At 42.1% G+C, this 243793-nt stretch overlaps 2 protein-coding genes and 2 pseudogenes across 8 annotated transcripts; 3 read left to right on the forward strand and 1 right to left on the reverse strand.

Annotated features, from left to right (window-relative positions):
- Positions 1-25623: 25623 nt before the first annotated feature.
- LOC113904008 lies at positions 25624-28575 on the reverse strand (annotated as a pseudogene).
- A 53941-nt stretch (positions 28576-82516) lies between these two features.
- Positions 82517-92667, forward strand: LOC113904009 (annotated as a pseudogene).
- Positions 92668-98038: 5371 nt separating this feature from the next.
- On the forward strand, positions 98039-146058 carry LOC113904010 (collagen alpha-1(I) chain-like). The gene is made up of 4 exons (XM_027560649.1): positions 98039-98158; positions 106997-107056; positions 107142-107798; positions 145946-146058. The coding sequence occupies exons 1-4, from the start codon at positions 98039-98041 to the stop codon at positions 145994-145996; spliced, it is 888 nt and encodes a 295-aa protein (XP_027416450.1). The 3' UTR covers positions 145997-146058.
- SYBU (syntabulin) lies at positions 106968-236329 on the forward strand. 7 transcript variants are annotated; one of them, XM_027561297.1, is made up of 9 exons: positions 106968-107056; positions 151715-151795; positions 153528-153747; positions 175796-175993; positions 178500-178559; positions 220686-220788; positions 229737-229940; positions 232121-232270; positions 234301-236329. In XM_027561297.1, the coding sequence occupies exons 2-9, from the start codon at positions 151772-151774 to the stop codon at positions 235415-235417; spliced, it is 2076 nt and encodes a 691-aa protein (XP_027417098.1). In that variant the 5' UTR covers positions 106968-107056; positions 151715-151771; the 3' UTR covers positions 235418-236329. The 7 variants fall into 7 exon arrangements, with proteins under 7 accessions (XP_027417098.1, XP_027417097.1, XP_027417099.1 ...); XM_027561296.1 differs by lacking the exon at positions 106968-107056 and adding an exon at positions 147745-147874; XM_027561298.1 differs by lacking the exon at positions 106968-107056 and adding an exon at positions 147745-147874 and having other exon boundaries at positions 153546-153747.
- The last annotated feature ends 7464 nt before the right edge of the window (positions 236330-243793 follow it).

Genomic DNA, 243793 nt, shown 5'->3' on the forward strand with positions numbered 1-243793 from the left:
AATAAAATAATAACAGCGTTAGACTATTTCTAATTCCTATAATTGGCTTTTGGTGGTAGTTATTATAGCCCAAGAATATACATACATGAAATTCAATTTTTCAATAAACCTACCCTGCTAGCCTGTGAATTCCAAAAACCAAGGATAATGACTTTTTTGGGTTTTGCCCCAATTATCTCACTAGAAGACATTTGATTGGGGTATTTTTTCAGTCACTTGTAAAATTTTGCTAAACAATTCTTCATAATTCACTTTATTAATAATAGCTTTAGTTCTCAATTACATTAAAAGCTATTGTACTACAGGTTCACCCTTCATCTTACCTCTTTCTTATTTGCTTTCATTTTTAGGCAATTCCTGCTGTGTCAAAACTTTAAACACCATCTGTGGGAATATAACTGAGAATATAAATATAACATTTATATTGAAAGACTCTATTAAGACTCCATTTTGGCAACTGAATAGAATCAGTCCCTCAGATAAAAAACATAAAAGAAGGCTTATTTGAGAATGTTGCTGTTCAGTAGCTCAGCTGTGTCCGACTCTTTGCCACCCCAGAGACTGCTGCACACTAGGCTTCTCTGTCTCAAACTCATGTCCATTGAGTCGATGCCATCCAACTGTCTCATCCACTGTTGCCCCCTTCTCTTCCTGCCCTCAATCTTTTCCAGCATCAGGGTATTTTCCAATGAGTTGGCTCTTCACATTAGGTGGCCAAAGTATTGGAGCTTCAGCTTCAGTATCAGTCCTTCCAATGAATATTCAGGATTGATTTCCTTTAGGATTGACTGGTTTGATCTCCTTGCTGTCCAAGGGACTTTTAAGAGTCTTCTCCAGCACCACAGTTCAAAAGCATCAATTCTTTGACCCTCAGTCTTCTTCATGCTCCAATTTGCATACATGACTACTTGAAAAACCATAACTTTTACTATACAGATCTTTGTCAAATAAAGGACCTTTGTTTAAGAAAAAAAATAACTAACTTATCTTGGAATTGATGGTTTGGGGAAACCAATGATATTTTCAAAGGAAATTACCCTTGGATCTCTGAAGAGGGTCTGGACTAGTGGTGTAATTTTTATAGTCATCAGGAGATGATGAAAACCATGGCTTTGGTGACATTATCAGGGGATTTATGTCTCATGAAAAGAGAAGGATGAAGGTAGGAAATTCAAGAACACTAAGGAGTAAAGTGGCTTCCCAGGTAGCACTAGTAGTAAAGAACCTGCCTGCCAATGCAGGAGATGCTGGAGACAAGGCTTCTATCCCTGAGTTGGGAAGATTCCCTGAAGGAGGGCATAGCAGTCCACTTCAGTATTCTTGCCTGGAAAATCCCATGGACAGAGGAGCCTGGTGCCCTGCACTCCATAGGGTTTAAAAGAGTCAGACACAACTGAAGTGACTTAGCATGCACACAGCACTCAAGCAGTAAAGAGAGGACAGAGGAAAGACACACAGGGCTATGCTATGAATGTTTGGATTCAAAATCCTAACCCCCTAAAGGTGATGGTATTACTAATGGGGTCTTGGGGAGATAATTAAGTCATGAGGGTGGAACTTTCATGAATGGATCCTTAGCCTCTTCTACTATGTAATGGATCCTTAGCCTCTTCTACACACTGAAACCATAATCACATAAAACTAGTCAATCTAATCACAATAGGACCACAGCCTTGTTTAACTCAATGAAACTAAGCCATGCCCGTGGGGCAACCCAAGACGGGCAGGTCACGGTGGAGAGATCTGACAAAATGTGGTCCACTGGAGAAGGGAATGGCAAACCACTTCAGTATTCTTGCCTTGAGAATCCCATGAATAGTATGAAAAGGCAAAATGACAGGATACTAAAAGAGGAACTCCCCAGGTCAGTAGGTGCCCAATATGCTAGGGGAGATCAATGGAGAAATAACTCCAGAAAGAATGAAGGAATGGAGCCAAAGCAAAAAGAATACCCAGCTGTGGATGTGACCAGTGATAGAAGCAAGGTCCAATGCTGTAAAGAGCAATATTGCATAGGAACCTGGAATGTCAGGTCCATGAATCAAGGCAAATTGGAAGTGGTCAAACAAGAGATGGCAAGAGTGAATGCCGACATTCTAGGAATCAGCGAACTAAAATGGACTGGAATGGGTGAATTTAACTCAGATGACCCTTATATCTACTACTGCAGGCAGGAATCCCTCAGAAGAAATGGAGTAGCCATCATGGTCAACAAAAGAGTCCAAAATGCAGTACTTGGATGCAATCTCAAAAGCGACAGAATGATCTCTGTTCGTTTCCAAGGCAAACCATTCAATATCACAGTAATCCAAGTCTATGCCCCAACCAGTAACACTGAAGAAGCTGAAGTTGAACGGTTCTATGAAGACCTACAAGACCTTTTAGAACTAACACCCAAAAAAGATGTCCTTTTCATTATAGGGGACTGGAAAGCAAAGTAGGAAGTCAAGAAACACCTGGAGTAACAGGCAAATTTGGCCTTGGAATACGGAATGAAGCAGGGCAAAGACTAATAGAGTTTTGCCAAGAAAATGCACTGGTCATAGCAAACACCCTCTTCCAACAACACAAGAGAAGATGCTACACATGGCCATAACCAGATGGTCGACACTGAAATCAGATTATATTCTTTGCTGTCAAAGATGGAGAAGCTCTATACAGTCAACAAAAATAAGACCAGAAGCTGACTGTGGCTCAGATCATGAACTCCTTATTACCAAATTCAGACTTAAATTGAAGAAAGTAGGGAAAACCACTAGACCATTTAGGTATGACCTAAATCAAATCCCTTATGATTATAGAGTGGAAGTGGGAAATAGATTTAAGGGCCTAGATCTGATAGATAGAATGCCTGATGAACTATGGACTGAGGTTCCTGACATTGTCCAGGAGACAGGGATCAAGACCATCCCCATGGAAAAGAAATGCAAAAAAGCAAAATGGCTGTCTGGGGAGGCCTTACAAATAGCTGTGAAAAGAACAGAAGCAAAAAGCAAAGGAGAAAAGGAAAGATATAAGCATCTAAATGCAGAGTTTCGAAGAATAGCAAGGAGAGATCAGAAAGCCTTCCTCAGCGATCAGTGCAAAGAAATAGAGGAAAATAACAGAATGGGAAAGACTAGAGATCTCTTCCAGAAAATTAGAGATACCAAGGGAACATTTCATGAAAAGATGGGCACAAAAAAGGACAGAAATGGTATGGACCTAACAGAAGCAGAAGATATTAAGAAGAGGTGGCAAGAATACACAGAAGAACTATACAAAAAAGATCTTCACGACCCAGATAATCACGATGGTGTGATCACTCATCTAGAGCCAGACATCCTGGAATGTGAAGTCAAGTGGGCCTTAGAAAGCGTCACTACGAATAAAGCTAGTGGAGGTGATGGAATTCCAGTTGAGCTATTTCAAATCCTGAAAGATGATGCTGTGAAAGTGCTGCACTCAATATGCCAGCAAATTTGGAAAACTCAGCAGTGGCCACAGGACTGGAAAAGGTCAGTTTTCATTCCAATCCCAAAGAAAGGCAATGCCAAAGAATACTCAAACTACTGCACAATTGCCCTCATCTCACATGCTAGTAAAGTAATGCTCAAAATTCTCCAAGCCAGGCTTCAGCAGTATGTGAACCATGAACTTCCAGATGTTCAAGCTGGTTTAGAAAAGGCAGAGGAACCAGAGATCAAATTGCCAACATCTGCTGAATCATGGAAAAAGCAAGAGAGTTCCAGAAAAACATCTATTTCTGCTTTATTGACTATGCCAAAGCCTTTGACTGTGTGGATCACAATAAACTGTGGAAAATTCTGAAAGAGATGGGAATACCAGACCACCTGACCTCCCTCTTGAGAAACCTATATGCAGGTCAGGAAGCAAAAGTTAGAACTGGACATGGAACAACAGACTGGTTCCAAATAGGAAAAGGAGTCCGTCAAGGCTGTATATTGTCACCCTGCTTATTTAACTTCTATGCAGGGTACATCATGAGAAACGTGGACTGGAAGAAACACAATCTGGAATCAAGATTGCCAGGAGAAATATCAATAACCTTAGATATGTAGATGACACCACCCTTATGGCAGAAAGTGAAGAGGAACTAAAAAGCCTCTTGATGAAAGTGAAAGTGGAGAGTGAAAAAGTTGGCTTAAAGCTCAACATTCAGAAAACGAAGATCATGACATCTGGTCCCATCACTTCATGGGAAATAGATAGGGAAACAGTGGAAACAGTGTCAGACTTTATTTTGGGGGGCTCCAAAATGACTGCAGATGGTGACTGAAGCCATGAAATTAAACGACCCTTACTCCTTGGAAGGAAAGTTATGACCAACCTAGATAGCATATTCAAAAGCAGAGACATTACTTTGCCAACAAAGATCCATCTACTCAAGGCTATGGTTTTTCCTGTGGTCATGTATGGATGTGAGAGTTGGACTGTGAAGAAGGCTGAGCGCCGAAGAATTGATGCTTTTGAACTGTGGTGTTGGAGAAGACTCTTGAGAGTCCCTTGGACTGCAAGGAGATCCAACCCGTCCATTCTGAAGGAGATCAGCCCTGGGATTTCTTTGGAAGGAATGATGCTAAAGCTGAAACTCCAGTACTTTGGCCACCTCATGCGAAGAGTTGACTCACTGGAAAAGACTCTGATGCTGGGAGGGATTGGGGGCAGGAGGAGAAGGGGACGACAGAGGATGAGATGGCTGGATGGCATCACTGACTCAATGGACGTGAGTCTGAGTGAACTCCAGGAGTTGGTGATGGACAGGGAGGCCTGGCGTGCTGCGATTCATGGGGTTGCAGAGTCAGACACGACTGAGTGACTGAACTGAACTGAACTGAACTATGTAAGAATACAGCAAGAAATACTGTCACAGTTCAGTTCAGTTCAGTTCAGTCGCTCAGTCGTGTCTGACTCTTTGCGACCCCATGAATCACAGCACGCCAGGCCTCCCTGTCCATCACCAACTCCCAGAGTTCACTCAGACTCACGTCCATCGAGTCAGCAATGCCATCCAGCCATCTCATCCTGTCGTCCCCTTCTCCTCCTGCCCCCAATCCCTCCCAGCATCAAGAGTCTTTTCCAGTGAGTCAACTCTTCGCATGAGGTGGCCAAAGTACTGGAGTTTCAGCTTTAGCATCATTCCTTCCAAAGAAATCCCAGGGCTGATCTCCTTCAGAATGGACGGGTTGGATCTCCTTGCAGTCCAAGGGACTCTCAAGAGTCTTCTCCAACACCACAGTTCAAAAGCATCAATTCTTCGGCACTCAGCCTTTCTTTACAGTCCAACTCTCACATCCATACATGACCCTGGAAAATGAGCCATGAAAAGTGCCCTCCCCAGAACACAACCATGCTGGCACTTTGGACTTTTCACCCTCCAGAAGTGTAAGAAATGCCTGTTGTTTATAAACCACCCAGTAAATGATATTCTGTTGCAGCAGTCCAAACATACTAATAGAGAAATTGGTACCAAGAAGTGGGGTACTATTACAACAAATATCTAAAAATGTGGAAACAGCTTTGTAACTACGTAATGGGTAGAGGCTGGAAGAATTTTGAGTTTCATGATAGAAAAAGTCTCCATTGCCATGAATGGACCCCATTAAGGTCAATTCTGTTGAGAGCTCAAAGGGGAAAAAGAACAGCTATAGAGAAAGCTTCAACTTCTTACAGTATACCTAAGGAATGACAAACAGAATGCAGATAGAAATAGATGAACCATAAAGGCCATTCAGATGAGATCTCTGGTGGAAATGAGGAACATGTTACTGGAAACTGGAGGAAAGACTATCCTTGTTATAAAGTAGCAAAGTATTTCATTGAATTATTTCATTTTCTGGTATTTTATAGAAGGTAGAATTTTCAACCTATGAAATTGTATCTTTAGCTGAATAGGTTTCTAAACAAGGTTTGGAGGTGCCACTTAGATCTTCCTGATTGCTTATAGTAAAATGTGAGAAGAGGGAAAATTACTTAAAGATGGAATTGTTAATCAAAAGGAAAGGAGAACTTAGACATTTGGGAAATTCTCAGCCTATCCATATTGCAAAAAAGAACACTGAGGATGGCCAAGTGACCCTTTCATAAGGAGATTAGTAGGGATCAGCTGTCTCTAGAAACCTGAAGCCATTCTTGAAAACAGTGGAAGAATGTCCCTGAGAGCGATTCAGAGATCATCAGGGCTGCCACTCCCATCACAGGCCCAGAGTGCACAGGCTTGGGGGCGTGGATGCCTTCACCTGGGTTCAAAGGACCACCTGGCAGAGCCATGAGCATAGAACCTCAAACCGCCAGAACCTCAGAGCCCCAGCAGAGTCGTGGCATGTGTGGGGCCCCACCAAGTGATGACAGAGGTGACATTGCCACCCGCTATGGGTCTGGAAGGCAGAACATTGAATCCCAGAGGATTGTTCTTGAGACTTAGGGTCTTATGAAATTTGCCCCATTAGGTTTTGAACTTGCTTGGGACCTATATCACTCCTTTCTTGGGACCTATATCACTCCTTTCTTCTGTTAAAAGATAAACTAAAGCAAATTTTTCAGAGTTTATTTGAACAATAAATTTGAATCAGATGGCATCAAACCAGAAGTAGTTAGAATCACTTCACCTACAGGAAATAGAGGAAAAACTTTTATAGAGAAGACGCAGAAGCAAAGCAAAGCAATTATGTAATTGGCGGTAGTTTAAGCAGTCATCTGGTTTGGGAAAGGCTAGTTGATTGTTATTGGTTGTCCTTAGGTTTCAATTTTTTAACCTTAAGTCATTACACATTTAAGTTTTGGTTCACTTATATAGGCTGCTGCTGCTGGTGCTAAGTCGCTTCAGTTGTGTCCGTCTCTGTGCAACCCCATAGACGGCAGCCCATCAGGCTCCCCTGTCCCTGGGATAGGCTACCACGATGTTAAAGCCACCTCAGTCTCATGGCTTACTTAATTAATTTAATACTTCTTACCTATTTCTCTCTTTTGAAATAGAAATGCCTATCCCATCTCTGTTCCACCAGTGTAATTTGGAAGCATATAATTTGCTTGATTTTCACAGGTTCACAGCTAGAGAGGAATATTTCCCCAGGATAAATTTTACCTCAAGCCTCACTCACTCATCTCTGATTTAATGATATTTAAATGAGACTTAGGACTTTCGTGTTGATGCTGGAACAAGTCAAGACTTTTAGGGTCACTGAGGGTGAAATGAATTCATTGTGTGTGTGTTGTTGTTGAGTCTGACTCTTTATGACCCCATGGACTACAGCTCCCTGGACAAGGAGCCAGGCTCCCCTGTCCCTCATTACGAACAGAACCCCATGAACAGTATAAAAAGGCATTTTGTATGTGAGAAGGACATAAATTCAGAGGGTCCAAGGGGAAAGTTCTATACACTTTGGGTTTGTATCCCTCCCCCAAAACTCATATGTTGAAACCTAATCCCCAGTATGCTGATGCTTGGAAGTGGAGCCTTTGGGAGGTGATTAGGATGTGAGGGTAGAGCTGTCAAGTGTTAAATCCTTCTGTTTCCCCATCTTGGGCTTTTCCCAGCACCACAAAAGCTTGTTCAACACATGTACAAGATAGCCCAAGATGCCAGGTAACCCCTCAACCAATGAGGGATAAGAGTTGTTGAATAAATAAGCCAGTTTTCTCTTCCACTGATACTACTGAAGTACATTCTACATGGTTTCTCTGAAGACCCCCCAGAACTGAGCTCTATTTGTCAATGCTGATAACCCACTCATTCAGGCTTTCTTCATTGGCTTTTCTCCTTTTTCTCTCTCAATTTTCCCACACCATCTATTGCACTTTCTGAGATGAAGTGGAGTAGGAACCCTATGGTCCTACCCTCCCATGTCCTCAGCCTGCCTTTTGCCTGTGGAAAATTTTCAGCCAAAGAATAAGTTTAATCAGAGAAATGAGAAAATGTGGAAACAAAAGAAAACAGTCAAAGGAGACCAAATAATAATAAGTTTAGTCATAAGCAAAGTCAAGGACCTTTGAGTAGTCCATAGTCCTCTACAAGGGCTATGGATAATGTGTACCTGTGTGTGCTAAATCGCTTCAGTCATGTCCAACTCTTTGTGTGGACCATAGCCTGCCAGGCTCCTCTGTCCATGGAATTCTCTAGTCAAGAATACTGGAGTGGGTTGCCATGCTCTCCTCCAGAGGATCTTCCCGACCCAGGGATCAAACCACGTCTCTTAGTCTCCTGCACTGTCAGGTCATTTCTTTCCTACTGGTGCCACCTGGAAAGTCTGAGCCACGTCCTGTGAGCTGTCTTCTAGATACTGAAGCCTCCACCAGGTGGAGAAGTTAACTACATGATGACCAGACCGTAGCCATGACATAAGCTGCCACAGTTCCAAGAACTGGCCTCAAAGAAATGGAAACAGCATTACTCTGGAACTGAAGATTAACTGTACCTAAAACAACCAAGATAACACTGATCAGAGCACGATGACCAATTTGAAGATGACTGCCAGAGCTGACTGTGCGGTTTCTGCCTGTAGCCCCATCCCTCAGCCTATAAAAGCTCTTGCCCACTGATTGTCAGTGTCAGAGTGGGGTTGGGGGAATCAGTCTTTGGATAGGAGTTCCAAAGACTTCCCCCACCATTGCCAACATCTGAAATAAAGGAAACTTCCACCAACCTTGCCTCCTTATTGACTTCTGAGAGGTGAACAGACAGACTCCAGTTTAAGTTACAGGATCGCTTCCCAAATAACATATGTGCAGTTATCTTACTGTCTCGAGGTCTGATTTGGGGTAAACCCAAACTAAAGAAAGTATCCTCCATCATTAGTATACAGCTTAAGTATTTTTTAGGAGTAGAAGTTAGAGCAAATGAAAATCCCCTGGGACAGATCCAGAACTACCTGGATACCTAAAAGCAGATGGCATTAGTGATATTTCATCTTTATATCAGATGCCTACTTATAGACAAGGGCAGTTTTATTCAAATATAAGAGTCTTAATCAACTTTTTTTTTTTTTTTTTTTTGCAAAGTTTTACCCACTGCTATGCTTTGGGAAACCAGATGACTTATCCTGGTTCTGTATGTCTTTGCTTCAATCATTCTAGGAGGCATATCATTTTCTGTGGGGTGTGTCATTGCTCTGATAAACTTCTCCCAAGCCAATGGAAAATGGAGACCACTTTAAATTTTCATTAGCTTCTTGATGCCTCATCCTGCTTGTCATCCTGCTTGCCTGCCATTAGAAGGCAATTATTTGATGAGCTCGTTTAGAGGAATGAAAATGCTAAATGATGTTCACTTAGTGGTAACTTAAAAATCTGATCTCATTTCAGACCCAGAGTTCCTGCTACATGTTCAGTTCAGTTCAGTTCAGTTGCTCAATCATGTCTGACTCTTTGCCACCCCGTGAATCATAGCACGCCAGGCCTCCCTGTCCATCACCAACTCCCGGAGTTCACTCAAACTCATGTCCATCGAGTCAGTGATGCCATCCAACCATCTCATTCTCTGTCGTCCCCTTCTCCTCCTGCCCCCAACCCCTCCCAGCATCAGAGTCTTTTCCAATGAGTCAGCTCTTCACATGAGGTGACCAAAGTATTGGAGTTTCAGCTTTAGCATCAGTCCTTCCAAAGAACACCCAGGACTGATCTCCTTTAGAATGGACTGGTTGGATCTCCTTGCAGTCCAAGGTACTCTCAGGAGTCTTCTCCAACATCACAGTTCAAACGCATCAATTCTTCAGCGTTCAGCTTTCTTCACAGTCCAACTTTCACATCCATACATGACCACAGGAAAAACCATAGCCTTGACTAGACAGACCTTTCTTGGCAAAATAATGTCTCTGCTTCTGAATACGCTATCTAGGTTGGCCACAACTTTCCTTCCAAGGAGTAAGCATCTTTTAATTTCATGGCTGCAGTCACCATCTGCAGTGATTTTGGAGCCCAAAACATGAGGGGAGCCCACAGAGAGGTTGGAGGCACTTCATGAAGATGCAAAGAAGCTGTTTCCTACTGGGATAGACATTGTAAAAATTCCTAATGGCATCCTTCTCTCAAAAATTTGACATTTGTTACTCTCATAGTTAAAGTGAGTGATTCTCTCATTGATTTCTAAGCTTCATTTCCTAAATTCAAATAGCTAAATCTCCATTTTATCCCTACTTCAAATAAGGATACTACTCTTAGGTTTGCGATGCCCTGTTTGCAACTCAACATTTTGACACTTATATGATTTTCCGAGGCTCTTCCAGAATACTGCACTAAGTTTTTACTGTTGAAATCATGTCTCTTCTTCTTTTAAAGCATAATAAATAGAAATGGCTAAACCAAATGACGACAGAGAAATCAAACTGAAAACTCTAAGAAGACTCCACAAAATCTGCCCAGCTAGCATGAAAATATTGCTCCACCAAGTTGGACAGATGCTATAAACCATTATAAACTTTGGGGAAACTCATTTTAGCATTTGCTGCTTGCTTAAACTTGCCTAAGAGACTCAAAATGAAAAGATCACATGCAATAAGCAGCCACCTCAATCTCATTTGGCAAATAAGTATTCTACATCCAGAAGATGAAATAAAATCAGGGGTAAACCCATAGAATAAGCATTATGTGCAAGGTGTAAGTCATCAGTGGACAGCCTTCGTAATGGAGACAACACTCATGATCCCACACAAACAAGAGAAATTATACTAACCATGTGCTTACCCGATCTGTCTGCTACTCCCAGAATTTCAAGTCAGCCAAATACAAGAATCATCTGATTGGGGGCAGGATTTCAGAACTGGAGTCTCATTCTGAATGTTTCTATTTTTTAAGGCAGTGATCCCAAAATTTAGTGTTAAGAGTAGACTAGTGATTATACCAATAGCTCAAGCCAAGCTAGAGAGGACAAGAGGTTGCTCATCTGACTCCTGACTTCCTGTTGTTCTGACTTTAATGCCAGCTTTCCTTCCTGATACCAAGCCCTCAGAGAGAAAAGTGTGGGAGTGCCGAAATCGGGCACCATATAAATTAATCAGTCAGCTAGTTACAAATAAACTAATACAATCTGAAATACTTCCACTTTATGAGAAAATAATCAGAATAAATTAGCAGTGGGGAGCTGCTCTGTAACATATTTTATTCACTCTTATGTGTCTTTAATAATTTAAATGTTGTATAGATAGAATTTTTAACTCATTTGAAAAATATAGTTTCCTCTATTAAATAGATAAATCTGCTTCACTAAAAAGCTAAGGAGATGAGGAAACTGTAATTGAAAAAGATACATGTACCCCCAATGTTCATTGCAGCACTATTTACAATAGCTAGGACATGGAAGCAAGGTAGATGTCCATTGACAGACAAATGGATAAAGAAATTGGGGCACATGTACATGATGGAATATTACTCAGCCATAAAGAGGAATGCCTCTGAGTCACGTATAATGAGGTGGATGAACCTAGAGCCTATTATACAGAGCAAAGTAAGTCAGAAAGAGAAAAACAAGTATTATACATTAATGCATATATATGGAATCTAGAAAGCTGGTACTGATGAACCTGTTTGCAGGGCAGCAATGCAGATGCAGACACAGAGAAGAGACTCGTGGACACAGTGCGGGAAGGAGAGGGAGGGACAAACTGAGAGAATGACACTGAAACACATACATTACCTTCTGTAAAACAGATAGCCAGTGGGAATTTGCTATATGATGCAGGGAGCCCAAACCCTGTACTCTGACAACCTACAGGGGTGGGATGTGGTGGGAAGTGGGAGAAAGTTTCAAGAAGGAGGGGACGTATGTATTCCTATGGCTGATTCATGTATGGCAGAAACCAACACAATAGTATAAAACAATTATCCTCCAATTAAAAATATAATTTAAATAAAGAGGCTTAGAAGGCAAAAAGTTGTGTCATGTTTCTTTCCAAGAATGAGTCAAAAAGGGGCTTTCTACCTTACTGCTCTCTAAGCTATACTATAATCATGGATAAGTTGCTCTAGGTCTCAAATGCCTTATTTTTAAGGAGAGGAGATTGCCCTAGATTATTTGTATGGATCCTTGCAGCTCTAACATTCAATAATTATTCAATGATCACCATTTTTTGTTTTGACATCCAGTTCTGGGTTATTTCATTTTACAAGTTAAAGGCTTTTTGTTTGTCTTTTGCCTTTTAATAAAACTGGGACTATAGAAACATTAACTTAAAAATATTCTGCCTAGGATCATCTCCATTCGGTTTTGATAGAGAACAAACCATTCAGATTTTCTAGCTAGTTATAATTCAAGAGTCATAACTCTTAGCTATATTTATGCCACTATGTGCCTGGCATCCTGCAAAGTACTTTACACATATTGGCTCATTTGATCTGCATGCCAGCTCTGTGAGGAAATCAATTCAGAAAAATCAGAAGCTCACCCATTATCTGGCTCTCAGAAGTGATTGAGGCAAGAATCTCTGGCTCAAACCCCATGCTCTTCAGAACTACATTATAGTAACTTAATTAGGGAAAGAATAAAATACTTACATTGGGCACAGCCTTTCAGTAGGAAAAGTTGTGTTGACATTTCCTGAGAAACCAAGAAGTACTAACACTTGTGCAGAAAAATCAAGACAGATATCCTTGAGATGAACTGCTAGTGTTCTCCAACACTATTCAAAAAAATCCAACAGAGTGTTGTAAACAATGCATTTGAAATAGTCATTTAAGATAGTCACTATTTGAAAAAGACAAGCAATTCTACCTGGTACATAAAAATTTGTTTTGGTTGCATAATAACTTCAGGAATGCCCAGTTGTATTAATGTGATCTCAGATTTTCTTCGAGAATGATAAAAGCATAGGTTTGATTTAAAAGATCAGGTAACAATAACAACAAAATATTCCTTAGAAAGCTTGCCACAAAGGACCAGAATTTTTAGTAGGATCAATTTTTTTCTGTAGATATGACTTATTTTGAGAATCATAATTAATTCAGTTCAGTTCAGTCACTCAGTTGTGCCCGACTCTTTGTGACCCCATGAACCGCAGCACGCCAGGCCTCCCTGTCCATCACCAACTCCCAGAGTCCACCCAAACCCATGTCCATTGAGTCGGTGATGCCATCAAACCATCTTATCTTCTGTCGTCCCCTTCTCCTCCTGCCCTCAATCTTTCCCAGCATCAGGGTCTTTTCCAATGAGTCAGCTCTTCGCATTAGGTGGCCAAAGTACTGGAGTTTCAGCTTCAACATCAGTCCTTCCAATGAACACTCAAGACTGATCTCTTTTAGGATGGACTAGTTGGATCTCCTTGCAGTCCAAGGGACTCTCAAGAGTCTTTTCCAACACCACAGTTCAAAAGCATCAATTCTTTGGTGCTCAGCTTTCTTTATAGTCCAACTCTCACTTCCATACATGACCACTGGAAAAACCATAGCCTTGACTAGACGGACCTTTGTTGACAGAGTAATGTCTCTGCTTTTGAATATGCTATCTAGGTTGGTCATAACTTTCCTTCCAAGGAGTAAATGTCTTTTAATTTCATGGGAGGTGAGGAGGAGCCACGGTGCACCCGCTCCTGGTGCCGTGGCCCCAGCAGAGAGTTAATGGCTTTGGAGGAAGGCATGCTTCAAGCACAGAGTTAACGGTTTCGGAGAAGGCAATGGCATCCCATTCCAGTACTCTTGCCTGGAAAATCCCATGGACAGAGGAGCCTGGTGGGCTGCAGTCCATGGGGTCGCTAAGAGTCGGACACAACTAAGCGACTTCACTTTCACTTCTCACTTTCATGCATTGGAGAAGGAAATGGCAACCCACTCCAGTGTTCTTGCCTGGAGAATCCCAGGGACGGGGGTCGCACAGAGTCGGACACGACGGAAGTGACTTAGCAGTAGCATGCTACATAAGGCCGAGAGGAGCCACCCCACGTCTGAGGTAAGGAGCAGCGGCTGCGCTTTGCTGGAGCAGCTGTGAAGAGATACCCCACGCCCAAGGTAAGAGAAACCCAAGTAAGGCAGTAGGCACTGAGAGAGGGCATCAGAGGGCAGACAGACTGAAACCACAATCACAGACAACAGGCCAATCTTATCACATGGACCACAGCCTTGTCTAACTCAATGAAACTGAGCCATGCCATGTGGGGCATGACAGACAAGTCATGGTGGAGAGGTCTGACAGAATGTGGTCCACAGGAGAAGGGAATGGCAAACCACTTCATTATTCTTGCCTTGAGAACCCCATGAACATAATTAATTAATTTCCTTTAAATCTATAATAGATTAGCATTAACATTTTTTCCTGTGTGAAGAGACCTCAAATGTCATGACTATCAATTTGTTTTATGAAATTTGCTATTTTAATATATCTATCTATAAAAGTAAGGCAATGTATTTTTTTCATTTCTTAATAAGGTTATTATTGTTCTCATATTAGAATATTTCAATACGCTAGTACCCTGCAAGCTATGTGAGAATAGATACCATATCTTCTGTTCATTTTGCATGACATATGTTAGATACAAGCTCACTAAGTGTTTTAAAGCACATATTTTATCTGAAATATTTCATCTGCACTTTAATAAAACTCAATTCCTATTGCCTAATCCTTCAACCTCAGATACACAGTGATGAGGAGAAAAAAATGATAAATGGCCATGTAATACAATACCAAACAGGAAATCATCTGGATTTAATGTCCCTTAATATTGATTCCACAGTTTATTGTGATCCACAGTCAAAGGCTTTTTGGCATAGTCAATAAAGCAGAAATAGATGTTTTTCTGGAACTTCTTGCTTTTTCCATGATCCAGCGGATATTGGCAATTTGGTCTCTGGTTCCTCTGCCTTTTCTAAAACCAGCTTGAACATCTGGAAGTTCACGGTTCACGTATTGTTGAAGCCTAGCTTGGAGAATTTTGAGCATTACTTTACTAGCATGTGAGATGAGTGCAATTGTGCAGTAGTTTGAGCATTCTTTGGCATTGCCTTTCTTTGGGATTGGAATGAAAACTGACCTTTTCCAGTCCTGTGGCCACTGCTGAGTTTTCCAAATTTGCTGGCATATTGAGTGCAGCACTTTCACAACATCATCTTCCAGGATTTGAAATAGCTCAATTGGAATTCCATCACCTCCACCTGACCTGCCTCTTGAGAAATTTGTATGCAGGTCAGGAAGCAACACAGCTAGAATGGGACATGGAACAACAGACTGGTTCCTAATAGGAAAAGGAGTCCGTCAAGGCTGTATATTGTCACCCTGCTTATTTAACTTCTATGCAGAGTACATCATGAGAAATGAGGGGCTGGAAGAAACACAAGCTGGAATCAAGATTGCCAGGAGAAATATCAATAACCCCAGATATGCAGATGACACCACCCTTATGGCAGAAAGTGAAGAGGAACTAAAAAGCCTCTTGATGAAAGTGAAAGAGGAGAGTGAAAAAGTTGGCTTAAAGCTCAACATTCAGAAAACGAAGATCGTGGCATCTGGTCCCATCACTTCATGGGAAATAGATGGGAAACAGTAGAAACAGTGTCAGACTTTATTTTTGGGGGGCTCCAAAATGACTGCAGATGGTGACTGCAGCCATGAAATTAAAAGACACTTACTCCTTGGAAGGAAAGTTATGCCTACCTAGATAGCATATTGAAAAGCAGACATTACTTTGCCAACAAAGGTCCGTCTTAGTCAAGGCTATGGTTTTTCCAGTGGTCATATATGGATGTGAGAGTTGGACTATGAAGAAAGCTGAGCGCCAAAGAATTGATGCTTTTGAACTGTGGTGTTGGAGAAGACTCTTGAGAGTCCCTTGGACTGCAAGGAGATCCAACCAGTCCATTCTGAAGGAGATCAGCCCTGGGATTTCTTTGGAAGGAATGATGTTAAAGCTGAAACTCCAGTACTTTTGCCACCTCATGCGAAGAGTTGACTCATTGGAAAATATTCTGATGCTGGGAGGGATTGGGGGCAGGAGGAGAAGGGGACGACAGAGGATGAGATGGCTGGATGGCATCACTGACTCAATGGACGTGAGTCTGAGTGAACTGCAGGAGTTGGTGATGGACAGGGAGGCCTGGTGTGCTGCAATTCATGGGGTCGCAAAGAGTGGACACGACTGAGTGACTGAACTGAACTGAACTGAACTGAATATTGATTCAACAAACCCAAACAAGAAAGGAATGTACATATATCCTAACTCTATTAGTGAATAGGGAATGTAATTTCTTTTCCTCATAGACCATGAAGAGAGAAGAAAAAAAAATCTCCTCCAAAATCATACAAAAATGAACTTATGGTGGAATGAGTTGTCTTCCATAGATGCAGGCTCCGTAAAATCACTATTCAGGAAGTAGCTTCATGAGCACACAAACACTTATAGTCAGTTGACTTTAAGCGAAGTTGATTTCATCCACAATGAGGATAATGAGGTGGGCTTTAATCAATCAATTGAAAGATCATAAAGAAAAACGAATTTCCATGAGAAAAAAGAAACTCTGCCTTGAGGCTGCCAGTACCAGGTCTTGCCGAAGAGTTTCCAGCCTGCCAGCCTGTCCTACAAATTTTAGACTTCCCAGTCCCTACTTGCATAAGTGAGTTCCTATTTATCAAATTCCATCTATATTACTCTTTATGTGCATGTGTGCTCAGTCACATCAGTCGTGTCCAACTCTTTGTGACCCTCTGGACTGTAGCCTACCAGGCTCCTCTGTCCATGGGATTTTCCAGGCAAGAATACTGGAGTGGGTTGCCATTTCCTTCTCCAGAGGATCTTCCTGACCCAGGGATCGAAGCCATGTGCCCTGCATTGCAGGCAGGTTCTTTACTGCTGAGCCACCGGGAAAGCCCAATTCTTCATGTATTTACAATTAAACCTTTTGGTCGAAGGAGAGGAAGGGGAGTTAGAAGAGAATAGAACCACTGTTTGAAACTTAGGTAAATGCCACTGATCAAAATAAAAACAAGGATAAAACAGTTCAGGTGCAAATAGAGGCTTCACTTCTAGACGTGGAATATCATATAATGGAGAATTCCTGGGGATATGTAGAGGAGGCAGATGGAAATAAGAGTCTTAAGCTCTTAAGAGAAATTATTATAGTCTAAATATATTATTCAGCTAGAATAAATATAGTTTCTGGCTGCCTAAAAAGCACATATAACACACATTCACAGTGAGGCTGAAATGTACACACCATAACTCATATATAGAAAAGAAAAATCTAGCTCTAGTTATTGTCAAAACATAACTTACCTTCTAACCTATTCCACTCAAAATGTAAAACTTCACTTGTAAAATAGCTCAGTGTAGAACTTGCCTAGTGAAATAACTCAGTGTCTTCTCGTTTAAAACAGAGATCGGCACAACATTGCGGAACCAAACTATGCGCATGCTCAGTCGCTCCGACGTGTCCAACTCTGTGAGCCCATGACCTGTAACTTGCCAGGCTCTGCTGTCCATGGGGGTTCCCAGGCAAGAATACTGGAGTGGGTTGCCATTTCTTACTCCAGGGAAGCTTCCCAAACCATTGAACCCAGGACACCTACGGCTCCTGCATTGGCAAGCGGATTCTTTTCTACTGAGCCACCTGGGAAGCCTGAAACTATACCTTACTAGAAAAAATAAATAAATAAATAAAGCAATTTCTTTTTGAGAAATATCTTCTCAAGTCAGAGTTGAAACTCCCCGTCAGGGTTGTTTCTCCCTCCATAAACTTTTCCTTCTGGAAGTTTGCACATCACCAGGACAATCAGATGGGGGAAGAGTGAAAGTTGTTTCTGTGTCCCACAAGCTGCCCTTTAGGTTGTCACTGACCTTCACTGGGATAGTCAGTGTGCATTTAAGTGAGCCAGATCTACATGGGATAGATTTGAGCTAGATATATCTGGAATCGAATCTCAGGTAAGTCACTTAGTAGCTGCAGGCCTTTGGGAAAGTTGCTTAACTTGGTAGATATCTTACTAACTTGAAATACTGAGTTCTTCTCTACTTTCCAGAGTAAAAGGCAAATTAGAAAGTGATAATCCATAGAATGGGTTCCCCTTATAGTTCAGACAGTAAAGCATCTGCCTGCAGAGCAGGAGACCCGGGTTCAATCCCTGGGTTGGGAAGATCTCCTTCCTCTTGGCAAGGCCACTCCAGTATTCTTGTCTGGAGAATTCTATGGCCAGTGGAGCCTGGCAGGCTACAGCCCATGGGGTCACAAAGAGTCAGACACAACTGAGTGACTATCACACACATATCCATAGAATGGTCCATCAAGATGGCGGAGTAGAAGGACGTGTGCTCATCTTCTCCTGTGAGAACACCAAAATTGCAACGGGCTGTTGAACAACCATCGACAGGAGGATGCTGGAACCCCTCCCCCCAAAAAAGATACCCCGTGTTCAAGGACAAAGGAGAAGCCTCAATGAGAAAGTAGGAGGGGGAGAAGCCATGATAAAGTCAAATCTCATATCCTCCAGGTGCGCAACCCACTAAGTGGAGGACAACAGTACCAAAGAAGCTGCGAAGATTCTAGGCCCCAGAGCAGGCTTCCCAGCCTGGGTCTCTGCAAAGGGATTGGGAATCCCCAGGGAATCGGACTTTGAAGGACAGAGGGATTTAATTCCTCAACTCCCAAAGGACTGGGGGAAACAGAGACTCTTGGAGGGCACACACACACAAAAATCCTGTGTGCACCAAGACCCAGGGGAAAGGAGTAGTGACCCACAAGAGACTGAGCCAGACCTGCCATGACTGCTTGAGGGTCTCCTGCAGAGACGTGGTCAGCAGTGGCCTGCCGTGGGGACAGGAGCACTGGCAGCAACAGACCTGGGAGGCATGTCCTTTTGGAGGTCACCAGTAGCCCTACCATAGAGCCTGTAGACTCCAGGACTGGGTCACCTCAGGTCAAACTACTAACAGGGAGGGGACACAGTGCCACCCATCAGCAGACAACTGAATTAAGGATTTACTGAGCTGAGGATTCACAAGCGCATTCTCTCCTTCTCATGTGAACAGGGAGAGGAAGTGGTAGGAAGCTCACGAGTCACAGGACTGGGAAGGTCCAAGGAGACTCTTTCAGATTCATGCAGCCAGAGCCAGTGGCAGAAACAGGATTCAAACTCTGAGTCACATACTGTGACATGTGTGTGTGTGTGTGTGTGTTCAGTCGTTCAGTTGTGTACTGACTCTTTGTGATCCCATGGTCTGTAGCCTACCAGGCTCCTCTATCCATGGGATTTCCCAGGGAAGAACTTTGGAGTGGGTTGTCATTTCCTTCTCTGGGGGACTGGCTGTGACTTGTTAGTTCAAGGGTCGTTCTTATTTTTACAATAATCTTGCAGAAAACTGTGATTCTCAATAAGAAATCTGTATCTGTTGCCTCACTGTAGAGTGTCTCAGATGTCAATAATCTAGTACCACCTTTTTTTTTTGCCATTTTTTAAAGAAAGGCAATGCCAAAGAATGTTCAAACTACCACACAATTGCACTCATCTCACATGCTAGTAAAGTAGTGCTCAAAATTCTCCACACCAGGCTTCAGCAATACATGAAGTGTGAACTTCCAGATATTCAAGCTGGTTTTAGAAAAGGCAGAGGAACCAGAGTTCAAATTGCCAACATCTGCTGAATCATGGAAAAAGCAAGAGAGTTCCAGAAAAACATCTATTTCTGCTTTATTGACTATGCCAAAGCCTTTGACTGTGTGGATCACAATAAGCTGTGGAAAATTCTGAAAGAGATGGGAATACCAGACCACCTGACCTGACTCTTCAGAAACCTCTATGCAGGTCAGGAAGCAACAGTTAGAACTGGACATGGAACAACAGACTGGTTCCAAATAGGAAAAGGAGTCTGTCAAGGCTGTATATTGTCACCCTGTTTATTTAACTTCTATGCAGAGTACATCATGAGAAGCGCTGGGCTGGAAGAAATACAAGCTGGAATCAAGATTGCTGAGAGAAATATCAATAACCTCAGATATGCAGGTGACACCACCCTTATGGCAGAAAGTGAAGAGGAACTAAAAAGCCTCTTGATGAAAGTGAAAGAGGAGACTGAAAAAGTTGGCTTAAAACTCAACATTCAGAAAACGAAGATATTGGCATCTGCTCCCATCACTTCATGGGAAATAGATGGGGAAACAGTGGAAACAGTGTCAGACTTTATTTTGGGGGGCTCCAAAATGACTGCAGATGGTGACTGAAGCCGTGAAATTAAAAGACGCTTACTCCTTGGAAGGAAAGTTATGACCAACCTAGATAGCATATTGAAAAGCAGAGATATTACTTTGCCAACAAAGGTCCATCTCGTCAAGGCTATGGTTTTTCCAGTGGTCATGTATGGATGTGAGAGTTGGACTGTGAAGAAAGCTGAGTGCTGAAGAATTGATGCTTTTGAACTGTGGTGTTGGAGAAGACTCTTGAGAGTCCCTTGGACTGCAAGGAGATCCAACCAGTCCATCCTAAAGAAGATTAGTCTTGGGTGTTCATTGGGAGGACTGATGCTGAAGTTGAAACTCCAATACTTTGGCCACCTCATGTGAAGAGTTGACTCATTGGAAAAGACCCTGATTCTGGGAGGGATTGAGGGCAGGAGGAGAAGAGGACGACAGAGGATGAGATGGCTGGATGGCATCACTAACTTGATGGACATGAGTTTAAGTGAACTCCAGGAGTTAGTGATAGACAGGGAGCCTGGCATGCTATGATTCATGGGGTCGCAAAGAGTCGGACACAACTGAGTGACTGAACTGAACTGAACTGAGCTTGGCCCTGCCCACCAGAGCAAGATCCAGTTTTCCCCACAGCCAGTGCCTCCCATCAGGAAGCTCACACAAGCTTCTTATCCTCATCCATCAGAGAGCAGACAGAAGAATTAAGAATGTCCCTATCCCACCAAAGGAATAGCCACACCCAGTGATAAATTCTTATGCATCAAACAAATAAGGCTCTCCTTAACAGAATCTCGGGTGATAATAAAACTTCAAGAGTTCTTTTCCTCAGCTGAGTCTCTGTACACAAAGATTTAGGCCCTATACTGTTAAATATTGTTCCTATTATTTTATATCAATCCTGATGTACAGTGATGAAGAGAAGTAAAAACTATAAGAAAATCAAGTCTTCTACTATATAGGATTTTGTCCACAATCCCACAGGTCTAAGACAAAAGACTGCACTTTTAGAAGACAAAAACTTTTAGGATGAGTTGTTGTTTGGTCACTAAGTCATGTCCGACTCTTTTGCGACCCCATGGTCTATAGCCCACCAGGCTCCTCTGTCCATGGGATTTCCCAGGCAAGAATACTGGAGTGGATTGTCATTTCCTTCTCCAGGGATCTTCATGACCCAAGGATCAAACCTTCACCTCCTGCACTGGCAGGCAGCTTCTTTACCACTGAGCTATTAGAGAAACCCTTTAGATGAGTAGGAACAATGTCATCTAAGTGTTTCTTTAAAGGGCTTTGCCTGGGTGGTTCTAACTGGCAAGGACTGACTTCATTTGTGCTTATTCTCTAAGTAAGCCAAATGAAGTCCAGTCATTTAATAACAATAACATGCTTTCTTTGCCTCTTAGCTTTTCCAAAGAATCAGCAAGATTATTTATACCAAGAATCAGCAGGTTCTCCACGCAGGAGACATCTGTGACATATGTCATGAATTCACAGCAGTGACATCTTCAAGGCAGCCCCCTGCCTGGCATTTCTCAGTCTTTACCTAGGTCTAGACCTGGGGTGTCTGCTGATAATCAGCTGAACATCTGTACTTTCAAAACTTCTACAAGGGAAAGCAAGGAAATATCACAGTACCCAACAGGAAGCTTTCTCAGGGAGAATGATTTCTATATGTAAAAAATAAAAAATTAGCAGAACTATGGTGGTGTATCTGCTGATACAACTGCCTCTTCCTGAGAATGTCTCCTGCATTAGCATCTGAGGCTGCCAAGACATATTGAAATGACTCATTTTTAACAGTCAGAATGAGAATGGGGCTGACTTCTGGGCCTCAAAGAACCAAAACCCACTGTGAGATACAATGCAATATCTACTGTGTTGACAGCCCTGCTCTAGTTTTTCTTGCCCTCACCTCACCCTGATATCATTTAAACTAGAACCTCCCAAATAGAATTTGGAGCCTCCCATCCAAGCTTATTGAAGGAAGGATTTTCCATAGTAACAAATGCTTATTTATTTTCATATGTGAAAACATCAAATATGTCCTATGAGAAAAACCTGTTTGCATCTTAAAAAATAATTTATTTTTTGTATATATGACCACTTCTTTATCTATTCATCTGTCAGTGGACATCTAGGTTTCTTCCATGTTCTGGCTATTGTAAACAGTAGACACAGTGGAGGAAGGAGAGAGTGGGAGGAATAGAGAAAGTAGCATTGACATATATACACCATCATGTGTAAAATAGATAGCTGGTAAAGTTTCTCTATAGCACGAGAAGCCCAGCCTGGCATGCTGTGATGACCTAGGGGTGTGTGGGGGGAGGTGTGTGGCAGGGGAGAGGATCAAGAGGGAGGGGATTATATGTATAATTATGGCTGATTCACACTTTTGTATGGCAGAAGCCAACACAATGCTGCAAAGTGATTTTCTTCTAATTATAAGGTAAATTTTAAAAAATAATAATTTATTCTTGTTCTTTTATTCTTTTCTGCTCCATTGCATGCTTTGAGTTACTTTTTCACTCCTCTCAAGCTACCAATTATTATCAGCTCTCACACAAATAGAATACTCTATCTGGCAGGTTACAACAAGCAAGGCAACGAATAAAAGGGCAGTCAGCTATCTGATTTAGACAATTATATTTAGGGTCGAATTAAATTTGTGCTCTCATATATTGTAGGTTAGTTGCAGATTATAACAATATGAAATAAGAAAAAAATTATCAATAAGAAATAAGAAAAAGATTTAAAGTGAAATGAGATAAGCAAAAAAAAAAAGCTTAAAATTGGTAATACAGCCACTTGGCTATTTATTTCAATCTTCTACAGTCAATAATACAATGAGAATTTTACTTTTCAAATTGGCAAGAAAAAAATTGAAATTATCTGAATGAATGCAATGAAATATGCACACTCATACTCCGAGGAGTAAGTGTTCTTATAGCCTTTTAGGAAGCCAATTTAGTATCATTTTTAGAATCATTAAGGGCTCTGATGTTCTGTTCCTTTGCCTCAGCAATTCTACTTCTAGGAATTTGCTCTAATAATCAAAAGCACATACAAAAATTTATTTACATTATTTATAATGGAAAAAATGAAGAAACAAATATCTGAAAACAGGACAATGATTATGCAAATTATGGAATATGCATAACATGGTCACTTTTAAAAATCATCTTTAAAAAATGATTATTATGAAAATTATCATAATGTATTTGGTGGAAAATGTGGCTATGAAACCATGTTAAATATTTATTCCTCTCCTGGAAATAAATTCCTCTGTGGAAAGCCATTTGTCCCTATGTCGTAAAAAGTTATATTTACATGCATATGTACATATGCATATATGGCTTCCCAGGTGGCACTAGTGGTAAAGAAATCACGTGCTAATGCAGGAGACATAAGAGACTTGGGTTCGATCCCTGGGTTGGAAAGATCCTCTGGAGGAGAGCATGGCAACCCACTCTAGTATTCTTGCCTGGAGAATCCCATGGACAGAGGAGCCTGGCAAGCGATGGGCCATAGGGTCCCAAAGAGTCAGACATGACAGGCACTTACATATACATACATATAAACACATAAATATAATGTAAACTTATATACATATGTAGTTTTTAACTCAGTAAATCAATTTCTGTTCACCTATCCTAAGGAACTAATCCTAGCAGATACAGAGACCTCTGTGTGTGTGCCCGTGCACTCAGGCTTTAACATGTAATTATTAATAATTTAATGCTAAAATATTAGAAAAAAGGTTAACGCTTAAGCAAACAATAACAGGAAGGTGCTATTAAAGGGGCAATGAAGATAATGCAATAATACAAGAAGTGCCTGTAATTTGAAGAAACGGAAGTTAAAAAGATTTTTATGTACACACTGCTGTGTTTAAAACAGATAACCAACAAGGATCTACTGTGGAGCTCATGGAACTCTGCTCAGTGTTATGTGGCAGCCTGGGTGGGAGGGGAGTTTGGGGGAGAATGGATACACGTACATGTACGGCTGAGTCCCTTTGCTGCTCACCTGAAACTACCACTACACTGCTTGTTAATCAGCTATATCTCAATACAAAATTAAAATTTTAATAATAATAAAGCAATAAAGATTTCCACCACTAAAGGGTTTTAAAAAATAAAAAGGTGTTTATAGAATATAACTAAGAAAAACATGTATCCAGAGGAAGAATGACAAGTTATACATAAACTGAAAACAAAATGCTAATATTAGGGTATAACAACCTTTGGGTTTTTCTCTTAAGATTTTCTTCCATGAGTTGAAATTTCTTTAATAAATACAATAAAATACTTTAAAAAGCATGGAAAAGGGAAAGTGACAGAAGTTTAACTGAAACACAAAGGCTTAGCTTAGGACAACTGAGAAATGAGAACCCATGAGTCAGGAAAAAGCTCAGAAGGTAATTTCTGCTTCTGGATAAATTAGACCTGAGGTTGACTTAGGGAGGAACATATCCAGACAGAGAAGGATTCAGATGCCTCAAGAACTTAGGATCCTAAAAGAAGATTAAGTTTGGCCTTGAAATGTGATGGTTTACCAGGGAAGAACTCTGGGGATGGGAGGAGGGGAGGAGATTAATGTCAATACTTGTAATGCATGTCAATCTGAGTAAATCGGTAGATATTCACTTGTGGCCAGTATTTACAGGGTCCACACTCAAACTCTGCTAATGGAGTTTGCTAAAAGAGCTGCTCTCCAGAGTATACATCAGTACAATGTTGACAAGAGGTCCCAAAAGAATCTGAGAGCCAGGGAAAAAGCAAGAGACAATGTCATAGTAGCCAAATTAGAAACTTTACCAATACTGTACCACTAAATAGTACCTACTCCCAGATAATCTGGGAAGTAGGTTATCTTCCAATGGAAGATAACTGGAACCAGATCAGCTGATCCTTGGGGCTATTGCTATCATATTAGAGGGAGCAAATGAAATCCTATCACAGTGTTCTGGGCTACTGACCTAGTCCTAGCCAAAAGGGAAAAACCTGAATGGAGCATAAAAGACAGTGAAGAAGTAACCAGGAATTGCAATAAAACTCTTCACTCCAATCAGAATTTTAACTTTCCATTTATTGAGCTTTCACAGATGGCCAAGCCTACCTTACATAGTAGGCATGATCCATTACAATAAAATAGCATTAAAAAGTTTCATGTCACAAAGCAGAGCAAAGCAAAAAAAAAAAACAAACAGAGCAAAACAAATTACAGTTCCACCAGCTGAGCAGGGACGCAGAAATGCCTCCTTAAGTTGCTGCTTTACCACAAAAACACCAAATACTGAGTTAGTTTAATCTAGAGATATTTTTCAGACAGAGAATGTGATATCAAGTCAAGACAACAAAGAAGGAAACATGAAGGCCTCTGGGAGATGGTCCACTGAGACTCTACCCATAGGTAGGTAGGTACAGATATGAGTTTACACAACAGCTACCTTTAACATTAGGTGCGAACAAGAGAGGTGAACAGACTGAGCTTGATGTGTAAGTGCCGAGGGAGAAGTAGGGAGATATGACCACATCAGCTGACCATCTTCCACTTCCTGTAGAAGCGCAGGACATTCTTGACTTCCACACCAGCTTCAGTTGCCGTCCCCAGCACCAGCTGCAGGGGGTATGAGAGATTCCTAGGGTTGTCTAAACAGATGCCCGTGAGGATGGTGATCATACTCCTGTGGTCGGGGGTCCCCAGCCAGGATGAGTCCAGCAGACCTCTGCAGATGTCAAGCATGTTATAGAGGTCCCAAGCATCAGAGTCTGGCCTGGTCATCCTGGGTCTCACCAACGTCACAGACACACAGGACTGGCAGAGAAGGTACTGGTTCCCTCTCTTCAGCTCCCCCTCTAGGAAGGTGATGGCTGCTGAAGCCCGCTTGTCCTCCCTTCTCAGGATATACAATATGTCCACCACGATGCTGGGTACGATGAGGAGAAACTGACCGCTGATGGCAAGCTGCCGGATGACTGGCAGGTGCTCACAGAGGGCCCGGGGGTCAGGGAACAGGTAAAGGGTCAAAGCTGACCGAATCTGGATGTGCCTGAGAGTTTTCTCCAGCAGCACCACCTCACTTTGAAGCCACAGTTGTACTATGTCTTTGAAAAATCTGATCCTGGAAGTTTTCTCTAGCAACTGCTGAGATGGGTTGTCTGGTCCTTCAAACCCAGTGCTCACAAAGACCCCTGAATGAGAGTCATACCTCATGAACTGTCCAGGGAGTGTCGTGGCGAAGTGGCCAAAGCTTCTGAGGAAACAGACGCGTACAGCAGCTTCATCTTGGGAGCTGAGTGGAGGTGGGTCCTGCTCCAAGCCCACCCTCTCCTGGGAAGCCTGCTTCAGCCAGTGCTGGCCCAGGGCAATGTCCTCTGGGAGCTTCAGGAACTGGGGAAGGTGTGGGCCCTTGCAGCTCTGCAGTAGCTCACGGAGATGGTAGGACAGGCCCAGGCCTGGCTCCTGAAGGTCTCGCACAGAGGGCAGCAGGTTCAGCAGCATGGACAGGTGGTCCCACAGGCTAAACAGGCTCCACCCATGTGCGGTGAGGAGACTGCAGTTGGCGCGGAGCCAGCCCAGTATCACCTTGACCGTGGGCAGCAGCCCCTCTGCAGAGAGGACCTGCAGTTTCTTCTGAATGGTCTGGAGATTGCTGCAGGGTTGGCTGATGGAGGCATTCTGCCCCAAGTTGCAGCCAGCAGGAGGCTCTGTCTCGAGACAGCTGCTCACGTCATCCTCTGTGACAGATGCTTTGCTGGAGGCAGGACTAGGAGGCGTAAAGAAACTGTGGCTGAAGACAGGAGCCAAGTGAAAGCCATGTTTGCCTGGAAGCTTGTGGCTTGACGGGGCTGATAGGCTAGCGGAACTGGTTGTTTTTAAGAGACCTAGGAGATGACTGGGAAGTTGACACGTCTTCAGCTTATCCCTGGGAGGGGAAATTCTATCTTTGGATTTGGCTCCACCCTCCTGCATTGCTTGTGGATTCAGGGAGCCACTTTCCTCATCATCAGTTGTGTCTGAATAAGTGGTTTCACTGCTGAGTTCTGAGCTGACTTGTGAGCATAAGGATGTGTTTTCATCTTCTTCTGTCTCATCCCAGTCACAGCAAGAATGAAAACTGGCTTCTGGGTTGTCACCCTCACTGGAAACGTGAGATGACCTGTGGGTTTTCTGAGATTTGCTGTGGCGGGGCCCAGGGGAGGGGGCTAGACCATCTTGTTGCCCCTCCCCAGCCTCCATCTTCTGTTGGTCTTCCTTGTCCCTGGGGACGTACACCTCTGGAGTCAGCTTCCCTTTCTGGAGCTCAGCCTGGAGGCGTGTCGTCACGTGTTGAATTAAATGGGAGAAAAGGGTCAAGGTGAAGGTGACCGCTGTCCTGTGCTGCTTGGAGCCCGCTGTCCTCAGGCTGTGCACGCTCATGAGGCAGAGGACCACCATGTGGAAGATGAGGAGGTCGGGGAGGAACTGGTAGCCTCTTGCGGACTTTCTCTCTCTGGAGGCCTGGCTCTGGTTGGATGGGCAGGGCCGATAGGAAAGACAAAGACGGAAGTCTTCCAGAACCAGCTGGCACAAGGCCATGAGCCTGGTGGCTCTGAATTTCCTCTGAGGCTGCAAGAGGCTCTGAAGGTAGAGGAAACTAACCAGTAACCTTTTGTTATCCCAACACCGCCTCTGGCTGGGAGAGAGCTTCTTCCCCTGGTTCCTCTTCAGCCGGCTATATCTTTTTCCCGCATGATGGTAGAGTTGTTTGAGGTTCCAAGATGCCCCTTTAAAAGGCACTTCCGAGTGGAGGCAGCGCTGGTAGAAGTATGTGGCTTCCACACCATAGTACTTGCTCCCCGTGAGAGTTCCCAGCTGGTTGAAGGGCATGCCCATGTGTGGTGCCACTGACAGGGCTCTGTAATAACACCTCTCTGCCAGGTCCTTGGTGTGCAGGGCCAGGAACTCATTCTGAAAGCGGAACAAGTCTCCCAAGTACAGCAGGCAGCGGTGGCAGGCCATCCGTGCCCAGTCCACCTCTTCCTCTGATGCAGGACCTGCTCTTTTGCAGCCGATGAAGTGGATGGCACTGTGAGGCCAGTCGATGTAGCTCCACAAGCCCAGCTGGTAGTGCTCCTGCAGGAACAGGAAAAGGTGTTCATAGAACCTGAGGCCACCCTTTAGATGCGCCCACAGGGGGCCTTCCCACTGTTCCTCAGAGGAGTCCATGTTTTTTCTGTTGGGCTTCAGCAGCAGCAGAACCACGTCAGAGTACGTTTTCCTCCAGAGCAGCTCTTCTGCTTTCCTCCCATATTCCACTGGGTGCAGGAACATGAGTTTAATGCAGACTTGCTGGACCATATCCCTGAGGGCCAGGACATGAGGCTTGAAAAGCTCTTCGTGGGCATTTCCTTTTAGAAGGAAATGGTCGAGACACTGAGCTGCCCTGCACACATCCTGGTAGAGGAGTCTGGCCTTCAGGGCTTCTACCTGGCTGCTCTCCATAGGGCTGGACTCTTCCCACAACACCAATTTGTGTCTTCTGAGAAAAAGACAAAAACTATATATTAGTACTCACTCACAGAGTCAGGAGGAGAAGGGGATGACGGAGGACAAGATGGTTGGATGGCATCATCAACTCAGTGAACACGAGTTTGAGGAAGCTCCGGGGGAAATGGTGAAGTAGAGGGAATCCCGGAGTGCTGCAGTCCACAGGGTCGCGAAGAGGCAGACATGACTGAGCGACTGAACGACAACACAGAGACCGAGGACAGTAACAGTAATAGTCACCAGAGCAACACAGTGGGGATGTGTAAGGTCCTTTGTATGAAGGAGGCAATACCTTCAGACCTCAGTTTAAATACTACTTTGTCTAAAGTTCAGTTAGATGCCTCCCCTCCCCAGAGGAACTGGCCTCCTTTGGGTTTCTGGGACCCAACTGGTTGTGAATTTTTCTTGACTGTATTTCTCCTACCGTAGCACATCCATTATAATCATCTATCATTCTTGCTTCCACATTGGACCACAAAGTTCTCTCAGAGAAAGGCTGAAATTAATTTACCATTTGGTTCTTAGTACCAAACAATACCTAGTTCAAGAGGATGCTCAGTAAAAAACAGTTAGTAAATGAAGCCTATTTCAAAAGTCAGTTCCTCAATTATCCATTTCCAATTCAATGATTATAATGTATCAGAACACTCCATTATACTATTTAAAATACATGCCTGAGTGAAATAAAATACAATGTAATCTCCATAACTGCAATAAAGAATTTTAAATTCCATATCAAAATTAAATTTAATTAAATTAGTTAAAATTAATTTAAATACTGAGATAAGAAATGTTACCATTTTTATAATGTAAATTTATAATCAAAAGGTTGTGGATATTTTTTTGGAGACTTCAACCTAGATTCTACTTAGTGAAAGTATTTGTAGTATAAATATATTTAAATAGATTAATACTTAAATATGTTAAATAATATTCAATGCAAAAAATTATAAAATTCCTTATCTCTCAGCAGAATTTGCTTTTAGACTCTCAGGATGGATAAGAGAAATATATCTTATGATACAAACAGAGTTCATATAAAAGAAAATACAAAGAGCAAACACAAAACAGAAAATGTCCTGCTTTCTCATACTAAAGAAAAAGCAATTTAAAACAAACAACAAACAATAATTTAATTACATCAAAGGAAGAAAGCATTTTGTAAATTATAATACATGATGTTCAAAGTCATGGTGAAACTTTATATAGACTTTACATAACTGGAAGCATTAAAAGCTTTGAAAATACTTTTAAGTTTGTAAAACCATTTATGTTCATATTCTTTAGCCAGCAACTTTATTCATAGGAATGATGCCTAAGGAAATTTAACAAAAGCAAAAAGCTACATTAATAAGAGGTCTGTTCCAAATGTATATCTAATAAAGGAAAGGAAAAAAGGAAGGGAGAGAGGGAGAGAAAAGGAAGGGACGGAGGGAGGGATGGAATTAAAATTAATCAAAATAGTCTGTCATCAATTAATTGCTCATACATGTCTATATATATGACAGAAAGTCATTGTGTCCATTAATATAATAATTATAGATTTATAAAAATAATTACTTGGAAAAAGTGGAATATGAAATAAAATATAAAGTGGAAAATTACATCTTCAAAAACTAAAATCTAACATGTAAATTTTAAGAGATTCATGTGATAATGACTGGGGTTTTCTCCCCCAAAGTTCCTCAATACTGCTATAATCAGTCATTCTAATGCAACTTCTTAGTTGGTACAATTTATGAATCCACATTTTCGTATGACTAACATTTTTAAAAAGTAAAAAAAAAAATAGTAATTAAGCAAATACTTTAAAACTTTGATTCAGTAACCAGAATAAATATCATTAAATGTCAAATACATAAGACTCATTGAACACACAGAGTATACATAGAGCTAGAACAGCGTACAAAATACCTATTATCTGTTGGTTAGTAGGATGTGAAAATTTGAGAGAAAGAAGGATGGGGGCAGAGTAAGATAAGGAATTTGGGCAGGAAAACAAGGAAGCAGCCAAAATAGAGAAATTGAACGAGCAGTCGCTAGAATTTTCAAATCTCCAAAGCAAAATCTCCATCAACCAACACGAGGCTTTTCCTGGAATGGTACATAATGGTTAGCCCAGCCTTTCTCAGTCTTGAGAAAGCTGAGTGAAGGGAGAAGGTACTGAGAAAACAACCTGGAGGAGAAGGATCTAGGTTAGATTCAAAGACACACACACACGCACACTTTTTCTAAAGGAAATTTCACTCCCAATCAAGTCTAAGGGGCTTCCCAGGAGGCTCAGTGGTAAAAAACCTATCTGCCAGTGTAGGAGACGTAAGATATAATTGGTTTCAGTTCCTGTGTTGGGAAGGTCCCCAGGAGAAGAAAATGGCAACCCACTGCAGTATTTTTGCCTGGGAAATTCTGAGGACAGAGGAGCCTGGTGGGCTACACCCCACTGGGTCTCAAAAGAGTCAGACATGACTTAATGATGAAACAATAACATCAAGCCTAAGAGTCAGAAGCCAGATAGCTCAAGATAGGGAGAGAAAAAAAAATCTAAGCCTCCAAATTTATTATACTATTTTCGAAGACATGGATTCGATTTGAAAGGCAGATACCAATAGGGGTGGACTGAAGTCATATTTACTGGCCTTTTCTCCTTTCCTCTTAACCTCTAACTACACCTATTGACCTCAGATGACAACAACCCCCAGAAACCCTCCTAGGATGACTTTGGGAAGCCTGTTGTCCCAAGATAATAGGCCTACATCAACCAGGATTGGACAAAGCTCACAAATAGGCTTAAAGACATCTCCCAAACTCCCAAGTTTGTCAGCTCTGAAAACAAAGGCAAGCATAAATTAAGACAGAAGGATTTTCTCCAAGTTAAACATTTCCAGTCTGAAAAATTCCTAGGAACGATCCATTCTCTCTGAATGAACATAAAAGTCAGCTGGCTCCTGGCTGTGTTCTACTCCAACACTATTGATTAGGCCCATGTAACCAGTTACTTACCACAACTCTGTCTTCCTTGGAGGACATTTGGATAAGTTTCCCAGCAGGCTTCTTGATATAAGGCAACTCTGCACAGCTGTTCCCAATGAAGCCAGGGAGCAGTCAGAAACAATTCTGTGAAGCCTGGACTAAAACTCGTGAAGTCCACAGCTGAACAGCATTAAATCCCCTTCTTGAGATGGATGTAAAGGAGAGTCTCCTCTGGACCATACATTTGAACTCACCAGTATGTCCCAACCTCTAGAGCATACTCCTGCTCAACCTGCTGGTACCCCAGGCTTGGGTCCCACATGCTAGGCTCTCAAAGCCTCTGGTCTATTACTTTGTTAACACACCTGGTTTGACTCTGCATAATTGGCATCAGCTGGGTACACTCTGGCCAAGAAGGCTGACTCAGCTGCTCCCTCAGACAGGTAACTCAGGACCAGATATAACCCTGGGAGATTTGAAAAGTCCATAACCCTAAGAAAAAGGAGAAAATTCTAACACCTCATGGAGAGTGTGTGTGTGTTAGTCACTCAGTTGTGTCTGACTCTTTGCAACTCTATGGACGGTAGCCCACCAGGCTCCTCTGTCCATGGGGTTTCCTTAGGCAAGAATACTGGAGTAGATTGTCATTCCCTTCTCCAGGGACCTTCCTGACCCAGGGATCCAACCCAGGTCTCCCAAACTGTGGGCAGATTCTTTATCATCAGAGCCACTCGGGAAACCCCAAAATACTGTGCTAAGTCACTTCAGTCATGTCCAACTCTTTGTGAGAGAACACTTAGGGGAAACCATAAGATGTCTTCAAATATTCAGAAGACTAAGATAAGGAGAAACACACCTTCCTCTGTATGGCACAAAGGGAAGTCAGTGTATCTTTGCTGCTGCTAAGTCACTTCAGTCATGTCCGACTCTGTGCGACCCCATAGACAGCAGCCCACCAGGCTCTCCTGTCCCTGGGATTCTCCAGGCAAGAACACTGGAGTGGGCTGCCATTTCCTTCTCCAATGCATGAAAGTAAAAAGTGAAAGTGAAGTCGCTCAGTCGTGTCCGACCCTCAGCGACCCCGTGGACTGCAGCCTTCCAGGCTCCTCCATCCAAGGGATTTTCCAGTCAAGAGTACTGGAGTTGGGTGCCATTGTGTATCTTTACATAGATGTTAAAAAGACAGGTTTCAATTCAAGAAAAAATAAATAAAAGGTGAACTTTTCATTAAAGCTATCCAAAAATAAATGAGCTGATTGATGAGGTGGTTATATTCTAGCCATGAATGGTGAGTGAGTAAAAGTCGTTCAGTCGTGTCTGTTTGTGACCCCATGGACTATATCCCGCCAGGCTCCTCCGTCTATGGAATTCTCCAAGCAAGAATACTGGAGTGTGTTGCCGTGACCTCCTCCAGGGGATCTTCCCCACCCAGGGATCTAACCTGCATCTCTTTATGTCTCCTGCATTGGCAGGCTGGTTCTTTACCACTAGTGCCACCTGGGAAGCCCAGAAATAACCTGATTAAATACCAATAGTAAGTTGTTGAACAAATAAATTGTAATACATACAGCAGTACATGTTTTTAACATACAGTGGTAAAAATAAATGAAACATGCTTCATATATCCATATGGATGTATTACATAGTGTTGAACGAAAGCAGTAAGCAATAGGAAAATATATAAAATATGAAGGTATTTATACCAAGGCTCAAATTAGGCAAAACTAAGGCAAAGTATTGTCTATGGATACATACTGAGATAGTAAAAACATAAAAGTAAAGGAATGATTATAACAAAGGCTCAGATTGCATTTTGGACTGGGCAGTTGTTGGGAACAGGGCTGAATCAAGAGGTGTACAGATTGAAGGAAGGATGATTTTAGCACTAATGATATCTAGTTCTTTGATCAGAATGTGGGATGGAGATATATATATATATATATATATATATATATGTTATATATAATATACTGTGTGTGTGTGTGTGTGTGTGTGTGTATTATATAGGCTTCCTAGGTGGCACAGTGGTAAAGAATCACCCTGCCAATGCAGGAGAAGCAAGAGACTCGGGTCCAGTCCCTGGATTGGGCAGATTCCCTGCAGGAGGAAATGGCAACCCCCTCCTGTATTCATGCCTGGAAAATACCATGAACAAAGGAAACTGGCAGGCTACAGTCCATAAGGTCTCAAAGAGTCAGACACAACTGAGTGACTGAGCACACATACACATTTTATATATATATAGAGAGAGAGAGAAAGAGAGAGAGAGGGTGACGTGGCTAACAAATAATAAATATCATTAAACATTAACTGATTTTGTTTTCTATTAAATAGATAGATTGATTTAATCTAATCAAGATGTTCCAAATGATCAAAACATTTTTTTGTGTAGAGCAGGAACTAAAAAAACAAAAAGTAAAGAAAACAAAAGAGTACAATTACCTCTCAAATAATCTATCAAAATACAATGATTCCCAGATAGTTGAGATCTATGAGTGATCAGTCACTTGTATAATACAATTAGGAGGGTGTGACGTGTAAGATCCCTTTTAGTCCAAGTCTAGCATGCCTTACAAATAATTAGAGCACAAATCTTCCAGGTGTAGCACAAAGCATTGCCTATTGCTAGTTGTAGTGTAGTGACACATTCTTATTTTATTTTCTCCCATCATGGGCCATGAAATTCAAGCTGTGATTAAAGATGAGCTCTCAGGTGTAAAGGATAATGTTTTCATCTTTTTCTACAAGTCGTATTTCCTTTTGAAAGCAATGTGGCTTTATGCGATAGCCCTTATGAAAGAGCTTAATGATTATCACTTTTACACCTAATTATCAGGAGTACGGTTGCCATCTCTTGGAGACTATGTTCTAGAATAAGACTATTGAAAACAATATGTACCTATAGGTATATCACAGGGAAATCCTACATAATGAACTTTGGAGGAAGTCTCTAACAGATATTTGTAAAGCAAAACATCCCAAATCAAGATCACAGGAATGTAAAGTGATTCCACTACGTCTGTGAGCCACTGTTTTCTGCCCTACAACCCTTATTTTAAGAACATGAATAAATTGAAAAATATCCAGGAAAGTATTTGAGATGATTAGTGATACAGATATCATCATTTTAAGGAGGGGAAAAAGCCTGAATGGCCCAAGGACATTTATTCTAAAAAAGAACACTTAGGGGAAACCATACAGATGTCTTCAAATATTCAGAAGACTGTGATAAGAAGAAATACACCTTTTTCCCTGTGGCACAAAGGGAAGTCAGCATATCTTTACATAGATGTTAAAAGGACAGGTTTCAGTTCAAGAAAAAAAATAAAAGGAGAACTTTTTTTTTTTTTTTTTAAACTTTACATAATTGTATTAGTTTTGCCAAATATCAAAATGAATCCACCACAGGTATACATGTGTTCCCCATCCTGAACCCTCCTCCCTCCTCCCTCCCCATACCATCCCTCTGGGTCGTCCCAGTGCACTAGCCCCAAGCATCCAGTATCATGCATTGAACCTGGACTGGCATCTCGTTTCATACATGATATTTTACATGTTTCAATGCCATTCTCCCAAATCTTCCCACCCTCTCCCTCTCCCACAGAGTCCATAAGACTGTTCCATACATCAGTGTCTCTTTTGCTGTCTCTTACACAGGGTTATTGTTATCATCTTTCTAAATTCCATATATATGCGTTAGTATACTGTATTGGTGTTTTTCCTTCTGGCTTACTTCACTCTGTATAATAGGCTCCAGTTTCATCCACCTCATTAGAACTGATTCAAATGAATTCTTTTTAATGGCTGAGTAATACTCCATTGTGTATATGTACCACAGCTTTCTTATCCATTCATCTGCTGATGGACATCTAGGTTGCTTCCATGTCCTGGCTATTATAAACAGTGCTGCGATGAACATTGGGGTACACGTGTCTCTTTCCCTTCTGGTTTCCTCAGTGTGTATGCCCAGCAGTGGGATTGCTGGATCATAAGGCAGTTCTATTTCCAGTTTTTTAAGGAATCTCCACACTGTTCTAAAAGGAGAACTTTTCATTAAAGCTATCCAAAAATAAATGAGCTGATTGATGAGGTGGTTATCTTCTAGCCATGAATGGATGAGTGAGTAAAAGTCTCTCAGTCGTGTCTGACTCTTCGTAACCCCATCGACTGTACCCCGCCAGGCTCCTCTGTCCATGGAATTCTCCAGGCAAGAATACTGGACTGGGTTGCCATTTCCTTCCTCAGGGGATCTTCCTGACCCAGGGATTGAATCCCAGTCTCCTGCATTGCAGGCAGATTCCTTACTGTCTGAACCACCAGGGAAGCCCCATGGAAGGGGTTTAATAGGGGTTTGATAGTCCATCAAAACAGATGGACTATCAGGCACTCTGTAGATGAGTTTTGCTTTTGTGTGGTAGACTGTCTTAAATGACTGCTAACGTTCCTTTTAAATCAAAGATTCTCAAGTCTTCTCCCTTGATGATTCATTAATCTATTTTCAGAAGCTGCTTACAAAAATGCTATGGATTTATATAAAAACTAAAGTCACATTATCTGAACATTCATTTTAGCCAGAGAAGTTAGAAAAGAAGTGCTTTTCCTTCATTTGATTATTTTGATTACCCTCAGTGGCTTAATCATCATGACCAAATGTGGACAGGGGTTAATCTGGAACACAATCTATGGCTTTAAATAAGAGCTGCCAGTTTAAAAATAGCCCAGATGAACAAAGGAAATTGCAATTTCAATTCAAAAGGAGAACTGACACCAGCAAGTACTGGTGTATTGATGGAAGAGTGTGTACAATCATCGCAGAAAGGCAAACACTTCAGTGAAGAGAACTGCAAGGACAGACCTCTTTTGCAGATGAAATCTGAACTTCCCTGCCAGTGACAAGGTTAAAGCAGTACACCACCCACTCAGAAAATGAGTCAGACACAAAGAGGCAGATTCTCCCAGAACTTAAAGCACTCTGAAAGCTGCCTTAACTCTTTCACAACACAGGGAAACAACAACAACAAAAGGAAAATATCCAAAAATACTTTTGTCGGTATGAAAATTTAATACAATTAATGCTACAACTCATGTTGGGACAATGGAAAGCATTCCAAATGTCCAACATTAGGGGGTAATTAATAAATGACAGTTTATCCAAGAAATGTAATATTATAGTATTCTGAAATTGTTACATTCATTATGTGTCATACCCATAAACCTTAAAATAGCAATGACTGGTGCTAGGTAGACAGTAAAACTTTATAAAACTATAGGTTTGTCATATTTTTAAAATATACACAAAAATATTAGAAGGTCAGACAAGACAGCAAGCTACCACGAGATGTTGGCTCTGCACCTGTGCTTGACCCTAGAGAAGCTGCAGAAAGAAGCGGGAGATGGGTGGATCCAGGAACATGAAACTGTGCAGATGATATCATCTTACACACCAAATAACTGTTAAAATTAATAAAAGCATTCAGTAAGGTCTAGGATACACTCAGTAAAGTCTGGGACTTCCCTGGTTGTTCAGTGGTTAAGAGCCCACCTGCCAATGCAGGGGACACAGGTTCAATCCCTGGTCAAGGAAGATCCCACATGCCATGGAGCAACTAAGCCCACATGCCACAACTACTGAGTCCATGCCCTAGAGCCTGGAAACTGCAACTACCGAGCCCACGTGCTGCAGCTACGGAGGCCCGAGCACCTGGAGCCCGTGCGTCACGACAAGAGAAGCCATCGCAATGAGAAGCCCACCCAAGGCAACAAAGAGCAGCCCCTGCGAACCGCAACTAGAGAAAACTCACACAACAACAAAGAACAACACGACCAAAAAAAAAAAAAAATTCAGCTGTGTTTATATACACCAATAACAAACAAAATCCCCAAAAAATAAGAATAAAGAAAACAGTCCCATTTACAATAACAACAAAAAAATATTTATAAATAAATTTAACCAAGGACATGAAAAATTGAAAACTATAAAACACTGATGGAAGAAATCAAAGAAAACACAAATAAATGGAAAGATAACCCATGTTCATTGATTGGAAGATTTAATATTGTCAAAATGTCTGTTCTACCCAAAATGATCTATAGATTCAATTGAAACCCCTATCAATATTCTAATGGAATTTTTATAGAAAAAGAAAATCCTAAAATTCATATGGAACCAAAAAAGACTCATAATACGAGAGAGCAGAAAGGTGGTTACCAGAGGTTGGAGGGCAGAGGGGAAGAGAGGAGATACTGATGAAAAGATACAAGCTTTCATTTGTAAGGTAAAGAAGTTTGGAGATGGAATATACAACATGGTGACTGTAATAACAATGTATTGTGTACTTGAAATTTGCTAAGAGAGTAAATCTCAAGTGTTCTCAACACAGAAAATAGCAACTATGGAAGATGATGGATATGTTAATTAATGTGATTGTGGTATCATTTTACAATGTATGCCTATATCAAAACATCATGCTATATACCCTAAATAAATACAGTTTTTATTAGCCAAAAGTAAATAAAGAAATAAATAAATTTTAGCATATAACCATCAGAAACCTCTAAGGAGACAAGTTGGTTGGGTCCCAGTCAGACGGAGGTAATGAGGAAAGAGACATGGGCAGCCTAGAACAGAAGAGCCTCCAAAACCATGATTGTGGGAACAGACTGAGGAGAACTTCCTTGTTCAATCTTTGATCCTACCTCACACAGTCCTGGATCATAGGCAGCATAATAGCAGGAGGACCAGCCAGGACCAGCCAGGGCTAAATAGAGGCTTCAGGGTAATATCCAGGCAGGCATGGACCCTGGAACTAGTGAGGAAGGGCAGAAAACAAGAGGCGCAGTTATGTGGTGGTTGTTTAGTCGCCAAGTTGTATCTGACTCTTTTGTGGCCCCATGGACTGTCGTCCTCCAGCCTCCTCTGTCCGTGGGTTTCTCCAGACAAGAAGATTGGACTGGATTGCCATTTCCTTCTCCAGGGGAATCTTCTTGACTCAGGAATCGAACCCACGTCTTCTTCATTGCAGGTAGATTCTTTACCACTGGGTCACCAGGGAAGCCCAGAGACAGGTGGATTAACCCCTAATTATTTGTGTACTTTCTTCTCCTTCCATTGTGCTAAGTCCATAGTTCTCAAAACAGGGTTCTTGATTAGCAGTATCAGCATCAACTGGTAACTTCTTTGAAATGTAAATACTCTTCTCCATCGCAAACTTAACATATCAGAAAGTCTAGGGAGTGGGGGGCGCAGCATTCTATGTTTTAACAAGCATGCCTGATGATTTTGATGCACACTAAAGTTATAGAATCACTGGTCTAGGTGATTTCATCCAAGACAAGCAATCATTGGGAAAGAACTGTGCCCTGAAGGGGAGAGAGAGTGGGTCACTGGGAGGTCAGGCCCTATCAAGTGTGGGGTGTCAGGTGTGGGGGAGGAAGGAATGTAAAAAGGGTGTGGTTTAGTCCAAGTGGTGATATCAGATTTACCACTGGTAACATCTGATTTCCTTGGAACCTACTCCCTAAATTCAGCTAGAGGAATACAAGTTCTGTAGTAGAAAGACAACAAGCTCAACACTCTGTAGTAGAAGAAGCCAAATTAACGGATTGGCTAAAATCAAGATTTTAAGTTAAAAGAATTTAAAGAAAATATGTATCCTCAAAGAAACAACAGAATGTTAAACAGGAACCAGGAACAGAATCATCAGTTCAGTTCAGTCGCTCAGTCGTGTCCAACTCTTTGCAACCCCATGAAGTGCAGCACGTCAGGCCTCCCTGTCCATCACCAACTCCCGGAGTCTACTCAAACTCACGTCCATCCAGTTGGTGATGCCATCCAGCCATCTCATCCTCTGTCGTCCCCTTCTCCTCCTGCCCCCAATCCCTCCCAGCATCAGAGTCTTTTCCAGTGAGTCAACTCTTCGCACCAGGTGGCCAAAGTACTGGAGTTTCAGCTTTAGCATCAGTCCTTGCCGGAGCCAGCTGGCAAAGTCAATCAGGTCCCAAGAACGTGCACGGCGGGGCTGAGAAAGAATACTACAGCAAAAGAATACTACAACAAAGATGGGGTCGAGAGGTTCAGACACGTCTCCACAAAGGGAAGTGGTCTGACCTACGACTTTATTCAGCATCTTATATTTATACAGGAGAGCGTGAGAAAGACAAGACAGTTAATTTTTTCTTGGTTGACCTATACATCTTACAAAAAGTCACAAGAAATCTTGAGAGCGTGGGAATGGCACCCTGTTATTATTTCTTACACCAGATAACATTTCCCTGTGCGTGAGAAGTTTGTCCAGAACTCCAGGTGTCTGCAGTAAATAAGCGCCTAACCTCTGGGGTGGCGGGACAGAGAGCTATGTTTGCAAGCAAACCCTCAAGGACTGAGGCAGCTCCCAGAGCTGTGTCCTTCAGACAAAGGACCCCATTCTAATGGGCAGCTCCCCGCAACTCCTTCCAATGAACACCCAGGACTGATCTCCTTTAGAATGGACTGGTTGGATCTCCTTGCAGTCCAAGGGACTCTCAAGAGTCTTCTCCAACACCACAGTTCAAAAGCATCAATTCTTTGGCGCTCAGCTTTTCTTCACAGTCCAACTCTCCCATCCATACATGACTACTGGAAAAACCGTAGCCTTGACTAGATGGACCTTTGTTGGCAAAGTGATGTCTCTGCTTTTTAATATGCTATCTAGGTTGGTGAAAACTTTCCTTCCAAGGAGTAAGCGTCTTTTAATTTCATGGCTGCAGTCACCATCTGCAGTGATTTTGGAGCCCCCAAAAATGAAGTCTGACACTCTTTCCACTGTTTCCCCATCTATTTCCCATGAAGTGATGGGACCAGGTGCCATGATCTTCGTTTTCTGAATGTTGAGCTTTAAGCCAACTTTTTCACTCTCCTCTTTCACTTTCATCAAGAGGCTTTTTAGTTCCTCTTCACTTTCTGCCATAAGGGTGGTATCATCTATATATCTGAGGTTATTGATATTTCTCCCAGCAATCTTGATTCCAGCTTGTGCTTCTTCCAGCCCAGTGTTTCTCATGATGTACTCTGCATAGAAGTTAAATAAGCAGGGTGACAATATACAGCCTTGATGGACTCCTTTTCCTATTTGGAACCAGTCTGTTGTTCCATGTCCAGTTCTAACTGTTGCTTCCTGATCTGCGTATAGGTTTCTGAAGAGTCAGGTCAGGTGGTCTGGTATTCCCATCTCTTTCAGAATTTTCCACAGTTTATTGTGATCCACACAGTCAAAGGCTTTGGCATAGTCAATAAAGCAGAAATAGATGTTTTTTTGGAACTCTCTTGCTTTTTCGATGATCCAGCAGATGTTGGCAATTTGATCTCTGGTTCCTCTGCCTTTTCTAAAACCAGCTTAAACATCTGGAAGTTCACAGTTCACGTATTGCTGAAGCCTGGCTTGGAGAATTTAAGCATTACTGTACTAGCATGTGAGATAAGGAGCTAGAATCTGGAGATTCTGCATACGAAAAATATAATCATTGAAATAAAAAACTCAAAGGGGGAGTTGAAAAACAGAAAGAATAATGCTATGAAGACAGCCCCTTAAAAATAGAGTTGGGGGAATGGATGAGATCTGAATGATACTATTTATATAAAATAAAAGCACAGATAAACAAAACAACACAATAGATATTCCCAAAAATGTGTGTTTGTATACAACTCAAAGAACATAGATTAAAGAATAGAATGACTAAGGGGATTGAAATTGGAGTAGGGATGAAATGAAGAAGAAAAAGAAAAGAAAATGAGAAAGGCCTTGAACAGATCATTGATGTACTTCATTACGACAAGAAGTATAATAAACTCAGGTCTCTGCCTCTGAGGACCAAAAATAAGATCCTTTTTAAAAGAATCCTATTTTTAAAAACTGTAAAGGAATACAGAAAATAATAGTAGTTGTTCTAGTACAGGATAAATTTATGGACATTTTGTCCATAATTTTAAAACACTGTAATTTTTCAATTTATAATAATATCTTAGCCAAATGAATGATTTCCTTCAGGAAGTTATTTATATGCTCAGATAATCTGACTTTAATCAATTTATAATTTCCAGTATTGAACTGAATTTTTTGCAGTTATGAATCACAAGGCAAACAGTACCTTCAACGATGCAATGCCATTTTGAGACATTAATCCTTAAGATAAAGATACAGACTTTTCAGTCAGTAAATGTCATCAAAAAAAAGAGAAACATTGTCATCATTTAAATTATATAAGCTTCTGAAACTTGTGTCAGTTGCTTTGTTTTATTCATCAAAAACTCCTTTTCTAATGTTCAACCAGGTTAATGATGAACAACCTTTATATTGTTAGATCAAGTTGCCTGACATTTCTCTCTAGATATATGTGAAAATTAGAAACAGTCCCAATCTGCATTCTTGACAGCACATTATTTTTGAATATTGTATTTAAATTTTGTATTATTGAGCCAATAAATTTTTAATTGAGATGAAATCCCCATAACACAAAATTAATCATTTTAAAGAGTAATGTAGTAGCACTTAGCATTTAGTATATTCACAATGGTGTGAGACAATCACCTCTACCTAGTTGCAAAATATTTTCATCGTAACACAGCACTGTAAATCAACTATACTCCAATATAAGATAAAGATTTTTTTTTAATTTCATCAACCCTGAAGGAGATCCTGTACCCGTTTACACAGTCACTTTCTAGTCCCCACCTCCCCTGCCTCTGGCAATAGCTTTTTGTCTTTCTGTCTCTCTGTGTTTACCTATTCTAGATATTTCCTATAAATTGGATCATATGGTATGTTTGTGTTGCTTTTTAGGTCACTTCTGAAGGAAATCACTTTAACTGCTTGAGTTTTTAAAATCTCTGATTGGGACAGCCCTCATGGTTTAAGCCATATTGGTTTTCAAATAAATATTGTTGTTTATATAAACTCCAAACTTAATTGAATGTTGAGAAGAAGTTAAACAATAGAACAAATACAAATGATAACATATCTGCCCAAGTCTATCTTTTTTAGGGGGTGGTGGCCACTTGGTGAGGCATGCAGAACCTCTCCAAGCAGGGGTCAAACCCATGTCCTCTGCAGTGGAAGCTCAGAGTCTTTACCACCGGACCACATCTTGACATCTGCCTAAATTTAACCTCATCCCCTTTTACTGTCCTTCCAATCTCTAAAAACCACTACATTAGATTTCTCACAATGCCCTAAATCTCATGAACGTGTGTGCTGTGTGCTAAGTCGTTTCAGTCATGTCTTACTCTGCGAGCCCATGGACTATAGGCTGCCAGGCTCCTCTGTCCATGGGATTCTCCAGGCAAGAATACTGGAGTGACTTGCCATGCCCTGCTCCAGGGGATCCTCCCAACCCAGGGATGGAACCTGCATCTCTTATGTCTCCTGCATTGGCAGGCAGGTTCTTTACCACTAGCACCGCATGAACACACCATGTCTATTCATGCCTCCCCATTATGCATACTAATCCCTGGAATGCATTTCCCCCCATGACTACCTAACCCTTACTCATAACTAAGATAAAACATTACCTGCTCTCCCAAAGTCTGTATCTTAAACGTTCTCTGACTCCTTTACCACCACATCACCACTCTGCCTTGTTCATGCCTCTCACATTGTATATACCACGTTGCACTGTAAATAAAATGTTTATATGTAATTCCTCTACTTGATACTGAATCCTTTTATATCCCTAGTGCCTAGCACAATAACTTTAACTTTCTAAAAATCAACAAAGTATTAAATGGATCACAAATATACCATGGACCATAGTTAGATAACTTTTGATTAATAACAGTGGCCTCATAATTTGGTGCCTGAATAAGTGGCCTGAGCATCCCCTGAGAGCTTTTTCCAAATACAAATTCTTGGATCATACTCAAGACCTACTGAGTCAGAAACTCTGGGAGGAGGCAGCTAGCACTCTGGGATTTAAAATACCCTCCAGGGGCTTCCCTCTTGGTCCAGTGGTTGAGACTCCACCCTTCTACTGCAGGGGGCATGGGTTCGATCCCTGGTTGGGGAACTAAAACCCCGTATGCTGCATGGCCAAAAATAAATAAACAAATCAATAATATTCTAAAAAAATAAAGTAGGTTCTTTTTAGAAAAAGAAAGAAAGAAAAGCCCTCTAGGTGATTGCGATGTACACTCAAGTTAGAATCATTGACCTAGAAAATTGAGAACAACAGAACAGCTACCTTAGGCCTCTGGGAAAACATACCCCCTGGCTTTCCTGTGACCTCTGAGGCTGCTCTTCGCAAGTATCCTTCACTGACTCCTCCTCCTTTTGCCCACACCCCCATGCTGGAATGCCTCTGGGTTCACGCTTCAGGTCTCTTCTCTGTCTGCACTCATTCTAGGCCCATGATGACACCCAAATCTATGTCCCTCACCCCACCTCTCTAAATCCCAGACCCATATAAATCTGCCTTCTCAGTTTCTCCACTTGGATATCTGCTTGGCATCTATGAGCTCATAATCTTCTTCAGAAACCTATGATTCTCCATTATACCTTTTCTATCTCAGTAGACTTGTTTGCCAAGTTTCTCAGACCAAAAACCTTAGAGTCATCCTTGACTCCTTTTCTTCTTGTGACGCTTTACTAAACCCAGCTGCCCATCAGCATATTTATCCCTGAAGCCTCCAAACTACATGCTCGACACTTTCCCACCCTCACCGCTGTGCCACCCACAGTCCCAGCTGCCATGGTCTCTTGTCTGGATTCCTTACTAGATGAGTCTCTCTGCTAATATTCCTATTCCACCACCACAAATACACACCCATTCAGTTCTCCACACAACAGCCGAAATATTAACCAGATTATTCCATTTCCCATCACACGTTTATTTTTAACATCCAAATCCTTTCCATGACCTATAAAACACTACATTAACTTGCTCCTAAGCCCATGACAACCATCTTCCCAGTCATTCTTATATCCTTTATTTTCTTCAAACACTCAAAGATTCACTTTAGGGGCTGTGCTTATACTATTCTCTGTTTATAATGGGCTTCTCATGACTCTCAGGAAGGCCCTTCAGTGCTCTTCATTCCTATCTCTTTAAACTCTTTCTAAAATAGTAGCCGCCCTTACGATATACCTCACTACTTTGTTAAGAACTGTTTGTATTATTTATCTATTGCTGCTTAACAAGTTACCCCAAAATTCAGTGGCTTAAAACAGCACACATTATCTCACAGTTTCTGTGGGTCAGGAGTCCAAGTATGACTGAGATGGGTCCTCTACTTCAGGATGTCTCAGAAGGCTGAAATCAGCTTCAACTGAAGAACAATCCACTTCCAAACTCACTCAGTGCTTGTTAGCAGAATTCAGTTCCTTGAAGGCTGCTGAACTGAGGGTTCCTTGCTACATGAGCCTCTGTAATATGCCTCTTATTCCATCAAAAACCCACAAAGGAGAAAGTCTGCCAGCAAGATGGAAACCACAGTATTCTATAACCTAACCATGGAAATGGGGCTTCCCTGGTGGCTCAGTGGTAAGAAACCCACCTGCAAATGCAGGAGAGATGGGTTTGATCCCTAGGTTGGGATGATCCCCTGGAGAAGGAAATGGCAACCCACTCCAGTATTCTTGCCTTGGAAATCCCACGAGCAGAGGAGGCTGGTGGGCAACAGCCCATGGGGTCCCCAAAGAGTTGGACATAACTTAGCAACTAAACAATCCCACCACCTTTTCCATAAGATGTTGGTTAGAAGCAAGTCACTAGGCACAGTCCATGGGCAAGGGGAGGAGTTTGCACAAGGGCAAGAATGCCAAGAAGTAAGATCATTAGTTCAGTTCAGTTCAGTTCAGTTCAGTCGCTCAGTCATGTCCGACTCTTTGCGACCCCATGAACTGCAGCACTCCAAGCCTCCCTGTCCATCACCAACTCCTGGAGTCCACCCAAACTCATGTCCATTGAGTCAGTGATGCCATCCAACTATCTCATCCTCTGTTGTCCCCTTCTCCTCCTGCCCTCAATCTTTCCCAGCATCAGGGTCTTTTCAAATGAGTCAGCTCTCCGCATCAGGTGGCCAAAGTATTGGAGTTTCAGCTTCAACATCAGTCCTTCCAATGAACACCCAGGACTGATCTCCTTCAGGATGGACTGGTTGGATCTCCTTACAGTCCAAGGGACTCTCAAGAGTCTTCTCCAACACCACAGTTCAAAAGCATCAATTCCTCGGTGCTCAGCTTTCTTTATAGTCCAACTCTCACATCCATACATGAGCACTGGAAAAACCATAGCCTTGACTAGATGGACCTTTGTTGACAAAGTAATGTCTCTGCTTTTGAATATGCTATCTAGGTTGGTGAAAACTTTCCTTCCAAGGAGTAAGCGTCTTTTCATTTCATGGCTGCAGTCACCATCTGCAGTGATTTTGGAGCCCACAAAAATAAAGTCAGCCACTGTTTTCAGTTTCCCCATCTATTTGCCATGAAGTGATGAGAGATCATTAGGCGACATTGTAAAGGCTTTCTATCTGTGTCCTAAGCATATTCCGTATGCGTGAGTACATTCTTGAAAGTTATATTTTTCCCAATTTAGGGCAGATACTGGCAGGTGACCAAACTCATGACTTGTAATGATTTGGTCTGAATTTGGGCTCAGGCGTGGCAGACTCCACCATGATCTTAATGACCATACCATCCTGCCAGGTCCAGTGTGTTGCAATTATAACTCCTTTGAGTCTCCTTTTTCTCATCTGTTAAGAGAACTGAACTAGATGTCCTCTTAAGACTCATATGCCTTGATGTGTGATGCTGAAGACAGAAATGGTTAATAAATTCAAAATTACTCTGCCCTGATCCTAACACTGAATACATAAGGAATATTCTTCTCCTTTTGTTGAGAGAAGATGCAGAGGCTATGATTAGATAGATATATCTCATGATTTTTTAAATTATATACCAAATCAACAGAATTTCAAGCAAATGAATTCTATGGCTTTATGCCCTATGTGAACCAAACAGGGAGACTGAGTTTTGCTCTTCTCTTTTATTGTTCCCAATTTTCGTTTTTAATCTTATTTCCTGGGGGAATTCCCATATGCTTTTCAATTTACAAAAACTGCACACTCTTATTTCTCAAGCCTTCCTTTACTCCCACTTTGAGCTCTTCTTTCCAGCAATGTGTATAAGTCAAATAAGAAAAGAATACATTATTAAATTAAAAGAGATCACTACTGCATATGTCACTCAATATGACATACAACACAATATTTCTTCTATTAAATTTCTTAGAACATTTAGCTCAGAAACATTATGCATGTATGATAAAGCCAAAATGGCCATTTGCAAATAAAATAAAACCCAACTTTAATAGACTGAACTCAGCCTGCCTGGAAGTGATATTAAATTCTGATTTTCCAAACTAACTTAGGACTTATTTTAATCAACTATTGTATATCTTATTTCCATAATGAATACTAAAGGGAAAGATACATTTATGAGCACACTCAGTTCAGTTCAGTTCAGTCACTCAGTTGTGTCCGACTCTTTGCGACCCCATGAATCGCAGCACGCCAGGCCTCCCTGTCCATCACCAACTCCCGGAGTTCACTCAGACTCACATCCATCGAGTCAGTGATACCATCCAGCCATCTCATCCTCTGTCGTCCCCTTCTCCTCCTGCCCCCAATCCCTCCCAGCATCAGAGTCTTTTCCAATGAGTCAACTCTTCACATCAGGTGGCCAAAGTACTGGAGTTTCAGCTTTAGCATCATTCCTTCCAGAATGGACTGGTTGGATGCCCTTGCAGTCCAAGGGACTCTCAAGAGTCTTCTCCAACACCATAGTTCGAAAGCATCAATTCTTCAGCACTCAGCCTTCTTCACAGTCCAACTCTCACATCCATACATGACCACAGGAAAAACCATAGCCTTGACTAGATGGACTTTTGTTGGCAATGTCTCTGCTTTTGAATATGCTATCTAGGTTGGTCATAACTTTCCTTCCAAGGAGTAAGCGTCTTTTAATTTCATGGCTTCAGTCATCATCTGCAGTCATTTTGGAGCCCAAAAAAATAAAGTCTGACACTGTTTCCCCATCTATGTCCCATGAAGTGATGGGACCAGATGCCATGATCTTCGTTTTCTGAATGTTGAGCTTTAAGCCAACTTTTTCACTCTCCACTTTCACTTTCATCAAGAGGCTTTTGAGTTCCTCTTCACTTTCTGCCATAAGGGTGGTGTCATCTGCATATCTGAGGTTATTGATATTTCTCCCAGCAATCTTAATTCCAGCTTGTGTTTCTTATTTCAGTACAAATAAAACTATTTCAGTTATTCACTCCTCCCACTAGTAACTCAGTTTAAATCAGTATTAAATACATCAAGTATTAAATGTGCAATCAAGTGATGCTTCTTATGCTTGAATGGTTACCCAACCAAGCAATCCAGCAAAAAGGAAAACATATGTCAACTAAAGTTTTGTGTACAGCCCAAGTAGAGTGAACAGTTAATAATTACAGTGCCTTCCATATAGTAAATGTTCAATGAACACTGACTATTTGAAGAATATGAGAAAGGTTAACCATTCAGAAATTTTGGATCTAAAGAATCGATACTATTACACGTTTGTTTCCAAAAATGTTTCTGTAGTGCCTATTAAATATCAGTTTATCACTGTGGGAGTTCCCACAGTGCTGGGAAACAATTTTTTTAAAATCAGCAAGACAGCAACACTGTACTCAAGTAAATAAACTATATAGAGTGCTATGCAAAATACAACATAAGTTTAGAACAGTGGCAGCTCAGGCTGAATTCAGAGACCACCTGAACCAGACCTTAGAAGTTAATTAGAATTAGAACAAGCATGAAAGAAATAGAAGGACTTTCTGGTGGTCCAGTGGCTAAGACTCCATGCTCCCAATGCAGGGGGACTGAGTTTGATCTTTGATCAGGGAACTAGATTCCGCATGCCACAACAAAGATCGAAGATCCTGTGTGCCGCAATTAAGACCTGACAGAGCCAAATAAATAAATATTTTAAAAATAAAAGTATCAATTAAAAAAAGAAGAAATAGAGATTCTAAGAAGGTGAAATCTCAGCAGTAAAGCAAGGCAAGCAAGATTTATCAAAAACAGGAGATAAGGAATAAGTAATAGAAACACCAGACTTTAAATCTTTAAAAAACTGTAACACTCTATTTAAAGATTTGCTTATTTGTATGGGCAATATTGCTTGTACCATTTAAGGAAAAAAAGAAATAAAGCAAGTTTGTGAAAGTGTTAGTTACTCAGTCATTTATGACTCTTTGTGGCCCCATAGACTGTAGCCCACCAGGCTTCTCTGTCCATGGAATTCTCCAGACAAGAACACGGGAGTGGGTTTCCATTCCCTTCTTCAGGGGATCTTCCTGACCCAGGGATCAAACTCAGATCTTCCACATTGCAGGCAGATTCTTTACCTTCTGAGTCACCAAGGAAGCCCAAAGAAGGTTTAAATAATATGTAATCTGATGAAAAATATCGTATAGTGGTTTAAACTTTATATTAATTTGCTAGGGCTGCCTGAACAAAGTACCACAGACTGGAGAACTTAAACAACACTTATATTCTCACAATTCTGGAAGCTAGAAGTCCAAGATCTATATTTTAGCAGGGTTGATTTCTTCTGAGGTCTCTCTGGCTTATAGATGACTGTCTTCTCCCTGTGGTCTTCCTACGGTGTGTGTCTAGGTCCTAATCTCTTCTTATGAGGACAACAGCCCTATTGGATAAAAGTGAAAGGGAAAGTGTTAGTCAATCAGTTGAGTCCACAGTATGCGACCCCAGGGGTTGTAACCCGCCAGTGTCCTCTGTCCTTGGAATTCTCCAGGCAAGAATACTGGAGTTGGTTACCATTCCCTTATCCAGGGGATCTTCCTGACACACAATCTGTAGACAGAAAACAGCAGCAAGTCAAGAAAAATGTATTCTTGATTTCTCCCTGTTCTGCCTTAACGTGGGGTGGGCAATGTGCCTGAACATTTTCAGAGGGGAAAAGAAATGTAAAGAAGGTACTTTACTTTAAGTACTTAGAAACAATCTAAATGTAAATCATAAAGCATTAAAGCTGGGAAACCTTAAAGGTTATGGGGCCACATTCCTTCTCATTCTACTGAGGAAAATAAAGACCTAAAGGCTAAGTGTCTCCTCTTGAATGATTCATTTAATAATCACTATCCCAGTTAACTGGGACTTCCCAGGTGGCACACTTGGTAAAGAATCCACCTGCCAATGCCGGAGATGCAAGCAAAGCGTGTTTGATCCCTGAGATGAGAAGATCCCCTGAAGTAGGAAATGGCAACCACTCCAGTATTCTTGCCTGGAGAATTCCATGGACAGAGGAGACTGACAGGGCAACAGTCCTTGGAGTCCAAAGTGTCGGACACGACTGAGCATACATGCGTGCATTCCAGTTAATTATATTTTAAACATGAAGTTTTTAAAGAACTTTGAATTTTGTGTGGGCTTAGTACATGTGGGCTTCCCTTGTGTGGGCTTCCCTTGTGGCTCAGCTGGTAAAGAATCCGCCTGCAATGCGGGAGACCTGGGTTTGATCCCTGGGTTGGGAAGATCCCCTGGAGAAGGAAAAGGCTACCCATTCCAGTATTCTGGCCTGGAGAATTCCATGAACTGTATAGTCCACGGGGTGGCAAAGAGTTGGACACGACTGAGCAACTTCCACTTTCTTTCACACTTTCTTAGTATATGTAACTTTAAAGTATTGGATTGGCCTAAAAGTTCGTTTGGGTTTTTCCATAATGGAAATACTATAATATCATTTTTCCATAATGAATGTTCTGGCCAACCCAATATAAGGCTGTAGATGAATTCTGAGTATATTTACCTAGACCTGTTCTGTCCATATCAGCAGCTATTAGCCAATAGGTCTACTTAGATTTAAATTATTAACATTAAGTAAAATTAAAAATTCAGCGCCCCTATCACACTTCAAGAACAAGTATGGTTAGTAGCTACTATATTGCACAGTGTAGATACAGAATAGTTTTGCCATTACACAAAGTTCTATTGGACAGTGCCAGTCCAGAATATTCTAGAAATCAAGTAGCAACTTCTTCTAGAAAGTCTAAGGAAGCTCAGCTTTATAATTCTCTCAAATTGTAAAATATAACAGGTGGCTCATTTCAATTACAAACACCTCATGTATTTTCTGGCAGAAAGAACCTCCTTTCAAATTTTACTTTCACGTTTTTCAGCTTCCCATTGACCTTCATCAAAGTGAAATTAAACTTGATTTTTGAAAGAAAAAAAAAGTCACATTACTAAATTTAATCAACATATAACATTTTTTAACAACCCAAAATGGCCCCACATAAATTCTAGATTGTTCCAAAAGCTTTCCTTTCCTAAAGAAACTCTGTAGATTTTCCTCCATTTCTGAAATACTGTGGTCAAGTCTGTGAGTGGCAGAAGATTACTATCTTATCTAAATTTGAATTATCCATGAGAAATTCCTTTATTTGCATGCACATTTTAAACTAAGAAATTAAAGTCACGAAGGCTGCTTCTAAATGTATGAAGAATTACAGAACAACATGAAACCCACAAAAATGAATCACTTTATTTTTTAACAAGAATATCATTTGATGAAGTTTACGTTTTCACAGAGGAAAAGAATGTTATGAGAGGTAAGAGGCGTATTGGAACAATGAGCACGTGAGATTTGCCTGAAGAGCAGGTTTGGGAGCCCAGTGGTTGTTGTTCAGTTGCTCAGTCTATCCAACTCTTTGTGACCCCATAGACTGCAGCACACTAGGTTTCCCTGTCCTTCACCATCTCCCAGAGTTTACTCAAACTCATGTCCATTGAATTGGTGATGCCGTCCAATCATCTCATTCTCTGTTGCCCCTTCTCCTCCCACCTTCAGTCTTTCCCAGCAATCAGGGTCTTTCCTAATGAGTCAGCTGTTCGCATCAGGTGGCCAAAGTATTGGAGCTTCAGCTTTAGCATCAGTCCTTCTAATGTGTATTCAGGGTTGATTTCCTGAGTGTTCCTCAAAGGGGAGTATCCACGTCCTCAGCAACAGCTGAAGATACAGATCCCAGAACCAGACCTATAAGACCAGAGTCTGTGGAAGAAGCATGGGAATTTGAATTTTTAAGTGCTCCCAAGGTAATTCTCTGCTTTTCAGCTGAGTGCCGAAGAACTGATGCTTTTGAATTGTGGTGTTGGAGAAGACTCTTGAGAGTCCCTTGGACTGCAAGGAGATCCAACCAGTCCATTCTAAAGGAGATCAAAAAATAATAATAATAATAAAGGAGATCAGTCCTGGGTGTTCTTTGGAAGGAATGATGCTAAAGCTGAAACGCCAATACTTTGGCCACCTCATGCAAAGAATTGACTCATTGGAAAAGACTCTGATGCTGGGAGGGATTGGGGGCAGAAGGAGAAGGGGACGACAGAGGATGAGATGGTTGAATGGCATCACTGATTCGATGGACGTGAGTCTGAGTGAACTCCAGGAGTTGGTGATGGACAGGGAGGCCTGGTGTGCTGCTGTTCATGGGGTTGCAAAGAGTCAGACACGACTGAGAGACTGAACTGAACTGAACTGATGGTAATTCTTCCGTCTAACAAAATTTGAGAGGAATGTGAATGTTGAAATCTAACTGAAGTCTCTTATATTTGGCTTAATATCTACAGAAGTAATTAGCTGTCCTGGCCATGTGAGTTTTGTACCCAGGCATGAAGAGTCCCTTATAGAGCAGATATTATTAAATGTATTGTTTTTCTTTTTGGAAACAGGAATAGTAACTTTAGCTGTAAGTATAATTAGAAAGTTGGAATATCCTACACACTGCTGATCGCTATATAACTGCACGCCCAATTACATGATCCTTTTGGAGCATCTAAATGTCACTCTGTTGTACTTCTGCAACAGTTTTTAAAAAAGACCCTAAAGGAATATCAATCAAGGATACACCCCGTAGGCTACCATGAGGGCTAACTGAGCACCTACTATGTGCCTGTAACTCATCCACACCCTTTTCACACATTTCATTGCATTCCTAAAACCCAGCCAGTGCAACACTGAGCCCCATGTTGCACCAGTGAGGAAGGCAGCAAGAAGTCCCCAGAGAATCTCATTTACATCCTGATATACGGTCACTGTCTGAGTCATCATCTACTCTCAGGGAAAAAGGGGTGGATATTGCACTTAAAACTCCCTTCCACTTGCTAAATCATTTTTACTTAGCAAGTGCCCTCAGTGTTTCTGGCAGAGTCCAACAACTGTTGAGTAACAAGTACTTTTCTTCCCTTTTTTTTAGAAGCCTGAGCCCTCTTCATCGGTTGATTGCTGTTCAAATAAAGTGAAATGATGACAGGAGTGGGCTAAGTGAGCTCATTCTATTCTCTTTTTTAAATACTAACGAGAGGATCTATCATCCATCTGAAAGACATTCAATCCCTGAAAACAAGATCTTAAGGCTTCATCAAAGCTTGAAGAAGCCTAAGGAAATTTTGGAAAGTAGCCAATTAGGTGTGTCTGTTCAGTTTGATGGTTTCCCCTTCTCTCTGCTTCACTTCTTTTATCCTCAGCTGTCTGACTTTCTTTACCGTTGGCTAAACAGCAGCCAAGGAGCCTGAGGCTATAAGTAGGATCTGAGAGATACCCATTAAAACAACTGGAGACCAACTCCTTGACATAGATTGCACATCACAGACTTTACCCTGATCCTGGTCAGTCAGATTACTAAGCACTATTAAGCACAATGCAGGAGATGCAAGAGATGTGATTTCGATCCCTGGCTGGGGAAGATTCCCTGGAGTAGGAAATGGCAACCCACTTCAGTATTCTTGCTGGGAAATTCCAAGGACAGAGGACTCTGGTGGGCTACAGTCCAGGGGGTCGCAAGGAACTGGAGACAACTGAATGACTGAGCACACATATACATTGAGCACAAACCCAAAGGGAAAAGTGAGGATTATCAGAGAAAACTTATGTCACTACCAGAAGGAAAAAAAAATCCTCTGAATACATGCAAGTATTGGATTATCTTTTTCTCTCCCTTCTTAGACCATAAGCTCCTTAGAGGTAAAAATATGTCATGCATCTCTTCAACCTTGGTAGACACAGGGATAGCTCATGGTAAACGTTCAAAAGCAACACAAGGAATAAATGGGAACACATTAATGCACTCAAGTGTTTTCCTTCCACTACTTTAAAGAATCCCTTTTAAATTTTTGTTTGTTTGTTTGATTGTGGCTCCAGAGTCAGAAATGTCAACTTCTATTTCAGTTTATCCTTCCATATCTCGCAATTAGACTATTTCAATTTTTCTCCAGTTAAGTGCTCAGAGTCTTTTATCCTCAGTACTACATACAACACTGAATTGATCTTCTCTAAAATATTGCTTTAATCATGCTAAGTCTCTGCAGAGAAACCTTGTTTGACTCCTCATTCTGTGGCAAATAAAGTCTGAAACTCCATATCCGACATTCAAGACACCTTATTCATCAGCCAAATTTCTCGTTTCACCTCTGTTCCCTCATTGAGCCAATGTTCTTCCAGACAGAGGCAGTGATTTTGCATCAGTCTCCAACATTCCCTCCCCTGTCCATTTCATTTTATTTGTTCACCAACAAAAATTTACCCAAGGCCTCTTGCTAGCAAAGAATTGTCCCAGATGTCCTGTAAACTTATACTTGCTTTGTTTCCCTCAGTAAAATAATATGGCATTTCTCTAGTGTTAATTTAAAGGGGATCTACTGTGAGTCTCATTATAGACAGAAGGTTCCCTTTGTATCCATTTCCTTATTTCCTTATGTGCATGTCTCTCCTTTTTTCAACATAATAATTTTTTGCCTATGATTTGCTATAAAAAAAAATCATTGTGAGATAGATGTTGTTTAGAGTGCTAGGAAATTGAAAGTGCTTCCATACTGAAAACTGACTGTGAATCAATAAAAATAGAAATCTATAAAAACATAAAGTGGAAACAAAAGGAGATAGAGATGACATTTTCCAAAAATTTTGCATCAGGACATACTATATCAGGTTTCATGATGTGTAACTTTTGGAACCTTTTACACCATATTTAAAATTACAATCATGTCAGAAATAAAAGTCTTTAGAACTCACTGAACAAGAGAGTTTTCAATGTTGAATCACTCAGAATTCAAAAACATAAATATGTATCAGCAAAGGGTATTGGATATATCAAACACCAAAGAAAAGTTTAATATCTTTACTTATAACAATTATTGTCTACTTATCTTTAGGTGAAACAAAATGAGTATTTATCTCAGAAATAGTGGAAAGCGCCATATAGCAGTTATAATCGTATGAGTAATAACAATAATTATTGTAAAGAAGTATTAGTGATTCCAATTATTTTCCTGCCAACTTTTCCCTCATTCAGTGGTTTTCAGGGGTCTTTGTTGGACTTAGAAAAACTCTGAATATTAGAATATATTTCACCACTGACCAAGACACTTTCAAAAATTCAAAATATGCTTTATTTGTGAGTTTCAAAAGGATCTAACGGATGTTTATCCATCCAATTCATTTAGTACATATTTATTTGATACCTATTATAGTCCAAGTATTAAGCTAAAACTCTTTGCAACGCCATGGGTTGTAGCCCACCAGGCTCCTCTGTCCATGGGATCCTCCAGGCAAGATCACTGGAGTGGGTTGCCATTTTCTTCTCCAGGGGATCTTCCAGACTCAGGGATCGAACCTGGGTCTCCTGAATTGCAGGCAGATTCCTTACAGTCTGAGTCACCAGGGAAAGCCCTATATTTTCAAACAGCTTACTAACTCATGTAAAAATGAGAAACTGATGAGATAGTATCTGTGGTCATATTTGAACAATGAGCTCTTGGCCACTGAGAACATTTGTACATCAGAGAACTGTAGTTAAAACCATCAACTTTACACTCAGTCATATGGGATTCAAACAGATTCTTAGTCTTACTCTCTGTGTGACCTAAGCAGGTCATTTAACCTCTCTGGTCTACTAAGTTTCTTCACCTGAAGAATAAGAATTTAAGAACACGGACTTTGTAGGATTGGTTTGATGATAAAACATTTTCTGACACAAGGTAACTGCTCTGTAAATAATTTTGTTGGGTTTTTGTTGTTGCTGTTGTTGTTGCTACTGTTAGTAGAAATTTCAAAAGTAATGGTGGGGACTTCCCTGGTGGTCCAGTGGTGAAGAATCTGCCTTGCAGCGCAGGGAAAGTGAGTTCGATCCCTGGCCAAGGACTGAGATCTCACATGCCTCAGAGTAACTAAGCCCAAGCACCACAGCTACAAGCCCACTTGCCACAACCAGAGAGTCCATGCACTACAGCAACAGATCCCGCATGACACAATAGGAGATCCTGCATACTGCAGCTAAGACCTGATGCAGCCAAAAAAAGGAGCAGAGTTCTGAAGCGCATCCTACCAAGAGGAGAAGGACATGTATGTCAGTTAAATGGAACAGCAAGCAAGTGAAAAGAGGTTTTAAAGAGTTTATATTTAAAAAAAAAAAAAAAAGGTAATTCTCTATTCTCCTATTGGTTCCCTATTGGGACAATGGCCTGAGAAGAGATGGAAGATAAGGCAAGGTTGTGAAAATTAAAATTGTAATACTCTCCATCCAATATAGACTGGGATTTTCAGTTGTTAGACTAGAAAGAGAGTGGTGTCTCGAAACAATGCTGAATTCAAGTACAAGCAACAAAAACTTTACTGTGGGGGGAAAACACGTATCAACTCTTTTTCTTCAGGTTTGATTCACATGCACTCGGCATCTCAACAATTTAGAAGAGTCTCTCTCTCACACACACACACACAACACACCTATTCTCCACACCAAAGGGGACCAGTAAACTAAGGAGTTCTTTTGCAAAATGAGGGGATATTTTTTCCTTTTACAATAATTAAAATCTATTCCAGGCTCATTATTTTCTTCTTCAGAATTGTCATTACTATTGACCAGAGGTTAAAAATTTTAAACAAAATCACTTTTATCTGGTTGATGGAGCTCTGTAGACAGAAGTGTTAGTTCATATTCATTTGAACAATTAACAATTCAAATAAAAAATGCACTGTGCCAGTATATTTCATCTACTCTATGTCAATAGAGTAAAATGTAGAGATCAAAATGATTATGTTGAAATTCTTAGGTGATTCCATCCATTTTCTTTTTTCCATCTTTATTGAGATATAATTGACAAATAACACTGTGTGAGTTTAGAGTATACAGGGTGTTGACTTGATACATTCATATATTGTGAACTGATTACCACCATAGCATTAGCTAACACCTCCATCATATCACATAATTGCCAGTTCTTTCTTACGGTGAGAATGTTTAAGATCTACTCCCTTAGCTACTTGCAAGTATATAATATAGTATTATTAACTATAATTATCATGTCCTACATTAGATCCTCAGAACTTATTCATCTTACAACTGGAAATTTGTACACTTTGACCAATCTCTCTCCATTTCCCCCACCCTTCAGCCCCTGTGAACTACTATTCAAGATACTTATTTCTGTGAGTTTGGCTTTTTAGATTCCACATAATTGTGAGACCATACAGTATTTGTCTTTCTCTGTCTGACTTTTTTCACTCAGCACAGTGCTCTCAAGGTCAATCTGCTGCTGCTGCTGCTAAGTGACTTCAGTCGTGTCCGACTCTGTTCGACCCCATAGTTGGCAGCCCACCAGGCTCTGCTGACCCTGGGATTCTCCAGGTGAAAACACTGGAGTGGGTTGCCATTTTCTTCTCCAATGCATGAAAGTGAAAAGTGAAAGTGAAGTCTCTCAGTCGTGTCCAACTCTTCTCGACCCCATGGACTGCAGCCTACCAGGCTCCTCCATCCATGGGATTCTCCAGGCAAGAGTACTGGAGTAGGTTGCCATTGCCTTCTCCCAAGGTCAATCTATGTCATAGCAAATGGAAGGACTTCCTTCTTTCTCGTGAGTAATATTTCACTGTGCTATGTATGAATATATACCATGTGTGCGTGCTAAGTTGCTTCAGTCATGTCCGATTCTGTGCAACCCCATGGACTGTAGCCCATCAGGCTCCTCTGTCCACAGGGTTCTCCAGGCAAGCATACTGGAGTGGGTTGCCATGCCCTCCTCCAGGGGATCTTCCCAATCCATGAAATGAACCCAGATCTCTAGTGGCCCCTGCACTGGCTGGCAGGTTCTTTACCACTATTCGCCTGGGAGGCCCCATGAGTATATGCCACATCTTCTCTATCCACTGTTCCATTGACAGGCCCTTAGGTTGTTTCCATATCTTAGCTGTTGTAAATAATGCTGCAAGAAACAGGGGAGTGCATATGCCTCTTTCAGATACTGATTTCATTTCCTTCAGATACATATCCATAAGTGCAACTTCTCTATCTTATGGTAGTTCTATTTTCAGTTTTTTGAGGAATTTCCATTTTGTTTGCCATAGTTGCACCAACAGGGCACAAGAGTTTGTTCACCTTCAAAACTGACATATTCCAAATGATACTGGCCAGACAAGCCACACACAAAGAACCAAATATCCAAGATATAAGGTCTCTTAGCTAAGATCTGAGTAGCCAGGAAGCAAACAAACAAAAGCACCGCCCCCCCCCCACCAGGTGTGTGAAGCTTCAAGAGGTAAGAAAGGAGAAGAACACACACTTAGCATCATTACTTACAGATATTTTACCTAGATGTCCCTAATATCCAAATAAAGTTGAGTGTAGACTTGATTTCCAGCTGTGTTAAGTGAATTTAAGCAAATCATCTCATATTGTCGAGCACTGTTTCTCAATTTTAGACCACCTACAACAGAATCACTTCAAATACTTATTAAAAATGAAAGTTTATGGGCCCCACCCTGGAATAACTGAAGTAGAATGTCTGCAGAGTAGCCCCCATAAATCTGAATTTTTGATAAACTTCCTTTGATAATTTCCATGTACAAGAAATTTGAGAACAAACATGTTTGGATTTCAATTCCATGTTCCAAAAGATAAAGAATTTCAAGGTAAAAATAGTTGTTGAGCATCTATCATGCACCTTATTTTGTGCTAAGTGATATTGACCCAATTTTTAACCTCAAGAAGCTTACACCAGTATGAGAGTGAAAACCCAGGATGCAGTCAATCCAAGGAGTAATGTATTGGTGGCAACAGGAATGCAGCAAGAGAGAATGGGTAAGAAAGACACTGCAGAGGTAGATTTTACATGATTTCGTAGTTGCTTGGGTACAGGAAGCTCAGGAAGGTCACTGATGACTGAAGTATAGAACTGGTTCACTAGAAAAACAGTAGCCATCAGGGTGAGAGGTTAAATATTCCAGGAAGACACTATTGGGAACTTAACTAAGGGTATTCAAAAGAGGTCAGGGCTAGAGATGAAGATTTGGAAGATTTAATATAATAATAGAGATAATAGATAAAGCTGTGGTTACAAATGAGACCTCAAAGGAGAAAGAAAACAAAGGTTGAAGGACAAAATGTTAGTCAATGTCTACGTTTAAGGGGATGTGGAAAACATCAGCTGAGAAGACTTCTATGATGTGCAGATATTGTTAAATATTTTCTTTGTGCCCCATTATGTCTTTAATCTCTACCATAGTTCCTGCCAAAAATGTTTCACTTTTTCTTATTTACCTGCCTGTCTCCATTATTAGACTATGAGCTTTTTAATGGCTGAATTAAGCACTATATTCATCTCTCAATCACCAGCCCTAGTTTTGAAACTTAGTACATCATGGGTTTCCAAAGGGTAAAGGGATTAATGGATGGCGAGGTGGATGAATGGATGGAAAGATGAATGATGGATATACTATGAAGGAGACAGGGTGGAGGGTGAGAGAGAGATCAAACCAGAACAGTGCTATAAGGGTAAAGGAAAGAAAGAATTTAAAATTTTATAATATGTTGATCAAATAAAATAAACACAAGAAACCTACAATGTCTCTCCTCACCTCTAAAATGTTATAAATTTACATTATAGGGTTCAAAGCATGAGCTGGAATCAAGGTTGCTGGGAGAAATATCAATAACCTCAGATATGCAGATAACACCACCCTTATGGCAGAAAGCAAAGAGGAACTAAAGAGCCTCTTGATGAAAATGAAAGAGGAGAGTGAACAGCTGGCTTAAAACTCAACCTACAAAAAACTAAGATCATGGCATCCAGTCCCATCACTTCATGGCAAATAGATGGGAAACAACGGAAACTGACAGACTTTTTCTTGGGCTTCAAAATCACTGCAGACGGCGACTGCAGTCACAGAATTAAAAGATACTTGCTCCCTTGAAGAAAGCTATGACAAACCTAGACAGCATATTAAAAAGCAGAGACATTACTTTGCTGACAAAGGTCCATCTAATCAAAGCTATGGTTTTTCCAGTAGTCATGTATGGATGTGACAGTTGGACTACAAAGAAGGCTGAGGGCCAAAAAATTGATTTCTTTTGAACTGTGGTGTTGAAAAAGACTCTTGAGAGTCCCTTGAGCTGCAAGGAGATCAAACCAGTCAATCCTAAAGGAAATCAGTCCTGAATATTCATTGGAAGGACTGATGCTGAAGCTGAAGCTCCAATACTTTGGCCACCTGATGCTAAGAGCTGACTCATTAGAAAAGACCCTGATGTTGGGCAACATTGAAGGCAGGAGGAGAAGGGGATGACAGAGGATGAGATGGTTGGATGGCATCATCGACTCAATGGACATGGGTTTGGGTGGACTCCGGGAGTTGGTGATGGACAGGGAGGCCTGGCATGCTGCGGTTCATGGGGTTGCAAAGAGTTAGCCATGACTGAGCGACTGAACAACATAGGGTTCAAAAGTTAACTACCTTAAAAGTACCTCATGAGTTTCTTGTTTATGTATGATTCTTCCTGCTAATTCTAAATAAATCCAGAATTTCAGAATCCAGACTCTTCTCACTTCTAATATTTTGTTTCAAGACACCATCAGTTCCCTCACCTGAGTTGTTGCAAATTTCCCCGACATGCCTTCTCTGCTTCTACCCTTGGCTCTCTGCAGGCTCTTTCTCAAAACAGCATCCAGAATGGTCCCTTGCAAACGGAAGTCAGCTCTTGCCATTCCTCTACTCAAACCCTTCAATAATGTCCCATCTCACTTAACGTTAAGCCAAAGTCTTTAAAGTGGAACACAATGCCCTACCTCATTTCCCACTCTTCTCAAACCCCACCCCAAAATACTGCATCTCCCTCCTCATCTCCTTCACCTTTCCCCACTGCTGTCTCTTTCAGTCCCACTGACCTCCTTGTTATTTCTCCAACGTTCCAAGCATGCTTCTGCTTCGGGAACTCTGCACTTGGAGTTTCTTCAGTCTGGAATTCTCTCTCCCCAGGTATCCACCTGGTTCGCTTTCTCATCTCCTTTGCTCAATTGGTGACTTCTCCTGAGGACTTCTCAGTGAAGTCTTCCCTTTCACCCCCATTTAAAATTGTCACCTACCCAGAACTCCCTCTGCTCCTTCTCTGTTGTTTTTCTCCATAGCACATTTCATTATTTAACATACTTTTTTCTTTTAAAAAATGTTTTGTTTTATATTGGAGTATAGGTGTATCTATTTATTTACATTATTTTCCCATTTAGGTTGTTACATAATATCGAGCAGAGTTCCCTGTGCTATACAGTAGGTCCTTGTTGGTTCTCCATTTTAAATACAGCTGACATGCTTTATATTTGTCCATTTCAGTCCCTACATCTGCAAATCCTATTCATCTTCCAAAGCCCTCCAGAACTTTACTATAGGTCCTCCCAAACAATGGTGACCCCCAATGTTCTCTCCAGTTTCTGAAATCTCTCAGACTTGACTATGTACTGTATCATTTTCTTTTACAGACACTCAGTTACAGACACATTGCTACACTAAGTGACCAGGTTTTCACTTGTTTTTTCCCCTTCAGCAAAGCTGTTAGTCCCTTGAAAGCAAACACCATCAGATGATTCTTTGTAGAGTCTCTCTTACCATTCAATACAGTCCTAAACAGATAACATGGTTTAGTGGCAATAAATATTTTAAGGAAAGAATAGATACTGTGAATAATGCTGATTACCAGTTACAGAATTATTACCACATGGCAGGCAGAGTAACTGAGGGAACAATGTGGCATTATCACCATTTTACAGGTGAGAATTGAGTGGCTGGCCCAAAATCCTCAGTCTGTGGGAGACAAGCAAAGTACAGGACCTAACCCTAGTTCTGTTTAACTCCTCTGCCACCTTCTAGTCCTGCTCCATCACTTCTCCAAAATTAGTAACTTCTGTTCATTAAGCACTACTATGAACCAAGTACAATGCCAGACACTACACATGTTTTCTCACTTCACTCTCGAAACAGCACCATGGGGTAGGTATTATCAACCTTGTCTCACAAATGAGAAAACTGTAGCTCAGCGTGTTAAGCACCTTGGCTAAGAACCTACCCTAAGTGACAGTATGACAGTGCTAACTAGTCAACTCAACTAAAATAATCTTATCCATTATGTGCTGCTTTGCCATTTGGACTACAAGAGTTGGAAGGAAGAATTACACCCTGAATTCTCAGGGGTTTGTTGGAGCTTATGTAGCTCCTATCAGTAATTTCTGGTAATCCCAGAAATTGCCTGACTCTGTAGCCTATTCCTGTCTCTTAATCTTTTATCGACTCCTGGCATTTAACTTCTGCAACAGGAGAAAAATGAATCAATAGGATGATGACAATCTCAAAAGAGATTGTCATAATCCCATTTTTTTTTCCCACAAGGTTTAATTTTCCACTAGAAGAAGTGTGTTTCCTTCTCTCCTTTGTATGTTTGTGGTATTTTGTGTGTATGTGAGAGAGGGAGAGAGAAACAGAGAGAAGGACGGAGAGATGGAGGGCTGGCTCCTGTTCAGTTTCTTAATTTCCAAATCTGAAATTGGCTCAGTGGTAAAGAATCTGCCTGCCAGTGCAGGGAACTTGGGTTCGATCCCAGGGTTGGGAAGATCCCCTGGAGCAGGAAATGGCAACCCACTCCAGTATTCTTTGCCCGGAGAATCCCATGGACAGAGGAGCCTGGCAGGCTACAGTCCATGAGGTCACAAAGACTCAGACACGACTTAATCGCTACACAACAACAACAGACCTTGTAAAGCCCTGACTTACCAGTATGGTGACAGACAAGGAGCACCCCATGAGGTGTTGCTTCAGGAGGCTCTCTGAAGCCTATTTCTGACTGGTTGAGAGATGGGGGACAAAATTCAAATTCTGCACTTAAGAAATCAGAACCCTAGTCTTCAAAAGGGGATGCCTTTGAGAAGAGAAAAAAACTTGAAAGGAAGATTTGCTAAGCAAACAACAATGACTCCAAGAAAGAGAGAGAGAGAACCTAATCACATCTCTCAAACACGCAACTCAGTTGCCTGGCTGTTAATTCAAATCGATGAACTTTCCTCCACCGAGCGCTGTGAGTGCTGAGCCACTTTAGTCGTGTCTGACTCTTTGGGACCCTGTGGACTGCAGCCCACCATACTCCTCAGTCCATGGGATTCTCCAGGGAAGAATACTGCAGTGGGCTGCCATGCCCTTCTCCAGGGGATCTTCCCAACCCAGGGATTGAACCAGCATCTCTTGTGTCTCCTCCTTTGGCAGGTGGGTTCTTTACCACTAGCGCCACCAATGTATTAGTAAAACTAGGTCATTTCTCAAGTCCTGCCTATGGCCATGTTTGGGGGTTTGGGGATTGTGTGTGTGTGTATATGTGTGTGTGTGTGTGCATGTGTGCACACGCTTGGAATAGCTTCAGCACAGCACTTTGATCATATCAAACCACCCCTTTGATACTATCACAGAAAAGTAATACAGCTTATTGGTTTACACAATGCTCCAAAGGCCTTAGGGCCCCTCCCTTTTATTCTTTCAGCCTTGTTTTTCTCCCTCCGCCTGCCAGGGTGAGAGAATCCAACTGAATCAGGAGGATTTCTGAAGCCTCTTTATCCTCAGCTCAAGTGGAAGCAGTTATAAAACACCTCTTGAATTAGAAAAAAATAGTTTTTGCTTTAGTGTTCAAATTATAAGTACATGGGGGCAGCCTGCTTTTCAGATCTGATTCTTTAGAATCAGTTACATGACTCTTGATAATCCGTTAGTTAAAATTGTAACTAGAAATACAAATACAATAAAATAGAGAGAAGGAAAGGAGAGGAATGATGGAAGGCAGGAGATTATAAAACGGGATAGAGGGAGCGGCAATGGAGAACAAGTTCTTTCTGTTAGAAAGCAGGTTGTATTTTTTATGTTGTTCTCTCCTGCCATCTCGTGGTTACTATGCAGTAATGCTTGCATCAGATGTGTGAACTCACAAAACAATAGAACTTTTGAAATAAAAACGTGATAAGTTATTCACCCAACCTCTGTGACAAGTTCCACCCCTTTTCTCTGGTCTAGACATGACCGTGAATGGTCTGTATCTGTGAACGTTCACTGCATTTCACTACAGAGCCAAGGCTCCAAAGATGAAATAAATTCTAAGAAGTTTCATGATTTCCACTTACCAGTGTCTCACATTGAACAAGTTCCCAGAAAAGTTACATTCTGGAATTCCAGGATGTCAACAAGTTCCTTTTTCTAAATACTGAATGAACCAATAAAACTTCATTCCTTACAAGATAATATTAAGCTCAAGAGAAAATACACTAATAAAACAGAACTGTAGTTTCTAGTCACTGATTCAGTAATCAAAAATAACCCCTGCCTTTTTCATGCTTAATAGAAAAAATACCTCAATTGTACATGGTATCATCTTTACTTTTTTTTTTAATAAAAAAGATTTCTTTTTAATAATCTTGCTTCAAAACTTTGTTCTGGAGATCAAGCCTTTTCCATTGCAGGAGAGGCTCCTCTGTCCTCTACCTTTTGAGGCTCTTGGCTGAGACACTCCCTACCTACCCAAACTTGTAATACAAGAACATGCTGTGCTGTGCTAAGTCATGTCCAACTCTTTGCAACCCCATGAACTGTAGCCCCATTCCTCTGTCCGTGGGGTTGTCCAAGCAAGAATACTGGAGTGAGTTGCTGTTTCCTTCTCCAGGGGATCCCAAGGATCGAACTCAGGTCTCCTGCATTGCAGGCAGATTCTTTACCATCTGAGCCACCGGGGAAGACCTCAGGAAAACAGTAACTCCCCAAAATGGCCCAAGCTAACACCTTAAATACCACCTCTAGCTAAAGACAAAAGAAGACCTTAGGGTAGGGTGTAGTTATGGGAGATTACTAGGAAAAGCACAACAAACAAGGATAAATTTGTTATGCAGATTTAAGTTGTTGCCTTCTCCGTTGATGGAAGTCTGATGAAGTCTTCTCCAAAGGGGACACAACTGAGCGACTTCACGTTCTTTCCTTTTTCTCTTCCTAACAGAAAGAGGAAAGTGAAAGTGAAAGTGTTAGTCACTCGGTCCAGTCTGACTCTTTGCAACCCCATGGACTGTAGTCTTCCAGGCTCCTCTGTCCATGGGATTCTCCAGGCAAGAATAGTGGAGTGGGTTGCCATACCCTTCTCCGGGGGATCTTTGTGACCCAGAAACTGAACCTGGGTTTCCTGCATTGCAGGCAAATTCTTTACTATCCGAGCCATCAGGGAAGCCCCAGAAAGAGGGAGATATTCTTAAAATGGACATTTCCCATAGAAATGTAAATGTCTCCTACAAAAGGATAACTTCTACTCAGGTTGGTGAGCTTCACTTGTGTCTGCTGTTTCTTAAAAATAACCAACTCAAAGTAATCCATCTACTACAGAGATCTATTTAGGGGTATGGTGTATTTTGCTCCCTTCCTCCACATTAGTGGTCATCAGGCCATTGTAGGACGTTCTGTTGCAAAGTCAGATGTGCAGACTCAGCTGCTTTGTTGGAGGCTTGAGTAGCTCTGTGAAAATAGTGAGCACACTGCAGAAACGGCTGAAGGGCCATGAGATAGTCTTAGAAAAGTTGGATTCCCCTGGTGAGGAGCCTGATCTTTGCAAACAAGGTACTAGAAACACTGTTTCTACCTTTTTAAGGGGGAAAAAACACAGGGAAAGCTAGACTGAGAAGTAATGAGCTGCAAGCATGACTGACTCCCTCTCTGAAATAGTTTTGAAAAGGCATAAACCATTCCCAGGTTTAGACATGTGGATGACAAGCACAGAGATGGAAAGTGGCAGGCTGAACCAGAGAAGCTCAAGGCACATTTTTACAGAGAGAATTTGGGGAGGGGTTCAGGGATGTTTGACTTAGATGTTGTCAACCAAGAAACCCAGAAAGCTGCAAATAAGAGTTTATTTGGAGTCTTAGGAATTGCAATTCGGGAGACACAGATTCCGGTAAAACCCAGAGTGTTCAGGGAAGGGAAAGAGGCAGAGGTTTATAAAGGCAAAGGCCACAAGGTTGTTAAAGCTTCTGGCAGGAATTATGACTGACTCTGGCTCAAGAAAGAAAATGCTTGTCCTTAAGGAAAAGGCTGTCACAAGTTATTTAGGGTTAAGGACTTCTCTGGTGGCTCAGATAGTAAAGAATCTGCCTGCAATGTGGGAAACCCAGGTTCTATCCCTGGGTCAGGAAGATCCCCTGGAATGGTACCCACTCCGGTATTCTTGCCTGGAGCATTCCATGACAGGGGAGCCTGGCGGGCTACCATCCATGGGCTTGCAAAAAGCTGGAAATGACTGAGAAACTAACATACACACACACAACAAGGGGACCAATAAGTACTTTTAGTTCTAAAAAATTGGATACGTATTCTGGATGGCTGGGTTAAGACCAGAGGTGGTCAAAATTCAGATTCCAACCAGCTGAGGTGTGCCAAAGTCCCATTTCCTCAGTAGCTTCGCAAGACCATTTTAGAGAACTTTCTTAGCAACACTGACTAATGGAAGCCTATCTGAGATATTATGTTTTTGGCATTAAATTGGAAGAAGTAAAGGTGCATACATTAGAAAACAGCAGGCAGTTTATTAATATTTCATAGGCACCCATATAAGGCTTCACAGCTCACAAAGAGCTTTGCATGCACTTCCTCATTCAACCTCAAAGTCTCCTGAACAGATGACAAATTATGTTCTTATTTTATAGATGAGGGGAAATTGCCTTAGCAAAGTTAAGTGTCTTGCCCAAGGTCATATGGCTGGCCAGAACACGTATTCAAACATAGAGGGGGGAAAAAAAAAAAAGAAAGGAAAATTTTAGATACAAAATTCCTTTAAAAGATGTGGGAGATAAGGCTGACAGAGTTTAAAGAAAGACTTAATTCTGATCAAGAGTTTTAATGAATTGTTATTCCACTCTCTCGCAGTAATTGCCTACTCTTGTGAGAGTTTTAAACCATGTATTTTAGTCTGCAAGGCAAAAATGAAATAAAGCAGGAAAGTGAAAGGAGAAAAAGTCAAGAAACTGGAAAATCTGTCAGGTTAATATACCTAGAGAAATAACACCTAAATAATCAAACTGTTTCTAAAACAATTGTTCTTTTTCCTAAAATCTATTGGCTTTTAAAAAAATGCACAATCTAAGAACTGTGAGCTGAGTGTTTTTCAGTGTCTCACTGAGGACTCGCCCAGGAGGCAACCTCTCAGAGAGCTCCTAGGAACTGCTCTGAAGTGGTAGAGGAGAAGCCAGTATATATATATATGTATAGCTGAGTCTCCTGCATTGGAGGCACATTCTTTACCCATCTGAGCCATCAGGGAAGTGCCAAGGTGTAGGTCCTGTCCCTGGAATCTTCCTGCTAATGTAGGAGCCACAGGAGAAGCAGGTTCAATCCCTGGGTTGGGAAGATCCCCTGGAGGAGGAAACGGCAACTCACTCCAGTATTCTTGCCAGAATAATCCCATGGACAGAGGAGCTCAGCAGACTACAGTTTATGGGGTCAGAGTCAGACACAACTGAAGTGACTGAGCTCATGCACACACACACACACACACACACGTGCGCATATATCTATCTATATATATATATGTATATGTGTGTGAATTTTGGCTATGAGGAACATACTGTCAAGATCTTAGTGAACAGGTATTGCTAGTCATGACTAAACATGCTTAGTCAACGATTTTAGTGCTTTTCTAGGTAAGGGAAGATAAAGGAATCTGAGCTTGAAATTCATCCTTATATATACACTTTAGCCATCAAGGGCCCATATATCCAAAACAGAATGCTTTATCTTGAATTCTTTTCAGGGTGTACTTGTAGATCAGGACTGTAGTAGCTAACAACCTGATCCTTCTAGAACTGGAATGGCTGGCAGCATTTTTTGCTTATAAACTTTGGCCTTGCTATATAAATCTTGGCCTGGGGATATAAGGTAAGGTACACAGAGTCCATCTTAAGTGATAGCAATCGAAGGGGAGCAGACTAGGCCACCCCAAAATATGTCACTTTGGCACGTAAATTACTTGGAGCTGAAGACAGTTGACCCAGCAGACTCAGGGAAAGCTTTTATCTCTTGCTTAACTGCCTAAAAGATTTCAGGGACTTCCCTGATGGTCCAGTGGTTAAGAATCTGTCTGCCAATGCAGAGGACACCAGTACAATTGCTAATCCAGGAAGATCACACATGCTGCAGGGCAACTAAGCCTGTGTGCCACAGCTACTGAGCCCAGGCTCTAGAGCCTGTGCTCTGCAGCGAAGAGAAGCCACTGCAATGAGAAGCCTGTGCATTGCAACCAGAGAGTAGCTGCTGCTCGCTGCAAGTAGGGAAAGCCCACGTGCAACAAGGAAGCACCGTGCACCACGACAAAGACCCAGCACAGCCGAACATTTGTTTAATTAATAAGAATAATAATAATTAGACAGGAATCCTAGACCAGAAAAAGAGCTATTAAAGTAGCTTTCTTTTCCCCAAAATACTTATATGTCTAGCAGGGTAAGCTTCTGATTACCAAACATCTGGTCTTTTCATCTGTGAGTTACCCTCCATCCCTTTAAGGCCAGAGGCCCTTTCAGTTCAGTTCAGTTCAGTTGCTCAGTCGTGTCCGACTCTTTGCAACCCCATGAATCGCAGCACGCCAGGCCTGCCTGTCCATCACCAACTCCCGGAGTTCACTCAGACTCACGTCCATCGAGTCAGTGATGCCATCCGGCCATCTTATCCTCTGTCATCCCCTTCTCCTCCTGCCCCCAATCACTCCCAGCATCAGAATCTTTTCCAATGAGTCAACTCTTTGCATGAGGTGGCCAAAGTACTGGAGTTTCAGCTTTAGCATCATTCCTTCCAAAGAAATCCCAGGGCTGATCTCCTTTAGAAAGGACTGGTTGGATCTCCTTGCAGTCCAAGGGACTCTCAGGAGTCTTCTCCAACAGCACAATTCAAAAGCATCAATTCTTTGGCTCTCAGCCTTCTTCACAGTCCAACTCTCACATCCATACATGACCACAGGAAAAACCATAGCCTTGACTAGGTGGACCTTTGTTGGCAAAGTAATGTATCTGCTTTTGAATATGCTATCTAAGTTGGTCATAACTTTCCTTCCAAGGAGTAAGCGTCTTTTAATTTCACGGCTGCAGTCACCATCTGCAGTGATTTTGGAGCCCCCCAAAATAAAGTCTGACACTGTTTCCACTGTTTCCCCATCTATTTCCCATGAAGTGATGGGACCGGATGCCATGATCTTCGTTTTCTGCATGTTGAGCTTTAAGCCAACTTTTTCACTCTCCGCTCTCACTTTCACCAGGCCCTTTACCATTCCTTAACTCGGGATAGCATACAAGCTTCAATTGCCCAACTTGTCCTTGAGTCATATCTTTTGAACTCCTGCTTGTATAAAATTTGTTTTTCTCCTGTTTATCTGCTCTTTGTCTGTCTATATATACATGTATTATGTATGTATGTATTTATAAAATAAGGCTTTTCCTCTTCAATCATTAAATCTCTCCAAATGCTGGAATTCTGAACTAGCAGAGGCTGAGCAATGAAAGAAAATTCACTTTTAGTTACTTGTGTTCATTCACCTCGTAATAGATTTAATATTTTTCTTCATTATTTTATGATAAAGTCACAAGGTTTCTTTCATATGCTAGCTGTAAAAGAAAGGTAAGATTTTCTTACTAAAAATAAGAGTGATTAGCCCCTATGGACGAGCACTCCTGTGTACATTTTGGCAGATGTAATGAAGCCCAGGAAGAGTTCTAGAAAACTTGGATGAGAAAAGAAACAAGTTTCTGGAGATTCTGAAAGCAGTGGTAATGAGCCATGTTCTCAGACACAACAATTAAAATATGATCTTAGGAGCAGCCTCAATCAGTCCCAGACTTCTTGCACCAGACTGGCAGTGCTAGATTCGGATTTTAATGCACCAGTCATGGGTGTGAGATATACTCAAACACTGAGCCATCAGTAAAAGACACTTATGTGGCTATTACTGAATGATTTAAAAAAAAATCCCAACTAGCATTATTAAATGCATTTTCTTTTAGTGTGGAGATAAATCCTTGAGGATATTGTTTAAAACCTACTTTTGAAAGGACCCAATAAAAGTGTTTTCCCATGAATGAAGCAGCATCCGACTTGCATTATTCAAGGTGCTCTATCATAATTAATCTGAAACTCTTGTTCCCTTGATCTCTATGTAAACTTAACAGCAATGGAATAAAACAACAGGAAAATGAATCTCTCACTTTATTATTCAGGAATGGCAATACATAGTCCTTATTCACAGATGAGTTTCTTCTGAGACCAAAACAATTAAGTCTGTAGAAACTCAATTCTGCGGAGTATGCAGCAGAAATAAATAATCTACCCTAGAAATGAACAACATGATAATATTGGCTTCGCTGCTCAATTTCTTTACAACAGAGGCAGAACCTTTTGTCCCCCAGCCTTCCAAACTACTAAATGAGAATGACTTGACATACACAGTCTTCTGTACCTCATATAGGAGTTGACAGAATTAACTGTGAGCCCAGTAGATTGACATGTGCCTTTCAGGTGGTTCAGAGGAGTGGTTGTTCCCCTGTCTTGGGTTGCCTCATCTCACTGGCATGGGGGCTCTAGGAGGGAGCTTTGGGTTTGAACATGATTTGGGATTAAAAACCTCTCGTAATTACCAGCTGTGTGATTCGGAAAACTTTCTTTGTAGTCATCCCTGAGCCTTAATCTCTTCACCTGTAAAAAGAGGAGAATAATATCCTCAGCTCCCTGGGTGACTGGGGAGGAGGTAAGGACAAAAGAACGTGTGTAAAACATGTGGTTCAGAGCCTGGCATGTGGTCCACCCTCAGAGCACATAGGCTGGATATATCTCCCAGTACACTGGGTTGGTGGGCCAAGCTTACTGCTCCTCCTGTGTGACCCGTGTAGGACTGCAAGTAAAGCTCTCCTGCCACTTGGGATCTTTGCTCCCTCTACTCTGCACACCAGGTTCCTCTGTCTATGGATTTCCCAGGCAAGAGTGCTAGAGTGGGAAGCCATCCCCTTCTCCAGGGGGATCGTCCCAACTCAGGGATTGAACCCAGGTCTTCTGCCTTGCAGGCAGATTCCTTACCTTCTGAGCCACCAGAGAAGCCCTACGAGTAGAAGATACCATAGAAGATAAATCAGCTTCAACTTAAAGTGGGTATTGGAGTTCCCGGAATGTATCTGCCATTACCCATCTCCATAGGGAATTCTTCTCTGGTCTTGACCTTCTGTCATCTCTCCAGTATGGTTCATCTTAGGTGCCTATCTACCCCTCCCCCTTCACCATTACCCTCCCATTTATGTACACACTTCCCAATTCCTCACTTTTATTCAGAACAGTAGCATTTTAAGTTCACTCCTCTCACCATCCAGATCAATCTTTGTAGACCCAAAAAGTTATCAACAGTCCCTGCTAAACAAAGAAGCATCTACTTTGCAGGGATTTTTCCAGCTTTATTGAGATATAATTGACATACAACACTGTGTAAGTATATAATTTGATGATCAGGTATATGTATATATTGTGAAATTATTATTACCATAGGGCGGGATAACACCTCCATTACCTGATATAATCACTATTATTTTGTGTGTGTGGTTTACAACACTTAAGATTTACTCTCTTAGTAACATTCAAGTATATAATACAGTACTGTTAACTATAGTCACCATGCTCTCTGTCTCTGTTTGACTTTTTGTTTTACTTAGCAAAATGTCCTCAAGATCCATATAAGTTGACAAAAATAGAGGATTTCTTTCTTTCTCATAGCTGAATATTTCACTGTACAACCAGTCAGGCCTCTGTATCCATGTGTTTCTCATCTGGGAATTCAACTAACTGAATATTGAAAATATCCGAAAAATAATCATTCTAAAAGGAAGCGTAGAGTTTGCTTCATGCTGGAAATTATTTACATAGCATTTACACTGTAAAGGCTCCTTTCCAATCCATTCTTCCAACTGTTGAAAAATTCACACACACGCACACACACATACACCCTGGAGCCTGAAGCACTTCAATCATTCTCCACTGCTGTTTGTCTGATCTGGCCATCACCTACACTCCGTCTCACCTGCACCCTCCTACCCTGTACTGCTCCAGCCACAGTCATCTTCTTTCAGACCCTTAATGGATTCATAGTCCTTCCTGGGACAGTTTTGCTATTCCTGCCCCTTGAAATGTTACTTCCTCAGAAAACCTTATCCAACATTCCATATTAAGATGGATCACAACTGTACTCTCATATATGCTTTTTTTTAACAACAATTATCACATTGTGGTCAACTAATTAATATTCATTTCCTCCTTAACAGTTTAAGCATCTTAAGATCAAGGATCCCGTGGGCCTTGTTCATCAAAGTAATCTCAGTCTCTGTGCTAAAAGGACACTCAGCAAGTATTAGTTGACTTTTGAATGAAAAGGGAATCTCCACTATTGAGAAAGGAAAGATTACTGGCATTATCTCTTTCAGCACCACTAGGAGAAGGCAATGGCACCCCACTCCAGCACTCTTGCCTGGAGGATCCCACGGACGGAGGAGCCTGGTGGGCTGCAGTCCATGGGGTCGCTAGGAGTCAGACACGACTGAGCAACTTCACTTGCACTTTTCACTTTCATGCATTGGAGAAGGAAATGGCAACCCATTCCAGTGTTCTTGCCTGGAGAATCCCAGGGATGGCGGAGCCTGGTGGGCTGCCGTCTATGGGGTTGCACAGAGTCGGACACGACTGAAGCGACTTAGCAGCAGCAGCAGCAGGACTAAGTAGAAAGCAAATTAAATATTTACTCTTCTGTTGCAACAGTTACTTTCTTTTGAAAATCTTGGACTCTCAATGAAGTCACACTGTAGCTTTCTAAGAAGCTCTGGAGAGACCTTCTCCTGGTTTCCAGTAGAAGACAGACAAATGCAAAAGAGAGATGACATCGTGTGTTGCATAGTAGCCAGAAAATGGGCTTCTAGCCTGAGCATTGAGTGAGCCATTAAAAGTGGTTTAAGGAGACAGTGGTTTAAGGGGCCTGGTGGGCTATGGTGCTTGGGTTCACAAAGAGTACAACACGACTGAAGCAACTCAGCACGGCACAAGGAGACCGTAAGGAGTCAGATGACAGCCAGGTTGCCTGGGGTCAAACCCTGGATCTGCCATTTACGTCTTTGTGACCACAGCAAGTTGCTTAACTTCCCTAGGCCTCAGGTTCCTCATCTGTAAAATTAGATTAAAGCGATGAATAGAATCTACTTCATAGGGTAGTTATGGGAACCGAAAGAGTTAGTATATGTTAAGCACTTAGGTAGGGTAACAGGCACATAATGGTAACAATTACAGCTTCAGCACTGTGCCAAGCACTTCATATATGTTAGCTAAGTGAGACCTATAAGTTGAATAGACTAAACAAGATACTTTTAAAGAGCCTTTGAGTTCTACCACTTCCAGTGATTTTAAGTAGACTAATTGAGATTACAGACAATAAGAACTCATGATTTTATTTTCATCTCTAGTTTGAAGATGAGAAAAATCGACACTTCAGGAAGTTATGTGACTTGTCCAAGACACAAGATGGTGAAGTCCCAAACCCAGGGTTATGAATGCAAGATAGCGTTCTTAGTTCAAATTGCACTGTCTCTCTATTATATCCCCTAATAATTCTGCTTCCTTGTGTTTGTACTGATTATTTCTCAAAGCACGTCCTGTGTATTTCCCCATTTGATGCTCGCTCACAACTCCTTTTGAAGACGCCTGATGGTAAGGCCGTGCAGTGAAGATCCAAAGGCCAGGGCTGACCGGATGCCCATAGGCATTACGTGTTTTTTGGGGGGAAAGCTATTTAAGTGCCCTGATCCTCAGTGTCCTCAATTGTAAACTAAAATAATTGGGCTAGACAATACCTGCTGCTTCTTCTGGATTGAAAAAAATTTTTTTCTCAGTGCACAACCACATATTGTCACTTCCTTAAATCATCATTATGGACCAAGCCCTTCAGAAGATTGCCCCCCAGGTCAAACCACCAATTACCTAATCAAATAGAGTAAGAACTGGCCTGCTCCTATGCTGCTACTGCTACTGCTAAGTCACTTCAGTCGTGTCCGACTCTGTGAGACCCCACAGACGGTAGCCCACCAGGCTCCCCCGTCCCTGGGATTCTCCAGGCAAGAACACTGGAGTGGGTTGCCATTTCCTTCTCCAATGCACGAAAGTGAAAAATGAACATGAAGTCGCTCAAAGCAACCCCATGGACTGCAGCCTACCAGGCTCCTCCGTCCATGGGATTTTCCAGGCAAGAATACTGGAGTCGGGTGCCATTGCCTTCTCTGGGCCTGCTCCTATACGGATCTTTTTTTAAGGTGATTCCTTTGTTAACCATATGGACTTCAAGTCCAGACCATTCTCATTCTTTGAGTCAGTACAACTGCTATCAAAATCCATACATTCTGTTTGTAAAGACCAGTGGCTGATGAGAACAGCTTTCTGCTGCAACATTCTAAAAATAGCCCCAGGGCAAGCGCTTGCCCTGAAATTTTAAGATTTACCACAAGAGGGCAGGGCTGATTCAATCTTGGATGTCTCATTTTTTTCTTCTTTTTTAAGGTGTTAAAAGGGGTACACAGTGGCAGTGTAGACAATAGCATAAATTGGTAAAAATTGTTTTCAAAAATAACATGTTCCTTTTGCAAGAGTCATGAAAATGTTCATACGTAATTCATCTTATTAAAATGTTTCCATAAAGTAAGAATCCTTTAAAAAAAACTAAAAAGCAATACACAAAAAAATGGTCTTTGTAACATTTCCTACACTATCTTTTAAAGTGGAAATAACCTAAATGTCTTTGTAGACTTAATGAAATAAATAAATATCAAGCTGGTGGAATACACTGCAGCTGTTTTATGAATATTTAAATGACTAAGGTATTAACATACTTATGCTAGATTAAGCAAAAAGCAAAGAATATAAAGTCTAATTTATTCTGGGTTGAAGGTATGTAAAAATCATGATTGCATATTTAGTGGGACCAGAATGAGTGGAAGAAAAATGAAAACCATCCTTTTTTTTAGAAAGGCAGAATTATAGGTAATTTCTTATTTGCAGTATTATTTACAGTGTCATGTATGCCATTTATTTTAACCCCTTTGCCCGTAACAGAATCAGTGTTGAATATTCCACATTTTTAGCATTTTCTTCAAGACATTTTCACGTGAATTGCCAAGAATGGCAAACATGGCTAGTTTCTACTTAATCTCCATTTTCCCTCCATCTTCATTAACCAAACTCACACTCTGGTCACAAAGAACCCTGTTAAATATTCTCACCTTCCCTGAAATCTTTGCAACTAGGAACAACCATCTATTCTAGTTCTGGAAAATAAGATGTAAGCAGAGGCCACTGGCTGAGACTCCTGGGACAATGCTTTAACAAAGCAACAGCCTCAGCTGGCATCCACCTTCTTTCTTAGTCCTTTGCTCTCAGCCTTCTCCAGGTTCTAATCTAGGATGCAGATGCCATGTCTGTAGACTGAGCAGTCATTTTGTAACCAAAAAGATGAAAGAGACGTGAAAAGGATAATAGAGCAGGAAGACAAGGGGAGCCCAGGCCTTTAAAAGTATCATGGTACTCATCCGCCTGCCCTGGAGGATGGCCTCTGGACTAGTTGAGTAAGCAAATTGAATACATTTGGGTACGGTCCTACAGTTATGAAGCCAAGCAAAACCATAATCTTTACACCATGAAAGGAAACTACAGAAATATGAAGCTATCCCTGGAACGTGAGAAATAGCACAATCAGCTTGAAGGACAGCCATGCACATGCAAGGACTGGAAAGGTAACTCTGGGAGACACTCCTCAAAGAACCTCTTTATAAACTACAGCTACCAGGAGACCTCTTTTATTTCACATTATGATGCAGGTTGAAAATTTTAAGATCTCAGAGTATCCCTCCTTTGATTGGCGCCAATTTTTCCGTTTTTGGTGTAGTAGAAAAAGTGTGCCCCTTTAAAAAAATCATCTCCTAAATTTATAGTTGCTTGAACACTCAAGCTACATTTTTGCTCCTTATAGTATTGTTACAATAACACATAAACAACATTTAAGTGTCCAATAAGGGAGTAAAGAAATTATGATATTATATACCCATGCTTTGGGATACTATACAACTTTCATAGGTTCTAACCTGTAGATTGGAGAAGGAAATGGCAACCCACTCCATTATTCTTGCCTGGAGAATTCCATGAACAGAGGAGCCTGGCAGGCTACAGTCCATGGGGTCGCAAACGGTCGGACACGACTGAGCAACTATCATTCATTCACTCAACCTATAGATACCTCCAAGGTTCATTGTCAACTTTAAAGAGCAAGTAGCCAAAATATGACCCCACTAACTGAAAATAAATATATTAGATATGTCTGTTAAAAAGCATAAAGAGATGACTGAAATTATTCACCATTCACAGGGTTTACCTCTGAGCGAGGAATGCTCTGCCTGCATTTCTACTGTTTGATTATGCACAATTGTGACTTGTGTGGTTTGAGGATTTTTCAGAGGTACATTCTGCACGCTTCTCAAATGGGCTTGTTTTGACAGTGTTTTGACCCCACTTTGCTAAATACAAACACATTGTATATATTTCTATAAAACTTGGTTTTGAACATGATGTGTTTGAGAAACATTTTTGAAAAGGGGAAAGCACGATTGTATGAGAAAAGTAAATAATCTAAAAAGTCGTTTGCATTTAAATAAAACCTAATGGAGTGAACACTTCTTGCTATAGTCCTGGTCCCGTAGGAGAAATTCTACCATAAACGCTGGGTCACGAGGGGACATATGTATATCTATGGCTGATCCATGTTGATGTATGGCAGAAACCAACACAATATCATAAAACAATTATCCTCCCATTAAAAATAAATGTTTTAAAAGTAAAAAGAAATTAAGAAAATGCTTAGCCAATGTTAAATGATATAACCCAGAATTTTAGAAGTTGTGAATAAACAGACTACCATCTTTTTACTGGAAAAAAAAAAAAAGCTGGGTCGCCACACCATCCCTGAGCCTGAGCCCCCACCCCCTTGTATTTCCAAAGGAGAACACTGGGTTGGGTTTTTTGGTGTGTTTTGCGCAATGCCTCCTAGGCAGAGGGTTTCCTTAGCGGCTCAGACGGTTAAAAATCTGCCTGCAATGAAGGAGACCCGGGTTTAATCCCTGGGTTGGGAAGATCCCCTGGAGAACGGAATGGCAACCCACTCCAGTATTCTTTCTTGGAGAATTGCATGAACAGAGGAATCTGGCAGGCTACAGCCCACAGGGTCACAAAGAGCTGGGCACGACAGAGCTACTAACACTTTTTTTTTTCCTAGGCAGAAGGGGAGCTTGCTAGCTGAGGTTCCTGACACACCAGCTGAGAGTCCGCAGCAGCCAAGGTAATGAGATGCTGATCCATCTCCCTGAGCAATGTCTCCATCAGCCTTCCCTCCCCACCACCTCGCTGCCTGCTTCAACAATAAAGGAAATCAATGCTTGTGTTGCACGAACCTTGAGTGTTCTGTGTCATCAGTAATTTCTGTCTATACTGCCTACCCTTCAAATCCTGAACTCAGGAGTTTTATAATTAACCTTGACTCAGAATAAGACAGCCACACAAATGTCGTTTGATATTACTGATTATTTCGGGATAAAGAGAGGAAAGAAGGGACAGACAGACTCCACGATCAAAAAAATGCAGCTTCAAATCCAGGTTCTGCTGCTTAATGCCTGTGGTCCTTTGGCAACTTGGTTTCCCTATCTGTAAAGTGTAGTATGGTGGCCTGAAAAGTGCCCCCCTGCAAAGACATCCATGTCTGAATACCTGGACATATTTATTATTTTATAGGGCAAAATATAAGATGATGAAATAATGTGATCAACTTTCCATTCTTAAAGTGATTACCACCCTAGACAGCATATTAAAAAGCAGAGACATTACTTTGTCAACAAAGGTCCATCTAGTCAAGGCTATGGTTTTTCCAGCGCTCAAGTATGGAAGTAAGAGTTGGACTATACAGAAAGCTGAGCACCAAAGAATTGATGCTTTTGAACTGTGGTGTTGAAGAAGACTCTTGAGAGTCCCTTGGACTGCAAGGAGATCCAACCAGTCCATCCTAAAGGAGATCAGTCCTGGGTGTTCATTGGAAGGACTGATGTTGAGGCTGAAACTCCAATACTTTGGCCACCTGATTCAAAGAGCTGACTCATTTGAAAAGACCCTGATGCTGGGAAAAATTAAGGGCAGAAGGAGAAGGGGTCGACAGAGGATGAGATGGTTGGATGGCATCACCAACTCGATGGACATGGGTTTGGGTGAACTCCGGGAGTTGGTGATGGACAGGGAGGCCTGGCGAGCTGCGGTTCATGAGATCTCAAAGAGTCGGACATGACTGAGCGACTGAACTGAACTGAACTGAACCACAATCATATTTTGGAGACTGGCTTAAAGGTGGGAAAGGGATGAGATTTGATGATGTTGATATTCTTGAAGTAATCTGCCTGAATGACCTCAAGGCACAGGTAATAGTTATCTGACACACTTTCGGTTCCAACTAGAGTAACTTGTATGAAAAGCATTCACTACTGTGCTGAGACAAAGCAGTCATTCAATAATAAGTGGCGTGTCCAAGCCTTCTTCCATTTTGCCCTCGTAGCAATCACACAAGGGGTTATTTTAAACATACTATAGATGAAGACATTGAGGTTCAGGATGCTTAAGTGACTTATCGAAGGACTCACAGCTAATATGTGGCAGTCAAGTCTGATCCAGATTGGTGTGTCTTCCATATCGGGCCCTCTGAACCATTGCCCCATACTGCTAGCTGTCTCTGAAAATTCACTTGGGATCCAGATATCCACGTGGCAGAGATGCAAACAGAATTCAAACGCAGGAGAACAAATGCCTTCCAAACTCAATTCTGTGATTCCATTATTCTCCAAAATAGGGCAAACTTATGGAACCAGAGCTAATCCAGGGTAAATCTGACAGCAGGGAGTGAGTGAGGTGACGTGGGCGCTGCGGATCCCTGAGATACTTGACTTCCATTCCCATTCACGGGCAGTGTCTACCACATTATTTAGGATAATTAACTATGAGTCCCAAAGGATTATATCCATTCCAACTCTTTTGCCCCTCTGATGGAGTGAGGATGAGTTTGGAAGAAATGACAAAGTATCTCCGTGAAAATGAATTCTTCAGGTCAAGTTCCCACTACGCATCCACCTTTAATTTTATTTTTGTCTCCCATCCTCCAACACCTTGATAATGTCATCATTTTAATAAGATTTCTGAGGATAAAGATCTCCAGGGGAACTTGTATTAAGCAGTTACCCCAGGGACCAGCAAACACAAGCTCGTGATATTTACTTAAACTTCTCAATTCCGTGGATATGTCAAGGTCTTTATAAACAGAAACTGACTTTTTCAGGCTTGGTAAATTAGGGCCGTGTCCAGAATAATTATTTTCACAAGGGAAATGATTTGCCCTTATTTTTCATCCTGTTCATTGGTGACAGGTGCCATTTCAAGTAATTTACAAAGTAAATTCTGAAAATTGTATGGGAATAATGCCTAGGTGAAATTATTATTTCTCTTTCATTATATCTCTTTCAGGCAGTAAAAATTTCTCTATGTGTCATGAATATTGAAAAAAGAGTGAGATCTATGAGATCTATGCTCAAGATAAAAATAAACTATCTCCATCTTTGATGGATTTTGTTTCCAAGGGTTTAACAAGGCAAGAGCATGAGAGAAGGACTTGCAGTTGGAAAGTAGGGTGATCAGGAAGATACCCAGGTGGGTTCATATCACTTATAGCAAACTGAATAGGGAATAACAACTGATTTTGGGTGATTCTGTGGCAAAAGTTTTGCTTGGTGGTGAAAAGAAAAAACTACCTTGAGATTTTTTTAATCAGAAAAAGAGATCTTATCCACAAATCTCATTCCTAGGTATAAATCCAAAATAATAAAAGAACTGAAACCAATGTTCATAGCAACATTATTCACAATAGCCAAAAGGTGGAAACAACCCAAATGTCCATCAACAGATGATTGGATTACAAAATGTGCTATACATACACACCAGAATATTAATCAGCACTAAAAAGGAGTGAAATTTTCATAGCTGCTACAACTCAGAGGGACTGTGAAAATACTATGCTTGGTGAAAAAAGATATATAATGGTAAATATTGTATGATTACACTTATATGAGGTAACTAGAATAGGGAAATTCATGAAGACAGAAAGTAGAATAGAGGTTAACATTTTCTGAGAGGAGGGTAGTGGGTGGGGGAGGGTAGTTACTATTTAATGGTTACAGGGAAGTGATGATTGTTATATATTGTTAATGTATTTAGTGCCACTGAATTATGCACTTACAGTTAAAATGAAAAATATTACATTGTGTGTATTTTACCATGATAGATTTTTTAAAAAGAGATCTCACCTATTTCACCCTGAAAAGATTTCAACTCCACATAATGTAGAGGCAGTTGCTCTGGGACTATGAATTGCAACAAAGTGAGTCATGAATGCTTGCACGCTCAGTCATGCCAGACTCTTTGCAACCTCATGGACTATAGCCTATGCCCCAGGCTCTTCTGTCCATGGGATTCTCTAGGCAAGAATACTGGGGTGGGTTGCCATTTCCTTCTCTAGGGGGATCTTCCTGACCTAGGGATCAAATCAGCATCCCCCGTGTCCCCTGCATGGGCAAGCAAATTCTTTACCACTGTGCCACCTGGGCAGCCCCTGATTATAGAGGCATTGGAGGACCAGTTTTCAACTTTTTAAAATTAATGAATCCTTGAAGAATCTTCTGGAAGTGATGAGCTCCTCCCAGGTGGGGGCAGGGCAGACAACTGCTGCTGCCGCCTGCCAAGTCGCTTCAGTCGTGTCCGACTCTGTGGGACCCCATGGACTGCAGCCTACGAGGCTTCTCCGTCCATGGGATTCTCCAGGCAAGAACACTGGAGTGGGTTGCCATTTCCTTCTCCAAGGGCGGACAACACTGTGTACAATTTGTGGGACAGGGATTGTGGCTCCCTGAAGTCTCCCCATTGACCTCTCTGAGACAGCAGTCATGAGACTCAAAGAACTCTAGAGCCAGCTATGGGGGAAGTCACATGACTTTCAGTAAAGGAAAGGGAGTCTCACTGGCATGTGACCCCTCGATTCTCTTAAGGTCTACAGAAACTCTGAAATCACAGATGAGACAACAGAACAGAAGCTCATGGACTCATGAGTGCAATCTCAGCTTTGTCTAAACTAAGTCTCTTTCTCGTAACCTAGGATCACAAATCGTGAATGGTAATCAAATCAGCACGAAGGCTAAAGAATTAAATGATATGACTTCATCTCTTGAAAATATCAAATCATGTTAATAAGCTATTTCATTCATCTTTGGGTCCATTTTTGAGACGTGTCTGCACACAGCTCTTTTTTTTTTTTTTCTTAAAGAAAACTTAATAATATCCTTTCTGAATAAAAGAGTATTTTGTTTTGTATCCGGTTGTAATTTGAAAAGGAACAACGAAAATTATACATTTGGAATAATGTAGGAAATAAACACCCCCTCATTACTGGTCACAGAGTTCTATTTTTATATGACTAGTTAATGCTTACTATTCTCTCTGAAATTTCTAGAGTTGGCAGCACTTTTATGTATTTAGTAGAAATTGGTACTTTATAATCTTGAGTTGAGAAGTATAACAAATTTGAAAAGTTTTAAATGATAATATTCTTTGTTTCTGGCTCTCAACTTATTAAGTGTTCAGCTCCTATGTTGATTCATTCTTAACAGATCAAATAATAAAAGCATCTGAATGCAGACTCTTTCTACTGCATTTCTTTTAAACATACAAATCAGCATCTAGAGATGAAAAGAAAGAGAAAAATCAAATGTAACGTGACTTGTATACTTAAACTGTTAAGACAAATAATGGATCCCTTTGAGATTTTTGTGACTCTAGAGTGCCACCAAGTGAAATGACACATGTAATTAAGCCTGGTCTAGCAACAGTCTTTGACCATTCCCAAATCTAAAGACAATGCTGTGTTTTATTGTAAGTTCATAGTCATCCTTTCATAGACTCTAACAAATCCAGCCTGACAGATAGTTTGTGGTAAGAACATTTACCCCTCCAGGCACAACATCCCATTTTCATTGTCCTGCTGATCTCATTTTTAAATAATCTGTGTTTAGTACTTTCCCTCTTGAGTTAAAGACCATAGGAAAGATGGGCTAAGAAACACTTCAAAAGCTTCCTATCACTCTGTTTAGAACTCAGTGAGTGCACAGTCAACCAAGATTTGCTGCATTTGTACTAAGATAAGATTGACACTTTTTACTGTGACAACAACTAGAAATCAATGTGATCATTTACAATTTTATTTAACTCCTTGCTGTCTCTTTTATAAGCTATAATTGTAGTACGACCTGTAAATCTTCTTCAGAAAAATCTTTAAAAGCTTGCCTTTGGATAGTCTGATAGGTGGTACAGTTGAGCAGTGCTTTCCAAAAGGTAGCATGCGTGCCACTGCGGAGGTGCAAGCTCAGCATGAGGTGCAAGCTGATTTCACAGGATCACAGGTAGATTTTTGTAGTCATTGTGTTTTTATTTTCATGGTTTTCTCATCTCTATTGCAAGTAACACTGCATCTCCATTTATAGTAGAAATACAACTTCCTGAATTTGCTTCTGAATAGTTTTATTTGAATTAAGAATGGATACAGGAGCTTCCCTCATGGTCCAGTGGCTAAGAGTCTGCCTTGCAATGCAAGGAACACTGTTTTGATTCCTGGTCCAGGAAGATCCCAGAGAAATTTCTGTTGTTTCTAAGACAAGTCCATCTGAGATATTTTGTTATTGCCTCCTAGACGGACCAAAACACGCACTATGGAGGTGTCTGAGGGGCGGCCTCGTGGACCCACATCCAGGCTCAGACTGAAGGAGTGTCCTTCCCTCAGCCAGCCCAACCTGGATAGACCCAGGCCTTTGTTTCGCCACTCTGGTGGCCAGGTGGGAGCCTGAGTCTGTGCATATAGATCCCTCATTCCGGCTAGAAAAAAATGTGTGAATGAAGGTGAGCCAACACATCATCTTTGCCTGATTTGGAGAATGTATCCTTATTTTCAGAAGAGAGGACACTGTTCCTAAGGCAAAGCTTTGCAGCCCAGCAGCCTCGTGAGTATTGAGTCCGCAGACACCTTCTCTCCCGGATCCAGATGCAAAGAAGCTGGGAGGAGAATAGTCATCTCTCCTTTCTCATATATTATTGAGCAGTCTACGCTCTTCTGCATACACACACACAAATAATCATATTAGTCCAATTGGATTAGTTCAATGCATATCATTTTTAAACCTCTGGGAAAAGATTGGAATACTTCCCTTTGTTTTCAGAAAATCTGATTGAAGCAGATCATACATATGTTTACAAAGGATAAAGAGCCAGATTAATTTAAATAGGTGAAGCTACAGGGAGCATTAGTCACAGACATCATTCATTAACAAAAGCCATCTGAAAAAATGAGAATAAAAAGTCGTCAATGGATAGCTGAAATTCATTAAAATATATCTAATCTACAGTCCTTACATAGCAAATCCCAAGGTAAACCTAGTTATAAAATCAAATCTTATTGTACTATTTTTTTAATACTAAATCCCAGGGTAAATTCATTAATAGTTGTAAAATTCAAACTCTAGTGTAAAAGAAAATTATTAAATATGTTGAAAATTAAGTATAAATTTAATAAATATGGAATGACATGAGTAACAGAAACGAAATCAAATATTCTGACCATTCCTTTATTTATATATTTTTTCTGTTATTAAAAATAAAAAACAAATTTTATGAATCTCATATTCAGTATTTGTTGTTAAATTAAGTAACACTTCCAAATGAAAACGTTAACCTTAGAACCACTGGCTCTATTATCTATATATAGCCTCTTTTAGTGAATTACAGCAAAACCATAACCACAGAATCTTACATTTGCTGGGTCATTGGATAGGACTCTGAAATCTTTTACTACCAGGATTATTTGTTGCAATGCTCTTAATTATAACTGCACCTAATGTGTTTCAATGCTTCCTGAAAACTAAGATTATCTTTATTTAGGAGCATACCGAAATTTCATACTCAATTATACAGTTTGTTTGTTTGTTTTTTCCTCAGAACACAGATATAGAGTATCTTTAACCTTGTTAAGCCAAGACAATGCAATATTGCTACATTTCCAGAAGGGAAGACAATAGATTTCCATCCATGATGGATGACATTTTAAAATCTCTGTGTCCTCTCAGCCTTCTAAATACATGTGGCTAACAACAGGAAAGAAAAGAGGCAGAGAAGAAATAAAGACTGAGGGAAAGAATTGAGGCAGAATGACAGGCTCATTAAAATGTGCAGAAAGCATCTCAGACTCCCTCGAGAAAGCTGTTATCGTGAAATAATCACATTGACGAACATGGAAAGAGTGGACTCCGGCAGGGGCCTTCTATTGCACCCAAGAAGTTGGTGATTATATCCTGGAAATATGACCTCGTGAAAGCCTGGCTGCTTTGTTGCTTAATAGAGTTCACAGAGAATGCTTGTCTCCAAAATGAGATTTCTCCCCTATTCACTGTGCGGCCTGGGCATCTTGACAGGATGAGCAGGGGGCCATTTCTCCTAATCAAGGGAGGGGTGAACCCCTGGGGGCAGAAATTGTAAGCAATCAAGCTCAACTTTTGCAGGAAGAGCTCTTGCCTTCTGCTCAGATGTCAAATGGTCATAAAAGGAGGGATAAGAGAAGCTACTAGAATTTGGTGGAAATAGCATAATAAGTCAGACAGACCCATTTTTCTTAGCAATTATCCCATTTCTCTCTCTGAGGCTGTAAGAAATATTCCTTTGCTGCTTGAGTAACCTAGGTAGACTCCTCAGCTCTTTAAATTGAAATCTTTGTTGGTCATTCCATTTTCTCCCTCTGTTGGTTCAGAAATCTTACACATAGTTTAATTCGAAAACACAGACAAGGCTTTCTGAATTGTTGCACTGAATGAAGTGTTTCTCCTCTTGATGCAGCTGGACTGTGAGACAATAGAAAGGACAATGGGGCGGGTGGTGGGGGGCAGTAAATGAAATAGGACAGCCCATGTGTGAGGGGGGCCTTTGGAAAACTCCAGTTCTGAGTTTGTAAACAGGGACAACAGTAAACAATCCCCAAAACTAATGGTTTCTGGTTTAACATAATTTATTTTTTAAATGAAAAAGCAAATAGAAAAAAAAAAGTACTCTAAGATTCCTTTACTATTTTCTCAACTATTGATTTGTATGTGCTCATACATATAAATATACATGCATTAAAAAGATCAGAAAATGATATTCTGCTATTAATAATGACTACCTTTAGGATACAGTCAGCTGGAGTGGAATTAGAGGCAGGAGTGAAAACAGATTAACTCAATGATCCTGATTATAGTTCTCCCTTGCTTGAAATACTCCCGCAGGAGTGTACTCCTGTATTACCTGTGAAAACTAATCAGTACTTTTAAAAGATGGAAAAAATGTGGTTCATCCACAACAGAATCTGGGTATGGCTGTGAAATAGAATGCTATATAGACTCAAGGATTCCCCTTTAACCAAGAGGACCTCTAAAATGAACATTCCCACCAGGGAGGTTCCATCTGCATAGAAAGTTCCTCTGAGGGTAAGTCAGAGATCCATACATGCTTAAAGACCACAGGTCTTGGATATTTGTTTATCAAAATGAAAGTGTTAGTCACTCAGTTGTGTCTGACTCTTTGCAAACCCATGGACTATATAGCCCACCAGGCTCCTCTGTCCATAGAATTCTCCAGGCAAGAATATTGGAGTGGGTTGCCATTCCCTCCTCCAGGGGATCTTCCCAACCCAGGAACTGAATTCGAGTCTCCTGCATTGCAGGCAAATTCTTTACCATCTGAGCCATAATCAAATAATATTTTCTCAGGAAGCTCCCAAAATGTTCCCAAGACAATATTACAAGAGATCTTCAAGTGGCTTCTAACTCTGTTAATTGCATGCCAACCCCATTGAAATATGAAAATTTTGGACAATTTTGACTCACAGACATGGTGTGATTTCCCTGCTGTGGGTTATACACCCTGTGTATTAGAGATCTAAGAGAAGACTCATTAGAACTGTCATGTTTCTTCATACCAAAACTTTGACAGTCTTCAGTGTGGGCCCTATATGTTGAGTAGTCCAGGGGATCAACACACACACTTTCTAACATAAGACTAAAAAGCTGCCTACTGAATCTCCTAGAGTACTTGGAAACACAAGTTAAGAAACCAGCTGAAAATATTGGTGATTGTGGGTTTTCAGCCTGAGAATTAAGCTCCAGATTTTAGTGCACCCTGGAGTCGGTAACGTCCTGCGGATATTTTTGTTTGTTACAGGCCTGCGTTACACCAGCAATGCAGTGTTGGGTGGCAAGAAAGACAGGAAACATTCCTAACTAAAGCCAGGCATCCAAGGTTCTCACATCATTCTCTTGCCAATTTCAAGGGGCAAATTCATACCATGCATGCCCTGTGCAGCTTCTAGAACAGAGGGACAAATTGTCCCAAATGTTTAAAATCCTTTTAGCTGAATCCATTATACGAATATCTGACAATTATGAACTAAGTCTCATTTAGTATGCTCGGATGCTCTCACTTAAGGCAATAATTACTGAAAAGAATGAGTTGTATAAACCTCTTTCCCAGCATGTTGGTTGACAGGACACCCCACTGGCTATAATGCAACCCTCAGGCAGAGCTTTTTATATTCAATGTTGAAAAATTATCCCTTGTACATGGCAGATTGAGAATTTTCACTGTCAATCTTGCTTTCCACTCAGCTACATTTCCATTTCACAGAACATCTTGGATCTAACTCAGGGAGGTCCCTAAAAATATAGAGCAAGAATAAATCCAAAAAGAGGAACAAAGTCTGATGACAAGAACCTCTCTGCTAGATCAATGACAGGAAAATCTCCTTTCAGTGAAAATTCTTTCAAAGGGTGACTTTCAAAACCCTAAGGTGATGCCCTTCATTCAGGGCAAAAATATCAAGAGCAGAGGGGGTTGGGAGGATTTCACTTCCAGGACAAGAACTGTGTTTGCACTACATCAGGGGTCACACTGCAGAAATACATAGAGTTTAAAGCTGCAAGGTACTGTTACAGGTCATCTGTAACAGTCTGGATACATCTGTAACAATCTGACCCAGTGTGGATATTTCCATCCAAACGGAAATTCACACTCCGTGTGATTACTCTTCATAATGTGTCATTCACAGCCTCCTGAAAGGCATCTTCAGTGTTGGGCAGCTGTCACCCCATTTTCTTAATCATGAGCCACAACTTGCAGCCTTTTAATTTCTACCCATTTTCCCCTCCAGAGCCACATAACCCAGCTGATTTTGAGCTATAAACTTCCCCGGCTAAGCTATCTAATCACATTCTTTTTGCGTATGTGCTCTGCTGCTGCTGCTGCTGCTAAGTCGCTTCAAGTCGTGTCCGACTCTGTGCGACACCATAGACAGCAGCCCACCAGGCTCCCCCCGTCCCTGGGATTCTCCAGGCAAGAACACTGGAGTGGGTTGCCATTTCCTTCTCCAATGCATGAAAGTGAAAAGTGAAAGTGAAGTCGCTCAGTCGTGTCCAACTTTTTGTAACCCCATGGACTATAGCCTCCCTGGCTCTTCTATCCATGGAATTTTCGAGGCAAGAATACTGGAGTGGGTTGCTATTTCCTTCTCCAGGGGATCTTTCCAATCCAGGGATTGAACCCGCAACTGCGTCTCCTGCATTAGCAGGTGGATTCCATAAAATCACGTAACTCCCCCTTAAAAATGTTTTAATTTGTGGTATTGTTTAATGTGGAATAAGTTAAAAGCAATTTTAAATGACTTTCATTTTTATATATTGTTAAATATTCTATTAGAAAGTTTATTTTATTATCCTCATGAATACCTAGTAAACATGTAAAAATAAATTCTTATTTTTTCTTGTTTTTCAAGTCCTATAAACTAGGTAATTTACTTTAATCATGAGAGAAAATGCATTTAAATTGTACTGGGTATATATATGCATGGTTTGGTGAAAGACTGAATCTTGAACTAAAGATTAAATTTTAAATACCGGTTTCAGTTAAGAAGTGTGGTTATTTAGGCACTTGGGATACAATGATTAAGAGTATGCAGAGTCAGTCCCCACCTCTGAGATTCTGATTCATGTTCTCAGGAATAAGTCTCTAGAGTTGTGTTTTGTTAAATCCACTCAGGAGATTCAACTGCACACCAGGCTGACACCACCAGTAGTTGGTAATTGGAGGGTGTCTACACTGAACCAACTGCAGATTTAAATTATTCATACAGTATATTTGCAATACCTATATCTGACAAGGAACCCATATCCAGAATATACAAAGAATTCTTACAGAAATTTTTAAATGAGACAGGCACAGTTAGAAAATTTGCAAAATCCTCCATGGACCTAAAAGCGAATATCCGAATGGCCAATAAAAAGGGTCACCACTTCATTAGTCATCACAGGAATGCAATTTAAAGAGCATTGTAATAACACCTCATACCCACCAGAATGGCTTAAATGAATAAGTCAGACAACACCAAGTCCTATTCTAGAATGAAGAATAACTGGAATTTTCATCTGCTGTTGATGGAAACATAAATCTTCGGAAGTCAGTTTGAAAGCATCAGATAGAGCTGACTGGATCTATATCCTGCAGCAATTCCTCTTCTGTGAGTATGTATCTTCCTCTCTGGGTACATATTTTCACCATAAAACACATGGAATAATATTATGTACTATTTGTAATAGCCAAAAACTGCAAATAACTCAGTCCCTCGGCAGTAAAAAGGATAAATAAACTGAAGCGTATTAATTTATGGGGATACTATATAGCAATGAGAATGAACAAACTATTACTGCATCCAAAAACATGAGCGAATCTCACAATGTTGAGCAGACGTAAGACAGAAAAAGAGTATGTTCTGTGACGGTTAAATTTTATGAAATTCAAAAACAAGCAAAATACATCTTATAGTGTCAGAAGTCGAGACAGTGGTTAGCCCTGAGGGAGAGAGTGACTGGGAGAGGGCCTAAGAGAGGTCTCTGCACTGTTGGTTAGATCTGGGGGTTTTATTTGGGGGCTGGATATATGGGTTTGCTCATTTTTTGGAAATTCACACTTAGGATCTTACATTTCTCTGAAGGTAGTCACAGTTCAAAAACATTGTTTGATGACTCCTAATAGTAAAAATAATAGCCCAGGTGGGAAGACTGTAGCTATCCAGCTGCTTCATCTGTGACCAGCCGGGTAAGCTCAGTTCAGGAGGATACTGGTGCCTCTTCCAATTTCACTTTGCTCATAACAAGGCTGATCCCATGGATCCCTGCTTCCTATAGCTCTTCCTCAATTGCTTCAAAATCTGACCCTCAAATGACCCTCAAATCCCAATACGAAGGCATTTTATTGTTTCAGAGTTTGTATGTTACCAACAAGATGGGAAATTCAGTACAATCACTGTAAAGAGGAAATGATAGATCATGAAGACAGAATTGAAGGAGGAATTGGAAGATAGATTGTGAAGGATATTTTACACCATAATAAGGAAAGTTTATTCTTTATGGTTGGCAGTGAGAAGACTAAGGAATCCCTAAGCAAGGTAATGAGATAATTGGATTTCTTTTGAATTTATTGACTATAGTAATAAAGCTATGGATTAAATAATAATTATACCATTTAGAAGGAAATTTGGTCAATGAGCTATATTATGCCATACAGCACAATATTTAAGCATAAAGAAGACTTGGATTTAAGTTCTTACTCTGCAATTAGTTATGTAACCTTGGTCCCCTCACATTTAAGCATCTTCTATACAATCGCACCCTCCAGTGCTCTTGCCTGGAAAGTCCCATGGATGGAGGAGCCTGGTAGGCTGCAGTCCGTGGCGTCGAGAAGAGTCAGACACGACGGAGTGACTTCACTTTCACTTTTCACTTTCATGCATTGGAGAAGGAAATGGCAACCTACTCCAGTGTTCTTGCCTGGAGAATCCCAGGAACGGGGTAGCCTGATGGGCTGCCGTCTATGGGGTCGCACAGAGTCAGACATGACTGAAGCGACTTAGCAGCAGCAGCATACAATAGCACCTGGCTCATAATGTTGACTTGAAGGTTAATTAAATGAGAAACTAGACGCAAACAGGTAGCAATGAATAATATTGGTATTTGTTAGTCATCAAACATTTGAGATACTCATTGTCACATCCAATATATGATGTTTAGGGTTATCATTAGTACAGCAATGCTGTTCAACTTCAACCCGTGCTGTCCATCAAAATGATTCATGAAGTTTCTGAAAATATATCTGTTGAGGTCCCATCTCAAGATTCGGATTCAATGATTTTGCAGGGGCCCTAAACATCTCCATGTACTTTAGATTCCACAGATATTCCACAGATGTACAGTCACAGTCACAAGAATACTTAATTAGTATGTGGGAGATTAAACACTACTTTCAGATCCCCTGGAGAAGGAAGTGACAACCCACTCCACTATTCTTGCCTGGAGAATCCCATGGACAGAGGAGCCTGGTAGGCTATGGTCCATGGGGTTGCAAAGAGTTGGACACAACTGAGTAACTAACACACTTCAGATTCATTAGTGATATGTTTTGTATATATATACCATAAATAACATAGCAGTTGGCTTAGAGTTTATGTCTCTGTACCTCAGCTTCCATAATCACAGCTTGAAGAAATATGAATAGTATTTTTGTTCAAAAGAAATACCATGTCAGAGGCAGACCTGTAGCTTAATATAATAACACATGCATGTAATACCAGGAAAGTTAAGGCATGCTCAAAGAAAGGGATCCAGGTGAGGTGGTGAAACAGCACCTATACAGGTTAGTCCATAATTCACACACACAGATGAGTCAGAGGTCAAAATGTTGGGGTCAGTCAGGAACCAAGAAGAAAAGCAGAAATCAGTGCCTGCCTGGAGGATCAGAGCAAAGAGAAGGCGAGTGAGAGACAAGGAGACATGGATGAACTGAAGATTCCCAAAGCTGGAAGGCAAGGTAGATGGTCAAAAGCCAGGCAGATCAGCAGGAACCAGATTACTTATAAGTAAGATGAGCAGAACACATACCAGGTATGAGCAAAAAGGAGAGCTGACAGGAAGCCTCCTATATTCTTCCTGTTGCAGCAGGAACCAATCTAGGCTTGAAGGTGAAAGCAAGTGAATGCATGAACATAGAGGAGGCAAAGTTTATGGAAGCAGGAAAAACACAAAATCTCTGATGAATAACACTAGACATCTACAGAGATGCAAAAACATGGAGAGAGGCTCTTAGTATTCAGTACTACTAAAACAAATTTATATTCAAGAAGCTATGACATATGACAAAATATATCAGAGTAATGTGATTTAAAAAGAAAAATGGACCCCCACGCTCCCCCAGGGTGCGCCAGCGGCCACCCAAGAGTGATCCCCCCCTACTCCCCTGGGGGCAGGAAGCTGCAGATGAGCCCACTGTGTGGCCGCCATGGGGGAAGCGAGGGTTCCCAATCCCACCTCCCCTCCTAAGTGAAGGAGCTGAGGCCCCAAGACTAGTGGAGAAAGGAACCCAGCCAGCAAGCTCATACCGAGTGCACGACATGCAGGGCTCTGGGCGCCAGATGTTCCTGCACCATTGTGAAAGTGAAAGTCGTTCAGTCTTGTCCGACTCTCTGCGACCCCATGGGCTTCTCCAGGCCATGGAATTTTCCAGGCCAGAATACTGGAGTGGGTAGCCTTTCCCTTCTTCAGGGGGTCTTCCCAACCCAGGGATCGAACCCAGGCCTCTCTCATTGCAGGCGTATCCTTTACCAGCTGAGCCACAGGGAAGCCCAAGGATACTGGAGTGGGTAGCCTATCCCTTCTCCAGCAGATCTTCCCGACCTAGGAATCGAACCGGGGTCTCCTGCATGGCAGGCAGATTCTTTACCAACAGAGCTATCAGGGAAGCCGCACTGTGGTAGCCGATAGCAAAGATGAGGAACCTGAAGTCTTCATCAGGGACTCCTTGGTCCAGCTCAGGGACCAGTGGGGAAATCTGGCAGGAGCTCTTTTCCCCTCTGCACGCACTTACCTTTGGCATTGGCTGTGACAGCACGCAGCATGGGCTGTGGAATTGGGAGAATGAGAACACAGAGCTGGAACACCTCCGCCCCTAGACGGCGGTGGTCTGGGTAGGTACCAACAACCATGGGCGCACCACAGAGCAGGTAGGTGGCTGGCGGCATCAAGGCCGTAGTGCAACTGGTGAACGCAGCGGCAGCCCCAGGCATGGGCTCACGGTACTCCGCCTGCTTATCTGGGGCCAGGGCCCCAACCCACTTCCAGAGAAAAACCGACAGGTGACTGGTTGGCCACCCACAGGCCCACTTCCTGGACGCAGATCCTGGCTTGGTGCACCCATATGGTACCATCAGCCACTATGATATGTATGACTACCTGCATCTGAGCCGTCTGGGGTACACACCTGTGTGCCGGGCCCTGCACTTCTTGCTTCTGCATCGCTAGCCCAAGACCAAGGACAGGGTGGTGCCCCCTGCTGGAATCTACCCCCTAAGCATCTGCCTTTCCTGCAACATTAAATTTTCATTTTTCAGTCCCACCCCTCAAAAAAATGGAACACAGAGAGTAATTTCATTCATTCATTCAACTGAATAACAATAATTGAAAGTCTTCCATTGTCAAGTCTTGCGCTAAGCAGTAGGTATATAAGGACAAAAACAGAGCCTTTGGGACTTCCCTGGTGGTCCAGCGCTTAAGAATCTGCCTGTAGGGGACACAGGTTCGATTCCTGGTCTGGGAGGATTCCACATGCTGTAAGGCAACTAAGCCTGTGTGCTGCAGCTACTGAAGCCCACGCGCCCTGGAGCCTGTGCTCCACAAGAGAAGCCACTGCACTGAGAGACGGGAGCACTTTGATTACACTGTAGCCCACAAGCAGCAAGGAGGACCCAGCATCGCCAAAAATCACTACAAGACTCTTGAGAGTCCCTTGGACTGCAAGGAGATCCAGCCAGTCCATTCTGAAGGAGATCAGCCCTGGGATTTCTTTGGAAGGAATGATGCTAAAGCTGAAACTCCAGTACTTTGGCCACCTCATGCGAAGATTGACTCATTGGAAAAGACTCTGATGCTGGGAGGGATTGGGGGCAGGAGGAGAAGGGGACGACAGAGGATGAGATGGTTGGATGGCATCACCGACTCGATGGACATGAGTTTGAGTGAACTCCAGGAGTTGGTGATGAACAGGGAGGCCTGGCGTGCTGCGATTCATGGGGTCGCAAAGAGTCGGACACGACTGAGCGACTGAACTGAACTGAATTTTTAAAAATACAGTATTCAAGGATCTTCCTATTTAGCAGGAGCAACAAAGATGGAATATGTGACATATTCAGTCCTATGACACAGTTAGTATTAGAGTGTCAGAGAGGACTTCCCACTGTGAAGCTTTGAAGAACTCACAGGTATTAGTTAGGATAGAATGTAACCCACTGTGAATGAACAGCATGTTCAAGAATGAGACGGTGAGGAGGGTGCGGCATGTTTGAGGACTTGGAAGTAATTCAATGTGGCTGCAACATATGCTCTGAGGTTAGGAGGAACGGAAAGTTGAGGCTGCAGAGATAGACAGGGGACCACTAATGAAAGGCCATGTTAAAATGCTTGGATTTTCTCCAAAATAAAATTTTCTCTGACTTTGTCATTTTAAGTATCATATCCAAGGATCTGCAGCAGACAAAATTAAATGGAAAACCAAATAACATATACGAATTCAGCCATGCAATTATCCATGCGTGGTCAAATACGAATTCTAGTTAAAAATAAACTAGTTTAGACCCAGTCCTGAAAATACAAAGTAGCCTCTTTTGAGGGGAGTCAGATACAGCTCCAAAGGCATACATCAAATTTATTTCGTCACTTCAGGATTTGGTGTTACAAAATCATCTTTAAAAAGTCTACAGATACCACACTTAAACCTCTAGACAAATCTAACTTTATTTCGTATTAGTTTTTTAAAATAAATATAGATTTTACAACATCTTTGAAAATGAAGGATGGAGAGAATAAAGAGTTATTATATCAAACAAGAACGTGTTGATTTAACAACAAAATGTTTAGAGATCAGTGTTTTTTGACAGTCATACCTTTTCAACTATCTTAGGATATGTCAGTTGAGGGAACAGTCCCAGTTAAGACTATAAGGAAATTATTTAGAAATTTTACCCTCTTTTTTAGCCACATATTAACCTAATCAATTTTTTTTTTCTTATTCTTAGGATGTTGGGGGAAAAAAATCTACAACCGCGTGGTTTGAAGACACCACAAATTTAAGATCTGCAGCTTCGGCTGGGCTCCATGCGCTGACCAGCATTTCTTAGTCTGCTCTTTTTCTTACTTCTCCCAGCACCTATGCTAAATGTTCACCTCTTTCCCAAGTCTACCTGCTCACTTATGACAAACTGTCTTGTTCTTACTCACTGGATGTAGGAACTGAGTATGAGAGATTAAATACACGGTTGATTAAAGATTGTGAGATCAGCAGATATCCAAGGAAAACTCACACATTAAAGGGTAACTGACAGGGATGACAAGGAGCCTTAGAGAAGACTGAAAAGAGGAAAATTAGGAGGCAACCAGAAATTAAAAAAAAATACAAAAAGTATTACAAAGCCCATACAAAGCCCATTTGATACTGAGAAATCAAATATGTTAAGTGTCAAAGGGTCCACTGAATGTGGCACTATAATGATCACGGTAAATAGTGACCTTATTTCAAATAATTCCAATGGAGCAATGAGAATAGAAATCAGATTCTAGTTGACTGAACAACAAATGAGAGAGACAGGAAAAAGCAAGTACATAATCTTTCAAGACGTTTGTCTGTGGGGACTTCCCTGGTGGTCCAGTGGTTGGGAGCCTGCCTGCCAATACGGGGGACATGGGTTCGATCCCTGGTCTGGCAGGATTCCACTTACTAAGAAGCAGCTGAGCCTGTGTGCCACAACTACTGAGCTGGTGCTCTAGAGCCCACCAGTCCTGCAACCTAGAGCCCGTGCTTCACAACGAGAGAAGCCAGCACAATGAGGTGCCCGTGCAACACGATGAAGAGTAGCCCCTTCTCACCACAACTAGAGACAGCCCACACATAGCAATGAAGACCCAGTGCAGCCAAACACATACATATAAATAAATAAGTACATACTTTTTAAATGACATTTCATCATGAAAGAGAAGGTTGTCTATGAAACAGAAAGATGTCATGACTGAGTTAAAAGGACAGAGGACTAAAGGAAGCATTCACTGTGGATATGGCAGTGGTGGTGATGGTAAGTCGAGGTGGTTAGGAGCAGCAGAGGTGATGGTTTCCAAGGCAGACCATTCAATATCACAGTAATCCAAGTCTATGCCCCAACCAGTAACGCTGAAGAAGCTGAAGTTGAACGGTTCTATGAAGACCTCCAAGACCTTTTAGAACTAACACCCAAAAAAGATGTCCTTTTCATTACAGGGGACTGGAATGCAAAAGTAGGAAGTCAAGAAATACCTGGAGTAAACAGGCAAATTTGGCCTTGGAATACGGAATGAAGCAGGGCAAAGACTATTTAATAGAGTTTTGCCAAGAAAATGCACTGGTCATAGCAAACACTCTCTTCCAACAACACAAGAGAAGACTCTACACATGGACATCACCAGATGGTCAACACCGAAATCAGATTGATTATATTCTTTGCAGCCAAAGATGGAGAAGCTCTATACAGTCAACAAAAACAAGACAAGGAGCTGACTGTGGCTCAGATCATGAACTCCTTATTACCAAATTCAGACTTAAATTGAAGAAAGTAGGGAAAACCACTAGACCATTCAGGTATGACCTAAATCAAATCCCTTATGATTATACAGTGGAAGTGAGAAATAGATTTAAAGGCCTAGATCTGATAGATAGAGTGCCTGATGAACTATGGACGGAGGTTCGTGACATTGTCCAGGAGACAGGGATCAAGACCATCCCCGTGGAAAAGAAATGCAAAAAAGCAAAATGGCTGCCTGGGGAGGCCTTACAAATAGCTGTGAAAAGAACAGAAGCAAAAAGCAAAGGAGGAAAGGAAAGATATAAGCATCTGAATGCAGAGTTCCAAAGAATAGCAAGAAGAGATAAGAAAGCCTTCCTCAGCGATCAATGCAAAGAAATAGAGGAAAACAACAGAATGAGAAAGACTAGAGATCTCTTCCAGAAAATTAGAGATACCAAGGGAACATTTCATGAAAAGATGGGCTCGATAAAGGGCAGAAATGGTATAGACCTAACAGAAGCAGAAGATATCAAGAAGAGGTGGCAAGAATACACAGAAGAACTGTACAAAAAAGATCTTCATGACCCAGATAATCACAATGGTGTGATCACTGACCTAGAGACAGACATCCTGGAATGTGAAGTCAAGTGGGCCTTGGAAAGCATCACTATGAACAAAGCTAGTGGAGGTGATGGAATTCTAGTTGAGCTATTTCAAATCCTGAAAGATGATGCTGTGAAAGTGCTGCACTCAATATGCCAGCAAATTTGGAAAACTCAGCAGTGGCCACAGGACTGGAAAAGGTCAGTTTTCATTCCAATCCCAAAGAAAGGCAATGCCAAAGAATGCTCAAACTACTGCACAATTGCACTCATCTCACATGCTAGTAAAGTAATGCTCAAAATTCTCCAAGCCAGGCTTCAGCAATATGTGAACCATGAACTTCGAGATGTTCAAGCTGGTTTAGAAAAGGCAGAGGAACCAGAGATCAAATTGACAACATCTTCTGGATCATGGAAAAAGCAAGAGAGTTCCAGAAAAACATCTGTTTCTGCTTTATTGACTATGCCAAAGCCTTTGACTATGTGGATCACAATAAACTGTGGAAAATTCTGAAAGAGATGGGAATACCAGACCACCTGACCTGCCTCTTGAGAAATCTGTATGCAGGTCAGGAAGCAACAGTTAGAACTGGACATGGAACAACAGACTGGTTCCAAATAGGAAAAGGAGTCCGTCAAGGCTGTATATTGTCACCCTGCTTATTTAACTTCTATGCAGAGTACATCATGAGAAACGCTGGACTGGAAGAAACACAAGCTGGAATCAAGATTGCCGGGAGAAATATCAATAACCTCAGATATGCAGATGATACCACCCTTATGGCAGAAAGTGAAGAGGAACTAAAAAGCCTCTTGATGAAAGTGAAAGAGGAGAGTGAAAAAGTTGGCTTAAAGCTTGACATTCAGGAAACAAAGATCATGGCATCTGGTCCCATTACTTCATGGGAGATAGAGGGGGAAACAGTAGAAACAGTGTCAGACTTTATTTTGGGGGGCTCCAAAATGACTGCAGATGGTGACTGCAGCCATGAAATTAAAAGACACTTACTCCTTGGAAGGAAAGTTATGTCCAACCTAGATAGCATATTCAAAAGCAGAGACATTACTTTGCCAACAAAGGTCTGTCTAGTCAAGGCTATGGTTTTTTCTGTGGTCATGTATGGATGTGAGAGTTGGACTGTGAAGAAAGCTGAGTGCGAAGAATTGATGCTTTTGAGCTGTGGTGTTGGAGAAGACTCTTGAGAGTCCCTTGAACTGCAAGGAGATCCAACCAGTCCATTGTAAAGGAGATCAGCCCTGGGATTTCTTTGGAAGGAATGATGCTGAGGCTGAAACTCCAGTACTTTGGCCACCTCATGCAAAGAGTTGACTCATTGGAGAAGACTCTGATGCTGGGAGGGATTGGGGCAAAAAGGAGAAGGGGACAACAGAGGATGAGATGGCTGGATGGCATCACTGACTCAATGGATGTGAATCTGAGTGAACTCTGGGAATTGGTGATGGACAGGGAGGCCTGGCGTGCTGTGATTCATGGGGTCACAAAGAGTCGGACACGACTGAGCGACTACACTGAACTGAACTGAGAGGTGATGGTGAAGATGGTAGATGTGAAGAGGGTAGGGGTAGCAGCTGTGGTGGTCTTGGAGATGATGAAAATGGTGGAGGTGGCAGAGGCAGCAAAGGTGGTCGTGCAGATAGATGCTGAGGCAGTGGTGGTGGTGTAAGTGATGATGGAGGTGGGGATGGTGGTTTTAGTTAAGACAGTGGTGGTTGTGGTAGCAGTGACTGTAGAAATGGAAACAGTAGTTTTAAATATAGAAAATCCTTGAGCGTGTTTATCTACTAAGATGAAAGAATCAGTAAGAGAGAGAATAAAGAAAATAGGATGGAGCTGGTCCCAAAGAATAATAAGATGAGGAGGTTAGAGTGCAGGTGGAGGAACTAAATTGCAACACCATCTTCCAGAGGCAAAATTCCCATAATGAACTACCTACAGGTCTCCAAACGTGTCATAGATTTCCATGCCTCTCAGCCTCTGCATGGGTGCTATTCCTGTAGCCTAGAACACCCTTTCCTCCCTCATCTTCTGCATATTGCTTCTATTTTTTTTCCTTCAAAATGGAATTTCATATCTATCTCTTTCAGGAAGACTTTTCTAATCCCCTCCTCCAGTTTCATAGGATACCAAATCTCTGGGCTTCCATAATATGTAGGACTTTTCATACTATATTGTAATTGCTTTAGTTTCCACTAGAATGTAAGATCCATGACAACAGATATCATATGTCATTAGATTTTCATTTATTAATTCAATTAGATTAATATACTACTACTACTACTAATAAAAATCTGTTGAGCACTGACCATATGCCAAACAACAGTGGGAAAATTTCAACCCATCTCCTGTTTGCATGAACACAGTTATACCCAATCAGCTGCTTTCACACTCCATCAGCAAGTTGAGCAGTTGAAACAGAAACTGTATGATCCTCAGATCCTAGTGTTTTACAATCTGATCCAAAGTAGAAAAAGTTTGACGACCTCTGGTTTAATCAACAGAGATGTTATACTGAATCAGCCTTGTCCCATGGGAGTCTGTACTTCAGCTGGAGATACAGGCAAGTATAGCACAATGTGATAAGTATTTTAATAGTGGAAATTAAGTGTACTATGGGAGCACCTCGGAGAAACACTTATCTGAAGTTTGGGAGATCAGGGATTCTGCATATCAAACATCTAACACTAGTTAGCAAATTAATAGCGGGCCAGTTTTTTTTTTTTTTTTTTGAAGGGAAGAAATCATTAAGAACATGAAATATTCAAGTAAGATACTAAGGGATATGGTTGAGACAGCATTCCAAAAGACTGCTGTATTTCCACCATAAGGGAACTAAATTAAGATCTCTTTTAATCACTATATCCAGCTGACCACAAAGCTCAATTATCCAAGTCTTTCAGACTTGTATCCTGTTCCAAAGAGGTAAGACTCCAGCTAGGGTCTCCCCAACAATAAAACAGAACTCTGGTTTGTGTACTGAGACTGAAACTTTAATTATAACATTTGCTGAGACCTGAGAGACCTACATAAAATTTTTACTCTTCTTTCAGTTCCTTTCAGAAGATTTTATTGTGATTTTTCAAAGCCTAACCTAAAAACATGACCATAATAGCCTCTTGGTCTCTATTTTACACACACACACACACTCACTCACTCACAGTCCTATGTTATACTCGGTATTATCTCACATATGATACATATGATACATATATATATATATATATATATATATGCTATATACACACACTATACAATGTATGTATGTCTACATCCTTCTCTTATATAAGATAATCTCATATCTTTAAGAAATATGTTCATATTCAAATCTAATACCACAAACTTTTATATAGATTTATCCTGTATCAGAGAGGGTGAATAGGTTCTACTGAAGGGCTGCTGTGGCACTGTGCTGAGAAATTTGTAAGGTGACCTTTGAGGACATAAGAACTAGAGAACAATAATCCTTTAGTGATGTTGACCTTGGATACCAGAGGTGAAATGTGAACATGGGTCAACTTATTTGCCATCCCTGTCCCTTAAGAATTCCAAACAGGAGCTTCCCTGGTGGCTCAGTGGTAAAGAATCCACCCGCCAATGTAGGAGACACAGGTTGGATCCCTGGTCCAGGAAGATCCCACATGCCTCGGAGCAACTAAGCCCGTGCACCACAGTTGAGCCTGTGCTCTGGTGCCTGGGAGCCACGTGGCACACCACTGAAGCCCATGTGTCCTATGGAGCCCATGCTCCACAACAAGAGAAGAGCAACCACAGCAACCTCAGAGTAACCTGTGCACCACAACTAGAGAGCAGCCTCCACTCACTGCAAGCAGAGGACACCCTGCCCAGCAATAAAGACCCAGCACACCCAAAAACCAATAAGGAAAACTATAAAAAAAGAATTCCAAACATTCATAAATTTGTTAAAATGCAATCTTGCTCAAGCTTGCCACAGGGAAATGAGCAGTGGCTTGCTCTCCCAAGAACTGAGGCAGGTGGAAAAGTTCTTGTTGGGGACAACCTTGGTGGAGAAGATAAGAATGATAACTTACATTTGCAAAGTACTTAATTGATCCCAAAGTAACTTCATGGATATTATCTCACTGAATCTCATGACTTCCTTTACTTTATAGATTTCAAAGCTGAAGTCAGTAGGGCTAAGCAGTGGTTCACTCATGGCCATGTGGAAATTTTGACATATATTAAATGCAGGGAGTTTGACTCCCAGTTTTGATACTTTTAGGGACAAAGGACACCATACTAGGTTATTGGTGGTATCCACTGTTCTGAAGTTAAGCGTGATTAGGTGTAACTACACATTATTTTACTCATTCATGTAATCAACATTCATCAAGTTCCTGCTGTATGCAAGGCATGATCACAGAGATTATGAGAATTTGTTTGAAAAGTTGTTACAAGATGGTTTGGAGAAGCACATTATAGTATAAGGCAAGAACTTATTACAAGTGTTTGTTTAAATAGTCAATGTAATAAACATTTAAATATCACTTCCCATGGGCACTGTTCTAGGTGCCAGAGATACAAATAATAATAAAAAAAATCCCTAATGCTCGAAGGCATTTTTTTCTTCATTTGCTTAATTCCCAGTCATTCTGATACTTTGACTTCCATACACATCACCTGGGCAGTGTGTTACACCTGAGAATTTGAGTTATTTGATTTAGGATGGGCTCCAGAAACCCAAAATTTTAACAAGTCCCAAAATATCTCTGTGGCAGGTGGTACTGCTCCATGAACTTTACTATGAAAAAGGCATTATTAACCCTCTCAAAGAACCATACTGTTGTATACAATGTAGGACCCTGGCTTGCTGGTTTCCAGTCTGCTAGTCTCCAAAAAAATGAATACCTAGGGTGTTCTTCCATTCAGGCCTCTATGATCAGTGCCAGTTTGAAATAGTCTGTACACTGAAAATATGAACTCCATAAACCTTAAAAATTTGGTGATGATGGTCTATATCTATACCTGTGTCTGTTCTAGTATGTATCTATAAACATGTGTGTAAAACCATACGGTACAAATACACAGTGCTTTCACATTTTTCAATACTTCTCGAATAATCTTTAAATATAATGCCTTGATCACACTCTTTACGCTCACATATGCATAATCAACAATCTTAGGAACTGCTCTAATCCTTCACACCTGTATCTTAAAAACTTGTTATTTTCCTACTTATTTTCCCTTTAACAATGACCTTGATAGCCTTATCTTATTGATTTACTTTGCATAAAATTTTTAAAGATCATCATTTTAATTTCATGTGAAATTAAAAGGGTCTTTTGCATGAAACCATGCACTGCTTATAAATACTTACATCTTAGCAGACAACTGTGTGTCGCAGCCATATGATGTAATGCCACAAAGCTGTTAAAATAATTGTGTAGCAGAATAATCAATAATAGATAAAATCACATAATGAGAGGGTAACAGGTAGGAAGGCCAGAGGTCTCCAAGCAGCAGGAGGAAATAAATTGCAAGTGGCAGACATTTTTTTCCCCTTCTCTGTTGACTAAACCCTAGTCAAGGCTATGGTTTTTCCAGTGGTCATGTATAGATGTGAGAGTTGGACTGTGAAGAAAGCTGAATGCCGAAGAATTGATGCTTTTGAATTGTGGTGTTGGAGAAGACTCTTGAGAGTCCCCTGGACTGCAAGGAGATTCAACCAGTCCATTCTGAAGGAGATCAGCCCTGGGATTTCTTTAGAAGGACTGATGCTAAAGCTGAAACTCCAGTACTTTGGCCACCTCATGCGAAGAGTTGACTCATTGGAAAAGACTCTGATGCTGGGAGGGATTGGGAGCAGTAGGAGAAGGGGATGACAGAGGATGAGATGGCTGGATGGCATCACCAACTCGATGGACGTGAGTCTGGGTGAACTCCAGGAGTTGGTGATGGACAAGGAGGCCTGGCGTGCTGCAGTTCATGGGGTCACAAAGAGTTGGACATGACTGTGCGACTGAACTGAACTGAACTGAAAAGTAATAACATTCCATCTCTGGGTTGGAAGATCCCCTGAAGAAGAGAAATGCTATCCACGCCAGTATCTGGCCTGGAGAATTCCAAGGACTATATAAGTTCCTGGGGCCACAAAGAATTGGACACGACTGAGTGACTTTCACTTTCATTTTCAGGTGGTTCTGGTGGTAAAGAACCCGCCTGCCAATGCAGGAGATGTAAGAGATGTGGGTTCGGAAGATCCCCTGGAGAAGGGATAGGCTACCCACTCCAATATTCTTGGGCTTCCCTGGTGGCTCAGACTGTAAAGAATCCTCCTGCAATGAGGGATACTTGGGTTTACTCCCTGGGTTGGGAAGATCCCCTGGAGGGGGCATGGCAACCCACTCCAGTATTCTTGCCTGAAGAATCCCCATGGACAGAGGAGCCTTCTGGGTTACAGTCCATAGGGTCGCAAAAAGTCAGACACGATTAGAAGTGACTTAGCACAGTACACAACAAAAGGAATAACAGTGTGGTCATGAGGACCTTCATATTGAACTGGCAGACATGACTGAAGCCTCAAAATGAGAAGAGATTCCCTATCCCCTTTGACAAGACACTGTTGCTATGGTGATGGTTTGCTGGCCTTTAGCTGAGCATCTTCAAATGGCTTTAATTTGTGGGGACAAGCTAAGACATGTTTGAACCACTCTCCTCACACAGCAACCTGACTAAAGAAAACTCTTTATATTTAAGAACAAATTATCCATTTTTTTACAAAAAAACCCTCCATGACTTTGAATCTGTCTATGTGATGAAAGTGAAAGTGAAGTCGCTCAGTCGTGTCCGACTCTTTATGACCCCATGGACACCAGGCTCCTCTGTCCTTGGGATTTTCTAGGTAAGAGTACTGGAGTGGGTTGCCTTTTCCTTCTCCAGGGAACTTCCCAACCCAGGGATCAAACCCAGGTCTCCCATATTGTAGACAGATGCTTTACTGTCTGAGCCACCAGAGAAGTCGGTCTATGTGATGAAAACTCTCAAATGTTTACCTTCAACCTCTAACCTTCAAACTTCCACTCCATAGCACCATCTAGATGCCTAATTATTATTTAACATTTCATATGACCAAAACAGGAACAAATCATTTCTTCCCATTCTCATCCCAACCATCACAATCACATCTTGACCCATCAAAGAAAATTATACCCCTATTCACTTAGTTATTCAGATCAAAAACCTTGGCATCATCACCACATTGCTTATTTTACCTTCTCTAAAACACTTAGTACCTGAATGATTTGTTTGTTTATACATCTCTTTATCTGACCCCATTGCTGTGCTGTGCTTAGTCACTCAGTACCACTCTTTGGGACTCCATGGACTTAGCCCAGCAGGCGCCTCTGTCCATGGGATTCTCCAGGTGAGAATACTGGAGTGGGTTGCCATGCCCTCCTCCAGGGGATCTTCCCAATTCAGGGAGTGAACCCAGGTCTCCCTCATTGCAGGAGGATTCTTTACAGTCTGAGCCACCAGGGAAGCCCAAAAATACTGAAGTGGGTAGCCTATCCCTTCTTGAGGGATTCTTCCAGACCCAGGAATCGAATCAGGGTTTCCTGCATTGCAGGTGTATTCTTTATCAGCTGAGCTACCCAGAAAGTCCCTGACCCCATTAGAATATCAGATTTTGCACAGTAGAAATGAAAACTATTTTGTTCACTGCTACATTTCTAGCGCCTAAAACAGTGCCTGATATACAGTAGGTACTCAAACAAAAGTTAGTGACTGATCCTGTCTCATCCTATGGTATCAGATTCTTATTTTAGAATTTTCAACAATATTCTCAAGAATGTGATGTGATTGTAGACTACTTAACTTCCTCTGGGCATTTGTTTCTTTATTTATAAGATGAAGGATATTAAATAACCTGCACATTTACATTTATGCTAAAACTTCATAACTGTGATTCAAGCTTACGTGAGTTATAAACTATTCCTCTTCCACTCAGTTCACTATTGATTTCCACTTAGCTCCTTCTTGCTGTCATATATAAGACTATTTGTAGTCATAGTTCTCAAAGCACTTTTGTTTCCAATATTTCCTTTGACACCTCAGACTCCTGGAGCACTATACCTACTACTTACGTTTAACCAGTGAAGAACTACAGGCTCGGAGATGGTATACAAGTTGTTCAAACTCACCATGCATCTCTTCTCATTAAAACAATCTGTTGTGAATAAAAGTTGCTGGCTTGGCTAAGACTTTAAACATTCTATAGTCACACTGTAGACCTAGGAATTATAATAAATAATTTTTCTTCAAATATTTTAAATAAATATGCATCATCATGTATGTGGTTTAAGGGAATCTAACACAGGTTTCCAATCTTCCCAAGGATTTTGATTAGGCTTTCTGCAAGAAAAGACAAAACTACTGGTATGTTTGAGTTGAGTGACAAAAGTTGAACAGATCCACTCCCTGTCTACCTTGCCATAGCATCTAATATTTCTCCTATTTGACTATTTCTTTGAATAAAGGCATTGCCTCCAGAAAGTCCCAGAATAGGAACACAGTATAATCAGAAATACTTGGGTCCAAATCCTCACTTCACCATTTACTAGTTTTGTTATTGTAAACAAGTCACTGTAAACAAGAAAAGAAGAACTTTCTTTTCTTCATCAGTAAGGTGTGACAGCTTAAGGAAAATGTAACAATTATATTAGATGACATAAACTGGTGTCTGGTACATAGGATATACACAGCAAAAGTGAATTCCTCCCCATTCCAGTAACTTAGAGGAGTAACAGCAACCTAACCAAACTTTAAAAATGAGCCTTAAGGAAATGGAAAGAGGAAAAGGAAAAACAAATTAAGTCTGGAATGCGGTACTGAGTAAATGCTGCTCAATGAATAAATAAATTATAATCAAGTTCTAGCTCTGTATATTTAAGGAAGTGAAGAACTGAACTTCAAATATTCTTAGCACAAGACAATTACAGTTTATCTCCATAAAAGAAAAGCTGGCATTTCTTTGCAGTCACTGTAACTGAATTTGTTTTCCTTTAATTCTGGGTTCCTGAAAGGACCGTGTGGCTTCTGTGCATCATTTGAAACCTCCCAACTTGTGACCTGGTTATTTAACTTTATTCTCAAGTCTAGAGAAACCAAACAAGAATTTTCTTTAGTTTCGCACCTGCCCTGATGCCCTCAGTGGTCTCTATTTAAATCTAGAAACTAGGAAGAAAGGAGTAGATGAGGGAGAAAGACTTTTTTTTTTTTTCTTCCAAACCCAAGAACTGAGGAAGCATGACTGACACATCTCAAAGGCTGGAATAGGCCATCTTTTAAAGTCCCTTCCATCTTCACGATTCTATAAACGTCCAGGTTTCTTCTAAAATGATATCTACAAGAGTTTCTATAATTACACTGTATTCTTGCAACATGTCCAGGGAAATGTGAGTTCAGGGATTTGTGCTTTGATGTTCATCTAGAGGTATTTATTGTATTCTTTGGATCCCCAAGGAATGAATCTCCAATCACTTTACCCTGGGGGCCCATCTGCCTCTGCCTCAGAAAGTTATAAGCAGTTCCATGGTAAAGATCTTAGGCTTCTCAGGTGGCTCAGGTGATAAAGCGTCTGCCTACAAGGCGGGAAACCGGAGTTCGATCCCTGGGTCGGGAAGATCCTCTGGAGAAGGAAATGGCAACCCACTCCAGTACTCTTGCCTGCAAAATCCGATGGACGGAGGAGCCTGGTAGGCTACAGTCTGTTGCTGCTGCTAAGTCGCTTCAGTCGTGTCCGACTCTGTGCGACCCCATAGACGGCAGCCCAACAGGCTCCCCCGTCCCTGGGATTCTCCAGGCAAGAACACTGGAGTGGGTTGCCATTTCCTTCTCCAATGCATGAAAGTGAAAAGTCAAAGTGAAGTCGCTCAGTCGTGTCCGACCCTCAGCGACCCCATGGACTGCAGCCTTCCAGGTTCCTCCATCCATGGGATTTTGCAGGCAAGAGTACTGGAGTGTGGTGCCATTGCATTCTCCGAGGCTACAGTCTATGGGTCGCAAAGACTTGGACACGACTGAGCGATTTCCATGGTAAAGATCTTTAGTAAAGCTGAACGTTCTTGATGGGGCTGCATGGGGCTCTTGGAACGTCGGAGGGAAGAGTACCTTCTCACCAGTCGCCAAATTCCACCTTCCCAGGAAAGCAGGTAGTGGGGCTGATGGATTAGTTTTGCATTTGGACCGATCCACGAATTGGAACGGCTTTCTTCCCTGTGCCGACGTTTAAGTTAAAGTGAAGTCGCTCAGTCGGGTCCGACTCTTGGCGACCTCCATGGACTGTAGCCTACCAGGCTCCTCCCTCCATGGGATTCTCCAGGCAAGAGTACTGGAGCGGGTTGCCATTTCCGTCTCCAGACGTTTCCTCCAGCCTTACCTAAAATCAGTGCGAATTTTATCTCTATTGCACTGCTGCCGCTAGGGTATATTATCTCCTTAGAGGTAGAAAGTGATTGACCACGTTTATCTTCGGGGTCAGGAAATTCGGACACTGACACCTTGTTTAGACGAGGCGCCCAAGGTCGAGGAGAGGCTGCAGGTAAGTCTTGGCCCTGAATTTTGGGCAGTGTTTCCTTAGCTGCCTCACACAGGCTGCGGTCGCGAGAGGAAATTTTCCCCGGTAGAGGCCGTCCTCAAGGGCACCTCAGGACCACGCCGCGGGGTTCAGGGGTTTGCATCTCCCCCGCGGGGACCGGGTATTGCTTCACCCGGTGAGTGAAGAGCGCGAGGCGGACTCCAGCCTCAGTGACCCCGGGCATCCGCACGCGCGCGAGAAGGAGGTCGCGCAGCGCACACCTTCCCGCCCTTGGCCCGGCCTCCCTCTGCGGGCGGGAAGCCGCAGCCTCCGCAGTGCGCCGCCCCCACCCCGAGCGGCTTTGGGAAACGAGCCGGCGGCGAAGGCGGCTGGGGGCCTGGGCGACCGAGCCCGAGCCTGCGGGTCGGCCGTCCCCGGAGCAGTAGCCCGCCGCCGCGCCCCGCCTACTGGTCCCCGGCCCGCTGGTCCCCGCCCTTCTCCCCACGCGGTTCGCGGACCGGCGGCTGCAGAGGCCGAGGGGCCGCCACCCGGATCCCAACGCGCGGGCGGCGAAGGCACCACGTGTCCGGCCCGGGCAGGCGCGGGCGGAGCGGGCCGTGCCCGGCTCCCAGAGCCCGAGCGCACACCCGCGGCGGCGCCGGGTCCCATCCGCACCCGACGCCGGCCCAGCCGCGCCCCGGTCTCCCGGGCGCGTGCGGATGCCTCCTCCTGGACGGCGCGATGGGGCCTTTCTGGGAGAGAAAGGGTAAGAATGGGCATCTGTGAGGGCTCTGCGGGCAGTGCCCACCGGCGCCGGAGGGCGACGGATGCTCTGTGGTCCAGTGAGGGCGGAGATGGATGCTCGGGACCCCGGCGCTGCCCCTTCCAGTGGTGGGGGCCGGGCGGGGGTGGTATCCAGTGTTCTCCGGCACCCGCAGAAGAAGGTGGTGGAAAATGGGGACTTTCAGCAGAGGAAGGCAGCGGGGACAGTGTCCCTGTTTGATTGGTTTTTGAGATGATTGAGCTGGACTTGTTGTTGCAACAGGCAAGGCTGACCAGGCCGTCGGTTGGCGCGGGGGGAGGGGGGTCTCCCTTTAGTAATTGTTGGCGGAAGTGGGGCTTGAAAAGGGTGCCTTTTGATAAAGAAGGTTCAGTAAAGAATTGATGGTATCCAGAAAGAAAGCCTCAGGCGATCTCTTCAGTGGCATGGGTGCGTGCAGAGTCCCCGGAGCACACTTGTCAAGTTTCTCCTCCCTTGGGGACTTTTCACCAGATTGTTTGGTGAGGAGGGAGGACATTTTTCATCAGTGTGTTAGAAGGGCTCAGGTGATGAGCTCAAAAACATCCTCATACTGGATGTCATCTTCTTGCTGGGTGAATTTAAAATAGGAGTGAATCGCAGAGAGCTGGAAGGTTGAATTGGTGCATGGGAGGAGAATTTTAAAGCTTTAAGTGGAAAAAGCCACTTGGTGTAAACCGCTTTGTCTTTGGTTCTCCAGTGTTGAGCAAGTAGTGACGTCAGGGAAAGCAGGAAAGTCCACTGCTGGGTTCCTGGAAGGTCCTATGGTTCTGACCCCAGACCCTGGGCAGCAGAAGCAAAGAGCAGCTTCAGGGTCCTGAGTCTTGCTTCTCAGAAAAGAACCAAATTTGAACACCGCAGTTCAAAATTTTCAGCTTTAAGTTTCTGCTGCAGCACTTGGCTGGGCATACATTACAGATGTTTGCTTCTTCTTCTTCAAAAGATGTTTTAGAGGCAAAGGAAGTCAGGTCATCACAGGGCCAAGTTTTCTCCTCTTGTGCTTTTGGGAGAGCAGCAACATTTGACCCCTTGAGAGATGGGGGAAATCATATTTTTTACTTGCTTCAGATTTTACAGCAGCAATGTATTATCATAATGCAACTTTTGGTTTCCTAATTTATGTGACAATGACATTATTTTAATGCAAAATACATTTATAACACACCGTTCAATCCTTGTTGATCTCCACATATTTAAATCAAATTTTATTAACTTGATTTGCATGCAGTAGTCTTTAAAGTGGTATCATAATTGAGTTCAAATAATTATATGAGTACTTAAATGCTGGTGTCCTAAAAAATAGTTCAGATCTTCATTTTTATAGATTAGTTGCTGAGTCTGGCAGAGAGTAAGTAAGTAGTCCAAGAACATGAATTAGTTACTGGCAAACTTAGAACCAGCCATCTCCTAACACCCAGTCCTGTGGTTTTCTCACATTTTAGTTAAAGTGTGTAAGAGATAAGCTTAAAAGAGTAATCTTACAATTGGCCTGATGGGCAGCGCTTAGAGATGGGGGTGAAAGGGTCTGTGACTATAACTAGGTAGCAGGAAGGAAATCTTTGTCATGATGGAAAGGTTATGTATCTTGATTGTCATGATGGTTATATAACCATGGTTATGTATATGTGTGTATGTCTGTGTATGTGTATGTGTGTGTGTGTGTGTGTGTGTGTGTGTATATATGTATATATGAAAGTGAAAGTGTTAGTCACTCAGTCATGTCCGACTCTTTGGGACCCACCAAGCTCCTCTGTCCATGGAATTCTTCAGACAAGAATACTGGAGTCGGTAGCCATTCCCTTCTCTGGGGGAATCTTCCTGACCCAGGGATCAAACCTGGGTCTCCTGCATTGCAAGCAGATTCTTTTTTGTCTGAACCACCAGGGAAGCCTATATATATGACACTTTATCCCATATGTATATAGGATAAAGTGTCATAGAGCTCTGAACACACATTGCATTAACTCAGTCTCCTACTTTTGATATTGTACTGTACTATGTAAGATAGACTCACTGGGGGAAACTGGACAAAAGGTATATAGGAATTCTCTGTACTGTCTTTACAACATCCTATGAATCTATCATTATTTCAAAATAAAAGCATTTTTAAAAAGTCATTTGTAAGTACATCAAATTCCAAAGCATGCTTCTCCATGGGAGAAGGCATTATTTCCAGAATTTCAGTTACTCTGGTGTCCTTGACAATGTTTATTATGTCTAAATACAAATTGTAATTCTCTTAATACTGTCATTTAAATTGACACACTTTTGTTTTTTTTTACTTAAGCCTTCATCTAAGGAGTAATATCCACGTAATATCAGGTTGAGGGGTTATGTTACATGTCCCAAAATATGTAAAAATAGAAATATAACTTTAAAGAGACTTATCCGCCTAAATCACCACCACCCTGGGAACGCTGTGTAATGGCAAGGCTTTGAGAAGTGTTCCAGGGAGTGATGAGGGAGGCAAGCCCAGCTCTGCAGAACAGCTTATGATCAGTGCAGCAGAGGGAGAGAGAACTAGGTCGCCCCACATCCATTTGAGAATGGCTTCTCATTCCTTCTAGAAAAAGACAATTTTCATTAAGCTTTTTAAATTATAAAATATTCCTAAAATAACTTCAAGTCTTTACCAGAGTGGAGCATCTCAGCAAGAATATACCAGTTAGAAGCTATATTTGGTTTTTATTTCTATAATTTATGATAATAATTATTCAAGTTGTCTTCCAGGCTTAATCACCAAGTCATCGGTATGTGGGATTTTTCTGTCTCTCTGTTCAGAGCATATTAACTCATTTTGCTTAAACTCTGTGGCCTTTGGTTTGCTATAGAGGTCTCTTTGAAAACAGCCCATGGATGAGAAAACCTTGGCATACTCAAAGTGAATTTTTAAAAACGGTATGAAAAAAGATAGGTAGTTAAGTGTGGAAGAATCGTAACAGAATTATTAAAATGCATTCCTAAAAAAATGCTTTTAAGGAACTTTAACTCATTGTGCCTCTGCTAATTCTAAAATGAACTTTATGCTAAGTCGCTTCAGTTGTGTCTGACTCCTTCCAACCCCGTGGATTTTAGCCAGCCAGGCCCCTCTGTTCATGGAATTTTCCAGGCAAGAGTACTGATGTGGGTTGCCATGCCCTTCTCCAAAATGAACTTTGGTGATCATAAAACTTCAGTGAGAATGTTCACTCATCAGGAAGGAAAAAAAAAAAGAAAGAAACAGAGCAATTCCTTTTAACAAAAGCATTCTTCAGGGCCATGATTTTTTTAATTTAAATAATCTATCTTCAAACATTAAAATGATCTCTTGCCTTGTTCTCAACTTTGCTTCTCAAGAAACATAGGCATATCTCTTGGACAACTGAAAAATATCTTCCTAAACCTTCCAGCCAACAACTTCCAGATTTGAGAGGAAGGAATATTCTTTGACTCTGACTGAATCAACATAAGGAGAAATAAACTCAGTCATAGCCTAACTCCCCCAGTTATTTCTGACCCTTTGTTTTTTAAATTTTTTAATTACCTACAAAATCAGATGGGATTATTTTGAATACATGGTAATTTTTCAAAATCATTTTTCTTACCCCTCCACCATTATGGCAGAGAAGGCAATGGCACCACTCCAGTACTCTTGCCTGGAAAATCCCATGGACCGAGGAGCCTGGAAGGCTGCAGTCCATGGGGTCGCTAAGAGTCAGACACAACTGAGCGACTTCATTTTCACTTTTCACTTTTCACTTTCATGCACTGGAGAAGGAAATGGCAACCCACTCCAGTGTTCTTGCCTGGAGAATCCCAGGGACGGGGGAGCCTTGTGGGCTGCCGTCTATGGGGTCTCACAGAGTCGGACACGACTGAAGTGACTTAGCAGCAGCAGCAGCCACCATTATGGATAGAAAAGCCAGAAATGGTATCAGAATAGATTCATTCATAGGTCTATACTAGACTTCACCATGCTTGCCACCTCATTTTAGAATTAGTTTGCCACAGCATGGTGGGATTTAAAAACAAAGATGAGGTGTTTTTCCTTCTACATTGATGTTGGAACAGTCACTGCCAGGTGTGTGATGATTTCATCCTCATCTCTAATTTCTTTAGCTTGTGGAAAGTTGATCAAAGATAAGGCAGCATATCTGGCTTATTTGAATACCAAAGTATTCAAAATGTTGATCTATGTGGAGTGTGATCATATCCCAGCCTATACTCGTTGACTATATCATGTCTAATTCAGTACTTTACCCTAGCAGCATGGCAGGTGCATAATAAACATTTTAAAAAGAAAATTTAAAAGAATAATTAAAACTGTTAGCTAACAACACCCATGTGTCACAGTACAATGTGTTTTTCACTGAGAATTTCATGTCCTATGCTGAATGCAGAGCAAAACTTCAGAATGCATTTAGCACACAAAAATACACATTTGTAAAGTGCCCCTATACTTTAATGTCCAAATAGGATAAATGTAGTGTGTAAATTCCATAAGAGCAAAGATTTTTGTTCCTATTGCACTCCCAGCACCTAGAACAGTGCTTGGCAATGGCATGTTTCTAATAAATGTTTTCAAATGAATGAGTAAATGACAGAAGACCTGTATATATACACATAAATGTATTCAGATTTTTGAGAATATATTAACATTAATTTCAAAATTCAGCTCCAGGTTATTTCCCCATATGGTTTTTTGAATTGCCAGATTGTGGTTAAGGTGAATACTTCTAGTGTAAGGGCTGCCCATGCCTTCGTTGGGATTTTCCTTATATTGAGATTAAATTTGAACTCATCTAATTGTAATGTCTGACTGTCACCTAGCCAGAACTCTCAGCAGTGATATGTGAAACCATGTCAGACCCAAGGTCACATGTCCCAAGCTGGCACCCAGTGGGTCAGATTCATTCTACAAATGTATTTTGTTTTGTTTTAAAATCAGGAATGTGTGTGTATGTGTTCAGTCATATCAGACTCTTTGCAATCCCATGGGCTGTAGCCCGCTAGGCTCTTCTGATCATGGAATTTTCCAGGCAAGAATAATGGAGTGAGTTGCCATTTCCTCCTCCAGGGAATCTTCTTGACCCAGGCTCTTTACCACTGAGCCACCTTCAACCCAGGAGGGTATTCATTAATAAAAAGTTGCAGTTAAATTTTTTAAAGTCACAGTGATTCACATAAAAATCCCAGATTTCTGACTTCCCTGGGAAAATAACATCATTTAGAGCTGAGAAGTAGCAGCTGGGGCACAACCTTCTCTATTTGCAGTACCATTCCATTTGATAGTATACTGGGCCATTTGGCTTATTTGTGTTAATCGCCTGGTCTAAGTAAATTTCTGTATTTGCAACATCTGACCATTTCTCAGGTTTACTACTTTTAACCCTATTAGTTAAAAAAAAAAAAAAAAAGACTAGGCTTGCTATGTTATTCTTTGGAAATCAAGCTAATTTCTGAATATTCTTTTCTTTTTCAAGTGCTCAGAAGCCATCTTTTTATTAATTTGTTTCAGAATATTACCTAATATTTTATGTTGGTTTTAGAGACTGTTCCTTCTAATTTGTGAAAATCAAAACTCTGTACTTTATTTCTATATTTTTATCCTCTTGGCATCTCTTTTCATCTCCAGATTCTTCAATGACACTAACAGTGTTATAATCTTGTTTGTAAAAGCTGAGATTATAATTCCCAGTACATAATCTGTCAAATGAACTAAATGCCTTATGAGAAGCTAGTAGTATTAATTTGCTTGAGCTTTAGCATCCTCTTCAAACTTTATTCTATGCTTTTTAGTTTGGAGATCATTTTACTTGACAGAAAAGCTAAAGAGTAGCTATAAACTTCCGTCTTCTTATAGCCATCCATCATCCACCAATATTAAAAGAACTGTAACAAGTAGTGGCTGTACATTTTTATTTCTCTTCTCCCTTCCAACATAATTGAAGTGAATAGTTTTCTCATTCTTAATATTTTTGCAAGTCATAGTTCAAAATTAGAGTCCAGTCTTCCTATTACTTAAAGAAGGAAATGGCAACCTACTCCAGTATTCCTGCTGGGAAATCCCATGAACAGAGGAGCCTGGTGGGCAATAGTCCATGGGGTTGCAACGAATTGGACAACTGAAGTGATTTAGCACACTTCCTGATACTGCGAACCAAAGTATTGCTGTACAAGTGTTCCTGGAAGTATAACCTTGGATTTTTCAATTTTTCACATAATAATAATAATATGTATTATCATAATATTTAGCTCAGATTTTAAACTGAGCCACTTTGTCTGATACATGGTGATAATGCAAAGGAGAGATTACAAAATAATATCCTGAGTGACCCTCTGAATTGAATCTGTAAGATGAATACAGGAAGGAAAGGGGGTGACAAGTTATTTAATTCTCTGAAGCTATGGAATACAATATGAACTTACTCTCAGAAGTGCACATATTTTCTTATTCCCTGAAGAAAACTGCAAACCTTTGGTAACCCAACCACCGTCAGTTACCTGAGTTTAAAAACCATAAAAATCAGTTTAAGTTCAACTTACTAACACTGAGCTGACATCTTTTGTAGAACAAATGAAGAATGGGGTGAAAGGTAATATTAACCTGTCCTCTCCCTTCTTTCTTGGTTTAACCTGTGCCCAGGGAAACTCAATTCATAATTTCATCAATTTCACACCATTAATACGCATTAAATTAACTTTAAAAGGTAGGATATAATAGTTTGAATGAGTAGGAACCATTAAACCTAATGACACTTAAATGCATGTATCACAGTGATGCATGTCTTTAAAAGGGCCATTATGTTTTTCCATAAGATAGAAGGGGTTTGAAAGTGTAAAATTTATTTTACCCGGCTGAACATTTGTGCAGAGTATCCATTTGATCCTTAAAACATATGAAAATGGAAGATCGCTCCCATTATGTTATTTCTTATATTTCACCCTAAGGGGGTGTTTCCTGTACCTCTCAAAAGACTGAGTGCTTTTGGTGCTTTGTCCATGGTGCTGAAACTGGCTGTACCACAGGGGCCTCATCACAGGAGGAGATAGAAAGGGGAAAAAAAAGGATTGACATTTATTCCAATTAACAACTTATAAGAATAAAAATATTGATTTAGAAATGAACCCATTGTTCAAATTTATAATCAGCATAGCAAGAAAATTTGCACATCTTTATAAGTTTGTGTATTTGAATAGTGTGCAAAATGAGGGCTGAATTGGCAAATATTTGTTTTTAACTTATTTGAAGTACAGCTTGGGAATTTTTGTCATTTTTTCCTACACTTCTATTATTCATTAAAGTACACCTATAACAATAATATTTAACTTTCGTCCATCTCTATTTGTTTTTCAAAAACTCTTAATTTTGGATTCTCATAAGCCCATACTATTGTTTTCTCTCTGTGACATTTATTACAATAAACACTTTGGGCATTCTTCCTATAATTTTAAGGGTTTCCCTGGTGGCTCAGAGGTAAAGAATCCTCCTGAAATGCAGGAGACATAGGTTCAATCCCTGGGTCCGGAAGATCACCTGGAGGAGGGTATGGCAACCCACTCCAATATGCTTGCCTGGAGAATTCCATGGACAGAGGAGACTGGCGGGCTACAGTCCATATGATTGCAAAGAGTTAGATGTGACTGAAGCAACTGAATATGCACTCACATACAATTTTAAACCACAGGACAAACCACACATCTTCAAATAGCGGACCAATATTTGAATGGGCCAGTATTTGAATTGTAGGTATCAGTTCAGTTCAGTTCAGTTGCTCAGTCATGTCCGACTCTTTGCAACCCCATGAATCAGAGCATGCCAGGCCTGCCTGTCCATCACCAACGCCCGGAGTTCACTCAAACTCACGTCCATTGAGTCGGTGATGCCATCCAGCCATCTCATCCTCTGTCGTCCCCTTTTCCTCCTGCCCGCAATCCCTCCCAGCATCAGAGTCTTTTCCAATGAGTCAACTCTTCGCATGAGGTGGCCAAAGTACTGGAGTTTCAGCTTTAGCATCATTCCTTCCAAAGAAATCCCAGGGCTGATCTCCTTCAGAATGGACTGGTTGGATCTCCTTGCAGTCCAGGGGACTCTCAAGAGTCTTCTCCAACACCACAGTTCAAAAACATCAATTCTTCGGCGCTCAGCCTTCTTCACAGTCCAACTCTCACATCCATACATGACCACTGGAAAAACCATAGCCTTGACTAGACAGACCTTTGTTGGCAAAGTAATGTCTCTGCTTTTCAATATGCTATCTAGGTTGGTCATAACTTTCCTTCCAAGGAGTAAGCATCTTTTAATTTCATGGCTGCAGTCACCATCTGCAGTGATTTTGGAGCCAACAAAATAAAGTCTAACACTGTTTCCACTGTTTCCCCATCTATCTGCCATGAAGTGATGGGACCAGATGCCATGATCTTTGTTTTCTGAATGTTGAGCTTTAAGCCAACTTTTTCACTCTCCACTTTCACTTTCATCAAGAGGCTTTTGAGTTCCTCTTCACTTTCTGCCATAAGGGTGGTGTCATCTGCATATCTGAGGTTATTGATATTTCTCTCAGCAATCTTGATTCCAGCTTGTGCTTCTTCCAGCCCAGTGTTTCTCATGATGTACTCTGCATATAAGTTAAATAAGCAGGGTGACAGTATACAGCCTTGATGTACTCCTTTTCCTATTTGGAACCAGTCTGTTGCTCCATGTCCAGTTCTAACTGTTGTCTCCTGACCTGCATATAGGTTTCTCAGGAGGCAGGTCAGGTAGTCTGGTATTCCCATCTCTTTCACAATTTTCCACAGTTTATTGTGATCCACACAGTCAAAGGCTTTGGCATAGTCAATAAAGCAGAAATAGATGTTTTTTTGGAACTCTCTTGCTTTTTCAGTGATCCAGCAGATTTTGGCAATTTGATCTCTGGTTCCTCCGCCTTTTCTAAAACCAGCTTAAACATCTGGAAGTTCACAGTTCACGTATTGCTGAAGCCTGGCTTGGAGAATTTTGAGCATTACTTTACTAGCGTGTGAGATGAGTGCAATTGTGCGGTAGTTTGAGAGTGCAATTGTGCAGTAGTTTGAGCATTCTTTGGCATTGCCTTTCTTTGGGATTGCAATGAAAACAGACCTTTTCCAGTCCTGTGGCCGCTGCTGAGTTTTCCAAATTTGCTGGCATATTGAGTGCAGCACTTTTAGAGAACACTTATTATTAGTTACAGTTTAAGTCAGTGAATGTTATTGTTGTTGTTCAGTCCCCAAGTCGTGTCCGACTCTCTGCAACCCCATGGACACACCAGGCCTCCCTGACCCTCATGATCTACTGGAGTTTGCCCAAGTTCATGTCCACTGAATCGGTAATGCCATCCAACTGTCTAATCCTCTGTCACCCTCTTCTTCTGCCTTCAACAAAAATTCAGATATATGCCTCTGACCCTGAAAAACCTAAAATTGAATAGTTATTACATGTACTTGTAAAATAACACAAGCAGTGTATATCATTAAAATTTAAGCTCATTGAGGGACTGGGCCTGCTTGCCATTTTCACTGCTTTGTTAAATGGATTAGAATATGAATGAATGATTAAGTGCAAAGAAAGCTAGAATTGGTGGCACCATTAAAATGTCATTGATTTACAGTTACTTTCTTTAGAGGAGGCATGCATGCTCCAGTTACCAAGTTATAGAAATTGATATATATTTGTCTATTTTTCTCAATGCACTGAATTACCAAGAGTAAAATTAATGGCTAACATCATTTTAAATATGAAGTATTTCTAGTGTTTATCTGTGTCACTTCACTACAACTATTATAATCTCTTTTTATAAATGAGGAAAGTTAAATGACTTTAAGTAATCCAGGCAATAGTAATGCAGAATCCAAACTCAGAACTATGCCTGAACTCTTAGCCATGATTTTACCAAAACCCCAACATATTTTTGAGCATTCTGGCACCTTTGTAAATTCCATGTCATCATACAGATTCTAGCTCTTGGGAAATCTTTCTCTTGACCAGTTATGAAAGGTTTCTTTACCTTCACAACTTTCCTTTTTTAGCTAGCAGTAAAGAAATCACTTTTTCCCCTCTTTATAACTGCAAAAAGAAGGTTTATTTATAGTGAAGAGCACAAAAGCCCAGACCCAGAGGAGTCCTTTGAGTTTATATGAAAGTAGAGAAAGAAGTGACACAGTTGAAAAAGAATAGTTAGGCTCCCAGTTGAGAATTTGGGGCGGGGGGGAGTTACAGGGGGGTGGCTACAGAGCAGTAATAATTTTCTGGCTGTTGATTTGTTCTCTCTTCTTTTTGGAGTGAAGTAGCTGTGGCATGAGTTTCAGCCAAAGTCTTGAGGAAAAATGTTCCAGACAAAGCGACATTTTTTCCCCCAACAAGACCAATATCAAACTGAGGGTGTAGACCAATTCTTTTTTATGCAATCATATTAGACTTATTTGTAGAAGTTTCTTTAAGAAATCTCTAGGTCACTTTCTCACACTGTTTCCCAATCCGATATTTCTTGTATTTATGTTGCATTTTTAAGATAAAAAACTTTTAATCCATCATCTATTGTTTAGCTGTCACCACTGATCAATACTGAATTTTGTCCATAAAATTCATCAATAATCTTGAACTCAATTAAAAAGTCATAATATTGGTCACATTCCATAAAAGAGTACTAGGAAAATAGATTTGGTAGAGCTGTTGTTTTAAGCACATACAATTCTTACCATTCATAAATTTGCATTCTGATATCCAGCTGAGAAACTTTAAAATGAAAAATAAATGAAACCCAGTAGAGCTGAAAACATTCCATTCTCTGGCAATACATAAACACTTATTTTCCTCATTGGAAAAGGCAAAAGCAGTCTGATTATCTGATTTTCCTTGCTGAAATAATGATAAAGTTATTGTGTTAGGTGAAGTGACTGATATATTATTTATGTGCTCATCAGTAAATATCTACAGAGACTTGTAAATTAAAGATATGAAGGGTTGATCACTGCTCTAAAGTTTTTGGCCCTAGTCATTCACTGAACTATGTAATCTGTTATATAATTTTCCCATATAAAGAGGAAAGAAAACTTCGTCATAAAGTTTGAGGAAAACAAACTTCATCAACTGTATAGATAGTGATGAGATAGCATGAGACGTTTTTAGATTATTTTTTTAAAAATTAAGATTAAATAGTAGTCATCTGCTTTATAATGAAACATCTCCTGTGTAATGAAAATCAGCATTAAAAATAATTCGAAATTAAATTTCTCCTATACTTTAAAACATATGCTAACATATATATGAATAAGTTACATTGTTAGGTCTTTTCCTCTTCGTGTCCTTAACTTCATTGCATTTTCCATCCCATTATGCTCTGCCTTGATCTATATTTCACTGCCCTAAGGGATTTCTTTCTCTTTTTGCCTTCCTGCTTTCATGTGCCAGTGAAAATTCTGCACACTAGGGAGAAGAAAGAGGTGGAAAAAATTCGAAGACATATCCTTGATTTCCTTAATGGACATTCACGAGAAGTGGACATTCTCTTTTCGCAGTGCCTCTAATATATCTTGCAAAGGAGATGAGATAGCATTAATGTGGCCACAAATTTTGAACCGTTCACATTTACACAGTCACCCTGTGGCTTGTTTTACTGGTGCACAAGGGAGGGCCCGTCTCTGGGACTTATTTTTCTCCCTATCAGGATATTTTAAGCTTTGTCAGAAGGCATCAGTGTTTTCTAGAGCTAGCAGGAATGCAAACTGCGCTTTTAGCATTAGCATTCTACTTAGAACAAAGGGAGGCGCCTGGAAGCCCTACAGCCCAGTGCAGATTCCTCTGGTTTCTGTGGAAAGGGTGGTAGCCACAGCCATCTAACTTGGGTTCATTTAAACACGTTTCCAACCCTTGGCTCCAGAACTGAAGGCTCATAGAGCTCTTTAAATTTGCCTGAGCCAGTGCTTTTGGTTATTTCTCCTTACCAATAGGTAAGTTTGCTTGTGGTGATGAAGGAGGAGTATTGGTTTTGCTAGGGAGTTATATTTTGGGCCAAAGATTTGTCATAAAAGTATTAAGGAAGATGTGGCTAACTTAACCACATTTTATAAAATGTTGGTAATTTTTCCAGAGAAGCCTAGTTTTAGAGTTGTAAGGAACCTGAAGAAATTCTAAGATTCCAAGTGAGGAATGTACACTGCCTAATTTATGATTCTTGCAAGAAATTACAAATGTCTTATAAAAATATTAACCCTTGTTTGTCACTTCAATAGAAGGTAGCTTTCTTTTTATCAAGCCATATAAAATAACTTCCTGTGTTCTTCATCATGAGTATCTCTGATCTGTTGACAGGAAAGAACTGCCAGTGAGAGTGGCATATTCCTACAATTGCCAAATAGATAGCAATTGAGTGATTGAGTTTCAGTGAGTTTCTATCCAGAGTTTATTACAGACTCCATAATTTTATCCGGCAGGCTTTGCTTTAGAATGTAACTGAGTAATAATGCTCTTGATCTAGAAGCATTTTAACTAAATTATTTTGAATGTGATATGTTAGTTGTTTTGAGGTTGTACAAATTGAATGCTTCTGTAGCATATAAGAGTTTACACATGCTGTCCTGACTGGGAGCTGTCAGAGATTATGGCTAAAGTGTCTTTCTGCTGTTAAGTAGAAATGCTATATTATTTGTTTCTAGACTATCTAGTATGCAGATTTTAAAAAATAATGACCATGAATTTAATAATCTGATTTACAAGTTGATGGAGACTCTTGCAAGTGAAATGTGAATTTAAATATAGCTGTTCTGTTATAGGCTCCAGTTCCAGCTGACTAAGTGAATGTCAGTTGAGCTCCCAACTCAGCAAGGAAAGTGAAAGTGAAAGTCGCTGAGTCGGGTCAACTCTTTGCCGCCCCATGGACTATGCAGTCCGTGAGATTCTCCTGGCCAGAATACTGGAGTGGGTAGCCGTTCCCTTTTCCAAGGGATCATCCCAACCCAGGGATTGAACCCAGGTCTCCTGCATTGCAGGCGCATTCTTTACCAACTGAGCCACCAGGAAAGCCGATCTCAGCAAGGAAGAGAGGGTTATTTCCTGCTGAAATAAGGCAGCTTTCTTTCAAGTAAGACTTACACTGTTTTTGCAGAACTTAAGATATCTGTCACAAAGATGATGATGATTGTTACTATCCGAGTTATCTCATGCTAATAACATAAACCACTGTCATACTTGTGCTGTGCCTAATTCTTCACACTCATCCGGTACCCCAAACTTCATCTTATTTGAAGTTGTGTGTGCGCATGTGTGTGTGTGTGTGTGCACGCATGCGTGTGTGTGTGTGTGTGTGTGTGTGTGTATGCTTAGTTGTTCAGTCGTGTCTGACTTTGCGACCCCATGGACTAGCCCACCAGGCTCTTCGGTCCATGGGGATTCTCCAGGCAAGAATACTGGAGTGGGTTGCCATTCCCTCCTCTATGTGAAGTTACGTGGGTGCAATACAATGCAACTGCAAAAGAATAACGCCTTTGTTGTGGATGGAAACAAACTAAATGTTTTCCAAGCTTAGCTGCCTGGTAGAATCACATGGTCAGCCCCTGGAATTTTTTTTTTTAAGTTTCTCAAGTAATTCAAAGATGTAGTCAAGGTTGAGAACCACCACTTTGAGAAGAGTTATCTTCCTGCATAATTTTTAAAAATCTTTTGAAAATGGTCTCCCATCTACCCTAGGCAGCAATAGCAGATACTAAAGTGATTTATCTAGTTTTTAGGAGTGAGCGGGGCAGGGGATTATCAAATTTAACCTAACAATCTTGAATTCAGAGCATGTCAAATTTAAGCTTTGAGAATACAGAGTAAGATGTTTTATCTAAATGCTGATGTTATTGAAGTCAGATGTGGAAAAGTAAAATTGAAAAGTATTCAATTTTACTTTTCCATGTCCATATCTATAATGAAGTACACAAAACAGTGTTTTGAGTTGTTCGGTAGCGTTAATTGCACTTTTATCCCTGAGACCCATTTCAGTCTGTAGTTTGGAAACACCCAAGCCAGTTTCCGTATCTAGAGCAAATCTCTAGAGGGCAACTGAAAGAGTTCAAGAGGTAGTGCATGTTAAAATGTCTAGTAAGTTGCCTGACACACAGTGAATGCTTAATCTAAATTAGTTTTCCCCTTCCTTCTTCAGATTATTAATATTAACACTAAAATATCCAGATTAACCTTTAGGCAATAACTATGGAAAAACTATTATGTCCCCTATAGTAGGTTAATTCCCCTGTGGTTTTTTTTTTTTTTAAAGTGGGTTAATTCAAAGCTTCGCCTGGAATAGGATGTGTATTTCTTTATTTTATAATAAACAAAAGAATTCAGAGTAGCTAAGAAGTCATGCAGAAAATGCAAGGTTTATTAATTTGCCCAAATGTTATTAAAAGAAGGAAAAGGAAGTGATTAAAATTCACCTTATTTTGGTATAATGGCACACATGCTGCTGTTTGTTTTACAATCTGCAATTGTGTGAGTGCTCTCATTTTTTGTTGTTGTTGAAAAGGTTCTGGGGATTAATTTGTGTATATTGTTTTCTCTTTTTCTTTTTAAATGTCATGAATTCTTTTGGTTTTGTAAATAACCCTTGTCATTTATTGACACAAGTTCTTTAAAGGGCTTCCCACTCAAATCTTAAGTCATGTGTACACCACTTGCCTGTATCCAATCAAATACACATTTTAGCTCTGTTTTCCTTTATCTTCCTTAATAGAGAGGGGAACAGAGAGAGAGAGATTTTCCTACAACGTATGCTCTGAGATCTCAGTCAATTTAAATGTTGATAACAACGGCCTGCTGCCAAAGCAATCCACTCAGTGCCAACCTGACATGCTCTTAATTACACAGAAAATCTCATTCTATCTTGGGCACCTTGTATACAGCTCAATTTATTAAGGAAATATTTGTCATTTTCAATCATATGATTTCTGGACATCAAGCTGTAAATCTTAATACAAAAATTGCTTTTTCTATTTCAGTTGCATTCTCAAATTTGTATATCAAAAACCTGACTGTATTGTGAAATTGGTGGAGAAGGAAATGGCCACCCACTCCAGTATTCTTGCCTGGAGAATTCCATGGACAGAGGAGCCTGGCAGGCTACATACAGTCCATGGGGTTGCAAAGAGTCAGACTTGACTGAGCGACTAATATTACATTACATTATTATTGTGAAGTTGGAGTTAGCTGCTGTTGAGACAGAGAATCCAAAATCTAAGTTGCTCACCTACAGTTTATTAAATGTACAGCAACCTTGAACTGACAGACATTCTTGATATCCATTCTCATAATCATAGCCAACTACAGGAAAACTTAATTTGTTAATGTCAGTAACTGTTGTCATGAGATAACTGACCATGAATCTATCTCAGACATACACAGAAGTGGGTACAGGAAGAGGTTACTTCTAAAATTCATTTTTGTTTCTTTGTTTTATTTTTAATATTTCATTCAGGACTGATATTAAATAGATGGTGCAGGGGAAAAGTACAATCTGATATTAAAAAAATGTTTTCATTCCTATTCTTAAATTACATAGTACATTTTAACACTTAATTTATTAGTTTATTTTGACTTCATCAATGAGTTTTTCAAAAAGGTTTACACTAATGGCTCCTTTTTATTAATAATTCAAGTAGGGGAGGAATATACTATGCTCATTTAAAAAATTAAATATTAATAAAGTCCCCACAGCATCCTGAATGCATGTTAACTCATAAGCCTACATCAGCCTCTTCATGCAAGAAGCATAAACTAATTTATATAAGTAAATAAATGTGACATGAACTCTCCCTAAATTGAATTAGAGAAGGTTTTATTTTCATGTTTCAGAAAATAGTATTTCTGAAATGTGTAAAACTAGTTGGAAACTTTTCAAGCATTGTAATTACTCTTCAGTTGTTTTAGGGTAAAGTGCAATTGGCCTAATTCATGTGGCCAAAAAGTAAATTCCACTGGAACTTACCCACTGGAGCATTGCTGTGAGAATATGTCTGAGGAAGGCCATCTGCCATCGCCACTGAGCTTCCCTCCAGCCCCCAGGAAAGGAGATTCTTTGAGGTTTAGGCTGAGTGTACTTCTCAGAGGACACATCTAAGAAAATGCTCTGTGTGAATATATTCCTTCTATCTCTAATGGTATGAATAATGAATAAGAAGCTTATGAAATATGCACTCACATAGCTTTCCTCTCTTTTATTAAAAAAAATAAAATAAAACTCTGCCACACCCCTGATAAAAAGAAAACCTGAGAAATTTGAAATAAAATTTGTTTTGAACTTAACATGACTACAATAAAGAATGCTTTTCTGCCTATAAATTTGAGTTCACTATATCGAAAGAAATAATTGTGAAGGGAAAAACCAACATTACATTCGAAGTCAGTATTTTCATACTTACTATGCTATAAATTGCAAAAAGCTAGTAGCTTCATTCAGAAGATTTATAATTTGGGAGGTGTTACCTCAATCAATTCTTTAAAAGGAACCTATAGATTCATTTATCCCTTAGAACATAAAAAGGAGAAATTCTATATTAAGATTCCCTTTGATACCTACATAAAGTAAAGAAATTCTCTCTCACTCACTCTTTTTAGAGAAAAATAGAAATAAAATAATTGCATGATACCTAAAATGATATTATATATGCAAGGAAAGGAGGGAGGGAGACAAAGGAAGAAAAGAAGGAAACAAGGTGTTTGCTAAAAACTGATATCCTGGCAGAGATAGGGCAAATGTTCTTTAATTTAAAATTTCATTTAGAGGTGGCTTACTTAAACACCAATGATAGAAGTGAATCACAGTTTTTATGTTCACTCAATAGTACTTACATAACCAAAAATAATTTCACAATAGCCTCAGTAAAAATAGTACTATAGGAAAAAAAATCATACTAAGGTTCAAGAGGTGTTTAGAAATTAAATGAGCTAATAAACATGAAAATGATTTGTAAAACTAAAATTTATATGCTGTGATATTATTATAGTTATCTTTTTCTGGAATTTTCACTTTGTAAATGTGAAAAGTCTGACTTTTTGAATTTCTTTAAAATAGAATCTTACCTTTTTAATATTCAGTTCAATAATTATTATAATTATTATTGGTGTATACATATAGATGTTGGTAGTAGCCAATAACAGACGTTACTTCTACATCATGTTTCTATGATGCAGAATTTTATTTTTTAAGGTTCTGTTCATAATTCTGTTACTGTTACTAATTTTTCTTTCATTTGGCCTAATCCTTTATGTTTATACTGAAAATAGGTGTACTTTTGATGAATATTCATCATCTATTAAAGGATTAATTAAAGTCTTTGCATAAGCGTGTATGGATTTCCCATATTTTAAACCTGTAGTTAGGATCCAGACTCATTCTACAGTACTTATACAAAGACAGTGGTAATCAAGGCATATGCACTTATTTAGACTAATAAATAAATGTTCTTTATATAGAAACTGTAAAATCAATGGCTGTACCCTTCTCTTGAATCAGTAATAGCCTCTGGCTGCCTTTTATTTTCTTGGACAGGTTGGGGAAGAGAACCAGGAAAAGGAACCAACCCAAAGAAGCTTTCTGCTGGTAGAATCTCTAACTTTGACTCCAGAAATCAAAATATATGGTGTTTGAATAAAACATCATATTGTATTAAATCAGAAATGACAGTGTTTTCCACTTAAAAATTCAACACATTGGTATGTTTTATAGAATACTGCTGCATGAGTGTAATCTTCTTAATCAGATTTTATAAGTGTTTATGCCAGGACCAATAAATATCTTCAGTCTCATAGATCAGTTGCTTCATAGAGTAATTAAGTAAGTCAGGGAAATAAGCCTGCATTTCAACTACCTCATAAAACTTTTGCTCTGTTTACAATGTCTCCCCTTTCCTAGGCACTCAAATATTTGTCCATTCATACCTAAAATTTAACGTAACTGAATTAAATGCACACATTTCCTATGTTCACAAAATGCACATAATAAAAATTAAGGAGGATTTCAAGTTAGAAGTTACTGAGCTTGAGTTATCAGCACAGTCCTTTTCACTGTAACTTTTTCAACTGCTGCTGCTAAGTCGCTTCAGTCGAGTCCGACTCTATGCGACCCCATAGATGGCAGCCCACCAGGCTCTGCCATCCCTGGGATTCTCCAGGCAAGAACACTGGAGTGGGTTGCCACTTCCTTCTCCAATGCATGAAAGTGAAAAGTGAAAGTGAAGTCGCTCAGTCGTGTCCAACTCTTAGCGACCCCATGGACTGCAGCCCACCAGGCACCTCCATCCATGGGATTTTCCAGGCAAGAGTACTGGAGTGGGGTGCCATTGCCTTCTCCAACTTTTTCAAAGGACGGTCCAATTTGGAAATAAAACATTTACCATTCAGTGTTGCCCTAGCCCAGTCTGAGCTGGGCAATGAACTGCATACGTCTTGAGAATCTCTAAAACATATTCATCTTTGCCAGCAGTGGTCTGAAAGAGCAGGATATTCTTGCCATTTTAAATAATTCCATGAAGTCTATAATTTTGGCTTCATTTTTCTTGTTGGAAAATTGTGGAGTGACATTGCCCTCAAAACCACCTCTTAGCCCCTATTCTCCTAGCACATATACACACATACAGAGGTGGTAGAATCACACTGTATACTGGGTTGAGGTTTTCAAGAAAGTATGCAGAGTAATGCTTTATGCGGAGTAATAGTATGCACCCAGAGCCAGGCATCCGGAATGTGAAGTCAAGTGGGCCTTAGGAAGCATCACTACAAACAAAGCTAGTGGAGGTCATGGAATTCCAGTTGAGCTATTTCAAATCCTGAAAGATGATGCTGTGAAAGTGATGCACTCAATATGCCAACAAATTTGGAAAACTCAGCAGTGGCCACAGGACTGTAAAAGGTCAGTTTTCATTCTAATACCAAAGAAAGGCAATGCCAGACAATGCTCAAACTACCGTACAATTGCACTCATCTCACATGCTAGTAAAGTAATACTCAAAATTCTCCAAGCCAGGCTTCAACAGTATGTGAACCGTGAACTTCCTGATGTGCAAGCTGGTTTTAGAAAAGGCAGAAGAACCAGAGATCTAATTGCCAACATCCACTGGATCATCGAAAAAGCAAGAGAGTTCCAGAAAAACATCTGTTTCTGCTTTATTGACTATGCCAAAGCCTTTGACTGTGTGGACCACAACAAACTGGAAAATTCTTGAAGAGATGGTCAGACCACCTGACCTGCCTCTTGAGAAATCTGTATACAGGTCAGGAAGCAACAGTTAGAACTGGACATGGAACAACAGACTGGTTCCAAATCGGGAAAGGAGTACATCAAGGCTGTATATTGTCACCCTGCTTATTTAACTTATATGCAGAGTACATCATGAGAAATGCTGGGCTGGAAGAAGCACAAGCTGGAATCAAGATTGGCGGGAGAAATATCAATAACCTCAGATATGCAGATGACACCACCCTTATGGCAGAGAGTGAAGAAGAACTAAAGAGCCTTTTGATGAAAGTGAAAGAGGAGAGTGAAAAAGTTGGCTTAAAACTTAACATTCAGAAATTAAGATCATGGTATCTGGTCCCATCACTTCATGGGAAATAGATGGGGAAACAGTGGAAACAGTGAGAAACTTTATTTTTGGGGGCTCTAAAATCACTGCAGATGGTGACTGCAGATTAAAAGACGCTTGCTTGTTGGAAGAAAAGTTATGGACAACCTAGACAGCATATTAAAAAGCAGAGACATTACTTTGAAAACAAAGGTCCATCTAGTCAAGGCTATGGTTTTTCCAGTAATCACGTATGGATGTGAGAGTTGGACTATGAAGAAGGCTGAGCGCCGAGGAATTGATGTTTTTGAACTGTGGTGTTGGAGAAGACTCTTGAGAGTCCCTTGGACTGCAAGGAGATCCAACCAGTCCATCTTAAAGGAAATCAGTCCTGAATATTCATTGGAAGAACTGATGCCGAAGCTGAAGCTCCAGTACTTTGGCCACCTGATGCGAAGAACTGACTCATTTGAAAAGACCCTGATGCTGGGAATAATTGAAGGCAGAAGAAGGGGACAACAGAGGATGAGATGGTTGGATGGCATCACCAACTCAATGGACATGAGTTTGAGTAAACTCTGGGAGTTGGTGATAGACAGGGAAGCCTGGTGTGCTGCAGTCCATGGGGTTGCAAAGAGTCAGACATGACTAAGAAACTGAACTGAACTGATGCAGAGTAAACAACAATAATAATAAGGTTCAGATTATCTTTGCAAATTCTTTAAAATGGCTGTAGGTTCACCATTTAGCCAGTTTCCTTCTAACATCAAAGCAGGTTGTGTTTTTTATAATTAGTTAAATAGCAGATGAACTTCTTGGTTTATACTTAGAACCTTTGTATAAAAATATTTGTGTCTTCAGACCCTAGAAACACATGTGATTCGGTGAGTTGTGAGAACTAAAGAATAGCAAATTCACATCTCCCGTTTCACTTTAACCCCCAGGCCTAAGCTGGAAAATGCCTACACTATTAAAACTTTCTCTCCCTCTTTCTCAAATTGAATAGCTGAATTTGATTGATTTAAATGAGAATGTGACAAGACAGGGTTCTTTTGCCAAAAAGTCCATTAGCCTCCTAGGATTACAGAGCTCATGGTGTCAGACAAACTCTCACTTAAGGGTTGCCTGGGAAGCATTAACACAAGCAATGAACTTGAGCCTTGGCATAAAAAAGATATGAACTGGAGTGCCGTTTCTACCAGACACGTCAATTTGGACAAGATAACTTTAGCACTTTGAGCTTCAGTTTTCTTAATTTTCAAGTATGAATTATAATACCCACTTGAAGCATCTGTTTAGGGTTAAATGAGAGAATTTTTAATAAGTGTACTGTAGTGTGTACCATAAATGTTAGCTATTGATATCATCAGGGGATAAGAATAAGGATTCCTTAAGGCTGTTTTTTTGTTTTTTTTTTTTTTTAAACTGTTACCTTTTTTTAAACAAACCACCAGAGGGTAGTAGAGAACAAATAGTTTGTATACATTGTTCCAGGTGCTGTCTCTGTGAAATTACCATGATCTTGTCCTCATATTGGCAGCCCACTCCAGTATTCTTGCCTGGAAAATCCCACGGACGGTGGAGCCTGGTAGGCTACTGTTCTTGGGGTCACAAAGAGATGGACATGACTGAGCAACTTCACTTTCACTTGTCCTCATATTACATCTATCTACCTGTTCTATAGTTTCCCAGGCGACTCAATGGTAAAGAAGCCACCGGCCAGGCCGGAGACGCAGGTTTGATCCCTGAGTGGGGAGGATCCCGTGGAGAAGGAAATGATACCCCATTCTTGGCAAGTATTCTTGCCAGGAAAATCCTGTAGACAGAGAAGCCTGGGCAGCTACAGCCCATGGGGTCACAAAGAATTGGACATGACTTAGTGACTAAATAATACAACAACCTGTTCTAAAAACATGGAATAAGCTTTCACTGTTCTTAAATACCCAGATTTTACATATGGCAGGGAATAGGCTCTACTAAGTATAAATTGCTTTATTCCTGAACTAAAGGAGAAAGAAATGTAAATCTTGCTTTGAAGTGTTTTATCCATGCATAGTGTTTGAAACTGACACTGTTGGTCGCTTAGTTGTGTCCGATTCTTTCGGACCCCATGAGCTGTAGCCTGCCAGGCTTCTCTGTCCATGGGATTTCCTAGACAAGAATACTGGAGTGGGTTGCCGTTTCCTTCCCCAAGGGATCTTCCTGACCCAGAGATAGAACCTGGGTCTCCTGCATTGCAGGCAGATTCTTTATGGTCTGAGCCACCAGGGAAGCCTACATAGTGTTTTAAGTGGTTGGAAATATTTCATATTCTATGTAAAACACAAATTGATGCATCTTCTTTGTGATACTACCAAAAGATACCAATTTATGGTAGTGAAGTTTTAGTGACTTTCTTCTTTATTTAGGGAGTGCAGGTCATTACGCATGCCTGCTCAGTTGCTCAGTCGGTCTGACTCTTTGTAGTCGCAGGGACTGTGGCCCACTAGGCTCCTCTCTCCATGGGATTCTCCAGTCCATAATACTGGAGTGAGTTGCCATTTCCTCCTATGGGCCATTGTAAAAACAATTTAAATAAGCACACTTGAAATATATCTAAGGAGTTTCAAGCTGCTACATCTTTTCATTCTGTTTTATGCAAGGATTGTTTATGAAAGTCAACATTATCATTATAGCATATGAATTCTGGGTAAAAATGAGCTGGGATGCGTAACTTAGAGAGTAAGCCAGAAATTCCCTGGTGGTCCAGTGGTTAGGACTCTGCTCTTCCACTTCTGGGAGCCTGGGTTCGATCCCTGGAGAGGGAACTAAGATCCTCTGGTATAGCCCCCCCCCAAAAATTTTATCAGATCAGATCAGATTAGATCAGTCGCTCAGTCATGTCCAACTGTTTGCGACCCCATGAATCGCAGCATGCCAGGCCTCCCTGTCCATCACCAACTCCCAGAGTTAACCCAGCCTCATGTCCATCCAGTCAGTGATGCCACCCAGCCATCTCATCCTCTGTCGTCCCCTTCTCCTCCTGCCCCCAATCCCTCCCAGCATCAGAGTCTTTTCCAATGAGTCAGCTCTTCACATGAGGTGGCCAAAGTACTGGAGTTTCAGCTTTAGCATCAGTCCTTCCAAAGAAATCCCAGGGCTGATCTCCTTCAGAATGGACTGGTTGGATCTCCTTGCAGTCCAAGGGACTCTCAAGAGTCTTCTCCAACACCACAGTTCAAAAGCATCAATTTTTCAGGCGCTCAGCCTTCTTCACAGTCCAACTCTCACATCCATACATGACCACTGGAAAAACCATAGCCTTGACTAGACAGACCTTTGTTGGCAAAGTAATGTCTCTGCTTTTGAATATGCTATCTAGGTTGGTCATAACTTTCCTTCCAAGGAGTAAGCGTCTTTTAATTTCATGGCTGCAGTCACCATCTGCAGTGATTTTGGAGCCCAGAAAAATAAAGTCTGACACTGTTTCCCCATCTATTTCCCATGAAGTGGTGGGACCGGATGCATAGACAGTAAGTTAAAACAAGATCATTGAGATTGAAGAGATGGAACACAAGAGATTATTATGTGATTCTAATCTATTTGGCTCAGCAATAAAGAATCCGCCTGCAATGCAGCAGATATAAGAGACACGGGTTCGATCCTTGGATTGGGAAGATCCCCTGGGGGAGGAAAATGGCAATCCACTCCAGTATTCTTGCCTGAAAAACCTCATGGACAGAGGAGCCTGGTGGGCTCCAGTCCCCAAAGTCCACTCTTTGGAGTTGCAAAGAGTTGGACACAGCTGACCAGAGAGGAGGAGAATCTATTTTCCAAAGGTTACAAGTTCATAAAAAATGTAGATAATAATATTAGTGGATTTGTACCTCAAACTAGAGTTCATTCTTTATTTGTAAACATATAATGTTCAGACTTTGAATAGAGCAATGGTTCTCAATCAGGGACAATTTTGTGCTCCAGGGGGCATTTGGGAATGTCTGGAGACATTTTTGATTTGTCAAAACGTGGATGAGAACAGTTGTGGGGATGATGCTACTAGAATCTAGTGAGTAGAGGATGGAGATGCTGCTAAGTGTCATACAATGAAAGGACAGGCCCCCACAGCAAAGAATTATCAGGCCAAATATGTCAATGGCGCTGCTGTTCAGAAACCCTGGAATAAAGCCCTGGACTTTCAGACTCTTGGTGTGTCGCTGGATGTTTTCCATTTCTATCCCAAGTCCACCCTGGTAGCGTCAAGAAGAGTGCTCCACTGAGAAGCACAGCAGTTGGCTTGGCGTTCATCTTCCATTTTTAAAGCAGCAGATTTTCCAACGTTTCCATTTAAAGATTGTGCCATTTTCACTCAGTTTATAATGGGTATTAATGTGCTTTGGAAACGTACAAGCTCTCAGTAAAGACAATTAGCAGAAAACAAAAACAGGAGAGCAGGTGTCTAGCTTTTCTTCTCCCCAAATGGCTTTAATGCAATCAAAAATGGGAAGTGTGAATAAAGCTGCTTTGTGTTTTAAGTAGGAGCATTTGGAAGTATTGGTATAATGCCTTGGGGACATGAAGTCTTCAGTTACACGATCACTTATTTAGAAATGTGATGAAGTGTGAAGAAGCTGCACCAGCAGGAGGGATCATTTAAATTTTTAAAAATCTCAAAAATAGTTTCCTAGAGCTTGTATGTGGCTACAAATCAGCTGGCATATGTAGGAGAGACTTCGAGTGTAACTGTCACAAATCCACTGACTTCTCTTATTAGTAGCTAAAGGAGAGCCATAGGAGAGGAAGAAGGTAATTTATCTACATTATTGAGCTAATTTGGAGGATAAATGGAAGTTCTCACTTTTAAACTATAATTACACTTGATTTGCCTGTTTCCAATCCAACCAAAAAATAAAACATAAATTTCAAAAACTGGTAAAGCAAATCTGTCTTCCCAATTGAATCTTCAAGACTTGAAACTTTCAATTGTAATTACATTTACTAGGAAACTGTCCAGATTGACTGCTTTATCCAGCTAATTTATGCTGATGTAGAGACCTGTCCTGTCTAATATGGTAGTATTAACCATGTGGTTATGATGGAGCCCTTGAAGTGTGGCTGGGCTGAATTGAGATCTGTTGTAATTGTAAAGCACAAACTGGAATTTGAAGACTTGTCCAAAAGAGAAAATTTTCATTAACAATTTTTATATGGATGCCATGTTTTTTGGGGGGGTTTGTCCATGTCACACGGCTTGCTCTTAGTTCTCTGACCAGAGATTAAACCTGGGCCCTCAGCAGTGAAAGCTCAGAGTGGTAAACCACTGGATTCCAGGGAATTCCTGACATGTTGATGTGACAATATTTCGGATATGCTGAGTTGAATAAAATATATTTTAAAGTTAAATTAATCTATTTTTTTAAATGTTGCTGCTAGAAGATTTAAAAGTACATTGATAATACTGTATATAAAAGTACATTTATGATACTGATTATTTTTATTGAACACTGCTGGCCTAGACCATTCAGGTTTTAATTGAGTAATCACTTGCGCTTCCCTGGTGGCTCAGACTATAAAGAATATGCCTGCATTGTAGGAGACCTGGGTGTGATCCCTGGGTCAGGGAAGATCCCCTGGAGAAGGAAATGGTAACCGACTCCAGTGTTCTTGCCTGGAGAATTCCATGAAAAGAGGAGCCTGGTGGGCTATAGTCCAGGAGGTCACAAAGAGTCAGACATAACTGAGCAACTAACACTTCATGATTAAATGAGCATATAAGAAATTATGACTATATGAGAGAGAAATGCATAAGGATACATGGATTGCTAATCATTCTACTCTGCAGTACCATTTTTCTAGTGTTAACGTCCATTTGCAGCCTACAGGAACCTTCTGCTTTCACCAGACAGGCTCTTCCCAACCTTCCTTCCTACACCTAGTGCTCTCTCTGTTTTCAGCTCACAAGGTTCCCTTTGTCTGAGATACCTCCCCTGCCTCATCTTTACCTCATTCTTCAATATCTAACTCAAAAACACTCCTTCTTCATAGGTGGTTTTCCCCAAATGCAAGTGGCCTCCTCCATTTCTGAACTCTTCAGCATCTAATCTGTAACCAGCCTTCCTCAAAGTATGCTTCTTCTAACAGTGGAACTGCCAGAGTTACATTTTCTAAGAAAAAACGTTCCATGGTTAAATGAGTTAGGGAAACGCTGACTTAAATGAAGTCAATTGGTGTCTTTTACTGCAGGGTTTCTCAGGGCCCTTACTGGCTTAATATGTATTGAGAATTTTTAAAGAGCCACTTGGTATATAGCATTTCCTAATCCTTGTTGACGATGGACTATATTTTTTTCACCAAGAATTTTATAGGATTGAGTTACTAGCAACACATTTTGAGAAGTAAATTAATCTATTTTTATTAATTAATCTATTAATCTATTTTATATACCACTAATCAGCACATATTCCATTGTGGCTTTTTTTTCCTCTCTTGATTCCAGCCATTACATATATTGTGTGCCTTTAAATTTTCAAATTTTTATATGTTGTTTCCTAACATATCCTTGGAAGGAAAGTTATGACCAACCTAGATAGCGTATTCAAAAGCAGAGACATTACTTTGCCAACAAAGGTTCATCTAGTCAAGGCTATGGTTTTTCCTGTGGTCACGTATGGATGTGAGAGTTGGACTGTGAAGAAGGCTGAGCACCGAAGATTTGATGCTTTGAACTGTGGTGTTGGAGAAGACTCTTGAGAGTCCCCTGGACTGCAGGGAGGTCCAAACAGTCCATTCTGAAGGAGATCAGCCCTGGGATTTCTTTGGAAGGAATGATGCTAAAGCTGAAACTCCAGTACTTTGGCGACCTCATGTGAAGAGTTGACTCATTGGAAAAGACTCTGATGCTGGGAGGGATTGGGGGCAGGAGGAGAAGGGGACGTCAGAGGATGAGATGGTTGGATGACATCACTGACTCGATAGACGTGAGTCTGAGTGAACTCCGGGAGTTGGTGATGGACAGGGAGGCCTGGTGTGCTGCGATTCATGGGGTCACAAAGAGTCAGGTATGACTGAGCAACTGAACTGAACTGAACTGAACATATACTCTATGTGATTCATTGAAGTCAGAAATGATCTTGGTTAGCCCTTTGCAAAATTACTGAATTACTTCAGTAATTGTTGATTTAGCTTAATATATTAAGTGATCAAACTTAATACTTACTTTGCACAATATTTGCGCAATACTTTCAAATTTAAACTGTTAAGTAGTGGTGCAGGACAGTCTAACCTGTTCAGTGTGGAAAAGCATCAGCCACATGAAACAAAGCCAATAAATACATGCAGTATTTATTTGAGGACAAAAGGGATAGAATCTTGAGAGTATGAGCTGGGAGTCAAATCAAAGACTAGAAAATGGGAGCAAAAAAGAGAATTTTAAGTAAAAAAAAAACAAACTATGGTGAAGGAAAGACAAAGATGAATAATAAAGTATCACCAGACTTCATCAGACTTCCCTGTACTTCAGATGGTAAAGAATCTATCTGCAATGCAAGAGTCCCTGATTCGATCCCTGGGTCAGGAAGATCCTCAGAAGAAGGGAATGGCAACCCACTCTAGTATTCTTGCCTGGAGAATCCCATGGACAGAGGAGCCTGGCAAGCTACAGGGCTACAGTCTATGGGGTCACAAAGAGTCAGATAGGATTGAGCAATTAACATTACACTACTACAATACAGAAATATTTTAATTGTGATGTAAAAAGCACCTCCATCAGATGACCTCCATCAGATGTTGGTTTGCCTTATGTTAACTGTGACTCATTTTTTCAAAAATATGCCCTCAGTGACCAAGTTTAAAAGCCTAATTGATTCATTACAATTATATACATACACATTGACTAATCAAAATTAGAATATTTTAAGCCAGTCATAAGAGTTAAACGGGATACCTAATAAATGTCACATTAGGTGTGATCCAGAGACTTTTCTATCCTATTCTGTCCTTTATTGTTCCTATCTCTGCCCTAATGTCCTTGTTTTATTCATATATATTTATGAGCTTGACCTTCCCACCTCCAGGTAGAATATGCGTGAGGGAGACTGAGAAGGGACTTTGTTTTATGCCTGTTTATATTTCTGGTGCCTGGCTTAATTCATTTGTTTGTGGACTCCCTGACAGTGGCCTTATGCATCATGTTGAAGAAGGTGGTAGCTATCTGCTTGGTTTCCCCTAAAAAAATCAAGAATATCTCAGGATCCATATTCTCCTTAATAACCCCTGATAAATGTCATACATGACTTTTCTGTATGGCAGATGTCTTAATCAATTTTTATCAATGAATGTGTAGTTATAATCTGTTTACTATGTTTGGCGCCAGTGCGTTGGAAGGGTAAAAAGAAAGTAAAATACATATTTCTTTGCTTTTAGGATTGAGAGGAAAATACAAACAGATAAATAGAAAACAAATGGAGAATGGCTGCTAAATTCTGTGACGTATATACTTCAGAAAGGGGGATCTGAAAGCAGGCGGGATACAGAGAAATTTTGCAAAGTAACAAAAAAATTTGCTTGCAAATTTTTGCAGGCAGGAAGTAAAGTCCACTTTCTGCCTGCCAGTGCAGGAGATGCAAGTTCTATCCCTGGGTTGGAAAGATCCCCTGGAGAAGGAAATGGCAACTCACTTCAGTATTCTTGCCTGGAAAAGAGGAGGAGCCTGGCAGGGTCGCAAAAGAATCTGACATGACTTAGTGACCAAACGACAACAGCGAAGCCAGGGGCATGAGAGACCAAAGGGCCCAAGAAGATTTTTGAGGAGGGGCTCTCCAGGACGAATCCTATGCTAATAAATCCTGTTCTAGAGTCCCATATAGATTAAATTCATATGTAGACTCAAATATATATTAGAGTGGAGGAGAGGCTGCATAAGGAAGACCACGTAGGAGACTGTTGGCTTTAGCCTACATTTCGACCCCATGGACTAGCTGACCAGGCTCCTCTGTCCATGGGATTCCCTAGGCAAGAGTATTGGAGTGGGCTGCAATTCCCTCCTCTAGGGGATCTTACGAATCATAGATATTTGTAAATATTTGTGCAGGCAGAGGTGAAGAGCTCTTATGAATCTGGCAGTGGGGTTGTGATTGGTAAAACTTATTGTTCTGTGTGTACAAAAGAGCAAATTCAAACTGGGCCATTGTGAAATACAGTGCTGCTTTTATTGACCGTGTGGGCTCCTCGTTGAAAAAGGACAATGTGAATAAACGTGTAGGCAGTGAAAGGCACCAAAGAGGTATCAGATTTGAAAGCCTCTACCCCTATTACCCTGGAGAACCTCAAACTGCAGTCATTACTAGAAGTCTTATAGGTGCTGGGGCAAGCAAGAAGCGGCTGATTGTCAAGCTGTTTGTTGTTGCCTACACAATGGCAAACTGGAAATTCCCTTGGCTAATTTTCTCTCATTGCCCAAATGGAAGTCCACTGTGGAGTAAACTTGAGCAATACTGTCTTGCTGAAAGTAAATAAACATAAGGCTCACCCACATCATTGGGAAAGTTGGCAAACATGATCTAGTGATCACTGTTTGGTAAACCCAGTACTTTTCCATCCTTACAAATGGACCTGAAAACGCAAGTGCTTGGTAACCACAAAATGACGTATACATTCTATGTGGGTAAGACTCCTTTGTCAAATGTTAAGTTGTTGAGTTTAAAGAGGCCAAGCAGGTGAATACAAGGTTCAAAGAAAATGCAATTCTTAACAATGTCTATGAGCTTGGAGTGGATGTAAATAACAAGCATATTGGTTTAATGGGTAATAGTATTAGTGCTAATCTCCAAATGAAGAGAGAAGTTCCTGACCTGCTCAAGCAGGAAATACCCCTCTGAGTTTCAATACCCCTGTCTTAGTCACCATTGAGAAAGCCAGCAGCTTCGAACACATTTAAAATCCTGGCTTTTTTGACATTTTTGCCACACTTACCTCTCTTTATAACATATCAAACAACCCCCTTTGTCTTTGTGAATTAAAAACTTCAGCAGATTTTGTGGAAGACCGCTTAATAACACTTAAGAAAGCAGATGGAATGCACTGGTTGGAGCATAGGGCAGACATGGCCCTCCTTCATAGATTACATGTGTGAGAGCCTCTGTTTAAAAGCATGGTCAGTGAGAAAATCACAGGTTCAGGCCTATAAGTGAGAATCCAGAGAGACCTGAAGATGTAGTTGTTTAGTCACTGAGTTGTGTCCCATTCTTTTGCAACCCCATGGACTGTAGCCCGCCAGGCTCCTCTGTCCATGGGATTTCCCAGGCAAATACTGGAGCAGCTTGCCATTTCCTTCTCCAGGGGATCTTCCCAACCCAGGAATCAAAAACACATGTCCTACATTGGCAGGTGGGTTCTTTACCACTGAGCCACCTGGGAAGCCCACCTGAAGGTGTTGCTGCTGCTGCTGCTGCTAAGTCACTTCAGTCGTGTCCGACTCTGTGCGACCCCATAAATGGCAGCCCACCAGGCTCCCCTGTCCCTGGGATTCTCCAGGCAAGAACATGGAGTGGGTTGCCATTTCCTTCTCCAATGCATGAAAGTGAAAAGTGAAAGTGAAGTCGCTTAGTCGTGTCCGACTCTTAGCGACCCCATGGACTGCAGCCTACCAGGCTCCTCTGTCCATGGGATTTTCCAGGCAAGTGTACTGCAGTGGGGTGCCATTGCCTTCTCCGCCTGAAGGTGTTAATTAGCCTTAAATATGTCCTGCACCTCTACTCATCATTGAGATGTTAGACCTACTCTCCAAATGACATTGTCTTCCACTCTGACTTACTAGTGAGTGCGGAAAGAAACCCAAAGGTAGCATCCTTCAGTAGGATCAGACAAAATGAGGGGTAGTATTGTGATGGAAAATTTTAGGGAAAGTCTTTTCACTTATAATAATAATGTTATTTAAAACTGCGTACATCACATTTGGGGATATTCGTAAAGAAGGTGCATCTCAGAGTTTAAAATTATTGGATATAAATATAGACCCAACAATGAGCATGCCTTAAAAGCATATGCACTCAAAGAACCTGAAATGTTTATTAATCCCTTTGGAGGGCTGCTGCAGTAAAATCCTGCGGATGCTTCCCAGTTGGCTAGAGAATGGGATTGCTCCAAGGTTTCAGGTTGAAAAGCCTCACACAGCTCTCTAGGCAAGAAAGTTTGGCACTGATGCTGAAAAACTACAAAGACATAGTCCCCAATATTTGTCATATGATTTATATTCTGCAGTGATTTCCAGTTTCAATGGCAACAGTGGAAAGGAACAGATGAAGTCAGGTTACAGGAATAGAATGCTTGAGAAAGGGCCTGAATATCTAATGCACATTTCCATGGAAGGCCCAATGCCAGGAGTGTATAACGGCAGACCTGCTGTCAACCTTTTCTTTTTAAAACTCACCAGAACAAACACATTACCTACCCTTTGGCAAAAGAACATCAGAAAACCTCAGTTTTGAAGGAGAACCATATTCCTTCTGATAAAAAAAGAAACAGGATTTTCTGTTCAAACCACTTCTGTAAATCACCATGATCTCTGGCTATGTTTGTAAATGATGGATAAGTGATTATTCTGCAGTAAAGTGTCATAATAGAACCACTATAGCAAAATAAAGTCAAGTGAGTACATTTCCCACCGTTCACGGCTGTTGTGCGTCCACTAGTTTGTGATGCTTATATAAACAGCAACACTCTGTGGAAAGTAATTCAAGGGGTTCAACCAAGGGGAAAAAAGACTTGGTTGATTCTCACTTGACTGTATTTCTTAATTTTAAAGAAAAACTACAGCATATGTTCTATATCAACAGGTAGCATTCTTTTGTTATGGTTTGTTTTTTTTTTTCTGTGTTTTAATTCTTGCTTTATCTTAAAATGGGCTTCCCTTGTGGCTCAGCTGGTAAAGAATCCACCTGCATTGCAGGAGACCTGGGTTTGATCCCTGGTTTGGGAAGATCCCCTGGAAAAGGGAAAGGATACCCACTCCAGTATTCTGGCCTGGAGAATTCTATGGACTGTGTAGTCCACGGGGTCGAAAAGAGTCCAACATGACTGAGCGACTTCACTTTTCACTATCTTAAAATATAGCTTAAAGCTAGAAATTGAAATATGAATGTTAAACAGGTCATGTTATTATCCTATAAGTGTTAAAATGATCATATTTTATTTTGCTATTTAAAAGTTGCTCCAAAGGATGCAGTATGGCTTAATATTTGAATGGAGTTCTTCATTCTACCTTTATTCTCCATGGCCATCTAACAGTCTAAACAGTGCTTAGGACAGTGTGCAAGGGCAGAGTGAAATAAAAAATCCCACCTGCTACCAAGGCAAACTATTTAAATTTCTCCCAATATTTACAGAAGTTCTTGGTACACAGCCAAAAAAGGCTCAATGAATATTTATTGAATAAATAAAATCACTTATTTATAAAAAGTCTGGAATTTACAGAAAGGATTCTCAGCCGTAAAAGTAAAACCCTGTAGGGCAGTTTTTAGATGGACTTACAGAAACTGCCTAATTATTATTTTCTTTGGCTCCATTGTATTTAGTGATGAATAATTTTCTTATTTTAAAACAATATTTTTCAGATACACATTACTGCATAAAGAAAAGCCAAAAATAAGAACTAGAAGGTTCTTAAGCCTATATTTATTCCCCATTTGCAATATTTCACAGTCCTTTCCATAGGAATACTTCTAAATTTAGAACTCTGTGGAGAGAGAGACTGACATTAGCACAGGCAGGGAAAAAATAGCAATTTATATGCAAAAAAACAGTTGTTTACCATGGGAGATGGTAAACAGCTTATGCATACTAGTTTTAACAAATTCACACTTCTATACTTAGTATTTCTATACTTAGTATTTTATATACTTAGGAAACTGGCTGCTCTTAAGTGTGTTTTAAAAGGGTTATTATGTAGAGTTTTCTAATATTCTCTTCCCAATTAACTATTTATTTAAAATCTTTCTAAGTTCCAAAATAGATCTGCTAAAATCCTATATTTATTTGAAAAAGTTACATTTTCCTGAGTTTATTGTAACAATAAAAATATAGCAATGCAACCATATGAATATTTTAAAATATAAATGCCACTGTCTTTTTAAAAAATAAATCCTAATCTAGAATTATTTTCAATTTTAATAATAAAAGTCAAATAAGTAGGGGAAAACAAGAGAAAATCTGTAAGAAAGAATCATGGGAATACTTTTGCAAAGACAATTCTTTGAATTCTTACTCAAGAGAAGTGAGTTCATTAAAATAATGAAGCTAACCAAGCTTATTATTTTATAATGAATAAGATAAAATATATGTATTTTCTGTGGCAGAAGTATTCAAGTTCTACCAGTTTGGAAGTCACTATTTCACTTGATCATTAAATTCTTCTGAATTGTCCTTCAATTCATGTTACAAACACAAAAGCTAACACAGCCTCCGTGTTCACCATATCTTTAATATGGCTTTATCTTTCCATAATACTATCCACCCGTATAGTTCCAGCAGAAAGTATTTCAAAGCCAAAAATCATTTTGTTCTATTTCACACCCAAGATGCAGTGAATACTCTGGAGGGCAATAGGAACTGGATGCTGGTTGGAGCGATGGAGGTTAGAGATTGAGAAATATTGTACATGGAACAACACTGGAGAAAGACAAAGGTAGAATGCAAGGATTAGATCACGAGAGATCGTATAAGTCATAAGTAAGTGTATGAACTGCATTTCGAGGGCGGTGATGAGACTGAAGCGTTTCAACTGGGGCTGGGGGATACAGGGTAGGGGCTGATCAGATTTGTCGAAAGACATCATTCTGGCTATTTTAAATGGACCAAAGGGACAAGTCTATGCACTTGATTAGAAATCCAGGCAGTCAATGCCATTTTCAAACCCAATACAATATTGTAAAGTAATTAGCCTCTAATCAAAATAAATAAATTTAAATTTTAAAAAAATCCAGGCAGTCAGAAATGGTAGAAAAATGAACACATTTTAACGATAATTAAGAGGTAGAGTAGATATTAGTTAAGTTCCAGTTCATTGTAAAAGTGATGGTGAGACAAGAGTTGAGAGTTCATCCAGCTTCCTGAGTCTGCACAATGATATCATTTATTAATTTCAGGAACTCAGGAAAAAAAGTTCTACCTTAAGAGGAATTACCAATGGATTCCATTTGGAATACAGTGAGTTTTGGACCCTGAGATTTCCAGATGGCTTATGGGATAGCTATGGAATAAAAATTTATTAAATTTATGGAAGATCTGTGTATAAATAGTGATTGAAGCAACTGAAAAGAAAGTTGCTACCGGGGGAACAGTAGGATAAAAGCGTAAGAGGATCAGGGCCAGGCTGAGGAACACCAATATTTAAGAAACATACTTCAAGGATACTGGGTCAACAGGTAAAACAGGAGGATTCTGTTATGGAAGGAAAGTGGGTTTCAAAAATGCTGGAGTGTTTAATTGTGCCAAAGACTGATGAGAGATGAAGATTAAGGTAAAAACCAGTCATTAGAATTAACCACACAGAAATGATTTGTGACTTTGGGCAAAAGCTGTTTGGTAGAATGGTGGGTACAAGTGTATGAGTGGGTTGGGTGAAGAAGCAAGAAAGTGTGAGACCTGGGCATATCAACTTTTTTAAAGAAGTTTTATGATGAATGGGGAGAAGCAATGGGTAATACTAGAATGATACAAAAGTTCAGAGAGTTATTTGTTTCCTTGGGAAAGGTTTCAGGATGTTTAAATGCTGATGTGAAGTGTCTGATAGAAAAGTAGGTTAAGTTATCCAAAAAAAGAAACAAGTAGAATAGCTAGTAATAACAGCTAACACTCACTGAATGCTTAATGTATACTAGGCACTCTTCCAAGTTCTTCATGTGTAGTAACTCCTCTGATGCTCACCAGTAGGTACTCTGTGATTATTTCATTTTGTAGATAAGGAAATAGAAACCTGGAGAGTTAGAAGGACTAACTGATGGAATAACTTTGCTTAAGAAGTGGAAAAGCCCAGGTAAAGGAATTACCCTTGAACTGAAGAGAGACTACTTGCGTTCTACAGAACCAGACATGGGAAGAATGGGGTGGAGGCAGGTGAATTTATAGGTCTGGAAGCAGGAGATTGAGTTCTCTTAATAGCTTCTAATTTGTCAGTCAACCAGGATGGAAGGGTATTTGCACAGCAAGAGATGGAGTGGTAGACTGGTAGGTTTGAAGCACCAAAAAGACGTCAAATAGACCCTATAAAGAATAAGAGGGAATGCTGTACTGTTAAGACCATCCAAGAAAGATCCAGAAGTCTTGGTGTTGATTCAGCCATGGAGATTTAGAAGACTTCAGAAGTAAACCAAATGGGTCAGGGGTATAGGGAAGGGCAGGGGATGAGTAAGAGGTGTCCAACCATTTGATAGGGACTTACTTGAACCTTCTTTAGAAGTAGGGTATAAGTATACTTAATTAATCAGGTAGACAGGGGATGGATGGTGTCCAAAGATAAAAAGTTAAAGAATAGATCTTATCTCTCTTGGTAAACGTCACATTGCACTTTAAAGTATGTGGGTTATTTTCAAATATTACTTGATACTAATTTCAAATATAACTCCACATTGATAAGAGAACAGACTCTGTATGATTTCAATACCTTTAGGCCATGAAATTTTTGCACCTTGTTTTATGTCCGTGTATTGGTTCCAGTGTCTCCTGGTTTATAGTCTGTGGGAACTTGAATAGAATTTGTATCCTGCTATTTTGTGAAAATTGTATAAATCTGAATTATGTTGAATTGGTTCATAGTGCTTTTCAGGTCTACTATGTTCTTCTACTTTTCTGTCTATTAATTCTATTAATTTCTGAGAGTTTTTATATTGAAACTCCAACTAAAAATCTTATCTACTTAAAAATAATTGTAATATATAGTGGAAATATATGTAACTTTATATTTTTCAAGTCTCCTGTAAATCTGTCGTCATATTTTCATAATTTAAAAAATGAAAATGGAGAAAAAATCGATCTTGGTAAAGTGGTACATGACAACTATACCTCTGCTTAGTTTTTCTGTAGACTAAGAAACTGCTCAAAAAGTCTATTAATTTCAAAAATACACCTTGGAATATACAAGGTAGGAACTATCAGAACATGACTTGACCATATGACTGCCCATGACTTACCTTGCTTGTCTACAGTGACTCAGCAGATAAAGAGATGAAAGGAGCTTGGAACTATTGTCTTTTGAACCACAAAGTGAGTATTATCCTATACCCACTGAATATTGATTCTATTTATTGGCATTCAGTTGAGTGTGGCCTTAAACTATGAAAGTTTTCTGAAAGCGCTCAAAGTTTCAATAAAGGCAATACTACTAACCAGTCCATCCTAAAGGAGATCAGTCCTTCCTGTTCATTGGAAGGACTGATGCTAAAGGTGAAACTCCAATATTTTGGCCACCTAATGCGAAGAGTTGACTCATTGGAAAAGACCCTCATGCTGGAAGGGATTGGGGGCAGGAAGAGAAGGGGACGACAGAGGATGAGATGGCTGGATGGCATCACCGACTCAATGGACGTGAGTCTGAGTGAACTCTGGGAGTTGGTGATGGACAGGGAGGCCTGGCGTGCTGCGATTCATGGGGTCGCAAAGAGTCGGACACAACTGAGCAACTGAACTTGACCGAAATGAAGGTTTGTTTTATGAAGACAACTTTGTTGCAAACCAAAGAAACTTGAGGTATCAAAATAGAAATTTACCAGTGAACCAATAGGTGGCAGTATAACATGGTGTTCTTGAATTTTTAAATAATTGAATTAACAATTAGGGCGGCAGAAGTCTTTCAAAGTGGAAAGAAGGTGGAGGTAGAAGGTGTACAAAGTGAGGGAGGGGAAGGGAGTGGAAAGAAGAGAGGAGAGAGCAAGAGGAAGGAATTCTGAAGGAGCCAAAATTGCAACAGAACTTATTCATTCCCCCCAAATTCACCCCCGGAAGTCTCAGAGTCCAGTCTGATTCACATGCTGGCAAGCCCTGGGGACGGTCATCTTTCATGGTGTTAACACAATAATAGTGTAACAGCTGATGGCTGTATCCATATCTCTGTTAACTAGGCTGTGAGATACTTGAGGACAGGAAACATGTTCATTTTTGAATGCTCTTGAACCAGTGCCTAAACTAGTGTCTGACTCAGAATTGGAATAAAATAAACATCGATGGGTGAATGAATGAATGAATGCATGATAGATATCTGGCGATTTATCATGCCATCTGCTCTAACCTTTCCCAGCCACCTTTGGGAAGAAAAGTCCTGTCATCTTCTTTTCTAATGAAAAGTTGTTTCTCACTTTGTATCTCATAAGTCATCTGGGGGACATTTATCATTTTCCTTTAATGGCATTCAAATAAAAATCATTAGGATGAGCATGCAAATCAAGCAGGAGGCACCAGTAGCGTTGGAATGGTTTGGTCCTGAGGGAGAGAATATATCTATGAAGTCCCAACCATGTGCTACATAAATGATAGACTTTGCATGGATTCTTATCTGACCCTTACAACAGTAGTACGAACAAATTATTGTTATTAAGTCCTCTTATAGGTGAGAAAATGAGGATGAGAAAAGTTAATTTGTCCAGAAACACTAACAGGTGCAACCTGATCGTCCTTCTTTCCTTCCTTCCTTCCTTCTTTCCTTCCTTCCTTCCTTCTTTTTTTAACTAACATGAGACAAAGGTTTATTACCTACTGAGTCCCAGAGGGGTTAAAAACTTGTCTAAGGTCATGCAGTGAGAAAGAGGCAGAGGACTCAAATCTGGTCTCTAGGACTTGAGAATTCTTGTCCTTTATTAAAGTGCATCTTTCCATCACAAATCTTTTTTCAGACTTTGGGAACCTCATTTCATGTTCCTGCTCTCCTTTGAATTAACATCACATTATGGCAAGCTAGTACTGACACTTTTGAATAGAAAGGGACACAGTGTTTCTACCAACCTACCAACTTGGAGTCATTTCTCCAGTCTGGACTTGCTAACTCTCCCCCCACCAGCTCTTCCTGAAACTTTTGGCTAGTGTAATTGACACCAGGGACTTGGGAAGCCAGGCCTGTGCTCTGAACTTCCAGCAGCAGCCCCAGCTGTTTGTCAACAAGCTGAAAGCATCCTATCTTAGAGGACTGGTGCCCAATCAGAAGGCAAACAGAAGGTATTTTATGAGAGAACAGTCGGTATTAGCCTACCACAGTCATCCAGAAATAGCCAGATATGATGGCGTTGAAGGCCTAAAATGCCATATGTCACTTAGAATCATATTCTCATTTTAACAGTGCTATTTTTGATGCATAGTAGATAAGCCTGAAAGCAAATACACAAAAATGCTAACAGAAGGAATATGGATAATTGATGTTGGGGCAATGAGATGATGAGTAATATTTTTGTTTTATTTGTCAAAATTTTAACTGTGTGGTTTTAGTACCTTTAAAAATAAACATTAAAATTTATATTTTTAAAAGCATTCTTTTCTCTCTGATGAAAGAGTTAGAGAGGACAGATGAAACATGGGCAGGTGAAACAACATAGACCAGATTCCCAAATTCTGGGTGTATCTTCTTCCAGACTTTTCTGCATGGATTGGAAAAGAGCTGCGACTACATCGCTGCTGTTTAGTCACTACGTCATGTCTGACTCTTTGCGACCCCGTGGACTGCACCTTGCCAGGCTCCTCTGTCCATGAAATTCTCCAGGCAAGAATACTGGGGTGGGTTTCCATTTCCTTTTCCAGGGGATCTTCCCCACCCAGGGGTCCATCCCAGGTCTCCTATATTGCGGGCAGGTTCTTTACCACTGAGCCACCAGGGCAGCTACATAGCAAAGACTAAATTTATTCACTAGATCACATAATTTCTGGTGATAAAGGAAAATGGTTCACAGGAATGGCCTAGGAGGTGGAAATAAAGCAGAAATCAAATGTGTCCTCAGCTCCACAACTGCAGAAGTAATCCCTCCACCCCCGACCAGCAGTGCCTCTAGCTGGTGCTTCTAGGTTTCCCCTGGGCTCCTGTAGCTGCCATCATAGTAGTTGGCCTCTAGGGGCGCTCTGCTCCATTTTGCAAAACCGCTCTGGTCCTTCCAGGAGACAATCTCGAAACCTTCCTCTTTCCCTCCAATCTTTTAGCAGAAATAAAGGAAGAATTACTGTTAAAAATATAAAAGCACATTTACTAGAAAACTGAAGGGAAAGCAAATTCATGGAAATAAATGATACAAGGGAGAAAAGATTCTTTTATCTTAATGTAACAAATCTAACCACAGACCTGCTTTCTGAGAGTCCAGATTATGACATTTTTTTCTAAGCCTAGACTGCTGTGGATGCTGAATGAGTCAGAGCCTTTCAGCTGAGGGACCTGTTCTGCCCCTGCCAGGTCTGAGGAGAATCTCAGCCTTCACTCCTCATCTCTCTAGGTAGCTAGCTAATCCCAGTGAGTTCATGCAGCTTTGAAAGGCCCAGTCCTGCTCACACTGTCTGGTTTTCCTTGGTCTCCTGGAAAGAAAGACCCAGAATTCAGCCTCTGGATTTAGGCCTTCCTATGTCGACCTCACAGAAAACTTCCTCTGCCTTTTCTGGATGTCTGGAGATTCACACATCTCCCTGTCTTGTCCCATCATTTGAAGCATCTCAAGGCTCAGTTTCTCCTATCTGAGTGGCATCCTTGACACTCATACTTTCTGGGCATCTTAATCTCCATCATTCTAATCTACTGTCCCAATAAGCATACTTGTCCATCTGTGTTTCCCCAGTTTGTTCGATACAATCACCATACCTGTGTCTTTGGCTAATATCGTCCCCGATTCTCACAAACAAAAGGCCACAAACAGACAGCTTTGGGGAGGATTACCTCATGTCTGCTGCCCCATCAGGCAAGCAGAAGACTGGATCCTTACCATCCTTCAGAGACTCCAACCCCCAACCTCTGCCTCCCCACCTGGAGTTTCCCTTCATCCCTGTTCTTCCTCTGAGAGCTCTCTCTGAAGACTCCTTTGTAGGGCAGAGATAATCGACACACTCTGAACCCGATGAATGTTCCAGCCAGTCTTGCCTCAGGTACCTACTCCCCCGATTGCTTCAGATACTCTCTGGACCCCCTCCTCAGGGAGTGACCTCGCAGAATTCTACCCACTACAGTTTCACAACATCAAAATCCCTTAACCATATAGTAACAACAACACATAGGAGAAGAGGAGGGTTGAATCACTCACACATGCTCTTATGGGAAAGCAGGCAGCTCTCTCCCTGGTTAAGAAAAATATGGGTCTCCACCCCACCACAAAAAAAAAAAAAAAGAAGAATCCCAGGATGCCCCAGAATGCAGTTTCTTTTCTTCGTGACGTGTTATAAAGCACGTCAGCCGCTCCTTGTTGCTGTGCAGATCACCCAACATCGGGTCACTGAGACAGACGGCAGCACTGGCTCACACCGCTGATAGGATTAGGAGCTGGTGCTTTGTCAGCCCTGACTGAATCTGAGGGAGCCCCCAGCATTCGCAGGTGAGCTGAGAGGCAGAGTGAGCGAATGAATGTGGGGGACTGGGATGTATCTTGGTTGAATGGTGCAGATTTTTTTTTTTTTTCTCTGTGGCCGTGCATTTGTATATTTGTATTGTCTTTTCTGTGAAGTTTGCAGTCTGGGGGCTTCCTGTCAAGAAAAACCTGTCCTTTATGACTTATCTGTTTTCAGGGATTGACGACATGCACATCACAGGATTTTGGGGGGGCTCAAATAAGATTATACATGTGAGAGAGCTCTGAAAATAGAAAGTTGTGTGCACATGAAAGGCATGAATCATTTAATTACAAATTTCACATAAGCCAAACAGCAATTAATTTACCCTAGATGTGGGGACATAATTACATAAACACATCCCTTGTCTCCCAATCTGCCGTACCCTATCTCCCCTGTTCTTCCTAGGTCTGGGCAGGGGTATTATTTATAATCTCGAAGAATTCCAATGTTCGAAGTAGTTACTTTCTAAAAAAATCAGCATTCTAGTCATTTCTAAGGGAAAAGCCACAAAATTCGAAAACCAGAGAATAAGTATTAAAGTAGAGGATATTTTTGAGCAGATCAGAGCTGACTATATTATACTGTATTAGATTATCTCTCTTTGATGGTGTGATCCTAATGTTATAAGACACTTCTCTTAATGACGTGAGAAACACTTGAGTGAAATTAAAGGCAAGACAGATATTAGCATTTGTAAAACTTGCCTTTTAGAACAGCATAAAAACAGGCTTGGGTTCCAAAAGTACAGAGCTAAGAGGCGTTTGAACACTAAATCACCAGCCTTTCCCTTAGCAGGGTTGCTATGGTGACAACAGGGCTACAGCACAGCCTCTCAAGGCCTGCACTTCTGCAGTAAAAGGCTTTCACTGAACACATGTTGGATTTTTTTAAGGCACACACCCCATCATCAAATACAAAGACATATTGGAGGCAGCTTTATCTGAGTCATTTTCTAAACAGAAGTTGTATCTATGTTCTTTATCTTGCACTGTTGGGCCCCTTAAGGGGTTAGAGAATTCACTCATTCATGATTCATTTATTTGACTGTTAAATCTGAGTGCCTACGGTGTCAGGTGGAGAAGGAGATGGTAACCCACTCCAGTGTTCTTGCCTGGAGAATTCCATGGACAGAGGAGCCTGGCAGGCAAGAGTCCATGGGGTCACAAAGAGTTGGACACAACTGAGCAACTGTCACTCACTCATGGTGTCAGGACCTGTACTAGGCACTGCCTACATCCCTGGTGAAGACGGACAAATAAGTAGGGGATTCTGATACAAAATCATAACAGCTCTTCCCAGGTGCATTGCATACAGGTGTCCTGGAAGTATGTAAGGGGAGTCTTTTGGGGAGATCAAGGGAGGTTTCCTGGAAGAAGGTGTTTCTAAAATGAAACTTAATGTATCTTTAGGAGTTGAGGAGGATGGGTAGTGGGGTACAAGAAATGCTCTAGACAAAGGGACCAACTATGTGCAGTAGTCTAGAGGGAAAAGAGAACATGATACTTCCTGAGAACTGCAAGTGCTACAATTTGAGGGGTGTCCATTTGTATGCGGAGGGGGAGTGGCAGGGGCAGTGGATGGAGGGGTGGCGGTGGCAGGATTGGTGAGGGGAGGGAGGATCTCAGAAGAGCAGTGGAGAGAAATGAGATGGGAGACGTACACAAAGCCAGACCAGGAAAGGCCTTTATGCCACATTCAGGAGTTTGAGTATTACTTGGAGGACAACTGGGAAATCATTAATGAGTTGTAATAAAGAAGCATGGCTAGAAAGGCCTTGTGGAAAAATTGCAAAACTGGCAAGAGAGGAATTGAGAGGCAAGGTTGGAAGGAAGACAACTTTAGTTAGACCACTATTGTAATAATCCAGGACATTTGTGGTTTAGTCTCTAAGTGAAGATAATGCGGTCAAACAGAGGCTAGAAGTAATCAGATCCAAGACATTATTTCTAGGGTAGCATGAAGATCATTTGTGGTTTCTGCTATTTGGGGGTCATAGGAAGGAGAAGTCAAGAATGTGAAGTTCTGACTTGGACAACTCAGTGGAGGGTGTTTCTGCTTTTATGCTCCCAGATTTAATTCTCAAGAGGGACCTCAGAAACACCTTAACAGTTTGACATTAACAGTTCGATACTGTCTGACAGTGTATGTCCTTGGGCTCATAATTTGGGCCCATAATTGTAGGAGTTCTGGAATGTCACTTTCCTGAAACCCATATCTAAGATAGCTATGAGCTGTTTAAAAGTATGAATTAATCACCTCTCCCTGACAAAATAAAAATCTTAAGACTTATCAACTTCACTGCTTAAGAGAGCTAAGTAGATTGAAAAGACACGAAGATGTATGTAATAAAACTTATTTATGGATATAGAGGAGGCAAATTGATTTCACTAATCTTCTGATTTCAAGCTCTTTCTAGACTCACTGTACATTCCTAGACTTGAAAGTTGAAGACTCAGAAAAAATGCTTTTTGGAGGACAAACAAGATGGTTCAGGTTCGGACCTTCAGACTTTTAAGGACCATCGTCCTCCCGTCCTCCCTAGAACACTGGATGTAACAATCAGACTGTTCTCCATCCACATTGCTACTTATAATATTCGCCAATTCTGAAATAAAGGGCCTCTAAATTATTATATGCAGACTTGCATTATCAAACTGAAGTGTAATAAATCAAGGCCCACGACCCACACGATGGATGATCCCTATTCAAAGTCCTCAGTTGGACAGGTTTTAGAGCTTTTTTTTGAACATATTTGTCTTCCTCAAATGCTTTTTCTATCATGTAAGAGGATGCAGCAAATACTGAATGGAAGAGCTGGAGGAGACTTCACTGCCCTTTGGAAAGTTCTGTTCAAACAGTAGGTACAGCTGTTTTTTTTAATCCTTCTAGCTACACTTGACGAGGCTATTAGTATTATCCCTCAAATTTAACGAGCATAAACTTTTAGTTCAGAGAAGTCAAGAACTTTAGGCATATAGGCACTTCGAGAAGCGAGAGGAGTGCCGCCCTGAACCGGTTTTCTGAGCCCGAGTGAGGCGTCGCCAGAGCCGCGCGCCGGGCACTCACTCCCGGCGGGCGGGCGGCGGTGGTTCGGAGCTGAAGAGGGGGCAGCCCGGCTTCCCAAGCCAGCCGATCTCTCCCTGCGGCTGTGCCGCGCCGCCAACGCCAGGCCCTTCTGATGCAAAGCCCCCGAGGAGGAGCGCAGCCTCAGAGATCCTGGAACCCAGATGCTGTGTCAGGCCTGCAGCAGTGGCTTGCCGGGGGTCCGGGTGGGGGGCGACCCACCCCGTCTCTCCGGGGAGGTAATTGTGCGGGAAGCTGGACGCCGACAGAAAACCCGGAGGGCAGGGAGGGGCCGCCAGGCAAAAACTTTCCCCTGGTACAGGTTGGCTCTCCGTGATGTCACAGCTCTTCTGGGTTCTTCTCTGCCACGTGCACCCCTTTCGAACCCCATACCAGGTGCCCAAAAGGGGGTGTTGGGCTTCTCCGCGCTGAAGATGCTCCGAGCCTCTGTCCGCGACCCCTCTTAGGGTCGGGCTCGGCAGAGCTGGAGAGGCGCGGGGATCTGGGAGGAGAGCCCGCGGCCAAGTTGGGCGGGCGGAGCGCGCCGAGGAGCCTTCTCGGGGGCCGGCAGGTGAGGGAGGTCGGGGGAGAGGGAGGTGCGACGGCAGCTGCGGTGGCACCACGTGTCCGGCCGGGGCGGGGCGGCGGGGCGCGCCCTCGGAGCCCAGCGCCAGCGGCGGCGGCGGCGCGTCGGCCCCGCAGCAGCGCCGCCCGCGGCGCGCTCAGGCTTAGCGTAGTCTCCTCGCTCCCGGTGCCCGCAGGTGCCACCTCCTGGACGGCGGCAGCGGCGGCGCGAGGAGCCGGCAGGCGGCAGCGCGATGGGACCCCTTCGGGAGACCAAGGTAAGGAGGGCACATCCGAAGGGCTCGATGGCTGTGTCAGCGAGCGCCGGAGGGAGAGGAGAGGTGGGCACTGCGGGGAGGGACGCGGATCAGGTGAGAGCTGGAGGGGTGACCTTTAGGATTGCGGTGGACGGGGACGACGAGGTGGCGAGCGCGATAAGAAGGCAGGGGACTGTCGCCCAGGTGATGAGATCCGAGACCCGGGAGATGGGGAGGCAGTACTGTGTTTGGAGGGTTGACACTGAGGATTAAAAAGATGGACTCCGAAGGGTTAATCCCATTCCCTGAAATTGGAGATTGGGGATCTAGTTCTCAATCGTCGTCCTCCGTGTGTGATGTGACTAAAAAGGATTTGATATATTGGTGACTGAGAAATAAGGACTCCAGCATTGGTTCAGCGTCCGCCTGGTGCCCAGCGGAGCGGCTGGCGTGTGATACCTGCTGGGTGACAGCACAGATTGCAGGCTGGGTGCGGCTCTCGCCCCTGGATAGGGCGGGTGCCTGAGCGACCTCGGGAGTTACCCGCGGCTGGGACTTTCCCTTCAATTCCTGCACTGTGAAGGCCTCTCAGAGGTGTTTACTTTGGCAGCGACCCTTCCTGGTAAGCCGCGTGGAAATGAGCAGAAGGTCATGTTTCCACATAGTGTTCGTTACCTAATCCAAAGCCCTTTTTCAGTTGCAGAGGTTGGAGGGAGCGGTGGGTTTTTTTCTGCAGAGAGCCCGTCCTGGGAGTCCATTTTAATAAGGGAGGGTGGGGGTGACCCCGACCGACCAGCTCTGGACTGCAGGCCCCCGTTCTGCTTCTAGGTAATGTGCAGCAGTCTTGGCTGAGCATCTCTGCCTCTTTTAGCTTCAGTTTCCTCATCTGTAAATAGGGACGCAAATTAGTGTGCTCTCTGTGGCCTCCGTTGTTGGAAAGACTAAACAAAATGATGGCTGGCAAAGCACTTTAAAAATGGGAAAATATTGCTGAGATACTGCTTTGGGGGCATTTTCAAAGCCCTCTGCACTTGATGCTGTGTTTTGAAGGAGAGAGACAGGGAGAAAAAAATGTCTTCATCTGCGTGTCCTGTAAGGAAAACAAAAGCTAAACATGATGAGAAAGGCGGAGCCATCTTACCCGGTATTGAATTTTTGTTTGCTTTTCTGTTGGCAACAAGCCTTGTGTACCAGGATATTAATGAATAATTAAAATCCTGGCCGGAAGAGGGGGTGCACTTGAAAGATAAGGTTGCATGATCTATCTAGGGAAACTGTTTCAGGTATAGGGGTCTGCTTTGTCAGGAGACAGGAAAACAGGAGTCAAATTGTCACAGCTAATTCAGGGAAAGCAAAATGGAAGTCTGGAGGAAATCGAGTAATAATCAGAGTGTGCTGTGAGTTATAAAGAGCCTTTGAGAGAGCTGAAAGCTTGAATGTGGTAGGAAAAGCCAGAGTGGCAAGGTGAGTTAGACATGTGAGAAAGGAATAGCCTTCCTGCTAGCAGCTGAAAGTGTGTGTGTGTGTCTGTGTGTGTGTGTGTGTGTACACACATCCATGCTGCAGCGTGTGATCTTCAATAAATTAGAAGGCTTAGCTCAGTAGAAGAGTTTTGGAGCTGATTTTAGCTACTGAAACAAGGACTGCTCTGTGAAGATTTAATATTCAGAAATGTGGCTCCGCAGACACTGAGCCCAGAAGGAGCAGACTGGAGTTCAGAGGGGGCAACAAGTGTCCTTTTGTTTTCTCTCTGATGTCCGATTTGGAGAAGGAGCTGAGAGTACAGCATCATGAGAAGGAGATTGCCCGAAGCCGGATTCCCCGCTTGATTCTTCGGCCCCATCTGCCTCAGCAACAGCACAAGGTGTCCCCCGCCTCTGAGTCTCCCTTCTCGGAGGAAGAGAGCAGAGAATTCAACCCCAGCAGCTCTGGGCGCTCAGCAAGGACCGTGAGCAGCAACAGCTTCTGCTCAGGTACGGTACCCACGGGAACGAAGGCAGGAAGTGAGTACACTGCGGGTGCGTTGTGAGTGGACCTGGAGCGGGCCTCTTACAGTCTCTGAGCAGATGTCTGTTATTAGGATGAATAGTAGGAGGCTGCATCTTTTTGACTCTTGTAACCAAGGGATACAGCAGTTTCTAATGGTTCAACCCCATGGAATTTCATCCCCATTTTTATGTTATTCTAGTTGATAATTTTCTATATGAAATCTTAACTTCCTTTTTATATGACTGTAAAATATATTTCTTGGCTAAATCTGGAAAACGTAGCTTACATTTCATGCAAACAATCTTTGTAAGCCTGGGTACTTCTGTTTCTGAAATCCCCAAAGATAAAGCAAGTCCTAATGAATGAGGTCAAGATCAAGGTGGCTTATATCCCAGTACTGGCTTGACCTTGTATTTTAGAGGGAAAGAAGACAGGTTTTGAACTTACAGGCCTGGCCTTTCTATGAACCCTACAATGTGTTGGACCTTGGGCAAGTTTCTTAACCTCCTTAAGCCTCAGTTGTTACATCCATAAAATGGGTTGATAATACCTACCTTGTAGAGTAGCTGAGAGGTTGAAAGAGACTACATACTTAAATGTATTCCTAGCGCAGGGCCTGCCCTGCAGAGGTGCTTGAGAAATGATGGTTCTTAATGCGAGAACATATGTCAGTTTTGATACATGTTTAAGAAAGTTTCCTTAGAGCTGTGAGCATATTTGGTTAAGGGCACAGATCCCTTCCTACCTCCTAGAGGTACTGCATTATCTCTATCATACAAACTGAAGCACGTGACCTAGAAAGACTTATATTATTTGAGAAGCATTAGAAATTTGGGTAAAATTTAAAGGAGTGACCATATTATGTTTCATGAAGAATGTTTCACAAAGGATAATTCTTAGAATTTATTTAGAGAAAATGTAATCTGAAGATTAACACATTCATGAAAAGGGAAAGATGAATCAAGGTGCTATGATTAATGCCCTAATTAAGCAGGATACAATATTCCATTGTAGTTAGTACCAGTGATTACATTTTCAGGGATTTTAAAAGTGTAGCTTTAGATTTATTATATACTTTCACAAAATAATTCCACCCAGTACATAAGTTGTATATTAGAAATACTGTGCTGCCTATTTTTAAATCCTTTTCTCCATAATGCCTCAGATTCTCTGTTTGATTTTGAAAATATTATATTTTAAAACTGATTATTGCTGAATCCACTGTAAAATGGAGACCCACTGATGGTTTGCTTGACATTCTCCCAGAAAGAAAACAAAAGGAAAACTACTGGAGCAGTAAAAATTCCTGGAACTCAAAGTGGTGTTTGCAGAATGTAATGCTGTTTACTTTCAGTCCCTTTTCGAGCTCAGGAATCACTCTTGCTGAATGCGGATGAACCCAGGGGACTATCATTTCATACTCACACAGCTTTGTTTGCGTAACTCAATTCTACATTTATTCCTGAAATTCTCTCCACATCATCACCTTCTCTCTGACTGACTTTAGCATGAGCAGTGTTACCAGCAAAAAAGAAAAAGTTGGTCAAAGCAAAAGAAAGAGCCCCAGACAGATCTTAAAAAATATATTTGGCAAACAGATAAAATTGTTAATTTCAGCCATGAATCATTCTTTCCAAGACCCATTTCCTGGATCAACCCTTCTTCCCAGGAGCCCTGTCTCCCACTAAGGCCATAATGCTGTACATGAAAATCGAAAGTAAATATTGATCCTTGTGCCATTAACTAGCTGAGAATTGAGTGGCACAAGCGTCTAATGACCGGTGTCTATAAACCTACCTTTTGATCTTCAGTCTTGCATCCTGCCTGCAGATAAGACTCTCTCTGTTCTGGGGTCTCATCTTCCTGCTTGGCAGTTCCCCAAGGTTTGGGTTGGTGCCTTGTCATTCTTTACTTTCCTCTCCTAAGAGCCCTGGTAAAACCCCATGATGGCTTTTGAGTGCTGTGCTGACTAAAATTGACAGGAGCAAGGTCTTTGGGGTGGGGCGTGAATGATGCTTTCAGAGGTCAGTTGGTGGATGAGAAATAAATGGGTTTAGTACTATGGGGAGTATTAAAGCTGCAGGCAGTGAAGTTGAGAATGTAAAACACGTCCAACCAGCAGGGGGAAATAGCTGGTTTTAATCCAGCCACTTTAACGCTGAAGCTACAAAATATGTTGATTATCATGGCAGTTAAGTGAGAGACTGCACATGACTGTGTACATGCAAATCGTAAAAATACCATCCATTGCTACAGTGAAACTCAAATAATGTAGAGATATCTGTTACTGCCATAACTTCCTAACTTTATTGTGATCATTCTGCATTAGTTTGTTTTCTTTATTATAAATCATCACCTTTTACTAACGAGAAAGAGGAATTCTTACAATCTGGTAGTTAAATGGGAGAGAATGCTGTTGCTCAATCACAATGCAATTTAATTTGAAAATTACAGTTTTAAAACTACAAACTAGATTCTTTCCCTAAATCTGTATCAAAGGCTGTGTAAATTATGAAGAGCATCATATATCCTAAGATACTCAGTTTTTAAAAGAATAGTTCATTGAGTTTATATAAAGTTAAATTTACTTATTATAAAGGATTATCCTTTATTTTGAGAGTCTGGCTTTCCTATCATTTGTATTATAACAAAAAATCCTGACAGTGGTTGGAGTTATACTTCAGCAAAATAAATGACAACTCCATATTGAAATGTCCTCCACCCTCACGTTTTTCCTTTAATTTTGCTGATCTATGAAATTAAAAGCCTGCACTATTTTCAGAGTGACCTGTCCATTTTTTACCTACTTTCTTCCTTCTCTCTCTCCACTGCCTTCTCCCTTTCCTTCCCACGGGAGCCTTGACAAGGAACATTTAATGATTTGAGATTCTGTATGCTAATTTGTCTGTTGTCTTGATCTCATTTCACAGGGAAGAAGTTGTCTGTGACCTTTTGCAATTCATTTGGGGTGTGTCCCCAAAGAGCTCTTCTCTTAATGGCTTCTTACTAGCAGAATTTCTCTGAAGAGATGCATATGCTTTGTGCGTTTCGTCAGCACGTGTGTTTTTGCACTTGGACATCATCCTCCTGTTAAAGGAGTCTATTCCTTACAGTTTGTATTTGAACTTAGTCACTGTGACCTCAGGTGGGCGCAGTTAGGTTTATATTGTGTTGGAGGCCAGGCCCTCTTTTGTGTGTATGGCAAAGAAAAAACTGCATTCTTAAAAAATGTTGACTAATGCTTTCTTTAAAAAAAAGTACCTAAGGAAGTACAGTTTAAAAAGTTAAAAAAAAACAAAACCCTGCTTTTATGTCCTCTCTTTTATTTTTTGTCAGTTTTTTTAACCAATGTTTTCTCATAAAATCATCCTGTCTTCCTTCCCTCTCCCTGCCCCCTCCCCATTTTCTTGTTTTAACATGCCCATGAGAAGTGACAAAAACCCACATCTGTGATTTGTGTTCTGGGTGTGGCCCATTGAATCTAGGCCTCTGTCCATTTTTCTCTCCCTCCACCCCCCCGCCTTTTTGTTGTTGTTGTTAGGGCGTTGTGTTTGTGTGTTTGTCATTGTGGCCACAACTCCGGCCACTATTAGGAACTCTAATGACCTGGGTAAGTCAGTCACTTACAGCAGTCACCTGACGTGATCAGCAGCATGCCACGCAGTTCTCTTTGCTTAGTTGAGGCAATAATTACCCCGTGCAACTGGGAGGCAGATGGATTGCTGGGCTTTAGGCTAGTTCTCCTTGGGGCGCCTTGTAAACATGGCAGGTGGGGGAAATGATGCATACAGCACACCGATGGTTTTATGGGAGACCAGTGATTGCTCTGAGTTATTTCCATGTTTCTAATGTGCACACAGTCAAGTGTATGGCCTAACCCATTAAAAAGCGTGTCCCAGATCAATCAGCCGAACGGACAGCATCTGAGAAACTGATTCTTTGCAGTCTAATTCTGAGTAAGGTGTTTGCAGAAATAACTTCGGTAGTTACAGTGGCTGAGAAGAACTCCGTCTTTGGGTGCAGTGACCTAGAGGTAATCATTGTGGCTGTTTGTGGGAAGAACAATTACGGCAAATTACAACCTGACTAGTGCCCTGCCGAGGCATGATAATGCCTCCAAAAATCTGCTTTGCCTTGCCAAACAGAAATATTTCTGCTATGCTTTTGTCCAGTTGAGGAAACTTGGCATCTGCATAGAGTAAGCCTTTGAATATAATGATCAGAATTGAGATGAAGTGATTAAACTGAAGTGAGCTGCAGTACTGAATTACACTATAATTGAATGACTGCCAACCTGCTGTGAAGAAAAAAAAAAGAACAACTAAAACCCTAAGAATTTAGTATCATTTTAATGAGCATGGGACCTAGGCTCTGCGGCATGATACATATTTCTGATGCTTAGCTGCCTCAGCCTCAGAAGTAAGTACCTAATGAAGCAGCTCGCAAATGAAGGGCACATAGACAGTGCTTCTTTGAGGATGCGGTAACTGCAATTAGAGGGACAAGAACAAAAGGTTTTGCCATTTAATAAAAAAAAAATTACTCAGTGTGAACAGTGAAAGGTTGGAGTTGGACCATGCCTGAGAGCAAATTGTGGTACTTACTGTGAACATCCTTCATGCTGTAGAATTCTCATGTCTGTGACGTTGTTTATCACTTCAGAGTGTGGTGTTTGTCTACAGTCAGATGCCCAGGAAAGCTGGTTTAAAATGCAGATGCCTTGGCACTATCCTAGCTTGTTATTCCAGGATGGAAGGGCCAAGGAATCTGTATTTTATAGACCTTCTGGATGACTTTTACCTAGTGAAGTCTGAGCCTCTCTATTTTGCAGTCTGCATGTGTTTAGGGATTTTGTATGAGGGATGTGAGGGGTATGCCCCAGTGGCATCCCAAGATGAACAGGGATCAAAGACGGCAGAAGTGGTGGCTAGACAAGCTGTTTAAACCCATGGCATGGGACAAGGAAAATGCTTCCACAGTTCCTGGAAATTACAGCTTCTCAGTCCGTATTTACAATTCTCATGTCATTAGTCTTAGTGATAGTATTATTTATGTCTACATAGTGGGCTTAACTTGTGTTCAGATGGTAGAGAAGTTAAGGGGAGGAGAAAGCATTTCTTTCCTCTATTTTCCTGGATAACCCTCTTTCTGGATATACTATCTGTGGCCAGACTTTTAATTCTTTTGCATTTACTTATTTTGGCATTGGGATGATTTGAGGTACATTGGAAGCAGTTGTACTGGGTACAACATGAATGTGCCCTAAACACCCAGTAGGTTCACTGAGAGGGATGGGAAAAAAAAAGAGAAACTGAGGCCTGGGAGTAGCAAGACATTCAGCTTTTTGCAAACTTCCATAAAAATGTATTAATCTAATAAGCATTTATTCAGTGCCTGCTAAGGGTCAGGCTAAGGGTACAGAGATGAATAAAACACAGGGATTGGAAAAATCAAGTATTTTACTGCCTTCACTTTGATAAAATATCAATAAATGGGATGATATGTGTGGAGGCATTTCCCACACAACTGCCTTTATCTCAGTGATTTTGTATCTGTTCGTTTTTACCCACACCCACTCGACACACACACACTCCTTCCTTGTAGTTTGAGTTTGTTGCTCTGTTTATTATCTGCACTGGCCTCTCACATTTCATAAGCCCAAGGGTTCAAAGGAGTAGCATTTGTTAGTGTGGTGTAGTAGATAAACATGAGCCTTGGCATCCACGGACCTGAGTTAAAAGCATGAAATAAGATTAGAAAGGTGAGCAGGACCAGAGCAGGAAAGGCTTTGTTCACCTTGTGAAAAACTTGATCCCTGAGGTCCAAGGTGCGTACAGGAAGTGAACCCGTAACGTAAAGAGTGAGGCCACCTGGCTAGATGACAATAGGTTTGGACTCTAGAACTGGACAGTGTATGCCCCTTCTAACAATAGTCAGAGTTTTAAAAATTCAGTGCTTTCCCCCCCCACTATATGGGTCAAATAGCATACATAAGTAGCTGGATTTAGCTCTTGGACTGCCGTTTTGCAATTCCTTAACATCCTCCAGAGCCACTGAAGGGTTTTCCCCAGGGAAGGGTTTTCTAGTTTATGACTAGATTTATAATTTAGAAAAATCTTTCTGATTACATGTGGGAGATTGGATAGGAGGAGACAGAGAATGATGGTGAGAGCCTGCCTGGTTTGAAGGCCACTGTGGTGACAGTCTAAGTGAAAAATGATAAAGTAATAAGTGTGAGGACTGAAGCCAGAATGTGTGTGTCTTAGTCACCAGTTTCAAGCGGAATGCGTCTAAATTTCCACTGGATGAACCCAGATGAAGTAGCAGGACTGGGGAGGAGGGTGAGTCAGGTGAATGAACTCAGATTAGGCTTTGCTGCACTTGAGATAAAGGTCTTGAGCTGTGAAGAGAAGTCAGAGATGTTAGTAGCTGAAGTCAGTCAAGGGGCTTGACACAGGTTTCCCTGCCATCTTAAAGTAAAGCATCGTGTGAAACCTTTTGTGAACAGAAATGGCATAAAGCGAAGTAGTCACCTTCGGACATGTCTGGTAATAGAAATTGTTAGTCACTCAGTCGTGTCCGACTCTTTGTGACCCCATGGACTGTAGCCTGCCAGGCTCCTCTGTCCGTGGAATTCTCCAGACAAGAATACTGGAGTGGGTTGCCATGCCCTCATCCAGGGGATATAATTGGTTTATTACAGGAAAGAAACATTCCTGTCCAGAGGAGTTCAGTGTCTAATTATCAGAGTCATCGGTGTAAGGGAACAGGCCCCCAGTGCTGTGACAGCTAGAGGAGAGCTCTCTTACTAAGAAAATCAGAAAATATCCCACTCCGGAGTTGGTACTTGGAAGCCAGGAAGGAAAAATAGCCATCCCGTTTATGTTTTATTTAACTGTGTGTGTATATGTAAGTGTGAGAAGTGTGGGTGAGGTGCATGTGTGTAGTGATTGGTGTGTGTATGTGTATACATCTGTATGAGTGTGTGAGGTGTGCACACATCTGTGTGCCTGGTGGCAGGAGAGGTGGAAGGCTGGCGAATCAGCAAAGCATTCTGGAGGAGGTGATGCCTAAGCTCTCTGTTCATGCAGCTCCAGTCAGGTTTTCCTCCTTCTTTCCCCCTGAATTGACACCTGTGCAATTCTCAGGATCCTCACCGCACCACCAAACCTAACGGTGGATTCTCCGTCTTCACCTCTTCATCCCACTGGATTCCCATCTCAGTATATGGCACCCACTTCGTCTAGACAACAGCATTCCAGTTCAGAGTGAAGAAGGAATTCAGGACAAAGCCACATACCCACATTTCCCAGGACTCAACTTGACCCAGGCCAGCCCCCTGCCCCACCACCCAGGTGGTGGATTTTACTCTGAAAAAGCCCAGGGGAGACAAGACTGCTGGGTGCGCCTGTACTGTTAGCTGGCTTTGCTAGCACTCACGCAAGGTAACTGCATTAAACCTCTGCTGCCCTCGGGCTTGGACTGTGGCATCTCCTGCTTTGGAGACACTGTCGGGCCGCATGTCTCTCGGAGCAGAGACCTTCCCAGCTGCTCCATGCACTGCTGGGTGGTCAAGGTGCCTGTCCTCTGCTCATTGCCCGGGTTATACTCCTCCTGCTGCAGGAGGCCAGTCATGTCAGGCTGACTGCTGTCTCTTTTTAGAGAACCCTAACCAAACTTCCTAGTGCTCATCATGGGGGCTCGCCCAGCTCTCACCCGCACCTGGTAGAAACCCGTCCTTCAGCTTTTCCCTGCTCAGTGTGAATCTTCCCAGCACGCCTCCTTCCCAGCTGTCCCTGCTTCATTCTCTTCTCTTTAGCCTGGGGTGGTCCCTGAATCAGGTGGTCCCTGATTCCTTTTAGGTGTTGACAGAGCCCTCAGAATTCTTGAGACCCTGTGGACCCTAACCTGCCCTTCTAGTCGTCCTGAGGTGTGTGTGAGGGTTATTTATTCTTTAATGCTAATGATTATATGTTTTCAATTCAAAACTAAGATCTATGTGCAAACACATACGTCAGAGTAGATGTAATAACACTTACACTGCTTTTTGCCAAAGTGAGATCCTGCTTTAGTGACCCGTGATCCTTTCTAAGTAAAAATATTTATCAAACACCTATTGTGGACAAGGTGCTATCCTAGGAGCTGAACAACAGTGATGAACAACCCTGACAGGACTCCTGCCCTCCAGGAGTGTGTATTCTAGGCGGTACCTGTACCTGTCATTGCTTGTCAGTACATAGAGGTGCCCCCATTCACTGTACTGACAGCTAGGGTTCCTCTGGATCGAAGGCTTCATTTATTCAGCCATTCCTCTGTGGATGGACATTTCATCTCTGAGGCTGACTTTTCAAAATTCAGAATTTCATTTATTGAATGTCACTGAAATGAACTTTATTCCTGAGCATCTCTCTCTCTTTCCTGTGTTTGTATCTTTTTTAAAAAAACTAATACCCTGATTCATATATATTCTCTAAAACAATTCTTTTGTTTTCAGATAGAAAGATCAAGATGTAGAAATTAGACTGTATAATAAGCATTGTTTTTTCCTTAACGTACTTCAACATTTCTCCATTTCAATGCTTTACTGCATCTGATCATCGCTATCTTCAAATGCTCAATGTGAGAAAAAATAGAAAGGAAGGGGAAAAGATTTGCATTGCTACAAGAGTGTCTGCCTCTGTCCGTGGAAGTTTTCCAGGCAAGAAATACTAGAGTGGGTTGCCATTTCCTTCTGCAAGGGATCCTCCCAACCCAGGGATTGAACCTGCATCTCTTACATCTCCTGCATTGGCAGGCAGATCGTTTTCCACTTGTGCTACCTGGAAAGGGGTTTGCTACAAGAGAGGTCCCTGTAATTCAGGTGTCCTAAGAGTGGTTTCCCTGGTGGCTCAGATGGTAAAGTATCTGCCCGCAGTGTGGGAGACTGGGGTTCGATCCCTGGGTCAGGAAGATCCCATGGAGAGGGAAATGGCAACCCACTCCAGTACTCTTGCCTGGAAAATCCCATGGACAGAGGAGCCTGGTAGGTTACAGTCCATGGGGTCTCAAAGAAACTGAGCAACTTCACTTTCTTCCTTCAGAGTGGGTTCGGGTTTCCTTGTTATAAGGTTTTCAAGAGATCAAAAGATAGCTTCCTTGTCTGACTCTCTGTGTGTCTCTTCTTTCCGTCCTATCTGCCAGGTCCCCTCCTGCCCTGCCTTTCCCTGTCTGCTATCTTCTCCCAAAAAGGAACCTTAAAAAAAAAGGTCTTTATAAACCCGTGATTTAGAAGCTGCAAATAAACTCATATCACTAAGGAGAGGGAAGATCAGAAGCATTAGTAACATTCCTATTTTGGAAAGATCATAACCCTGTGAAAGAAAGAGCAGGAGAAATAAAAGCTTGCGAGACAGAAGAACTCCCCCACCCACCTCCCGGGGCTCACCTGTCTCCTGGCAGTGACTGAGCCAACCTGGTTCCCAATTTCAACATCGGTTGCTCCCTCACCCAAACGCCTAGATAAATGTGTCATTATGCTACGCTGACTATTTGGACCAACTTGTTTTCCCTTCTAAATTCCCCCCGTGGTTGCTCCTACAAATGAGACAATTTGGCGCTTGGTGGAAAACCAAGTAGAAGCCTTCGTTTCAGAGAAAGCACAGGTCCCGTGAAGAGACCGGCTTGCCTCACCTTGCCTCACCAAATAGCCTCTTTTGCTGCCCAGGGCTGCACCAGAATGACTTTTATGGGAGCACTCGAGGCTCCAGAATAGCTCAGAAATCCCGGGAATGTTTATATGGGAAATGATTATTTTGTCTCCAAGAAACCAGGGAAACTTTCATTAAATAATTTCTCTGTTTTCTGCTTGGTTTTTGTGGACGTAGGTTACGTGTCTTAGTGGAGGTGTTTCATTCCAATCGCTCTAACAAGTTCACCTCCATCAGCACATACATATGCTTTTGTTTACACAACCTTCAGAGTAAATGAGCTCCCTTTGACCCCCTCATTGCCTTGCAGCTGCCATTCTACTTCCCTGTTCCTCTTCACGAGCAGACCTTCACCAACATCCTATCTCCGTAATCTGTCCTTGTCAAGCATGGGGGTGACCACATTAGCAGATCTGACATTCTCTTATCTGCCGTCATTTTCCTTGATTTCCCAGCATGAGTCAATACAGTTGAACAAGCCTCTTTCTTAGGAAAGATTTTCCTCCTTGGCTCCTTCGGGCCCCCCTTTGAGAGTTCCTGTTGGCTCCGTCCTGCCCCTTCCCGCCTCACCGTGTCCGGGTGCCTCAGTCCTCAGTCCTCTTCTCTTCCTGCCCTCCCCAAGGGCTCAGATCTTTACATCCCTCACTTGTAGGATGGTGATGCTCTCCAATCCAACCTCTCCTCTGAGCTTTGTGTGCACACAAAGTCACTTCAGTCATGTCCAACTCTGTGCAACCCCATGGACTGCAGCCCGCCAGGCTCTTTATCCGTGGGATTCTCCAGGCAAGAATACTGGAGTGGGTTGCCACAGCCTCCTCCAGGGGATTTTCCCCACCCAGGGATTGAACCCTTAAGTCTCTTGCATTGGCAGGTGAGTTCTTCACTGCTAGCGCCACCTGGGGAGCCCCCTCTGAGCTTTAGGCTCACATATCCAACTGCCTATTTGATATCTCCAGTGTCCTGGCTAATTTGTGCCTAAGATTTAGCATATAGCAGAAGCAGAATTCCTTTTTTGCGGGGGAGGGTGAGCTGGGTCTTCCTTGTAGCATGTGGGCTCTTCATCGGCTCTTCGTTGTGGCCTGCGTGTTCAGTAGTTGTGGTACACGTTTGATAGTTGTAATACGTGGACTCTCTATTTGCCGCACATGGGCTTAATTGCCTTGCAAGCATGTGGGATCTTAGTTCCCTGACTGGGGATGGAACCTGAATCTCCTACATTGGAAGGCATATTCCTAACCACTGGACCACCAGGGAAGTCCCATCAAAACCAGAATTCTTAATTTCCCCTTCTGTAAACTCATAAACCCATTTTTCTCCAACTCAGAAATGACCACCATATTCTCTGTTGCTTAAGCAAAGAACCTGGAAGTATTCTTGACCTTCTACTTTTCATTGTCATAACTAATGTATCCCCAATCCATCTCCTTTTCTCAGTTTTTACTACTACTCCCTCAGTCAAACCACTGTCTTCTCTCATTTCCACTATGCAGTGGTCTCCATGTGGGTTCACTGCTTCCATACCTTCATTCCTAAAGGGATTACACAGCATGGGTGTTCAGAAGGAGACTCTGGAGTTGACCTCTTTGAATTCATACCCGCAGCTTACTGTGGCCTCAGGGAAGTGGCTTTGTAGTGCTAGTTTTGTATGCCTATCTTATTCAGTTCAGTTCAGTTGCTCAGTCGTGTCTGGCTCTTTGCAGCCCCGTGGACTGCAGTACATCTTGTTAGCGCCTGTCTCCAAGAGGATATTAGATTAAGTTAATTAAATTGCATTAAAGGTTTAGTGTTCTAAACATGCCTGGTTCTTAGTAGGCACTCAATAAATATTAGTGAGACCTAATATCACTAATATAGTCTGTTCTCCACAGGCCAAATGATTGTCATTTCTTGTTTAATGCGTATGATAGCTTCCATTGCACTTGAGATAAACGTAGGGTTCTTGCCTATAGTCGTGCGCATGCTCAGACTTCCGCCTCCTTCAACCTCCTCATCAGTCCTCGGCCCTCACATTTTTCTGGTCTCTTCTCAGGTTCCTCAGTGTACCAGACTCCTTGTTGTTCCCTCTCCCTGGAGTTTTCTCTCCCCTGCCTTTTCCATGATTGGCTTCTTCTCATTTTTTTCATCTCAGTTCAAATTACCTCTTTAGGGCCTTCCATGACAATCTGTCTAATGAAATATCTTCCCACCTCCCACCCAGCTACTCTAATATCACCCAGTTTGTTTTGTTAACAGTACATCACAATCAAAATTTCTTCCCTACGTGGTTTTTGTTTTTTGTTTTTTTTAGCTTGCATATCAACTCTCTCTACCGCTAGAATGTCAACTCCTTGAGGACAAGGATCTTAGAGTCTTGGTCATCATTACATTTTCAATATCTTGAGGACTATCTGCCACACAATAGGAAATCAGTAATTATTTGTGGGATGGATGGATGGATGAATGAGATTCTTACACTTCAACATTGGCAATTGTTTAGTGTCACATTGTATAATGCTGAAGCAAATTTAGGGTGGAGCCTTGTCGACTTCTGAATTTTCACTCCAAAAAGATCCTGAAATTAGGTGAGGGAATAGAATTGCAAATTTTGCTACTGAAAACCTACAGTGCAAAATTATCTGAGCAGCATGCATTAAACGGTCACTGTGTTGAAGCAAAACACTAGAAACAGCTTGAGTTTCTTGCCTCAAATTTTGTGGTCTGTTTATAATGAGATGTCTTCTTTCTAGCAGCTTCCTTCGTCTGTTTTTAATTTGAGCATTCCCCAAATTTCTGCTGTTTCCTCTTGGAACAAACATAGGTAGAAAAATTTAGAAAACAGCTCATGGTGGTGAGAAAGACAGGGACTTCAGAGTCAGACAAACCTGAGTTTGAATCTGAATTCATCCCTTATTAGCTGTGTGACTGGATTTCTTACCCTGTCCAAGCCTTAGTTTTCCCATCTATAAAAATGAGATATTATTAAAATTATAGATAAAACTAGTATTCTTGGACATGAGAGCTATGTTACTTTTATCTTACCTATATCCTTTCAGAGCATTTGAATAGTTTTTAGTAAGAATTTCACAGGGTTCAGATTAACCATGAATTTAAACTATGACATTTTACTTGTTTCCCATTAGACTATCTTCAGAAATGTCAGTGTCTGGAGCAGTAAATTATTGTTCAGTTGCTCAGTCATGTCCGACTCTTTTCAACCCCATGGACTGCAGCATGTCAGGCTCATCTGTCCTCCATTATCTCCTGGAGTTTGCTCAAATTCATATCCATTGAGTTGGTGATGCCATCCAACCATCTCATCCTCACCCCCTTCTCCTCCTGCCTGACCAATAAATAGTAAATATTTCCTGAGCAGTAAATAGTAACACCTATAACAGTGTCTGGCACATGGTAGATACTCAGTAAATATTTGTTGAGCAGATGAGTAAGTTGTCTGTAAATGCCTTTGTCATGCATGAGAATCAACTAGATTTCTATATAGTTTGATGTTTCTTTAAAATGGAAATAATTCTTCCTCCAAATTATGCAACTGAACATTGAACAGCATCAAACCATAACTGAATGTTTCAAGACATTATGGCACAAAACCACATTTTCCTCTGCCTGCTGTTATTTTTAAGTTCTTCTGGAATTGTTTAGTTCAGCATTTTGGAAAACCAATGAGCTCTAATATCTAAATTCAAAAATGAACCAGAAGTTTTAAAGATGTTCCTTGGACTTTGAAGAAATATTTTATCAATAATCTTTAGATTACTAGGAACTTGAAGTTGGGACTTGGTCATCATAATTGTCACCGAACGTGTTGGATAGCACTGGCTGTTGCTGCTGCTGCTGCTGCTAAGTCGCTTCAGTCATGTCCGACTCTGTGTGACCCCATAGACGGCAGCCCACCAGGCCCCGCCGTCCCTGGGATTCTCCAGGCAAGAACACTGGCGTGGGTTGCCATTTCCTTCTCCAATGCAGGAAAGTGAAAAGTGAAAGTGAAGTCGCTCAGTTGTGTCCGACTCTTAGCAACCCCATGGACTGCAGCCTACCAGGCTCCTCCATCCATGGGATTTTCCAGTCAAGAGTACTGGAGTGGGGTGCCATTGCCTTCTCCACACTGGTTGTTAGACACCTTAAATATCAGTAAATGTACACACACTTAGGCAATCCTAATATTTTTAAATGTGGGTTATATATATATATATATATGGGCTTCCCTGGTAGCTCAGCTGGTAAAGAATCTGCCTGCAATGCAGGAAACCCAGGTTTGATTTCTGGGTCAGAAAGATCCCCTGGAAAAGGGATCGCCTACCTACTCCAGTATTCATGGGCTTCCCTGGTGGCTTAGACAGTAAAGAATCTCCCTGCAGTGTGGGCAACCTGGGTTCGATTGCTGGGTTGGGAAGATCCCCTGGATGAGGGCATAGCAAACCACTCCAGTATACTTGCCTGGATCTTGGCGGGTTACAGTCCAGGGAGTGGCAAAGAATTGGACATGACTGAGCAACTAAGCACAGCACAGCACATATATATGTATAGGGGCTTACCAGATGGTGCTAGTGGTAAAGAACCTGCCTGCCAATGCTGGAGACAGATGCAGGTTTGATCCCTGGGTTGGAAAGATCCCCTGGAGGAGAGCATGGCAACCCATTCCAGTATTCTTGCCTGGGGAATCCCATAGACAAAGGAGCCTGGTAGGCTACAGTCCATTAGGGTCTGAAAGAGTTGGACATAATATAGCACACACACACAATGTGCATATATATACACACACACACATATATACACACACCTATACACATATATATATATATTCACTTTGCAGAAAATATTCATTGCTTTCAAATTTTCACCAGAAAAGCATTAACAAGTAATATGGGAAGGATAGATTTCCTAAAAATTAAGAAAACAATAACAGCATCTAACCTTATACTGCATTTTAAAATGAATTGCAGATGGGTTTAATATACATGAAAACTGAAATTATAACAATCTAGAAGAAAGTATGAAAGTGAAAGTTGCTCAGTCGTGTCTGATTCTTTGTGACCCTGTGGACTACAGTGCATGGAATTCTCTAGGCCAGAGTACTGGAGTGGGTAGCCTTTCCCTTCTCCAGGGGAAGAAAGTATCAGTCAGTCAGTCAGTTCAGTCGCTCAGTCGTGTCCGACTCTTTGCAAGCCCATGAATCTCAGCACACCAGGCCTCCCTGTCCATCACCAACTCCTGGAGTTCACTCAAACTCATGTGCATGGAGTCAGTGATGCCATCCAGCCATCTCATCCTCTGCCATCCCCTTCTCCTCCTGCCCCCAATCCCTCCCAGCATCAGAGTCTTTTCCAATGAGTCAACTCTTCGCATGAGGTGGCCAAAGTACTGGAGTTTCAGCTTTAGCATCATTCCTTCCAAAGAACACCCAGGACTGATTTCCTTTAGGATGGACTAGTTGGATCTCCTTGCAGTCCAAGGGACTCTCAAGAGTCTTCTCCAACACCATGGTTCAAAAGCATCAATTCTTCAGCACTCAGCTTTCTTCACAGTCCAACTCTCACATCCATACATGACCACTGGAAAAACCATAGCCTTGACTAGACAGACCTTTGTTGGCAAAGTAACGTCTCCACTTTTGAATATGCTATCTAGGTTGGTCATAACTTTCCTTCCAAGGAGTAAGTGTCTTTTAATTTCATGGCTGCAATCACCATCTGCAGTGATTTGGTAACATTTAATTGATCCTGGAGTTAAAAATGACATTCTAAGCATTAAAGCATTGAAAGAAATCACAAAGGAAATATGGAGAGATTTAACAACTAGACATAGAAAAGGTTGGTTGTTGAAAACATTTTAAACTAAAAGCCAACAATAAATTTGGTGAACTATGCTGGAGGACTGTGCCTTCCATATGTAAGAATTTCTTATAGATCAATAAGAATTCCTTAACACCTTAATAGAAAAATTGTCAAAAACATGCACAGTACATAGAATAAGTAAAAAAAAGACCAGCGAACATATGAAAGACATTAAGCCTCACTGATAATTAAATACATGCAAACTAAAACATCAGAAATACATTTTTCATATTAACTTGGCAAAAATGCAAACAAACTAGTATTCATTACTAGCATAAATTTAATAAGTAGGGTACTCTCATATGAAAGTAACAGGAATATAAATTGCCTGAAATTTCTCAGAATTGTTAGTTTTTGTAAAAAGTGTTGATTTTACTTTTAGAGATACGTTCTATGAGGTAATAAAAAAAATGTGACCATAGATTTATCTGTAGAGTGTTATTAAAGCAATTTCAATAATAGAAAATTGGAAACAACCTAAAAAACCCTGCAAGAAGGAATTGATTTTTGGAAATACTGCATTCCTGTTTTAAACAGTTACTCATTTAAAAATAATATTTTTGAGAAATTAAATAAAATACTCTGAAACTTTTAAAAACATACCCAAAGAAAGATGAATACTATAGTAAACCCTAATATGCTGCTTGTCCGTTCTATCAAGATTAAGTAATAGCAAGATGTCGTATTTGCTGCATCTGTCTCTTTCTTTCTTTTTTAGTTTGCTGAAGCATTTTAAAGCTTATATCCAGACATCATGCCATTTCATGTCCATACCTTAGCACTCATTTCTTTAAAAAACGAACATTTTCTTGCAAAAATTAGTGTCATTTTCATTACTAACACAATTAACATAATTCCTTGGTACTATCGAGAACACCAAAATAGCCCCAGTCATCTCGAAAGTTTCTGTTTCCTTCCTCACGGTATTATTTAAACCAGAGGCCAACAAACTTTTCTGAAAAGGACAAGATAGTAAATAATTTCAGCTTTGCTCGCCAGATGATCTCTGTTGTAATTATTCACCTCTGCTTTTGTGCTTGAAAGCCACAGCCCACACCATGTAAAGGATTGGGCTGTTTTCCAGTAACATTTGATTTACAAAAGCAGGCAGCGAACAGGATTTGGCCTTCAGGCTGCAGTTTGCCAACCCCTGATTTAACTCATTCCTGTTCTCCATATTGTGTGGTGGACATTAGCTTTAAAGCTTGATTAGATTTAGGGGAAGTTTTTTTGTGGCAAAAATACTTCATGGGGAGTGCCGTGTGTTTCATCTCATAGCCCGTCAGAAGGTACATAATGTCCTTTGCCCCAGTTATGCTAAGGATACTCAGTGGGTACAAGTGGGTAAGGCTTGATCCCTCTACTACAGACTCTCCGTCAGCCTTTTGTCTAATGGTTTCATCCATTGTGTTGTTGCTTAAATCTGTTATTCCTTTGGAAATAATTACAAAGTTGACCCTTGTGCAACATGGGTTTAAACTGCATGAGTCCACTTATACTCAGACTTTTTAAAATGAATATATACTATGAGCTAAGGTTTGTTGAATCCTTGAATGTAGAACTGCATACATGGTGGATCAACTGCTATGTTTTACTTGGTTTTCTACTGCATGGGGTCAGCACCCCCAACCACCAACCAGCCACGTGTTCAAGGGTCAACCATAGTAACTTTCTATTATTCCATCTTACTTCCACTAACCAGAATGCTTCTGTAAGAAAGAACTTTCCAATATCAGTGAGTGATTTAAGTTATCATAAAATACAGATTCTCCAGTAACAGCTTTTACAATCAGGATATTATTTCCTTTTAATTGTTTTGGTTCCTACTAGCCTTAACAGCTTCTTTCTGTCTAACCTAACAAATTCCAGGGAAAAAAATTTTTAATAACAGAGTAAAGAAGCTGTAATGTATGTTGAAATTTAAAAAAAACAGAAAACAAGCAAGCAAGTAAATAATATGCATAAAAAATCAGTAAGAAATATACCAAATAGTTAAATATTTCTTATTGGCAGTACAATTCTAGGAAACTATTATCTCTTTATTTTTTCTACTTCTTTGTGATTTTCTGTACTCTAGATGTTCTGCATTAAAGAGTATTACTTTTATAATTTAAAAACCCAACAGAATATTTTCTTTAACTTAAGTTTCTTTAGTACATTTAAAATAATATACAAATTGTTTTAAAAGGTGGTTTTGCACACTTTTTTCAGAATTTTAGATAGAGTAATTGTACAATTTTTAGCTGTATCCCATACTCTCAAAGAGCTTATAATATAAAGAGAGAAGAATATAGATTAAAAAATCATTTTTAACAACCTCCAAGCTCCAAAACTGCATTAGATATTTGTTTCTCCCATCTGTCTTTGTAGACCTTAAAGTTTTTTTCCCTCAAAATCAATTTGGAAACGAGTTAGTAGTATATTTCTTACAGCACTTGAGGTGGGCCACAACTTCTGGAGGTTCCTAAATCTGTAAATATTTTTCTATTATCCTTAATCCTGTGGATTGACATATTCAAAGAAAATAAACAGGAACAAATCAATGAAAGAACTTATTCCTCAGTATAAATAAAAGTGAATATTCATTGGAAGGACTGATGCTGAACCTGAAGTTTCAATACTTTGGCTACCTGAAGTGAAGAACCAACTCATTAGAAAAGACCCTGATGCTGGGAAAGATTGAAGACAAAAAGAGAAGTGGGCAGCAGGGGTTGAGATGGTTAGGTAACATCACCAACTCAATGGACATGAATCTGAGCAAACTCCAGGAGATAGCAGAGGACAGGGGAGCCTGGTGTGCTGCAGTTCATGGGGTCGCAAGGAGTTGGACACAACTTAGGGATACAACCACAGCAAAATAAGTGAAAGGGGGCATGTAAATTAGTCTCCTTCACTGCAAATGGTAATCATTTGGCCCTGATGAGGGTCCCTTTACCCTGAGATCCACCAGGGGCCATTCTGGACTCATGTAAGTGGAATTTTAAATTGTTGACCCCGGAAGGAAATCATCTCAAATGGATCACGCTGTAAAACATGGAAGTGCTCCTATTTCATGTATATTCTTAAAATGAAATTATACTTACCATGAATAATACCATGAGAAAGAAACATAAAAGCTCTGCTATGTAAGAGCTGGTGTGGGTGTGTGTTTAAGCATGTTTTAAGAGAAAAACCCCTTTTCAGTAGAAGTGAAAATCTCCTCCACTCTCTTTCTAAAGCCTTGGAGCAAAGTTTTCCTTAAAACCAAGTTGAAATGTTCTTACTTTTCTCAGGCATTCTGGAAATTTAAAACAACCCACACTTCTCTGGGTAAATCATTCAGGATTTCTGCCATTTCCTGCCCAGAAACAGTTTCTTTGTGGTATCCTCTTAGAAATTTCTGCCACTGGTAATTCCTTTATACTAACATAAGTAATGAGAATTGTAATTCTGCAAGACAGATTTAACAGTCAAAATAGCAGCAGGAAACAGAAGGCATGAAGTATTTCACTGAAGTAGGTTTAATAAAGAAATCTATTATGTGCTGGATCCACATGTAGTTTGGCATGTAGTGAGATTAGACTTGAACAACCAAAGAACATCAATTTGACTGTTCTTAGAATCTTGGAATAAATGTGAACTAAGACTATTTTACATAGAATTTTGGAAAGGAATATTATCTTCATCTGGACTGGTGGTCTGCTTCCAGCTATGATCATGAAGTTAAAAAGGAAGAGAGGAAGAGGAGGGATTGGGAAGGGGAGGAAAGAAAGGGCCCTAAACAAGACCTGTTGAAAAAAACAAGACCTGTTGAACCACTTCTTCAGTGCTGTGCAGAAGAAAACACCTCAAGTGCCATAGTTAACCAGTTGACTCTGGTACTGAATTTCTGTTGTTTTTGCTGGGGTCTTAGTTTGCATAACTTAAAGTGTAGTCTCTGCAGTAGGAAAATTAATGGCCCCGCCCTTTCCAAAACTAGATTCCTTTGTCAGTGTTGGTTCCATTAGACAAAACAGGCAAATACCCCAAGCTTCTCTCATAACTCAGTTTTTCTGGGGTGTGGATATGCCTTAACAGGCTTACTAGTTAACAAGAACTATGCACTGGGAGTGATATTTACCAACTCCCTTTACTTGCTTATAAGCTCTATCAGTATGGGGGCTGGGTACATTCCTGTGGCTGATTCAGTGCCAAGACTGGATATATATTTGTTTAACTAATGAAAGACGATGTCTCATATTCCCATCATTTCCCCCTCAAAATGAAGTGTAATACCAGACAGTTAAGAGATGATAAATGAATACTAGTTTACCAGGTAGTGATTCAAATGCTGTATGAGGTACCTGAAGTTAAAAATTTATTCAAGTATTCATCTTCTCAATCCCTGCCCTGGAGATAACGGCTGTAAATTTTGATGGCAGGTGAGACATACATGCCAGGTGAAAAATTGCTACTGCCTTCCGTAAACTGCTACCATTCTGAATAATTTTAGTCCCCAATTTTTAATCAGACATGTAGTCCTTGAAATGACTAGTACTGAAAACATGGCATGCACACATTCCTTCTTGTTTAACTCTGGCTAAATGAGAGTAGAACCAAACAAAGCGTGTTCGTTTTCTATCTATTTAAATTACAGTTTTGACAGTGTTTCTCAATACTGGAAACTGTTTAATTTTGTCCCTTGGAGTCAGAGTTCTCAAGAAAAATTGCTTTCGAGGGTAGAGAATCTGAAGCATGACTTTTTGTTAATTTGGGCCATCTCTCTTTCAAAAGAAGTAACTTATGGAACTGACTCATAAGGAAATACTTTTAAAGACAACAGGTAATTTTGGATGATTAGACTTCATTCATTTGGGTTTATCTGCTTTGGGATAGGAATCAGGAACCAGGCTCTCTTGAGGCCATGGGCAGACCTGTTGAGCCTCATAAAAGTACTGGAATCTGTCTTTGCACCTTAAGAAAGGAGCTCAGATTTCTTTGGACTGAAGCATGGGACAGGCAAAAGTAAGAAGCCAGGGACAAGAGTGAAATAGCTGAGCTGTAGCAGCCAAGAGGATTCTCATCACATTGTGATTCAGGGCCACAGTTTCTTCAATTCAAGAAGAACATAGCACATTTAAAAGAGCAGCAAAGACAGAAGGTATGAACGGTGCACTAAAAACCATTTACTTCTAGAAATGGACCACTGAGATCCGATATAGACTATTATGTCCAAAAGTCTAAAAGGGTACGTCATTTTACTAATGCCAAGCTCACTTTGTTCTAGTAGCTGGGATATTTTATAACAAAAATTGAAATAAAGGCCAAAAATGAAGCAATGGCAATTACTTTTTAGATGGATTATCTAGTCATGTTAATTCAGGCAACCAGTATATTTTATTCAGTCCTAGTTCTGTTTCTGTCTTCATTCAAGCCATGAAGTTTTATGATAGCCTTTGATAGATGGCAAATTATTTTAGTTCTTTTAATATTTATAAAAATATAATAGTCCTAAAAGTTATTAGTACCAAATTCATTTAGTAATATTCATTAGTACTATTCATTTTTTTGCCTACTTAGTTACTAAAATAGCTCTGCTGTCAAAATATTTCCATATAATAGAGAATTTTTCAGCAATGAAAATTTACCACTAATTGATTATTTTGAGTAGACATACTTTTAAGTAATGCCGATTGGCTTTACATTCCATACATTTCTCCTCAACACAGTATTAATGAATTAATCAACCATTATAAACATTTAGTAGATATGGAAAGAACTTAAAGGAATCAGCAATGTAACTTTCTTGTTTGCTTAATAAGTATTTACAAGGTCACTGCGTATTATGCATATTAACTTACATTAATAACTATGGTAGTTAATATATAGCTTGAAAGTTAAGGGAACATTTCTAATTTGAATATTATTTTTATTTTGCCCATTTACCCCTGACAGCAAGATATCTGACTGATGTCCTTTTGGTTTGGATAGGTGTGTTCGATGATAAAACAGGATCACTGTCTTCTGATTCCTTGAACTCCTGAAGTCAGCTGCCTTCTCTTTCAAACTCTGGCAACCAACTGATGGGTCTAGTAATTGAAAACTGGGTGTGGTCAATAACATTCAAGCAACTTTTTCCTAATACAGACAACCCTGAAGAATTCATATCAATAATTCTGAATTGCTCTGACAAACGTTTTATTACTAACCCCATCAGAAATGCGTGGATGAATATGAACCAGCAGTATACCACCTAAAGTCTTAAACAACAGGCATAATTTAGGTTTGGACAACAGGAATGTCACAGAAATATTTGTGATCCAAAAGTCTTACAGGGTTTTGCCTTAGAATCTATTCTTTGATCGTTGGTATTTCCTTTGTTAACGTGATTGGCCAGAATATGGAAAATAAAAGGCAAGTCATCCACAGGAGTTAGCCTGCACCTCCTGAGCAGAGTACGTGTGTGTGAGTGCGCGTGGGCATGGCTCACTGCCTGGCTCCCCTGCACCATCATTGATCTCCTCCTCCTCATTAAACACTCGTCGATTCCTGTCTTCCAGATGACACAGGCTGCCCTAGTAGCCAGTCAGTATCGCCTGTGAAGACGCCCTCAGATGCTGGGAACAGCCCCATTGGCTTTTGCCCTGGAAGTGATGAAGACTGTACCAGAAAGAAATGCACAATTGGAATGGTTGGTGAGGGAAGCCTCCAGTCAGCACGACACAAGAAGGAACCGAAGTCAGGCCTTGTAAAGCCAGGTAAGTGACCTTACTCTTCATGTTCTTATCAGAGCAATATGACTGGAGTGATTTCAAGTGAAATTTGAAATGAAGCCCCTGGATATCAGGATGAGGAATACTAATGCAGTACCTAGTACCCAGAAATATCTTTTTTTTTTAACATAAAGAGATAGAGCAGAGAGTGGAATATTTTCTATACTAGTTGTTAATTGAGAATGCATAGTGATATATGTGTCTATTATAAAGACATGTTAAAAAGGGAGGAGATTTGAAGAAATGTTAACTGAATGGTCTAACAGACATTTAAACTATATAATTAAATCTAGCATAAGTTATACTAAGAAATTACTCAGTACCATCTAAACTATGCACAGATTGTGAAAAGAACAGGTTATCTTGAGGCAGATCTGTAAGGCTGGGAGTGCTTGCTAACCTAGCTATTTTATTTGCTTTTTTAAGACTGAAATATGAGTATGGTGCTATATGTGTGTACGTGTGTTTATGTATATATAGAATGTTCAATAATGACAAAATAGTAAAAGCTTTGAGATGAAATGGAGATCATTATTACAGTGAATAAGATGCCATGAACATCAGAACAGTTCTCAGAATTTGCAATATAACAATAAGTACTTTACATCTCAAAAATATATACAGTGTTTGAGCAAATAAAGTTTTAGTCAAACTAAAGCTATAACTTGAAAGTAAAAGGACCTGAATATTGGCATTGAGAGACAACCCCTATAATATTGTCTTATTTTCTTCAATATCACCAGTTGTGCTATACATATTAATGAGCCTGAAAAGACAGATTAATGGCTTGCATGAGTTCCATTCCTTACATTTGTCTTCTAATTTTTGTTTGGTGATGACATTATTGTGCAAGGAGCTGTAGGTGGCTTTATTTCAATGGAGCCAAAGCTTGGTCCTTGTCTGCTTCCATTGGGAGGTCCTACATCCACTTCCATCTCTCTCCGCTTTTGTTCTTCATGAATAATTGATATGCAGAGCATATCTTAATGAATTATTCTTCATCTTGCTTTTGGTCAATCAGAGAAAATGCCGTTTAATTTGAGAGCAAAATTTAAACTGTGTGAGGAAGAAATCCTTTATTTCCTATTGGTTCCTGGTAAATGTCAGTCAAGATGAATTTGTTGTCTTTTGCTTTGGTATAATATGAAAAAGAAAGGAAATGATACACAGTGGAGAAGACAGCATAGGAGAAAGATGGATATTATAAAAGAGATGTTAAGTACCCCTTTTTATGCCTTTTATGCTCTTTTATATACTTAAGACAGAGACAGTGTGTTCAAGAATGTCATATAATTATTGTATTGTTGTTATTGAGTCGCTAAGTTGTATCCAAATGTAATTATGGTCAAGAAATAAACCATTACCTTGTGTATTCAGAAACTAGAATGTCCTTCCTCTCTTCCCCAGCTCGGCTGTCCTTTTAAAAAATTAAGATATAATTCACATACTATAAAATTCACCCCTTTAAAGTGTACATTTCCATGGTATTTAGTATATTCAAAAGATTGTACAAACATTACCACTGTCCAATTTCAGGGCACTTTTATATCCCTCCAAAGAAGCCCCATACCCATGAGACGTCACTGTCCACTCTTCCTTTCTCCCAGCCCCTGACAACGACTTACGTGCCCTCTGTCTGATCTGCCTGTTCTGGACATCACGTATAATGGCATTGTATAATCTATGGCCTTTTGTGTTTGGCTTCTTTTGCTTAGCATGATGTTTTCAAGGTTCATGCACTAGCCCGTCATTCTTTTTATGGCTCAGTAATATTCTACTGTATCAGTATACCACATTTTAAAGTAAACTTTTGGTGAGAAATTTTGGATGTACAGAAAAATTGAGCACCCAGTACAGGGTTCTCATATCCTCTACCATATCTCATATCTCATACCACTACCTCCAGCTTCTTCTATTATTAACATCTTGGCTTAGTGTGGTGTCACACCACATTTTGCTTATCCGTTCACAGTTGATGGACATTTGGGTTGTTTCCACTTTTGACCTATTGTGAATAATGGTGTCATGCACAGTCACATACAAGTTTTCATACAGACTTTCAGTTCTCTTGGGTGCATACCTAAGACTGAAGTTTCTAAGTCATATGGTAACTCTATGTTTAACCCTTTGAGGAACTGCCAAACTTTTTTCCCTAATGGCTGTACTACCTTACATACCACCAGCAATGTCTAAGGGTTTCAGTTCTCAGCATCCTTATTAACAGTTGTTATTGTCTATCCTTTTGGTTATACTTACTCTAGTGAGTGTGAGGCAGTATTTCATTGTGCTTTTGATTTCCATTTCCCTGATGGCTAAAGATGATGAGCACCTTTTCATGTGCGTGTTGGCTGTTCGTGTATCTTCCTTGGAGAAATGTTCTCAATTTTCTTTTAGACAGTTGGGAGCAGTCACCAATAGATTCTGCTTCTTGTGGCATACAGGATGTGAGTTTAAGAGCAGAAGCCCTGTCATCCTCTTTTTGTATTCCTAGCACACAGGGTCCGGTGTGTATCGAGGGCACAGTCGACACTGGTTAACCTCAACAGCAAAGGTAGGCTATGGCATTGAGAATGTAAAATGCTGCAGGAAAGAGTGTCGGCTTTGGGGGTGGCCAAGGAAAAATAGATTTTTATTGTGAAGATATTGTAGGGTTTGAATGCAACCTGAAATTATTTCACTTCTGTTATTCACCACCCACCACCTTCCCTGACGGAGAAGGCAATGGCACCCCGCTCCAGTACTCTTGCCTGGAAAATCCCATGGATGGAGGAGCCTGGTGGGCTGCAGTCAATGGGGTCTCTACGAGTCGGACAGGACTGAGCAACTTCACTTGCACTTTTCCCTTTCATGCGTTGGAGAAGGAAATGGCAACCCACGCCAGTGTTCTTGCCTGGAGAATCCCAGGGACAGCAGAGCCTGGTGGGCTGACGTCTCTGGGGTCGCACAGAGTCGGACACGACTGAAATGACTTAGCAGCAGCAGCAGCACCTCCCCCGATCCCCACCTCATCCTCAAAACATTTTACAGTGGTGACTATACAAGTAAACAGTGAAACAAGACACGAGTGTGGTGCAGCAAGAACAAACTAAGTTAAACAAACTAAGTCTAAACTAAGTTAAGACTATCCTTGGCCTTCCCTGGTGGCTCAGTTGGTAAAGAATCTGCCTGTAATGTAGGAGACCTGGGTTCGATCCCTGGGTTGGGAAGATCCCCTGGTGGAGGGCACAGCAACCCACCCCAGTATTCTTGCCTGGAGAATCCCAAGGACATAGGAGGCTGTCAGACTACAATGCACAGGGTCACAAAGAGCTGGGCACGACTAAGTGACTAACACTTTCACTTTCACTTCAAGACTACCCGTGCCCTTCCTTGTTTCAGTGGTCATCATCTGCTCAGTCACTCAGTCGTGTCTGACTTTGTGACCATACGCACTGTGGTCCTCCAGGCTTCTCCGGCCGTGGGATTCTCCAGGAAAGAATGCTGGAGTGGGCTGCCATTTCCTCCTCCAGGGGATCTTCCCAATCCAGGGATAGAACCCATGTCTCCTGCACTGCAGGCAGATTCTTCACCGCTAAGGCCCAAGGGAAGCCTTGTTTCAATAATCATCATAAGAATAATCATATCTTAATGAAGGTTAAAAACCCTGTGTGTATGCACAGAATTCACCCTGAGCAAGTCTTGGTTCCTACAGAAGATACGTGTTGAATATCAGCTACTTGTCTTGCTGAGGATGTTTAAGTAGAAAGTACAGACAAAAAGACTAACAAGGAGTGAGTGGGGAGGGAGGAAGGAAAAGAAAGAAGGAGGAAAGAAAGGAAACACGAGTTGTTCTTCATGCTGTTTCGATAATAATGGATCCTTTGAGAATCCTGAAGGCCATGGACCCATATTCCAGAAAAATATGCACAAAATATCACATACTATTTCTGGGTTTTATGGGCCCCCTTTATTAGGATTTTTAACTCCTAGTTAATAACCCTGCCCAGGGGCAGAGCCTGAAATAGCACCTTTGTCAACTGCTTCTGATTTAATCACCTAAGCAGTGCTGACCTCAGGATCTTTTGATTTATTTGCATTTGATCAAGGTCACAAGGGTCCCTAAAGTGTATTTTTCAGTTGCCTGAGGTTCCTAATGTCATCACTAAAAGGCATTGCTTGAGCTTTTGAATGGGTCCCTATCTGTAGGGACCCATTGGTTCCCAGTGGTGGTGGTGGTTTAGTCGCTAAGTCATGTCCAACTCTTGCGACCCCATGGACTGTAGCCTGCCAGGCTCCTCTGTCCATGGAATACTCCAGGCAAGAATACTGGAGTGGGTTGCCATTTCCTTCTCCAGTCTGTACGGTAAGCTCTTTGTATTTAAAGCAGTCTGCACTGGGACCTATAGCTCTCTGAATTTTCAGCAGAATAAACCTGTCAGTCTCGTAACTAAGAAGAGAGAAACCCAAGACACAAGGGCCTTGGGTTACTCCAAAATCTATAAAATGCAGAGAATCTGTCGTTAAACCACAAGAAGATACTGCTCACCGGTTATTAAAATGTTCCACCTCCTCCACAGCCCCAGGTGACCATCTCCCCTCAGCCTAAACTCATCTTCCACTCTTGATGTATGCTCTACTTTTTTAAAATAAATCAACTCATTAGAACCAATACCAGTTTATTAAAATAGCAAGCAATTAGTCTCCTACACAGATGCTCCAGGGCCCTTTAACATTAACCTGGGCGCATTTAATTTTAGGTCTGTTGTTCTAGATTCTGGAAACTGCTGTTCACCTTGGAAAGGAGTTATTGAAATGCCCCTTTGGTTGTTCAGATAAGAACTAATAATGTTGTATGTGTGTGTGTGTGTGTGTGCTTAGTCACTCAGTCATGTCCAACTCTTTGCAACTCCATGGACTGTAGCCCACCAAGCTCCTCTTTCCATGGTGATTCTCCAGGCAAGAATACTGGAGTGGGTTGCCATTCCCTCCTCCAGGGATCATCCCAACCCAGGGATTGAACCTGCATCTCCTGCATTGACAGGCAGATTCTTTACCACTGAGCCACCTGGGAAGCTCCATAGTAATGTTGGCTGGGTACCTAATGCAGAAGGAGAAGGGAACTGTGTCACAGGATGCCAGGAAGGGCTTAGAAAGGTAAGCTGAGCACACCCGCACCTCCCCAGCAGGGCACCACGGCACTCACAGCATGGAAGCCTTGCCTTCTAGGCAGGACTCGTGCTGGACCTTCTCGGAGGCAGTGCGCCTTCTGTCATTTTGGCTTCTATCACTTAATGCCTATTCAGATTTAATTAAAAATTGCCACCAAACAGTGAAAGAAAATAACCCTGCAGTCAGTTGGATAATGGCTTTGCCTTTTTCATGTTTTCATGAGTCAACTCAGCAGACGTTCAAGACTGTATCTCTAGAGCCTAATACAATGTCTGTCATGACACAGGTGTGCAGTAAATCCTTCAATGAGAATGGAATGATGTTTAGTGTGGGAGGAGTATGGGAAAGATAGGCAGAGATGACCTCAGCATCATCCTTGCTCTTGGGGACCTTATCATTCAAGACAGAAAACTGTACAATAAAGCTGGGCTATAGTACAGATTAAAAGGAAGGGAATGAAGGCATGCTGTAGGGACCTCTTTATAATAATTCATTTTTATTGGAATATAGTTGATTTACAATGTTGTGCTAGCTTCTGCTGTACAGCAGAGTGAATTAGTTGTACATACACATGCTGTGCTATGACAAGTTGCTTCAATCGTGTCCGACTCTGCAAGCCTATGGACTACAGCCACCCCCTCCCCTTCTCTGTCCATGGGATTCTCCAGGCAAGAATACTGGAGTGGGTTGCCATTCCCTCCTCCAGGGGGTCTCCCTGACCCAGGGGTTGAACCCGCGTCTCTTATGTCTCCTGCACTGGCAGGCAGGTTCCTCACCACTGGTCCACCTGGGAAGCCCGTACATATACATATATTCTCTCTCTTTTTTAGGTTCTTTTCCCGTAGAGGTCATTACAGTGTACTGAGTAGAGCTCCCTGTGCTGTAGAGTAGGTAGGTCCTTCTTAGTTATCTATTTTACGTGTATTAATAGTAGTGTACGGGCTTCCCAGGTGGCGTTAGTGGTAAGGAATCTGCCTGCCAATGCAGGAGACATAAGAGACGTGGGTCCCATCCCTGGGTCTGGAAGATCCCCTGGAGTAGGAAATGGCAATCAACTCTGGTATTCTTGCATGGAGAATCCTATGGACAGAGGAGCCTGGCAGGCTACAGTCCATAGGGTCACAAAGAGTAGGGCAAGACTGAAGCAGCTTAGCACACACGCATGCAATAGTAGTGTATATATGCCAATCCCATTACTTTTTGAGAGATCTACATTGTTAGCATTCCTTCTCTCAGATGCTTATCCTGATTTTAGTCCACAGTCAGTTTTCCTGATGAGATTGTTGTCACCCAGAAAGGAAAGTTTTAATTGGATTTCTGCACTAGAACATTAAATGATTTTCCTGGGCCGCCTTTAATGCTTGATTGTCTACTTGGGGAGCATCTTAACCCAAAGGAGAAAAAGACCCAGTGTCAGTGTTCTACAAATGCAAGTACTAAATCCTTCCTATACAAGGCTTGTGGGAGAGCTAAGGAAACAACTACACAATTTGAACAAATAATTAGAAAAAGTGAAAGGGAGGAAAAAAAAAATACCTGCCGTTTAAGGAGGTAGATCAAGAGCAAATGGTTAGGGTCATTATAATTGAAAAGAAATACACATTTAGAAACTGAAATGTTGAAATCTACATTTGAAAGATGTCACCGCCACCATCAGAATTCAGACTTAGTATTCCCCTGTCATCAGACACCACCCAGGCTATTGAAATCAGAAACCTGGCCAGATGAACTGTAATAACCTCACCACAGTAACAGAGGATGGGTGACTTTAAAAAGACGATTTCCCACTTTCAGAGACATTTGCTAGAAAACTCGGAAGGCACCAACTCTATTGATGATTAATCAACACTGGTTTAAGGAGATGGAGGCTCCTTCGCATGCAGCCAATGGCCCGCAGGTGTTCCCATGCTTATCAGGGGCATCGTCCCTTTCACTTCAAAGTTAGTCCTGTCGAATAAAAGGGACAATGTACAGGGTGGGGCTTGAGCGGGGCATATGTTCTTACAATAACTTGACTACAGAGAGGACACTCAAGAACTTAGCTTACAGTTCTCCGCAGGTTACCCAGCTTGTGGTTTCTTGGGGGAAAACGTGTGAATGGATGGGTGGGGTGGGGCTGCAGGGATACCTTACTAAACACCAGACTCAGGAATCCAGTACACCAGGCTCACAGCTTCATGCCACCTCTTTAACAGTGCACTCTTCAACTACTTGTTATCTTCCAGAAACTTTGTGTTTGGCATCTTTAGAATGGGTTATTGTGTCCATTAAACAGATTAAAGAATGTAAGATGCCCAGCGTTCCATCTGGCACAAAACAATTCCTTAGTAAATGTTAATAACAGTCATTTGTTGCTCTTAAAATAGCTATCAGAGATTCCTTGCACTTTGTTTACAAGGAGTATCCTTGAAACTATCACACAGAACTTATGTTTATTAAAACAAAATTCTAGCATGTCATGTTCTCCCAGTTCATATAAAACAAGAGGAGTGTTTGCTATTGGAGGACACTGGAGAGAGCGTGAGTTGATTGACAGATGATGGTTTGACAATGAGGAAAGAGAAAATATGAAAGGGAAAATATGTAAAAAGCAAACAAAAGACCACTAAAAAGCATGACAGCCTATTAAATGTTTTGTAGCACTTGTGTGTGTATGTGTGCTCAATTGTATCTGACTCTTTGTGACCCCATGGGCTGTTGCCTGCCAGGCTCCTCTGTCTGTGGGATTTCCCAGGCAAGAATGCTGAAGTGAGTTGCCATTCCCTACTCCAGGGAATCTTCCTGACCCCGCATCTCTTGCATCTCCTGCACTGGCAGGCACATTCTTTATCACTAGCACCACATGAGAGGCTTCTTATAGCACTTAATGCAATACTTAATGTTCTAGAAACAGACTGAGTCATTGTGATGGTGTAGTTGGCAGAAAATTATGTGTATGAGGGCAGGAAAATTCCTGAAGCATTTTAGAAATATTTTCATAGAATGGAAAAATTAAAATTTTAGTGCTAAAAGAGATTTGGGTTTTATGGAAACATTCTGCATTCTTTGGCAGACAGTGCTTTTCTAATAGCTTATAGTTTCAAAGGTCTTTCAGCAGCAAAGCCCAATCTCAAATAAAGTCTTTAGTCTGTTTCAGATGCTAAACATATCTGGAAGACTATATTAGATGTAATTGTGTGCTTGCATGACTCTGAAATTTGATTAAAAATTGTTGTAGCCCATATTTATTGAGACTTAACTGTCCCAGGCAAAATTCCAAGGACTTTACTCATTTAATCCTAATATCAGTGTGAGAAGAGGGTATCATTGTCCCCTCTTTTACAGATGGAGAAACTGGCATAGAGAAGCTAATTCATGCAAGGTCACAGTCTGTAAATGGATTCTAAACAGTGTAGTTTTGCTTTTGACTCTTAACTACCACACTGGTTGTAAGGTCCAACTTCAAAGGAAAAATTTTAATTGTAACAGGGAAGTATGACAATTGAGAAAGATGTGTTGATATAAGACAGGGATTTTTAAAAAAAATATCTGTGGAGCCCTATAGATTATCTGATACAGTCCATATACTTATTATGCTGGCTGCTGCTAACCAAATCAATGACCCTCAATGTAACTTCAATGAAATACAGAAAATTGAACACAGGAGGCTATTTGGATGCAGATCAGGAAAATAAACCATGAAGATGTCAACATCAAAGGATGTGAGGGTCTTCAGAGTTTTCCACTTGATCATGATCTACTTCTTTCTCTACTTGTCACAGTGTTTAATGTGCCGCCCTGTGTGTCATTAATAGTTTCATAAACAATGATCATTAGGTTTTGTCAACTTAAACAGGAGCTTTTGCACCGATACTGAAGTGGATCTCTGAAACTTTCACTCTGAGAGAAAAAATGCCCCCCCAGGAATCAGCACAAAATGTTTTATGATGAGCTGCTGTATAGTCTGCCTCTTCTCCCCAGCAGAGACCAGACGGGTGGAAAAAAAATGCTGAACTGTGATGAGGAGCCCTGGGTGTTTATCTTTATCGCAGGGTTACTTACATATTTACTCTCATGGCTTCCTCCCATCTGTGCCTTTGATGGTGCACCCAATCAATGTGATGCGGCCAAATGGTCTGCTAATGGTTTTCCCATAAGAATTAGTGAGTTATAATCCTCTTCTTCTCAGAGGTGACTGCTGTCCACATCCCAGGTCTACTGGGATTTATTGCACCTACAGTGTTATAGCTACCGATTTGGGGGCTCGCCAGATGCTTCCTAAGTGCTCTAATGTGCTGAGAACAAAGCAATAGTGGTATCTCACACATAGCAGATGCCCCAGCAGACCACACACCCACCATTAAAGATGTTTATCGACTACCAGCCCAAGAGAAATAAACCCGAAAATGTATTTTACACACAAACCTATAAACTAAGAGTTATAAATCATGCAGATATATGCTTTAGGTTGGGCTTCTCCCCCACTCCCAGCCAATTGAGAAGAGTTATTGAGGAGACCGCATGTACAGAAATGAGCTTAATTAAGGAAACCCATCCAGTATGGGGCTTCCCAAGTGGCACTAGTGGTAAAGAACCCGCCTGCCAACGCAGGAGATATAAGAGACGCGGGTTCAATCCCTGGGTCGGTAAGATCCCCTGGAGAAGGGCATGGCAACCCACTCCAGTATTCTTGCCTGGAGAATCCCAGGGACAGGGGAGCCTGGAGGGTTATAGTCCATAGGGTTGCAAAGAGTCAGACACAACTGAAGCGACTTAGCATATAGCACAACCAGTATGGGAATGGCAACAGCTTGGAGTCCTTCCCTGTCGTGAAGAGGCAGAGAAAGGTCAAGGTACCAGAACCCAGAGCCAGAGAATTCCCAGGCTGCATGTGAGGGAACCATGCACTTTGGTGGCAAAGTGTTAGCTGCTCAGTCATGTCTGACTCTTTGCAACCCCGTGGACTGTAGTCCACGACGTGCTACAGCCCACGGGGTCAAAAAGAGTCAGACACAACTGAGCTGACTGACTGGACTGTAGGCTACTAGGCCCCTCTGTCCATGGGATTTCCCAGGCAAGAGTACTGGAGCGGGTTGCCGTGTCCCCTCCAGTGAATCTTCCCGACCCAGGGATCGAACCTGGGTCTCCTGCATTGCGGGCAGATTCTTTACCATCTGAGCCACTAGGGAAACCCAGCAAAACAATGTGCCTAACAAGAAAGGAGGTAGAGGGAAAAGTACCCTGACTTCTCTGTCTTCTTTGTCTGTATAATTAGGTGGGTGGCGTTTGGGTGGACTGGGCTACTGGTGGAAGTTATGTGTTGAACCAAACTTAAGTAAGTTTGTTGGGGTAATTCAGTGAATTACGGTCTTCTACCACCTGAACCTGTGTCTAACAGCAGCCAAGCAGTAGGCAGTGTTGCTGCAGGCCACAGTTAAGTGAGGTGAGCTTCAGGAAACTGGCCACAATGGACTTACAATCCAAGCCGTTTTCAATTCAAATCCATTACATGGACTAGGATGTCTGTGGCTTTGCAGGAAGGTGATTTTTGTGTAGGAGCCTAAAAGACAGCAAACCTCACTCACTTCACCACCTATAAGGGTTCTGCTCAACTTCAGTTTGAATCCTGGCTGTACACTGATTGACCAGCTTTCACTCATTCACTCAGCAAGCATTTACAAAGCATTTATTCTGTGCTGACACCATTGTTCCAGGCTTTCAGGACAGAGGAGGGGAAAAAACAAACAAGATGCCTGTTCTCTTGGAACCTGCCTGATATAGGGAGATGGCTGATACACAAGCACACAAACAAGATAAGTTCAGATAGTGACACTTAAAACAAGGGAAGGCTATAGCCAGTGATGAGCATTGGGCAGGGAGTGTCTGGGGAGGTGACATTTGAGCTGAGAACTTAGTCATATTCCTTTGCACTTGCGGAGGGTTTGCAGGGACAGTGAGTGAAGCAGTGAGCTAGGAAGAAGAAAGAGTAATTGCAGGTGAAGTCTGCATCAAACAATGGGAACCTACTGGCCAGTTTTGAGAGAGACATAATTTAATATATGGGTTTCCCAGGTGGCTCAGTGATAAAGAATCTGCCTGCCAACGCAGGAGTCACAGGAGATGCAGGTTCCACCCCTAGGACAGGAAAATTCCCTGGACAGAGGAGCCTGGTGGGCTACAGTCCATAGAGCACAGAGTCAGACACAACTGAGCATGCTCTCAACGCAACACAATTTAGTGTATATGTTCAAGGCCCTTTTGGTTGCTCTGAGGAGCTTGCATTTTCAAGAGATGAAACTGGAAGCAGGTTAATGAAGGAGAAGGAAGTGAAAACAGAGCCAAGTGTAGGAAACAGTGTATATGAGAGAATACAAGGTCCTGCATTTTCCTAATGAGATTAAAAATGTTTTATTTGCTAACTTGCATAAACCTTTAGAGATGGATGAAATAGTCAATAGCTGGTAGGTTTTTTAAATTTATTTTTTTAGTTAAACATACAAATGTATACTCTATTATTTATTTAGAAGCAGGAATCTTGTTATTCATCATTAATATAAAAAATTTATTGCCCTCCTCATCCCTGGAGCTAGTTTTCAACTCAGGTGTCTTTTCCAATGTCTTTTCCAGAGCAAGTTATCTTCACTTCTGCCCAATTTGTTTGATACAAAGCCATTTTGAATTCATATCTGGAGCTCTCATTGAACATTATTTTCAAGCCTATGAGTACTGTGAGGGTAGCTGTTAAGTTAATGTAAAAAAAGGCTCCCAAATCCAGAGGTTAAAAACTAGACAGAAGCTGATCTTCGTCATAAAACAGTCCCTAGGTGTTTGGGGGACTGAGGCTGGTAGGCAGCGTGTCAGGTCGGCTGTCCTTCTCCAGGAAGAAGGAGGGAGAGAGGGACCAGGGGATACTCACCCAATCACTCTACCGTCAGGGCACAGAAGTGGCACACGTCATTTCCAATTATATCCCAGGACATCTGAGTCAGCTGGGCATCTATTATTATGGAAGAAGGAAAGAATGGGGATAGACATTGGAGGACAGCTAGCAGACCATCACAGCACCCATGGAGAGCGTGGGGGCAGCTGGTTTTTCTGTTCCCCTGTAAATGCAATGTCGGTATCCATCAATACCCAAAGCTATTCAGTTACTGAGTCCAGTTAGCAAAGAGTATGTTTTTTTTTTTTTTTTTTCAATCTCCACAACTTAACCTTTGATTATTGCTATTTAATAGCAGAAGCAGCAGAGCATGAGATTGTTGGATGGCATCACCGATTCAATGGACATGCACTTGGGCATACTCAGGGACACAGTGAGGGACAAGGGAGACCAGGCGTGCTGCGGTCCATGGGATTGCAAAGAGTCAGACACGACTTAGCGACTGAACGACACTGCTATTTAAGCTGATCTTTAAAAAAGGCTGGAGGAGTCATACCAGTCATACCACAGGAATAATTACAAAATCTGCTTTTGAATTTCTTGGCCCCTTTCATTTTAAATAATCCCGTCAGTCGACCCCTGAAGGCAGCCCAAAACAATACTGATTGAGGTCGATTCAGTCCCCTGTGTCTTTTTCAAATGATACTTTTTGTTCAAAGAAGGTAATTATAAGAGAGATCTCTATAATAAGAGGCTTTGGAAAGACTTTAAAATAAGGAGCTTGCTTTTGTGTGAGGTAATTGTGGGAAGAGAGTGCCTCACCTTATATTTAGGTATTGAATAGGGTGCACCACGTCACTTGCCAAGCAGTGGGAGACAGGGGAGTTCATATGCCGGATAGTTTCTTTTGTAAATATGAGGAAATGATTTCTCTTTTGTCATATGGAGGAATAATTACTACTTATCTTTCTTATGTTGCTGTGAGAATCATAAAATGCCGGGGTCCAGCCCCGGCTGATCCAGGGTATTCGAAGCGGGGACAGCGTCGGCGAGGGTCAGGATACAATAGCTTCAATTAGATATTAATTAAAGATATAAAGAGTAATAGAATAAGGATAGCTCAGTAGGAAAATTCAGTGGAGAAAAGAGGCTGAGTAGCTTGGTTTACGTGGGAGACCAATAAAACTTCAAGACAAGAAGCTTGCACCACTTACGTAGGCCGCAGGCGTCCTTCCGTTCTCCCGAAGGAGAGGAGACACTGAGGCCTCGCCGGTCGGATCTTAGAAGCCCAGGCATAATTAGTAAGCATGGTGGGTTCCGCGCTCCAGATGGAGACTCAGCCAGAATGAGAGAGAGAGCGACATGGGGAGACCAGTATTTCGAGAAACTGATCCCAATTCTTTATTTTCCATGGTCTACATTTATACACTGAGATGTTATGCAAAAGTCACGTGGGGTCAGCAGTCCTGACTTTTATCAAAGTCAGGTGCTTCATACAAATGTATACAGAGGTCTTAGGGGTGTTACATCATCTTCTGGCAGGGGGCCTGCTGACAATTTATGACCCTCTCCTTGTGACAGTGGTCAGTCAACCAGGACACTTATTTCTCCAGGGGTGATTATTCTTAAAACAGACGCCACCCAAATAAAGTTACATTCCTATAGGGTGAGGGTGTAGTGGGTTTTAGTTAAGGAAAGAATTTACTTAGCCTAAGGTCCAATGTGATTAATATCAAAGGTTAATACTTATTTCTTCTATATATTCATTAATGTGTGTAAGGGCAGGGGATATGGAGACTTAGCAACAAACATTGGCTCAACAAATGAAAAACCCTTCACCAATACAATTTCTAATCAGCCCACTATACTTATACTAATAGTTTTCTAACTTTTCTAAGGAACCTGTTTTTAGAAGGTTTAAAGCATCTTGTGCCTCTCATGGTTGGGAGGCTGTGAGCAATCACATGTGGCTGGACAAGCCTGTCAGGCAGGCCAGAGAACCTTCAGAGGAGTTTGTAGGTTAAAACACTCTTGTCACGCCCAGGAGTTTTTATTAACTGGAGCTCTAGGTTAACTCCTTCTCCAAAAGAGGTGGTGGGGGACAGCCCCCTGTAAAGTCAGAGGTGTAGGTGAGAGCACAAAGTAGTAAAGTAGGCAGGCTCTGGTTATGGGGGTAGTTGCTCGAGGATTTCCAGGGGGACTCTGAGGCTCGATCCCGCCTTTGTGTATGTCGAGCCTCCTTCCTCATGACCTTTGCCACGGGCGGAGTACCTCACTCTGGCCCCCAACAATAAAACATGTTACGTATGTAACAGAGTACAGGCCTACCTTAGAGATTTTGTGGGTTTGGTTCCAGACCACTGCAGTCAAGTGAATATTGCAATGAAGTGAGTCATGTGAATTTTTTGGTTTCCTAAAGTATATAAAAGTTATATTTACTCTCTACTGTAGTATATGAAATGTGCAATAGCATTGGGTCTAAAAATATATACATTTAAAAATAGTTTATGCTATCATATGCAGACCGTCATCTGACAACTCACAGTACCACATACCTTCAGGTTTTTAAAAAATGTAGTATCTGCGAAGCACAATACAACAAAACACAGTAAGGTGAGATATGCCTGTATGTGCATCGAGTAAATACTGCACGATGCTGAGAGGTAAACGTGCACATCTTACACCTTTGCAAAAATCAGTGTCAGCATTTGGCAAGTGTTTATAGTTACCGTATTTTCCTGTTCTGCAGTGTGTGCTCAGTAAATGATCATTATGGTGATTAAATGAGCAAAGTTTACAAATAGCTCAACTTTAAGGTATTTGAATGCCCGCTTCCCATCTTGTTTGCATTGGTCCTATTTATCACAGTTACCTTCTTAGTAAGAATTATTCTAATATAATAAAGGGCTTTTCTGGATGCTTAATAAACATCTTGGCTCTGAGCAAACTCCTGTTTGGAAACACTGTGCTAACAGTTGTCTCAGACAGCCTTCAATTCATTTTCTCCCTTGAGAACAAGGATTGTCTCCTGGTCCTCCCTCCCAGAGAGAACTGTGAAGTGCCTTGCATATTTAAATAGCTGGAAGTCAGGAAGTACACTGAAAAATTTCCTCAAAGTGTCACGTGCTTGCCATTACATGTAGGAATGTGTTGGGTTTTGATGTAATTTCTTCCTTGCTCTTTGGCATATAAAGGCTCTTAAGTGTTGCTCTATAATTGTCAAAGATTAGCCTTGACTGTCCTGTAGGCCTTTACCTCTGTTTGACAATTTGATGTTTCCTTAAATGCTTTGTGTCCATTCATGAGGGCGATGGTTTCATTTGAAATGCTGCAGTCACCAGGGAGAAGCTCTTGTGCTCTCTCCTGATTGGCCAGCCTCCCCTCTGCCTCCTGTTGCTATGGTGCCCAGCAGAGTAACTTCCTTGCCCTGTACAAGTAGGAGGCTCAGTCTCCATGGATACCCCACTCTGAGACTGTACTCCACGGAGAGATGAGCTGAGCTGCACATACTGTATTTCTGCACAAGACATACCCCAGCCTGTGGTGGGAGGCTGTTTGCAGAGGCAGTGTTTGCCATGAAAGTCTATGGAGCTTATCTTCTAAGTAAGTCATATTAGTCACAGTAAGTAAATAATTATATTGGATCCCAGAGGATACGTTCTTTGTGTATATGTGTGTGTCAAGTTACTTGTGGTAGGCTAAAAATGTAGTCTGGAAACAAATTTTCAACCGTCTGCCTTTCAGATATCCTGAATGCAGAGTCTGAAACTAAACTTTGAAAAATACACACCTATATTGTTTTAAATACCCCTTGTCATTTGTGAATCTGCCGTTTGAGGCAAATGGGAAAAGATGGACATGGATGATCACACTTGAGAATGCTCTCCTAACTCTCAGCCTTGCATGCTGCATTTGTAAATGCAGAGCTTGTCCTTGCCCAGTGACGTGCTATGGGAATAGACGAGCACAGGCACAATTAATGCTAATTGGCCCTGCACACAGTGTGCAATGGGGCCTCTGTGTAGGCTGAGACTCGATGTATTTATTATCAAGAGTGATCTTGCTTATGTGCTCATCTCTGCCAGTTCACCATGGAAATTACTCAGAGACCATCTCTCTAGCCAGTTTTAATTTATTTTTCTCATATAGTGTTCAGGAAAAATTCAGAAACTCTTCAGGTCCGTGGAATTGGGATGGGGAAGAATTTTGTGTTTATTAATGATTTGCTCTAACATTTCCGCTTTCTTGTACCTTCCAAGAGCATAAGGGTTGGGTTTGCAATGTTGTAAAACACATGAGTCATCTTAGAGCAATTTTCATCTGCTGGGTGAATGATTAATGCCTGTGGTGTTAAAATTAATGAGTGGAAACAAAAGACTATACGTATGGTTACCCCAACTTAGTTCAGTAATTCTAAAATTACATTAAATTAGATCTTCAGACTGTCCACAGTAGGTAGCTGGCGTCTAGCAGCTCTAGACAAAAAGCAGAATATACACTGTACTGGTGTAAGAGTGATTCATTTTTAGTTATATAGAACAGTGAGCACAGACTGTCATGCTAGATTGTAAATGTCTCTTATTTTCTGTACTCATGACTAACCATTCATGTAGAGGAGAACTGGTGTAATGTCATCTCTTCCAGCTGTTAGTCATGGCTCAATTTTAATTGCCCCAAATGATGAAAAGTCACCACCCTTTGAGGATGTGAATGTCCTGGTGACTCCTCTGGCTCTGATTTTGTCACTGAGGTCAGACTTTATGTCACTGTCTTAATATTTTATAAATATAATTTCCACTCATCAAAGGGGCAGCAGACAAATAAAAGTTCATGATACACTCTGTAGTGATCATGGCTTTAAAGACATGGAAACAATGTCGATGACACTTTCTGCAAAATTTCTCACCTCATTAGTTGTGGCTCAGCTGGTAAAGAATCTGCCTGCAATGCGAGAGACCTGGGTTCGATCCCTGGGTTGGGAAGATCCCCTGGAGAAGGGAAGAGCTACCCACTCCAGTATTCTGGAATGGAGAATTCCATGGACTGTATAGTCCATGGGGTTGCAAAGAGTTGGACACGACTAAGCGACTTTCACTTTCACTTTCGGTATTATAGGCTCCATTTCTCGTTTTCAGTGTGTCTGTGACAAATTCTCCTGCCCATCTCTGCAAACCAGCAGAGTATGGGAATTTTTTCAGCCTCAAAATACTGGAATTTGCTGTTTCCTCATCTATATCAGTTCAGTTCAGTCGCTCAGTTGTGTCCAACTCTTTTCGACCCCATGAACCGCAGCACGCCAGGCCTCCCTGTCCCTCATCTATATACTGAACTAATAATAGTACCTATGACATAAAGCTACTTTGAAAATTCAGTGACACCATCAGTAGCACATGACATATACTAAATAGTCACTGCTGTTGTATTATGATTACTGTAAGCATTGTTATGATCATTTTTACAATCACTTGTAGTTAAGGGAGAGTGTATCGAAGAGTTTGAACAGTTCTTTGGTTTGATTCCATTCAGCTTATCAAATTTTCTAGCAAATACTAAGAACCTAACCGTGTGCTTGGTGCTTGGTTTTCTGATGGAAATTATGACATTCAATGTACTTGAAAATGTAGACAACAAAACAAAACGTGAGATGTGCAGTAGTTTTTTCTTTTCAAATGTGTGGCTTTCTGTTTTTGTCAAATGGCCGTATCTAGATCTACACAAGGAAATGTTTGCCAATTCATTTTGCTGCCACTAACGGATATGTAAGAGTCCACAGCAGATATGTAAGCTAAAAGGGGCTGGGCTATAGCTAAGTGTAGTTAATAGTTATACCTTGAATTAAAAATGTGACATTTAAAAACTTAGGTTCAGATTCTAAGCTCACTTCCTTTCCTGAAAAGTTTTCCATTCAGAGTGCAATAAATGACATATTTTGAATGAGAGCCGTTTCATTAAGTTGAGTTTTGGGAGTGATTAGAAAGGAAAGGAAAGGGAAATGATTGATTAATCTGTATAAAAATAGGCCCCATGCTGGGGTTTTTCCTTTTGCACTAATCCTCTGTGACATCCGAACCAAAAAAAAGAGTAAAGCCAATGCCATATGTGCAGAGCCTGCTGGTGCTGATTTTAAAACACATGAAGAGTTGACCCAGATAATATTTTGCAGTTTTATTTTCATTACAATGTCATGTTCATTTTCCATTTCTTCTTTCTGGCATGTTCTCTTCCTTCCATCTGTTTGCCCTGGAAAGAACGTGGCATGTGGAATAAGGGCTATACCAATTTGCTTGAATGGAAAAAAAGGGGCGGACATTTGTAGAAGGTGATTTAATATGAGGTCTCTAGAGGTTGAGGACCTGGGACTCACTATCTGTCCAAACATAGAACTAAATATATTTTGCTAAACCTAATTTCAGATGCAATATCACTCAAGTAATGAAGCTAGAATAAGACTTCTCTTGGAATATTTCAAGGCAAAAATCAAATCCATAGCAACATCCCACTAGCACGGCCACCTTTTATCTATATGACACTGGTCTGTGACAACATAATCCCCGCTTTCCTTTTCCACTGTCTTTAGTCAGACAGCCACATGCTTCGATGATGCACAATTTGTCGAGCGTTTGTTAGGTGACTGGAGCTGCTGTCATGAGTTGGGGATCACGTCCTTCTGTGGACATCTGAGGAGCATTCTGAGGTCTCAGTTGGCAGTTCTGTTTGCTGAGTCCTTTTTTATCTGAGGGAGTTTACAGCAGTTTCAGAGGGAGGGCTGTTCCCTTGTCCTGTGTGGTGGCAACATTATTCAGGGAAACTGGATCTTCCTGCAGGTTTTGCTTCTTGTGCTCACCCTTGTGGCTGAGATAACGCAGGCTCTGCAAGCCTCTGCCAGGAAGATCTGATTTCTGCCCCGGCGACTGGCGGGCCTGACTGTTCTTGAGAGATGGAGGCTGTGCCTGAACCTGATCCTGGGTTCCTACCTGACTTCAGTGCTTTCCCCCCCGTGTTTGCAGAGGAAGCAGAGGATTCAGGCTGAGGGGCTTTGGTCCTCTTTAGTGCAGTAGAGAGCAGTAGTTCAGGATCTATGGGCCATGCCATGGTCTCCTATATGGCCGAGCCCAGCTTACCAGGGATAGTGGAGGGGTTTTGTCTGTGCAGAGCTGGGGCCTTCTTGAGTTTGGGATGAGATTCTCCAGCTTTGCATTTCCAGCCTTTCTTTTCTCTTCTGTCTCAGTCACCACTTAACAGATCTGAACCCAGTGTGTGTATGTGTGCTAAGTTGCTTCAGTCGTGTCCGACTGTTTGCAACCCCGTGGACTGTAGCCCGTCAGGCTCCTCTGTCCATGGGATTCTCCAGGCAACCCAGTAATGCTCCTCATTTGTTGTTTCAGCAACTCTTTATTGATGTGCCAGCCAGTGAGCCAGGCACGGGAATACAACAGTAAGCCAGGAGCGCCACATATGTGTGTGATGTGATGTGTTTCTGGGGAAGGTGCTGAGTCCCCTGAGTGTACCGAGGAGGACCATGGAACCCAGACTTTGGAGTTCTGGGAAGGGTCTCGGGGAAGTAATGCTAGATTGACACTTAGAAAGGGTAAAACTAGGTTTTTAAGTGTGAAGACACTCAAGGATCTGAATTTTACATGCCATTGCTGTTAACTTTAGTACTACGTACTTTCTTGTTATGCTTTACCTGCTAAGTCATGTCCCACTCTTTTAAGATCCCCAGGGACTGTAGCCTGCCTGGCTTCTCTATCCATGGGATTTCCCAAGCAAGAATAATAGAGTAGGTTGCCATTTCCTTCTCCAGAGAATCTTCCTGACCCAGGGCTCCAACCCAAGTCTCCTACATTGGCAGATGGATTCTTTACCACTGAGCCACCAGGGAAGCCCCGTGTACTTCCTGTGGAGTTTAAGTTCTATTGTCATGGCTACCATGTTGCAGTTAACATGAGTCTTTCCTCTGCTAGGATGTGAGCCTCTTTAGGATGTGGACCATGTTTTTCCCCTTCTTTCCTTCCTTCTTTCATTCTTGCCATCCCCCACATTTTGTTTTTATTTTAAATAATTCATGCTGCCTTATTTCTTTCTTTTTAAATATTATGTATTTAATATACTGCCCATAAAGAACAGATATAACATGTGTAAGCTATGCCATGCTGTGCCATTCTAAGTTGCTCTGTCGTGTCAGACTCTTTGTGACCCCATGGACTACAGCCCACCAGGCTTCTCTGTCCATGGGATTCTCCCGGCAAGAATGCTGGAGTAGATTTCCATTCCATCCTCCAGGGGATCTTCCTGACCTAGGAAGCCAATCCACATCTCTTCAGTTCAGTTCAGTCACTCAGTCGTGTCCGACTCTTTGCAACCCCATGAATCACAGCACGCCAGGCCTCCCTGTCCATCACCAACTCCCAGAGTTCACTCAAACTCACATCTATCGAGTCGGTGATGCCATCCAGCCATCTCATCCTCTGTTGTCTCCTTCTCCTCCTGCCCCTAATCCCTCCCAGCATCAGAGTCTTTTCCAATGAGTCAACTCTTCGCATGAGGTGGCCAAAGTACTGGAGTTTCAGCTTTAGCATCATTCTTTCCAAAGAACACCCAGGACTGATCTCCTTCAGAATGGACTGGTTGGATCTCCTTGCAGTCCAAGGGACTCTCAAGAGGTTTCTCCAACACCACAGTTCAAAAGCATCAATTCTTCGGTGCTCAGCTTTCTTCACAGTCCAACTCTCACATCCATACATGACCACAGGAAAAACCATAGCCTTGACTAGACATCTCCTGTATTGGCAGGTGGGTTCTTCACTGCTAGTGCCACTTGGAAAGCCCATATATAAGCTATAGAAAATAATAATAAAGCAGGCACTGTGACCCGTCTTCCGCTGTAAGAATTACCACCACTGAAGCTGCCTACAGGCTCTTCCAGATCTCATTCTTGGCCTTTCCCCAGAGGTAACCACTACATTGAAATGTGTGTTTTATCAATTCCTTTCATTTTAAAAATAATCTCTACCACCTTAGGTATGTGCCCCTACAAATATGTTGGAGCCCAAGGGTAAAATTTAAACATGGAGCTATCTGCCTTTGTGCTCTCCCTAAGTCGCACAGGGCCTAGAACTTAAGAGGTTCTCATTGGATGTTTGTGGACAGATGGATATGCCCTTGTAGAGCCTGGAAGATATCTTTGTGATGCTATACACCAAGGAGATACTGGAATTCAGTTTTAGTCAGTTTGTTCCTTTTGAGCCTTGTTGGTTTTGTTCCTTTGGGATGCTTATGGATGTAGGTCACAGAAATGAGTCACATACCGTTTAATTGTTTGGGGAGACTTCCTACTTGGGCTTCCCTGGTGGCTCAGTGGTAAAGAATCCACCTGCCAATGCAGGAGACGTGGGTTGGATCCCTGAGTCAGGAAGATCCCCTAGAGAAGGAAGTGGCAACTCACTCCAGTATTCTTGCCTGGGAAATCCCATGGACAGAGGAGCCTGGCGGGCTACAGTCCACGGGGTTGCAAAGAGTCAGACACGACTTAGCAACTAAACAACAAAAAACTTCCTACTTATCCTCTTCATTTCACTGCCATGCAAACAACTGTCCAGTGGTCCTAAAGAGAGTGGCCTTAATGTTTTTTTTCATAATCTGTTTTGCCTTTCCATTCCATTGTGGCTTTTCTTAGAACAGTGTGGAATGGGGAGGAGAGAGGTGGAGAGACTAAGGAACACTGAGTACACTTGAATTAAAAGTTAACTTGCATCGGGGGGTGGGGCAGAGGAGCCGGGCAAGCAAAGGGTTGGCTGGGGAACGCGTGCTCCGTGCCAGACGTCACTTTGAGTTGAGAGCCTGGGGAAGGTTCCATTAAACAAATCCATGGAAATGCAGAGCATAATTTGTGTGCAGAGCATAATCTGATGGTGAGAGAGCTTCATTCTTTTTAAATGCCAGGCACCACACAAGAACCAGCAGAGAACATTTTCAGGGGGACATTCAAAAACATTTTGTTCAGAAGCTTGAGAGTCTCAGTAGTTTTCAGTGGGTTAAACAATGGGGTGAGGTGACCTTTGGAGCTTGCTGCTGGGAGCTCAGCTTGTTTGCAGAATGCCTGGCCTCTGCCCAGGGAGCACCCAGCTCTGAAGGCGCAGTGGGAGCATGGCCTCTGGGTGAAGTCCCCTCCCCAGAGGTGCCAGGCTCTGCTGGCCTTGATCAGGTGTCCCAGGGCGAGAGTGCAAGAGCTGGTTCACCTGCCTCACACCTGCTTTCCTCCTAGCCCATCCCTCCACTCATCCAGATATCCTCTTTTGTGTTGCCAGGTCCTTGCCAGAAACATTTCCATGTGACTTCATTTTTCCCTCTCTCCCCGATTCTCACTTTAGTTTCTTGAACACACATCTGAATTTAAACAAACCCCATGAGACCTTTCATTGCTCCATTTGCTTGCTTTTGTTCTAACACTATGTACAGATGCCAGGAATTGCCAGAATTTACCCAGCTTGTTTGTTTTTATTTTGTTGACATTTGTGCTTGCAAATAAAAAATATTTGTGTTAAAGATTGATTGCATGCTCAGTTGCTCAGTCATGTCTGATTCTCTGTGACCCCGTGGACTGTAGCCTGCCAGGCTGCTTTGTCCATGGAATTTTCCAGGGAAGAATACTGGAGTGGGTTGCCATTTCCTTCTCCAAGGGATCTTCCTGACCCAGGGATCAAACCCGGGTCTCCTGCATTGACAGGTGGATTCTTTACTACTGCACCACCTGGGAAGCCCCCTTACAGCCTACTCTCCAGAAAATATTACACAGTGGTGAAGGTAGCATTGATCTTGGAGCATGGTCAATCCATTCTGATTAGAGAATTCAATATTTCACATAGTCCTCGGGCCATATGAGAAACATTTTTTCCTTTCGTTTGGCAGAGAGAATTACTGCACATATGGCCGTTTCAGTTGTTCTTTTGTGTGGGTAGCACTGCGGTCAAGTGTGTAACATAAGATCAACATGAACGTGTTCGTCGCTCAGTTGTGTCCGACTCTTTGCAATCCCATGGACTATAGCTCACCAGACTCCTCTGTCCATGTAATTCTCCAAGCAAAAATACTGGAGTAGGTTTCCATTCCCTTTTCCAGGGGATCTTCCCAACCCAGGGGTCAAACTTGGGTCTTCTGCATTGCAGGCAAATTCTTTACCATCTGAGCCACCAGGGAAACCCAGGGTAAGATGAGGTGTCTCTTAATATTTAACTTGCTCTGTGCTTTTCCTGTTTTAAATCCTTTTGTACAACTGGGGTTTTAACTGATTTTGAATCTATGCAGTTAACTTTGTGAACCTAAGAGCTACGTGGAGAGGAACTCTGTAGACAGGGTGCTTTCCCCCTTAGATACAGCCTGGCTCCGAACTGTAACAGTCACCTGCCTGGCCTTCCCACCTCCAGTCCCTCCTGCAGATTTCACTGCTGCAAGATCTCCATAAAACATCAGTGTATTCATAATAAAGCCCTGTTCAAAACTCGCCATGGCTCCCTCTTGCCTTCAGAGTAAAGGTCCTTGTTGTTGTTCAGTCGCTAAGTCATGTCCAACTTTCTGCAGCACGCCAGGCTTCCCTGTCCTTCAGTATCTCCCAGAGTTTGCTCAGACTCACGTCCATTGAGTCAGTGATGCCATCCAACCATCTCATCCTCTACTTCCCTTTTTTTCCTTTTGCCTTCAATCTTTCCCAGCATAGGCCCTTAGCATAGCTTTACATTCTTCAACTCTCTTCAACTCACCTTTGTGGCTGCATTTTCTCATCTGATCACTATATCCCAGCCAAAGAAGGGGTTCAATATATGCTAAATATGCCCTGTGTTTTCCTTCCTCTGGGTTTCAGTTCATACCACCCCCTTCACCGAAAGTCCGCTCCCTTCTGTACCCCCAGCACTTAATCACGTTCTCCCGACTGCTCAAGGCATCTCTCCCTTGACATTGTCCCTGCCCTCTTCTGCTCACACAGCCGAGAGGGTTTCTTCCTCCTCTGTGGTCCCCTAATGCCCTCTCTCTATCTTGCACTCAGCATGTCCTCTCATCTCCTAGTTGTTTGTCTCTGAAGCTCGTCTCCTCCTGAGAAGAGCCTTGAGCCCTGGAACCATACTTCTTGTTTCCTCCCCCGAGTGCCTGTGCACAGCTCAACACACATTTGAGTTGAATGCTATCATTTTGGTTTCCAGATCTTAGATCATTGTGAATTCTGATGACAAGGTCCCAAGCAGCGTGGACAAAGAAGAAAGCCAACTCTGGAGTCAGACTGACCAGCTCTGCTGTTACCAGCTCCGTGACTTGGAGCAAGTTCCATCACCACTCAGAACCTCAGTTTCTTCTTTTACACCCTGTATGTCTTTAGAACAAATGTCTTTAGATTCAAGAAAATATCAGAGGTAGGTTAAGTAGGCTTTTAGTACACAGCGGTTAGTAACGTTCGTGTCTGACTCTGTTGTCTGTTGCATTAGTTATCCCTTCAAGGTCTGTGTAATCTCTAGTCTGCCATCAGCACCAGGCCATCCATGCTTTCATCTGTGTCATTAATAAGGCATGTTAATAGGATAAGGGCAGATACAAAGCCAGGTGACACATTACTAGAGATTTCCCTCGAGGTTGGCAGGCAATCCATTAGTCAACATCCTTTGGGTCCTGAACTGTGCTGCCATCCAGTTCCCATGGCAGCCTTGTTCATAAGACTTTCCGAAGTGTTGTGGCTAATTGCCTGCTGAATTCCAGGTAACCCATTTGTGTGGCCGCCCCAAATCATAGCACCGTCAGGAAAGGAATGAAATTTTTTTTATGACTATAGTCATATGACTTCTCTTTCTGGCTTCTACTTATCTTATGATGGGACCTTTCCTACAGTTTTACTGGAGATCAACACCAAATGTAGCAGTTTGTGATTTCCAGGATTTATCGTTTCTCTGCTTTGATAACCTCTGTACTTTTTGTTCATCACCAACCAGCTACATCTCTTCCTTTCTGATTTCCCCAAAATTGGTGGTATTTCCACAGTCATATCTGTAAGTTCTTTTAGTACCTTCCTTCACTCAGTAACTATTCTTCTGAGTCTCCTCTGTCAGGTACAGTGTTTAGTTTTGGGGGATACAGTGATGAACAAGACAGAGGTCTTCCCAAACTGCATGGTTTTTGCGTGCTAAATTTGGGGCTGAAAACTTGAATTTTAAGAAATTTAAGCATATGGGTAGGTAGGTATGCGTGTGTACTCAGTTACTTCAGTCGTATCCGACTCTGTGCAACCCTATAGACCGTAGCCCACCAGGCTTCTCTGTCCATGGGATTCTCCAGACAAGAATACTGAAGTTGGTTGTCATGCCCTCCTTCAGGGGATTTTCCCAACCCAGGGATCAAACCCACATCTCCTGCATTGCAGGTGGATTCCTTACCACTGCCACCACCTGGAAAGCCCTATTGGTAGGTAGGATTGGAGGGAATATTTATCCTAACCGTAAAGAACAACAGGCTGTCAACCCAAACTGAAAGGAGAGAAAGAGGAAGGTAACTCAGTCGAGAGCCTTTCCAGGCGCCCTTGCTGAATACTGAGTATGGAGGAACTTTCAGTGTTATGAAGCCTTTCAAGGCCATAGCAGCTACTGTGTATTCAGTGCTGCATTAGACATGGGTGCAGTCATAGGGGAGCCCTCAAGGAGCTGACAATGGGCTGGGAAATTACAGACGGTTGCAGTGCAATGAAATGAATGCTCATTAAAATTCTGGGTGGGGTGAGAGCATAAAGGAAGGGCTTCTGATCTCTTTCCTGAAGGAGTTAAAGGTTAAAGCTAAGCTGAGACCTGAAGAACAGGTAGTAGCCAGGCCCAGAGGGAAAGAAAACTCATCCTTCCAGGTGGAGGGAACAGCTTTTGTGAAAACTGGAGTCCAGAGATGGTTGTGCTGCCTTCCAGAAATGTCGATGGTTCCACCAGCCGGGGTGCAGTTGTGGCAGTCGGGACAGATTCTATGGACGGCTTGTAGATTATGCATTGAAGTTTGGACTTTATCTTCAGGACACGAGCACCATTAAGGGTTTCAACAGGGGAATCACCTAATTAGATTTATGCTCTGGAGCAGCCTGGAAGATGGAGTGCTCGGGGCCACGATGAGCAGCTGGATTACAGTGGGTGGTGGTGTCATAATTCTGGTAAGAAATGATCGTGGCCTGGGGTGGAGCATTCAGGATGGGAAGAAGCAGACAGATCACGGAAGTTACTACAGACAGATTCGAGTAGATGGCTGCAATCTATAGTTAAATATTGAAAACCAGAGCCATTTACTGTAGTGGTTCTCAGACTTTAGCATGCATAAAAGATCGCCTGGGCATTTGTAAAAATGTGTGTTATGGGAATGACTTGAGGAAATGTCAGTGGACAGATTTGGGATGTAAGTCAAGAATCTGTGTTTTCAGCAAGTGTCCAGGTGACACTGATGCAGACGGGCCTCAGACCACACCGTCAAAAGCCCCTCTCTATGAGAGGTTTTAAACTGGCAGTCTCTTAAGCATATCCATGATTGTTAACTTCTCATTTAAGAATGAAGCATCAGTCCTATTTTTAAAAACTTATGTATTTAATTATTTATTTCCGGCTGTGCTGGGCCTGTGTTGCTGCACTGGCTTTTTCTCTGGTTGCCGCGAGCAGGCCTCTCATTGTGGGGGCTTCTCTTGTGGAGCACAGGCTCTGGGGCGCTGAGGCTTCAGTAGTTGTGGCCCTTTGAGTTACTGCAGTCCAGGCGCTAAAGCACAGCTCCATAGTTGTGGCTCACAGGCTTAGCTGCTCTGAGGCGTGTGGGATCTTCCTGAATCAAGGCTGGAACCCATGTCTCCAGCATTGGCAGGCAGATTCTTTACCACTGCACCATCAGGGAAGCCCCAGTCCTATTATTTTTGTTGAGAATAGGTGAGTGGCTCAGCCTGATGGGTTCAGGTGCTAAAAAAATTTAAAAAGGGCTGTCTCCTGGCTAGTGTGGTCTGTGTTCACTAACTGTTTGCTCTCTGGTAAGCGATGCGGGGCTTCCCAGGTGGCTCGGTGGTAAGGAATCCACCTGCAATGCAGGAGACTCGGGTTTGATCCCTGAGTTGGGAAGATCCCCAGAGGAGCAAATGGCAACCCACTTCATTATTCTTGCCTGGGAAATCCCATGGACAGAGGAGCGTGGTGGGCAACAGTTCATGGAGTCACAGAGTCAGACATGACTTAGTGACTAAAACAAGGGAGGCAGAACAGAGGGTGATAATCTTATTAAGACTCCTACAGCAGATGGTTTGTAAATGAATTTTCCAAAGTTTCAGCAAGCCCTTTGCTTGAGCAAGCCAGCAACCACTTATGAGGAAAATAAAATCTCCCAGCTCTTGGTGCAGGTATGCATTCTTAGTGTTCACGGCATATTTTGATGCATATTATTGTGGTATTTCTCAAGCTTAAATGTCCACCTTCAAATCCCAGCTTCACTATATACAAGCTGTGTAATCTTGAGCAAGTTACCTGTTCTCTCCTTCTGTCATATGTAAAATGGGAGTAAAATTGTACCTGTCTCATAGACTTGATATGTATTAAATGAGAATACATGTACAGCACATTGACAGCATGTGAACATAATAAGCCATTTCTAATCATTACTGAGATCTGTAATAAACTCATCACTTGAATTAAGAGTTTCATCATGTAATAAAGTCTTCACCTTCTTATTTAAGTCATGGTGCTTTAGAAAAACACATTTATGGAGCCCATATGCAAGAATGCTTTGAGAAACTTAATATTTAGCAACACATACCAAACATGGGGTTAAGTCAGCCAATAAGTAATAATGCTGAATATTAATCAGATCAGATCAGATCAGTCGCTCAGTCGTGTCCGACTCTTTGCGACCCCATGAATCGCAGCACACCAGGCCTCCCTGTCCATCACCAACTCCCGGAGTTCACTCAGACTCACGTCCATCGAGTCAGCAATGCCATCCAGCCATCTCATCCTCTGTCGTCCCCTTATCCTCCTGCCCCCAATCCCTCCCAGCATCAGAGTCTTTTCCAATGAGTCAACTCTTCGCATGAGGTGGCCAAAGTACTGGAGTTTCAGCTTTAGCATCATTCCTTCCAAAGAAATCCCAGGGCTGATCTCCTTTAGAATGGACTGGTTGGATCTCCTTGCAGTCCAAGGGACTCTCAAGAGTCTTCTCCAACACCACAGTTCAAAAGCATCAATTCTTCAGCGCTCAGCCTTCTTCACAGTCCAACTTTCACATCCATACATGACCACAGGAAAAACCATAGCCTTGACTAGACGAACCTTTGTTGGCAAAGTAATGTCTCTGCTTTTGAATACGCTATCTAGGTTGGTCATAACTTTCCTTCAAAGGAGTTAGCGTCTTTTAATTTCATGGCTGCAGTCACCATCTGCAGTGATTTTGGAGCCCAGAAAAATAAGGTCTGACACTGTTTCCACTGTTTCTCCATCTATTTCCCATGAAGTGATGGGACCACATGCCTTGATCTTCGTTTTCTGAATGTTGAGCTTTAAGCCAACTTTTTCACTCTCCACTTTCACTTTCATCAAGAGGCTTTTGAGTTCCTCTTCACTTTCTGCCATAAGGGTGGTGTCATCTGTATATCTGAGGTTATTGATATTTCTCCCAGCAATCTTGATTCCAGTTTGTGTTTCTTCCAGTCCAGCGTCTTAATACTTGAATAGTAATATTAATGCATTTATCACAGTCCCCATTATGTCACTGAGTCCTCACAATGCTCCCATACAACCAGCCTGGCATCCCTTTTAGAGTGAGGAAACTGAGTAATAAAGAGATTAATCAATCACCAAGGTCACACTGGCATTAAATGAAAGATTAGATATCTTCTCTCAGAACCCACCAATGCTGCTGCTGCTGCTAAGTCACTTCAGTCGTGTCCGACTCTGTGCGACCCCATAGATGGCAGCCCACCAGGCCCCACCATCCCTGGGATTCTCCAAGCAAGAACACTGGAGTGGGGTGCCATTTCCTCCTCCAATGCATGAAAGTGAAAAGTGAAAGTGAAGTCGATCAGTCGTGTCCAACTCTTCGTGACCCCATGGACTGCAGCCCACCAGGCTCCTCTGTCCATGGGATTTTCCAGGCAAGAGCACTGGAGTGGGGCGCCAGTGCCTTCTCCACCACCAATGCTGGACTCTGCTTTTAACCACAGATGTTAAATACCTACTATCAGTTACATGAAGCACAGTTAGTAACACTCAGTATTATGCCAAGTAAAATCAGAAATTGACTCATTTTGAGTGCGAAATATGTAAAAGATTATTCCCAAAATGTATGCTGTGCTGTGTAGCTATATTTTAAATCAGAGCCAAGCCTGCTGCTCTGTTTCTCAGAGGCAGCCATTCAGGAAGCCAATACATGTGATCTCAGTCAGAGGGTGTATTAGAATGATTCCCAAGTTTAGTGTTCAGAGACCTGAAGGGCTTGTTAAAATATGGGCTTCCCAGGTGGCTCAGCAGGTTAAGAGTCTGCCTGCAGTGGAAAAGACACAGGAGACATGGGCTTGATCCCTGGGTCGGGAAGATCCCCTGGAGGAGGGCACAGCCCCCTCCAGTATTCTTACCTGGAGAATCCCATGAACAGTGGAGCCTGGTTGGCTATGGTCCATGGACACGACTGAAGCCACTGAGCATGTAGCCCTGCCTCTGAGTTGCTGACTCTGTAGGTCTGGGTGGGGCCTGAGAATCTGCATTCCTGATAAGTTCCCAGGTGATGCTGCTGCTGCTGCTGGTTTGGAACCACATTGTGAAAACCACTGTCTTAGAGGAATGGGAAGATGGTTGGTGACTTTAGGGGCAGAGGATAGTTTAAAGTCTACCCTATAATCACCAGACCTGCTTCACCAACCTAATTATTTAAATTCACAAAGATGTTCTGAAGCAACAGAATGTCCGCTCTAGCATGTAGATGCTTAGATGCAAATCAGAAGATGGTCGTCTTTACTTCGGTTTTAACATTTCTAGAGCAGGGTAATTGCTTTCTAATGTAGAGACTTGTATATAGTAGCTCCCCCTTCTCTAAAACAGTGGGGCCTGATTTAAGACTCAGCTATGTATTCAGATGGAGAAGCCAGTGGCAACCCACTCCAGTACTCTTGCCTGGACAATCCCATGAACGGAGGAGCCTGGTAGGCTACAGTCCACGGGGTCGCAAAGAAACAGACACGACTGAGCAACATCACTTCACTTACGTATTCAGAACTTCACCTGTGATGCAAACCCAGCATTTTGTCTTAAAACTAGGTACTTAGCTATTAATAAGTTCTGGGCTGTCTTAAGCCATTTCATGTCCCCCTCCTCTGCCCTTTGAGGGGCAAGGGCTTTCTCCCTCTATGAGGTTGTATGCACAGTCCAGTAAACTCTGGGTTGGTTTCTCACATTCATGGACTGGTCTCATTGTCTAAGTTAAGGGGCGAGGTCATGAGTGACCTAAGCTAAACCCAGTAGGTTATCAGGTGATTCTTGAGATTTTAGGGTTACTCCAGGTCAGAATGACGCTAGAAAGGATCACCTTGGGCATGTTGGATCCTAAAATTGGGACAGGGTAAAGCAGAGTCTAGTTTTATGTTTAACTCTTGATTTCTTCACAACAATGAGAGGGAAGGGATATAAAGACAAATGTGTAAGCGCAAGTGACCCACGAGCATTTTCTTTTGTCCATGGAATGTATAACATAGAAGTAGATTCACTGAGTTGATAGTTTTCTTTGGAGGATTTGAGCCTCTGGAAATGCAAGTGGATGGTTTATCAGAATGGAAAACCTAGCTAGATGAGTAGCTGGAATTAACCGAACTAATTTTCTCATCATCAGAAGAATTAAGACCTAAATTATGGAATAAGTCATACAGTGGACTATTATACAGTTGTCAAATGAATGTACTATAACTATAGGAGTATTTTAGCAACATAATTTTGAGTGAAAATTTTCCCAAATACTATACATATCATGATAACCTGTTTATTAAAAAGTGAAAAATAGATGAAACAAGAAAAAAAAATTGCCATTTGGAAATTCAAATAGATGTGATTGCTCTTTGTAAAAATGAAAACCAGGAAATGGTGAACAGGCAATAAGAAGAAGAAGTATATGTAAGTTGGTGTCGACCATCTAGTGTTTCTGATGAGGGTGGTTTCTTTATTTATTATAATATTAACTGTGAATAAATAAACAAAAACATAAACCAGGTAGAAAATAAAAATAAAGGTAGTCTTTCATGAGTCAATGAGGAGTGTGTGTCAAGAACCAAGGAATTTGATTAATCCAGTTCTGTGCCTCTGAGTCTCATGTTTCCATGCGGACAGCAGGTGGGAAAATAGCTTTCTGGGTTTCAGAGAAAATAACGCAGCCCCACTCTGAAGGTCCAGGCTCGGGTCCACGCAGCGCTGTGACCTCAAGTCTTGGCCACTGCCTCTCACCTTGTCTCAGTTTGTGCAGCTTATCAACGGAGATCACTCAGGAGGCAGGGAGGTCAGGAGGTCATTGAAGATTGTCAGTAGAGTCACTTCAGACAAAACTAAAGGCTACAGTGTCCCTGAAGTAGGAAAAACATAGATGTTTCCTTCTCTTTCCTACCCACCTGCCTGAGAAAGGTCACGTTTACATGTTTTCTCAGAGACGCAAAGGTCGGAGTTCTAGAAATGGAAAGATCTGCATCCAACCAAACTTTTGGGGATTTTAAACTCAGCTGGGTCTAAACTGCCTTGATGGCCTCGTTCCCGATGTTGCTTCCGCTCCCCGCACAGGGCTGCTGTCTCCTGCCGCCCCTTCGCCCTGGACGCCCTTCTCCGCACTCCTCCTGCCGCAGTCTCGGATAGTCGTGAATCGTTTCCAGAGCTTGCTGGTTCACTGAGCATCTCCTGGAATCGTAATCCTTCCAGTAGGGAACAGTGTTTTCCTTTGTTGACCTCTCTTAGCACCTAATGAATCTCTGTCCTGAGAAGTTTGCTTCTTTCTGAAGAAACAGGTTCAGCATCTCAGCATGACGGTTGCTGGGTGTGCAAAGGAACTGACGAAATCTCGCCCTTGTGGAGATGCTGTATCCTGAGTGTGTGTTTGTGACCCCTGACCCTGCGAGAAGGCTCAATGGTTAGCTCTCTGTTGTTTAGTGTGCTTGAGGCTTTCCTGTGAAATTGGAAGATTCAGTCAATACAGCCCAGGTCTGAGGATTTACTCAATTTAGAATCTAAAGGGAGGAGGCAGAATCTTTACCATCCTCTGGGAGAATCTTCTGTTTATTTTCTTGCTTGTTTTGAATGCTTGCTCATAACTACACCCCACACTACAGCCTCACCTCACTCCTGCTCTGTGCTCCCCACCCCGCTCCTGCTCTGTGCTCCCCACCCCGCTCCTGCTCTGTGCTCCCCACCCTGCTCCTGCTCTATGCTCCCACCTCACTCCTGCTCTGTGCTCCTCACCTCACTCCTGCTCTGTGCTCCCACCCCATTCCTGCTCTGTGCTCCTCACCTTAATCCTGCTTCGTGCTCCCCACCTTAGTCCTGCTCCGTGCTCCCCACCTCACTCCTGCTCTGTGCTCCAAGTCATCTCCGACTGGGCCCATCGTGTACTGGGACTCAGATGTGATTTAGAGAGGGAGATCGTGAGAAGAAAAATCAAAATAATAGCAGTATTTTTAAGTTCTTACCAAGCGCCAGGCCCTACGTTCTACATGGTTTACCTATAGTAGTTTACATAACCCTTACAACAACTCTGTAAGAAAGCTCCCGTTACCATTCTCTGTCCATAGAAGGCGCAGAGAGGCCGAGTGCCATTCCCAAGGTCACACAGCTAGTAACGGAGGCTACTGAACTGTACCACCGCATAAAAAGTGAAGAGAAACAACTTCATGGGGATTGAAATGCTAGAGAGAGAGAGGATAAATTCTTCAGGAATAAAGGTGAAAGGATGTCGAAATATTCGAAGTGGAGCGAGGCCACGTGCTGACAAGATCCAGTGATGTAGTTCGAGGCAGATGGTTCAGTGGAGTGAAGAGTAAGGTCGGGGCTTCCGCGAAAGTCAGGAGAGCGTGGCAGCGTGAGGCGCGGCTTCCCCGGGGGGGGGGGGGGGGGCGGAGGGGGGGTACTGGGCAGCAGCCCTCCAGGAGCCTGGAGCCGAGAGCGCACACCAATCGGCGTGCCCCGGGTCACGAGGCGGTGACCGTGACGAGGATGCCGGGAGGCAGTCGAAACTGTTCGGTCTTGGAGTCTATTTTAGAAACTGTGCTTAAGGTGGTTTAGAAAGAAAGAAAGAAATGCTGTTTTAGAACCCTGCTGTATGTCTCTGCAACAAATTATAAATTATGTCATCTTCTTCCTTAGCAAGTGGGTGATGTTGTTCCATTCATGGTCTCAAACTGCTTGCAGAGAGCAGGGCCTCACTAAGCGTGCAAAGTCAGGGGACTTTGAACAAGACCCATCCCTAATCCTTCCCCCTTATATCCTGCAGTCCCAGACAGGAATCCGAGCCGTGCTCTGCCTTTGTAGTCTTAGTGACACGTCAGTCCCCAGTTCTCCCGCACCCCATCACCACCCCCTTCCTCCCCGTCAGCTGTCTCCACGGTGACACCCCTGCTCCGAACCCACCACTGCCACCTTGAGCGCTGCTTTTTCTCTGATTTAGGTTTTCCTGCCAGACACGGAGGGCAGGCACCTCATTTTGGTAAACGCTGGATAAACACGTCTCCTTAAATAGAAGCAGCCGGCTCACCAGCTGGCTTTTTTTCCCTAAGTGGCAGCAACTCAGTTGAATAAACTTGACAAGTCAAAGATGAGGAACATGTAAGAGTGAAAAATTCTGCAAGGAGGATCAGCTCGTGTTATTACCAGGCCCGCAAGATAATCAGTGTGGATGAAGTTCACGGCCACCGTGGAGGCCACCCTTCCCAGACCTGTTTAGCGGAAGGCTGTGTGGCTGAGGGTTGCCCTTCGAGCCCCTCTTCTTAAGGGCCTGTGCCCGACGCTGGTTCAGTGTGGGAGGCTCTGCACACATGTGTGGTTCCTTGGTTTCACTTGGCATGTCAGCCAGGGACAACTCGAGCCTACCAGAGGGTTGGGGCTGATGGGATGACCCAGTGGAGAGCTGGCTGGGCTGTGAGCTGTATCAGTGTTGGATGATTGCTGATACCCCCAAGTCCAAAGCGTTCAGCCCTTCCTCTTTAAAACCGGATTATGAGGACTTCAAACCATGGATAAACTGCTAAATGTCCTACTGGCTTTATAAACCGACATGTGTGCACATGCGCTTGGCTGGAACTGGTACCTTCTATATGTTCCCCCTTTCCTTCCAGTCCTCTAAGAATGCACCTAGCCCGGGAACGTGCTTCTGGAGGGCTGCGAGGGCAGAGATCACTCTGTTACACTCCTCTCTCCTGTGTGCCTTGTCGTCGAGTGAAGCCTTCTTAACTTCTGCTCACTCGCCTTCCACTTGCCATGGAAGAAAGCTCTTGAGTTTGACCAGACTGGAGAGAGATTCCCTGCGCTCTGTATCTTTGGAGCTCTCCTCCTCCCAGTGTGGTCCATAACCATCTGCTGCACAATCATCTATGGTAATTACTTAAAATGCTGATTCCTGGGTCACCCACCCTTCCCAGCCTTCTAAAGGAATTTCTATGAGTGTTTCCCAGAAGTCTCCACTTCCCAGGTGACGCTTATACACAGTAAGTTTTAGAAATCATTGCATTATTAATAATTATCAGATTAATATTTGTGAACATGTCAAGCACTTACATGCATTTCACTTTCCATTCATTTCAACTTCACAACAGCTCTACAAGGTAGAAATCACCCACCTAGAGCAGGGCCTGACACATGGCACACAGCAGATGCTCAATACATTTTTTATTAAACAATAAGTTAACCTTAAATATACGTGTGTGTGTGTGTGTGTGTGTGTGTATCAGTTCAGTTCAGTTGCTCAGTCATGCTCGACTCTTCACGACCCTATGGACTGCAGCTTGCCAAGCTTCCCTGTCCATCACCAGCTCCTGGAGCTTACTCAAACTCATGTCCATCTCGTCGGTGATGCTATCCAACCACCTCATCCTCTATCATCCCCTTCTCCTCCTGCCTTCAATCTTTTCCAGCATCAGGGTCTTTTCAGATGAGTCAGTTCTTCACATCAGGTGGCCAAAGTATTGGAGTTTCAACTTTAGCATCAGTCCTTCCAATGAATATTCAGGACTGATTTCCTTTAAGATGGACTGGTTGGATCTCCTTGCTGTCCAAAGGACTCTCAAGAGTCTTCTCCAATACCACAGTTCAAAAGCATCAATTTTTCAGCACTCAACTTTATAGTCCAACTTTCACATCCATACATGACTACTGAAAAAACCATAGCTTTGACTAGACAGACCTTTGTTGGTAATGTCTCTGCTTTTTAATATGCTCTCTGGGTTGGTCATAACTTTTCTTCCAAGGAGCAATCATCTTTTAATTTCATGGCTGCAGTCACCATCTGCCATGACTTTGGAGCCCCCAAAAATAAAGTCTCTCACCTGTTTCCATTGTTTCTCCATCTATTTGCCATGAAGTGATGGGACCAGATGCCATGATCTTAGTTCTCTGAATGTTGAGTTTTAAACCAACTTTTTCACTCTCCTCTTTCACTTTCATCAAGAGGCTTTTTAGTTCTTCTTCACTTTCTGCCACAAGGGTGGTGTTTTCTGCATATCTGAGGTTATTGATATTTCTTCCGGCAATTTTGATTCCAGTTTGTGCTTCATCCAGCCCCTCGTTTCGCATGATGTATTCTGCATATAAGTTAAATAAGCAGGGTGACAATATATAGCCTTGACGTACTCCTTTCCCGATTTGAAACCAGTCCATCCTTCCATGTCCAGTTCTAACTGTTGCTTCTTGACGTGCATACAGATTTCTGAGGAGGCAGGTCAGGCGGTTTGGTATTCCCATCTCTTTAAGAATTTTCCACAGTTTGTTGTGATCCACACAGTCAAAGGCTTTGGAATAGTCAATAAAGCAGAAGTAGATGTTTTTCTGGCACTCTTGCTTTTTCGATGAGCCAACAGATGTTTTACATATATATATATATATATATATATATATATATATATATGCCTCCTACCTGCTAAGTCACTTCAGTCATGTCAGATTCTTTGCAATATGGCTTGTAGCTTGCCAGGCTCCCCTGTTCATGGGATTCTCCGGGCAAGAGTACTGGAGTGGGTAGCCATACCCTCCTCCAGGGGATCTTTCCTAGTCTGTTACGTCACGTCCTACATTTAGGTTCTTTACCACTAGTGCCACCTATGAAGCCCATAAACATACACACAGACACACACATTTACTCCATAAATAAATAAGGAAACTAAGGTTTACAGAAGTTAAAAACACCTGGCCAAGAACACATGGCAAGTGAGAGGTGGAGCCAGGCTTTGTAGAGCCTTCTTTGGGTAGAGCTTGTTGGTGTGTGAGCTTTCAGGCTGGCGCCCCCTTCTGGGGATGCTGAGTTGTGCACGGCAGTGGTGCCAGAGGACCCCAGAGGCATCTGATTGGCCTTAGGTTGAACTGATTGATCTCTATCAATCAGTTGATTGATCTCTTAGCCATCTCTGATAAATCGGCAGGATCACATTTATTTATCAGTAATGAAGATAACAGGCCCAGGGAACTTGGATGATTGTTCACGAAGCCAAATGGACCCATGCTCCTGCCCTGTACTCTGCTGAGGTTAACCAATGCAGAGTCTTAATTTTCCTGGGGGGTGAGGTAGAAGGATGCTAGTTATATCCTCAGGCCCTGTGGGAGATTAATAAGCTTTTTGCCCTGGTCAGAAATGTTCGCTTTCTCTTCCCTTCTGGAAGTTTATTTATACTCTGCTCTTTGCTTATCATTTCTTCCATCCACTTTTCTTGCTCGGCAGGTAGATTGTATTTCTGCCAAATACAGGTAGCTGAGCCAGGCCAAGATAAAGAAACGAAGCTGATGGTGTTATCCTTGACCTGTTGGCCCTCTGTGCCTCCTCTCCCATTGTCCCTCCCGCCCTTTTTCAGGGGACTGGCCTCTGCCAAGACTTGAGCTGTTGTAAAGGTGTGTACATTTTCCCTGGGCTTTTCTGAAAGCAGGATTCTAGTGCAGGAGCAACTCTAGAGATTTCTGGAGGCTGTCCATGGGGACTTTGTTTTAGGACCATGGATATTTTTTTTAATATAATCTGATTTATTTATTAATGGCTGTGCTGGGTCTTCGTTGCTGTGTGGGCTTTTTCTCTGGTTGTAATGAGCGGGAGGTACTCCTCCTTGCAGGTCGCAGGGTTCTCATTGCTGTGGCTTCTTTTGTTACAGAGCACAGGCTCCAGGGGCCCGGGCTTCAGTTGCTGTGGCACATGGGCTCTAGAGCACAGGCTCAATAGTTGTGACGCACTGACTTAGTTGCTTCTTGGCATGTGGGATCTTCCTGGACCAGGGATCGAACCAGTGTCCCTTGCATTTCGAGGCAGATTCTTAACCACTGGACCGCCAGGGAAGCTCAGGACTGTGGATCTTTATTACATAGTCTATTGTGTACACACATACGTACACACATACGGTTAAAAATAGAAACATGCTCTCCACTGAGGGAAGACCACCATTTGTAAAGAGTGACTATAAAAATGCCTGACTCAAGTGAGATAAAGCATTTCCTGTTGTGGGGCTTTTTAAGGGAACGATGCCTGAAAAAGCCCTCTTCCAGCCCTCAAGCCACTGTATCAGTAATTCTAGTTATAAATAATTCTAGCTAGAAATAATAATTCTACTTAGAAATAATAATAGCTTACCTGTAACGAGTGCTTGCTGTGTGCCAGACACTGTCTTCATTTCTTTTCATGTTTCACCTAATCCCCACAGTCCCTTAGCACTATCTACTCTTAATATTTTCATCCCTGTTTTACAGATGAGGAAACTGAGGCAGAGAGAGGGTAAACAACTTGCTTGAGGCTTCATAGAGTTAACAGAAGGGCCGTAATTCAAACCCAAGTGGCTTGACTCCCAAACCCTCACAATACTGCATTATATGGTGTGATTACTTTTATTATATGATGATTTTCTTTTAAAATCTTAGACTTTCAAGGAAAGAACCAATTGTCCATAATTGTACTATTCCCCTACTTATAATTTTTATAACAAGAGTCATATGCACCTGGTTAGAAAAGCCACATGGCTCAGGAAGTTATAAAATGAAAATAAGAGTCTGTTTATATCCTCATTGTCCTATTTTCAAGGGAAACCATTATACCAGATCTCTTTTTGTTCCCCAAGAAAAATGTTCTGTACATGTAGCAGTTTATGATTTAAAGGTTTATTTACAGAGAAGCAAGCATGCCACACCCACTCTTCTGTATCTTGCTTTCCTGGTCGAGTAATAGGTCTTTCCATCTCGGCACACACAGGTGCGTGTCACCCCTCGTCATGATTGTAGAGTATGCATTTAGTTTGCTGTGCTGCCCGACTTAGGCTGTCAGTACTGATGGACAATTTTCTTGGATGCTTACGTGCAGGGTAAGTTCCCAGCAGTACAGTGTTCTTTTTTATGCACGTTGCACCAATTCACACTAGTGTTTTGCCCCAAACCCTTAACAGAACCAGTGTTAGCAAACTCTTTTTTTTTTTTGCTGATCTGTTGGAAAAAAATCCTTTTTCATTTTTAATTTTATAAGTGAGATTGTATGGCATTTCAGGTATATCGGTGGTTTGTTTTTCTCTCTTTGTCTGCCATGTGACTGTTCATGTCCTTTGCCCATTTTTCTGTTCTTTGTTTTCCTCTCTTTTTTTTCTAATTTGTTTGAGCTTTTGGTAAGTTAAGGAAATTAGCCCTTTATCTATAAATGTGTTATAAATATTTTCATTCAATTTATTATTTGTCTTTGACTCTGCTATTTTATTTTTATGTAATTAGATTTATGTTTATAGTTATATAGTTAGATTTATCAATACAAAATTATTCACTTCTACATCGGACATGATCTGATATGCAAGACATATCAGATCATGTCTTCCTGAAAGGTTGTAAATACCATTTCCATTTTATCATAATTTCAGAAAAGATTTATCTTCATTCTGATTGACGTTCATATGGAACTGCCATACATTTAAAAGCATATATAAACATTTATAAACAGAAGTTCAAATTTAAAGTATGTAGAAATGAATAATTTTGTATTGATAAATCTAACTACATAACTATAAACATAAAATCTAAGTACATAAAAATACAGTAGACTCAAAGACAAATAATAAACTGAAAGAAAATATTTATAACATTTATAGATATATTTCAATCCCTTTGTTGATCTTTAGATCAAATATTCCCTTTCTGACATAAATACCTATGGAAGTTTCGGGATTAGTTTGCAATAAGTAAAACAAAAATCCTCTTTTGGCTGTGAAGCATTTTTTGGATTCCTTGGCTGGGCCCCCAGAGCTCAGCTCTGCAGCTAAGAGTCAGTGCTACTGAATAGACTTGGAGTAGCGTCATCTGTAATTACACATGTCCACTGCTCCAGCTGCTCCTTAATAGTGCTACTTGGCCTTAGTGAAAACGGCTCCTCTCCCTTCCCCAGAGACCTTTAAATAGAAGATCTGTGTATCTGTGTGTGGGGACGGGGGATGGGAAGATGAATTGATGGGGGTCTGGGTTTTTTTTGTGTGTGTGTGTTTTTAATTTGCTGATTCTGTTTGAGGTGGAGATATAGGTGGCCAACCTGAATTAATCTGATTGTTTTGTGGTAACAAAGGATAAAGGAAGGTTTGGGGTTGCTTGAAGCAGTGGTTTAGGATGGCTTATTCCACTTCGTAGACGTTAGGAGTTCTCTGTTCTCAGAGGCCTGTGTGATATTCTGATGAATGAGGAATCCACAGTGTCCTGAAAGCAGGCAAAAATAATAACGTCCTAAGAGACTGGATCACAGTGTTTTAAAAAAAAATGCATCTAGTTATCAGTAAATTTTGCCCATATTTTTTGTTTCCATTTTCCCTTCCTTCTCTAATTCCCAGCCTTACCATCACATGCATAGAATGCTCATTACCCTAAGGTTATGAATAAAAGTAAGGCCTCTCAAGAGAATCCAGCAGCACTCCTGAACAAAAACCCGCAGAGCTTCTGGAGGCCGGCAAGCACAGCTCCTTTCTGGCTGGAAGGTGCTGTCTGCTGCCCAGTGTGTAATCACCAGCATCAGCATTGCAAGATATCTCAAAGGTCATCGTGCTCCGCCTACCTAGTACCTGATTGAAGACAGTATTGATGAGGATATTGACTTGGATATGCACATTTTAAAATTCCCTTCAGCTTTTCAAGCACAGCTCTTCAGTGGCCAAATATTTTTCCCTGTGCTTTGCTGAAGGAGTCCCTGTGACATCGGCGATTTACCAATAGGTATCTACATACCAGCGGATGCGGGCAAATACTTCCTTGTCCCCCAAAACTGCTTTAGGCTCATGCCATCCAAAAAATCCCTATGGAATATATATTAAAGTCTTAAAGTGGGTATATACTTTGGTTTTAATGTTCTACGTTTAGGAATTTATTCTAAGGAAATAATCAAACAAGAATGTAAATCTGTATGCTCAAGCGTATCCATTAAGCCCATGTGGGTTTAAGAGCGGGCACTCTGGGGTTAGACAGCTTGGTTTCCCTCTTGGCTCCACTTATTGTGTGACCTGGTGTGTGTCACTCAGCTTCTCTTCCGTATCTTTAAAATGGTCTGATAGCTGTCCCTACCACATAGAATTTGTCCTGTCATGAAAAATAAGTGGCTTAACATGTAAAAGATGCTCAGGATGGTTTCTGGTACATAATGTTTGGTATTAATCATAGAAAAATGAACATGGCCTACATATTCATTGATTTAATAAAACAAAATATGCCATGTTTTAAAGTTATTCACATATTAAAAGAAAAACAATTAGGTTACATAATAATGTATTAAGTATGAATGCTGAATAGTTATATACCAAAAGGTTATTTTTCGGTGATGGAATTATAGGCTATATTTTCCCCTCTGGATCATTGCTGTTTTCTAAGTCTTCCACAAAAGAAATGCATAGTATAATAAAAATTGCCTTTTCAAGTCCTGCAGAGTAATAATAACAGCTATTTTGAGAGCTTACAACAGATCAGGTGTTTTTCTGAGACAGGAGATAGATACTCACTGCTTATAATAACCCCATGAGGTGAGTGCTATGATTATCAATCTCCATTTACAGATTAAGAAATCAAGGCAGAGTGAGGTGAAGTAATGTGCCTACTACATCTTCCATCTCATAAGCAGTAGAGGTGGGATTTGAACCTGGGCTGTCTGATTCAGGGCTTATGTTTTTAGGTTAGGACCTCTCTTTGTATGGCAGTGGCACCCGGCTCCAGTACTCTTGCCTGGAAAATCCCATGGACAGAGGAGCCTGGTAGGCTGCAGTCCATAGGGTCGCTAAGAGTTGAACACTACTGAGTGACTTCACTTTCACTTTTCACTTTCATGCATTGGAGAAGGAAATGGCAACCCACTCCATTGCTCTTGCCTAGAGAATCCCAGGGATGGGGGAGCCTGGTGGGCTGCCGTCTATGGGGTCAGATTTGACTGAAGCGACTTAGCAGCAGCAGCAGCAGTGACCCACAAGAGCATTGAACTACATACAGTACCCACTACAATCATCTAGTTGCATACACTGTTTAAAGGAAATACATAAAGAGTGCCTCTCCTTCTTGGTGTCTTTGCTGCAGCTAATAGATACATAAGAGGTTTTCAGGTCTCCAGCTGTCCTCTTAGTTACCCTGTTTAGTAAATGGGGAGAATATATTCAGATGCCATAGTAAAATTGACTTTTCTGTATATCCCTTTTTTAAAAAGAGTGCATTGACTTTACATGACAATAAGCAAACTGTAAATATATTTTTAAAAGTCATCAACAGAAATAGGTAAGTAGCATTTACATTCTTCACTATAATGTTACTCAGATAGTCCTGAATACAGTTGTACCCTGGATGGGTCTTCTCAGTCTCTTTCTGACGTGTACAAGGTAAGCTAGAAAAGCACAGGGACAAAGTGCCCTAGGCCCTGCAAACACTAACAAGTCATATATTGAGTGCCAGGAGCAGTAAATGTAGAACAACGTGGTCCCTTCAGTTCAGGGTACGTAATAACTGCAGAGGGGCTTCCCCGGTGGCGCTAGTGGTAAAGAACCCACCTGCCAGTGCAGGAGACGTAAGAGATGCGGGTTCGATCCTGGGGCGAGAAGATGCCCTGGAGAAGGGCATGACAACCCACTCTAGTTTTATTGCCCAGAGAATCCCATGGATGGAGGAACCTAGTAGACTACAGTCCATGGGGTCAGGGTTACAAAGAACCAGACACTACTGAAGCAACTTAGCACACACACACAATAACTGCAGGTCAGAGGCATCGTTAAATAACAATGGATTTTCAGCAAACATCTGTTTCTGTTCTAGAATTTCCATTTTTATGCAGGCTGTCAAATTATATTGATGGGTCTTTGCATACCTTTTAAAGAATGAAAATTGGGTGTCTCAGAGTAATAATTTTACATCAGAAAATAATATCTTACCCCTGATGGCTGCAACCACAGGACCTATTTTTGAAAATCATCCACCTTTATCATTTTATAACCAACCTGGTAATTTGCTAGCAGACAAAGTTGGAGTAGACTGTCAGGGCTACTGTGTTCCTCGGTAGCATTACCAATCATGAGTCCTTGAAACTGTGAAATACTATAGTTTAGCCAACGCATTACTCAGAGGCAACTAATTAAGTTCAAGGAGCTTCTGGGAGTTCATTACATCATTAGACAAAGTCTCTCAAATCCAGAAGGAATAGCCAGTCCTGGTTCTGATAAATTGCTACTGTAATCCTCCCAGAATTCTGCTGGGAGCTGGGATTCGCAGCTGTCATCTGCCCTAAGGGGTCCTTCCTGATCTGTTTTCCAGAAGAGGCTGACCTTCCCGAGAGGTCCTAGAAACCAGACAAGGGGTCTTTCTCTTTGCCTTGCTGTTACTTGCTTCCCCCTTCAGCAAAACCAAAACATGCCATCAGTAAGAGCATTTGTTCACCAGTGGGCCAGTCTGGCCACCTCTTGTCCTCGTGGCTCATCTTGGCTGTCAGGGAGATGGTAGTTTATTCAGGAACCTCCCCAGCTCCCGCTTCTTTTACGGTCTTCTTGGGACATGTTATCACAGGGGTAGCATGGGGATTTGGTCCTGGACAGAATTCATCACCCACAAGCCTTAGGCAAATAAATCAGCTTTTGTTTCCTCAACAGTAGAAGACAAGATTAATATCTGCCTTACAAGATGTCAAGATTAATAGGTCAAGGAATAGAAAGAATCTTGAACAATAGTCTGGAACCTAGTAGGTTCTCAATAAAGAGTCATGATCATCAGGACTTCAGTAGTTAAAGTTCTGTGCATCCAAAGCTGGGGGCATGGGTTTGACCATGATTGGGGAACTAAGCTCCTACATGCACACAACGCAGCCTAAAAAATAAAATTAAATTCAAAATAATAATGATTACTAGTCACTGCATATCAGAAACTCAGGGGATTTAGATTATTCATAGTTTCCTCAATCAGAAATGTGATCTGGTTCTGAATTCTAGGCCAGAAGAGTCACAAATTGTGGCACAGGAGTTGAGAAACAAGATCGAATAAAATTGTGTGCCTCAATTGATTTTTCCAAAAGCATTTGGAATTTCATCTTTAAAAAAAAAAATCCTCTCTTCTTCCTGTTGTCCTGTTACCTCTTCCATGCCCCTGAACTTCCAGACAATCCATGGAATGTTTTCATTATTACTGTTTCAAAACTTTGTTTTGTTAAAAATGAATTTATGTTAATTATTCTACCACACAGCATGTTTTCAATTATACGCTGAACCCTAGTCTGTGCTTAAAACGTACTGTGATCTTTGTAAACTAATAAACAACCCCTCCACCCACCCCCAAAAACTGCGGTTTCAAATTTCAATGATCATTCCCATGTTCCATCACTGGTCACTGTGAACTTTTTTCACAACTCTCTGGAAATGTTAAGTTCCTGCTGTTCTGTTAAGGTTGTGTTCTTCATAGAAAAGCTGCAGCTGCGGTCAGAGAAGTGGAGGAAGATCAGATAGCGGGGCTTGGAGCTGTTATCTGGAGCGCAGGCTTTCCTATTTCGAACCGGTTGATTATCTCCAGACCCGAACGTGCCAAATTCAAGTATGGCTAGCCGACTGCAAAGCCGAAAGATAAACTCTCTTGGAAAAACCGCTCTGGGGCTGACAACCATGCTTTTCATGCTGCCGAACGTTGGGGTCGGCGCGTTCATGTTCCGGGCGCGCCCGGGGAACCGGGAGGGAGCGGCGGGCGCTGTCTCCGGACCGGGTGACCGCGGCTCGTCCGCGGGAAGCCGGGCATCTAGGAAACCGGCCTCTCGGTGCTTCCAGGCAGTGTTTAGGCGATGCTGTCCTCATGCCTGCGCCTCCTCTCGTCGGCTTTGAGGAAAACGGTGGGAGCCTGGGAGCGCTGGAACCCCGCCACGTGCTGCGTCCGTGTGCAAACGCGGGAGCCGGGGACCTCAGAGGGCAGGGCATCGGCCAGCGGGCTCTCGGGTTTCGAGTTTCCTGTCCTTCATGCTTCTCCCCCGCCTTTGTTTTTTCAGGTAGTGAAGCCGATTTCAGCTCCTCGAGCAGCACCGGCAGTATCTCGGCTCCTGAGGTCCCCATGTCTGCCGCCGGGAGCAAGCGGTCCTCTTTCTCACGCAAGTAGGCCCGCCTCCAGCTCCGGCTCTGTCCTCATTGAGACGCGATGCACGGGTGTCTTACCTGTCTTTAACCTGTTTTCCTAGACACCTGGCTTTACTGCTGTCCATTTCCGTTTTGTGATTCTTCAGTGAATGGGTTTGGGGTTGGTGGCATTTTACAGTGATTCACGGTTGGTACTTTGCCCAGCCTTACCTGCCGTGGTCTCGTGCTTGGCCCCGCGTGTGCCCATGCGGGGCTCCCCCCTCATCCCGTCCCCCGCTCGGGGAGCCCTGCTTCTCCGGCCCCCACCCGTGTGCTCACCTGTGGATCAGGTCTTCCCGTCCCCACTTCCCACCCAGCCTCCGCCTTCTTGAATCTGTCCTCTTGGCCGTAAAGCCTCTGACTTCACCCTTTTCTTGCCTCTAGCTGAGCTTCCTTTTTGTGAAAGAAGCATGGTGATCCTCTGGGCCACCCCCAATATTCACTTGGGGAAGGGGTGAAGAAAGTATAAAGTTCATAGGTCGGGGTGCCCCCCACCCCCCAAAAGAAGAAGTCTAACAGAATAGTGACCTCTGTGGGCTCTTAGTTAGAATGCCAGCACCACCAACCCCAGGCCTTGTGGACCCCAGCAAGTTGTTCAGCTTCTCTATGCCGGAGTGTCCTCATCTGGAAAGTAGGATAATAGTCATACCCACCTTGTAGGGTTTATTTATTGTTCTTTAGTTGCTGAGTCATGTCTGACTCTTTTGTGACCCCATGGACTGGAGCCTGCCAAGCTCCTCTGCCCATGAGATTTCACAGGCAAAAATACTGGAGTGGGTTGCCATTTCCTTCTCCAGGGGATCTTCCCGATCCTAGGGATTGAACGTAGGTATTGAACCCACGTCTCCTGCTTTGGCAAGCAGGTTCTTTACTGCTGAGCCATCTGGGAAGCCCTGTAGGGTTTATAGTTGGGGTTAAACTAGTTAATTGAGTAAAGTGTGTTTGCTGTGTTTGAAGCACAGTAAACATCAGCACACGATCGGTGCTGTTTGGACTGGGGGGGAGAAGGACCATGAGGAAAAAGGGGGCCACCGTTCACGTTTGGAGGGACACATTGTCAGCCCCAGGACTCTCTGCTGCCATCTGTAGCTTCATTTATTCAATTAGAATTTATTGAGCATCCATTATGAGGCAGTCTCTAGAGATATGGCAGTAAACAAAACTTAGGAAAACTATATATTTGTTCTAGGAGAGAAAGATAATGAATGCATGTAAATAATATAAATATATATATTTTTTAATGTGCAGAATAAGGATACAGAGACCCACAGTGTGTGGTATATTCTGGATAGGCTGGTTCTGGGAGACTGTGTGATGAGGTTAGCTCTGGGCCGGGACCTGAACAAAGCGACGGAGTGAGTCACGTGACACCGGGGGTGATGGGTCCCTTGACTGTCCTGGACCACAGTGTCCGAATGTGTAAAAAGGAGGTTGGACCACATGATTCTTAAGGTCCCTTTTCTGGAGAAAAACTGTTTAGTTTCTAACTGCTTGCATTTCCAGGACTGAGCAAGCAAATGTTTCCTACTTCTCTTGGGTGAGCAGAAGATGTGGCTAATATTTATAAAGGGATCTGAGGCCCACAGTGCAGAGTTTTATTGTTAAAAACAAAGCTGAAGCCAGACAAACTTGTAACTAAAGAGTGAAGTCTGCAGTGAAGAACAATTGTTCTATCTCCAAATACCGTGTATTTTGGAAATAAAGTTCCTCTGGGATCACAGGATGAGACTATAAACATTCTCTGTACAGATCAGATGTGGCTTGCTCTGAGAATAAGCCATTTACCTCACCCATTCAAGGAATTAGCACATACCCGTGGTGCAAGGCATCAAAGAACAGAGAAGCAAAAGAAAAAAGAAATGGCCTGAAGAGCAAACCAATTTTCATAAGCATTTCAAAGGGATTTGAGTCTGTCGTTAAATTCCAAGGTAATGTCAGGTATACTGACTGACTTAGAGAAAATATTCTAGTCTGGAACCCATGAATTCCCTCAGTGATGGAAAATTAATGTTTTAAACATAAAATAGCTTAATATAATTATGTGCAAATCAGATATACGCTTAATAGACAGGAAATTGAAATAGGCAAGTGTTCTGTCCATTATGCTCACTTTTTAAAAATCTGACCCAGGCACAGACAGAGCATCATCAGTGGATTTCTGGGATGGAATGGTGTGGGTGTTTCACGTAATCTGTGTGTTCTACAGGACCACGTTTTGAGAATAGCTTCTCTGGATAGGCTGGTGCAGTTCAGTTCAGTTCAGTTGCTCAGTTGTGTCTGACTCTTTGCGACCCCATGGACTGCAGCACACCAGGCCTCCCTGTCCATCACCAACTTCTGGAGCTTACTCAAACTCATGTCCATAGAGTCAGTGATGCCATCCAACCATCTCATCCTCTGTCGTCCCCTTCTCCACCCACCTTCAATCTTTCCAGGTATCCACGCTAAACTTTTAAAGAGCTTATGAATCTTTTGGGCTTCCCAGCTGGCGCTAGTGGTAAAGAACCCGCCTGCCAATGCAGGAGGCATAAAAGAAGCAGGTGCCATCACTGGGTGAGGATCTCCTGGAGGAGAGCATGGCAACCCACTCCGTATTCTTGCCTGGAGAATCCCATGGTCAGAGGAGCCTGGTAGGCTACAGGCCATGGGGTGGCAAAAATTCAGATACAACTGAAGTGACTTAGCACGCAGCACACCCCTGCATTAGAATCGCGGCATCTCGGCCACTCAACCACCAGGGAAGTCCTGAAGAGAATATTTTTGACAGGTGATTTCACAAACAAAGGCAATGGCAGCCCACAGAGGAGACTGGCAGGCTGCAGTCCATGGGGTCGCCGCACAACTGAAGGACCAACGCTTTCACACTTCACAAACAAAACCTGGAAGATTTACAAACGACCTCCTCTTAGAAAAGGCCAACTCCCTGGTCTTTCTGAGAAATTCTCTTTCTTAAACCAAAACTCTAATCTGACTAGAGGCAGCTAGAAGTGAAAAGAAAAAAAAAAAAGAATTTGGAGTCAGATGGACCTGGGTTTGACTTGAGCATCTATCGTTTATTAGGTACAAGAAAGACCCAGAGTGCCCAGCCTCAGTTTCCTTTTCTGGAAATGGGGTAATAATGGCATTCACCTTCCTGATTTAAGTGAACTGAGAAATCTTTGCTACCCTATGCACTAGCCCACCAGGCTCCTCTGTCCATGGGGATTCTCCAGGAAAGAATACTGGAGTGGGATGCCATGCCCTTCTCTAAGGGATCTTCTTGACACAGGGATTGAACCTGTGTCTCTTATGTCTCCTGTATTGGCAGGCAGGAGCCAGAGCCACCTGGGAAGCCCCTTAACACAGTGCCCATAACTCAGGAAAAGAGTCATTAGATGGTTATTTTTAGTCGGAAGTGATAAAAATAATACTAATGAGTGGGCAAGATGCTGGTGCTGCCGCGGCCGACGGTGCTGGTGGTGGCGATGGTGATTATCATACCAGTTTGCTCAGGCTGTTATAACAAAAAAACACAGACTGGGGAGCTCTAAACAGCAGAAATTCACTTTGCACTATTGTGGAGGCTGGAAATCCAAGATCAAGGTGTTGGCAGGACTGGCTTCTTGCGGCGGCCCCTCTCCTTGACTTGGAGATGGCCATCTCGTCCTTCTTTCCTCACATGCTCTTTTCTCTGTGTCTGTGTCCAAGTTCCCTCTTCCTATAAGCACACTAGTCATACTGGATTGAGGCCCACCCTAGCACGTTGTTTAAACAGAAATACCCTTTTTAAAGCCCTGTTTCCAAATACAGTCACATTCTTAGGTGCTGGGAGTCAGAGCTTCCACCTGTGAATTGGAGGGGGACATTGTTCAGCCTGTGACAATGATGATGAAGACGGTGAGGGCAAGGGTGAGGATGTTACCTGAAGGAAAGGGCAAGGGCTGGCAAAGGGAGATTCCCCTGGGTGCCTTCTGAGGATCCCTTCTTCACCTCCCCATTTCTCTCATTTCCAGTTACTGGTGCAGGTTTGCAGGAAGGGGCACAGCGTAGCGGAATTCTCTCTCTGTGTGGGTGCCTTCTGAGGATCCCTTCTTCACCTCCCCGTTTCTCTCATTTCCAGTTACTGGTGCAGGTTTGCAGGAAGGGGCACAGCGTAGCAGAATTCTCTCTCTGTGTGGACTGCATTCGTTGTATCCACCAGACCAGCATATGGGGAGGGCTAGGAAGGCAGTGTCCAATTTGCCTTTGCACGGCCTTGACCAGCATGGAAGCCTGCTTCTCCACCGAAATTTTTTTTATCATCATCCACGATGTTTCTCCCACGTTTGTACCCACATAAGTTAGCGTTTGAACTAAACTAAATGTAGGGGACAGAACTGATCATTTAAAGCATGCAGTTTCTTTTTTACAAGTTGGCTCTTACAAACAGCCTAGTAACTCATTTCCTGAAATATATTTCAAGACTCAGTTGTACTTGAGTAGTGTTTGATAGCTTGAAGAGTTTTTGCTTTATTTTGTATAGCTGAGGAATTCTTACAAAATCCTCACTTCATTTAATGTATATGTCACTAATCATACGTCTTAGTGCAAGCACCAAACTAAAGAAGTTGGTGGTGAATTCTTCAGGTTAATAACCACATACCTCGCCAGTAGCTAGTATACCTGTTTACAAGCCCAAAACAATATACTCCATTTGTGGAAAGATGGAGACATATCTGTAGAGTTAAGAGACCTGGATTTAAATCCCAGTTGAGTTGTGAGTTCTTAGACCAGTTTTTTTCTTTTTTCCCCTGCTTGGGTGCGTGCTAAGTTGCTTCAGCTGAGTCCAACTCTTTGTGACCCCTTGGAGTGTAGCCTGCCAGGCTCTTCTGTCCATGGGATTCTCCAGGCAAGCATACTGGAGTGAGTTGCTATGCCCTCCCCAGGGAATCTTCCCAACCTAGGGATAGAACATGAGTCTCTTTCATCTCATGCATTGGCAGGGGGGTTCTTTACCACTAGCACCACCTGGAAAGCCCTTTCCTCCCCCCTGAGCTTCATTTATTGCTCATAACTTTAGTACTTCCCATACTTCATGTAATGTAAAAGGAAAATGATCATCTGACCAGTCTTACTGTCATAAATCTTATTGCCCTGATGGTCAAAGTTAAGTGAAACGATGTTCATAAAGCCCTTACAACAGAGCTTGGGTTGCAGAAGGCTCTTGGTGAAAAATTCCCTGGATAAACATGAGGGGTTGATCATGTTGAGGGGTTGAGGGCTTTACTTTTTCTCCTAACTTGTAATGGTTAACCCTCCACATGTCTCATAGCCACATGAAGAACTAGTCAGGCCAGTCGGTGCCAGACTTAGAAGTGAAGCAGAGAGAAGCACCTCCCAAGCCAGAGAACATGTTCTTTCCTGCCCCGCCCCTACCACAGAGTTGCTGGAGTTGGTTTGTCACAAAGCCATCAGCCCATCTGTTCCATATAAAGTGTCCCCTTTCACACAAAAAAAGGAGGCAGAGTCCATTTGGATGATTTCAAAAGGAAAGAACTTTTTAACTTGAGAATTTCATGATGTTTCATTTATATGTGATTTACTGGGTTGAGTACTAGTTCAAATTGTATTAGATTTTAAGTAATTGCAATTTTGGAGCCAAGTAGAGCCAAGCACACACACTTATACTGACACTCATGTTTCTCAGTGAGATGTGTCTGTTGGATACACTTGCAATCAAAATTGCAAAGAGAGACTGTCAAAAAGCAGCCCTGCTGCGTGAAGAGTATCGTTTTCCCTTTTACTTCCTTGTAATGTCATCAACGGAGAAGGCAATGGCACCCCACTCCAGTACTCTTGCCTGGAAAATCCCATGGACAGAGGACCCTGGTGGGCTGCAGTCCATGGGGTCGCTAAGAGTCGGACACAACTGAGCGACTTCACTTTCACTTTTCACTTTCATGCATTGGAGAAGGAAATGGCAACCACTCCAGTGTCCTTGCCTGGAGAATCCCAGGGACGGGGGAGCTTGGTGGGCTGCCGTCTATGGGGTCACACAGAGTCGGACACGACTGAAGCGACTTAGCAGCAGCAGCAGCAATGTCATCAAGATGTATTCCTGACATAGATGTGCTATCCTATTTAAGTAATTTCTACATTCTTAAGATGCTTCCTTACATTGCGTTATTGTTGTTGTTTAATCACTGTGTCTGACTCTTTGCAACCCTATGGACTCTAGTCCACCAGGCCCCTCTGTCTATGGGATTTCCCAGGCAAGAATACTGGAGTAGGTTGCCATTTCCTTCTCCAAGGGATCTTTCTGACCCAGGGGTCAAACTCACATTTCTCGCATTGGCAGGCAGATTCTTTACCACTGAGCCACCAAGAAAGCCCATTCCTTACACTGTTTTGTGTGTATGTGTACTCAGTCGTGTCCAACTCTTTGCAGCCCCATGGACTGTAGCCCGCTAGGCTCCTCTGTCCATGGAATTCTCCAGGCATGAATACTGGATTCATGTTGCCATTTCCTCCTTCAGGGGATCTTCCCGACGCAGGGATCAGACCGGCATCTCTTGCATCTCCTGCATTGGCAAGCAGATTCTTTACCACTGTGCCACCTGGGAAGCCCCATTCCTTACACTCAGTTCAGTTCAGTCGCTCAGTCGTGTCCAACTCTTTGCCACCCCTTGAACTTCAGCACGCCGGGCCTCCCTGTCCATCACCAACTCCCGGAGTTCACTCAGACTCACGTCCATTGAGTCCGTGATGCCATCCAGCCATCTCATCCTCTGTTGTCCCCTTCTCCTCCTGCCCCCAATCCCTCCCAGCATCACAGTCTTTTCCAATGAGTCAACTCTTCGCATGAGGTGGCCAAAGTAGTGGAGTTTCAGCTTTAGCATCAGTCCTTCCAATGAACACTCAGGACTGATCTCCTTTAGAATGGACTGGTTGGATCTCCTTGCAGTCCAAGGGACTCTCAAGAGACTTCTCCAACACCACAGTTCAAAAGCATCAATTCTTCGGCACTCAGCTTTCTTCACAGTCAAACTTTCACATCCATTCCTTACACTGCTGCTGTTGCTGCTAAGTCGCTTCAGTCGTGTCCGACTCTGTGCGACCCCATAGACGGCAGCCCACCAGGCTCCTCCGTCCCTGGGATTCCCCAGGCAAGAACACTGGAGTGGGTTGCCATTGCCTTATCCAGTGCATGAAAGTGAAAAGTGAAAGTGAAGTCGCTAAGTCATGTCTGACTCTTTAGCGATCCCATGGACTGCAGCCCACCAGGCTCCTCTGTCCATGGGATTTTTTAGGCAAGAGTACTGGAGTGGGGTACCATTTAGGGAGTGTCAAATCTATGGAACTAAATTAACAGGGAAGTTCAAACAAGATTATCCAAAAATAGTACCTTGCAGTTGAATTGCCCTTAACAGCTTATCCAGTGTATTCAACATGCATTCTTTAATTCCACATCACCTCTGTGAAAGTTTTCATATATCCCCAATAGTAAGTGGCTTACTTGCTAAGTTCCTAGTAAGTGGCAGTGCCAGGATTTCAACCCAGTTTACTCACTTAGCAGTCATTTAGGGAGAACCTACCTGTGCTAGGATGTAGTGGGGATGTAAGAGCACAAGCTATGTTTCTGCCCTCAGGATGCCCTAGTCTGGTGGGAAGGACAGACAAGTCTGCCGTGGTAAAGCACTGTGATAAGTTCCATGGTGAAGTCTGCACAGTGGGGTGGGAAGCCCCAGGGGACAGCACCTACACCAGCCTAGAGAAAGAAGAGTCCAGAGAAGGCTCCCATCCATCTCAAAGTAGGAGGTACCCAGAGGCTCAGGGTAGGGAGCAGAAGAACATTCTAGACAGAGAAAATAAGTTCAGAATTAAAAGGATGATGGAGAGCATGGACCATCAGGAAATGAAATTGTCTGGAATGCAGGGGAAGGGGGGAGGAGGGGCAGGGAGAAGATGGGTTGAATGCGGTGGTGTGGGGATGGGATCAGACCTTGGGCACTGTATTAAGGAGTCTGGATTTTATTCTGGAAGCTGAATGGCTTTGAGGAGGCCAATGACACTCAAATTGCGCATTGGAAAAGCTGCTTTTACCGCAGGGACAACCTCCTTGCTGAGAGGGCCAGACAAGAGGCAGGGAAAGAAAAGGGGTAATATTTCAGCAGTCAAATGATAAAGGTTTTGCTAAGTCATTGGGGGCTTCCCAGGTGGCTCAGTGGTAAAGAACCCACCTGCCAATACAGGAGATGTGGGTGCCATCCCTAGGCTGGGAAGATCCCCTGGAGGAGGAAATGGCACCCCATTCTAGTATTCTTGCTGGGAAATCCCATGGACAGAGAAGCCTGGTGGGCTTCAGTCCACAGCATCCAAAAGAGTTGGACACAACTCAGCAACTGAAAGAACCACAAGTCATTGGGAACAGAAAGAAAAAACATATAGGTGGTTAAAATTATAGACGATGCATTTATGTGGGTTATATTTATCTGTCCTGTTTTTTCCTTCTTCCTTATGGGCAAACTCCTTCTCCCTGATCCTCCAAATGATCCACCCCAGTTTTCTGACCCAACATGAGCAAAACCTGAATATTTTAAAGTAGAAACAGGTATACTGAAATAGACGCCACGTCTTTAAAACAGCCTCTGGAACAAAACTAAACCAAAGCAACCTTTTACATGGTTTGTGTTCTTAGCAGGCAGCTGGGTTTAATCCAAAACAAGCTTTATGGTCAGAAACTATTTGAAAGAACAGCAGAGTGCTGACAACACAGGAGAGAAAATATCGGGCAGGTGGGAAGAAGGCGCTCATAAAGCCATGTTGCTCTAATCATTATAGGGTTGACCCTTTCCAACCCTATAGGTTGGATTTCCTCGGTGGTGACTAGGTTTAAGAAGGAATAGAACATTTGCACTTGGGTATCCCCGGCCCCAGGGATTCTAACATGCTTCATGCTTCTCTCCTAGTCGAGGTCCCCACGGGCGGAGCAATGGAGCTTCGTCCTACAAGTCTGCCAACAGCCCACCCTCCCCACGGGAGAAGGACCTTCTGGCCATGCTCTGCAGGAACCAGTTGAGTCCCGTTAACATCCACCCCAGTTATGCGCCTTCTTCCCCGAGCAGCAGCAACTCCGGCTCCTACAAAGGAAGTGACTGTAGCCCTGTCATGAGGTGAGTGCCGTCCGTCTCCTGACTCATGGTTCTTAGTTTGTCCTACTTGTAAGCTTCTCTTTAAAAAAAAAAAAAAAATTATATATATATATATATATAAATTATACATACATATATATATAAAAGTATATAAAACTCGCAGTGGCTTCCCTGGTGGCTCAGTGGTAAAGAATTCTGTCTGCCAAGTAGGAGAGTCAGGTTTGATTCCTGGGTTGGGAAGATCCCCTGGAGGAAGGCATGGCATGGCACTCCAGTATTCTTACCTGGGGAATCCACCAGGACAGAGGAGCCTGGCGGACTACAGTCCATGGGGTCACAGAGTCAGACACGACTGAGAGACTGAGCATGCATGCATATAACTCTCAATCCCCTGCCTTGTCCTGCAATATGACACATCTCTTTACTTTCCCGCACTCAGTAACAATCCTTCAAGGGCTGCTGCAGAAAGGACAGGAGCCACAATTTCTAATAAGGCTCAGCAGTCCCAGGAATTACTGGCTGGGCAGGAGAAATGGCACAGCAGCAGTAGGACGGTCCTACGCATTTCCCTCCGAATGGGGAAGAGTCGTTCGTGTGTTTGCCGGTTCATTCAAACACCAGATGTTTACTGAGTACCACACTGTATCCAGTGCTGTGTGAAGCACTGGGAATAGAGCCATGAACAACAGAGGTCCCCATGCTGATGCCCAGAGGAGAAGAAAAACAGTAGCCATCTAATGACAGAAATGCATTAGGATTATTCTGCAAGTACCTGTCATTCTGTGTAAAAGCTGGGAACTGGGAATTCCCTGGCAGTCCAGTGGTTAAAGACTTTGCCTTCCAGTGCATGGGAGTGCAGGGTCAGTCCCTGGTCAGGGAGCTAGGATCCCACATGCCTCGCAGCCAAAACATAAAAACAGAAGCAATACTGTAATAAATTCAATAGCGACTTTTAAAATGGTCTGCATCAAAAAAAAAAAAAAAAAAAGTGGACACAGGATCCATTTGGAGGGGTCAAAGGAGGCCTCTCTGAAAAAGCGAAATTGAAATGAGATCTGAAGCTCAAGAAAGGAATGAATTAGTCCCTGGAAGGCACGAGGTTGCAGAAAAAAGGAACTGCACATCCAGATGGGCCCTAGCAGGCCAGTTGGGAACTGGACGCTGGGCACGGGCCATCTTGGATGGAGCGCAGGCTCAGGGCCAGCAGGGCGGATGCGGCGGCTTGGCCCAGGTCCTGAATTGGGGAAGAAGCTGCCAGCCCTCCTCCTTCCATCTTCCTCCTCCCGGGCATCCGGGTCTCACAGTCAGCTTTCTTAGAGCAGGAGGGATGCCCCGCTCTCGGCCAGGCCTGACAGGGGCCAGGACTCCAGTGAAGGAAGCTTCACAGAGCGCTGGACACCTGTCTTACAAACCCTATCTGGTGCGAGTAGACCAGCTCTTTTCCCTTCAAAAGAAGGAAACTTTAAACCAAATCAGCACACTCACGTCAGGGACTGATATCAGAACAATCTGAATTCAACCAACAACAATCAAGATCTTTAGGCAAGTGGCACATTGTGTGGAAGCGAGGTCATCTCGCTCCCTTCCTGCCCCCACTCATTGTCCTTTAACATAACAGCCTCCTACTCTGAACTGACAGGTGGGTCTCTGGATAATTGTGCATTATTTTACAGGAGATCGTCCCTAAGCCACAGAAAATCTCCCTCTCCTGGCCCCACCCCCTTGACAAAGCCCCGCCCTCAATCTTCCCAGTTATGCGCAGTCCTAAGAGTGGCAGGTGGATGACTGTTCTCCTTCTGAAGTGAAGTGAAGAGAAGTGAAAGTCGCTCAGTCATGTCTGACTCTGCGAACCCAAGGACTGTAGCCTGCCAGGCTCCTCTGTCCATGGAATTTTCTAGGCAAAAATACTGTTCCCTTCTCCAGGGGATTTTCCCAACCCAGGGATTGAACCCAGGTGTCTCCCACAATGCAGGCTGATTCTTTACCGTCTGAACCAGCAGGGAAGCCCAAGGAGACTGGAGTGGGTAGCCTATCCCTTCTCCAGGGGATATTCCCAACCCAGGGATCAAAGTGAGGCCACTCACTGTTGGGCTTTAAGATCCCGGCACACAGCTGCCGTTTCTTCTCAAGCTGTTTTAGCTGTGCCTTAATTTTCCTTTTTTATAGAAAAAGTAATATTTCATTTACTTGGATTGTTTCAGGCGGTCTGGAAGGTACATGTCCTGTGGTGAAAATCATGGTGTCAAACCCCCAAATCCAGAGCAGTACTTGACCCCTCTGCAGCAGAAAGAGGTTACAGTGAGACACCTGAAGACCAAGCTCAAGGAGTCCGAGCGCCGACTGCATGAGAGGTGAAGTCGCATTCCTTGCACGCTGTGATTTAGAACGCTTTCTTTTTCCATAAAGTGAAATGTGAACCCACGCTGTAGAACAGAAGAAAAATTACTTCATTTAATTTTTGTCGGATTTCTTAACTCAGTCTCTCAGAAGAGTCATTTCATAATCCTGAGTGATTTGACTCTTAGGAGTTCAGGGAACCCTCCTGGGTTTGAAGGGACCCTCTGCTTTTTCTGGGTGTGTCTAGCTTTGACGTGAAGAGCTGGGTGTGTGCAGAGCTATTTTTAAAGGACAGAACACTTGCAGGAACAATGCCGTACTTCCAGTAGACTGGGTCACACACAGCTGGCCCCTATGAAGCCCTGTTTGTATGTGTCAGAGAGTGGATGGCCGTGTGCATTGTGATTCCTGCAAGCTATTTCTGTGCTGAAGGAAAAGGTTCATTATTCTTGGCCAAGTGTTACGGTAATTAAAAAAAAGAAAAACAACAGCCCAAGCTTAAGAGATCTTATCTCAGAGAGAAAAGACCTTTGACGTATTGGGACAGGCCAGATTTTTGCTTGGTAGTTTTTCTGAGAGCTCTGACCAGGATCGATGGTGACATGAGTCAGATCATACTTTCTGGAAGTCTTGGTTTATGTTTTGAGGAATTTCTGGGATGGTTTGAATCCCTAGGAGGGAGGTGTGGAAAGGCAGTGAAACTAGAGAATAGTGAAGCCTAAACTTAAAGAAGCAGTATGTACAACATCTCTTCAAATATGTCAGTATCCTGACTATGTGGTCTTGTCCTAGTCACTGAGAGAATGAATACATACATTTACATTGACTAGGAAGAAATTATATGTAAGGAAACATTTTTTTTACAAATATCTAGAAATATTGTCCTGTGAAGAAGCTAACCATTCCCTTCAGTGTAGGATGGATCTAATGTCATCTAGCCTGAGAAGAGGTAGAATTATCAACATTTCATAAAGTCCTTGAAACATGTAACTTTTTATGGTTTAAAAAAGTTTTTTTATCATTGGAATATGATCAGAACTGTTTTGCAATGCTAAAGTTTATCAGTCTGTCTTCTGCCTTTGACACATAATTAAAAGTGATATGGACTTTCCTTCCCCAAATTGTTTTGTGGACATATGAAAGAGTAGGCTATGGAGATTAAAGCAGGCTAAGAGACTCTAATGTGTTCTAATAAAATAATTTCCAGTATTAAGTACAGGATTGCCTCAGAGATATTGCAGGTTTGGTTCCAGACCACTGCAATAAAGCAAATTGCAATAAAGTGATTTATATGAAATTTGTCACTTCTTAGCACCTATAAAAGTTGTTTTACTACACTGGAGTCTATTAAGTGTACAATAGCATTATACCTAAAAAAAAATGTACAAACCTTAATTTAAAAATACCTTAATTGCTAAAAAATGCTAATCAGTGTCTGACAAAGCAGGGTTGCCACAAACCTTCAATTTGTAAAAGACATAGTATCTACAAAGCATGATAAGGCAAAGTGCAATAAAACTGTCTGTACTAAGCAGAGGATAATGCTTGAAAGATGGCTCAGACCACTGTAAAGAATATAAAGAATATGTCTGCAATGCGGGAGACCTGGTTCAATCCCTGGATTGGGAAGTTCTGGAGGAGGGCATGGCAACCCACTCCAGTATTCTTGCCTGGAGAATCCCCATGGACAGAGGAGCCTGGCGGGCTACAGTCTATGGGGGTCACAAAGAGTCAGACACGACTGAGCGACTAAGCAGGATGCTTGAAAAGTACTTAGTGCCATGTCAGACATAGAGTGGACACTATGAAAAAGGAGAGAAAAACAATCACAGCAAAATTTTTTTTCTGATTCTAGTAACTGTTATTATCTTAGCTATTTTACAATTAAAAGGGGGGCAGTTCAGAGCTAATACCTTCAAAAGAAAGAAAAAAAAAAATAGAAAGTTACATAACCTGCACGTTTCCGGTGGGAGAGCATGGGCTCCAGGCGGGTGTCAGAGTTGACCTTTTTTCTTTCTGAGTCGCCCTTGTCTTCCGGCTCTAGGGAGAGTGAGATCGTGGAGCTGAAGTCCCAGCTGGCCCGAATGCGCGAGGACTGGATTGAGGAAGAGTGCCACCGGGTGGAGGCCCAGCTGGCCCTCAAGGAGGCCCGGAAGGAGATCAAGCAACTCAAACAGGTCATCGAAACGATGCGGAGCAGCCTGGCCGATAAAGACAAAGGCATTCAGAAATATTTTGTGGACATCAACATTCAGAACAAGAAGCTGGAGTCGCTCCTCCAGAGCATGGAGATGGCGCACAGCGGCTTGCTGAGGGACGAGCTGTGCCTCGACTTCCCCTGTGAGTCCCCGGAGAAGGGCTTGGCCCTCGGCGCAGCCTTGGGGCCGACGGAGGATGCTCTGTCCCCGGAGGAGCCGGCCACGGAAGAAGGGGCCGACAGCGAGCTGCTGGGGGCAGACGGCGCGGCCCCCGGCGAGGATGTGTTGGAGGAGCTGGTGACAGGCGCCATCCCGGAGCCGGAGCTGCCAGGAGCCGAGGTCGTGGCGCTGGGCGGCGAGGCGGCGGCGGTGGGCCGCGGAGGGCGCCGCGCGGTGGCGGAGCGGGCGGTGCAGACCGACGTGGTGCCCTACAGCCCGGCCTTCTCCGAGCTCCTCCGGCACGTGCTCCGGCTGCAGGACCCCTGGCCCTCCTCCAGCGCCGCGACCCCCGACGAGGAGTCCGGGGACGACTCGACCGAAAGCTTCCCAGAGCCCATTTCCACCTTCGTGGTCGATTTAACTCCCCGGAATCCAAACTCGGCCATCCTTTTGTCTCCCGTGGAGACCCCGTCCCCCGCGGCGGGTCCCGAGGCTCGTGGGAACCGCCTCATGAGAGAGCTGGATTTTGCGGGCTCGGAGGCGGCGGCGGAGGAGGAGGAGGTGAGGCTGGACGGCCCGGGCCCACTGGCCCGCGCAGGGGGCATCGCCGGGCGCTACTGGAGCCGCAGCTTCCTGGTGGATCTGCTGGCCGTGGGGGCCCCCGTGGTCCCCACCGTGCTGTGGGCGTTCAGTACTCAGAGGGGGGGCACGGATCCCCTGTACAACATCGGGGCCCTGCTACGGGGCTGCTGCGTGGTGGCCCTGCACTCGCTCCGCCGCACCACCGAGCACATCAAAACCTAAAGAGACGATGTGGCTTCGGTGGGGTGGGCCCACCTGCCCCCACCCCGTGCAGCACGGTGCCCGGTGGAGAAGCCGCGGGGTCGACCGGTGGCGGGTCTGGTTCTGTCGTTCTTTGCTCCTCGGTATTTGATTTGCACTATATTTAGTTGAAAGCCTGTTCCCTGTTGAAAACCGGAGGTATCTTCAAAGGCATGGAGACCTGGTTCCAGTCAATGTCCCACCGGTGTGATAGAGAAAGCATGTTCGTGACCCTGCCCTTGTCGTCCAAGGTACCCCTGCTTATTATCCTAGTGGTTCAGGAAGAGAAAATGCAGAGTTTGCACTTTCAAGACAGCTTCTGTAAGGCTGGCATGTTATCTCCTTGCTTTGCTTTGTCCCGTTTTTCAAAAATGTGTAATTGTTAACAGCATTCCAATGGTCTTGTGCATAGCAGGGGACTGTAACCAAAAATAAAAATGTATTTGTGTAATGGGTTGGAAGAAGTCTTGAATAGCTCTTTAGTGTCTTAATTGGGGTTGATAAGGTTTGAGTGTTTGCAGTTTTTTTAAAACTAAATGTAGCTCCAGAGTCTGAAATGGCTTGTGTGTTCCTAAACCTGGTAATTGATGAAACTGTATGTAAGGTTTACATTGTATTAACTTATTTTTTGCTTATTATATATAGTGTTTTGTTGAAAATTGTTTGTAACCACACACTTCAGCATGATGAAAATAAAGATTAGTGTTTCCATTGAAATAAATGTTCTATCCTCCTATAAAATAACTATCTCTGTGATTTTACTTCTGCATATGATAAGAAAGACTATATGGATGGCACACCCTTCCATCTTTAACAGTAGGAACTGTAAAAATGGAATTACATGATAAAGAGGGAAAAATAATTGTTCAATAAAGGCGAGGACTTCCCACTCTATCTTTTAAAATGCATTATTTTCTGGGCTTCCCTGGTGGCTCAGTGGTAAAGAATCTACCTGCCAATGCAGGAGACACAGGTTCGATCCCTGACCTGGGAAGATCCCACATGCAGCTAAGTCCGTGTGCCACAACTATTGGGCCTGTACTCTAGAGCCTGGAAACTGCAACTACTGAGCCCAAGCCCCATAACTACCGAAGCTCGAGAGCCCTAGAGTCCCATGCTCTGCAACAAGAGAAGCCGCTGCAAGGAGAAGCCCAAGTACTGCAGCGCAACTGTAGAGTAGCCCCTGCTCGCCACAACCGGAGAAAAGTGTATGAAGCCATGAAGACCCAGCACAGCCAAAAATAGAAATAAATAGAGACTACAATTGAAAAAATGTTTACGAAGCATTATTTCTGAGTAAAAGTAGCTTTGATTGTTTGCTCTGCGGTTATCCGTACACTTGTTTGTCCCCATGTTGGGTTGGCCACAAAGTTGTTCATGTTTTTTCATAAGATGTAACAGAAGAAACCAATCGAACTTTTGGCCAACCCTGTACTTATTTAAATACACTGAGTGTTTTCAGGAATTTGGGTTGATTTTGTTTGAAAGCATGCTAGGGGTTCAGAGAGGGAGGAAATACTGCACCATTTGGCTCCTGTCCTTGGAGTGATAGGGTGAGGGTGGGTGACTGGAAGGGATGAGATAGTATCAAATCTGTATTATTTCATTTGTTCTTTACACCAGCCTGGAGAAGTGGGTATTATTCTATTTTACAGTTAAAGGAGCTGAGCCTTAAAAGAGGTAAATTGCTCAGAGTGTCATCATTCATCTGTAGAAGCCAAGGTTTCAAGTGTGCAAAGCACATGCCTTTTCCACTTTGCACACAAAGGGAAGAGACTGGAGAATATCCTAAGTTTTCCCCAGAAACAATTCTTCCACAGCACCTAATCAGCTTTGTGTGCTAAGTCGCTTCAGTCATGTCCAACTCTTTGCAACCCCATGGACTGTAGCCCACCAGGCTCCTCCGTCCATGGGATTCTCCAGGCAAGAATACTGGAGTGGGTTGCCATGCCCTCGGACATACTATATTTTTGCTGACTATGTCTTAGTTAGTGCCCATCTGCCCCACTAAAATATTAGGGATCTGTGTTCTGTTTTATTCACAGATAAATGTCAAGAGCTTAGAACGGTAGGTGGCACATAATAGGGAGTTCTAATCAGAGCTGTTGAATGAATTCATCAAACAAATACTTATTGGGTGCTCTCATCCTAGACAACTTGCTAGGTCTGTTACCAATAATGAAGGGGACAGGCAAGGATTCTGCCCTCAGGGAGCTTACATTCTATCTGTGAAAGACACAGAACATGCCATCGGATGAACAAGTTAACTCTGAATAATGGTAAGTGCTTCCAAGGAAATAAGATGTTTTGAACAAGAGATTTGGGTGTAAAGGCAAGGAACACATATCTGAAGAAATGCCAACAATGTTAGTGTTAACAGATGAAAGAGAGCCAATCAGTGAAGATATGGGAGGTAAAATGTTGCAGAAAGAACAGAGGCAAAGTTTCTGAGGCAGAAAAGGGCTGGATATGTTAGAGGGACATCAAGGAGGCCAGTGTGTCTAAAGCAGAGTGAGGGGAAGGAGGTGGTTGAGAAGGGGAGGACAAGCTAGTTCATATGGGGCCATGCAAACCGTGGGAGGGTTGGTTTGAATTTATTCCCAGAGCAGTGAGAAATATTAACAGACTTTATACAGGGCAATGATACAACCTGGTTTTTCTTCTTTTTTATAAACTCTGTCTGCTTTGTGCAGGATGTACAGGAGCAGGAGTGACAGCAGGAAGACCATTGTGATAGTCCGAATGAGTGATGATGACAATTTGGAGGTAGAAGTGGATATAAAGATGAAGTTGAACAATTAAAGATATATCTTAAAAAGAAAACTGATGTGATTTCCTGATAGGTGGAATATGGGGAAGAGATGAGGTAGGGTTTAAGGAAGAGAAACTAAGGATGTCTCACAGTGTTTGACTTGAGCATCTGGCTCAATAGTGGTGTCATTTACTGAGAATGGAAAAGTCCAAGAGAAACGAGTTTAAAACAATGAATTTGAGATGTCAAGAGAGTAATGGTGTGTATGAATGTGAAAATCACAGGAGTCATCAGGACCAGGATTCTTCAGCATTCACACACTATGTCAAACCATGGGATGGATGAAATCATCCAGGGAGGGTGTAAAGAGGAGAAGGCTGGGAACTGAGTCCTATGGTGCTTCCACATCTAGATAGAGGATGAATAACCAACAAAACATCTGGAGAGAGGCAGCCCAAAGGCAGGAGGAAAACTTGGTGGAGGCAGGATCCCAAAAGCCAAGAGCAGAGAATGGTCAACTGTGTTGAAGTCCTATTAGAAGCTGAGTTGCATGAGAACAGATAGGTGTCCACTGGCTTTGACAACAAAATCTTAGTGACTGTGGAGATCATTTTATTGCAAAAATGGGAATTGAAGCTAGATGTGAGTAGGTTGGAGAGTGAGTGGAAGAGAGAAAGAATCAATGTGTGCAGCTAACTTATTTTGAAGTTTTACTATGAAGAAGAGGCGGGCTGTGGGTAATAATTATAAGGGGATATGAGTTGCAAGGATTTAATTTTTTTCAATACCGAGAAGAAATAATGTTTGTACACTTTTGTGATTGAGCCAATGAAGAAAGAAACTGATGACCTAGGAGAGAAAGAATTAATTGAAGGAGGGAAGTCCTTGGGAAGTGAGAGGGATAAGATGGAGCCGTGGAGAGAAGTGGGTTGTCTTGGATAGTCAGTCCTCTTCTTCCGTGGGACACACATACGCCTCAGGGATACATGTGGGTTCTCACACTGCACACACTCAGTAGCAGAGGGACTTGGCAGAAATGAAAGGGAAGCCGTTTCTGGAAGTGAGTAATCGGAAGCCTCCCAAAATAATGAACCATGCTGACTCAGGTCCCTTCCTGCTGTCCAGCCCAGACCAACACCTAGATCTGGCCATCTTCCTTACAATCCCTCCCTGTGTTGTTTATTTTTTCGTCATTTCCAAGTTAAGCATTTTTAAGAAAAATTACAAGCGTGCTTTTGGTATCCATGTGTTGCTACAGAAACGAATAGAACCACATAAAATCAGCACTGTTCTTCATCAGTTCAAGATGGATGGCAAGATGGGTTCTGGTGAAGGAGATTTATCCATGAACCACAAATGTTTATGTTGATCATCACACTGGAGGCAGCTGATCACAAACAGCAACTTGCTTTGTTGTCTTAATGACCTGTATCTTTTTAAAACATAAACCAGAAGACTCACAGAAAGTTAATTCATTGAAACACTGGACACTGTACAACATGTGTTATACACATGGAAACAAATTTGTGCAAAGGTAAAACAGGAGAACTTAGAGCGGTTATTCCACTTTTCTTTTTCTTCCCACTTCCTTCCTCCACCATCTCCTCCTCCTCCTTTTCCAGGGTTTCACTATGTATAGTCGGTGGAAAATTACTGCTTTTATTCAGAACAAAGTCTCTTACAAATGAGTCCCTCAGAGTAAATAAAAGAGGGAACACAGCCTGCGTTTCGGAAGTCCAAGGCGTTGGCTGGTTTTGTGGACAGGATCATCTGACCCCATAGAAAGAAGCTCCTCAAAGTTGCTTTCCATAATTTGGGTGCCTGTGATGTACAAACAGACAGGAAAATGGAAAAAGGAGAACAATTCTACTCTATTGAACAAACTGCTGTCCCATCAAAGCAAATGTTAAACATTTCCTACAGTTTTGTGTGCAAACGTTCCAATTTACAAGAAAAGATTTTTCCCAAAGGGATAGGCTGACCTTTCCAAGTTGAGCTGTTCAGAAAGGAGAAAAAAAAAAAAAATGCAATACACTCAGATGCCAGGCGTTTCTGGCATTTGTGGCAGAAGAAAAAGGAAGTCTGTGATTTGTGTTTGTCTTAGGCCCTGCCTTAGTCGTGGTTGGGTCTGATACGTTTTTTCTCTTGAGGATTTTTCATTTTAAAAGTTTTGGGGTGGTTTCTGACTTCCATTTTGGCTCAGTGAGCTCTTTTACAAAATTCACTTACTCCCAGTCTTGCCAGGCAAAATGTGTACAATGAAGCAGTAACTTGGGCCATTAAAAACAGCAGTTTACAGAAATCAAGTCTTGAAAGAATGTCAACAAACGCCCAATGGTCCTGAGAAATCAATTAGAAATCCAAATAGAATACAAGTTTCTATCAGGTAGTTTCCCTGCCCTTCCCTGGAGGATAATTGCTTTACAACGAACCCAGATCCCACTTTACAGAGTGAAGTAAGTCAGGTAGTTATTTTTAAACCACAGGAAGGCAGGCTCCGCTTTGACCAGATTCTCCCTCAGTCACAGTGATTGTGGTAACTAATCGTTATACAATGATTTCAAAGAATTTTAAAATTAAAAAAAGGTTTAAATGCTACTCAAAAGAGCTTGTGTTAAAATACTGGAATATTTCAGCAGTGTTTAAGTTCTGTAAAAGGCACGGCACGTCTCTGTCAAAATAATTTTTCAACATTAAAAAACCTAATACACTGAACACACAAAAGTGCAGATCTGGGAACAGCACACCAGGCCTGGAGACCTCCCATCTGCCTCTCTCTCATCTCCGGCAGTGGTTCCAGGGTCACCTCTGAGAACAGTTTGAAAGCCAGTTCACCATATACCAGTTCTTTGAAAACTGCCGGTTCATGTAAGAGCTCCTGGTGGTAACTCTCAGTTCGTTGGAAGAGTAAGTACTCTGGATAATGCTGAAGGACTCTATCCTCTACTGTCCTAAACAATTGAATGCTTAATGGAGATGTTTTCTGCTTGATGGAGATGTTTTCTAACCATTTCTCACAGAACTTCGTTGGCCACTCTCTGTTGATTTGACTGGGAAGAGGATCTCTCATTCCATCTACAGAGGCCATGGAGGCATCTGGGATTATGGATGTGAAACCCACAGTCCAGGCTCCCTTGTGTCTGTGTGTGTTAGTCACTCAGTCACGTCTGACTGTTTGCGGTCCCACGGACTATAATCCTCCAGGCTGCTCTGTCCATGGAATTCTCCAGGCGAGAATACTAGAGTGAGTTGCCTTTCCCTTCTCCAGGGGACCTTCCCCACCCAGGGATGGAACTCAGGTCTCCCGCATTGCAGGCATATTCTTTACCATCTGAGCCACCAGAGAAGCCTAGGCTCCCCTACTGAATGCTATTAAAGGCAGGTATCAGAACTTTTCTCCTCATGGTCACAGAATTCCTCCCTGTGCCAATCCTACCTGACTCACCTTCAGAGATATTTTCGCTCTTGTTCCTTGAAAGTTATCATTTCTGATCAAAGCTATTTGAATAACTGAAAAATTAAAATTTTGCTAGACCATAGCTTTAATAGACTAGAATATGAAAGCCATTAACAACAGCAGTATTTCTCTAATTTGATGGTGAATAAGATCCTTCCTCTCCTTTCTTGCAATCAAATAGCTAACAGAGTTTGAAGTGGTTTGGTAGCCTCACTTTCTACAGTAAACAATAGGTGCTGGCATTTTAAACTGACGTTTAATTTTTCTGAACCAGCATGTTATTTCTGACTTGGTTGTATGGATAAAATGCAAAATGAAAGCAGTCTTACTAATTTTCACACTGTGCTGTGCAGTGCTGTGTCTCAGTCATGTACGACTCTTTGCGGCCCCATGGACTGTAGCTTGCCAGGCTCCTCTATCCATGGGATTTTCCAGGCAAGATTACTGGAGTGGGTTGCCATGCCTTCCTCCAAGGAATCTTCCCGACCTAGGGATAGAATCCGCGTCTCTTACACCTCCTGCATTGGCAGGCAGGTTCTTGCCACTAGCGCCATTTAAGAACTAGAGAGGAATTCCTAAAAGCTCACTCTTTGGCAGCTCATAGTTTCATCAAGAGAAGAGAGGCTTTGGAAATCACAGTCCACTTAGAATGTTGACCTAACCACTAAAAAACCTGCTCCCAAAGCTTACTGATTTCTTTTAAATTAAGCTGGCACACAATGCCTTTCCAAGCTTTAGTTTCCTTACACATGTAGTGGGGATAATGTTCACCTCCCTGGATTATGAGGAGTCATTCATTGATAGTTAAAATTCTTAGGTGGTGCCGAGCACCAAGTAAATCTTTCCTCTTATTAGAGTTCAACTTAAAGGTGTGTAAAAATGAACTTAGTTAAGATCAGTCAAGTTTCCCCACTCTGCTCAGGGAAAGGGCTGCAACATCAATGGGTGGTGTAATGTATGGGAGGTGTGCACAAGATCCCACGAGGAGGAAGTGTGTGCAGGGACTTGTAAAGAAGTGTGTCTAGGAGCCCACAACACCTACCATTGCTGAGCACCTGTTATGTGTGCATCAGGCACTGTACTGAACACTGTCTCGGTTAATCCTTAATGCCACCACCTCCATTTAAAAGATTTGCAACTGCAGGCACTTTAATACTGCTACATCTCTACAGCAGCTGGAGAACTCTGAGAAGCTCTCAAAATGGATGTGATCAGAGCAGTAAATAGGCAAAGTCCTTTAAACAGCCATGAAGTTCCCTGATGGGAAAGGCGGAGATTGACTTGGGTGACCACCGACTTTCGGCTAGAGTTTCTCTGTAACACTCCAGCTTGTGATTAGCAGTGTCCACAGCAGCTCTGCAAGGGTAGAAATCTGTTTTATGGGGTGATGACAAGCAGGCTCCTAGAAAAGTGGCTCTTTACAGCCCTAGGAGATTGAGGCTTCTGGTGGAAAAGCATCTGATACTCTCGAAACTTACTCTGGTTACTGAGCAGTCCAAAGGCTGTGACAAACGGACACTGAAAAAGGTAGAAAGCCAAGTAAACAGAAAGTGTTATCAGCTGTTGCTATAACCTTGGAGCAGCCTTGGATGCATTAAAGTGGAAGTAAATGACACAAAGGAAAAAAGCTGTCTTTGATATGAGGGGTGACATTGCCTTCTCCGTGATGAGGGGAGAGGAACTTAAATTTTAAAAATCTGCGTAAATGGGAAAAACAAGTTACTAGCTACTAAAATTGGAGAAGGCAATGGCATCCCACTCCAGTACTCTTGCCTGGAAAATCCCATGGACAGAGGAGCCTGGTGGGCTGAAGTCCATGGGGTCGCTAAGAGTCAGACACGACTGAGTGACTTCACTTTCACTTTCATGCATTGGAGAAGGAAATGGCAATCCACTCCAGTGTTCTTGCCTGGAGAATCCCAGGGACGGGGAGCCTGGTGGGCTGCCGTCTATGCGGTTGAAGAGAGTTGGACACGGCTGAAGCAACTTTGCAGCAGCAGCAGTAGCAGCTAGTAAAATAAACTCTTCATGGACCCACCATCTTCTTTACAACTTGGCTGTTAGGCCCAAGGAGGCCTAGTTTTGGCCTATCTCAGCTTTCAGTGGGTGTTTCTCACGACTAAAATCATTTCTAGCTTTTTGATTGAGA

This window comes from Bos indicus x Bos taurus, chromosome 14, assembly GCF_003369695.1.
Source record: "Bos indicus x Bos taurus breed Angus x Brahman F1 hybrid chromosome 14, Bos_hybrid_MaternalHap_v2.0, whole genome shotgun sequence".
In the NCBI taxonomy this organism is placed as follows: domain Eukaryota; kingdom Metazoa; phylum Chordata; class Mammalia; order Artiodactyla; family Bovidae; genus Bos; species Bos indicus x Bos taurus.

What these genes read in the sequence shown, in the direction of transcription:
- LOC113904010 (XM_027560649.1), top strand. Translation starts at nt 98,039, where the DNA reads ATGGTAGATGTGAAGAGGGTAGGGGTAGCAGCTGTGGTGGTCTTGGAG. An exon ending in ATGCTGAGGCAGTGGTGGTG is followed by an intron (nt 98,159 to 106,996) that starts GTGTAAGTGATG and finishes CTTCGGGGTCAG; the next exon opens with GAAATTCGGACACTGACACC. An exon ending in GCCTTTCTGGGAGAGAAAGG is followed by an intron (nt 107,799 to 145,945) that starts GTAAGAATGGGC and finishes ATCTTCTTCCAG; the next exon opens with ACTTTTCTGCATGGATTGGA.
- SYBU (XM_027561297.1), top strand. Translation starts at nt 151,772, where the DNA reads ATGGGACCCCTTCGGGAGACCAAG. An exon ending in GACTGTAGCCCTGTCATGAG is followed by an intron (nt 229,941 to 232,120) that starts GTGAGTGCCGTC and finishes GGATTGTTTCAG; the next exon opens with GCGGTCTGGAAGGTACATGT. An exon ending in GAGCGCCGACTGCATGAGAG is followed by an intron (nt 232,271 to 234,300) that starts GTGAAGTCGCAT and finishes TTCCGGCTCTAG; the next exon opens with GGAGAGTGAGATCGTGGAGC.